This window comes from Haematobia irritans, chromosome 3 (assembly GCF_050003625.1).
Source record: "Haematobia irritans isolate KBUSLIRL chromosome 3, ASM5000362v1, whole genome shotgun sequence".
NCBI lineage: Eukaryota > Metazoa > Arthropoda > Insecta > Diptera > Muscidae > Haematobia > Haematobia irritans.
This window is the reverse complement of record NC_134399.1, coordinates 32702800-32977807: the sequence shown is the minus strand read 5'-3', so window position 1 is coordinate 32977807 and position 275008 is coordinate 32702800. Positions and strand designations below refer to the sequence as shown.

The window sequence follows — 275008 nt, the reverse complement described above, 5'->3', positions numbered from 1 at the left end:
CATTAAGCCACCATATAGGGTAATCTAAAGTCTTCCACTCGGCTGCTAACTTCAGGGCCAAGTGGACGGGATTCGACTGAAGTCATAAATTTGGGCAAGGACTTAGAGTTAGACCCAAGGATCCCTCCGGATGACTGGGAAATGGGCGAAAGAGAATCGTCTTGGGGAAATCCTGCAAAGACAGAACTAGTAATGTACTGTAAAGATCGCACAATTACCACGGTTTGGCCCATATCCTTAGGGGTATGGAAATTCCCTTTGGTGAGTGTGCTAAATACCTTGGCGTTATTTTGGACAGGAAGCTGAACTTTAAGCTTAATATTGAAGAAAGGGCAAGAAAAGCCACGGTAGTTTTGTACTCCTGCAAAAAGGCAATAGGAAACAAGTGGGGACTAAAACCGAAAATTGTACATTGGCTATACACGGCAGTGGTTAGACCTATAATGCTATATGGTGTTGTAGTCTGGTGGCCGGCACTTCAGAAATCGACTTGTTTAGATAAAGTTCAGCGTATGGCGAGCTTATGTATCTCAGGCGCATTTAGTAAGACAGGAACAGACTCCCTTAATGTCATGCTGCATCTATTGCCTTTAGACATTTTGGCCAAACAATCAGCTGCAACAACGGCTGGTTGCGCGAGCTATCGCTGTGGTCGGAAAACATGTACGGTCACAGTTCGGTCCTCAAAGTAATGCCAGATGTGCCTAACGTAGTGGATTACACCCTGGCAAAACCACTTTTCGACAAAAAGTTTGAAACTCTAATTCCCAAAAGTGAGGCATGGTGCACACAGACCCCAGGGAATAAACGTTATATATATTTCTCACTGATGGCTCCAAATTGGATGGACAAGTGGGTTTCGGAGTATATTCTAAAGACGTGGAACTTTGAATAGAGAAAAGATTATCTAATCACTGCGGAGGAAAAGGAATCAATTAAACACCTCTTGCGTGAGTGTCCTGCATTTTGTGTAAGGCGTGAGCGAATATTAGGGGCATACAGCTTTAGATTACTGGCTGACCTGGAAAATGATAACTTAAGCAGTCTACTAAGGTTTTTGGAAAATCTTGTTGTTTCAACAGAAGAAAATAATTGAGAAGGTTCGGCGGTTAAAACTAGAAGTGCCCGTATGTAATAGGTACCTTTAGTTAAGGTGGTATCACAATGGGCTATGGAATAATCTAAATGAGCCTGAAACTGAATCGGGCTGCCACTTTAACCTAACATCGTATTGAACAATCAGTTCTTGCCACATCTAGCCAAGTCCCAGGGCCGAGTATATTTTTGTATCATTGTACCCAAATGGATATATACAAAAGTGATCAGCTAAAGGATTCCGAAATGGACAAGCCTCTGTCTGAATCATAAATGAGCGAATCTACTTGGGAAGTCGAGGGATATACCCAAAATGCCGAAACGGACGAAAGCTGATTGGAAAGGTATAGGGATACGTTCAATATGATAATACCATACACAAACGTAAACAATGTGCAGAACATCAAACAAACCGTGGAGCGGATTTCAAAGGCCTTCAACATCACACTGTATACTAGCATCCAGTACATTCGGAGAAGGAGGAGAAAGGAGCTGAATGGTACTTCGCATGATATAATTCCGTAATTGCTGAATAACATAGCACAAATCATAAAAAAAGCCCGATTCTATGTTAAGCTCAATGACAAGGGACTCCTTTTTATAGCCGGACATGCTAACCACTGTACCACGGTGGCTCCCCAGGAAGTGTCCTAAATTGTTCATAGAATAATACTAGGAGAAGTGTGTACAAACGAGGAACGAGTCCTGTATCTGTCCTGAGGATGATACATTTCCCGTTTAACCCTGGACAGTCATCCTTCGTCAAAATGACGACGCGAATTTTCATTTTCGATTTAAAATGCATTTTAGTCGATTGGGAAATGATAAATTTAAGTTATACTAATTCAACAATTGTATGAATTTTTGTTTTATACTAATTAAAAATAAATTGAATAAGAAAATAAACTCAATTTTTTGTTGTTATTTTTGCTTACTATGTAAATTATAGCGTCTTGAAATAAACCTTTGTCAAAATGACGAAGGATGACGTTTGTGTACAAAAAATAAGGATGACTTTCCAGGGTTAAAAGATAATCTGAAAATATAAAATTATTAAAATTAATATTTTGCTTCAATGGCCGAATAATTTCCCTTAATGCTAAGTTCGTTTATGCGAAACACGAATATCTTCATATATCTCCGTAAATAGGGTCTCAAAACCAGATATGTTAACTTATTTATGCGAAATAATATACCTGGCTATTTTTTCGTGCGAAAAAAACCAGGGTTGTATAAATATGTTCTTTAAAATGATCAAAACAAAGATTTCGCGTTTATTCTGCGCTAACTTTTTTTATATGAAGTATAACAATTTTTCGCGCGAAAACGTGATCTTAGTACTAGGCTTAAGGCATAAAAACTAATTGTACACTAAAAGAATAATTAAATCAAAATACCTTAGTCCCATTGATTTCAAAAGTAATTAATACTTAAAAATGAATCTTTTGTTGGAATCGTATTCGTTGTTTCATATTTATTGGGTTTTAAATAAAAAGAATATTCATCCAATGTATACAATGCTAAACGCATACGGAAATCGTAGCAGCCGTCATCCTCGTGCAGTGTTCAGGAGAAAGATTTTTGCCAGCCATCCGACAAATTCGCTTTTTTTGTTAAATAATTTTCAAAATAAAAAATGAGCTAATAAGAGCAAAAAGAAAGTAACAAAAAACAGGAAAATTTAAAAATAAACCAGGTGGAGCTAAGTTTTCAGAAAGAAATAAACATATACAGAAAATAATAAAAAAAATAAAAAAAATTAATCCAAAAAGTGTATATGTAATTCACTTCAGGTACAAAATATATACCAAACACAATAATAAATAATATTAATTAAAAATATTGGAGACACAATAAAAGAAATTTCACAGCATTTAACATGCATATAATTTTCATTACACTGAAAAAAATATTTAGTATATTAGTATATTTTTATATTTATTTTTCGTGTAATTATATTTTTTATTTATTTATTGCAATTTTTTTATTTTTTTTAAATTTTAAACCTTATAATAAACATTAAAGCACTAGCTAGAAAGGCTATTGGCTTACTAAATAAAAACAGGTATAATAGGAATTTTTAATCATTTCACCAAGGCACAACGATTCCAATATATTTCAAACGGAGTTCAAGGGAACACATAAGACACGGAGATGCTTCGTGAAGAGATGTCAAGGCCAATATCCAACGACAAAAATATTTTCATTTCCTCAGGACCCAGAGGAAAGAAAAAAGTGGATGGATTTTGTCGAAATCGATGAAAGGTATACAAAGAACAAAAATTTGTATATATGTGAAAAACATTTCACTAAAGATATGGATTCGAATAGAGGATTGAAACAACTATATTTTCCCACTCCTTTTTACCGGCCAAGAGGATGAGAACGAAGGCATGTTTATAGGTGGGGAAAGCGTTGACGAACATTTAATAACTGACATTGACGATAGGGCTTTGACTTTTGGGGGAGACGAAGGAGCCTGCGGTATGGAGTTCAGCGATGATGAAGATTTGGATTTAAGACCTTCAACATCCAAAGGAATTCGCCACGAGGATTGCGACGAAAAGGCCTATTGGAGTTGGTCCCGAGCTGCTATTGGAAATCGAGATAAGATGTCATCAACTTTTAATGAAGCAGCATTCATCAACGACCATTGCTACGAGAAGACGATATTCAGACCAACAATGCCCAGAGATGACTACAAGAAAAAATATATGAACCTAAAAAACTTGGTATGCCACAGCAACATGGAAAAAAATACTAAAGCAAAATGAGGCTTTAAGAAAAGAGAATGAAGCGCTGAAAGAAGAGAACAAGGAACTTTAGCGACATTTTGATAACATTTATAACAATGTTGTTGATTCCAGAGATGCGGCTCCAAGAGCTCGAGCCTTCAGTACTGCCGTTTGCAGCAAGAACCGCAAGCAGTATGCCCAGCCGGAGAAGGAAATAATAATGAATTTATACCATTTTTCTCCCAAATCCGTCTCATACCTTCGAGACATACAAGGTTTTCATCTACCCAGCAAAAGTACGATCCAACGGTGGAAGCCAGTAAAAGGATTAAAATCTGGCATTAACAAAGTAATTGAAGGGCTGAAACAATAGGTCGCGAACATGGAGCCACGTGACAAAAATGTAATGCTGCTTTTCGATGAAATGAGCCTCCGCCACGAACTGGAATATAATATCATGTATGATATGTTCGATGGCGTAGAAGATGATGGACGTGGTGGTAGAACACAGCAACTCGCATCGAAAGCAATGGTGTTCATGATAAAAGTATGTTTTAGGGCGTGGAAATTTCTATTTTCGTTCTGTTTTGCGAATAAAGGATTTTACGGAACGCAGCTGAAGGATATTTTGTTGGAGGTCATACATTACTTGCAGAATGAATGTGGATTGGTTGTGCGCTGCTTAATATGCGATCAAGCAGGTTCGAATTGCGGACCTTTCAAGCTGTTAGCAGAAGACGAGTCTCAACATGTATTTCGCCATGAGGGCATACGGAACGCCATGCTTGCGACTGACATCGATACGCCATATGGAAAAGCGTCCTGGGATGTTATTCGAAAACTGTATGAAATTGACTCGTCTTCGAAAACAGCAAGATAGCACCGAAACTTACAAACGATCATGCCAATCCAACCATATTTAATAAAATACGTATATATTTAATGGCGCAGGTTTTCAGCAACTCTGCCATCAGAACCCCAACAAAAAAGCAATAACCCGGACTAATGGTATGAAGGAGAAAATAATGGAATTCCAAAAATATTTGCAAACACTCACCGCAACACGAAATAGAAGTTTCCCAAACTTATCTATTTTTATAAAAACATTTTTGGCGATGGTGGACGAAATGTTTGAAGAAAATGAGGACTTGCTTTTCATACCGCAGGGACGATATAATCAGGATGCGTTGGAAAATCACTTTGGAGTGTTGCGGGCTCGAGGAGGAAATAACAAGAATCCCTAGGTAAAGGAATTCTGTATTTTGGAGTCCAACATTGCTTCAATGACTCTTGTGAAAATCCAATGTATGTTTACAAACTGCGAAGACGATGGTGACATACAGCTTTCTTGCGACTGGTCCAATATTACAACAGACCAGATAGAAGACAACCGCAATGATGACTATGAGGAGGAAGAAGAATCTAATCCACTGGATGAAACCCCAATCACAGAAACTGCAGCACAGAGATATTTCGGTGGATATGCAATCCAAAAGCAGTTGAGAAAACGAATTTACTGCGAGAAATGTCCTGTCTATATAACAAAGATTGGTCAGCTCACAGAACTGACAGAAGTATTTCTGTCATTCAAAAATTATACAGAAGAGCTGAGATTGGCAAATCCTTCGGATGAATTCTTTAAAGTCATCCAAAGCCATTTTAACATTTTCACCAAAGTCTTCGACGAAGAATTCCACACAATTGGCATTGGAAGAAAAATTATGGATGAATCCAATCGTATCAATAAGGAAATGAATCCAATCGTATCAATAAGGAAAAATTCACTTATAGAAGGACGACGAGTGCCACCACCACAGGATTGCAATTATGGACCATTTGACTTTGGTATTAATACGCAAAAAAGGAAAATGGTTAAAGGAAAAGTTCAAGCATGAAACGGATATAGCTACAAAAGAAAAGGATTCAAAAAAGAAGAAGCAGAAATTCTACAACGATTGAATCAGTTGACATTTTTGGACAGATTTTTTTTATGACCGTTAAATCAACGATTTTAAATCGTTTATTAACAAATATATTTCTAAGTAGACTTGTTTTATTAACATTTATTTCTTTTTGCTGTGATAATGAATTCTTTTCACATGTGATATAATAGTAAGTTATTTGTTTGTTTTATGCCATGAATTATTAACCCCATAATATTATTTTACTTTTGACTTTTACTAACATTAAATTTTTATATGGAATTAAAACTCCATTTGTAAATAGTTATATTTCATACTATACAGTCAAATTGTGTTGAATTTTATGTTTTAGTTTCAACTGTTTTTAAATCATTTTTATTTACTAATTTTAAATTTATTTACTAATTTATCCTAAATCAATTGAGTTTATAATTTTTCTTATTGATTTCAATTTAACTTTTTTAAGACTGAAAACCACTTTGTGCGCACCCAAAGTGGCAAAGTAAATCATATTTCGATATTGTACGGACCCAACGTTTGGCCACTTTGTGCGCACCCAAAGTGGCAAAGTAAATCATATTTCGATATTGTGCGGACCCAATGTCGAAATAATCAAAATACACTCATCGTGGCCACTTTGTGCTCACCCAAAGTTGGCGAAATAATACACATTTTGACATTGTGCGGACCCAATGCAACGGAGAATAAGGGGAAATGATGCGAATACAACTTTCGTTGTACATATAGCCAATCCTTTCCTAGTCAACCTCACCCTCCGTACTTTGTACCTGGTGTTCTCCGTTCTCACTAACGAGGCTCTGGCGAAAATGTTACATTTATAATCATTATAATCAATAATACTTACACTTTCTTCAACACCCATTTTGGATAGCCCGGCATATTCTGATGGTTACTATTCTTTAATAATTCACATTTCGAATTGTTGCTTTGGATTATTTCCAATCCATATATAATACATTTTTATTTTTTTCCATTTTAGCGGTTAGCTTGTATAAATTTAATTATGTGGTCCGGCATATTCTGATGGTTACTATTATACACTACATTAAGCCACCATGTAGCGATATTTAAAGTCATCCATTGGGTTGTTAACTTCAGGGCATAGTGGACGGGTTTCGACTGAAGTTATAAATTTGGGCAATGACCTAAAGTTACACCCAAGGAGCCATCCGAATGACTGGGAAATGGGCGAAAGAGAATGGTTTTGAGGTAAATCCTGCAAAGACAAAAATAGTCATCTACTGCAAAGATTGCAAAATTCCCACGGTTAGGCCCATATCCTTAGGGGTATGGAAATTCCCTTTGGTGGCGAGAAAAGCCACGGTAGCTTTGTTCTCGTGCAAAAAGGGAATAGCAAACAAGTGGGGACTAAAACCGAAAATTGTGCATTGGCTATACCCGGCAGAGGTTAGACCTATATTGCTATATAGTGTTGTAGTCTGGTGGCCGGCACTTCACCAGCCGACAAGTTTAGAAAAAGTTTGGCGTATGGCGTGCTTGTGTATCTCGGGCACATTCAGTAACAGATTCCCTTAATGCCATGCTGCATGTATTGCCTTTAGACATTTTGGCCAAACAGTCAGCTGCAACAACGGCCGTGGTCGGAAAAAATTTACGGTCACAGTTCGGTCCTCAAAATGCCACAGGTGCCAAACGTAGTGGATTAAACTCTGGCGAAACCACTTTTCGACAAAAAGTTTGAAACTCTAATTCCCAAAAGTGAGACGTGGTGCACACAGACACCAGGGAATAAACGTTATATATATATATATTTCTCATTGATGGCTCCAAATTGGATGGACAAGTGGGTTTCGGAGTATATTCTAAAGACCTGGAACTTCAAATAGAGAAAAGATTGCCTAATCACTGTGTGAGTGTCCTGCATTTTGTGTAAGGCGTGAGCGAATTTTAGGGGCATATAGCTTTAGATTACTGGCTTACCAGGAAAATGTCTACTAATGTTTTTGGAAAATCTTGTTGTTTGAACAGAAGAAAATAATCGAGAAGGTTCGGCGGTTAAAACTAGAAGTGTCCATATGTAATAGGTACTTTTAGTTAATGTTGTATCACAATGGGCTATGGAATAATCTAAATGAGCCTGAAACTAAATCGGGCTGCCACTTTAACATCATATTGAACAATCAGTCTTTGCCATAACTAGCCAGTCCCAGTCCGAGTATATTTTTGTATCATTGTACCCAAATAGATATATACAAAAGTGATCAGCTAAAGGATTCCGAAATGGACAAGCCTCTGTCTGAATCAGAAATGAGCGAATCTTCTTGGGAAGTCGAGGGATATACCCAAAATGTTGAAACGGACGAAAGCTGATTGGAAAGGTATAGGGATACGTTCAATATGATAATACCATATACAAACGTAAACAATGTGCAGAACATCAAACAAACCGTGGAACGGATTTCAAAGGCCTTCAACATCACACTGTATACTAGCATCCAGTACATTTCGGAGAAGGAGGAGGGAGGAGCTGAATAGTACTTCGCATGATATAATTCCGTAAATGCTGAATAACATAGCACAAAACATAAAAAAGCCCGATTCTATGTTAAGCTCAACGACAAGGGACCCCCTTTTTATAGCCGGGCATGCTAACCACTGTACCACGGTGGCTCCCCAGGAAGTGTCCTAAATTGTCCATAGAATAATACTAGGAGAAGTCTTTACAAACGTGGAACAAGTCCTGTATCTTTCCTGAGGATGATACATTTTCCGTTTAACCCTGGACAGTCATCCTTCGTCAAAATGACGACGCGAAACTTCATTTTCGATTTAAAATGCATTTTAGTCGATTGGGAAATGATAAATTTAAGTTATACTAATTCAACAATTGTATTAATTTTTTTATACTAATTAAAAATAAATTGAATAAGAAAATAAACTCAATTTTTAACTTTGTCATTCCGTTTGTAACACGTCGAAATATTGCTCTAAGACCCCATAAAGTATATATATTCTGGGCCGTGGTGAAATTCTGAGTCGATCTGAACATGTCCGTCCATCCGTCTGTTGAAATCAAGCTACCTTCCGAACGAAACAAGCTATATACTTGAAACTTGGCACAAGTACTTGTTATTGATGTAGGTCGGATGGTATTACAATTTTGCCATATCGGTTCACTTTTACGTATATAAACGGACCCCCATATAAACGGACCCCCAAATTTGGCTTGCCGATCCCCTAAGAGAAGCAAATTTCATCCGATCCGGTTGAAATTTTGTACATGGTGTTACTATATGGTCTCTAACAACCATGCAAAAATTGGTCCACATCGGTCAATAATTATATATAGAGTCCATATAAACCAATCCCCCGATTTGGCTTGCGGAGCCTCTAAGGGAAGCAAATTTCATCCGATCCGGCTGAAATTTGGTACATGGTGTTAGTATATGGTCTCTAATGACCATGCAAAAATTAGTCCACATCGGTCCATAATTATATACACACCCAGAGCCTCTTGGAAGACCAAAATTCATCTGATTCAGTTGAAATTTGGTACGTGGTGTTAATATATGGCCTCAAACACTAATGCAAAAATTGGTCGAAATCGGTGCATAATTTTATATAGCCCCCATAAAAACCGATTCCCAGATTTGACCTCCGGAGCCCCTTGGAAGAGCAAAATTCATCCGATTCGGTTGAAATTTGGTACGGTGCCTTTCGGAGAAGCAAAATTCATCCGATTTGGTTGAAATTTGTTACGTGGTACTACCACCACGTAACGTAATGATATTTAACAACCTTGCCAAAAGTGGTCCATATCAGTCCATAATCATATATAGCCCCCATATAAACCGATCTCGAGATTTGATTTTGATGCCACTTGGAGGAGCATATTTCATTCGAGTCAGTTGAAATTTGGTACATTGTGCTAGCATATGACCGTTAAAAACCATGCCTAACTAGGTCCATAGCGGTCTATAGTTATATATAGCCCTCAGATAAATCGATCCCCAATCACACGAAAATTGGTCCCTATCAAGTTCACAATTGTATATAGCCCACATATAAGCGACCCCATACGGAAATAGTAGCAGCCGGCATCCTCGTCCAGGATTCAGGAGAACGATTTTTGCCAGCCATCCGATAAAGTCGCTTTTTTTGTTAAATAATTTTCAAAATCAAAAAATTAACTAATAAGAGCAAAAAGAAAGTGTCAAAAAAGCAGGAAAATTTAAAAATAAACCAGGTGGAGCGAAGTTTTCAGAAAGAAATAAACATATACAGAAATTAATAATAATAAAAATAAAATAAAATTGTAATCCAAAAAATGTATATGTAATTCACTTCAGGTACAAAATATATACCAAACACAATAACGAATAATATTAATTAAAAATATTAGAGATTTTAATAAAAATATAACGAAATTCAAAACGTTCATTCATAAAGTCATATTAAATAAAAAACTTATCTAAAGATATTTACAAAAAGTTGATGCAATTCATAACAAAATATACAAAAAAATTAGATTGACCTAATGAATGAAACAGATTTTAATAAAAATGTAACGAAAATCATTTCATATATATAGTCATATAAAAAATTTAATCTAAAAATATTTACAAAAAATGATACAAATAATAAAATAATAATGTAATATTTCAGGTAAAAAATAGATCACGAAATTTAATCGTCTTAAAGAATGAAAAATATTTTAATTAAACAAAAAATCTTAAAATAAGATAAATCACACATCTCAGTGACACAATACTGTATTTCTTACATAATAGTCAGTCAATTTTGATATCAATCTTAAATCCTAAATTGGTTCTTATTAAATGTAGTAGAATTCGAGTGTCAGTAATTATTGTCTGAAATATCTCTGCCTTCTCGTTAATTGAAATTGGTCCTATTAAATTGCGACATGAAACTTGTAAATTACCTTGCGGACGGACGGGTGTTATTTCCACAGTGGGATGTGTTACGAGCGAATAAATTTTCAAGGGCATATTGGTTGAAGTGACCTTGAGAGACAAAAGTTATGTCTGACATAACTTCAAAATTATGCTGTACCATATAAAGAGCATTAATCAATCTTATCAGATTGTTAAAACTTAGTTTCTCGCCCAATATTTGAAGGCCTTTTAGAAATTCCTTGAAGGCCATCAACTTTTCCATAATTCCATTTGTCCGGGTTATAGGCCTTTTGAGAGTATCTCTCTCCACACATGATCGGCCCATACATATGCCGAAAAAGTCGTACATTTCAGCAAGAAAATACGCTTTAACGAGCGGAACATTGTATTTAACGAGCGGAACATTTTCAAGTTTGCCGGCTTTGTGCAGGAATTTAATGCCACTGGACACTAGGCGGCTCATGACATTTGCGCACATTCATCTTTTGGAATGTGTTGAGATGAATATGGACAAACGTTAATATCTGTGCCAATCGTACAGATTTGGAGTTGGAATCTTGTTCAAAAAATTCCTTTATCACGTGCCAGGACGCAATTCCTTTAAAGTGGCAGCCCAATTAAGTTTCAGGCTCACTTAGACTATTCAGTCCATTGTAAGACCACATTAACTAAAAGTACCTATTACATATGGCAACTTGTAGTTTTAACCGGTGAACCTTCTCGATTATTTTCTTCTGTTGAACCAAACAGATTGTTCCAAAATCATTAGCAGACTGCTATCATTACGCTCTATACAAAATGCAGGACATTCACACAAGAAGTGTTTGGATTCCTTTTTCTCCGCATCATGATAGCTCATACAGTAGTCATTTTTCCCAATTTCCCCAATTTTTGGCATGTCCCTGGAACATTCGCAACTTTTTCCAATTTTTTTTTCGAGTCAGTGAATATTGTATCCTGCAGCGTACCGCCAATCTGCCTTATAGTTTATTAAAATTGGTCCTATTAAATCGCGACATGAAACTTGTAAATTTCCTTGCGGACGTACGGGTGTTGCTTCCACAGTGGGATCTGGCACGAGCGAATAAATTTTCAAGGGCATCTTGGTTATGTCTGGCATAACTTCAAAGATATGCTGTACCATATAAAGAGGATCAATCAATCTTATAAGATTGTTAAAACTTAGCTTCTCGCCCAATATTTGAAGGCCTTTTAGAAATTCCTTGAAGGCCATCAACTTTTCTATAATTCCATTTGCTATTGCTGCTCTCTGCTCTGTTTTCCAAAATATCCTATATTTGGAGGCGGTGGTTATAGCATTGGGAATGGTCATTGAATAGGTGTGGAAAAAAGGTGTCGATTTATTTCCACATTCTTTATCATTATAACTTTCTTAATGCCCACCTCTTGCAGCTTGGTACAAAACGATTCTTCAAAACAAAAAATGAGCTAATAAGAGCAAAAAGAAAGTAACAAAAAAAAACAGGAAATTTTAAAACTAAACCAGGTGGAGCTAAGGTTTCAGAAAGAAATAAACATATACAGAAAATAATAAAAAAATAAAAAAATTTCAATCCAAAAAATGTATATGTAATTCACTTCAGGTACAAAATATATACACGCACAGAAAAAACATGTTTGGACATGGTTGCCGCATCCATTTAATGCTTATTTAGAGTATGTAATTGTCGCGAAAACCATGTATTTTGTCTTTGTAAAAATAATTTTCGAGCGGAGAAAAATATATGTTGGCAATAAGCATTTAAATGGTTCTCAAATGCCGCAAACATGTTCTATTATTTAAATGATAGAATTTGAGACCATTATATGGTCAGGAAAATCATGTATCTGACCATTCAATTTTTTTACTTTTTTGCAGAGAAAAAAATATTTTTATAGTTTACGTATAGACATGTCTACAACCATTACATGGCCATAAAGACCATGTACATTGTTTTCGTGACCATTTGATTTTTTAATTTTTTTGCAGCGACAAGAATTTTATAAAAACATTGAGCAGGTACACACGATTTTCATTATGCGCGTCAGTCGTGTGTTGATTGTTTCTTGGAATGGACGGAGAATACGGATTATTGTGTTTTGTGTTAATTTATTTATTAAGAAATGGCACGTGGTTTTATGTGAATACAAAAAAGGAAAGTGTAATTGAAAAAAAATATACCTGGTTTTTGTTCTGCATTTTGATATATGGTATAATTTATTTTTATTTGCAGTTATATGATGTCTGCGTTTGTACATTTGATGGGCACAAAGTAAATATGGAATGATTACTTATTGTTGAAATTGAACCAAACTAGAGTGTGTAAAAATATGTGAAGTTTGCTTGCACGACATTATAAATACATAAACAATGAATTAGTTTATAAATAAATAAAAACAAATAAATAAAGTTGATTTTGTGTTTTCTTTTCTCAAGTGGCGTCTTTTTTTCGACGACGAAAAAAGTTTTTTCATAAAAATCAAAACATTTTAGGTTGTGACCATGTTCTTTTAACTAGAAGAAAAACATTTTTGACGAATAACATAACATTTTAGATCGTGACCATTGTCTTTTAATGGAAACAAAATTCTTTTTATCAATATAATAACATTTTAGATGAGGACAATTGTATTTTTCTTAGAACCATGTTCACTGAGCCAACATGGTTGCAGGTTAAAATGTTACATGGTCGCCGCAAAAATTGCTGTTATCATATTATTTTGCTCTTCGAATATGATTGTGACAATCATGTTTCTTCTCTGCGTGTACCAAACACAATAATAAATAATATTAATTAAAAATATTGGAGACACAATAAAAGAAATTTAACATGCATATAATTTTCATTACACTGAAAAAAATATTTAGTATATTAGTATATTTTTATATTTATTTTTCGTGTAATTATATTTTTTATTTATTTATTGCAATTTTTTATTTTTTAAAATTTTATTATTTATTAAAATTTTAAACCTTATAATAAACATTAAAGCACTAGCTAGAAAGGCTATTGGCTTACTAAATAAAAACAGGTATAATAGGAATTTTTAATCATTTCACCAAGGCACAACGATTCCAATATATTTCAAACGGAGTTCAAGGGAACACATAAGACACGGAGATGCTTCGTGAAGAGATGTCAAGGCCAATATCCAACGACAAAAATATTTTCATTTCCTCAGGACCCAGAGGAAAGAAAAAAGTGGATGGATTTTGTCGAAATCGATGAAAGGTATACAAAGAACAAAAATTTGTATATATGTGAAAAACATTTCACTAAAGATATGGATTCGAATAGAGGATTGAAACAACTATATTTTCCCACTCCTTTTTACCGGCCAAGAGGATGAGAACGAAGGCATGTTTATAGGTGGGGAAAGCGTTGACGAACATTTAATAACTGACATTGACGATAGGGCTTTGACTTTTGGGGGAGACGAAGGAGCCTCCGGTATGGAGTTCAGCGATGATGAAGATTTGGATTTAAGACCTTCAACATCCAAAGGAATTCGCCACGAGGATTGCGACGAAAAGGCCTATTGGAGTTGGTCCCGAGCTGCTATTGGAAATCGAGATAAGATGTCATCAACTTTTAATGAAGCAGCATTCATCAACGACCATTGCTACGAGAAGACGATATTCAGACCAACAATGCCCAGAGATGACTACAAGAAAAAATATATGAACCTAAAAAACTTGGTATGCCACAGCAACATGGAAAAAAATACTAAAGCAAAATGAGGCTTTAAGAAAAGAGAATGAAGCGCTGAAAGAAGAGAACAAGGAACTTTAGCGACATTTTGATAACATTTATAACAATGTTATTGATTCCAGAGATGCGGCTCCAAGAGCTCGAGCCTTCAGTACTGCAGCAAGAACCGCAAGCAGTATGCCCAGCCGGAGAAGGAAATAATAATGAATTTATACCATTTTTCTCCCAAATCCGTCTCATACCTTCGAGACATACAAGGTTTTCATCTACCCAGCAAAAGTACGATCCAACGGTGGAAGCCAGTAAAAGGATTAAAATCTGGCATTAACAAAGTAATTGAAGGGCTGAAACAATAGGTCGCGAACATGGAGGAAAAATGTAATGCTGCATTTCGATGAAATGAGCATCCGCCACGAACTGGAATATAATATCATGTATGATATGTTCGATGGCGTAGAAGATGATGGACGTGGCGGTAGAACACAGCAACTCGCATCGAAAGCAATGGTGTTCATGATAAAAGGATGTTTTAAGGCGTGGAAATTTCTATTTTCGTTCTGTTTTGCGAATAAAGGATTTTACGGAACGCAGCTGAAGGATATTTTGTTGGAGGTCATACATTACTTGCAGAATGAATGTGGATTGGTTGTGCGCTGCTTAATATGCGATCAAGCAGGATCGAATTACGGACTTTTCAAGCTGTTAGCAGAAGACGAGTCTCAACATGTATTTCGCCATGAGGGACGGAATATTTATTTGCTGCATGACGTTCCACATATGTTTAAGGGCATACGGAACGCCATGCTTGCGACTGACATCGATACGCCATATGGAAAAGCGTCCTGGGATGTTATTCGAAAACTGTATGAAATTGACTCGTCTTCGAAAACAGCAAGATTAGCACTGAAACTTACAAACGATCACGCCAATCCAACCATATTTAATAAAATACGTATATATTTAATGGCGCAGGTTTTCAGCGGGACAGCAACTCTGCCATCAGAACCCCAACAAAAAAGCAATAACCCGGACTAATGGTATGAAGGAGAAAATAATGGAATTCCAAAAATATTTGCAAACACTCACCGCAACACGAAATAGAAGTTTCCCAAACTTATCTATTTTTATAAAAACATTTTTGGCGATGGTGGACGAAATGTTTGAAGAAAATGAGGACTTGCTTTTCATACCGCAGGGACGATATAATCAGGATGCGTTGGAAAATCACCTTGGAGTATTGCGGGCTCGAGGAGGAAATAACAAGAATCCCTAGGTAAAGGAATTCTGTATTTTGGAGTCCAACATTGCTTCAATGACTCTTGTGAAAAACCAATGTATGTTTACAAACTGCGAAGACGATGGTGACATACAGCTTTCTTGCGACTGGTCCAATATTACAACAGACCAGATAGAAGATATAAAAGTTGGCAACCCTAACATATAGACGTGCTTATATCAGTGTGTTCTCGTCCAAAATCTTCTTAATTTAAAATACTAAAAAGAAAGAGTTTATAAACGGTAAATCTTTATAAAATATCTCATTTTGATATTTTTGTATCTCGATACATTGAAAGATGACCAAGACAAGTCGCAGAAGTCTTCGTACAAGAAAAATAATTTGTGCTCAATGCAAACTTGAAGTCAAAGAGGAATCCGAAAACTCAATCGAGTGTGATAAATGCTCCAAGATGTTTCATGCTGAATGCACACATTTGGACAAACGTGAATATGAACAATTGCTGAATAATGAGAGCGAACTATTTACTTGTCATTTGTGCGAAGGTGGTAATGAGAACTCGCTTAAAGCAGAGTTAAAAAATATCAAAACAGAACTAAAAAAGTTGGATCAGCTGTCCGAGTTAGCTGAGATAAAAAACACCATTCAATTCATGTCAAAACAGTACGATGACATTTTAAAGGGAGTAGTAGAGAATAAGAAAAAGCTTAAAGAAGTAGAAAAGGAAAATAAAGTTTTGAAAAAGAAAGTTGAAATACTTGAAACGTCAGTTAAAACACTGAATGATATACGAGTCCAGAACGACTGTATAGTTAGTGGATTAAAAGTGGAGAGAGATGTATCTGCTCTTGATGCCGTTTTGGGGCTATCGAAGAAAATGGGTGTAGAACTTGAAGCACACAATGTAAACGAAGCTTTCTTTTTGCGAGGCAAAGTGGCAAACAACCCGAAGAAAACTGCAGTTGTAAAATTTGCTAACAAGCTCACAAAAGAAAAACTTATGTCGATAAAGCCCAAACTAAAAGGAAGCGAAGAATCAGCTGGGATATACATTAACGACTATCTGAGTAAAGAGACCTTAAGCCTTCTTACCTATGCAAAAACAATAAAGAAAGTCGGATTTCGCTATGTCTACTCAAGAAATGGGAAAGTTTATTACAAAAGAAATGAGATATCGAAAGCTCAAATAATTAAAAATGAATCAGATGTTGATAAAATTTTATTGGATGCCACAGCAAACAGACGTTATTCCCGACATCACATAGAAGATGATGGTGGCACTCATTATGAAGATGACGAGGATGATGATTCTGGTGACGGCGATAATTCTGCATTTACTTCCCCGAACTAATTTTGTTTTTATTGATTAATGTATATTCGAATTTTCCACTATGGCTCAATCTCATTATTTTAAAAATATCAATAGTTTTAATAATTTTATTTCAAATGTTAGTTACCCTTGTTTAAATATAGTATCTATTAACATAAGAAGCATATCTTCGATTAAGAAATTTGATAAGTTCAAAACATTCATTGCTAGGTTTACTAGGTTACCTGATATTATTGCAGTACAGGAGACTTGGTTCGAAGAAAACCTGATACAACTTTATTCTATCCCTGGGTATAGTAGCGTTCACTGTTGTCGTGCAGATGGCTATGGGGGAACGTCAATATTCATCTCACAAAATTTGAAATATTCGATTCAGTTCTGTACTAGCACTAATTTTGTGGAGTTAGCTTCAATATGTTTACACGATATAAAGGTTAATTCAAAACTATTGCAAATCGTTTCGTTTTATCGATCACAAAAATGTTCAGTCACAGAGTTTATTGATTTAATGGATGAAAAGTTAAAGAGTTTATCAAATGTCTCAGTTGTGTTGCTGGGAGATACTAATGTTGATAAATTTGGCAGTGATCGGTATCTGGATATAGAAAACATGTTTTTGTGTTATGATTATCACAGCTGTCATGACCTTATAACCAGGCCCTCAAGTTTATCATGCATAGATCAAATTTACAGTAATGTTTACAACCAAATTCAAATTGATTCAATAGAATGTGACTTAACGGATCACAATGTTCTCAGCTGCAGTGTTAAAAGTGATTTCAAAATAAACGCTTGTGTTGAAAAACGTAGAACTTTCTGTAATATAAGTAGAGTAAAAGAATTGTTGCAAGATAGATTTCCCTCTGATTACACATTTGATGATACAGATGATTATGCGAATAAATTCATAGAGATAATTGGGAATAGCATTTTAGATTGCACTCAAGAAGTAAACATCACTATTTCAGTTCGGTCTAAACTTACTCCATGGATAGGGAGGAATCTACAAAATTTAATGAAGTATAAGCAGAAGTTACTCAAAATGAGAAGGAAAGATACAAGTGGGAGATACAATCATATTTTAAAGAAAATCAGCAAGATTATAAGGAAAGCATCTCGAGAGGCCAGAAAGAATTATTATTATGATAATTTAGAAAAGTTTGGAACTGATCAAAAGAAATGTTGGTCATTTTTGAATAATATTCTGGGACGAAACTCCAATAAGGAGATTAGACTTATTTCCAATTGTGGACATATTGTTGAAGACAATACAGAGAAATCTAATATTCTGAACAGATACTTTATTGGCTCTGTGGAAACGTTGAAACAAGGGATCCTGAATCATCCATTCGACAACTTCAATTGCCTCAACACACTAACGCGGACATCAAACAGATTTTTAATGTCATCAATTGACTGTGATGATGTGAATTTTGTTATCAATGAATTGAAAGCGTCGGCATCAGCAGGATATGATGGTATAACAGCAAAAATCATAAAGACTTGTAGTGACATAGTTGTGCCAGCGCTTGTTAAAATTTTTAACAAAGTTTTATTCACATCTACATACCCCAGAAGCTTGAAAATCTGTAAAGTGGTCCCAATACCAAAGATAAAACATGCTACATTAGTTGAACATTTCCGACCGATTTCAATTCTGCCAACTGTGGATAAAGTTTTTGAAAAGATTATTTATGCTAAATTAGTAGACTATTTGGATTCTAAAAATCTCTTGTTTGATAGACAATATGGTTTCAAGAAAGGTTGTGGTACGGAAGAAGCTACCTTAAACGTCATAAACTTTATTTGCAGCGGGTTGGATTCTGGACTCCCAGGTGTGGCGGGATTGTTTTTAGATTTCTCGAAAGCATTCGATTTAGTTGACCACGAGATTTTACTGCAAAAATTATCAGTGTATGGTATTTGTGGTCGGGAATTACAGCTTTTTAGAAGTTATCTGTCAAACAGAAAGCAATATGTTCAAGTTCGTGGGTCGAAGAGCGAGATGTTGGATGTAGTTAGTGGCGTACCACAGGGAAGTTGTCTAGGGCCATTACTATTTCTAATTTATCTTAATGACTTGCCAAACCTTAATTTATCAGGACGTATTTTCATGTATGCGGATGACGTGTGTTTATTTTATCCATACAGAGACAAGAAAGTTTTAACTGCGACCATAGAGCGGGATATGACCCTGATATTAGAATATGTAAGACTGAATAAACTCGTTCTTAATGCAACAAAAACGAAGCTGATAAGATTTAGACCCCGTTCGTTTCGTGACGAAAATAATTTTTATGTGATCATAAATGAAAATAGGATCAATGAGGTAAATGAGGTTAATTATTTGGGTGTTACCATCCAAAGTAACCTGTCGTGGGAGACACATATATCTAATATAAAGTCTAAAATTGCGTCCGCAATTGGAATGCTATACAAACTGAGATATACTCTAGATACCAGGACCAAACTCTTATTATACCAATCACTCATCCACAGCAATTTTAATTATTTGTGTATAGTTTATGGTTTTAAAAAGACAATGATGTTTAAATCTCTGCAGGTTATGCAAAATAGGGCGTTGAAAACGGTCTATAATTTACCAAATCGTTTTTCCACTGAGCTTTTGTATGGGTATATATGTACATCGGTTATGCCATTATACTCTATGTACAAATATCAGCTGATCCTTTACGTCTTCAAAGTTCTTCATTCTATTGGTTATCACACAATTAAATTTCGGCAAAATCAATCTACTTTTCACACTAGAAACCAATGTAACTTAAAAGTAACTAGATGCAGATTGGAGCTAACAAAGCAACGTATTACATGTATTGGCGCTTTTGAATTCAATTGCTTGCCAAATGCAATCAAATTTGTTAATACTATATCATCCTTTAAAAAATATTTAAAGAAATACATTCAGGATAATATAAGATAATTTTATTTTTTTTTTTATTTTTTTTTTTTGTATTACCTTTATCATAACAACATGTCATGAATTTTTGTACATACATAAGATAACAAAAATATTATAGTAGTTAATTGCCAGCTTTACCTCTACTATGCCTTAAGGCGCTGAGGTCACTTTAAATGAATTATAGTTATAATTTTATAAATTAAGAAATAAAATAAATAAAAATAAAAAAAAAGACAACCGCAATGATGACTATGAGGAGGAAGAAGAATCTAATCCACTGGATGAAACCCCAATCACAGAAACTGCAGCACAGAGATATTTCGGTGGATATGCAATCCAAAAGCAGTTGAGAAAACGAATTTACTGCGAGAAATGTCCTGTCTATATAACAAAGATTGGTCAGCTCACAGAAATGACAGAAGTATTTCTGTCATTCAAAAATTATACAGAAGAGCTGAGTTTGGCAAATCCTTCGGATGAATTCTTTAAAGTCATCCAAAGCCATTTTAACATGTTCACCAAAGTCTTCGACGAAGAATTCCACACAATTGGCATTGGAAGAAAAATTATGGATGAATCCAATCGTATCAATAAGGAAAAATTCACTTATAGAAGGACGACGAGTGCCACCACCACAGGATTGCAATTATGGACCATTTGACTTTGGTATTAATACGCAAAAAAGGAAAATGGTTAAAGGAAAAGTTCAAGCATGAAACGGATATAGCTACAAAAGAAAAGGATTCAAAAAAGAAGAAGCAGAAATTCTACAACGATTGAATCAGTTGACATTTTTGGACAGATTTTTTTTTATGACCGTTAAAGCAACGATTTTAAATCGTTTATTAACAAATATATTTCTAAGTAGACTTTTGTTTTATTAACATTTATTTCTTTTTGCTGTGATAATGAATTCTTTTCACATGTGATATAATATTAAGTTATTTGTTTGTTTTATGCCATGAATTATTAACCCCATAATATTATTTTACTTTTGACTTTTACTAATATTAAATTTTTATATGGAATTAAAACTCCATTTGTAAATAGTTATATTTCATACTATACAGTCAAATTGTGTTGAATTTTATGTTTTAGTTTCAACTGTTTTTAAATCATTTTTATTTACTAATTTTAAATTTATTTACTAATTTATCCTAAATCAATTGAGTTTATAATTTTTCTTATTGAAATTGACTCGTCTTCGAAAACAGCAAGATTAGCACTGAAACTTACAAACGATCACGCCAATCCAACCATATTTAATAAAATACGTATATATTTAATGGCGCAGGTTTTCAGCGGGACAGCAACTCTGCCATCAGAACCCCAACAAAAAAGCAATAACCCGGACTAATGGTATGAAGGAGAAAATAATGGAATTCCAAAAATATTTGCAAACACTCACCGCAACACGAAATAGAAGTTTCCCAAACTTATCTATTTTTATAAAAACATTTTTGGCGATGGTGGACGAAATGTTTGAAGAAAATGAGGACTTGCTTTTCATACCGCAGGGACGATATAATCAGGATGCGTTGGAAAATCACCTTGGAGTATTGCGGGCTCGAGGAGGAAATAACAAGAATCCCTAGGTAAAGGAATTCTGTATTTTGGAGTCCAACATTGCTTCAATGACTCTTGTGAAAAACCAATGTATGTTTACAAACTGCGAAGACGATGGTGACATACAGCTTTCTTGCGACTGGTCCAATATTACAACAGACCAGATAGAAGACAACCGCAATGATGACTATGAGGAGGAAGAAGAATCTAATCCACTGGATGAAACCCCAATCACAGAAACTGCAGCACAGAGATATTTCGGTGGATATGCAATCCAAAAGCAGTTGAGAAAACGAATTTACTGCGAGAAATGTCCTGTCTATATAACAAAGATTGGTCAGCTCACAGAAATGACAGAAGTATTTCTGTCATTCAAAAATTATACAGAAGAGCTGAGTTTGGCAAATCCTTCGGATGAATTCTTTAAAGTCATCCAAAGCCATTTTAACATGTTCACCAAAGTCTTCGACGAAGAATTCCACACAATTGGCATTGGAAGAAAAATTATGGATGAATCCAATCGTATCAATAAGGAAAAATTCACTTATAGAAGGACGACGAGTGCCACCACCACAGGATTGCAATTATGGACCATTTGACTTTGGTATTAATACGCAAAAAAGGAAAATGGTTAAAGGAAAAGTTCAAGCATGAAACGGATATAGCTACAAAAGGAAAGGATTCAAAAAAGAAGAAGCAGAAATTCTACAACGATTGAATCAGTTGACATTTTTGGACAGATTTTTTTTTATGACCGTTAAAGCAACGATTTTAAATCGTTTATTAACAAATATATTTCTAAGTAGACTTTTGTTTTATTAACATTTATTTCTTTTTGCTGTGATAATGAATTCTTTTCACATGTGATATAATATTAAGTTATTTGTTTGTTTTATGCCATGAATTATTAACCCCATAATATTATTTTACTTTTGACTTTTACTAATATTAAATTTTTATATGGAATTAAAACTCCATTTGTAAATAGTTATATTTCATACTATACAGTCAAATTGTGTTGAATTTTATGTTTTAGTTTCAACTGTTTTTAAATCATTTTTATTTACTAATTTTAAATTTATTTACTAATTTATCCTAAATCAATTGAGTTTATAATTTTTCTTATTGAAATTGACTCGTCTTCGAAAACAGCAAGATTAGCACTGAAACTTACAAACGATCACGCCAATCCAACCATATTTAATAAAATACGTATATATTTAATGGCGCAGGTTTTCAGCGGGACAGCAACTCTGCCATCAGAACCCCAACAAAAAAGCAATAACCCGGACTAATGGTATGAAGGAGAAAATAATGGAATTCCAAAAATATTTGCAAACACTCACCGCAACACGAAATAGAAGTTTCCCAAACTTATCTATTTTTATAAAAACATTTTTGGCGATGGTGGACGAAATGTTTGAAGAAAATGAGGACTTGCTTTTCATACCGCAGGGACGATATAATCAGGATGCGTTAGAAAATCACCTTGGAGTATTGCGGGCTCGAGGAGGAAATAACAAGAATCCCTAGGTAAAGGAATTCTGTATTTTGGAGTCCAACATTGCTTCAATGACTCTTGTGAAAAACCAATGTATGTTTACAAACTGCGAAGACGATGGTGACATACAGCTTTCTTGCGACTGGTCCAATATTACAACAGACCAGATAGAAGACAACCGCAATGATGACTATGAGGAGGAAGAAGAATCTAATCCACTGGATGAAACCCCAATCACAGAAACTGCAGCACAGAGATATTTCGGTGGATATGCAATCCAAAAGCAGTTGAGAAAACGAATTTACTGCGAGAAATGTCCTGTCTATATAACAAAGATTGGTCAGCTCACAGAAATGACAGAAGTATTTCTGTCATTCAAAAATTATACAGAAGAGCTGAGTTTGGCAAATCCTTCGGATGAATTCTTTAAAGTCATCCAAAGCCATTTTAACATGTTCACCAAAGTCTTCGACGAAGAATTCCACACAATTGGCATTGGAAGAAAAATTATGGATGAATCCAATCGTATCAATAAGGAAAAATTCACTTATAGAAGGACGACGAGTGCCACCACCACAGGATTGCAATTATGGACCATTTGACTTTGGTATTAATACGCAAAAAAGGAAAATGGTTAAAGGAAAAGTTCAAGCATGAAACGGATATAGCTACAAAAGAAAAGGATTCAAAAAAGAAGAAGCAGAAATTCTACAACGATTGAATCAGTTGACATTTTTGGACAGATTTTTTTTTATGACCGTTAAAGCAACGATTTTAAATCGTTTATTAACAAATATATTTCTAAGTAGACTTTTGTTTTATTAACATTTATTTCTTTTTGCTGTGATAATGAATTCTTTTCACATGTGATATAATATTAAGTTATTTGTTTGTTTTATGCCATGAATTATTAACCCCATAATATTATTTTACTTTTGACTTTTACTAATATTAAATTTTTATATGGAATTAAAACTCCATTTGTAAATAGTTATATTTCATACTATACAGTCAAATTGTGTTGAATTTTATGTTTTAGTTTCAACTGTTTTTAAATCATTTTTATTTACTAATTTTAAATTTATTTACTAATTTATCCTAAATCAATTGAGTTTATAATTTTTCTTATTGATTTCAATTTAACTTTTTTAAGACTGAAAACCACTTTGTGCGCACCCAAAGTGGCAAAGTAAATCATATTTCGATATTGTACGGACCCAACGTTTAGCCACTTTGTGCGCACCCAAAGTGGCAAAGTAAATCATATTTCGATATTGTGCGGACCCAATGTCGAAATAATCAAAATACACTCATCGTGGCCACTTTGTGCTCACCCAAAGTTGGCGAAATAATACACATTATGACATTGTGCGGACCCAATGCAACGGAGAATAAGGGGAAATGATGCGAATACAACTTTTGTTGTACATATAGCCAATCATTTCCTAGTCAACCTCACCCTCCAGAGCCTCGTTAGTGAGAACGGAGAACAGTTCTCACTAACGAGGCTCTGGCGAAAATGTTACATTTATAATCAATAATACTTACACTTTCTTCAACACCCATTTTGGATAGCCCGGCATATTCTGATGGTTACTATTCTTTAATAATTCACATTTCGAATTGTTGCTTTGGATTATTTCCAATCCATATATAATACATTTTTATCTTTTTCCAATTTAGCGGTTAGCTTGTATAAATTTAATTATGTGGTCCGGCATATTCTGATGGTTACTATTATACACTACATTAAGCCACCATGTAGCGATATTTAAAGTCATCCATTGGGTTGTTAACTTCAGGGCATAGTGGACGGGTTTCGACTGACGTTATAAATTTGGGCAATGACCTAAAGTTACACCCAAGGTGCCATCCGAATGACTTGGAAATGGGCGAAAGAGAATGGTTTTGGGGTAAATCCTGCAAAGACAAAAATAGTCATCTACTGCAAAGATTGCAAAATTCCCACGGTTAGGCCCATATCCTTAGGGGTATGGAAATTCCCTTTGGTGAGTGTGCTAAATACCTTGGAGTTATTTTGGACTGGAAGCTGAACTTTAAGCTCAATATTGAAGAAAAGGCGAGAAAAGCCACGGCAGCTTTGTTCTCGTGCAAAAAGGGAATAGGAAACACGTGGGGACTAAAACCGAAAATTGTGCATTGGCTATACCCGGCAGTGGTTAGACCTATATTGCTATATAGTGTTGTAGTCTGGTGGCCGGCACTTCACCAGCCGACAAGTTTAGAAAAAGTTTGGCGTATGGCGTGCTTGTGTATCTCGGGCACATTCAGTAACAGATTCCCTTAATGCCATGCTGCATGTATTGCCTTTAGACATTTTGGCCAAACAGTCAGCTGCAACAACGGCCGTGATCGGAAAAAATGTACGGTCACAGTTCGGTCCTCAAAATGCCACAGGTGCCAAACGTAGTGGATTAAACTCTGGCGAAACCACTTTTCGACAAAAAGTTTGAAACTCTAATTCCCAAAAGTGAGACGTGGTGCATACAGACACCAGGGAATAAACGTTATATATATTTCTCACTGATGGCTCCAAATTGGATGGACAAGTGGGTTTCGGAGTATATTCTAAAGACCTGGAACTTCAAATAGAGAAAAGATTACCTAATCACTGTGTGAGTGTCCTGCATTTTGTGTAAGGCGTGAGCGAATTTTAGGGGCATATAGCTTTATATTACTAGCTTACCTGGAAAATGTCTACTAATGTCTTTGGAAAATCTTGTTGTTTGAACAGAAGAAAATAATCGAGAAGGTTCGGCGGTTAAAACTAGAAGTGCCCATATGTAATAGGTACTTTTAGTTAATGTTGTATCACAATGGGCTATGGAATAATCTAAATGAGCCTGAAACTAAATCGGGCTGCCACTTTAACTTAACATCATATTGAACAATAGTCTTTGCCACAACTAGCCAGTCCCAGTCCGAGTATATTTTTGTATCATTTTACCCAAATGGATATATACAAAAGTGATCAGATAAAGGATTCCGAAATGGACAAGCCTCTGTCTGAATCAGAAATGAGCGAATCTTCTTGGGAAGTCGAGGGATATACCCAAAATGTTGAAACGGACGAAAGCTGATTGGAAAGGTATAGGGATACGTTCAATATGATAATACCATATACAAACGTAAACAATGTGCAGAACATCAAACAAACCGTGGAACGGATTTCAAAGGCCTTCAACATCACACTGTATACTAGCATCCAGTACATTTCGGAGAAGGAGGAGGGAGGAGCTGAATGGTACTTCGCATGATATAATTCCGTAAATGCTGAATAACATAGCACAAAACATAAAAAAGCCCGATTCTATGTTAAGCTCAACGACAAGGGACCCCCTTTTTATAGCCGGGCATGCTAACCACTGTACCACGGTGGCTCCCCAGGAAGTGTCCTAAATTGTCCATAGAATAATACTAGGAGAAGTCTTTACAAACGTGGAACGAGTCCTGTATCTTTCCTGAGGATGATACATTTTCCGTTTAACCCTGGACAGTCATCCTTCGTCAAAATGACGACGCGAAACTTCATTTTCGATTTAATATGCATTTTAGTCGATTGGGAAATGATAAATTTAAGTTATACTAATTCAACAATTGTATTGATTTTTGTTTTATCCTAATTAAAAATAAAATGAATAAGGAAATAAACTCAATTTTTAACTTTGTCATTCCGTTTGTAACACGTCGATATTTTGCTCTAAGACCCCATAAAGTATATATATTCTGGGCCGTGGTGAAATTCTGAGTCGATCTGAACATGTCCGTCCATCCGTCTGTTGAAATCAAGCTACCTTCCGAACGAAACAAGCTATATACTTGAAACTTGGCACAAGTACTTGTTATTGATGTAGGTCGGATGGTATTACAATTTTGCCATATCGGTTCACTTTTACGTATATAAACGGACCCCCATATAAACGGACCCCCAAATTTGGCTTGCCGATCCCCTAAGAGAAGCAAATTTCATCCGATCCGGTTGAAATTTTGTACATGGTGTTACTATATGGTCTCTAACAACCATGCAAAAATTGGTCCACATCGGTCAATAATTATATATAGAGTCCATATAAACCAATCCCCCGATTTGGCTTGCGGAGCCTCTAAGGGAAGCAAATTTCATCCGATCCGGCTGAAATTTGGTACATGGTGTTAGTATATGGTCTCTAATGACCATGCAAAAATTAGTCCACATCGGTCCATAATTATACATAGCCCCCATATAAACCGATCACCAGATTTCACCTCCAGAGCCTCTTGAAAGACCAAAATTCATCTGATTCAGTTGAAATTTGGTACGTGGTGTTAATATATGGCCTCAAACACTAATGCAAAAATTGGTCGAAATCGGTGCATAATTTTATATAGCCCCCATATAAACCGATTCCCAGATTTGACCTCCGGAGCCCCTTGGAAGAGCAAAATTCATCCGATTCGGTTGAAGTTTGGTACGGTGCCTTTCGGAGATGCAAAATTCATCCGATTTGGTTGAAATTTGTTACGTGGTGGTAGTATATGATATTTAACAACCTTGCCAAAAGTGGTCCATATCAGTCCATAATCATATATAGCCCCATATAAACCGATCTCGAGATTTGATTTTGAAGCCACTTGGAGGAGCAAATTTCATCCGAGTCAGTTGAAATTTGGTACATTGTGCTAGCATATGACCGTTAAAAACCATGCCTAACTAGGTCCATAGCGGTCTATAGTTATATATAGCCCTCAGATAAATCGATCCCCAATCACACGAAAATTGGTCCCTATCAAGTTCACAATTGTATATAGCCCACATATAAGCGACCCCATACGGAAATCGTAGCAGCCGGCATCCTCGTCCAGGGTTCAGGAGAAGGATTTTTGCCAGCCATCCGATAAATTCGCTTTTTTTGTTAAATAATTTTCAAAATCAAAAAATTAACTAATAAGAGCAAAAAGAAAGTGTCAAAAAAGCAGGAAAATTTAAAAATAAACCAGGTGGAGCGAAGTTTTCAGAAAGAAATAAACATATACAGAAATTAATAATAATAAAAATAAAATAAAATTGTAATCCAAAAATGTATATGTAATTCACTTCAGGTACAAAATATATACCAAACACAATAATGAATAATATTAATTAAAAATATTAGAGATTTTAATAAAAATATGACGAATTCATAAAGTCATATTAAATAAAAAACTTATCTAAAGATATTTACAAAAAGTTGATGCAATTCATAACAAAATATACAAAAAAATTAGATTGGCCTAATGAATGAAAAAGATTTTAATAAAAATGTAACGAAAATCATTTCATATATATAGACATATAAAAAAATTTTATCTAAAAATATTTACAAAAAATGATACAAGGCGGTTCATGACAGTTGCGCACATTCATCTTTTGGAATGTGTTGAGATGAATATGGGCAAACGTTAATATCTGTGCCAATCGTACAGATTTGGAGTTGGAATCTTGTTCAAAAAATTCCTTTATCACGTGCCAGGACGCAATTCCTTTAAAGTGGCAGCCCAATTAAGTTTCAGGCTCACTTAGACTATTCAGTCCATTGTAAGACCACATTAACTAAAAGTACCTATTACATATGGCAACTTGTAGTTTTAACCGGTGAACCTTCTCGATTATTTTCTTCTGTTGAACCAAACAGATTGTTCCAAAATCATTAGCAGACTGCTATCATTACGCTCTATACAAAATGCAGGACATTCACACAAGAAGTGTTTGGATTCCTTTTTCTCCGCATCATGATAGCTCATACAGTAGTCATTTTCCCAATTTCCCCAATTTTTGGTATGTCCCTGGCACATTCGCAACTTTTTCCAATTTTTTTTCGAGTCAGTGAATATTGTATCCTGCAACGTACCGCCAAACTGCCTTATAGTTTATTAAAATTGGTCCTATTAAATCGCGACATGAATCTTGTAAATTTCCTTGCGGACGGACGGGTGCTGCTTAACACAGTGGGATCTGGCACGAGCGAATAAATTTTCAAGGGCATCTTGGTTGAAGCGACTTTGAGAGACAAAATTTATGTCTGGCATAACTTCAAAGATATGCTGTACCATATAAAGAGGATCAATCAATCTTATAAGATTGTTAAAACTTAGCTTCTCGCCCAATATTTGAAGGCCTTTTAGAAATTCCTTGAAGGCCATCAACTTTTCTATAATTCCATTTGCTATTGCTGCTCTCTGCTCTGTTTTCCAAAATATCCTATATTTGGAGGCGGTGGTTATAGCATTGGGAATGGTCATTGAATAGGTGTGGAAAAAAGGCGTCGATTTATTTCCACATTCTTTATCATTATAACTTTCTTAATGCCCACCTCTTGCAGCTTGGTACGAAACGATTAATAGAATTGTTCCAGATTGTTCCAAAAACATTAGCAGACTGCTTAAGTTAACGTCTGGAAACGTCGCCATTAATCTAAAGCTATATGCCCCTAAAATTCGCTTACGTCTTACAGAAAATGAGGGACACTCACACAAGAGGTGTTTGATTCCTTTTCCTCCTCTCACCATTATAATTAGTACTTTTGTCGCTATAGTAACAGTCCGGTGTCCTCGTCCGTCATCTTGCACCGCTTCAAACATGTCCAGGTCTTTGTTGTACGAAAGTTCCACCCGTAATGCCATTTAGTCAAAAGAATAACGGCATGTCGGTCTCTCTTCTCCATTTGAACATTCATTTTTTTTAATCCCTTTACCACAAGGGGATATATTCCTGGACTCAAATGTTTGAGAGGTCCCAAGGAACAAATTGCTCAGTCGTTTGGCAATGAGAAATCTTCTTTAGTTTTTAAATATTCCACCGCCTTTGGAAACTCTAAATAGAAGTTGAGGATGAATTCCCGCTCCTCCTCCGAATAGACTTTACATTCTTTTCGGCATATAAAGTTTCCAAAAACGAGCAAGTTGATGCATGATGTTAGCTTCTTATTTTCATACCCAAGAATTTCAACCTGCTTCATTTTCACTTCCGTCTCGCCCTTTTCTCTTTTTGAGAGCTCAATGTTTTTCTCCACTAAATATAGCTCTTTCGCCGTACCTCTATATTCCTTGGAAGTTCCTGGCCGATTATCTAAATCTTCCATTTCTGTTTTCTCTTCCCCAATTTTCATTTTTATTGTCGTTTCCTCGTCTATATTCAATTTGTCGTCGAATCCAACCGAATATATGAGAAAGGCATCATCTTTTAAACGTGTTGTTCTGACCATTTCCGCATGAAAATGGTCGGGACAAATGAATAAAGCTTTTAAATTGAGCAATTCGCCTTTCAACATGATCGCTTTCAACCAATTGCTCCGTTTTTCGCTGTCTGCAGGGAATGCGAATAATTTTGTATTTCTTGATATTGATATGAATTTCTTGATATTGATATTTTGAATTTCTTGTTGAGCCCTCCTAATATAAAGCATCATCATCATCTTCACTATCGTCAACATCATAATTCAGTAATTATCCATATTCCTCGGAATACTTGCCCCTTTTACAACCGATTTAACTTTTAGTCCATGAAAATTAGTTGATTTTAGTTAAATTTTCCCAAATGCTAGAATACGTTCCTAATTATTTTTTGTTTACTTGAATTATTTGTTTATCTAATTCGAGGTGAACAGACAAACGAAAATTTAATTGGTATATATTGCGAATTTCAAGTGTTTACATAACAGAAAAGTAAATAATCAATGAGCAATATTAGGGAATATGGAAAATATATAGAAATAAAATTTTGACAAAAATTTCTATAGAAAAAATTGGCGAAATTTTCTAGAGAAATAAAATTTTGATAAAATGTTCTATAGAAATAAAATTTTGACAACATTACCTATAGAAATAAAATTTTAACAAATTTTCTTATAGAAATAAAATTTTGACAATATTTCCTATAGAAATAAAATTCTGAGAAAATTTTCTATAGAAATAAAATGTTGAGAAAATTTTCGATAGATATGTAATTTTGAGAAATAAAACAAATATTCCAATATGTAATAAATTGATTTTCCGCAGGCAATTAGCGCAAATGAACTAGCTGCAATGGGCTTCTTTGCAGAATACAATTGCCGTTGCCACCCTACAATCAAAGAATTGCAATTGTGGGGATTATATGTCTTCAATTGGTGAAAAGCGAGATATATAAGGAAATTTTGTATCGCAACCGAATTATGATTATGGGCATCTAGTGAAATATTCTTCAAAGTAGCAGCCCGATTTATTTCAGGCTCACTTAGACTATTCAGTCCATTGTGATACCACATTACCTAAAAAATACCTATTACATATAGTCACTTCTAGTTTTTTACCGTTGAACCCACCCGGTAACCAATCAATCACTGCTATGATTGTTAGTGTAATGAAGCCATTACAATTAAAATATAATTGTACATATCTTCCGGTGAGTAGTTACATTTTCGTCTTCAGAGCTGTTAGGCTTAGTCCAGAAGACTCTAAAAATCGATGGGTCCTTCTGTAACTTTGCGCCCACTTCGTTATCTTGGATTACATAAATGCTGTTTTGTCGTCAAATTATCCCAGCAGGAAACTCCCCTGGTACGTTCCATTCGTAACTCATATTCCATAAGTGTGGATTAAAATGGTCGCTGCTATGGTTTCTAAAGTGAGTACACCTCCCAGCTGTAATCTTTCCATGTTTCTACTTTCTGATCTGGTGGTCTTCTACCGTAAACAAAAATTTTATAAATGGGTATACGGAGTTACCTCTTAACCGTTGGCAGTTGGAGATTAAGAGTAAAGTTAAATTTATGCCCATTTTCATAATAATTGACTGACAGTTTATCGAACGAATTTGTATGGTAATAGTAGGTGTAAAGTTTATAATAACTTTTATGAATATGGGGGTTAATTTTAAAATTTTCAAAATAAATAAAAAACACTTTTTTAAGTTAGTTTGGTTTTTAACAATTATTTTTGTAATAATATTATTTGGTATAAACAATATACATTTATTTAATATGTATAATTAGTATTATCTCCCTTTTTAAAATAAGCATTTTTAATTTTTACAAAACTACTTTATATTTAGTTAAGAGTTTTAGTTGCGTATTTTTGTAGAGCAACATTTTGTTTGTATTTCTAAATAAACTTGACTATTACCAATTACATTGTTTATTATTATTATTTTTATTTTATATTTGCTTTCTTTGTTAGTCTGATTTTATTCACAGTATTGAAACATAACTTTATAACTTTAGATTACTCAAATTTATACAAAAATAAAGGAAAAATATATTTAAACACTTATAAAACCAACACAACATTTGTCTGTGGTCAAAATAGTATAATTAAAGAAATCCTTATGACATATGTATATAAAAGTATAAGAAATATATATTTTTTCATAAAATTCACCACCAGTCAGTAGAAGAGTACCGAGTGCAAAACGGTTTTGTTACGTCTCGATTCGAATTCTTGTAGAAGCTCGTCGATATCATTATCTAAGTCATTGGATTTTGACATCTGCAAATAAAAAATAAATTTTAAAATTTAAAAATTAATGTAAGTATAAAATGATATAGCTTATATACCCTTTAGGGTATGGTCACACTAAGCAAATATTTTGCCAAAATGAGTGTCAACATTTTTTCCAGGGACATTTTTGAAATGTCTGGATATAGTTTTTGGAAACTACTCCTATTCTGATGTTATATATCCAATATGAGCTAAAAATGTTTGCTGGTTTGGGTGTGGTGACAAATTCTGTTTTTTGATTTCTGTAAAATATTTGCCCAGCGGGACCGTACCGTTAGCATGGATGTGAATTTTAAGAAAAAAAACTACTTGATTTTCATCACATCAGATTAAATATGATTAAAATGGCCATGAGTATAATCGGGATATTAGTATAATGTATAAAGCTAGAAATAAATTTTATGGGTTTAAAAACTAACACTCTAATTCAAATGTCAGACAAACCGAATAAAAATTATGAAGTCAAGAAATCAAATCCGAAAATCGGTTTACACTAAACAAAAGTTGGATTCTAACTTGACTTCAGAATTTTGGTATTGATTTCAAGCCAAAGAACAACTCAATTTTAGATCTAGATTTTTTAAAAAAATGGAATTGGCAGAAAAATCCCATTTACCCAACTTTGATTTTTATTGAGATATATTTACAGGTGGTAGACACCATTTTAAAAATCTAAATTACCTTGTCATTTTCGATAAAAGTTTTAAAGGGCGCAAAACAACTCACCATAAGTTTAAGCCTATATTTTAAGTTTTATTTTCATTAGTGCAAAAGTTTCAAATATCCGACAATTTCCTTCAAATTAACATTTTAGTTTAAAGATTCTTGTCCTTCATATCATGTAAACTTTAGGTCCCATAATTTAGCTAATATAATTTTACGTACTAGGTCAATATGTAAAAATTCTGTTTCAGGGCGGATTTTCTGCCAGATCGGAAACTTATATTTGTTTTTACCGCGTATGGCATCGGAAGTGCTCACGGATTTCGATGTTTGTAATCGCGCAGAGAAAATTAAGACCTTTTGGATGCATACGGTAAAATTTCCCTCTACTACCCTCAAAGAAGAAAAACTATTTTTTAGCACACAAAAATCTGCATTTTATTATGAAAAAACACGTAGTGCTGGATAGTCAGCAGTTTACTGAAAATGTCTGCTGATCCAAATAAATATATACGGCGTCCTATCCAGTAAAAGATTTGCTGTTACTGCGCCAAAGCATACGCATAGTACATACACATAAAAAATATCACTAAAATATTTCCAATTAAAAAGTTAATTGAACCGGAAAACTTTTTCGATTAAAAATTTAATTGATATAATTAACTTTTTAATAAAACTACAATCATTAAGTCAATTAGGTCAATGATTGAAAAATTTTTAATGAAAAACTATGTGATACAATTACTTTTTTATCAAACTCCAAAGACATATACCCATATTCATAATAATTTACTGATAGTTTATCGAATGAATTTGTATGGTAATAGTAGGTTTAAAGTGTACGTTAACTTTTATGAATATGGGGGCAAGTCTTTTAAAAAATTATTGTATTTTTTAATTTTAATAAATAATTAATTGATACAATAAATTTTGTAATCAAAATAAACACACAAAGTCAATTAACCATTTGACGACGAATGGGACATATGTGTCCCATTTCGTATTTCCGTTGTAAAATCTACATTTATCAACCAATTTAAAAAGAATATATATTCTATCGACACAGAACACATGTAGCTATGAAGTTTTAAATTTAAATTGGGGTATTTGTACGAACTTTGTGAGTGGGAAAGTTATAAACATAAAAAATGTGGAATTTTTTTTCACTAAATATTTTTTTTTTTTTTATTTTTTTTATATTTCAAGTATAGGTTGTCTAAGGTGGCTGTATTTTTGGTACAATGTGTATTAACTCCTCCTCTATCGATAACGGTTTAAATGGACTGATTCGGCTACATAGTTTTTCTATATAGGTACCGACACTAATGGGATATATGTGTCCCATTCATCGTCTAGGGTAAGAAAAATGATCAACCAACACAATGTATGGATTGAATGATACTGATTACTATTATTACCCCAAAAAACCTTAAACTCTTCTTATCTTATAGGAATAATAAAAACTTTTTTAACAATAAATTTTGGTTTGAGAGCAAGCTTACACAAAGTGCTCAAAACCAAGCACGCATGGTCATGAATACTTGCTAAGTAGCGTTTGTATGTTACAAATGCTTGCTGTTTGTATGTTACAAATGCTAACAAAGCTCATGATGTATTTTGTAGTGAATTATGTAAAGTATTTAAAAAAAAATTCTGACTATCTATTTACCTTTGAAGACGAATGCCCCATGAAATTTCTCGTAGAAGGAAATATTTTTTTAATATTTTGACGAAAAATGAATATTTATCAAATTGAGACAGAACAGCAAACAATATGTTTGCTGATCGCATTTAGGGCCTTGTAAGTATATTACAGTGCAAAAATATACCAAAAACTCCTTTCGGTTCTTAAATATGCTTTGGGGAAAAATGTATAAACTAAAAATTTTATATGTTGTTCGTTGGACCCTGCAGTACAAAAATATAACAGCAGCATCGATTGCTGTTTTTAGTATGAGTATAAAATAAAAATGAGTATAAATAATTGCATCAATTAAAAAACTGATTGAGTTTTCCAATTGACATCCATTAAATTTTTGATTGAATCAATGAAAAAATTAATTGATTTTTGCAATCAACATCAATTAAGGTTTTAATCATAATCATTTTCGTGATTGAAGATATTTCAAAAAAAAAAAAATAATTGCATCAATTAATTTCGTGAGTGAATAAAAAAAATGTTTCTGTTTCTCAAAACTCGAAAAACATCAAATATAAAGATGTTTTTCGAGTTTTTCTTACTGCGTGAGAAGGCTGTTATGATGGCCAATATTCGATGGGAGAATTTCAAGGGTTGTAACGACACCAAGCAAATATGTCCCCATTTAAACTTAAACCGCACACTAGATATGCTAGTGTTCTCAAAGCGTCAGATAGCACTCCTAATATCTGCTATAACGGGTCGCTGATAATGACTATTGTATAAGCTGTCATGATGTGGAGGAAAAGGTATCAATTAAACACCTCTTGTGTGAGTGTCTTGCTTTTTGTGTAAGGCGTAAGCGAATTTTAGGAGCATATAGCTTTAGATTACTGGCGTTAACTTAAGCAGTTTGTTAATGTTTTTGGAGCAATCTGGTTGGTTCAACAAAAATAAATAATAGAGAAGGTTCAGTGGTTAAGACTAGAAGTGCCCATATGTAATAGGTACTTTTAGTTAAATGAGGTATCACAATGGACTGAATAGTCTAAGTGAGCATGAAATTTTATCGGGCTGCCACTTTAACCTAACCTAAATATAAAGAAAATATTAGTATTTTTGGTTATTCATTAAAGTGATGGAAAATTATTTAATTAAAACTGTATTTCAAACAATCAAACTAAAAACACTATGTAAGTTAAGAAAGCAATTGATAATACGTTTTACGTTTTTAATTGAAATGAAATTATTTGAGATTTGCAATCAACATCAAATAAAATTTTAGTTGAATCAATTAAAAAATTAATTGAAATTTGTTAATGAAATCAATTTTGTAATCAATTATTTTTTATGCCCAAATAAAAATTTGATTGATATCATCATTCCCGTAGTTGAAGGCATTTCTATTAGATTTAATTTAGTGGTTGAATCAGAAAAATTGTTTTCGTTGTGTTATTTTTACACACTAAACGTCTAATTGTTCAGAGTATAAAAACTTTGATCTGGGCGATAACGCGGCTTCCAGAAACATTGGTCCTGAACCCACATTGTATGTTTCTGTTAGAAATCACCAATTCTAATTCCATTATTGCACTACCATAATGAATGGATTTAAGGATTTAAACTTGGTCATACGAAATGCGTAAGAAAGTTGAAAAAATACAATTTTCAGAGGAACGCGTGGGTCATTTTCTACGCGACATTTTGTGATTTAGGGTCACGTTTTGTTTACACTGGGAAAAGTTTTGAGTTGAAAATTAATTTAATTTAGTGATTTTACATTTCTGGGAGTTAATAACCTTTATATACAATACACTAAAGGAAACACCTCACGGATTTGTACACTTATTGCTGGAAATATTGACAAAATCTAGATAATTAAGACAGTGCTCATCAAATACAGTGAAAATAACAGCTTTAAAATTAATTACTTCAATTAAGTAACCGCGAAATTTTAAATGCGAAAAATGAGCATAGTACCGAAAACATTTACTATTGCTAAAATTGCCAACGTTGTAATTTTAAAACCCAATTGTATTTACGTCATTTTTCGCTATGTTTGCAAAACATTTTTAGAGTGTATCTTTTAAAGTAATTTTAATATTCATCTTGTTTACATCCTGTTTCTAGTTGTTATACTTTCATTACATTTCTTCTAACTGATAATGGTGTACTCACCGAATAGAAGATGCCCACCAAAAAGATATGTTCGTAATAAAAATTTAGAGTATTGGCAGACGTTTGTGTCGATTATAACGCCATTACAAACTTTTATTATTCCTGACTAAAACAATATCAAGAGTCTCGGCTTTAATATTTGTTGCCTTCTTAAGTATTGGTGCCATGTAATCTTCGAAAAAATACGTTGGTAACTTTCTGAAAAAAATATCCGTGGTAGCGGAATAATCGAATCAAATTCCATAGAAAATTTCGTATGATCTTTAAATCGACTAAACTGCATAATTTGAATTTGTCAAAAATTCTACTTTTCTCATATTTAAAAAAAATAGTAGATTTAATTTTTTTAATTGGTGTTTTAACAAACCAATAGATGCTTTCTTTCTGACCCATATAGTCCATTCTAAACAATGGCTGCATACTTTTCTCCCATTTTTCTGCTGTGATTATGGAAAAAATTCATTGAGTGTAGTAAACCCCCTTTTTAGTTTTGACTATACTCTACAAATACTATCTTTTCGAAATTAAGCCCGATGGTCGGTAGTTCCGGATAAAACATCCCATAAAGAAAATTCAAAGAGAGCAGCTAAGCGACCTATATTAGGAAATATATAAAACAAATTGTTTAATATTATTTGTTTCTCATGTACTATATTTATGCATGTATTATCTTCTTTGTGATGAGTACGAATGCAAGTCCCAACAAATCCCATTCTAAGATTTTCATCTTCTTCTTGAGTCTTGTAATTATTGTCATTGTCATCATCGAAATTTGTAAATGACAATTGTAGAGTTTTGCAACAACTATTGATCATTACCATATTTATCATGTCCGTTATGAGAAAAGCACCCATAAGTGCCTCCTCATGGTTGTCTTCGATATCAACATTGAATATGTGTACAGGGCGATTATCAGTCACTTCAATCGATTCCATATATTCCAGCACTTGGTCATAAACTCGCTCCTCCACAGTTACAATTATATCGAACTTTTCCTTGCACTCTTGAAAACGTTCAGGACACTTTTTTATTCTTCGATTACGATCCAACATATGCAGCAGACCATTTTGTGTATAGCTTTAGATGGGAAAAGACAGTAATTAATATATTGTTTATATCATTTTTAGTCCAAAAGAGAGGCGTTTCGATATAGTTCATCAGTACCATATCGAAATTGGTTCTACTTACTATTGTTTATCTTTGTTGCACAAATCGTTATAGATGAAATCATAGCTTGTGCCAAATTCATACACATTGGGCTTATCAATAGCTGTCCCAGGTAATTTCACCGTTTGTCCCACTCCAAAGCTTTTCACGTAAAATCCCTTTTTTGATAGAAAATTATGTGCCTCCATGCTTCGGTTCATATTGGATGAACAAACAACGGCAATTGATAAATTACTATTTATAGACATATTAGTAGTGTCCTTTATTCTATATGACCTTAAATTATTAGTTTATTCCAACCGGCTAGGATGTGGGAATATGAGATAATAACACCGATGAAATAGTAAATCCTAAAATGAGGATGAAAGGCTGATCCAAAGTACGAAGTCGGGATAATGTGTGTTTGCCAGTGTGTCGTTGCCGTTCACGTTTGGCGTACGTCAAATTTAATATAGGTAATGCTGCGAAATCATCAAATCCAGTAAGTCACAACTCAGACCAATAAACACAAATATTTGAAAAATGCTAGAATTCAATAACTATTCGAACATTTTTCAAAGGAACGTGTGAGAAACCGCATTCTCCATAAAAAAGTTTTTACAAAATTTTCTATAGAAATAAAAATTTGACAAATTTCTATAGAAATAAACTTTTGACAATATTTTCTATAGAAATAAAATATTGAGAAAACTTTCTATAGAAATAAAATTTTCTATAGAAACAAAATTTTGACAAAATTTCCTATAGAAATAAAATATTGACAAAATTTTCTATAGAAATTAAATTTTGACAAAATTTTCTATAGAAATAAAATTTTGACAAAATTGTCTATAGAATCACAAATAAAAATTAGTTGGTTCAATGAGGTTCTAAATTCAAGCAACTAATATTGGTTTTCTGTATAGAAGTAAAAAACGGGACCTAACATCACCTTAGGTTGTTCATATTGTTACGTTTTTATATTTAGGCGTTTTTAATTACCCGACAATTAAAACACAGTTCTTTTAAATAACGACAATCTACAATTTATTTACTATGACTTCACACTTTACAATTCGTTCACACTGGAGTTATTCGTTTGACGCTTTAATTAAGACTGACTCGTTAGCAGCATGCGAGCGCTTTTATATATGACGGTGTGGCAATACGAGAACATTCTGGTAGCACAACAATATTCTGGCAACGCCAGAACATTCTTAGACAATGCTAGAAGGATCTACGACCATTAAGTTGTTTACCTGGTGGCTGCCAAACACATACACACTCACATAGATATATGCTCGCATTACTACAACAACAACAATAATGACAATAGACAATGAGATGAAATGAGAATGCAGAATAACAAAGCAAAGGGGTTGCTATTCTATGAGAGAGTAAGAACTAACATTTCGGTAAGCAAACAAAAGAACATAAAAGAAATTCAGGAAAATACTAGAAAATGAATAGATGATTCCAACAAGTGATAGCGAAATGTTATCGTTACAATTTGAAATTTTAAATTAACGGAAACTAATTTAAATAAACTTATATCTATAATTATCAAATTCGTAACACTGCCTCCCGCTTAAGCCTGTTCGTCCCGAACAGGCACAGAACCTGTTCCGTAAGGAGCCAATCGTTCCAGATGTACAACTTTCATCTTTGATCTAGGGCTGTCGTCCTTCTGAATCCGGTATACAACATCATTGATCTTCTTGATGACTTTGTATGGGCCTTCCCACTGTGTTTGCAGTTTAGGACACAATCCTTTCTTTCGTTGCGGGTTAAATAGCAGAACCAATTCTTCTTCTTGGAAGCCCTCAGTATTTACAGCACGATCGTATCTCGCCTTCATTCTGTTGCTGACCATTTTTATTTTGTTGCGCACTGATTCGTGAACTTCACCGAAAGTGTTTGGGATGTCGTTTCTGTTTTCTTCCATGGCGAGCTCATTAGGTTTAGCGCCGAATATCAAATCTCCAGGCAACTTTAACTCAGTTCCGAATAGAATATTGGCCGGTGTTCGAGAGGTGGAATCATGAATGGCAGATCTATAGGACAGCAAAAACTTTGGTATATGCTCGTCCCAGTCCCTCTGGCCGTTGTCCACCACTTTTCGAAGATGTTCCTCCAGAGTGCGATTAAACCTTTCTACCATGCCATCGGATTGTGGATGTAATGGTGTAGTCCTCGTTTTCTTGATACCAAAGGATTCACACATCTCTTTGAATATGGCCGATTCAAAATTTCTTCCCTGGTCTGAGTGAATCTCGGACGGCACACCGTAGCGACATATCCAGTTTTTGTTGACAACATCCACAATCGTTTTTGCCTCTTGGTTTGGAATTGCATACACCTCCGGCCATTTACTGAAGTAATCCATGACCACAAGGACATAACGGTTTCCAGAATCACTTACTGGGAAAGGGCCTGCCACGTCCATTGCTATTCTTTCAAACGGGGCTCCTGGTCTATATTCTTGCATAGGACCTCGACTTTTCCTTGTTGGACCTTTCGCCTTCATGCACTTCTCGCAATTGGCTACCCATTCAGCAATTGATTTCTGGCATCCAACCCAGTAGAATCGTTGCTTCACTTTATCGGCGGTTTTGGTTATTCCCAGATGACCTCCACTGGGACCATTATGGAACTCCGCCAAAACGTCTCTTATTTTGGAATCTGGAACGATGATCAAATTTCGGCTGCTCTTGCCATCTTCGCTTTCCCATTTACGTTGCAGGGATCCATTGACTAGAACTAAACTATCCCATTGAGCCCAGTATGCTTTCATAAGTGGACTTTCGGCTGCGATGTCTTTCTTGCTGGGTTTCTTATTTTCTTGTTTTGCCGAAATAATTTTTCTCAGAATGGGATCTTTACGTTGCTCTGTTGACCAGTCTGTGCCAGATTCGATGTGTAACTGCCTGACATTTACAACTGTCTCCTTTGGTTCAGCCTTCGAGTAGCGTCTGCTTTCTACATTGCAATGCCGTCGTGTCAAGGCTTGCTCAATAACTTGTTTGCCACCTTTTCTATTATCCGCAAAATTTGAATTTGAGTCGCTTGGCTTTGTGGTCGCCTTCTTCTGATTATTGTTTAATGGAGATGGCGAGATTGACCCCGACGTTTTACGCCACGCTTTACATTCCCGGGAAAGATGTCCAGCCTTATCACAGTTATAGCATTTCATTCTAGATTTATTTGCTTGCTGCTTCATTTCTTGCATTATCTGCTTTAGAGCCTCTTTTACCAATTCAATGACCGATTTCAATTCTTCACACTCGGTCTCTACTCTGCGTACTTTGTGAATTTGAGGCCGTGCCAGCAATCTCGCAGTCTCTTGTACAAGTGCAAATGTTACTGTTTCTGTGAATGTAGCTTTTTGTGCGGTATATGTTGCACATTTTATCTCAGGGTCTCGAATGCCATTCACAAATGTCTCAATCTTGATACGATCTATAAGAGGATGATTCTCTCCAGGGTATGCCAAAAGCACTAGCCGCTCAACTTCTGTTGCGAAATCTTGTAGGGTTTCATTCGATTTCTGGATTCTTCCTCTCAATTCCATTCTGAAGATGTCCTGCTTGTGCTCTCCACCATACTTGCGTTGAAGTGCCGCTATTACTTCATTATAGTTATTTCTAGAAGAAGCGGGAATGCTTTGTATCACATCAGCAGCATTGCCCTTTAATGCCAATAGAAGTTCAATTGCTTTATCATCGTCATTCCACAAATTTCTACAAGCAACCATTTCGAATTGGAATTTGAAGACATCAAATGACGTTGAGCCATCGAAAACAGGAGTTTTGATTTTAGAGCCCACGATGACGCGCACTGGACCACCTTTAATTTCCAGCTCTGACATTTTTTTCTCGATGTGCAGAAACTTCTCATCATGAACCATAATTTTCTCATCCACGGAAAGAACTTTCTTATCCAATTCCACAATTTGATTTTCTATATGGTCCACACGTTTCTCCATGCCTTCAGAAATTTGTTGTAATTTTTCGTTGAGAATTCTAGAATTTTCGTCGAATTTTTCTTCCAATTTTCTAGAACTTGCTTCCATTTGTAGGGCATTTTCTTTCAGCAATTTTCTAGAATTTTCTTCCATTTTTCTAGAATTCTCATCCATGATTTTTCTAGAGTTTTCTTCCATCATTTTGCTCAACACATTGAGCATTGATGTGTAATCCACAACACTTGAAGCCACAGATGGAGTTTCTACACTGCTTGTATTGACGAGTATTGATTCATCAATGTCTTCCTTATAATCAAACTCATGCGTCGCAATGTCCATATTACGCCGTTCAAACTCTTCCAGTAGACGCTTTTGAAGCTGGGCCTTATTGCCTGTTGTCGGCAGCTCCAGTTTGCTCAATTCCTTTTTTAAGTCTTCCACACGAAGCTCATTAAACTTCATTGTAGATTTTTTTTCGTTATTTCACTTCCGACACCAATTGTTACGTTTTTATATTTAGGCGTTTTTAATTACCCGACAATTAAAACACAGTTCTTTTAAATAACGACAATCTACAATTTATTTACTATGACTTCACACTTTACAATTCGTTCACACTGGAGTTATTCGTTTGACGCTTTAATTAAGACTGACTCGTTAGCAGCATGCGAGCGCTTTTATATATGACGGTGTGGCAATACGAGAACATTCTGGTAGCACAACAATATTCTGGCAACGCCAGAACATTCTTAGACAATGCTAGAAGGATCTACGACCATTAAGTTGTTTACCTGGTGGCTGCCAAACACATACACACTCACATAGATATATGCTCGCATTACTACAACAACAACAATAATGACAATAGACAATGAGATGAAATGAGAATGCAGAATAACAAAGCAAAGGGGTTGCTATTCTATGAGAGAGTAAGAACTAACATTTCGGTAAGCAAACAAAAGAACATAAAAGAAATTCAGGAAAATACTAGAAAATGAATAGATGATTCCAACAAGTGATAGCGAAATGTTATCGTTACAATTTGAAATTTTAAATTAACGGAAACTAATTTAAATAAACTTATATCTATAATTATCAAATTCGTAACAATATGAATAGTAGCAAAAATTCAATCTTGAAGAAAAAACGAAAATGAGTAGACATGGAAAACTAGATGTTAGTAAAATTCTACCAAAAATGGTAGTTTGGTAATGTTTTTATGTTTTAAAAGATTTTGCAAAATATTCATCTACAACTAAAAGCTACTTCATACATTTTCGATAAAAATAAAATTTTGACAAACTTTTCTATAGAAATAAAATGTTGACAAAATTTTCTATAGAAATGAATTTTTGACAATATTTTCTATAAAAATAAAATATTGAGAAAATTTTCTATAGAAATAAAATTTTGACAAAAATTTTTATAGAAATAAATTTTTGACAAAAATTTCTATGGAAATAAAATTGTGAGAAAAATTTCTATAGAAATAAAATTTTGAGTAAAATTTCTATAGATATAAAATTTTGACAAAATTTTCTATAGAAATAAAATCTTTTGTTTTGTATTTTTTGGCAAAATTTTCTCCAAATTTTGGTAGATTTTTATTGGCTCGAGTGGCAACCTTATGTTTGCTACTAATTCGATATTGTAACTACCTAATAAACACAAGCATTGGAGAAATGCTTATATTCAATCCCTGCCAATATTTTTTGAATTTGACGGCGCATCTGAGAATCCCCACCACGTCGAAAACAATCGTATACGACATCCAAAACTCGTCGGAAAAGCGCCTTGACTATTGAGAAGTTGTACCACGCCAAGTTACCACAAAAAAAGTATCGCATGAGTGCAATTATTAGGTGCCTTTTTTAATAAATTTAGAACTACGCCAATAAGAGCCCCTTCAAACAATCAGAAAAAGTGCATTTTAAGATAGTTGTAAAAGAATCATTGTGGTCAAGTAAAACACGATTGTTTACATGTTTATTAATTGATTAAACATTTATAAATTCTTATAAATATGTATAACATTTATACCACTATCACGACACATTTAACATAACTTTTTTTATTAATAAAAGAATGATGTTGGTTTACACGTAGCAAGTTACATGTTGCAGCGTCGGAGGCAGCGTGTCCGGAAAAATATTTGAAAAACAAACAAAACTTTATTCCATTTGGAAAGTCGAAAATTGTTCACCATATACCTTTCACAATTTTAAGCGTTTTTTTTTTGTATTAATGTCATTTATTTCAAAATATTATTATGAGACTACAATAAACAATAGTTTACATAAGTATTTATACACACAATTTTAAGCGTAATAACTATGTTTTCAGCACTTCATTATCGATTTTATTTAAATAAATTATAAGAAGCTAGTTGCGCTTGGTGTTTCACAAAATATACAATGGCTCTTGTAACAATAGTGATGGCAAAATACTTTCATGTACATTTCATACCTATTGGAAAATTTGTTGAAGGCAAGCAGTTTGCAAGGCCATTTGAATTAATGTTGAAGATGGGATTCACTATCAAATTGATCAATTTGATAGTAAATCCCATCTTCAACATTAATTCAAATGGCATTGCAAATTGTTTGCTTTCAACAAATTTTCCAATAGGTTTGAAGCATTAAAATGAAATTTAGTTTGAAAAGTTGTTGCTAATATGTTGGGAAATTGTTGCTAACATGTTGAATTCTACTGTTGAGGGTAATGTCTGTTTTTTGTTGAGAACGCGATTTTCTCAACAATTTCTCAAATTGAATTCTAATCTAATTCTTTGAAAAAATGTTTGAAAGCGTATGGAATATAAGCATTTCTCCAATGCTTGTGTTTATTGGGAAATGCTTTTCAGGGATGTAAAAGTTGGTGCAATTGTACTAATTTTGGAACATCCCAAAATTACAATTGTACTAAAATTGCCTACTTGGTACAATTTGAAATATTCAATTCATGTTCAAAATTCATTGGAGGTCTCAGCGGCAAAATGGGTTATATAATAATTTTGTCCAATATAAATTATCTTGTTCACAACTTTACAGTAAAATGGGTTCAAAAGTGCCCATTTAAAATCAGAATTTCGATGTGTAGGGCACCCACCGACAAAAATTTGCTGATATCGATCTTTTCACTCTAAAATACTGAAATGTATTAAAATATGATATAGTTAGAATATTATGAAGTACTTCCGTTGCACGTTAATGTTGATGCTGAAGTCATATCGAAACTTCTGCCAGATCATGGACAACTCCTGATGGAGATGAAAAGTTTCTAATATTGAATGTCTGAATGAGATGCTAAATTTGCAAGTATTGTGATATATCTTGAATCGTTTTTTTCGGTTGAAATTTACTACAATTTGATATCTAAAAGTACACTTTTTATTTACGTTGGTACAATTTACAAATACGATTTTCCTTCCCAGGTGCTTTGCTAACTTCTAATATCAACTCTGATATAAGTTGCCCATCACTGAGACCGAAAACCAATTTTGCAAAAATCATATCGAGTGGAACAAATGTAGTTTATCCCGTTTATAATCTCATAAGAAGTTATAAAAGTGCCGTATATTAATATTTCGGCATTTAAATAATATTGGTTATAAAATTTCGTGCAGTTTTTACACAATTGTTCTGTGCTTCGTTTATTCCAGCCGGCTAAACTGGTAAGTATTAATGAATGCGTTGAGCAGATTTGATGATTTATTTCAAGAGTGGCATAACACGGAAAGTTGGGGGAATATACGCTTGATAAATACTGATTTAAGCCAAATATTTTCGCATATTCCTACTTGGAGTTTTCATTGGGGACCTAAATCGAAATTTTCACATACGCCAACACTTTTATTAAAATATACACTAGGATAAGATTATTTCTAATTGCTTTTATTTCTTTACTTATGTAGAAGTGACAAAGCAAATCATGGAGGATGATATTTTGCTTAAACAGCCGAATGATAGACGCTTGGAAGAAAATCCAACTCTTCCCCCTGGACCACCAGGGGCAGAATTCGATGCGCCCGAATTTGGTAAGATTATAGTTATTTGGTTTATAATAGCAATTTCAAATCCAGGATATTAAGTTTTTATTTGAAATTATATATCAATGGTGGCATAGAATTATTTTCCTCAATGTATCATTTTTATATTTCTAGATACCAAAAAGGCACCTCCCAAGCCTCCTTCGAAAGAGGACACCGCAGCATCTGCTGAAAAGCCAAGTAGACGCCGCTCACCCTCCGGCAGTCCGCCGCGGAAACGTAGGTCGAGCTCACGTGGTCGACGATCACCTACGTCTCCACCCCATAGCCGCAATAGAAGTCGTCGTTCTCCATCTCCACGTCGTAGTCGTTTCCGGGACTATTCACCTGATAGACGCCGGTACCGTAGGTCACCGGATCGTCGTCGCTATAACAATAGAGGAAGTGGTCGTGACCGTTACAGAGGACGTGGCAGAAGTTCTAGTCGCTCTATAAGCCGTAGTCCAACACCACCACGGAGAGGAGGAAATCGATGGTCACCAAAAAAGAAACCAAGTTCTCCTACCCATCCACCACCTACAATTACTGCCACGGCACCTCCTCCACCCTATGGAGTAATGCCTCAAATGTATGGTGATGCTTACGGAGCAACCGGGGGCTATAATCAATATAACGTACCGCCGCCACAATCGAATTTTGTACAACCACCCGATTCATATGCCGGTATACAGCCGCAACCAGGAGGTTTTAGTGCAGCTTATCCTCCACCTGGAACATGGGGTGTAGGTATGTACATAAGAAAACTGCAATATGTTTAATAGAGGAAAATTGGAAAATGTGATGTCCTAGGTGGACATCACATTATATTTTTAAATATTTTTTTCTGTTTCCAGTAATTCACAATAATTTTGGTACTTATGGAAACCTCTTTATGTTCTTTTGGATTGTTCAGGTCATCAAGTTTAGGTACCCTCAAATTCCACATCATTTGACAAAACACCTCAGTTTTATCGATTAAAATATTTAAGGGGTTTAGCCGTTCTCATATTAAAGATTTTTATTAGTTTTTTTTTTCAATTTTTCAATCCCAATGCGCAAATCTCGTCTTTTTATAATTTTTAACTATGACTTCACAATTTATGATAATTATCAAACCTTAATTTTTCAATGGTATTGTACAAATCGACTAATCTATCGATCAATGAGTTTTGACTTTGTCTTTGACGATAATGTTTGTTCCGACTTAGATGTCATCTTTAATTTGAATTTTTTTATCTTGACAACCTATGAATTTGTGGTTAAGAAAAGGCAATAACATCGGAATTTTACGCAAAAAATATATTTAAAAAATCTTGATGTTAGAACAGTCTGCTAAAAAGACTGACGTCGCCCCAAAGATTATAATTTTTTGTTTGAGTTGAGGCAATCGATTTTAAAGAATAGAATACATTTCTACTATTTTAGCCACTGTAACTCCGTTCTCTTTTCAAGCAGAACTTCTACTGTGTCCTCTAACAAATATAAATGTAGTATTAGGGAACTAAATAGATTTCGTATGTAGTTGATGTGAAGACCAAGGCATATATTTTTTTTTATAAACTTCAGGACAAATTGTATTTCAAGAAATTCTATAAAAATCAATAAATATTCCCCATTTTCCTCCACGTACTATTGAAATTATATATTTTTCAATTTTCTCCAGACGCTTATGGTCAACAACAATGGATAGCACCACCACCAACCCAAATGCGTCAAATTCCACCACCACAACAGCAACAACCACCACCACAACAACAGCCACCTCCAGTTCAACCACAAGCTCCTGCAGTCACGGCTCCAGTGTCTGTTCCACAAAAAGCACCAGTGGTAACCACAAATACCACTGTACCACCCCCAACAACTTTACCAAAATCCCTTCATGTATTACCCGATGCTGCTCCCGGAACTGTCGAAGCTAATCCCCAACATGATGGTATGTCAACATTAAACAGTTTTTCCCATATTTCAATAAAACAATATATTCTAATACATAAATATTTACAATTTAATTTGAAACCATAAATTTGCAATACGTGTAACGAAAAACATGATACATACATTTGACAACGTATAGCAAAAGCTTTAATGAAAGCTCTTAAGGTCTATTGATTGATTGATTGATGTATTTCATCCCGATCCCATAAGCCATAAAGACGACGTCCACAATTGAGAGCATACACAAACTAGTATGAGATCATAACATGATAACTTGCTATATGTTAGCAAAAATAACAAAGAGCTTCGTAAATGAAATTTTGAAAATTTTCCCAAATTAAATATGTGCTAATTTCTATTATTATCTATTGTTTATGTTTTCCATGTGAATCCATCAAACAGCTGTGGCCCAAGAAGCCGAAAATCAACGGGACGAGCTTAAAAAACAACGTACCAGTTATCTGAAAAAGACTGCAGTATTGAAAAAGGAATTGAAAATGTTGAAGGAACAAAGAAAAGACCTACATTCGGGCAAGGCTCCGGCTTCGCCCACCACCAAGGGTTTCATCGATGAGAATGAAAAACTCCAGGTATGTTTGTTGTGCTTTGTGTCGCATTGATAATTTGATAGGCTTTATTTGAGTGGAATTTATATTTGTGTTTTTCCTAAGATGTAAACAAAAATATGTTTTGTCCTTTATATTTTTCCAAGAACTTGTCTTGATTGAATTGCACTTTTGGTTCATATAGTGTTTGAATAATGAAATTTTTCTTTAGCCCATTGATCCCACTGTTGTTGTTCTAAAAAATGCATACATACTACTCGTACATCGTAAAAAAATATTAGTGTACATAAACATACCAATATGTGTATATTTGTGAGACATTAACATCTCGAGTTCGACTGGTCGTGAAGAGAACCAACTGAGTAATTATCGTGCCTGTGCTCCTAACCAATGGTGATAATTGTGGGAATTTCCTGGACATTCCAGTCATGCAGAAACAACAAAAATGTATATCTATTGTTTATAATTAGTTTAAGAAATGTTGTAATTAGGTTATATATATATATTTATGTGTAAAACCTAATATTAAGCTGAAAATTAGAAGATGGGAGCTTTGAACCTCGATTCTCGGAAATTGTCCATTTGAACGGAAAAGATGTCTCCCGGGGAAAACTGGCTCCGAACTACTTATGGATCTAATATCTTCACCGAACTCTAGTTGGCTGCACCAGTACCTCACCACCAAATCCACAAACAGAATAAAAGCATAAATACAAATTTGATATACACTTGTCACCGAATTGATGATATTAACCTATTCCATTCAATCATTTTTTACTTTTTTAGAATCAAATTCAAAAGAAGCTTAGCACTATAGAGAATGTGATCGATATGCTGACTGGTATCATAGGAGATGAAAACATTGACAAAGACGATGAGCCCACTGATGAAGGTGATGCCGACCAGCTTTTAAAAGACGCTGCTGCCTCAGCTAAAGCTTCATCTTTATTAGCTTCAGTATCTACACATAAACATTCTGAAAAGAAAGATCACTCCGAAAAGGCGAAGAAGAAACAAAGTTCTTCATCATCGTCCGACGAAAGTTCGTCGGATTCATCATCTAGTTCATCGGATTCGTCATCTTCATCGGATGAAGAAGAGAGTCGTAAAAAGCCCGAAGAAGACGATGATAGTTCACCGGAGCGTTTAAAAAAGAAAGTAATAGAGTCTATGAAAAATAAGGAGAAAGACGTTGTGCGAAAAGCTGAAGTGAAAATGTAAGTATTGTAATAATTTATTTATTTCATTCAGAATAAAGTAGCTATGACCCAAAAGCTACACAATAATTATCTTACTTTAGCACAATTTAAGTAGATTTTCGTACAAATTATCCACTAATAATGAGAAAAACTCCTTGTGACAATACCATTGCTAGATGATGTGAATGCACACCATTACTTGTAGGTTTACAGAGTTAGGAGAAGTGTTGCCAGTATAAATTATGATGTTTTCGTCCCCAAAAATTCCCAATTTAAACTTAAATTTCTCACAAAAATCCCCAATACATTTTCGAAAAAAATAATAGCTGCAATAAGATCAAGATTTCGAACAACAACACCAAAAGACTATTGATCGTCTTCCAAATGCTAGACAAAATAGGAGTTCGGTCCCAAAAATTTACAGCTAAATATTCAAGTAGTAAAATTGTGTGTTAGACACGTTGCCACAGTTGGCAGAATTCTACCAAAAATAGTAGATTTTATGTTTTTGGTAGATTGTTGGAATTTTTGATGTTTTGGTAGAGTTTGTTAGGCATGTATTTCATAGATTTTCTATAGAAATAAACTTCTGACAAAATTTTCTATATAGAAAAAAATGTTCTACATAGAAATAAAATTTTGAGAAAATTTTCTAAATAAGTTTTCCATGGAAAAAAATATTTTTAATAGATTTTTCTATAGAAATAAAATTTTGACATACAATTTTCTATATAGAAAATTTTCTGTAAAAATATTTTTTTTTTACAGAATTTTCAATAGAAATAAAATTTTGACAAAATCTTCAATAGAAATAAAATTTTGATAAAATTTTCAATAGAAATAAAATTTTGACAAAATTTTCAATAGAAATAAAATTTTGACATACAATTTTCTATATAGAAAGTTTTCTATACAAATAAATTTTTGTGGCAAAATTTTCAATAGAAATAAAATTTTAACAAAATTTTTTATAGAAATAAAATTTTGACAAAATTTTCAATATAAATAAAGTTTTGCCAAAAATTTCTATAGAACTAAAATTTTGATAAAATTTTAGTTCTATAGAAATAAAATTTTGACAAAATGTTCTATAGAAATAAAGTTTTGCCAAAAATTTCTATAGAAATAAAATTTTGACAAAATTTTCTATAGAAATAAAATTTTGAGAAAATTATCTATAGAAATAAAATTTTGACAAAATTTTCTATAGACATAAAATTTTGACATTTTCTTCAGAAATAAAATTTTTGCAAAATAGTTATAAAAATACAATTTTGACAAAATTTCCTATGGAAATAGAATTTTGTTAAAAAGATTAAACCGCTTTCTCGAAAAAATCCCAAAATTTATGAAAATTCCCCATCAAATCCCCAAGTTCCCCCAGTCACGAAAATATATCCCCAGTTTGGGGAAAAATCCCCAACAACACTGGTTAGGGGAGATTATATTGCAGATAAGGTGGATGATCTTATGCTGACTTGCATAAGGACATCCTGGCTCTACTTAACGTGTATATTAAATTAACTAATGCCAAAACTCAGCAAACAACAAATTTTGCAATTAACCTTTATTCATAATATGACCCTTTCCTTCTTTATAGACCAACTAAAAAGGAACGATTTAACTACGTATTCTATGATCCAGAAATGCATTGGTGTCAAATTTGCAATATATTTCCAAAAACAGCAAAAGATTATCTCAATCATTTGCATACCAAAGAACACATGGATCGAGAGACAATTGAAACTCCTTGGCACACCGATATGGTAACCGATGTAAGTTTGAAATTTGGTAAATTCTAATACCCGAGTACTAATTTGTTCATCTAAATTTAATTCAGCAATTTCCCACGTATGAGAATGTTCCAACTAAAAGAACACCAATAAGAGGTTTAACATTCTTTGTTCCGGCTACTTCGTGGTTTTGCAAACTATGCAGTATATGGATGGGTGATTTGCATTGCGCATCCACACATTTAAAATCCCAGTTACATGCCAGTAAATATAATGTATGTTTAACATCTATATTATATTGAGTTTTATCGTATTAAATTCTTACTGAAAACTAAGTTTTTAGTCTGCAATTCATTAGAGTTTTAATGGGAATGAAATCCTAGTTCTAAATTTAAGATTAAAGATTTTTATCTCTCTTTTTAGTCGTTTTTGGAAGAAAATCCCCACTATGAGGTCAATTGGTTGGCTGATCGTCAAAAGGTTTTGAATGAACAAAAAACTAACACTTTACCACAACAGATTACTTCAGTATCCACAACAGCTGCTGAGCGCAAAAAATCTAAAAAGGATGAGGAGAAATCGAAAAAACGGAAAAAGAAAAGGTAAATAAATCACAAAATGCATAACAAAAAATAAAATGGGCGGCGAAATGACCAACCAATAGTCTCCCAACAGTCAACTATAAAGTCTGTGTTGTTTGTGATGGTTCGGATTTTTTTTGAAGGCCTTCACCTATTGACAGGTTTTATGACTGCAAACTACACACACAAAATTTTTTTCTGATTCAAATTAGTTGATCTAGGTTAGGTTAGGTGGCAGCCCGATGTATCAGGCTCACTTAGAATATTCAGACCATACCATTGTGATACCACATTGGTGAACTTCTCTCTTATCACTGAGTGCTGCCCGATTCCATGTTAAGCTCAATGACAAGGGACCTCCGTTTTATAGCCGAGTCCGAACGGTGTTCCACATTGCAGTGAAACGACTTAGAGAAGTTTTGAAACCCTCAGAAATGTCACCAGCATTACTGAGGTTGAAGCAGGAATCGAACCCACGACCTTGTGTATTCAAGGCGGGCATGCTAACCATTGCACCACGGTGGCTCCCATTAATTGATCTAATTAATTTTTTAATTGAAATGTCTTCAATCACAGAAATTATAGTATCAGTTAAAAAATTAATTGAAAGTCAATTAAACAATTAATTGATTGACTTCGAACAAATAAAATTGAAAAAAAAAAATAAAAAAAAATTTTGAATCAATTAAGTTTTTAATAGAATATTTTTTAAAACTCAATTAAAATTTTAATTGGAAAAATGTTCGTGAAATTTTTTTCTGTGTAGTTTTGGACTATAAATAATCAAAATGTATGAGTATTTGGAAATCCAAAATTATGCAGACTTCTGACCACTTTGGACTATAGTTTTATATATCCATCACACCAAAATAAACGCTAGATTTGGGAGACTAGTAAACGAACTTGTTCATTCGATGTATAAAGAGTTTGTGCCTTGATCTTAAACCCAAACTCGATTCAAAAAATGTTGGCTTAAAAGATCACCAAAAAGGTCCTATTCGTACACAACAAAAAAAAATTAAAATTTTTTGACTTAAATTTAAAAAATGCTCCATTTATTCATTTTTTTTTAATGAAAACAAAAATTAATTGAATTAATTAAATTTTTAATTGGATAAATTTTTTAGTTGACTGATTAATTTCGGGATGCAAATTATTTTTTTTGAAGAAAAAAAATTTTTTTTTTTCAAACTCAAAAAAGTTATTATTCGTAACAGCAAAAAAGTTTGCTATTCTTTTGCTGAAAAGGAAAAAAATGTTTTTACTGAAAGCCATTAATGTAATTGTTTTGACAAACGTCCATTAATTGAAAATAGTTTCCTTTGCTGAAATAGCAAACAAATACTGTTGAATTAGCGAACGTGTTTACCGAATGTTTTTGATAAACATCGCTGCTGAAGTAGCAAACTGCTATAACAAATGTTGTTGCATCATCAAAAGCTACTAATTGTTTTTTAATGTTTGAAAGTTCAATGTGTACTATGCGTGGCTTACTGCCACAGTAAGTCTCTTATCCAATAAACCGGAGTGAATTTATAATTTTATTCGTATCGGAGAAAAACTTCAGCAAACTACTAATTCTTCAGCAGTATGTCTGCTATTCGCAAATAGTCGATAGTTTGCCATTTTGCTCAAAGCACTGCTAAAATAGCATTGTTTTGAGAATGCTGAAAAACAACATTCTATAATTGCTATTACCAGCAGTCTTTTTTTCAGTGAGTGTAAAATTTCTTTTGTTTCTATTTTCAGCGACAAAAAACAGAAGAAGAAGAAAAAGAAGTCCACAAAGAGACGCAAAAAGGCCGATTCAGATTCCAGTGATTCTTCATCCAGTGATTCATCGTCCTCCTCTGATTCCGATGAACCGAAAAAGAAAAAAATACCTCCACCGGTTATAGAAATAAAAGATTTGGATAATCCAAATCCAGCTGGTGTATCGATACGGCTTTCGATGCGCAAACAAGAAGGAGCAAAGGCAGGCGATGTCGAATTGTCCAAAGCACCACCACCTCCCCAATTGAAATCAAAAGATATGCATGTCCAAAACAGTGGTGGCAAATGGACTGTTGTCCAAGAAGGTGTTAATAAATTGCAAACAAAAATCGATGATCTAGAGGATGATGGCATTATACAGGAATGGAACACAGTTCAGCCTGTTATTAGTGAAAGTGAAAAGAAGTTATTGGAACAACTCAAGGGTAAACTTAAAAACAAGAGCGGCACAGATCAAATGTCTTCGAAGAGTGCTGCAAATGCCGCTAGTAGTTCTACGGCCATTACAACCGCTCGAACTGAAGTGGAGAAAGAGAATCGCAGCAGGGATAGATTTGATCGACGAGATGCACGCAATTCAAGGGAAAATCGAGATGGGCGCTCTTCTAGGCGGCGATCTACCTCAAGAAGCCTCACGCGTAGCCGGAGTCGCGGTCGTGATTATCGCCGACATATGCGTCGTTCAAGATCCCACAGCAGAGGTCGTGGAGGTTGGCGTGGAAGAAGACGCTACGATCGTTCGCGATCCCGTTCTTTGAGAAGACGTTCTCGGTCCTATGACAGACGCAGGCGCTCCAGATCACGTACACGTTCACCTAGCCGCGGAAGGGTAGAAAAACCAATTGTTCGGCAACCAGAATTTAGGCCAAGGGTTCCAGAGAAAGACAAAGAGAAGGAAAAGAAAGCAGCTGAAAATAAAGAAAAGAAGGAAAAAGAAAAGCTAAAGAATAAACCTGCACCAACTAATAGCAAAGTCAAATTACCGTTCATAGGTAAAATGCCGGTATTCAAAAAACAAAGCAGTGGACAACAGAATGAAACAGAAAAACGTCCTGAAGACCAACAGCTGGCCCCCGGCTTTATGTATCCTGCTGTGGCAGCAATGACTAGGCCTCCAGCACCAACGGCAGCACAAATACAAATGGCTATGATGGAAGATGTCTATGGTAATGCACCACCATTCCATCCAGATGCAGGCATGATGGTAGACTATGACGATCTAATGCCAGATCCTGTACAATTTGTAAACATTATGGGACAAGCTCCTCCACCCCCTCCTCCGCAATCCAGTGATGACAAAGATATGTTACCGCCCGGAATTGATGAAGAAGAATCTGAAGAGTTTAAACCTGTTGTGGATGTGCCACCGCCACCACCACCGGGTAAAGGCGAACTACCCCAAGATTTAGAAGAAGCATTGAATATAATATTCCCAGGAGAAAAGAAAAAAGAGGACGACGATGACGCGAAATCAAAAGTTCCCAAAGGTTTGAATCAATACTAGAAAACTATATAGGGAACTTCATGTTAATTACATTATTTTTCTTTCAGGGGAAACTCAAATTATTAACGATGAACCAAAATTCCAACCAGAGGAATTGGCTAAGGATGGTATACATTTAGTAACTTTAGAAGAGACTTCACAGCTGGGATTAGATGAAGCTTCACAAATGTCAATGAATGAACCTTTAATATTTAATAGACCAGTAGCAAACACTGCTACAACACACGTTGCCGATATGGACATTGATGACTCGAACTCTCATAATGGCATTGAACAAAGTTCCCCAAAACCTGCAGAACAACCGTCAGATAGCAAACAAATAGAGATTGATGTCAAAGTTGATACGGAAATTTCTATACATTCTACAGGAAATGCAAATGACACTGACTTGGAAAATAAACATTCGAATGACGTATTGCAAATAGGACAAAGCGAACTCGCTGTAGAAGAAAAACCACTGACAGAAACATTACCAGTTCCAGAAAATCTAGAATTAACAAATGAAGATGCTGTTTTGTCGTCGATATCATCGAAAGATGTCGCCGATATTGCAGAAGTTATAACAGAAATTGATCTCTCTGATATACCACAACCACCACCTTCTCCGACAGAAAGTGAAAAGAATCGCCGTCAAGAGGAGTTGGATGATTTGGCAATGCTTGGCATTGATGCCGATGATATGGCAGCTCAGTGTATGTGAGTCACAAACTTGAGGTCTTTACGTTTTGTGAAAGGTAATGTTAGAATTTAATTCTCTTCAAAATTACAATATAATTTTATTCATTTAAAATGTATGGTATTTTAGTTGCCATATATACATGATTGAAAGTGTATTTTATGCATACCATACTTCAAACTTGAAAAAAATGAAAACTAATGATGTAGAAGATAAATCCACGCTACAATATTGATGTAAAACAAATTAATAATTCCAAAAATAAAAAACGAAACTTTTTCTCTGAAACTTTTCCAAAATAAGTAAAACTTATTTTTCACACTTTTGTTGGGGGAAAGCTAATTTTTACATGTTTATTGACCACAATTCATAAATTTTATGAAAATAAGAAAACAAGGTCAGAACTTTCGAACTTTTTAAAAGTCGGTTTCTTTTTTTTACTTTAAGAAAAAAATAAATTAATTAAAATTGCAACAGTTATACGAAGACAAAAGATGTATTAAGGGAGTACTAATTAATTAAAGTATGTACAATTATTCAATGATGAAGAAAAAAGAATTAAAGTCTTCTGAAAACCTCAATAAAATTCATGTCATACAAATGGGATCATGCCCACGCACAGCAGTGCTTGTGCAAAGCTTGCTTTTTCATAGGTTTAACTTAAACCTTATGAACAAATAAGTAACTAATGGACTTAGTTCAAATTTGTGATGAATGAATATCAGCTCTTATTTTGGTTGATACCGACCCAGAAGGATGGATTCTCATTTCAGATTTAACTGATAAACGACGAAAACCTTTATATCTAAATCTAAAGCGATTTTTATAATTTTTTGTTGGTATAGTTGGTACTACAGAAGATTACATTGGGCCAACTCCGATACACCCAAAGGAATTTGTTAGTAGAAACAGCAGAATAGTCTGCTAAAACAGCAAAAAGTCTGCTGAAAAAAGGAAAGCAGTTACTGTTTGCTGAAATAGCAAACATTTTTATTTTAAGCTCTATTACACTAAAACATGTTTTCGTTTGGCTGAAACAAATAAAAATGTCAATTTAGGGACTATCGTAACACAATTAAAACAATATTTTATGAATATCTATAGCATTTGCCCAAAAAATCTGAATATTTATCAAATTGAGGCAAAATGGTAAACAAAATATTTGCTGATAGTATTTAGGAGCTTGTAAGTATATTATAGAGCAAAAATATACCAAAACTAAAGATTTATAACCTAAAAATTTTATAATTTGTTGTTCGTTAGACCCTGAAGTACAAAAATATAACAGCAGACATCGTCTGCTGCTTTTAACAGGTTGGCTAATAAGCCCCCGGTCTAACAAAGAAAAACACATTTTTTTCAAAATTCGTTTTTATTATTCAACATAGTTCCCTTCAAGAGCGATACAACGATTATAACGACCTTCCAATTTTTTGATACCATTTTGGTAGTACTCCTTCGGTTTTGCCTCACCTCTTCATTGCAGCCAAATTTTTTCCCTGCGAGCATCCTTTTGAGGTCTGAGAACAAAAAAAGTCGCTGGGGGGCAGATCTGGAGAATACGGTGGGTGGGGAAGCAATTCGAAGCCCAATTCATGAATTTTTGCCATCGTTTTCAATGACTTGTGGCACGGTGCGTTGTCTTGGTGGAACAAGACTTTTTTCTTCTTCATATGGGGCCGTTTTACCGCGATTTCGACGTTCAAACGCTCCAATAACGCCATATAATAGTCACTGTTTATGGTTTTTCCCTTCTCAAGATAATCGATAAAAATTATTCCATGCGCATCCCAAAAAACAGAGGCCATTACTTTGCCAGCGGACTTTTGAGTCTTTCCACGCTTCGGAGACGGTTCACCGATCGTTGTCCACTCAGCCGACTGTCGATTGGACTCAGTAGACATTGTGAGCTCGCGCGGCATCCGTTTTGCACACAGCTTCCGCATATCCAAATATTGATGAATGATATGACCAACACGTTCCTTTGATATCTTTAAGGCCTCTGCTATCTCGATCAACTTCATTTTACGGTCATTCAAAATCATTTTGTGGATTTTTGTATGTTTTGGTCAGTAACCACCTCTTTCGGGCGTCCACTGCGTTCACCGTCCTCCGTGCTCATTTCACCACGCTTGAATTTTGCATACCAATCAATTATTGTTGATTTCCCTCGGGCAGAGTCCGGAAACTCATTATCAAGCCAAGTTTTTGAAATTTCTTTTTTTTCCATTTTTTTCACAATAACAAAAGTTGCTCTCACAAACTAATTGACTTACAGACGTCAAATTTTGACACGAATCATTTGAAGGTTGATACTATATAAAAATAATATGCATTTATCTCACAAACTAATTGACTTACAGACGTCAAATTTTGACACGAATCATGTGAAGGTTGATACTATATAAAAACAAGTAAGGAAAGTCTAAAGTCGGGCGGGGCCGACTATATTATACCCTGCACCACTTTGTAGATCTAAATTTTCGATACCATATCACATCCGTCAAATGTGTTGGGGGCTATATATAACGGTTTGTCCCAAATACATACATTTAAATATCACTCGATTTGGACAGAATTTGATAGACTTCTACAAAATCTATAGACTCAACATTTAAGTTGGCTAATGCACTAGGGTGGAACACAATTTTAGTAAAAAAATATGGGAAACATTTAAATCTGAAGCAATTTTAAAGAAACTTCGCAAAAGTTTATTTATGATTTATCGCTCGATATATATGTATTAGAAGTTTAGGAAAATTAGAGTCATTTTTACAACTTTTCGACTAAGCAGTGGCGATTTTACAAGGAAAATGTTGGTATTTTGACCATTTTTGTCGAAATCAGAAAAACATATATATGGGAGCTATATCGAAATCTGAACCGATTTCAATCAAATTTGGCACATATGACTATATTACTAATTTTACTCCTAGTGCAAAATTTCAACCAAATTGGGCCAAAACTCTGGCTTCTGGGGCCATATAAGTCCATATCGGGCGAAAACTATATATGGAAGCTATATCTAAATCTGAACCGATTTCAACCAAATTTGGTACGCATAGCTACAATGCCAATTCTATTCCTTGTGAAAAATTTCAACTAAATCGGAGCAAAAAATTGGAGCTATATCTAAATCTGAACCGATTTGGCTGATATTTTGCAAGTTTTTCGAGACTCATAAAATATTCGGATGTACGGAATTTGAGGAAGATCGGTTGATATACACGCCAATTATGACCAGATCGGTGAAAAATATATATGGCAGCTATATCTAAATCTGAACCGATTTTTTCCAAAATCAATAGGGATCGTCTTTGAGCCGAAACAGGACCCTATACCAAATTTTAGGACAATCGGACTAAAACTGCGTGCTGTACTTTGCACACAAAAATACATCAACAGACAGACAGACAGACAGACAGACGGACAGACAGACGGACGGACATCGCTAAATCGACTCAGAATTTAATTCTAAGACCATCGGTATACTAAACGATGGGTCTCAGACTTTTCCTTCTTGGCGTTACATACAAATGCACAAACTTATTATACCCTGTACCACAGTAGTGGTGAAGGGTATAATAATATGCATTTAATACTACGTGTCAGACCCGGGACTTATCAGCCAACCTGTTAGCAGACTTTTTCTATGAGTGTACGATTTCGATGATATTATGAAGACAAAGATTACCGAAAAAGAGTAATTTGTGTCAAATTTGAAGATTATCGTATAGTATATAAGCGCAATATGACCCCATTTTTTGAAATCTGGCTATACATTCGCATGGGGGTTATATCTAAATTTGATCCGATTTTGTTTCCAAATTGTTCCTTATGTAAAAAAACACTGCACAGTATTTTTTCTGATTTAATCTCGATATTAATTGATCTTATTAATTTTTTAATTGAAATTCCAATTCAATTTGAAGACTTTCGGTTAGTAAATAAGCGCAATATGGCCCCATTTTTTTTAAATCGGGCGATACATAGTTATACATAAGCGTAGGAAGGCCTCTGGGGAGGGGCCCCTCAGAATTTGAAAACCTATTTATGATTTTCCATTGTTTTTATAAAAATTAAACAAATACATACAACCGCACAAAGTTCCGCTAAAGACTCATGCACAATCGAATTACTTGGGTTGTGGTAGCAGTTGCCGATGGCAACATATAGTTTTATTTCTCAACATTGTCTTCTAAATTGTAAGTTAGTTTCTTTATTATAAGTGAATGTTTGAAGTCTGATATTTATGAAACAAAGCTGTGATTGAACTTATGATTTAAGTACCTAAATAGTAATAGATATTAAAACTATTCTTTCATAAATTAATATCTTAATAATTAGGCAGCGTCGCCAAAAAAGAAGTGAAAATGTTCTGTTTGGGTCCGTGGTGGTGCAAAATTGGCGAAGCGATGAATATAATATGCACTTGTCATAGGACGAATGTCCACCGTTTCAACAGCCGTTGCAATGAATTTCCATCACTTCTTAAGATGTGATCCGAATTCAGTGTTTTGAATGTGAATTAAAAAAGTTTGTGATATTTTCCCAAATAAATAATTTTTATATTATTTATGATTTTTAATGCATTCTAACGCTTGTTTGAAACGTTTTCCCTTGAATATTTTCAAAAATGATCGTTTTTTTTCTATAATGGATTTAGTATTTTTGTGGCAAAATTTTAATAATTTGTACCATTTTATTTATTCTTGCTCTTTTTTAACAATTAAAAAAAAAAGAAAACAAAAAATTGCCCATTAAAATATGGAAAAATTTAAGTAAAAAACTTCAATCAACTTTTTAATTGGAACTATTTTTTCTGGGTATACAGAAAAAATAATTTTTTGATTTCAATCACGAAATTAATTGATCATTAATTGAAATGAAATTGATCCAATTATTTATTTTAACTTAATACTATTAATTTTTGTTTTAATTAAAAACTTTATTGAAAGATTAATATTTTTAATTCAATATTTACGAAAATTCAATTATAATTTGAATTGGAAATATTTTGGTAAAATTTTTTTCTGTGTATATACCAAATTTCATCAAAATCGGTTAATTATTGCATCCGGAATCTTGCGAACAAACAAATACAGGGACAGGCGAACCACCATATGTGGTTTAGGGTAGAGGTGTACGCGTGAGTGAAATTTCACTAACACTCACGTACATTCACGAAGCAAAATGTTTATTCACGCACGCTCATGCACGGCACGTGTTGTAGCTACTCACACTCACGCAATGAAAACCAGTCCTCACGCACGCTTACGCACGAACTACTTTTAATGACTCATGAAAAATTCACGAGACGCACGATATTTTCCAAAGGGGAATGAGCAAAGGTAACAAAATTCATGAATAGAATATAGTTCGACAGTTAAATTAATTTCAGTTAACATACGAGTAAGAATTCAATCTTGATTTTTTTTCGTGAGTGTGATTTTGCAGAAATTTTATTCATTTTATTATTTGTTTTATTTATTTGTTTCAGTCCCATTCACGCACATTCACGAGAGTTGCTTCATATTCCGTCCACGATTCACGCGTGTCACGACAATTTCGTGTCACGCGCACACCTCTAGTTTAGGGTATTATAATAATTTATACAATTAACCTTTTTAATAATGAAAATGAATGCAAATTTTTACGTTAATTTTTATATTAAATTTTCCCAATTAATTAATAATTCTTCAAGCGCAGCTAGTTCTCTTCTGTTTTGATATAAAAATAAACCGCCAAAACTTCAATATAGTATCGGGCTTATGGAAAATTAGCAATTGAAGGCACCAAAAAAAAATTCCCGCAAATTTCGAAAACTAAATTCTGAAATAAAAACTCAAATGAATATTTTGTGTAATAATTTATTTTAATATTTTCACATTATCGAAACAGTATCATCATGCAATATAATGAGATTTGATACAGATTTATTAGATACTTGTTCAAAAGCCTAAATCTATGTTTATTTCATTTTTTACAAATAATATTTACATTATTGTTTTTGTTTTCTTTTTATGTCTAACTTATAAACTAGGAGTCTGATGCATATATATAAAACATGTTTATTTAAAAAAAAAAAGTACATATGAAACTAAGGGAGACAGAATATACAAAAAGGGAAGATTTATTTCAGTCAAAAATGGAGTAAAGTGTTTGGACTTTATAATATACAGAGAAATTCCGTTTTGGCATTAATTTATTTAGAACACTCGAAGGAGGAATAATAACCTCAATTTTACTAGATGATTATTTCAGTCCAATTGTATATCATTTTTCACAGCGGGAATTATTTCATCCAAAATATTTAAGTTAACAAGTCCTTGTACCCACAGTTAAAAAAAAATAAAAAATGTAATTCCAATTTAATTTTTTAATATTTTCTTTATTAATAATTCTGTTGACTATCCGCAATGAACTGTTCAATTCACTTGCTTTGCCATGGTAGCTAAGCTCGCCGTCAAATAGTTTTATGCCAAAACTGCCAAATGATTTTCGTAGGCAGTTTCAAACTTTCATATTATATAGCTTCTGCCTGTGGTTTACCTATTTATATAAATAGTTCCAGCTTTTGATATAAAAACAAATTCCTGTGCTAATGTACAAATATTTTATGTAACCCATAGATAGGAAGATGTTGCCTCCAAAGTAGTACATTTGGACAAATCCATTTGGATTATTTGATGTATTATCATTTTGATGATGATGATGAAGAAATTTTAATTAAAAAAAAAACTTAGTTGATTTTTTGAAAAAGAGATTTTTCCATTATGTGTAGCAGGGACACAAAAATCTATATTCAATATATTTCGGCGGATGGACTTACAGAAAAAAAAATCGTGAAAAAAAAATCCAATTAAAGCCTTAATTGCGTTTTAAACAAATATTCAATTAAAAATTTAATTGAAACAAAAATCAATCACAAAAGTTAATAGTATCAATTAATTTTTTAATTTACTTTCAATTCATTTTTTAATTGATACATTCATTTCTGTGATTCATTTCAATTGCAAATTAATTGGATCAATTAATTTCGTGATTGAAGACAATTTTTTGTGTGTTGTTAAACAGTTTTTTAAAGTTACTAAAATTTTATAATTTTTGTAATCTTTAAATTCGACAAATAATAAGTGAATAAGTAGTAAAGTCGAAAAATGGTCACAAAAAAAAAGATTACAAAGATAATGGTCACAAAAAAGTATTACAATGATATTTTTAAAGATTTGAAAAAGTCCAGAAGTATTTTTTTTCTTCACTTTTAAAGAAGTAGAACAGTCGTTTATTCCAAGTATTCCCTACTTTTGAGCTACTAAAAAATCGATTTGTTGATTATTTATCAGATAGTTTATTATCTATAAGATCGATGAATCGATTAATTACCGCGGTCAAAAATCGATTAGTAAAGTAACTCAAGGAAAGTCGATTTGAATATAAAGAAGGCGTATTAGATCACTTTGAAGGTAACAAAAATCAAAATTTATTTTTTTTTGTAAAAAATTTAAAATTTATATCCAAATTTAAAAAAGTCAATGTTTGTAAATTTTGATTAAAAAAATGAAAGATTCCTGTGCCGTGATTTTTACGGTACATGCAATAAATTATTTTTTAAGATACGGCGTAGAATGTTATATGATCGATTTCGGTCGATTACTTTATTTAAAATCGGTCCAAAATTAATGTTTTATTTAAATTTTTAATTTTTTTTATATAAAAAATAGAAAGCAAACTTTTCCAAATTTTCTAAAAGTCGACGGGGCCAACTTTCCCGATTTTTGAAAAATCCACTCTTTGCAAAGTTTTTTTTTTTTTTTTTAATTTAAGAAAAAATAGAAAATTCCATTTTTTGTTCTGATTAAAATCCCTATTTTTGCGATTTTAAGAAGAAAATCGAAAATTTAATTTTTGTTGCAATCATAATCCCTACATTTGCATTTATTGGCCGTATGGGGAAATCGACTTCATACACTAAAAGACATTTGTTAGTAGACACAGAGAAAAGTCTGCTAAAATAGCAGAAAGTCTGTTGACAAAGTGAGATCAGTCACGGTTTGCTGAAACAGGCAAACATTTAAAACTCAATTATCCATAAACATGCATTAGTTTGTTTGAACCAAACAAAAAGTTAAACCAGGGGCTATGCTAATACAATAAAAATATTTTATTAATAATATGTCTTGTATTGCTCAAAAATTTGAATATTTCTCACCAGAAGGTACCAAAATATAACAGCAGAATTTTTTCTATGAGTGTAGAATGTTTTTAGTCGATTTCCAATTAAGGTAGAATTACATAGCATGCGTTCAACGCGTTAAATCCGGCCGATGATTGAAGAGTTGAAATTTCTCTTTGAAATCGAAAGCTCGAATAGTCTGCCCCAAACAGAAAAAAATCAACCCTTCCATAAACGCACGGATTGACGCATGGTGTGTAATTCAACCTTTATCCCTAGATGATAGATTAATCGTAGCATTTTTTTGTAGTTAAAAATTGCAAGTCAACTTTTCCAAAAATTTTCAAAAGTAGAAAATTTTATATTTTTATTATTTCAAATTAAATTTTTCAAGTTTTGAAATAGTCGAACATAGCAATTGGTCATGTGAAGTTTGGCTTGAATATAATTCCAAATCTATTAGCCAAATTTGAATACAACGTAGTCTACAACTGTAAAGTGGCGTAACAATTGTTTTTCAATGGAAACTAAGGTAACCTATATAACTGTAATTGCTGCTACGGCAGATGCGATAATTTGTATTTTTGTAATTAAACACAACCCTCAATAATTAGAAATCGTTCTATAAACTTCTCTGATACCTCTATTGTTTTGAATGAAGAAAATTTTGTGGAATATTTGGTAATTATTGCAAAGTATTTACATTATTACAACCATTATTTAAAAAAAAAATGAAAGTCCACTATAGTGCTCTTCCCTCTTTAGTTAAGATCCTCTAACAAAAAAAATTATAAAATATTTACAAATAATATCGTATCTATATACAACAGCCAAAAGGTAATAAAACTTGTGTCAAGGTCCTTTTAAAGGATATTCATTTTTTTGGGGGTATGGTTGTTTCCAACTCAAATTGTCCAAACTAAACAAAAAAAAATGTGTTTTTTTAATAGGTATGTATATAAGTTTTTACTTAGTAAAACTTTTTTTAATTCAAAAGAAAACTTAAAGTACATATTTAAATAATGAACTAATTGCTTAGGGGAGGGCGGAATAATCTAAATATGAAAACGACGAAAAGAAAATCAAAATAAAGAATTAAGAAAAATCTTACAAATTATGAATATCATCTCGTTAACATTTTGCTTTATTAGAAGTCCTATCTTCTAATGCAACAGTAGCAGTAGTAGTGTTATTTGTAGTAGTAGCAGTAGTAGAAGTACCCGTGTTAGCAGCAGTTGTATGAGCTTTTGCAGTACTTTCATGGGGACCTGCCCGGTCCGTATGCTATATTCTTCTTTTGTTTTGATTGCGATTGTTGTTGCGTTGATTGTTGTTATTAAAGTTGCGTTGTTGTTGTTGCATTTGCATGCCACCAAAATTGGGGCCCGGTCCTCCTCCTACGCCTACACCAAATGGTCCCATCATAGGGCCACCGGCAAGAAAATTGGGATTCATATTCATCTGATTCATTGGATTATTAAAGGGATTCATGGGATTACCCTGACTTGGTGGTAATCCTAATAGACTGGGCCGTGCAAATGGTGACACCTGTATGGGCGGTCTTTGAAACATTGGCCCCAATGCTATGGGAGGAGGGCCTTGTGGTACCATATTTGGTGGTGGAGCTCTTAGGAAATCTAAAGCAGCAGGACTATTATTCATATTGGGTGGAGCATTAGGTGGAGGCTGTGATAGATTAGGCAATGTAATATTCGTTTTACTTGGCATATCTTGCTGTTGTGGTGAGCTATTACTACCCTCATCACCATCACCTTCAAGATGGGCCACTTCGCCATTGTCATCAATATATATACCCAAATTTGTTAAGATTTGCTGCAGTGTTTGATTGTTAACTATGAAGGATATATCGAAAATTTTATTAGGTGAAGGATCCTGGTGGAATTTTTTTAGTTCTGTTGAAACCAAGGCCAGTTGTTGGTTAACCATTATCTTGAATTTGGAATTGAGTTTCTTGTACCACTCGGATTTTTGCAATAAATTGCGAATTTCAACATTTTGTTTTTGGCCCCCAGTAGGATTTGAGGCATTCGGAGTATTTGAGTCACCACCAGCAGAACGAGGATCAGCACGGCGGGGATCAGATGTTGATGATGAGGAGCGAGGGTCGGAAGTCGTAGATCTAGGATCCCCTTGTGACCTGGGATCTGAGGCTCTTTCAGATGTTCTGGGATCACCACGTGGATCTGATCTAGGATCACTTCTGGCAGACGAAGTTCTAGAGGATTTTTCTTCGGCTGTAGGTGGTGTATAATAGCGTGGCGATGCGTCCTCAGTTTCCGAGGGTGATGCTATGCTTGTATTACTGGATTTCCTAACTTTACGGCCGAGGGCAGATGAAGTTTTCGATGGTGATAATTCGGGCAAACCTAATATTCTCCTCAAACGGGGATCTGTGGCTTGATCCGATTTGAAATGTTGCATCAAATCCATATAATTGGGCTTAGGAACATCTACGACATACACCTTATAAGTTATGGGTAGATGTGATGTAATGGATCCATCAATTTCTGTAGCCGGTGTATAATTTGTCATTGGTTGGAAGGGCAAAAGTAAGTCAGTATCACCAGACGACTCGCCTAGTAGTGAAGCGGGTAAAAAACGCATATCCTTATCAGATTTCAGTCTAGTTGTACGTTTATCATCATCCTCCATATTGTTAAAATCGTAAATGGTGGATCTTTCATATACAACTTTTGTTGTGGTCGTTGATGTGACTGCGGTGATATCCTCCGATCTTAGTCTTTCGAATGGCTCAGGAGACTGTGAAGCCTCTGGTGTAATTGATTGTCCGGGCGGAGTTCGTGAGCGTGAGCGGGACCGTGATCGGGATCTACTATCTCTTGAATGGCGACGCTTTGCATATGAAGAAGACATAAATGAATATGAATCGTTGGTAGGTGAGCGACCACCAGTATTGCGGTTTGCATCACGCATATCAGACATTTTCATATCGGAACCATATAAACTATTTGTTTTAAAAGGATTTCTATAGTTTTTCGCCATATCAGACATACTGCTTTGGAGTTTAGTGGCGAAATTATTATCATATGATTGAGTATTGACATTCTGAAAGAAGGGAGAGAGGCAAAGGGAATTTTCAATATTAGCTTTAATGTCATGGCAACGTTTGTCATACATTTTCAGTCTGTGATTGATGTGATGCCAAATCATGGCTGGAAGATTTTTGTTGCTGTTCCTCACTGTCTAGATTACCATCGTCTATGACCAACTGTTCATCGTCTCTTTCATCATCATCTGGAATAGCATAGAAAATTGTTATAGTAAATGCTTTTTTGTCCATAACCCAAAGATATGGATCTATTGAATACTTACATATATCTCCTTTGTCAAAGGAGAGATTTGAGTCTTTTAGATATTGTGAATAGTCTACCATAACAACACCACCACTGCTATTGGAATTTGATGAAGTTGTATTGTCCTTTTCCAAGTCTGCAGTGGCGCCAGCAGACGAAGAAGGATTATTGCCTAGATCGGGTAGGAAACGCATATCTACATCGCCATTAGATGTTTTGCTAAAACAAAAAATAAAAATTGATTTGATAAAAAAAATCTTTAAAACAAAGTTTAGTAAGAAAGGATTTAAATAGAGCTTATTGTGACAGCCACTTCAAAAATTTAGAAACCAATGTCATGAATATGGAATGGGGTCCTCGAATATTTCAGACGTATTTACTAAAATAGTTACAATTGCCCTTAATGCAGTGCTTGTGTGGGAAACTCGGGTATTTTTTTTTCTTACACCCAAAGAAATTTGTTAATGAAATAGCAGAATGAAATGCTCTCTACAAAAAAAATCTGATTCATTCACAAAATTATTTGATCCAATTAATTTTTTAATTGACATGTCTTCAATCGCGAAAATGATAGTATCAATCACAGTTTTAATGGGACATAAAAATAAATATTTGATTAAAAAATTAATTGATTTGATTTGAAATTTAATTTTATAATTGATACAATTAAAAATTTATTTGGTATTGATTGAAAAAAAAAATTTAATTTTTTAATTGATTCAATCAAAAATTTAATTGATGTCGATTGGAAAAACTCAATCTGTTTTTAATTGATTCAATTAATTATTTAATTAAACGTCAATCCAATTACCTTTTTAATTAAATCATTTAAACAATTAATTTAGTTTTGCAATCGACAACGATTAAATTTTTTAATAAAATTATTAATTGGATCAATTAAAAACAGATTGAGTTTTTCCAATCGACATCAATTAAATTTTTGATTAAATCAATTAAAAAATTAATTTTTTTTTCAATCAATACCAAATAAATTTTTAATTGTATCAATTATAAAATTAAATTTCAAATCAAATCAATTAATTTTTTAATCAAATATTTATTTTTATGTCCCATTAAAACTGTGATTGATACTATCATTTTCGCGATTGAAGACATATCAATTAAAAAATTAATTAACAATTAATTTTTTAATAAAAACGGCGAAAATTTTCACTCATTTTCTTAATTAACTTTGTGTTCTTATTTTGAATAAAAAATGGTTGATCAATAATTTTTTTAAGTAAAGTCGTAACTATTTTCAATTACTTTCTTAATTGAATTTGTGCTTTTATTTTGATTAAAAATTAAAAAAGTCATTTTTTTATCAGACTACGTCAGGTAAAAGTTAATTGTATCAATTTTTAATTGAAAAAGTTTCCAGATTCAATTAACTTTTTAACCCTTTCACTACCGAAATAAACCTAATGTTAAAAACTTTCATTTTTCTTCTGTTTTTACTTCTACTAACACCATGTAGAACAAAAATTGCAATTTTGAAAACCTACCTCAATTACTTCAAGAGCTATATAAGCTTGTTCTGAAAACTTGATTCTTGAATTGTGACCAAATGGCCTTACGAAAATAAACGCTATTTGACCTATAATATCTTTCAAAGTGTGAGAAAAAATACAAAAAAGAATCCGAAAAAGTATCTGCTATAGTTTTTGTATAAATGTCCATTTACTAGAAACATACAGTAGAAAAATTGTCTCAAATTTTCGTATTTTTCGTTTATTGCTAAAGAAGTTTATAAAAATGTATTTTAAACCTCACCAATATGGAAAATATTTATAGCTAATTTAGATTAAAGCCCCTACTTTAAAATAACATCAAGAAATAAATCGAAACTAAGTGGGAAAATAGAATTTGGTTTCTTTTTCGAATGTCCTTCTAAGTGGACATCGGTAGTGAAAGGGTTAATTGGAAATATTTTAGTGATATTTTTTCTGTGTAACATAATTTTATATAGCCGAGTTTGAGAGGAGCTACTAGCTTACGACACCTTCTCTTCCCATAGTTCTAGTTTTCTTTGGGATAATATCATTGGTGTTTCACTGTTTACCACTCTATTAACAATGAGAGTAATGGCCTCAATAATTGATAGACCACAAAGCCCGTGAAGAAACATCAAAAATAGGATAGATATTTTCATTCGATCATTTAGGAAAGAGCTACACAAATTTCTGAAAAAAAAAATCCTGTACTTACCCAATGTCTTGGGATTTTGGCGAAGTATTTCCCAATCCAGCAGCAGAGCTCTTTAGCAAATTTTGCTTTAGAGGCGGTAATGATACAGTTCCACCACCCGTCAACTTTGCCATATTCATTGCATTTAACTGGATTTCTGTGATTTCAGCAATTGTCAAACCAATTTGATTTAGCTGCCCAAATGTCAATTGATTTACTTGTTCCAAATTGACAATGCCCATTTGGGATAATTTTTCAATATGCTCATTACTTAAAATTCCAGTAAGATTTTTCAAATCCAAGTAACTTGGTGCTGACTTCGAAGGGGGTTGTATAACAGCATTTGTTGATGATGATGTCGTGTTGCCGCCGCTGTTTTCAGCCCAACGTGATTTTCTTTTAGTTTCATTGGAGTTTAATTTATTGGCATTTTGATTAGTTCCTTCGAGATTTTGTGGAGGATTCACAACCAAATCCAATAACGATGGTATAGCAGTATTATTTGAATTTTGCTGTTGCCTTTGATGATTGTTCTGTTCATTATTTTTGTTATTATTGTTACGACGATTATTCGACATGGGCAAGGAATTAGCATTAATGGGGGACCATATATTTTGCACATTGAACTTTCGGCAAAGTTCTTCATGCCGTTTGGTTATCATGTTAATGGCATTCTCTCTAGACATACGCTTGAAGTTACCCAAAATTTCCTTGGGAGCAGTTTCCAAATGTTTTAACAGTATATTACGCAATTCTTCGGATAATGGTTCCTCGTGGGAGAATTTACAATCATCTTTTGATGGGCAATCCATGCCCAGATAGTAATATTTACAAGGAAATTCGGCATGCATGTAGGAGCATTTGTCTCTTTTCGCACAACATTCCATTAGATAGAATTTACATAACTCCAATTTGCGTGGCTCATTGCGATGCTTTTCATCCAAAGATTCTCGTCGGGAGCGTTTTTCATGTCTTTCGGCACGTTTTTCTTTGCGTCGACGGGATTCTTTCTTTCGCCTTCTCCTTCTTTCTCCATTGCTGCCTTCGTCATTGCTGTCGTAACTATCATATGATGAGCCTGAATCATCTCGGGAATCATAGTCATCGTATATGTGTATCGGTGGCGGTAGAGGAAGGGCGGCCAATGGAGGTGGACTTCCACCGCGAACATTCATCATTTCGAATTCATCCATATCAATTTCATCGCCCAGGGGTGGTGGACCCAGCGGGTTATTAGTGGTTTCCTGTCGTTTGCGCTATTGATATAAAAACAAAATAAAAATTTGTTATGACACACCTAAACTTAAAGTTTTTGAAAAGAATTTGACAGACAGTCTGTCAAAATGAAATATGATCTAAGACAAGCCTACCGGGATGGCATTTCTGTAATACACAGAAAAAATATTACATCAATTAAAATTTTAATAAAATTTTAAATAAATTTTAAACAAATTTTAAAAATCAATAGCAAAAATTAATAGCATCAACTATTTTAAAATTAGATCAATTAGTTTCTCAATTGACGTTTGTGCGGGATACTATCATTTCTGTGATTGAAAAAATTCAATCAAAATTAATTGGATCAATTAAATTCGTGATTGAAGACAAAAACTATGTTTTTGTGTAGCTAAGTAAACTTTATTATATACAGAAAAACATTTCACGAAAATTTTTCTAATTAAAGTCTTAATTGAGTTAAAAAAAAATTCAATTTAAAATTTAATTGTTTCAACAATTTTTTTAATTTAAACAAAAATTAATTGGATCAATTAATTTTTTAATTGACTTTCAATTAAATTTTTATTTGATACGATCATTTCTGTGGCGAAATTTCAATTAAAAAATTAATTGGATCAATTAGTTTCGTGATTGAATCAGATTTTTTTTGTGTATATAGAAAAGTCCAACAATCTAACATTTAATTCTGATTACCACACCTGGTTAAATTTAGGATAGGATGGGATATAACATTATTCCTTTAAAGAAAATAATTTGTAATATTAAAAAAAACCTTTATCTTACCTTTTCCAAACGTTCCTTTTCTTTCTCCTTTTCCTTTTCTTCACGCTGTCGCTTGCGCTTACGTCTTCGGCTACTTTTGCTTTGCCCTTGACCTGAAGCTGGTCCCGATTCATCACTCTGTTCATTTTGTTGTTGAAGTTTGGTTTCCAATATTTTTGGCATTGTTGGTTCAATGCCTTTCTTCTTTAGAGCATTTGCAATAGCCTGTTCAATATTAATAGCATAATCATCTTCTGTGGGCTGGGGTTTTTTGGTTTTTGGCGCTGGCTGCTGCACCGTTTGTATATTTGCCAGTGCTTCATTTTTGGATGGACTTATGTCTTGTAAACCTTTTGCTTTATTATTGTTATTGCTGCTGCTTATGGAATTTGGTGATATTTTTTGTGTATCAGTCTGTGAATCTTTATTATCTGCTGCATCTGTGGTTATAGTTACATCATCATCGCTGTCATCAATTTCACCATCTTCCATTTCTTCATCGACAGCGTCTTCAACATGTTCATCTGGGTTTGAAAACGTTTCTGTTTCTAATTGTGCCATTTTCTTTTTTGTTCTTTGCAAATGGAATGAGGATTTTAAGATTTTTTGATGTGTGTCAACAAGGACATCTAACTCGATTTTGTCTAGTATAATGTTCTATAGACTTATATTTAAAACATCACGTTGTTCGATTATATTTAATTCCTTAAAATAGATATAAATGAAATAGGTATATTTAGTATAAGCATACATTAAAAATAAATTAATAGTACACAAGTTCCTTAGATCACTAAAATTTATAAAAAGCCCTTTCATATAATCTTCACATAGCTTTATAGCAAAACCAAACTAGAACAAGAAATATCTTTATAAATTAATTATAAACCCGATTTCAGGTCTAGCTCGATTTCTCGTTCACAATTTGCTCAAAACATATTTCGGTTTATAGCCCATTCACAGTACGTTCGAAATCTATTAAAAGAGGATTTGAAATCCCTTTAAAGTGAAATTGAACTTTTAAGTTGATATCTACATAAAGTGGATTTTGGAAGGGTAAGGTGAATGATTAGATCTTAATAGATTTGAAAATATTTTCTATAAAGAAATATCACGTGGATCGAAATTGATTCCAAAAAAATATCATTCAACATCCATTACCAAAGTACTAAGTGGGAAGTTGGCCATCTTAATTTAGTTTATTATTTTGCTTCATATAAAAACAACAAATACATTCTTAGAATAACATTACATTGCCGTAATATGTACATTAAGATTCATATACAGTACACTCGCGGTAACGTGAACACTATTTTTCTTACACTAACTACTCCGTAACGCTGAAAAACATGAAAATTTTGTTTCTCACGATCAACTCGGAATCCTATTATTATAATGCCAAGAATATTATAAGCTGTCTTTGAAAAGTCTTTTTCGGTACGGGTGTCTAGATATTGGAATAGTCTCCCACTTACGTTGCGAAATTTTTCTCATTCCAAACATAAATTAAAATATCTATATTTAGATCACTTTGAATAAACAATTTATGATGGATTCATGGCAAGTATATATTCCCAGTAACACAAATTTATATATATTTAATATAATAATCTAGTTTGGTTTTTTTTTCGTGAATTTTAATTATTAATTTAAATTGCTTTATAATTACATACCCACTGATATTTTTCCGATCTCTTTTTTTTTTTAATTTTTTCATTAAATTGAATTAAGTTTTTAATTTTACTAATAACAAAAATAAAAGCCTATGACGCTAGAACGTGTAAAACTCCCGAATATGGCTATGGTTTGTTCTGAAATTCGCTGAAGTTCGTTAACGTGAACATTTTCGCTAACGTGAACACTCTTGGTTTTAATTAGTTGACGTTACAGCGAGTGCACTGTATATCGCTTCTTCTGGCTGTTTTTTTTATTTTTTTATAGATGGAGCCTGAATCCTAAGTAAGATATGACATTTACTATGAAATTTCATTGGCCATCATCTCTCTTTTCTTATTTCCGATTCTTGAGTACAACAAGGACCACTCAAATACTCATTGAACATTTCAATCATAATATTCTGGAGCGCCCGTTTGTGATTCAAATTACCAGACTGTGGAACTCCTTACCTCAAGATATAAAACAATTTTCAAATAATGTTCACGTTAAAAAAAATAAGTTAATATCCAATTTTGCTCAGGAAGCTTAACAGTTTCGTCATTGGCAATTTCTGTCTCACATTTATTTATTATTATTATTATTATTATTATTATTATTATTATTATTATTATTATTATTATTATTATTATTATTATTATTATTATTATTATTATTATTATTATTATTATTATTATTATTATTATTATTATTATTATTATTATTATTATTATTATTATTATTATTATTATTATTATTATTATTATTATTATTATTATTATTATTATTATTATTATTATTATTATTATTATTATTATTATTATTATTATTATTATTATTATTATTATTATTATTATTATTATTATTATTATTATTATTATTATTATTATTATTATTATTATTATTATTATTATTATTATTATTATTATTATTATTATTATTATTATTATTATTATTATTATTATTATTATTATTATTATTATTATTATTATTATTATTATTATTATTATTATTATTATTATTATTATTATTATTATTATTATTATTATTATTATTATTATTATTATTATTATTATTATTATTATTATTATTATTATTATTATTATTATTATTATTATTATTATTATTATTATTATTATTATTATTATTATTATTATTATTATTATTATTATTATTATTATTATTATTATTATTATTATTATTATTATTATTATTATTATTATTATTATTATTATTATTATTATTATTATTATTATTATTATTATTATTATTATTATTATTATTATTATTATTATTATTATTATTATTATTATTATTATTATTATTATTATTATTATTATTATTATTATTATTATTATTATTATTATTATTATTATTATTATTATTATTATTATTATTATTATTATTATTATTATTATTTTTTTTTTTTTTTGAAATGTGCATTGAGATTTTTGCTAGATTTTTACCTCCATATTCATAAAAGTTAAAGTAAACTTTAATCCTACTATTACCATACGAATTCCATCCATAAACCGTCAATAAATTATTATGAATATGGGTATTAGGTTTTAAGTTTTTTTTTTATAGTTTTGGGATTTAACTCTTTTTTTTTGTGTTAGTACCTTAGCAATTTTTGATGTATATAATTTTTAATTTAAATCACGCTATTGTCCTATATTATATATCAATCAAAATATGGACCATGGGGGCTCAGCTTGTTGAAATAAATAAATACTTAGCAAGACTAGGTACCCACATCCCATTGCAATTGCCATTACCAGGAGTGAAACTGTCATTACACGTTACATTATATTGTGGTGAGTTGTAATGATTAACCCTCTAATGCCCCAGCTTATTAAAATTTTCAATGTTAACGACACAAAAGCAAGAAAACTAAGCAAGAAAAATTTATACGGTAAAATTCAGTATATGCTCCAAAGCCTCTTGAACAGTTTAAACAAAGTTTTCTTTTTATTTTACCCATTTTTGTTGTCTTAAAGTGTGTTTTACTAAAAGCTTCCTTATTAAATGAAGCCCGCCTAAAGGCGGGATTGGGCTTTAGAGGGCTAACTTGTAATGACAATAATAAAAACTTCTCGGTAATTTTCGAATTGTTATTTTCAAATTTTTATGCAGTTGGCTCTTAATGAAAAAAAGAGGTTTGAAATCCACTTTTAATAAATTTCGAACCTAATGTGAATGGGCTATTAGGTATAACGTAATTCATGATTTCAACTCCCTTAAACAACCTACATTTATATCTATTATAAGTGTGAAATTAATTTGCGTGTAATCTTATTTAGATTACACGCAAATTATTTGTAATTTGATTTGTTAAATTTTTGTTTATTTCTACAATATTCGTTTCTATTCAAGTAATGTGCACACTACAGCATTACTCGTCATATTTTGATCCATTGTAATCGGCGAGAGAAGTCAATGTTTTCGAAATTTGGTTGCCTGAGACAATAAGTGGCTATTCTGCAAGCTTTGGTATATATACGAATGAGTGATTACATATTAGCTGATTATATACTTTAAAAGTACTAAAAAAAATGTATAATATATAATAAAATAACGATCAATTCAGATTTGGTCACGGTTCTTATATGCAGCGCCACATATAGCCTTCTTGAAATATCGGCTCAAGTTAAATTTTACTATACTCCTAGGTTAGGTACTCCTAACAAGTGAAAGTTACCAACCGTATATGTTAAGTTTTATATCGTTTTGCTATTATACCTGAAATGGGGGGAGTATATTAATAAAATCATATAGTTGGCATCTTAAAGTTGGCTCCTTTTAATAAACATTCCTTTATCACACTATGCTGTCTAGCTATTGAAAGTAATGGGCATCGAAGACCTTAATCATCAACTTTATAGGTTTTTGGTTTAGGTTGCCCTGCAACACAGTTCTGGATAACTATTGTTAGATAAATATGGTTGGCATCTTAAAGTTGGCTCCTTTTAATAAACATTCCTTTATCACACTGTGCTGTCTAGCTATTGAAAGTAATGGGAATCGAAGACCTTACCCTTCTTAATCATCAACTTGATAGGTTTTTGATGCAGGTTGCCCTGCAACACAGTTCTGGATAACTATTGTTAGATAAATATGGTTGATAGAAAATAACCAAGATTTTACATTGAATCAACTATACCTATTTTCTAAAAAAAAGTTGGCTAAATGTTTCACTATCGATTATGACTTTTATCCCCTGGGTTGGTACATCAGTTAGAAAAGTAATTGCAATAATAAGAATATGAACAATTCAGGCATGATAAGAAAGTGCAGATAAATCAGCACAATATAAAAAGGAAATAACATGGAATAGGAAATGCCGCAACATTTCGGAGAAATACAATGAATGAATTTTTTATAGTACCTACTCTATTCTTACATGGAATCGGGCTGTACTCAGTGATAAGAGAGAAGTTCACCAATGTGGTATCACAATGGACTGAATAGTCTAAGTGAACCTGATACATCGGGCTACTGCCACCTAACCTAATCTAACCTACTCTATTCTTAAAGAATTGATAAAAATTTGTAAATAAATATCATCGGATAAATTTGCAATTTCTAGATGCACAACTAAGGCTAGGTCAACTCAGAACATGATTCTGATTCGATAGGTATATAATGTGGGATCTAGGGTCAATATTTCTGGTCCACATATATTTCCACAGAACAAAGTTATTGTATCCTCAATATAATAAAAGCAATGACATACGACCTTGAAAAAATCTAACCATACAGCCTCTCAAAATATAAGCATTTTTTGTTATAAGTCTTTCGAGTTTTCACCACAGATTATCAAAAAGACATTCATTAAAAAATTTTATAAATTAAAAAAATTTTTTTTTAAGAGAATAATAAATTTGTTTATAGTAGAATCATTAGCAATGTTAATATGCGAAATTCTTAAACAGAAACAAAAAAAAAAAATTGAAAGATTACATACATAGATTCCCCGATATCAATGAGACCAACACGATTCTAAATAAAATAAAAAATATGTAATAGTTCCTTATTATATACCGCCTTTTACTGCAAATGGATACTTCAAGAAGTATGTTTTGTTTGTTGACCATGGAGTCTAAACTATATAAAGCAAAGCATTAACTATAAATCATATCTGTAGCGAATGCTTTCGTTGGACTAGGATATCCAAAGCAGTTGACTTTATTAAGAAAAATCTGGAAATCGTTTCAGTCTAGCGAAAGTGTTCGTTTCGGATATGAGAAATTAGTGGTTAACCATTTATAGTTTCGACTCCTTGATCATTCTTCTTAGAAAAAACTAGCGTCTATTTGCCCAAAGCGAATTCTTTTTTGCATGTAGTTTAGTTTCTCTAAGTATCTTGTGTTATACCCGATTATAGAAGCGAAATTATTAAAAATCAATACACAGAAAAGTTTTTGAAGTTAAGTTTGCTGTAAGGAAATTATATTAGCAATACAATGGCGAAAATTGGCTACGTGTGTTGGACGTAGTATCTTGAAATATGCTAATACTCAAGGCTATGATATGGTACTTAAAAAAACAAATTGTTTTCCCAAAATATATTGTACATTTTAAAGTTTTGTTAATGTTTTTAGATAATGGTGTTACGCTGGAAATCAGCTTGATTTCATTTGAAACGTTTTGGAATAGCTAAATATTAAAAAAATGTTACCCAATGAGTTGGACCTTTTCGACCCGAATTTTATTACATTTGAGAAAGATTTGTAAGTATTCATGTCTATTTTTGCATTTTTAATTTAGTTTCGATAAAAAAAAACTTTACAGATATTTTCTGATTTCTAAATTTCAAACGTTTTTTCTATTATGTATGCTATTGGCGACACTGTAGTTTTCTCTACACCGTCAAAACGAAAGTACAGAGTCATTCAGATTAGGCAACCCATAACGCCGTTCAGGCTTCAGAGATGCCAAATGGCAAAAACAAAACATTATACAAATGGTGATGGCATTAAGCGCTAAATGAAAAAAATAAAAAAACAGAAAACAATTAAACAAAAAACATTGCATAAAGTATGAATGAAAAACGACATGAGAATCATAAGTATTTTGTCATAGCATTTCACAGGGGACATGCATGGAGGCATGAACATTCGCTTTTTAGCGTAGACATGAACCGCATATGTAGCTGGAAAAAAGAAGGAAAAGAAATCAGAGTAAAAACAAAAAATGCAAATGCAAAACAAACACAAAATATGTTTACGGTGGGCAGCAAAAACATTATATTGCATTCTACATTGTTTACTTTCGACACTATTTTTTTGATCACTTCCGCGAATTGAAATATGCACACTTTTTTTTTTAATATATCAAAATAAACGGTTTGCTAATTATGAACAAAAATAACTGCCCCAAAAACAATGTATAGGTGGTGTTTGAATAGATACTGATCACAATCCCCACAATATTTTTAATGTTTCGACAGCCAAGGACAACTGGTTAATGATTAATTTTATGATGAATAACAACAACCAACCAACGCATTTATCACTCTAAAAACTCTACTTTGGTCATTAATGAGTTTTTAGTTTTTGCATAGAAATACGAAATATACATACATACGAACGATATGTTTTCAATTGTTTTTTCAACAATAGTAGTATCAATAACAAAAACATCGTAGTCTTTTCGAGAGTAAAACCAAATCCATACATATGCACATCCAGCAACAACTAAGCGGCCACATTTGGACAATTCTTCTATATACATTATTTATGTACGAATCTGTTTATGATTTGCAAGTATGTATAGAGGTCAGTCAGAGAATCGAATACAAAATAAAATGAAACGAAAACATCAGGCGCAGATATGTGAGAAAACAAGAGAGAGAGAGATATTGCAGACAGATGTCTCTTTTGCAGAGAGAAAAAAGAAATTGCGCAGGTATACATACACAACAATGACGTATTTTTCATACGTTTTTGTTGTAGAATTTAATTAGATGAATATTTATAAATATTTTTACCTGAAGATGGATATATGGGAAATTAATCACATTTACTTCATTAATATTGAAAACTTGCGGGATTATGAAAAAAATAAACACTTAGAAGGGCCTCTTTATCAGCTACTAAAATTCGCTTCCGTTCACTTGAAAGCTAGGGTCAAAAACATCCAATCATTACGTTTACGGTTAGCCAATTCAGTACTTGTTAATTATTGCCAAACGTTTAAATAGGACAAAGAAAAATTATTACATTTTAAACCCGCAAATCTTCCATACGACGCGTAAATTTAATTTAACATTCGATTTCTTCGAAGTAGTAGGCTGGCTGTTAAGTATCTCATTGCTCGTTTTGCCACCGTCGCCACGGGCATTGGGTTTCGTATACATACATACGAAAGTATCTTCTATCTCTGTCCCTCTCACAACACCAATGCCTTTGTGTCATCGCCTTTGCTATATCTCTGCACCCTACCACCACAGAATACAGCATACATACATACAGAAAATTTTTCGAAAATTATGGAAAAAAGAAAGGAACCAAGTTTTCGCTAAATTTTCCCTCATAGTCTTGTGGAGAGAATAATAATAAAGCTTGACCTGGCTAAAAACCCTTTCCTTTCTATTTGCAATTACGTAATAATTTTTTTATCTCCATATGTCATATGCATAAATAAGTACATATTGCATCGTTGATTTCGAAAAATTATCCAAATGACTGGCATGGTACTTGGGATGTACATATGTATGTGTGTAAAATAAAAAGTTAAAAGTAGTGGTTCTCTCTCCTTATGCAGGCAGTACTTAGGATTATTAAAATATAGTGAAGATTTTTTGCTCTTCGTTATTGATTACTTTTTAATCTTTTGAGAAATCCAACTTTTGCGTTTAATTTTTAAAAACATGTGAACAATTCAACAATTTCAACTTGAATGAGACATTTGCTGGTTGCTTAGAAAAATAATGCCTCGTATTTGTTTTTCCTTTCTTGTTTGACATTTAGGGACTCTTTACACGAAGCGACATGAATAAGCGGCATATATATGCGTTGACACAGTGGCCCAAAGCAGTGATTGAAGTCAGAAACAGAACAAAATTTTTATTTATTTCTTCAAGACAATACCTAAGCCAGTAAGGCCAATAATAGCACATTTCCACTAAAACCAATTAATTATACATAAAATCCAAAATAAATTTACCATTTAATTAAATAACAGTATGAATGATTTTTTAGAAAAAAGTGTAGAATATATAAGCAAAAAATATGACTAAAGGTTCAAATAACATTCACCAATACTTATTCCAGCTAATACGTATAACTACCATTAGCAATGACAGACATTTTTACTAATTAATTTATTCTTTAATAAATCATTCATTCCATTTGAACTTATTAAAGAGACTTATCATTTCAAATTTTAAATTTGTATGCTTTAGGATCATGAAAATATCTCCAAATGAATATTTTTCGATTTGTGATTCCGATGATCGGAAAATAGGGGTTAATACCCATCTTAAACTCGAAATTGGTACCCATACTCAGGTTGGTACTCTGTTCGGTTTTATTTAAAATTATAAATAAAAAAATTATTTCTGTTACATACGTAAGCGTAGGAAGGCCTCTGGGGAGGGACTTAGACCCCCCAGAAAAATTTTAGCCTCCCCAGAATTAGAAAACCTATTTATGACTTTGCGTTGTGGTAGCAACGCACATTGTCTTCTATATTGTAAGTTAGTTTATTTATTATAAGATTAATAAAAAAATTTGAAATATTTTCCGAATAATTTTTTTTTTATAAAGGTAGGTACTATGTTCTGTTTTCGCGTTGACATTTTCGCGGTTACTTTATTAAAACAGTTCAATATGAAGCAGAAAAATTAACTCACTTGACGCGCAGTTTCTTTTTCCTAAAGATTTCGGCGAGACTTTACGGGAATATGTTTATTTTTATTTATAATTTTGATTATATAAGGAAAAGTAATCGCGAAAATAAAGTGGTTTTCAACTCGAAAACCGAACATAGTACCCACCTTAAGTTTTTATGATTTTTAATACATTATAACGCTTTTCTGAAGCATTTGACAACGAATATTTTCAAAAATTATTAAAATTTTCTAGAATGGATTTAGCATTCTTGCGGCAAAATTTTAACAGTTTGTAAAATTTTAAAAAACTTGTACTCTTTTTTAACCTATTGAAAAAATTACCCATTAAAAATACGAAAAAACGCGTTATAAAAAATTTAATGAAACTACCTGCAAAGTTATGCTATGTTCCCACCGACTCGTTTTGCTCATTCGTTTTTCCGAAACATTTCATCGTTCACAGTTACCATGGAAACTAGAAATTCACATTTACTCGAAATTCACATATATGCAACCTATGTCCGAATAATTACCGCGAGGGAAAATTTTTTTATGTTATTTTCACATGTCCATGTTCTTAAAAGCCTTTGTTTATTCTTTTTTTCTATGAAACCAAAAACAATAGAAAAGGAAGATTGGAAACTGGGCGACGTCATACCAAAAGTTGCATTTACGGTGTTCGATACATACACGTTCGTTCATTTTTAATTTGCAATTTTTTTTGTTAAAAACCCACAAATGATGTTAAAATTTGTGTAAATAATAATGAGAAACTTTTGACCGATTGTTCTACGTCATTCCCTGATATAAATTTCCTTTTATTCTTTTTGTATGAAACCAAAAACAATGGAAGATGAAGATGGGAAAATGGCAGCAGAGGGTATCAAACCATTGACGGCGTTCGATGCAAACGTGTCGTTTATGATTTTTTGTTCCACAAATTAAACTAAGAATAAAAAGAAATTTATATCAGGGAATGACGTAGAACAATCGGTCAAAAGTTTCTCATTATTATTTACACAAAATTTAACATCATTTGTGAGTTTTTAACAAAAAATATTGCAAATTAAAAATGAACGAACGTGTATGTATCGAACACCGTAAATGCAACTTTTGGTATGACGTCGCCCATTTTTCAATTTTCCTTTTCTATTGTTTTTGTATGAAACTTATTTCAATATTTTGACATATATTTTGAATAGGGTATGTTATTCGGGGTATATTCCAAATTAGGTGGGTTCACATTCTAAAATTGACGTGTTTTGGAGGAAAACTTGTGTTTTAACTTGTTTTTTAGTATGGCGAAAACGTCTCGTTTTGAAGTGCTTATAAAGGGAAAACATTTCAAACCCCAAAACATGATTGGTGAGAACACCGTATTAAATTAACTTCTTTGTGAGGACATTTTTGGAAGTGCTTTTAAAGTTGTGCGGAGTGTGGAACTACTTTTAGTTGCTTGAAATCACTTTATTTTCGCGATTGCTTCTCCTGATTCCCATAATGTCGCGATTACTTCTCCACATTCCCATATCTAGCCGAAATTAAGAGAAACAAGAAACTGAGTTAATTTATCTGCTTTATATTGAACTGATTTAATAAAGTAACCGCGAAAATTTCCACTCGAAAAGCGAAAATAGTACTTACCTTAAACGTGGGTACAATATTCGTCTTTCGAGTTGAAAACCATACATTCCTGTTAAAACTTGACCAACTCTAAATGAAAAAGATAATGCGTATGAATTGAGTTAAATTATCTGCATTTAATAGCAGTATTTTAAAAAAGTAACCGCGGAAATTTTAACTCGAAAACCGAACATAGTACACACCTTAACTTAGACTATTCAGTCCATTGTGAATCGAAAAAAGTACCGGACTTTATTAGTAAAAATTGTCGAGAAACCCCTAGCAAAAAATTAGAAGACAATGATTTTAATGGTTCAAATTAACAATTTAAAAAGTATTCTTTTTTTATCAATATAGTAATGAAAACTATAATTAATCTTTCTTTTCTTTTGTGCTTTTAGCTTTGTAATATGCTGTACAGTAGTCTATTGCTAAATGGAGTGAATAATTGTATGTATTATCCGTAGACAAATACAAAGTACCCACAAATATTTTTGGTTGTCACCTGTGAAACACAAACTTAATACCGGCCTTTAAAATGTACAAACACCATAAATGGAACATTTGGTATGACGTCGTCCTATTTACCTTCTTTATCTTCTATTGTTTTTGCCTCAAACATATAGCAAAACTTTATGTTTGTTGCGTTGCTAATGCATGAGATATTGCCTGAAACAGCTGAATTTTGTTATAGCAAAGGGAATCGGTTATTGATAACACCTGTATTTACAAATAAATGTCCGTTGTTTTTATAATTTCTTCAGAATGAGAATGGTTCATTTTGCAACTAGGAAAGAGCAGTGATTATTTGATAATACGAATTTTGTCATATTTATTCCCTTAAGAAACCAACCCTCAATTAGAAGCAATTGCTAGTTCCAGTTTCTCTAATGAAACATATTATTCACGGTATTTATTAATTTTTTATACAATTATATTATCTACTTGCTCATTTACTAGAAAAAAAATAAAAATATATATAAATAACGAAATATGTACACATTCTAAAAAGAACTAAAACAAAATTAGTTAGTCAATTTTAATGGGTTACTGTCATCGTTAGTTTAAATTTCTTTAATTGTTATGACCAATTAGATATACTATGCTCTGTATGATTTTACGACCATTTTCATGATTTAACAAATTCAGGCATGGATCACGAATCTTTTCTTCCAACAGTTTTAAAAGTTCCGTTCGTAAGCATTGTATCATTTCCGCCGTTTCATGATTGTGAGCCTTAATTATTATCCAGCCATCTTCAAGAAGGAATAGAAAATCTCCATCGTGTAATTCGACTTTCAAATCAGAACCCGCAAATAGAACCAGGGTAACTAAAGGCAGCATACTGCATTCTCTGATGAAAATTCTTGAGGTCTTTACTTTTTCCTGATAAACCAGGAATGGTGATTGGAATGTTCCAACATCGGCATTAACTGAAGAAGGATGTATTGCTACATAGCCATCTTCTCGAGTTTTAAACCTTAAATCCTTTGCAGTAGCTAGTTTGGGCATAGCACCTCCTGCTGTTTGTATATAGCTACGTTCGGGTGTAAGTATTTTTACGATATTTGGATAAAGAGAAGCACATAATAATGAAATCAAAAGCCGGTTATTGTCACCATTGATATTTAAATCGGAACCTGTAAAGAAAACAAATTTTATAGTTAATAAAAGTTGTTAATTATGTTGTTATCACATCACAAAATAATATCTCTGCGAAGTACATGAATTCTGTTATAAAAATAATGGGGCTATGAATGCTAGACATTCACAGCTCGCTTTCTCGAACATTCAGTTCGAGAAAGCGAGCTAGTTGTACTACAAAGTAACGAGAATTGAACGTTTATGCGATTTCCTACCTCTATAATAGCGGAAACTATGCTAATGTCCTATGACGTCTAAAGTGTAATTGGCCAGGTTGTAGTTTTGGAATAACATTCCCTATTTTCCAGATATCCAGAATAACAAGGATACTGAGTTTGGCATCAATGATGTAGTAGAGGAATAATAATCTCCAATATATTTCATCATGATCTTTGGTAGACCATCCCCGTCAGTTGCTCTTGAGTTCATGTTCTTATAGTAGAAACTGATCTGACAATCCTTAAGTACATGTGGACTTTGATTCGGCTTCAACGCTACCGATTATTTTTAGATTAAGGTGAGTATTAAGTTCGAGTTAAGCCGCTAAAATTGCCATTATTTCACGGTTACTTTTCTTTAATAATTCATTTAAAATAAAATGATTTTCAAATTGTTGCTTTGGATTACACAGAAAAAAAATCACGAAAGTTTGAAAGGGAATGGGTGTTGGTTGAGTTTCACAACTACTCTCCGCTAGAGGCGCTGTTGTAGCGCCCATCTCTTTAGTACTGTTTTATTTATAGAATGGAATTACGACCGGTTAAAAAATTATCAGCACACACACTCGAACAAGTGATGAATTCAATAATTTACACATTTAAATTATTTTGTCAGTAGCATCACGGCCGGAAATCGAACTTGGCATTTTCATCATGCAACGCAATTCCACAAAGATACCGAGCTCTACGCCGATTTTATCGCCTGGAGTACATTCTCCTGTTTTATTTTGATCCGATAGCACAGAACATTTGATGGCAGGATTTAGATTCAGTTGTCTGATTTTCGAATTCGTAGCGCCTCTAGAGGTGAATAGTAGCGTACATCGTCCAGCACCCGTTCATTTTTATCCATTAACAGCACTAACTGTTATTTTAAATCCAGACAAAATATGCAGTAAAAGTAAAAGTAATATGAGCTTGTGGATTATCATATGGTTATATTTACACACATGGGCGGTAGGTGAAACATTTTTTCGCGATGAACAAATAAAACAATTTTGTCAACAAAAAATTTTTCTATTGCCAATGACCAGTGGTTTATTTCAAAAATTGGATAAGCGATGTCAACACTTTATACGAAGGAATTAGAATAGATTTTTAATTTGGATACATGCCGCTAGTCGTAACGATATTCCGTCGCGGATTTCGGGCTTCCCATAAGAGGTGCACGTGAACAAGTGTTCGCCTAACGGCTATCGACATGGTTATATTCAGTGTTACCGTTGGAAATTTTGAAAAAGTCGCAAAAAAAGTTGCATATTGAAAAAAGGTCGCACAAAAAAGTCGCATAATGATAAAAAAGTCGCTTACATTTGTGAGGTCTTTTTATTACAAAAAATGTTCTATAAAACAACACAAAAACAATAAAGGAACAGTCTCTTTAACATACAAAGATATTTTGCCAACATAAAATCCAGTAAAACGGAAACTTTCAATAGAGTAAAAATGGATATTTTTCTCTTTGCTAAAATTAGCAGAAATGTACGCGAACGCCGTCCGCAACCAAGTTACCATCAGCCAATTTAAAGCTTCTTAATCAATTAAAATAATAAATAAATTTATTTTTTATACTACACTTTTAATTAACTCTACGAAATATATTGCACATATGATTTGTTTATGACAAACTCTTGCAAGTTTTTCCTGGCAAAAAATCCCTAGCAAAAACTTGCAACTTCGCTATATCTCAAATGTCACATTTGAAGTCTCTCTGGCTCTCTTTTGCAGACTTTTTGGAGTAAACGTACGACTTCCAGTAAAACCTTGTGATAATTATCAAACATTATTTGGTACTAAAACGGACCTATTGTTTGAATACCATATGCAAAAAAAAACAACTGATCAAACCAGAACACCGTGTAGGTTAGATATCGTAGGTTAAGTGTCCATTGTGATACTATACGTAATTTACTTTACTTCTCTATTATTAATGAGTGCTTTTATGGGAAGCTCAATGACCAGTGAACTCCTTTTTATAACCGAGTGCAAACGGTGTTTCACATTGCGGTGAAGTACTTAGAGAAACTTTGAAACACTCAGCATCCACCGCTGACCAAAGAGGGCCATTGCACAACAGTGGCTCCCACGCAAGGTGTACGGTGATGAATTCCCATTTATAAAAATTGCTTCAAATTGAAGCACTTCCCTTTTGTGCAACTTTAGTCGCATGCGTGCGACCAAAGTCGCACATTTTGCATTATTTAAAAAAGTAGCATGAAGTCAGAAAGATTTCAAAATGCGACTAAAGTCGCACAGCGGTAACACTGGTTGTATTTACGCACTACATTTTTTTCTTTATAAAAGGGTATGTCACTTTTTGTATAACTTTATTTAAATTTATTGTGCCAATTTTTTTATCGCCAATGATAATTTTTTAACTTTTTACAAAAAAGGCATATTCCAAAATTAATATTTAGTACCCATAATCCCTCAACTTACCAGTTAATTCCAATATGTTATCGTTTGCGTTTTTCCGTTTTCTGGGTACATTGACTGGTACAAATCCTATTGACACCAATAGCTCTAAAAATTGATATTTGACTTCAGAGATGGTTTGCAAAGTTTTTAGCGAAAGAAAATGCTCATCAGCATAGTTACGGCTGGCAAAGAAGTTTCTTTTGGAAACATCCAACCATTTCTGAAAGTGACAATAGGTTTTTAACTACGTTTACGATAAAGCAACAATATGTATGTACCTTATAAGCGAGCAAACAGGTCAAATGATCACTGTTACATAAAGCAAACTCTCTTTTACGTCTTTCAGCTTCGGCCCTTTTATTGAAGGGACTCACGAAAGGTGATTTATGCGAAAGACAGGCAGCAATGGTTAAAACGCTATCTAAACATTGGAAAATTGCCCCAAACAACATTAGTTTTCCTATTCGCACATCCACTGGCAATGCAGACAAATGATGACCCAATGGCGTTAAGTGTTGGTCTTCATCCAATGCCCCAACATCTTGAAGACGGTTAACAGCTGAAACAATATTTTCTTCGGTGGGTGGTTCTAGAGTTTGACCCAAAACTTCTACCACATTTAGACCCTTAAAATTGGGCAAAGTTTTTATACGTAACACTAACTGTTCCAATGGAACTCGATGGATTTCAGGAACTGGCTGAGCCAAGAAATTATATTTGAAACGATGTTGAGTATATAGATGAATACAAACACCTGGCATTACACGACCAGCACGTCCCTTACGTTGATTTGCATTGGCCCGCGATACATAGACAAGTTCTAAAGATTCCATATTACGATTGGAATCGAAATGTTTCTCTTTCATTAGGCCATAATCTACGACAAACACACAATCATCTATTGTGACCGAAGTTTCTGCGATATTTGTGCTCATTACAATTTTTCTCTTTCCCTTTGGGGCTGGACGGAAAACAGCAGCTTGTTCCTCACTTGAAAGTGTTGAATGTAGAGGGACCAAAACGTATTTACCGGATCTATAGAGAAAATAGTAATGCCTATCAATTATATCAAGAGTTTGCAGTTTCTCATTACCTTGGTCCAAACATATTACTATCACAGAGTGCATCATGAACTGATTGTATTTCCTGCAAACCAGGGAGAAATATTAATATTGTACCCTCTCGCGGCCACTCATGATCTCCCTCCACGATATACTTTAAAACAGATTCTATCAATTCGGGATTTATTTTCATAGGTTCCATAAGATAGATTGATTTGCATGTTTTCTTCGAATAATCTGAAATTTGAAAGGGAATCAATGATTTTTCACTTGAAATTGGTAATTAGGGCATTTTTATTACCTGCATATCGGGAATACATGGCAGCTAGATTTAATTTCTCATCCTTAATCTTTGTTGGAGGTGCTGCATTTTCGGCTTTGATATCAGCATATTCTAATTCTCTCATTAGTTCTTCCTCCTCCTTTTTGCTAACTTTACGAGAATACTGAGAATCACATTCCATAACAAAATCACAACGTTCAATTATATCTTCCAAAAAGAGTTGTTCCACAGGAAAAGTTCTTCCGGGTATATCCAACACGGGAACACCATTAAAGTAATCCGAAAATAATTTGGCATTTAGTGTAGCCGACATAAGAATGACCTTTAAATCGGTTCGCAGTGGTAATATACGTTTTAGGATCATAAGTAGGAAGTCAGATTCCTCGCTACGTTCATGCACCTCGTCCACAATGATATGAGTCACTGAGTCTAGTAGGGGTTCCGATGCCAGTCGCCTTAATAGAATGCCAGTTGTACAAAATGTCAAGCGGGTAGAAGAGGAAATTTTATTTTCCAAACGTATCTGATAGCCCACAGTTTGTCCCACTCGCTCAGCTCTTTCGTCAGCTACTCTTTCCGCCACACCAATGGCTGATAGTCTTCTTGGCTGTGTACAAATTACTTCAACGTGGGGCATCTTTTGAGTGTTATCCAGTTGGGAAGCTTTGAAGAACCAATTATCCAAGATAAATTGAGGCACTTGTGTCGATTTACCACATCCAGTTTCACCAGATATGACCAATATTTGGGAGGTTTCCAGTAAATTCAGAATATCCATCATTTTGGAAAAAGCTGGTAGATTCTGGCGTGATTTTAGCATTTTCTTGTACTTTTCGTCATTTCTTCGTTCCATAAAGCGTTTGAGCAGTAAGCGATCATCCTTTTCCAATGATGCCGGATCTCTTCTAAAGCCATCACTATGAGAGGTTAAGCCTTTCTCGTAATGCGTTGGTAGGTTGGCGATTACTTCTTCCTCTTCTACCTTCTCCGTTGGATCTTCCACATAAAACAGCGACTTATCTTCTCTTGGAAAAGGTTCTATATCTATGTCAATATTTTCTGTCCAGCTTTCCATTTGCAATAACTCGGATATGCTATATACGCAAGGTATACCATCACGACATGATTCCTGAGCTTCTCTATACAATTTTCTAGCTATTCTAAGCCTTATTTCGTTGGGTATATCATGGCAGGTAGTTTTGAGATATATATAAGGAGCCTCATATGGATATTTTGTTTTTGGGGGAAATCTTACTTCCAAATAAAACCATTTCTCATCAGATTCTTCAATTTTTTGTTTGGGTTTATCGATTACCTCGGGTTCAGGTCTTATGTGGGCAAACCTACATTTGGGTCCGAATCTACATGTGCCGTTTTCATCAAAATTACGGCATCTCGAAGGACCCTTGGGTTTCTTCACATTTCTTTTATCTTTGGCCTCTTGCAAAGCCTTTGCGGCTGCTTCATGAGTTTTGCGAACCTCAGAGGGGCTATGTTTTAATAAATGTTCTATTTTGAATTTTAAGTTCCATACCAGATTCTTTTCTTTCTCTTCGAACCCCTTATCGTATATAGATTCTAGAGCTTCTTTTTCGTCATTACGCATGTCGAGTAATTCTTTTTCTGTTAGATCAAACGCTTCATCGACATCTTCGGGTTCAGGCAGTTTCATATATTTTCGAAATAATAAATATAGCGTTTGATCTATATTACCATCACAATGGTCATATGCTTCGATACAATGATTTAAGGCGAATCCATAATTTTCCAATTTAAGCAAAGCATAGCGACGTAGTCTTTGTTCTGGACTTTCTGGATTCTTTTCGGCATCTTTACCCAAGGCCCCACTGTTGCTGGATGAAAAATTTGTCACAGATTGGACAACAAGAGTGCCACGATCTTGCCAATAGGATTTTTTCATTTTCCCTCCACGATCCTTATACTTGGAAGGATCATCCAAGCGAAAATCATCCCCATGTATGGATCTTAAAGTTTCCATGCACATTTTTTGAGAATCATCACTTAGACGAAGAACTTGCATTTCCGTTTTGAGTGTGACCTTGGAGGGTGGAGGTTCCACGGGTTTATTCCTACACAAAAAATTAAATACAATTAATCTATTTGTAGAAAAAAAGACCACACCAAATGTAGGATTTAGTTCTGGTTGTTTTGATGGGTAGATATGAGGAGCCGGTAAAATGTCGGAAAATTTCCCATTTTATCGGTTTACTTTTTGCTTTCCAATGGAGAAAGATTTCGTCAGTTTTCCATCTCCATCATATTCTTTAATGGCTTACGTTGTCCTGACATTGTTTGTTACAGGACGAAGAAAACAATCGTCAATAAATCTTTGTGAGTTCTCATCCATGTTTATTGATTTCCCAAAGCTGACTACTGATCCAAATTAACAATTTTTGAAATTTATTTTCATCAAAGGGAAGCTAAGAACACCAAAAGCTCTACAAATTTCACAATAAAACAATTTGCTCCCTTTGCCAACAATGAACGTGCAACGCCAAACTCCAAAGTCGATGTGATGAAAACAGAGGCGTCGATATGTTGTCAAAAATCAAAGCTTTAAGGAGCTGTCTCTATATAGCTTCTTTAAAGGAGCTATATCTTTTAACTACAAAGCTAAGTCATGCCAGTTTATAATTTATATTGGGTATAATAAAAGGGATTAAATTATGATCGAAGAAGCAACAAGTGACACGTTCAAGTTTAACGGCGTTGAAATTTGTAACGGCCTACAATAACAATTAGAATCAGCTGATTTTGTTTCTACCAATCATCTGTCTCGAGTGTCGATAAATCATGTAATCGATTGTTCAGAGATGTCAAAATTTGAAAGCACATTAGACTGGGGCTTTTGTATACAAATCGTCAAATTGGGGTATCGGTTTGTGGAAGACATCGTGGTGTAATGGTTAGCATTTATCACAATGGACTGAATAGTCTAAGTGAGCCTACAACTTAATCGGGCTCCACTTTAATGGCAGCATTCCCATTCTATATAAAATTTTGACAAAATCTTTTATAGAAACAAAATGTTGACAAAATTTTCATAGAAATAAAAATTTGAGAAAATTTTCTATAGAAATACAATTTTGACAAAATTTCCTATGGAAATAAAATTTTGACAAAAATTCCTATGGAAATAAAATTCTGAAAAAATGGAAATAAAATTTTGACAAAATTTTCTATAGGAATAAAATTTTGAGAATATTTTCTATAGGAATAAAATTTTTAGATCATTTTCTATAGGAATAAAATTTTGAGATAATTTTCTATAGAAATAAAATTTTGACAAAATTTTCTTTAGAAATAAAATGTTGACAAAATTTTCTATGGAAATAAAAATTTTACATGGTTTTCTATAGAAATAAAATTTTTCTGTAGAATATAAATAAAATTTTGAGAAAATTTTCTATAGAAACAAAATTTGTAGAAAATTTTCTAAAGAAATAAAATATTGAGAAAAGTTTCTATAGAAATAAAATTTTGTTGTTTTTTGATTTTAGCTTAAAACCATGCATTGACTAAACTACAAGTGTAGCTTAACCAACAGAGGAAAAGAATGTTTGTCAAATTTATTTGGGTAAAGCCCTATAGACTGCAAGATGGTTGGATGGACGCACGTTTCGGAATTACCACATTCCTCATCAGCATCCTCTACTTGCAGCAAAACTATCAACCAATTATCAGAATAAATTCAGGCAGTTCATTAAACCCAACAATGAACCACACTTGAACCTTCCGAAAAAAGGTTTTACATGATAGCCGGCTTATGCCGAAATAAATTCGTACAAACATATCTCTTTTCCTTTGCCACCGTCAAATCATCGATTTGAGTGCAGTTGGCTTGGTTTATTTTGAGCGTGCTTCCTCAAACAAAACAACAACAATGGTTAAAGAACAAAACCAACAATAAAAAAACAAAACGAACAATTTTATTTCTTTAGAAAATTTTGTCACAATTTTATTTCTTTAGAAAATTTTGTCAAAATTTTATTTCTATATAAAATTTTTTCAAAATTTTATTTCCATAGAAAATTTTGTCAAAATTGTTTTCTATAGAAAATTTTGTCTACATTTTATTTCTACAGAAAATTTTGTCAAATTTTTATTTCTGTAGAAATTTTTGTCAAAATTTTATTTCTATAGAAAATTTTGTCAAAATTTTTTTCTGTAGAAAATTTTGTCAAATTTTTATTTCTATAGAAATTTTTGTCAAAATTTTATTTCTATAGAAAATTTTGTAAAAATTTTTTTCTGTAGAAAATTTTGTCAAAAATTTATTTCTACAGAAAAATTTTTGAAAATTTTATTTCTACAGAAAAATTTGTCAAAATTTTATTTCTCTAAAATGCACTATTTCACCAGAGTTAAGGCCGGTATGCACCTCTAGCGAAAAATTTCATTCCCATAAGAAATTCATTGCTATTTATGCTAACGAAATTTTCGGTAGCGTTCAATTTCGTAAGCTGGTACGCACCTCTAATGAAAATAACAGGGATGTCAAAAGCATATTTTGGCAGCAAACATTTAATTTATTACAACCATTGTGTGCGTAAAAGTTTTAAAAGGTCTGTAAATAATAAACAATTTATTTGAGGAATATTTGGAACATATATTAACAATTTTTAAAAGCGATTAGCTGGTTTAAAATTTGTGTACACAGCCCTGTTTTTTGTTGTAGACTTAAATAAATTTTTGTTACCGGAAATTTCGCTAGAGGTGCATACCGGCCTTTAGGGGTTATATTTAGCAGTCTAAACATAATATAGCGTTGGAAAGGTGTTTGAGTCAATTTTCTTATTATGTAATAAAAAATCAGAAAATTTGAAGTTTTTGGGCACGTAATATTTGTTTAATCCTTTCACTACCGATGTGCTCCATTCGAAAGACACCAAATTCTATATTCCCACTTAATTTCGATTTATAGTGGCTTTAATCTAAATGAGCTATAAATATTTTCCATATTGGTGAGCACCAAAAACATTTTTAATAACTTCTTGAACAATAAACGAAAAATACGAAAATTTGAGACAATTTTTCTACCATATGTTTCTAGTAAATGGACATTTATACAAAAACTATAGCTGATACTTTTACGGGTTCTTTTTTGTATTTTTTCTCACACTGTGAAAGATATTATAGGCCAAATACCGGCTAAAGCTAGAGCACATGCATGGATACCTGCAAACCCTCCTGATCCTGAGTCGATACTAAACAGACTAAAGGAATGTAACCCAGATCTTCCAACCGCCGATTGGAAGGTTAGTCGTTTGGATGAGGTGGATGGACCAAGACGACATGCGGTGTTTATATTGAACATTGAGTCGCTGCCACATCTAGCCCAGACCCAAGGACGTGTAAGTTATGGCTTTCATGATATCCATATGAAGGTATGCAAAAGCGATCAGCCAAAGGATTCCGAAACGGACAAGCCTCCGGTAGAGTCAGAAGTGAAAAAATCTTGCGAAGCCGAAGGAGACATAAATACTGCAGACATTGACGAACATCGTATGCGGGAAGTTCCTACAGGCTCAAACATCACTAAAACAACAACAATGCTTAAAGAACAAAACCAACAATAACAAAACAAAACGAATGAAATAAAATTTTGAGAAAATTTTCTATAGAAATAAAAATTTGACAAAATTTTCTATTGAAATAAAATTATTTATTTATTTGTTTTTTTTTTTTTTTTTTTTTTATCATACAGTAAATGCATGATAAAAAGAAAAAAGTAGCATTGGCTGCTAAGGTCATCATCTATAGAAATAAAATTTTGACAAAATTTTCTATAGGAATAAAATTTTGACAAATTTTTTATAGAAATAAAATTTTGACAAAATTTTTTATAGAAATAAAATTCTGGGAAAATGTTCTATAGAAATACAATTTTTTATAGAAATCAAATTTTCAGAAATTTTTTTTAGAAATAATTTTTTGAGAAAATTTTCTATAGAAATAACATTTTGATAAAATATTCTATAGAAATAAAATTTTGTAAAAAAACTAAAATTTTGATAGAAATAAAAATTTGAGAAAATTTTCTATAGAAATACAATTTTTACAAAATTTGCTATGGAAATAAAATTTTGACAAAAATTCCTATGAAATTTTTTTTTCATTCGTTTTGTTATTGTTGGTTTATTTCTTTAATCATTGTTGTTGTTTTTTTTTTGATTTCAGCGTAAAACCATGCATTGACTACATTACAAGTGTAGCTTAACCAACAGAGGAAAAGAATATTTGTCAAATTTATTTGGGCAAAGCCCTATAGAAAGATGGTTGGATGGACGTACGTTTCGGAATTACCACATTCCTCATCAGCATCCTCTACTTGCAGCAAAAGTATCAACCAATTATCAGAATAAATTCAGGCAAACCCAACAATGGACCACACTTGAACCTTCCGAAAAAAGGTTTTACATGATAGCCGGCTTATGCCGAAATAAATTCGAAACAAACATAACTCTTTTCCTTTGCCACCGTCAAATCCTCGATTTGAGTGCAGTAGGCTGCAGTTTTTGACAAAATTGCCTATAGAAATAATATTTTTGACAAAATTTCCTATAGAAATAAAATTTTGACAAAATTTTCTATAAGAAAACCAAATTTTGGTATATTATTTTTGGCTCGAGTAGCAAACCGTGGTTCAAACACAGTTTCGACCAAACACCAAAAAGTTTTTCGGAGGTGGATTGTCTCCTCTTACTAAGCTGGTGACATTGCTGAGTGTTTCAAAGCTTCTCTAAATGGTTTCAACGCAATGTGGAACACCGTTCGGACACGGCTATAAAAAGTAGGTCCCTTGTCAACATAGATTTCACCACTGTCGTATCACAATGGACTGAATAGTTTAAGTTAAAAGAAAATTGGATCTTATACACAAAGAAAAATTCATTAAAAATCAGCCAACGAAACATTTTCATTAAAAAACAAGTAAGGAAAGTCTAAAGTCGGGCGGGGCCGACTATATTATACCCTGCACCACTTTGTAGATCTAAATTTTCGATACCATATCACATCTGTCAAATGTGTTGGGGGCTATATATAAAGGTTTGTCCCAAATACATACATTTAAATATCACTCGATCTGGACAGAATTTGATAGACTTCTACAAAATCTATAGACTTAAAATTTAAGTCGGCTAATGCACTAGGGTGGAACACAATGTTAGTAAAAAAATATGGGAAACATATAAATCTGAAGCAATTTTAAGGAAATTTCGCAAAAGTTTATTTATGATTTATCGCTCGATATATATGCATTAGAAGTTTAAGAAAATTAGGTTCATTTTTTCAACTATTCGACTAAGAAGTGGCGATTTTACAAGGAAAATGTTGGTATTTTGACCATTTTTGTCGAAATCAGAAAAACATATATATGGGAGCTATATCTAAATCTGAACCGATTTCAACCAAATTTGGCACGCATAGCAACAATGCTAATTCTACTCCCTGTGCAAAATTTCAACTAAATCGGAGCAAAAAATTAGCCTCTGTGGTCATATGAGTGTAAATCGGGCGAAAGCTATAGATGGGAGCTATATCTAAATCTGAACCGATTTCAACCAAATTTGGCACGCATAGCTACAATGCTCATTCTACTCCCTGTGCAAAATTTCAATTAAATCGGAGTAAAAGATTGGCCTCTGTGGTCATATGAGTGTAAATCGGGCGAAAGCTATATATGGGAGCTATATCTAAATCTGAACCGATTTCCACCAAATTTGACACGCATAGCTATAATGCTAATTCTACTCCCTGTGCAAAATTTCAACTAAATCGGAACAAAAAATTGGCCTCTGTGGACAAAGGAGTGTAAATCGGGCGAAAGCTATATATGGGAGCTATATCTAAATCTGAACCGATTTGGATGATATTTTGCAAGTTTTTCGAGACTCATAAAATATTGGGATGTACGGAATTTGAGGAAGATCGGTTGATATACACACCAATTATGACCAGATCGGTGAAATATATATATGGCAGCTATATCTAAATCTGAACCGATTTTTTCCAAAATCAATAGGGATAGGGTCTTTGAGCCGAAACAGGACCCCATACCAAATTTTAGGACAATCGGACTAAAACTGCGAGCTGTACTTTGCACACAAAAATACATCAACAGACAGACAGACGGACAGACAGACAGACAGACAGACGGACATCGCTAAATCGACTCAGAATTTAATTCTAAGACGATCGGTATACTAAACGATTGGTCTCAGACTTTTCCTTCTTGGCGTTACATACAAATGCACAAACTTATTATACCCTGTACCACAGTAGTGGTGAAGGGTATAATGAAAATATTCGTTAATAGTACGAAACGTTACGTTGATTGGCAGAAAATCGTTATATGAAGAAAAAATTCGTTGTACTAACAAATTTTTTTCATTGGCTGAATTTTAACGACACATTTCGTTAATATAACGAAACCTTTTCTATTAGTCTACGCCTTTGTTTCCGATGTAACTTCAACTTCTTCAATTCATTGTAGATGATCTAAAGTCATGTATAATACCAAAGATTTTTTAGTGCCAACCTTACTTTCCAAAATACACCAGGCGCAAAAATTCAACGGATTGAGATCTGGAAATTTTCTATTTATGCGTGCTGAGTGCGAAGGTGTTGAGTCCTATTGGAATATCCACTATTTCATATGTAGCTAATCTTTAGAATAAAAACTCGGATTGAACTTTTTAAGTTTTTTATTGATTTTTTTAAATAAAAATTTGTTCATATATGCTCGATTTTTATCAATAAATAACTAATATATATATTGTACGTATATAATCTTATATAGCTAATCACTAATAACAATATTATCGTATTTTTAAAATATTTGGCAATATTGGGGAAAAGTTTAAATTAACAATAACTATTAATAAGAGACATATATAATATACTAGTAATTAGTATCATTGAGAACCAAAGTAAACTGTGATATCCAGCTCAATGATTTTCGAAAAATTATAAGTTAGACTAATTGTCAGCCATCGTTTCACAAGTTCCACTTGTGCGGAATGTCTTGAAGATTATTGCAATTTCTAATTGTTGTAATTAATCACTGGTATAATTTTACTCTTCATGGTTTTAATTTTTTGTAATAGGTTTCTAAAGAGAATTTCTATTACAAAGTTAATTAAGATATATAATCTGAATGATAATAATTTGGGTAGTTGCACATGTACATTTTTTTCAAACTTTTTTATTTTGGTTGTTTTATAAAAATGTATATATAATTGTTTGACTTTGGCTACTTTTATAAGAAAATATAAATTTGTCGGAAAATTCTCTTCAGCTATTTCGTTGATGTTATCGTTTTTTTTAACTCATTACATACATTTGAGATTACTTCCAAACCTACGGATTTATTCAACCGCCGAACTGAGCAGACATGCTTTATTAAATCGTATTATTTTAATTTAGTGTAAAAAGTACTTATCGGATTATACGGCGTTCTCACCAAGCATGTTTTGGGGTTTGAAATGTTTTCCCTTTATAAGCATTTCAAAACGAGTCGTTTTCCCCATATAAAAATCATGTCCAAAACACACGTTTTCCTCAAAAACACGTCAATTTTAGAATGTGAACCTACCTAATTTGGAATATACCCCTAATAACATACCCTTTTCAAATAAATATGTCAAAATATTGAAATAGTTTTTATAGAAAAAAAGGAATAAACAAAGGCTTTGAAGAACATGGACATGTGAAAATAACTTGAAAATTTTTTTCCCTTTGCGCTCGCGGTAAGTATTTGAAGATACATTGCATATATGTGAATTTCGAGTAAATGTGAATTTCTAGTTTCCATGGTAACTGTCAATCTAAAACATCTCAAGTCGGTGTGAACGGTGAAATGCTTTGGAAAAACGAATGAGGAAAACGAGTCAGTGGGAACATAGCATTACAGTCAAACTTCTCTACAGCGTCTTTCGAAACAATGAAAATTTCGAAAACATTGCTGTTTCCTTCCCATTTTCTTGTATTCTGATATAATTTCTGTATAATGAAGCAATTTTCTGGTCTCGTATTTCAATATAATGTAATAGGTACTTATTACGAATATCAAGTGTGGTGACAGAACAAGCCAACATTCAAGGAAATTCAGCGCCATTTACTAGGTTGCCAACTTCAAAGCCCATTGGACGGGTTTCGAACTGAAGTTACCAATGACCAATAGTAGGGCACTATTGGTCGAGAGACTGCGACATCTCATTGGCAAGTCGAACCTTTCTTAAGATAACGACATAAAAAGGTTGTAATCCCTCAATAAATAGGTTTAAGGAACGCAGAAATGTTTTATTATAAAGAAATTGGAATCAGTCGACCCAAGCGCGTTGTTGGCCAATCAGGCGCAAGGAATTCTGGAAGCTGGCGAAAGATCGTCGTATGAGTTGCCAGCTTCTAATAGGGATCAAAGATCGTTTGCCTTAGTTGGCGTCTACTCACAGGTGCTGGAATCATTTTCCGGTTCAAGTCCTCAACACCAAGATATCAGATATCACTCAGGAATAAAAAGTCGCTGCCTGATAGGCGTGTTTGCACACGTTGTGAGGTATAATAACCACTGCAAGGCTTGTCAAGATTTTGTGTGAGGCGTAAGCGAATTTTAGGGGCATATAAAGTTATATTATTGGCGGACCTGGAAAATGTTCACTTAAACAGTTTGCTAATATTTTCTGGAAGTATCAAGTTGATTCCACAGAAGAGAATAATCAGATGGGTTCAGCGGTAAAAACTATAAGTGCCTATATATAATACACATTTTTAGTTAATGTGGTTTGGACTGAAAAGTCTAAGTGAGTCTGAAATAAAGCTGTTGAAATAAATATTCTGAATTCTGAGAACTCGATAAAAAAACTTTCAATCAGCTGGCTTGTGCATCTACCTTATAACTGTACCCTGGTTGCCTCTAGTATGTAGGTTTCATTCTCTGCTTTAAGCGCATAATGATATATGAATACATTCAACACAAACACAAAACAAAAAGAACAGCTGATATATGTATATTGATTGCATTGATCATGTCTTAATTGTTTAACTAAACCTATAAAAACACAAAAACGTTCAACGTTCATTGTAAAAAGAATTAAAAAGAAAAAAAAAACCGTATGTCATCTTATTTATCTGGCTTGGGAGAACCAAATCCGTCAGGCATACTGGATTTACGCTGAGCTTGCGATATTTGTGCTATGCGTGATAATGGTGAGTGAGTACTGGTGTTGGAAGAACGTGCCGGCAGCGGCAATAAACGCGCTGTACTACTGGTCGAGGGAGTGGGACTGGTAGTTGTTCCCCCTGGTGAAGTGGCTGTTATCGTTGGTTGAGCCAATGGCGAGGGTCTAAGTGATAAACGTCGCTGTAAAAGCGTTTGGGAAGATGGACCTAGGGATGTAGGTGAAGCAGAGGAAGATGACGTTCCCAGCGACTGTGATGTGACTACTGAGTTTACATTAACCCCGGGTGGTGGTGCCATACCTGGTGGTATTTGTAATGCTGTAGGTCTGACACTGAAACGTCTTTTGAATTTCGGTTGAGCTGAGCTTGCACTGGCCAATGATTGTTGGCTACCAGTTTCCGAATAGCTTGGAGGTGGATCTTTAATTTGGACCGTAGATTGACGTCGTCTGGTCAATACACTACTAGCATTGCTTGGATTTACCGACATTTGATTTAGTTGTTGTTGGGTTTGTGGCAAAGTTCCAACAATGGTTGAACGTCGTGCATACAAACGATTTGCAGCAGCGGTATTCATAGCTCTTGCATCGGTACCAAAAAGAGACAATATGGGCGATAATTGTGGCGGATCCAAGCCAGCGCTTCCAATCTTGCGTTTCTTCTTGTCAGAACGGAACAAATTAGAAAGACCACTATTGCCGGCCTTGTTGGCTTGAGCTGAAGCTTCCGCTTGTTCGTCCATTACGGCTTGTGTGTGGACAACCTCTAAAGCTCTTATCAAATCTGCCAATGTAGTATTTTCCAAAACTTCCATATCTTCTTGAGATGCAGATGACAAAACACTTGGTCTACGATTGGCATTTGCAGCCAAAGGAAATAGACTTCCCCTTCTAGGAGGTGGATTAAAGCCAACAGCCGATACATTACTGCCTCTTCTCTCTGGATTAAAAGCACTACCCCGTCTTTGGCTAAGAGCAGCTGCAGCACTACTGGGTGGAAACATGCTACCTCGGCGATTAGATATGGCCAAGTTTTGGGCGAATACAGAATCTCTTCTCTTTCGGGCGCCTTGAGCTTGGGGATTCCTTTGATATGATGTGTTGGTTGTTATCGAGCTAGCGTTGTTTTCGGGAAGCTGACTAATATCAACGCGTGGGTTTTCATTTATATTATTCAAAGCCAGATTGGAGAGACGGGTGTTAAGGCTGCCGTTAGAAGTCTGCACTGGTTTACCATTGCGGAAATAAGTGGGACTAGCATTGGCAGTTACAGTGCTGTAGTAATCCAAGGAAGGTGTTTGGTGATGTATAGCCTCTGGGACACTCGCCACGGAGAATTTACGTTTATCACCTTTCTCATTGTCCATGTTGGACCAATCACCCTGCGAAGGACGCTTTTTAAAGGGAAACAAGCGTCGGAATCCATCGGGAATAGAGAACTTCTTTGGTCTGTTGGCCTGCATCGATTGTTTCCTATTAAGCTCTTCCTCATCTACATTGACCACATGCTCTAGAGTGGGTAGACCCAAACTGCTACGATATATATTGGCACGCTCTCGATCCATTTGGCGACAACGTATATTAATAGCCTCTTGAATTTGATCATTATCGCCACTCCAAGTCCATTCATTGTGGCCACCCATTGTGGATCGTCTAGGTCCATTTGAATTCCATTGGGGATCCAAATTAAAATCAGAACAAGCTCTGCCTCTTGGTTTAGGCATATCGTTGACACCCGAAAATGACCATTCGCTTGCCAATATCTGAGAATCGGAAAAGCCATGATAGCCACCATACATGCTTGCTGTACCCAATGTCGTATCTTCATCTTGTGGCGGTGGCTGTACAGTAGCCAATGCACTAACCACTTTGGCCAATAAACCTGTGGTCTGTCTGAATGCGTCGGCAGTCTCAAATGATTTCTGGCGATCGATTTTGTTCAATTCTGTATCCGAGGAAGCATGTATGGTAAATGGAGTGGTCTCATCGCGTGCCTCTACAACTCCATGGCACTCGGAGAAGGCACGCTTGCGACTTGGTATTGGAATAGGATCAATTCTGTACATGGTAAGCTCTGGGCAAGAAAATGATCGATGTAGAGAGTAGTCGTATTCGGCTGGTTCGGTGTAGACGGGCTGTAAGGAAGACATTAAAAAATGTTTTAGACCAATGTTAAGAAATTCTTGGGGATGTTGTGTTGCAGTCTTAAATATATTTTCGAGGTACGGCTACTTCTATACGCACGAATTCTATTCGAGCTAGATACTATTTTTTTTTGCATTACCTTGGCCTTAAATTGTATTTTTGAACCATTATGAAGATATGAATTGGACAGTTGTCTAAGCTTAAACTGTTCGTGTTGAATTAAATTAGGTTATAGTGGCAAATCCTGACAACTACTGCAATAGTCATTGACCTTCAACGTGTCACCTGTTGTATGGCTTATATTTCATCCTAAAAAACACTACTGTAATTAGGTAAACTTTTCGCGACTCCTTCCTTTGGAGTATACTCCAAAACCACCTAACTTGAAGTCATCAGTATATAAATCTGTATAAGCTTTATCTCCAAATTTCTTGTCAAATAGTGGCTTCGCCCGAGTGTAATCCACTGCGATTGGCATATATGTCATTATTTTGAAAATCGAACTGGGACCGTGCGTTTTTTCCGACCACGGCGATAGCTTGCGCAACCGCACAGCCGTTGTTGTAGCTGACTGTTTGGCTAAATTATATCTAAAGGCTATAGATGTAGCATGGCATTAAGGGAATCTGTTCCTATCTTACTGAATGCGCCTGAGATACACCTGCACGCCATACGCTGAACTTTGTCTAAACTTGTTGGCTGGTGAAGTTCCGGCCACCAGACTACAACACCACATATAGCATTATAGGTCTAACTACTACAGTGTATGTTACTGCCAATGCACAATTTTCGGGTTTAGTCCCCACTTTTTTCCTATTTCCTTTTTGCACGAGTACAAAGCTACCGTAGCCTTTCTAGCCCTTTCTTCAATATTAAGCTTAACGTTCCTGTCCGAAATAAAGCCTAGGTATTTTGACCACCCACCAAAGGGAATTTCAATACCCCTATGGAGATGGGCTTAACCGTGGGAATTTTGCGATCTTTGCAGTACACATGACTAGTTCTGTCTTTGCAGGATTTACCCCAAGACCATTCTCTTTCGCCCATTTCCCAATCATTCTCTTTCGCCCATTTCCCAATCATTTCCCATCCACAATTAGAGATATCCTTGTATGATATCTCTAATTGTGGATGGGAATTTTTCCCTGACAGCTAGAGCCACATTATCTGCATATGCCACCACTTTTATTCTTTCTTTTTCCAGGGAAACCAGAAGGTTATTTATAGCAACATTCCAAAAAAGAGGTGATAGATCTCCTCCTTGGGGAATGCGTATATTCACATACCTTTGTATGTTTGCTTGTCTTAGTGTGGCTGAAATAAGTCGCTTCGTTAGAAGTTGTTCTAACAGCCTAATTATTCCTTGGTCATTCAGAGTTGTCAATCCATCGAGCTCGGATGGGCGTTATTGAATGTCCTTTCGATGTCTAGAAAAGCCACAATTGTGTATTCATTGACAGATAGTGAGCTTGCAATAAAGCTGACTAGTTCATGCAATGCGGTCTCAGTAGATCTGCCCTTCGAGTAAGCATGGTGTCGTTTCGAGAGCAATCTTGACACGGTCTTGGGTCTTGGCTAGACGGGGCAAAGACTCAATGTTTAATATAAACACCGCATGTCGTCTTGGCCCATCCACCTCATCCGAAGGTTCAACCTTCCCATCAGCGGTTGGAAGATCTGGGTTAAATTCCTTTAGTCTGTTTACTATAGACTCAGGGTCAGGAGGTACAGAAAAAATTTGCAATGAAATCCCTTCATTTTTCCCAACAAATGCCATGGTATGAGAGTAGATGTGCTTTGATTTCGCTGAAATCATTGAGTCCTCATAGAGAGATCGGAATTGTAAGTTCTACTGAGTTCTTAGACTTCACTTTTATCACATGCTGAGAAGGAATATGAGCACCCCAAACATGCTTCAAGAGCAAAATGTTATTTTTAGACGGAGAACATGGAACATGTTTGTCGAAAAATAACATTTTGCTCTTAACAGGTTGGCTGATAAGTCCCCGGTCTGACACATAGATGGCATCGCTAGTATTAAATGCATATTTTATATAGTACCAACCTTCAAATGATTCGTGTCAAAATTTGACGTCTGTAAGTCAATTAGTTTGTGAGATAGAGCGTATTTTGTGAAGCAACTTTTGTTATTGTGAAAAAATGGAAAAAAAAGGAATTTCGTGTTTTGATAAAATACTGTTTTCTGAAGGGAGAAAATACGGTGGAAGCAAAAACTTGGCTTGATAATGAGTTTCCGAACTTTGCCCCAGGGAAATCAACAATAATTGATTGGTATGCAAAATTCAAGCGTGGTGAAATGAGCACGGAGGACAGTGGACGCCCGAAAGAGGTGGTTACCGACGAAAACATCAAAAAAATCCACAAAATGGTTTTGAATGGCCGTAAAATGAAGTTGATCCAGATAGCAGAGGCCTTAAAGATATCAAAGGAACGTGTTGGTCATATCATTCATCAATATTTGGATATGCGGAAGCTCTGTGCAAAATGGGTGCCGCGCGAGCTCACATTTGACCAAAAACAACAACGTGTTGATGATTCTGAGCGGTGTTTGCAGCTGTTAACTCGTAATAAACCCGAGTTTTTCCGTCGATATGTGACAATGGATGAAACATGGCTCCATACCTACACTCCTGAGTCCAATCGACAGTCGGCTGAGTGGACAGCGACCGGTGAACCGTCTCCGAAGCGTGGAAAGACTCAAAAGTCCGCTGGCAAAGTAATGGCCTCTGTTTTTTGGGATGCGCATGGAATAATGTTTATCGATTATATTGAGAAGGGAAAAACCATCAACAGTGACTATTATATGGCGTTATTGGAGCGTTGAAGCGTTGTTCCACCAAGACAACGCACCGTGCCACAGACCTCAAAAGGATGCTCGCAGGGAAAAAATTTGGCTGCAATGAAGAGGTGATCGTCGAAACTGAGGCCTATTTTGAGGCAAAACCGAAGGAGTACTACCAAAATGGTATCAAAAAATTGGAAGGTCGTTATAATCGTTGTATCGCTCTTGAAGGGAACTATAGGGCTGTTTTCTTTTAACACTGGATGCAACATTTGTATGAGCTATCCAGAACATCGTTGCACTGGTGTTCTATCCAGAACATCTCATCAGTGCAAGTCGCGCCGATGTTGCCAGATTGCATTTTGATAAAGTGACGCTTCTTCGATTCACAATAGCACTTTATTGTGACTAATTTATCGAAAAACAAGAAATTCAAAGTGCCATAAATAATCGCAGCAATAAATATTTATTACTAATCGAAGCATTTCATAAATTAAAAATGCAATATTTCACTTCTTTTCTGTGGTTGTTTTTAAACAGCTGATGACAGTGTTGCATATTTTTGGAGATGTCCTGGATAAACGAGTACTTTGTTTTCTTTTAGTCCTTCACGACTTAGGGTATCCAGTGCTAAAAGAAAACAGCCCTTATGTTGAATAATAAAAACGAATTTTGACAAAAATGTGTTTTTCTTTGTTAGACCGGGGACTTATCAGCCAAACTTTTAAAACAGGTTTGAGGTAATCATATTCCTTCTCTGGGTGCTTTTTTCTGAAGTTTATGTTTTTATACCCTGCGCCACACTGTGGAACAGGGTATTATAAGTTAGTGCATATGTTTGCAACGCCCAGAAGGAGACGAGATAGACACATGATGTCTTTGGCAATAATACTCAGGGTGGGTGCCTGAGTCGATATAGCCATGTCCGTCTGTGAACACATTTTTGTGATCAAAGTCTAGGTCGCAGTTTAAGTCCAATCGCAAACAGGCACAAGTTCCTGTTTTGGGTCAGAATAGAACCCTATTGATTTTGGAAGAAATCGGTTCAGATTTAGATATGGCTCCCATATATATCTTTCACCCGATATGAACTTATATGGACCCAGAAGCCAGAGTTTTACCCTGATTTGCTTGAAATTTTGCACCAGGAGAACAATAAGTACTATAGTCGGGTGTGCCAAATTTGATTGAAATCGGTTCAGATTGAGATATAGCTCTCATATACATCTTTCGCCCGATATAGACTTATATGGCCCCAGAAGCCAGAGTTTTAGCCCAATTTGGAATTTTGCACTAGGAGTACAATTAGTAGTGTAGTGAAGTATGCTAAATTTTATTGAAATCGGTTCAGATTTAGATATAGCTCCCATATATATCTTTCGCCCGATTTTCCGTCATATGACCACAGAGTTCAAAGTTGTAGTCCGATATACATGAAATTTTGCACAGGGAGTAGAATTAAAATACTAAGTATGCATGTCAAATTTGGTTGAAATCGGTTCAGATTTCTATATAGCTTCCATATATATACTTTTCCGATTTGGGCAAAAATGACCAAAATACCCACATTTTCCGAAAACTTGTAAAAGTGACTCAAATTTTCCTTTATTTCTAATACATATCTATCGACCGATAGATCATAAATACACTTTTGCGAAGTTGCCTCAAAATTGGTTCAGATTAAAATGTTTCCATATTTTTTTTACTAACTAGTGTACCATCCCAGGGCATTAGCCGACTTCAATTTTAAGTCTATAGATTATAACTTTTGTTCAGATGGAGTCAGATGTAAATGTATATATTTGGGACAAAAACCTTTATATAGCACAGAAAACATTTGACCGATTTGATATAGTATCGAAAATGTGGATTTACAAAGTGGTGCAGGGTATAATATAGTCGGCCCCGCTTGACTTTAGACTTTCCTTACTTGTTTTTTTTTTTAATTTTCCCATAGCGCTTCAAAAATCAACTTTTATAAAAAATAGGTTGCCTCTTAAACTAAACGTAGTAAACCAACATTTGTTAGTCTAATTTCATATATTTTTAAACCATATATTTCAAAATTAAATTTTTCGTATACGGTAAAACCTCTCTAATTTCAGAAAAAATTGACAATTTTCATAAGACCTTTGCTATATTATCGCATTAAAATAAGGCTCTCATAAAGGGTGATACGGTCAAAATTTGGTCAAGGGAAAACGCGTGTAAATCGGTGAAATCGTTTACTTAACAAATCAAATTAAATTTCTTTTTCAAGTTCAATTAGTATTAAATTCAGGAAAAATATTCAGTTAGGCTTTCGCTTTTCCAAATCCGAATTGCCGGGTCTCACGCTTGACACCTGCCATCAGATTTTGTACAGCCACCTTGTCCACCTTCTTCGCCGCAGAAAGCCAGTTTGCCTTGAACTGCTGCTCGTCCTTAGCAATTTTTTTGGTCTTCTTTAGGTTCCGCTTGACAATAGCCCAGTATTTCTCAATTGGGCGAAGCTCTGGCGTGTTGGGAGGGTTCTTGTCCTTGGGAACCACCTGCACGTTGTTGGCGGCGCACCACTCCATGGCCTTTTTACCGTAATGGCAAGATGCCAAATCCGGCCAAAACAGTTCGGAACAGCCGTGTTTCTTCAGGAAAGGCAGCAGACGTTTATTCAAACACTCTTTCACGTAAATGTCTTGGTTGACAGTCCCGGAAGCTATGAAAATGCTGCTTTTCAAGCCACAGGTACAGATGGCTTGCCAAACCAGATATTTCTTTGCGAACTTTGACAGTTTTATGTGCTTGAAAATATCTGCTACCTTTCCCCTTCCTTTTGCCGTATAAAACTCCTGTCTCGGAAGCCGCTTGTAGTCGGCTTTGACGTAGGTTTCGTCGTCCATTACCACGCAGTCAAACTTCGTCAGCATCGTCGTGTACAGCCTCCGGGATCGCGCTTTGGCCGTCGTATTTTGTTTATCATCGCGATTCGGAGTCACTACCTTCTTGTAAGTCGATAGTCCGGCTCGTTTTTTGGCTCGATGCACGGTTGTAGACGATACACCCAGCTTATTTGCGGCATCTCGGAGAGAGAGGTTAGGGTTTCGCTTGAAACTACCGGCAACTCTCTTTGTCGTCTCAGCGGCTTCCGGTTTTCGATTTCCCCCCGATCCAGACTTCCTGGCTGTCGACAAACGTTCCCCAAACACTTTAATTACATTTGTAACGGTTGATTTGGCAACTTTTAGCGATTTTGCCAGCTTTGCGTGCGAGTAGCTCGGATTTTCGCGATGCGCGAGTAAAATTTTGATACGCTGCTCTTCTTGCTTGGACGGCATTTTGACAACTGAAGAGTGAATTCCAAAATCAAAATAGGAGCAACATTCTACACACACACACCATCAAAATGAGGGGTGTTCAGGTTTTTTAAATGCAAAATTGAAAGAAATACGTCAAGTTTATATTGACCAAATTTTGACCGTATCACCCTTTAAATGTACAACTCCCATTTTTAGATGAAATTTAGGCTACGGTGGGAGTTCACTTCTGAGAGGTTTCACTGTACAAAGTTTTTTTTTTGTGTTGTTTATTAGTTTGACATAGAATTCTATATTTCAATACTTACTTTACACCATTCTCCCTCAATGATTTTGCTAGTAATAAAACTAAGAGCAATTTAAAATTCATTAATTAAATCTGCGATTATGAATGCTTTACAAAACACATTAGAAAAAAAGAATAACCCGATAATTTGTGAGATTATCCCAAAGTGCAATACACACAACAAAAAACCCCAAGTGCATTCAATTAAAGATTAAAGAAAATTAACTAAAATAAATCCCGAAATTGTTAATAAACCATTTGATTGTATTTTTTTATATATAAAAATGATTATAATAATAATTACCTTAAATTTAAGAATATAAAGTTCATTTAATATTCTTCGTAAATAGCCAACATCTTTTGTAACGCCACTCCATATACGGTGTTGAGTGGCTTTAATATTTGATGATAGTTGCTGTTCCAAACGGGCTAATTTCTTGCTTTGTAAACCACTGAAATCGGAAATAGACAATAAGGATATATAAGGATATATGCTTTTGTTTGGCGAAAATTGTTTTTGTTGTTGGTTTTTTGTGTTAGAGTAGGAAAGTTTTTTGAAATTCGAAATATAAAATTGTACTAGGCATAGGTAAGTAGGCATATGTTAAAATTATTTGTTAAATAAATATCGTTTAGTACATTAATTAAAAATATATACATTCCCCCGGTTAAATACTTATTTGCTCACCATAATGCTTAGATACATAAATTTGGAACTCGTACATTTATGTACTAACTTTGTATACCAGACACGGTTGCCACAGTTGGTAAAATTCTACCAAAATTTGTAGATTTTTTACTGTAGATATTTCTCTCCAACTAAGAGGTTCATATAATAGAGATTTTCTACAGAAATAAAATTTTCTATATATGAAAAAATAGAAATAAAAAATAAAATTTTGAGAAAATTTTCTATAGAATTAAATTTTTGAGAACATTTTCTAAAGAACTAAAATTTTGAGAAATTTTTCTATAGAAATAAAATTTTGAGAAAATTTTTTATAGAAATAAAATTTTGACTAAATTTTCTAAAGAAATAAAATTTTGAGAATAGTAGTTATAGGAAATAAAATTTTGACAAAATTTTCTATAGAAATAAAATTTTGACAAAATTTTCTACAGAAATAAAATTGACAAAATTTTCTATAGAAATAAAATTTTGAGAAAATTTTCTGTAGATATCAAATTTTGAGAATATTTCTATAGAAATAAAATTTTGACAAAATTTTCTATAGAAATAATATTTTGAGAAAATTTTCTAGAGAAATAACATTTTGAAAAATTTTCTATAGAAATAAAATTTTGAGAAAAATTTCTATAGAAATAAAAAATTGAGTAAATTTTCTATAGAAATAAAATTTTGACAAAATTTTCTAAAGAAATAAAATTTTGACAAAATTTGCTATAGAAATAAAGTTTTGACAAAATTTTCTATAGAATTAAAATTTTGATAAAAATAGATATAGAAATAAAATTTTAAGAAAATTCTCTTTAGAATTAAAATTTGAGAAAAATTTCTACTGATATAAAATTTTGAGAACATTTTCTATAGAAATAAAATTTTGAGTAAATTTTCTATATCAATAAAATTTTGACAAAATTTTCTATAGAAATAAAATTTTGACAAAATTTTCTGTAGAAATAAAATTTTGACAAAATTTTCTATAGAAATAAAATTTTGACAAAATTTTCTGTAGAAATAAAATTTTGACAAAATTTTCTATAGAAATAAAATTTTGACTAAATTTTCTATAGAAATAAAATTTTGAGAATACTTCTATAGAAATAAAATTTTCTATAGAAATAAAATTGACAAAATTTTCTATAGAAATAAAATTTTGACAAAGTTGTCTATAGAAATAAAATTTTGAAAAAATTTTCTGTAGAAATAAAATTTTGAGAATATTTCTATAGAAATAAAATTTTGAGAAAATTTTCTGTAGAAATAAAATTTTGGGGAAATTTTCTATAGAAATAAAATTTTGACTAAATTTTCTATAGAAATAAAATTTTGAGAATATTTCTATAGAAATAAAATTTTCTATAGAAATAAAATTTTCTATAGAAATAAAATTTTCTATAGAAATAAAATTGACAAAATTTTCTATAGAAATAAAATTTTGACAAAGTTATCTATAGAAATAAAATTTTGAAAAAATTTTCTATAGAAATAAAATATTGAGAATATTTCCATAGAAATAAAATTTTGAGAAAATTTTTTATAGAAATAAAATTTTCACAAAATTTTTTATGGAAATAAAATTTTGACAAAGCTTTCTATAGAAATAAACTTTTGACAAAATTTGCTATAGAAATAAAGTTTTGACAAAATTTTCTATAGAAATAAATTTTTGACAAAATTTTCTATAGAAATAACATTTTGAGAAAATTTTTTATAGAAATAAAATTTTGACAAAGTTGTCTATAGAAATAAAATTTTGAGAAAACTTTCTGTAGAAATAAAATTTTGAGAATATTTCTATAGAAATAACATTTTGAGAAAATTTTTTAAAAATAAAATTTTGGGAAAATTTTTATAGAAATAAAACTTTGACAAAATTTTCTATAGAAATAAAATTTTGAGTAAATTTTCTATATCAATAAAATTTTGACAAAATTTTCTATAGAAATAAAATTTTGACAAAATTTTCTATAGAAATAAAATTTTTACAAAATTTTCTATAGAAATAAAATTTTGACAAAATTTGCTATAGAAATAAAGTTTTGACAAAATTTTCTATAGAATTAAAATTTTGATAAAAATAGATATAGAAAATAAATTAAAAAAAAATCCCTTTAGAATTAAAATTTGAGAAAATTTTCTATAGATATAAAATTTTGAGAACATTTTCTATAGAAATAAAATTTTTAGAAAAATAGATATCGAAAATACAATTGTGAGAAAATTCTCTCTAGAATTAAAATTTCGACAACATTTTCTATAGAAATAAGAATGTTTGTTTGTTAGTTTTGTGGTAAAATTTTCTCCAAATGTTGATAGATTATGTTTGGCTCGAGTGGCAACCATGATACCAAAAGGGAAATGGTTAGAATTGTGAAAGGAAACTGGAAACATTTTTTGGTACATATTAAGATAAAAATGTTTAATTTTCCTTGGGATTAGTTCTAAAATTCTAGGTTAGGTATTAACAAGTATATACGACCGAATGTTCTAACGCATCTTATGTACACTCCACCATAGATTACGTACAAAGTTCTACTAAAAACTGTCACCCACAATCGAATTAGTTGGGTTATGACAACAATTCCCGATCTCAAGGTATTTTGAAACTTCTTAGCATTGTCTTCTATATTGTAATTTACCCCATATGGGGTCCAAGTTAGATAAAAAGGCTGATGAAAGATGAAGAGTATATAAAAGCCAGTGATAGTGGTAGTCTATAAAAAATTATGAACCGATATGAACCAAGAGGCTCGACAGATAAAATCTGGGATTGGTATATATGGGGTCTATATATAATTATAAACCTATACTAATTTTTGCATGATTATTGGAAAGCATATACTGGCTTCGCGAACACAATTTCATTTGGATTGGATGAAATTTGTTCTTCAGTAAAATCAGGCTTGTATGGGGTTCATAACATATATATTCATCGACCGATATTGAGCATTTCTGCATGGATGTTATAACATCGCGTACCAAATTTCAACCGAATCGGATGCAATGTACTCTTCCAAGAGGCTCCGGAAGTCATGTCTGGGGATCGATTTATATGGGGTCATATATAACTAATTATGGACCGATAGGGATGCATGGTTGTTAGTGCGCATATACTAACATCACGTAGCAAATTTCGACAGGATCAGATGAAATTTGATCTTCTAAGAGTTTCCGCAAGTCAAATATGGCTAGTACATATAGAAGCCCCGGAAGTAAAATCGGGATATCGGTCTATATGGGGGCTATACCAAAACATACCGAAACCGAAATATACCGATACCCACCATTTTGGACACATCTTTTTTGTGGTCCGTCCTAAAATACCTCTAGGTTTCCAATTTCAGACAAATCGAATAAAAACTACGGTTTCTAGAAGCCCAAGTCCCCAAATCGGGGGATCAGTTTATATTGGAGCTATACCAAAATATGGACCGTTACCCACCATATCCGACACACCTATTTGTGGCCCTAAAATACCTTTAGATATCCAATTTTAGGCAAATCGAATCCATTTGCCATATGGACCGATTTCCCGATTTTGCTTCTTGGGTGTATTTCCTATCCGATTTGATAGGCCATAATTGAAGACCACAAATTGGTGTGTCGAAAATGGGGGGTATCGGTCCATGTTTTGATATAGCTCCGATATAGACCGATCTCCCGATTTTATTTCTTGGGCTTCTAGAATCTGTAGTTTTTACTCAATTTGCCAGAAATTGGAAATCTAGAAGTATTTTAGACCATAAAGAGGTGTGCCGAAAATGGGGTGTATCGGTTCATGTTTTGATATAGCCACCATATAGACCGATCTCCTGATTTTACTTCTTGGGCTTCTAGAATCCATAGTTTTAATCCAATTTACCTGAAATTTGAAATCTACAGGTACTCTAGGACCCTAAAGACGTGTGCCGAAAATGGTGAGTACCGGTCCATGTTTTGATATAGCCACCATATAGACCGATCTCCCGATTTTACTTCTTTACTTCTAATAAGTTTGTCATTCCGTTTGTAACACATCAAAATATCGATGTCCGACTATATAAAGTATATATATTCTTGATCAGGGAGAAATTCTAAGACGATATAACATAAGCATGTCCGTCCGTCTGTCTGTCTGTTGTAATCACGCTACTGCCTTCAATAATGGAGCTATCGTCCTGAAATTTGGCACAGATTCGTCTTTTGTATGCAGGCAGGTCAAGTTCGAAGATGGGCTGTATCGGTCCAAGTTTTGATATAGTCCCCATATATACCGACCTCCCGATTTGGGGTCTTGGGCTTATAAAAACTGCAGTTTTTATCCAATTTGCTTGAAATTGGAAATCTAGAGGTATTTTAGGACCATCACAAAGTGTACCGAAAATGGTGCCTATCAGTCCATGTTTTGGTATAGCCCCCATATGTACCGATTTCCCGATTTTGCTTCTTGGGCGTCTAGAAAGTGTATTTTCTATCCGATTTGCCAGAAATTGGAAATCTAGAGGTATTATAGGAAAATAAAGAGGTGTGCCGAAAATGGTGAGTAGCGGTACATGTTTTGATATAGCTCCCATATAGACCTCCCGATTTTACTTCTTGGGCTTCTATAACCTGTAGTTTTTACCCAATTTGCCAGAAATTGGAAATCTAGAGGTATTTTAGACCATAAAGAGGTGTGCCGAAAATGGGGTGTATCGGTCCATGTTTTGATATAGCCCCCATATAGACCTATCTCCCGATTTTACTTCTTGGGCTTCTAGAATCCGTAGTTTTAATCCAATTTACCTGAAATTTGAAATCTAGAGGTACTCTAGGACCCTGAAGACGTGTGCCGAAAATGGTGGGTACCGGTCCATGTTTTGATATAGCCCCCATATAGACCGATCTCCCGATTTTACATCTTGGGCTTCTAGAATCCGTAGTTTTTACCCAATTTGCCAGAAATTGGAAATCTAGAGGTATTCTAGGACCATAAAGAGGTGTGCTGAATATATTGTGTATCGGTACAGGTTTTGATATAGCCCCCTTATAAACCGGCCTTCCGTTTTGGGGTATAGATTCTAGAACACAAATTAGATCTGCTGAATACTGTGTGTATCCTTTCATGTTTTGGTACACCGAACTCCCGATTTAACTCCTAGGGCTTCTAGAAATTGTAGTTTTTATCCGATTTGAACTTCTCTGCTTGGGAGAATATCTGTCATCAAACCCCCCTGATGTATCACACAAACCTAACAAATTTAAAACTCTTCGGTCTAAAATTTTCTTTCTACATTAATTTCTGGCGTACATGGGGTGCGAATATTTAAAATATAAAATATTAAACTATTTTTTTTACAACCACTTTAGTATATTTAGAAAATAGGGGATTAGTAATGGGGGTAAATATTATTGAACAAAAAATGCATAAATACTTTAAAATATTAAATGGAGTCCTTTAAATAAACACAATTTTATATACATGTAAATATTTTTTGTATATAAATACTTTTCTTTAAAATACTTACCGCGTAATGAATGTCATTATCATGAGTAGGTAACCCAAGGAGAATATAAACCAAACAATAATGAATATCTGATAAACCACAAACCATCCACCAAATTCTCTTGGCTAAATAAAAAATAAAGAACGATTTTTAATTTATAATTGCTTTTTCCGTTTTTTTTTGTTTGCATAGCATCCCAAATAAATTATCTTCAAATCACCTGTTGTGGCTGAAAGGTAGGCACATAATCACCAAATCCAATGGTAGTTGTGGTCACATATGAGTAGTAAAAAGCCAATGAATATGGCCAGTCTTCAAAATATGAAAATACCCATGATGGTATTAGGAGAAATAATGTTATCCCAGGTACCAAAGCAATCAAAACCGTTGTGATTAATCCCAATTGTGGTGGCACATAGTGAACATTATGATTCATTTTATATTTTTTATAACGTCGATAAATTGCTTGAAACTGTAAAAGAAATTGAAATTATTACAGGCGTTTCGACCTATTGATCAGTTGTTTATTTAAAGTGACAACAAGAGGGCAGAGATTGAATATGGACAAACCACTCACTTTTCCGTTTAAAAAATTGAATTTAACTTACCGTTTTGCCAAAATATTCACCTAATCCCGCAAATAAAATACCATTTATAGGTATACCAATTACGGAATAGACTATCATTATCATACGACCCAATGTGGTGGTAGGCGATATATTACCATAGCCCACCGTTGAACACACTGTGAAGGCAAAGAAGAACGAATGATAAAATGTCCACGTATAGGGTACTTCATATTCATCATTGCGATAATCGGTAACTGGTTTGCCGCAATAATCTGTGATGCGCTCCAGAACTTCATTTTGGGTAGTAGTATTTTTGTCGTCCAATTGTTCTAGGATATATTCTGCAAAGATAAAGATGGAAAACAAAACATGTTATAAATAATTTTATATATACACTGAAAAAATATTGTCTTGTGCCTAAAATATGAATGCGAATTTTGCTTAGTATAAAAAACTCATTTCTATCATTTTTCCTTGGTCCAAAGTCAATAATTCTGAAAATTTCTTCAACATTAATGAAATTGTCTTCACATTAGTTGTCTTTTTTGTATTTTTATACTCTGCGCCACATTGTGGAACAGGGTATTATAAATTAGTGTATATATTTGCAACACCCAGAAGGAGACGTGATAGACACATGGTGTTTTTGGCAATATTGCTCAGGATCGGCCCGTAGTCCCTATAGCCATGTCCGTCTGTCTGTGAACACATTTTCGCAATTTTAGTCCAATCGACTTCAAATTTGAACCCTATTGATTTTGGAAGAAATCGGCTCAGATTTAGATATAACTCCCATATATAAAGGGTGATACGGTCAAAATTTGGTCAAGGGAAAACGCGTGTAAATCGGTGAAATCGTTTATTTAAAAAATCAAATTAAATTTCTTTTTCAAGTTCAATTAGTATAAAATTCAGGAAAAATATTCAGTTAGGCTTTCGCTTTTCCAAATCCGAATTGCCGGGCCTAACGCTTGACACCTGCCATCAGATTTTGTACAGCCACCTTGTTCACCTTCTTCGCCGCAGAAAGCCAGTTTGCCTTAAACTGCTGCTCGTCCTTAGCAGTTTTTTGGTCTTCTTTAGGTTCCGCTTGACAATAGCCCAGTATTTCTCAATTGGGCGGAGCTCTGGCGTGTTGGGAGGGTTCTTGTCCTTGGGAACCACCTGCACGGTGTTGGCGGCGTACCACTCCATGACCTTTTTACCGTAATGGCAAGATGCCAAATCCGGCCAAAACAGTACGGAACAACCGTGTTTCTTCAGGAAAGGCAGCAGACGTTTATTCAAACACTCTTTCACGTAAATTTCTTGGTTGACAGTCCCGGAAGCTATGAAAATGCTGCTTTTCAAGCCACAGGTACAGATGGCTTGCCAAACCAGATATTTCTTTGCGAACTTTGACAGTTTTATGTGCTTGAAAATATCTGCTACCTTTCCCCTTCCTTTTGCCGTATAAAACTCCTGTCCCGGAAGCTGCTTGTAGTCGGCTTTGACGTAGGTTTCGTCGTCCATTACCCCGCAGTCAAACTTCGTCAGCATCGTCGTGTACAGCCTCCGGGATCGCGATTTGGCCGTCGTATTTTGTTTATCATCGCGATTTGGAGTCACTACCTTCTTGTAAGTCGATAGTCCGGCTCGTTTTTTGGCTCGATGCACGGTTGTAGACGATACACCCAGCTTATTTGCGGCATCTCGGAGAGAGAGGTTAGGGTTTCGCTTGAAACTACCGGCAACTCTCTTTGTCGTCTCAGCGGCTTCCGGTTTTCGATTTCCCCCCGATCCAGACTTCATGGCTATCGACAAGCGTTCCCCAAACACTTTAATTACATTTGTAACGGTTGATTTGGCAACTTTTGTCAGCTTTGCGTGCGAGTAGCTCGGATTTTCGCGATGCGCGAGCAAAATTTTGATACGCTGCTCTTCTTGCTTGGACGGCATTTTGACAACTGAAGAGTGAATTCCAAAATCAAAATAGGAGCAACATTCTACACACACACACCTTCAAAATGAGGGGTGTTCAGGTTTTTTAAATGCAAAATTGAAAGAAATACATTGACCGCATCACCCTTTATCTTTCACCCGATATGCACTTATATGACCCTAGAAGCTAGAATTTCAACCTGATTTGCTTTAAATTTTGCACAAGGAGTGCAATTGATAGTGTCGTAAAGTGTGCAGAATTTGGTTGAAATTGGCTAAGATTTAGATATAGCTTACATATATCTTTCGCCCGATATGCCCTTATATGGCCCCAGAAGTCAGAGTTATGCCCTGATTTGCTTTAAATTTTGAAATCGGTTCAAATTTAGATAAAGCTCTCATATATATTTTTCGTCCGATTTACGCTCATATGGCAACAGAGGTCAAATTTGTAATCCGATTTACGTGAAATTTTGCATAGGAAGTAGAAATAACAGTGTAGCTATGCAAGCCAAATTTGGAATGATTACTGCAGCAGTATTGAGAATACGTCCGAGGCTTCAAGACTACGGAAGGTACTAGCATCAGCTAACTCCGCTCCAGGTTTCATTTAAACATCGGAGGGCAATTGGACAACGTCCAGTAGGGAGACGCTGGAGGTACTATTGGACACACATTTTCCTGGAAATCAGACGGTTGAACCATATTCTGGCGGTGCCACAGTGGCTCAGCGGTCATTTCCTATCGAGAAAATTGTATCGGAATCTAGAATAAAATGGGCGTTAAATAGCTTTGGGCCATGCAAATCCCCCGGACCTGATGGAATTACTCCGGCGGAGTTACAAGCAGTGACTGAAAGAATTATCCCCTGGTTGACGGTGATATATATGTTAAACTTAGCATATATTCCAGAAAAGTGGAGGGAAACAAAATCGTTTTCATACCGAAAGCGGGAAAAGCCTCTCACTCGAGTGCGAAGGATTTCCGACCAATCCGCTTATCCTCATTCCTACTTAAGACTCTGGAGAGGATGATAGACATTTATCTTAGAACTAGCGTCGATTCAAGTTTGCTCTCGAAACGACAGCATGCATACTCGAAGGGCAGGTATACTGAGACCGCGTTGCATGAACTAGTCAGCTTTATTGAAAGCTCACTATCTGTCAATGAATACACAATCGTGGCGTTTCTAGACATCGAGGGGGCATTCAATAACGTCTATCCGAGCAACTGGCAACTCTGAATGTTGATCCAGGTATACTTAGGCTGCTAGACGAACTGCTAATGAGGAGACGTATTTCGGCCACACTAGGTAAAGCAAACATACAAAGGTATGTGAACAGAGGCACTCCCCAAGGAGGAGTTCTATCACCTCTGCTTTGGAATGTTGATATAAACAACCTTCTGGTTTCCCTAGAAAAAGAAAGGATAAAAAGATGGTCTGGCATACGCAGACGATGTGGCTCTAGCAGTTAGGGGAAAATTCCCATCCACAATCAGAGATGTTATACAGAGAGACCTCCGATTTACTGAGAAATAGGCGAAAGTGTAAATCCTGGTCTTGGAGTAAATCCTGCAAAGACAGAATTAGTCATGTGCTGCAAAGATCGCAAAACTCCCACGGTTAAGCCCATATCCTTTGGGATATTGAAATTCCCTTTGGTGAGTGTGCAAAATACCTTGGTGTTATTCTGGACAGGAAGCTGAACTTTAAGCTTAATATTGAAGAAAGAGCGAGAAAAGATACGATAGCTTTGTACTCGTGCAAAAAGGCAATAGGAAAAAAGTTGGGCCTAAAACCGAAAATTGTGTATCGGCTATACACGGCAGTGGTTAGACCTATAATGCTATATGTGGTGTTGTAGTCTGATGGCCGGAACTTCAGCAACCGACAGGTTTAGATAAAGTTCAGCGTATGGCGTGCTTGTGTATCTCAGGCGCATTCAGTAAGATCTATTGCCTTTAGACATTTTGGCCAAACAGTCAGCTGCAACAGCGGCTGTGCAGTTGCGCGAGCTATCGCTGTGGTCGGAAAAATGTACGGTCACAGTTCGGTCCCCAAAATAATGCCAGATGTGCCTAACGTAATGGATTACACTCTGGCGAAACCACTTTTCTACAAGAAGTTTGAAACTCTAATTCCCAATAGTGAGGCGTGGTGTACACGGGCCCCGGGGAATAAAAGATATATAGATTTATACACTGATGGCTCCAAATTGGATGGACAAGAGGGTTTCGGAGTATATTCTAAAGATCTGGAACTTCGAATAGCGAAAAGATTACCTGATCACTGTAGTGTTTTTCAGGCTGAAATATTAGCAATAAGATAAGTGGTGAATTGGCTGAGAAGTAATGCTCCAAGCAATATTGGCATTAATATATACTCAGACAGTCAACCTGCAATAAAATCCTTGGACTCTGTGTTCCTCAACTCGAAAACGGCCATCGACTGCCACAAATCTCTCAATGAGATGGCTGAGCAGCACAATATTCACCTAATATGGGTGCCTGGCCATAGGAACATACCGGGGAACAGCGAAGCAGATGAGTTAGCAAGGCTAGGAACTACCTTACATATTCCAGGGGAACTAGAATCTGTTGGTATGCCTCTGGCTACCTGCAAGCTCTTACTGCGTGAGAAGGCTGTCATGATGGCAAATGTTCGATGGGAGAATTGCAAGGGTTGTAACGACACCAAGCAAATATGGCCCCATTTAAGGACACTAGATATGTTAATGTTTTCAAGACGTCAGATATCACTCCTAATCTCTGCTATAACGGATCGCTGCCTGATAGGCGAGTTTGCAAAAACTATTGGCGCGAAGTATAATGACTATTGTATGAGCTGTCATGATGCGGAGGAAAAGGAATCAATTAAACACCTCTTATGTGAGTGTCCTGCATTTTGTGTAAGGCGTAAGCGAATTTTAAGGGCATACAGCTTTAGATTACTGGCGGACCTGGAAAACGTTAACTTAAGTAGTCTGTTACTGTTTTTGGAACAATCTAGCTGGTTCAACAAAAGAAAATAATAGTGAAGGTTCAGTGGTTAAAACTAGAAGTGCCCATATGTAATAAGTACTTTTAGTTAGATGTAGTATCACAATGGACTGAATAGTCTAAGTGAGCCTGAAATTTAATCGGGCTGCCACTTTAACCTAACCTAACCTAGATATAGCTCCGATATATATGTATATGTATATATATATATATATATATATATATATATATATATATATATATATATATATATATATATATATATATATATATATATATATATATATATATATATATATATATATATATATATATATATATATATATTTCGATTCCGATTTCCACTCATATGACCACAGAGGTCAAAGTTGTAATCCGATTTTGCACAGGGAGTAGAATTAGCATTGTAACAGGTTGGCTGATTAGTCCCCGGTCTAACCAAGAAAACACACATTATTATTATTCAACATAGTTCCCTTCAAGAGCGATACAACGATTATAACGACCTTCCAATTTTTTGATACCATTTTGGTAGTACTCCTTCGGTTTTGCTTAAAAATAGGCCTCAGTTTCGGCATCTTATGTACCCTCCACCATAGATTGCGTAGAAACTTCTGCGAAAGACTGTCATCCACAATCGAATTACTTGGGTTGTGGTATCTTAAAACTTCTTAACATCGTTTTCTAAATTGTGAGTTATTCCATACGTGGTACATATTAGACAAAAAAGTTATGTATAGGTAAGTCTACAAATAATTACGACTCGACATGGACTTTTGCACCGTACGTAGAGAGCCAGAATTGAAATATGGGGGTCGCTTATATCGGGGCTATATAGAAATATGAACTTGATATGGACCAATTTTTGTGTGATTAGGGATCGATTTTTCTGAGGGCTATATATAACTATAGACCGATATGGACCTAGTTAAACATGGTTGTTAACGGCCACATAGTAGCACAATGTACCAAATTTCAACTGACTCGTATGAAATTTGCTCCTCCAAGAGGCTCCAACACCAAATCTAGGGATCGGTTTATGTGGGGCCTATATATGATTATGGACTGATATGAACCACTTTTGGCATGGTTGTTAAATATCATATACTACCACCACGTACCAAATTTCAACCAGATCGGATGAATTTTGCTTCTCCAAAAGGCACCAGAGGTCAAATCTGGGGATCGGTTTATATGGGGGGCTATATATAATTATGGACTGATATGAACCAATTCCAGCATGGTTGTTGGATACAATATACTAACATCACGTACCAAATTTCAACCGAATCGGATGAATTTTGCTCTTCCAAGGGACTCCGGAGGTCAAATCTGGGGATCGGTTTATATGGGGCCTATATATAATTATTGACTGATTTCAACCAATTTTGGCATGGGTGTTTGAGGCCATATATTAACACCACGTACCAAATTTCATCTGAATCAGATGAATTTTGGTCTTCCAAGAGGCTCCGGAGGTCAAATCTGGTGATCGGTTTATATGGGGGCTATATATAATTATGGACCGATGTGGAGCAATTTTTGCATGGTCATTAGATACCATATACTAACACCATGTACCAAATTCAAGCCGGATCGGATGAAATTTGCTTCTCTTAGAGGCCCCACAAGCCAAATCGGGGGATCGGTTTGTATGGGGGCTATATATAATTATGGACCGATGTGGAGCAATTTTTGCATGGTCATTAGATACCATATACTAACACCATGTACCAAATTCAAGCCGGATCGAATGAAATTTGCTTCTCTTAGAGAATCCGCAAGCCAAATCGGGGGATCGGTTCATATAGGGGCTATATATAATTATGGGCCGATGTGGACCAATTTTGACATGGTTGTTAGAGACCATATACTAACACAATGTACCAAATTTCAGCCCGATCGAATGAAATTTGCTTCTCTTAGAAGATCTGCAAGCCAAATTTGGGGGTCCGTTTATATGGGGGCTATAAAGGGTGATACGGTCAAAATTTGGTCAAGGAAAAACGCGTGTAAATCGGTGAAATCGTTTATTTAAAAAATCAAATTAAATTTCTTTTTCAAGTTCAATTAGTATTAAATTCAGGAAAAATATTCAGTTAGGCTTTCGCTTTTCCAAATCCGAATTGCCGGGCCTCACGCTAGACACCTGCCATCAGATTTTGTACAGCCACCTTGTCCACCTTCTTCGCCGCAGAAAGCCAGTTTGCCTTGAACTGCTGCTCGTCCTTAGCAGGTTTTTTGGTCTTCTTTAGGTTCCGCTTGACAATTAGCCCAGTATTTCTCAATTGGGCGGAGCTCTGCCGTGTTGGGAGGGTTCTTGTCCTTGGGAACCACCTGCACGTTGTTGGCGGCGTACCACTCCATGGCCTTTTTACCGTAATGGCAAGATGCCAAATCCGGCAAAAACAGCACGGAACAACCGTGTTTCTTCAGGAAAGGAAGCAGACGTTTATTCAAACACTCTTTCACGTAAATTTCTTGGTTGACAGTCCCGGAAGCTATGAAAATGCTACTTTTCAAGCCACAGGTACAGATGGCTTGCCAAACCAGATATTTCTTTGCGAACTTTGACAGTTTTATGTGCTTGAAAATATCTGCTACCTTTCCCCTTCCTTTTGCCGTATAAAACTCCTGTCCCGGAAGCTGCTTGTAGTCGGCTTTGACGTAGGTTTCGTCGTCCATTACCACGCAGTCAAACTTCGTCAGCATCGTCGTGTACAGCCTCCGGGATCGCGCTTTGGCCGTCGTATTTTGTTTATCATCGCGATTTGGAGTCACTACCTTCTTGTAAGTCGATAGTCCGGCTCGTTTTTTGGCTCGATGCTCGGTTGTAGACGATACACCCAGTTTATTTGCGGCATCTCGGAGAGAGAGGTTAGGGTTTCGCTTGAAACCACCGGCAACTCTCTATGTCGTCTCAGCGGCTTCCGGTTTTCGATTTTCCCCGATCCAGACTTCATGGCTGTCGACAAACGTTCCCCAAACACTTTAATTACATTTGTAACGGTTGATTTGGCAACTTTTAGCGATTTTGCCAGCTTTGAGTGCGAGTAGCTCGGATTTTCGCGATGCGCGAGCAAAATTTTGATACGCTGCTCTTCTTGCTTGGACGGCATTTTGACAACTGAAGAGTGAATTCCAAAATCAAAATAGGAGCAGCATTCTACACACACACCTTCAAAATGAGGGGTGTTCAGGTTTTTTAAATGCAAAATTGAAAGAAATACGTCAAGTTTATATTGACCAAATTTTGACCGTATCACCCTTTACGTAAAAGTGGACCGACATGGCCCATGTGCAATACCGTCCGACCTACATCACTACTACTTGTGCCAAGTTTCAAGTCGATTGCTTGTTTCGTTCGGAAGTTAGCGTGATTTCAACAGACGGACGGAGGGACATGCGCAGATCGACTCAGAATTTCACCACGACCCAGAATATATATACTTTATGGGGTCTTACCCCCATTTTCATAAAGCTCCGTTAGTGTTCCGTTAACTAACCAACTTTTAAACTGTATTATGGAAGAAGCTGTCATCTTGCATATATATTCCATATGCCAGTTAGGAACTTAACTGACGAAAATTTTTCAGTTAAAGTTAACTGGAGAGAAAATATTTGCAATTTACTTTCTGTTAACTGGCAGTTAAAGCCTAACGGAGCTACATGAAAATCGCCGTTAGAGCAATATTTCGATGTGTTACAAACGGAATGACAAAGTTAATATACCCCCATCCTATGGTGGAGGGTATAATAATAATAGTAAATAGCGAAACAGGCTCTGATGTTGAAAATCAGTAATAATTAAAAAAAAAAATAAGATTTCGAAGCACAAAACTATTATTTATGAACGAAGTATTACTTCTAAATACTCAAGTAATAAAATTGGATAGTAGATCAATATAAAGGTGAGCCATTTTCATCATATCTATATTTATGGGATATATTGTCCAAATCAGTGAGGAATGTGATGAGGGGGCAACATTTAGGCCTGAGTCCTCGTGAAATGATTTCAAAATTACAGATTATTGTCCTAGTCAAGCTGAGTAAATGTTGAGGCTCTAAAATAAAATCCTTTGATCGTTTCTAAATTTTGACGATTCGCTTGTGTTTCTTTTTTAATAATGTAGAAATAAAAATAATATTATATATTTATTATACTGAACCGATTTTCTAAAACTCCCAAATTTATGGCAATTCCCCCAAGTCCCCAAGTCAAACATTTCCATGAAAAATATCCCCAAATTGCGAAAAAAAAATTCCCAATACTGGCTGCACTGCGTCAAAAGAAAAAATCGTTTCTCCAAAATTTCGTTCCCCAGAAAAAATCTTCTTTCAGTGAAGTCATAACTTCTAAAGTAAAGCAAAGAATTTGAAATCGAAGTACTTCTGCCTTTAGCCGATGTAAATTTTATGGAAGATGTTTACATCCAGATCGAGGGATCACTTTTTTGGAATTTTTTTCCGGGGTCTGGGGCCAGGGGTTTTAAGTCGTTACCAGCTTTTTCCCAATACAATCTGGAAACCGAACATTAATTCCGATGTGATAACTTAGAACAACAGGTAATTCCCAAGATGAATACACAAAGTAACTGATAGTTCTTTATTTTGCCATAAAATGAATTATCTAGAGGTATGTAATCAGAGCAAATCTTCATTTGGTTGATTCACGGCTTGTTTGCTAAATTGCTTTGCTAGACAATTCTGTAAATATTTAATTAAAAAGATAAAACTAAAACCAATGTCAATTTCAATATCAATGTCAATCAACTCAAACTAAAAAAATTTAAAAAAAAAAACAAAAGAAATTAACGGCTAATTCTATTGAAATGTATTCTTTATGAATGAAATACCCCCAAAAAAATGACTCCTCTATCATAGGAAATATCAGTTCCGTTTAATGAAATCGAATGAAATCATTGCAAATCACTTGTGCTTTTTTCCACTTAAATTGAAAAAATAAAATAATTTGTAGTCGAAACACACCTAAATTTACGACGTTGTGAACAATTAGCGTGTGATACAATTGACTCTTATCACTTGTTTGCAATCCAATACAAAAACAAAAAAGAAGATTTACAAATGATAGACGCCGGACTACTACCTTCCGCCAAATTAATGTAAAACGATTTGGATCACTTGGATAATGGGTTCGTTCGTTGGTGGTTATTGAAATCATGATTTTTACACAACGGGGTTAGAGGAAGTCTCACTGTGTATCAATGGCAAAATGTTTTCGGGAAAAATGCCATTCCATAGTGTGTGGCGATAAAAATCATTGTCATTGACAAACCTTGGATAGAGATTTTAAAGTGCAAAGCTTGTTAGTTTTTTTTTTTTTTTGAGGAAATGTTGAACAAGAAAATCGTTATATGTAAATCAAAACGAGGTTCGAGCTGCAAGTACTTACTAGTAATTACTAGTACTTGTGGCACCCTTTTGTAAGGGTTGGCATGCCCTCCCTGCATAGAAAGGTGATGAGTTCAATCCCAATTTTGACCGAACATCATACAGAATTTCAGGAATTCCTAAGATTTCAACACATTTGGCTCTCTCGATTTCCCTAAAATTAGGTGCCCAATTTCATGAAAACCTCCCGTTACTAGTTTTTACTCACGTACACGACCCAAAAGTATATACTGCCTTAAGTTCTTCCGGGACAAAACTTAACTAAATAACCACCACATTGAATCAAACTCTTCGTTGTAGCGTGTTACTTGAAAATATATAGAATTTCAGGGGGTTTGATGGTATATACTCTTCCACGAAGATCCGTCCGACTTTATATCAGTTTCTGGATGTATAAGAACCATTTTTGTTTGAGTTTTAGAAGAATCTTAAATATCTAACTTTATGGAAAAATTACCAAAATCTTGTTTCTATACAAAATGCTATTCCTATCCAGCGTCGCCAAAAAAGGAGTAAAAAAATGTTCTTTTTGGATCTGGAAGGGGTGTCAAATTGACGCAGAAGCGATGAATTTAACATGGGCTTGTCATAGGACGGATGTCCACCATTTCAACAGCCGCTGCACTGAATTTGCATCGCTTCTTAAGGTGTGAGGTGAATGCAGTGAGTTGATCTAGCGATTGGTGTCTGTCCGTCTGTCAATGTATTTGTTGTTCACAGGATGCCGGTCGCAAATATTAACCGATTTGGATAAAATTTGGTACAGGGTGTTTTTTGGGAACAAGGACGAACGCTATTGAATTTGGAAGAAATCGGATCAAATTTAGATATAGCTCCCATATATATGTATCGACCGATTTCGACAAATGGAGTCACGTTACGTTTTTTTACAAACCGATCGTCATCAAATTTTGCACATAGTAAACTTTTTCATCACTCCTTAAGTCTGCAAAATTTCATCCAAATCGGTTCAGATTTAAATATAGCTCCCATATATATGTATCGCCCGATTTTCCCAAATTTGGCCATAAAAACCTTATTTATTAAGCGATCTTACTCAAACTTGGCTTACTCTTATCTTTTATGGTACTGACAATATGTGCCAAAAATGATCGAAATCGGTTCAGATTTAGATATAGCTCCCATATATATGTATCGCCCGATTTTCTCAAATTTGACCGTAAAACCCTTATTTATCAACCGATAGTACTCAAAGTTGGCTAAATATAATCTTCTATACTTCTAACTGTGTGTGCGCAATTTCATCGAAATAGGTTCAGATTTAGATATAGCTCCCATATATATGTATCGCCCGATTTGGTCAAATTTGACTGTAAAACCCTTATTTATCAACCGATCGTAGTCAAAGTTGGCTAAATGTAATCTTCTATAGCACTAAATTTATGTGCAAAATTTCATCGAAATCGGTTCAAATTTAGATATAGCTCCCATATATATGTATCGCCCGATTTTGAAAAATTTGCCCCTAATAACCTTATTTTTGACCATAGGGGCCTCATTTATTAACTGATCGTACTCAAATTGTACACAAAGTGACCTTCTGTGGTATCAATCATACCTGCAAAATATTATACAAATTGGTTCAGATTTAGATATAGCTCCCATATATATGCATCGCTCGATTTTGTCATATTTGCCCATAATACTCTTATTTATTAACCTATGTTATTCAAATTTCAAATTTTGATGTACTAGCTGATCGTATTTAGACTTACGTGTAGCTCTTACATAAATCTTTTGCCCTATTTGCAGAAATTTGGATTTATTACCCACAACTAATTGACAGATTTCCTCTTTTTTAATAATGGACTCAATATTAGTGACATACTCAGATACTCAGATTGTGACAAGGCACCCATAAACATGTACCCCCCTTTATGTTCTCCAAAACCTATACCAATGATACCCCACAAATGCTTATGTTTACTAATTCAGTAGGGGTGGTTTAGGGTATGATATAGTCGGCCCGCCCGACTTTCTACTTTACTCGTTTTTATTTTTTTATTTTTAATGCATTATAACGCTTGTCTGGAACTTTTTTGATCAAATATTTTCAAAAATTCGAAATTTTCTACAAAGGATTTAGCATTTTTTCGGCTAAATTTAAATAACTTGTACCATTTTATTAATTCTAAATCTGTTTTTAACCTATTTGAAACACAAAAAAATCAATTTCCCATTAAAAATATGAAAAAAAACGAGTTATAAAGAAATTGACTCAAATGAATTTCCTACACTGAAAAAATATTGTCGTGAGGTCAAAGATTTCATGTCTTTAAAATACGAATACAAATTTTGCTTAGCACAGAAGACACATTTCTCTAAAATAAAGTTATTTTCCTTGTCCAAAAGTCGATAAACTTTTCAATAAAGTCGTATTGTCCTTATAATTAAGTGATTTGACTTAAAATTGGGTATCTTAACATGAAAGAAAAAATTTATAGGCTAAGGTCAACTTGACTTTAATAATTCAGAAAAATTCTTTAAATTTAATGAAATTGTCTTTAAATTTGTTGTCTTTTTGCATCTTGACTACAAAGCAAACAATCGTTCAAATATAGGACATGTTTTTCAAAACTTTATTTTAAAGAAGTTTTTTACTTCAAACATAGCATAATTTCTACTGGAAGTCGAGTCCTAATTTGGAAAATAAAGTTGCCGTTAACTCGTTTTTAAAGGACTTTGATAGCATATGAAGAAAAAAGCTGAGAAAGCGAAAAATTAAAATTTGCTTCCTAGAAGCAAGTACACAAAACCTAAATTTGAAAGAGAATTGTGTCTTAAAAGTATCCTTACTTGTATTCTCCGCTTCTTTGGCTCGGAATCAATACCAAATTTTTTAAAGTAAAGACAAAATCTTTGGAACCGAGTATGCTTTTTTTTCAGTGTATGCAGTTAAAATAAAGAACATCTTTGGGAGAGTATTTTTGGAAATTCTTTTAAAGTTGTGCTTTGAGAAGAACTTACAATTTTTTTGCTGAGTATAGAAAAAAATCTAAAAATTTTATTTCTATAGAAAACATTTTTTCTCAAATTTTATTTCTATAGAAAAGTTCGTCAAAATTTTCTATTTATAGAAAATTTTGTTAAATTTTATTTCTATAGAAAAATTTGTCAAAATTTTATTTTTATAGAAGATTTTGTCAAAATTTAATTTTTATAGAAATTTTTGTCCAAATTTTATTTTGTTGTTGTTTTTTTATTTCAGCTTAAAACCATACATTGACTAAACTACAAGAGTAGCTTAACCAACAGAGGAAAAGAATGTTTGTCAAATTTATTTGGGCAAAGCCCTATAGACTGCAAGATGGTTGGATGGACGCACGTTTCGGAATTACCACATTCCTCATCAGCATCCTCTACTTGCAGCAAAACTATCAACCAATTATCAGAATAAATTCAGGCAGTTTATTAAACCCAACAAAAACCACACTTGAACCCTCCGAAAAAAGGTTTTACATTGATAGCCGGCTTATGCCGAAATAAACTCGAAACAAACATATCTCTTTTCCTATGCCACTGTCAAATCATCGATTTGAATTCACATGGCTGGGTTTATTTTGAGCGTGCCTCCTCTTCTTTTTCCATTTGTTTTGTTTTGTTATTGTTGGTTTTGTTCTTTAAGCATTGTTGTTGTTTTTTTATTTCAGCTTAAAACCATACATTGACTAAACTACAAGATTTTTTTTCAAAATTTTATTTCTTTAGAAATGTTGTCAAAATTTTATTTTTATAGAAAATTTTGTAAAAATTTTATTTCTATAGAAAATTTTGTCAAAAATGTATTTCTATAGAAAATTTTGTTAATTTTTTATTTCTATAGAAAATTTTTTGTCAAAATTTTATTTCTGTAGAAAACTTTGTCAACATTTTATTTCTATAGAAAATTTTTTCAATATTTTGTTTCTATTGAAAATTTTGTTAAAATTTATTTCTATAGAAAAATTTTATAAATAATTTTATATTTATATTTTCTATAATAAATTTTATCAAAATTTTATTTCTATAAAAAAAATTCTTAATTTTTTTTATTTGTATAGATAAATTTATCAAATTTCATTTCTATAGAAAATTTTGTCAAAATTTTTGGCGTGTTCATATACAGGAACACGAAAGCTTTCTTTCGTATTCTAAACGAAAGAAATTTGATTTTTGTTCTTCTATTTCGAAAGGCAAGTCACTTCATATTTTGTTGTCGAGCAATAAACGAACATATACAATAAGTGTCAAGAAAAAAGTAAAAACATTGTTAACATTTGAATGAATTCTCAGGCCAACAATTTGAAAATACTCATTTTTGATATTCAATGTATTCTCATACAACCGAAACGAACTTTCAATAATATAAAAACTCAAATTCATTCGAATTCGAGTGACTGCCTTTCTTTCGAATGGGGTTTCGTTCGATATACAGGAACAGTGCATTTATTTCTATAGAAAATTTTGTCAAAATTTTATTTCTGTAAAAAATTTTATCAAAATTCTGTTTCTGTAAAAAATGTTGTCAACATTTTATTTCTATAGAAAATTTTGTAAAAATTTTATTTCTATAGAAATTTTATTTTTATAAAAAATTTTGTCAATATTTTATTTCTATAGAAAATTTTGTCAATATTTTATTTCTATAGAAAAATTTGTCAAAATTTTATTTCTATAGAAATTTTTGTCAATATTTTTTATACCCTGCTCCACACTGTGGAACAGGGTATTATAAGTTAGTGCATATGTTTGCAACACCCAGAAGGAGACGAGATAGACACATGGTGTCTTTGGCAAAAATGCTCAGGGTGAGCTCCTGAGTCGATATAGCCATGTCCGTCTGTCCGTCTGTCCGTCTGTCCGTCTGTCCGTCTGTCCGTGAACACATTTTTGTAATCAAAGTCTAGGTCGCAGTTTAAGTCCAATCGACTTCAAATTTGGCACAAGTATGTGTTTTGGCTCAGAATAGATACCTATTGATTTTGGAAGGAATCGGTTCAGATTTAGATATAGCTCCCATATATATCTTTCGCCCGATATGGACTAATACGGTCCCAGGAGCCAGAGTTTTACCCCAATTTGGTTGAAATTTTGCACTAGGAGTTCAATTAGTGGTGTAGTCTAGTGTGCCAAATTTTATTGAGATCGGTTCAGATTTAGATATAGCTCCCATATATAGCTTTCGCCTGATTTACACTCATATGACCACAGAGGCCAATTTTTTGCTCCGATTTAGTTGAAATTTTGCACAGGGAGTAGGATTAGCATTGTAGCTATGCGTGCCAAATTTGGTTGAAATCGGTTCAGATTTAGATATAGCTCCCATATATAGCTTTCGCCCGATTTACACTCATATGACCACAGACACCAATTTTTTGCTCCGATTTATTTGAAATTTTGCACAGGAAGTAGAATTAGCATTGTAGCTATGCGTGCCAAATTTGGTTGAAATCGCTTCAGATTTATATATAGCTCCCATATATAGCTTTCGCCCGATTTACACATATATGACCACAGAGGCCAATTTTTTGCTCCGATTTAGTTGAAATTTTGCACAAGGAGTAGAATTAGCATTGTAGCTATGCGTGCCAAATTTGGTTGAAATCGGTTCAGATTTAGATATATCTCCCATATATAGCTTTCACCCGATTTACACTCATATGACCACAGAGGCCAATTTTTAACTCCGATTTAGTTGAAATTTTGCACAGGTAGTAGAATTAGTATTGTAGCTATGCGTGCCAAATTTGGTTGAAATCGGTTCAGATTTAGATATAGCTCCAATATATAGCTTTCGGCCGATTTACACTCATATGACCACAGAGGCAAATTTTTTGCTCCGATTTAGTTGAAATTTTGCACAGGGAGTAGAATTAGCATTGTTGCTATGCGTGCCAAATTTGGTTGAAATCGGTTCAGATTTAGATATAGCTCCCATATATATGTTTTTCTGATTTCGACAAAAATGGTCAAAATACCAACATTTTCCTTGTAAAATCGCCACTGCTTAGTCGAAAAGTTGTAAAAATGACTCTAATTTTCCTAAACTTCTAAGACATATATATCGAGCGATAAATCATAAATACAATTTTTTGAAGTTTCCTTTAAATTGCTTCAGATTTAAACGTTTCCCATATTTTTTTTTACTAACATTGTGTTCCACCCTAGTGCATTAGCCGACATAAATTTTGAGTCTATAGATTTTGTAGAAGTCTATCAAATTCTGTCCAGATCGAGTGATTTGGGACAAACCTTTATATATAACCCCCAACACATTTGACGGATGTGATATGGTATCGAAATTTTAGATTTACAAAGTGGTGCAGGGTATAATATAGTCGGCCCCGCCCGACTTTAGACTTTCTTACTTGTTTTTATTTCAAAACGTTATTTAAATTTCCAAATTCAGATTCGACTTCAAGTAGAAATTAACAGGTTGGCTGATAAGTCCCCGGTCTGACACATAGATGGCGTCGCTAGTATTAAATGCATATTATTTTTATATAGTACCAACCTTCAAATGATTCGTGTCAAAATTTGACGTCTGTAAGTCAATTAGTTTGTGAGATAGAGCGTCTTTTGTGAAGCAACTTTTGTTATTGTGAAAAAAATGTAAAAAAAGGAATTTCGTGTTTTGATAAAATACTGTTTTCTGAAGGGAAAAAATACGGTGGAAGCAAAAACTTGGCTTGATAATGAGTTTCTGTCCCAGGGAAATCAACAATAATTGATTGGTATGCAAAATTCAAGCGTGGTGAAATGAGCACGAAGGACGGTGAACGCAGTGTACGCCCGAAAGAGGTGGTTACCGACGAAAACATCAAAAAAATGCACAAAATGATTTTGAATGACCGTAAAATGAAGTTGATCGAGATAGCAGAGGCCTTAAAGATATCAATGGAACTTGTTGGTCATATCATTCATCAATATTTGGATATGCGGAAGTTCTGTGCAAAATGGGTGCAGCGCGAGCTCACATTTGACCAAAAACAACAACGTTGTTGATGATTCTGAGCGGTGTTTGCAGCTGTTAACTCGTAATACACCCGAGTTTTTCGACAGTCGGCTGAGTGGACACCGACCGGTGAACCGTCTCCGAAGGGTGGAAAGTCTCAAAAGTCCGCTGGCAAAGTAATAGCCTCTGTTTTTTGGGATGTGCATGGAATAATTTTTATCGATTATCTTGAGAAGGGAAAAACCATCAACAGTGACTAGTACATGGCGTTATTGGAGCGTTCGAAGGTCGAAATCGCGGCAAAACGGCCCCATATGAAGAAGAAAAAAGTGTTGTTCCACCAAGACAACGCACCGTGCCACAAGTCATTGAGAACGATGGGAAAAATTCATGAATTGGGCTTCGAATTGCTTCCCCACCCACCGTATTCACCAGATCTGGCCCCCAGCGACTTTTTCTTGTTCTCAGACCTCAAAAGAATGCTCGCAGGGAAAAAATTTGTCTGCAATGAAGAGGTGATCGCCGAAACTGAGGCCTACCGAAGGAGTACTACCAAAACGGTATCAAAAAATTGGAAGGTCGTTATAATTGTATCGCTCTTGAAGGGAACTATGTTGAATAATAAAAACCGGGGACTTATCAGCCAACCTGTTATAGACAATTTTGTCGAAATTTTATTTCTATAGAAAATTTTGTCAACGTTTTTTTTCTGTAATAGATTTTGTCAAAATGTTATTTCTGTACAAAATTTTGTCAAAATTTTATTTCTATAGAAAATATTGTCAAAATTTTATTTCTATAGAAAAGTTTGTCAAAATTTTATTTCTATAGAAAATTTTGTCAAAATTTTATTTCTGTAGAAAATTTTTTTAATATTTTATGTCTATAGAAAACTTTGTCAATATTTTATTTCTATAATAAATGTTGTTAATATTCTATGATTATAGAAAATTTTGTCAGCATTTTATTTCTATAGAAAATTTGGTCAAAATTTTATTTCTATAGAAAATTTTGTCTAAATGTTATTTGTATAGACAATTTCGTCAATATTTTATTTCTATAGAAAATTTTGGCAACATTTTATTTCTATAGAAATTTTTGTCAAAATTTTGTTTCTATAGAAAATTTTGTCAAAATTTTATTTCTATACAAAATTTTGTCAATATTTTTTTTCTATAGAAAATGTTCTCAAAGCGTTCTTTCAATTTCCAAATTCAGATTCGACTTCAAGTAGGAATTATGCTATGTTTCAAGTAAAAAACGTCTGAGAGATCTAATTTGATACAATTAGATATGAGTAGATCCGAAAATGGTAAGATCTAATCATATCTAATTTCAATGGGAATATATCTGATCAGATCTTAATAGTGTCCTAGATCTAATGTCTTAGATATAATTATATCTATCCCTATATAATTAGATTTAATGTTAGATCTGTTCATATATGGAATTATATATATCTATCTCATCATATGTGGCTATATATGCTTATATCTAAGAGGGCCAAATTTGAGATCCAATCATATCGGATTAGATCCCCCAATTTTTACACGGGAAATTTAAAGACAAATCAAAAAACTTTATGTCAAAGAAATGCGTCTTCAATGCTAAGCAAACTTCGCATTTTAAGGGCATAATATTTTGGCCTCACTGCAATTTGTTTTTCAGTGTACACATCTGATGTATGAGAAGACATTATCTCAAGCATACGGTATTGCTGGAAGGTATGGCACAAATGCTCTTGGTAAGCAGTTTTTCACATGAACTACTTCCACAGTTTTTTTTTCTTCAGTTTTGCAATGAAAAAACTTTGTTTTAATCTGAACTAGACTCGCCAATGCTGTAACAAGTATACCTACTAAGGGTTCACTGGTTTATTTGATTTCCGGATTACCTAGACTACTGACACTAGCAATTCCGCTGACTCTGTAAATACTTAAGGTATTATCATCATCATCATCATCATCACCATCAGCATGCGACTCATCAGAATCAATGAATATTTGGTCATTTAATTTAAATCTTTACAACATTTTCATGCTTCACAAGCATTGAAAAGTGTGAATCAATTTTTGACTTGATGTTGGACTCAAAAAAAAAAAAAAATTTAGTATGACTGCAGTCGTAAATGAAATATGGCTACGTCAGAGAAATGATAAATAATAAAAGCCACCGAGAAAAAAATACAACACGAACGCATGAATGAAGAATACAGATTTCGTTCAAGTCAAAAACCATTTACGCTGAATTATGACAACGATTATATTTGTGAGATGATGAGATTTATTAAATTTAAGTAAATTATGAAAAATTGTAGACCATTACTTTAGTAGCAAATTTTGTGGTTGGTGATACATAATAAATCTCTGACAATTTTTCGTCATAAAACTAAAACTGTTCTAGTCTTTAAATCTCAAGCAAGAATTTAAGATTTTCATAAAAGAAACCGTCTATTTGGGTTTTATTGAAATCACTGAATTTTTCATGACTTATGGTTGACACAGTGTTTATTTTTTCAAAAATATTTTAACTAATTAATTAATTACTATCGTGGCGGTATTTCTTTGTGTTAATTTAGTGAAAATAAAAGCAAAACGGAAGTTATTTATCCAAATCCATAGATTGTTTGAATGTATTTCAGAAGAGATTTGTTAGGTAAGCACAACCATAGCGAAAGGCGGTGTGCGGAATTGTTTTTACACTCGGAAAGTCCAAAATGAGCAAAGGAAAGCTTGTGGTGTTTGACCAAATTAGTGTGGAACCACAATCATTGCGATTGTCGGTAGGCGAATATTTGCCGTTCAGTGTTGCTAGTAGTTTTCTAGCTCTTATCTCCAAGTCAGTAAAAATCATTAATTTTAATTGAAATTCCCCAATAAAACACTGGAGAATATTTTTATAAATTTTCATGGAAAAAACAAGTAAAGAAAGTCTAAAGTCGGTCGGTAACTTCCGATAATAATTCCATGAACTAAAATATAGTTAAATTGGTTTTAGTGAAATAGAGGGTTCACTTTTGTTTTGAGTGCACTATCCTAACCTAACCAACCTGTCCATCTAACGAGTATTGATGAATATTTAGCGCCTCTGATATCTCTCATTTTGAAGGTGTTTTTTTTTTTTCAATACCATTATTTCGTTTCAATACTAACATCGTACATACATATAATAACGATTATTTTATTGACGTTATTTGAATTGTTATTGTCTTTGTAAAAACATTCGTTATACGTACGTAACTTTACTGTTACAGTAGCTGTGAACTTTTAAAATTTCGTTATAAACTTTTTTATCGCGATTGTAATCAGTGTAGCGATTGATTTGCACGAATTTATTGGATTTTTATTAGCCATAAACAATGTGTTAATTTTCAATATAAACATCATATAAAATGATCTAATTAATAACGTGAGTTAGCGATCTGTTAGGAGTTATAAGATGTTGGTTGATGCTAATAACTAAAATTATGACAAGTTTGCCATGGCCACAATAAGATGGTTTAGAAGGGTGAAAGAAGCGACTATACAAGTATACGTTGTAGTAACAAATTACAGATGTTTTTATACCCATCACACTCAAAAAAAGTGAACTCTATATTTCACTAAAGCTGATTTAATTCTCCTTTAGTTCATGGAATTATTACGTTTTAAGAATGTTCCCATGACTTTAATAATTTTTTGCGTACGTAAGTTAACTTAACTAAAACAGAGGAAAAAATTATACACAAAAGAAGTATAAAGATGAACTAAATTCGTGTCTCCCACAAAATAGTTTAGAATTTCTTAATATTTGTAAATTTTACCAATAATGCGCCCATCATGAACTTCGTGTGACACTAAAGACATTTTTGCAATTTTTAACTCCAATTTTTTCCTTCAAACTACGAAATTTTCTTTAATAAGTGAAAAAAATAATTTTGTCTAATAAATTTTCTTGAGTTTGTCGAAAATTTTTTACTTATTTTTGTATAATCGGCGTGACGTCTGACTTTATAATATAGTTAAGTTAAAATTGTCTACAGTTAATCAAATTTTTCTAAACTTAACTAAAATTTTCTTTCCTGGTGGTTTCACTGTTTTTTCAGTGCACCATAAAATGGTGATGGGGGTATAATAAGTTTGTCATTCCGTTTGTAACACATCGAAATATCGATGTATTCTTGTTCAGGGAGAAATTCTAAGACGATATAAACATGTCCGTCTGTCTGTCTGTTGTAATCACGCTACAGCCTTCAATAATGGCTCTATCGTCCTGAAATTTGGCACAGATTCGTCTTTTGTATGCAGACAGGTTAGGTTCGTAGATGGGCCATATTGGTCCAAGTTTTGATATAGTCCCCATATAAACCGACCTCCCGATTTGGGGCTTGGGCTTATAAAAACTGTTTTTATCCAATTTGCTTGAAATTGGAAATCTAGAGGTATTTTAGGATAATATTTAGGTATACAAAGTGTACCGAAAATGGTCCATGTTTTGGTATAGCCCCCATATGGACCGATTTCCCGATTTTGCTTCTTGGGCGTCTAGAAAGTGTATTTTCTATCCGATTTGCCTGAAATTGGAAATCTAGAGGTATTTGAAGACCTTAAAGAGGTGTGCCGAAAATGGTGAGTATCGGTCCACGTTTTCATATAGCCCCCATATATACCGATCTCCCGATTTTACTTCTTGGGCTTCTAGAATCCGTAGTTTTTATCCAATTTGCTTGAAATATGAAATCTAGAGGTATTCTAGGAAAATAAAGGAATGTGCCGAAAATGGTGATTATTGGGCCATGTTTTGATATAGCCCCCATATAGACCGATCACCCGCTTTTACTTCTTGGGCTTCTAGAAACCGTAGTTTTTATCCAATTTGCTTGAAATTGGAAATCTAGAGGTATTCTAGGGAAATAAAGAGATGTGCCAAAAATGGTGTATATCGGTCCATGTTTTGATATAGCCCCCACATGGTTAGGTTAGGTTAAAGTGGCAGCCCGATTAAGATTCAGGCTCACTTAGACTATTCAGTCCATTGTGATACCACATTAACTAAAAGTACCTATTACATATGGGCACTTCTAGTTTTAACCGCTGAACCTTCTTGATTATTTTTCTTTGTTGAACCAACCAGATTGTTCCAAAAACATTAGCAGACTGCTTAAGTTAACGTTTTCCAGATCCGCCAGTAATCTGAAGCTATATGCTCCTAACAGTTGCTTGCGCTTTGCACAAAATGCAGGACACTCACACAAGAGGTGTTTAATTGATTCCTTTTCCTCCGCATCATGACAGCTCATACAATAGTCATTATACTTCGCGCCTATAGTTTTTGCAAAATCGCCTATCAGGCAGCGACCCGTTATAGCAGGTATTAGGAGTGATATCTGACGTCTCGAGAACACTAGCATATCTAGTGTGCGGTTTAAGTTTAAATGGGGCTATATTTGCTTGCAATTCTCCCATCATAACAGCCTTCTCACGCAGTAAGAGCTTGCAGGTGGCCAGAGGTATACCAACAGATTCTAGTTCCCCTGGAATATGTAAGGTAGTTCCTAGCCTTGCCAACTCATCCGCTTCGCAGTTCCCCGGTATGTTCCTATGGCCAGGCACCCATATTAGGTGAATATTGTACTGCTCAGCCATCTCATTGAGAGATTTGAGGCAGTCGATGGCCGTTTTCGAGTTGAGGAACACAGAGTCCAAGGATTTTATTGCAGGTTGACTGTCTGAGTATATATTAATCCCTCACATAGACCGATCACCCGATTTTACTTCTTGGGCTTCTAGAATCCGTAGTTTTTACCCAATTTGCCTGAAATTGGAAATCTAGAGGTATTCTAGGAAAATAAAAAGATGTGCCGAAAATGGTGTTTATCGGACCATGTTTCGATATAGCCCCCATATATACCGATCTCCCGATTTTACTTCTTGGGCTTCTAGAATCCGTAGTTTTTACCCAATTTGCTTGCAATTGGAAATATCGAAGTATTTTAGGACCATAAAGAGGTGTTCCGAATATATTGGTTAGGTTAGGTTAGGTTAAAGTGGCAGCCCGATTAAGATTCAGGCTCACTTAGACTATTCAGTCCATTGTGATACCACATTAACTAAAAGTACCTATTACATATGGGCACTTCTAGTTTTAACCGCTGAACCTTCTTGATTATTTTTCTTTGTTGAACCAACCAGATTGTTCCAGAAACATTAGCAGACTGCTTAAGTTAACGTTTTCCAGATCCGCCAGTAATCTGAAGCTATATGCTCCTAAAAGTTGCTTGCGCTTTACACAAAATGCAGGACACTCACACAAGAGGTGTTTAATTGATTCTTTTTCCTCCGCATCATGACAGCTCATACAATAGTCATTATACTTCGCGCCAATAGTTTTTGCAAAATCGCCTATCAGGCAGCGACCCGTTATAGCAGATATCAGGAGTGATATCTGACGTCTCGAGAACATTAGCAAATCTAGTGTGCGGTTTAAGTTGAAATGGGGCCATATTTGCTTGGTGTCGTTACAACCCTTGCAATTCTCCCATCGAACATTTGCCATCCTAACAGCCTTCTCACGCAGCATGAGCTTGCAGGTAGCTAGGGGCATACCAACAAATTCCAGTTCCCCTGGAATATGTAAGGTAGTCCCTAGCCTTGCCAACTCATCCGCTTCGCAGTTCCCCGGTATGTTCCTATGGCCAGGCACCCATATTAGGTGAATATTGTACTGCTCAGCCATCTCATTGAGAGATTTGCGGCAGTCGATGGCCGTTTTCGAGTTGAGGAACACAGAGTCCAAGGATTTTATTGCAGGTTGACTGTCTGATTATATATTAATGCCAATATTTGTTGGAACATTACTTCTCAGCCAATTCGCCACCTCTCTTATTGCTAATATTTCAGCCTGAAAAACACTACAGTGATTAGGTAATCTTTTCGCTATTCGAATTTCCAGATCTTTAGAATATACTCCGAACCCCACTTGTCCATTCAATTTGGAGCCATCAGTATAGAAATCTATATATCTTTTATTCCCCGGGGTCTGTGTACACCACGCCTCACTGTTGGGAATTAGAGTTTCAAACTTTTTGTCGAAAAGTGGTTTTGCCAGGGTATAATCCACTACGTTAGGCACATCTGGCATTATTTTGAGGACCGAACTATGACCGTACATTTTTTCCGACCACAGCGATAGCTCGCGCAACCGCACAGCCGTTGTTGCAGGTGACTGTTTGGCCAAAATGTCTAAAGGCAATAGATGTAGCATGACATTAAGGGAGTCTGTTCCTGTTTTACTAAATGCGCCTGAGATACATAAGCTCGCCATACGCTGAACTTTATCTAAACAAGTCGGTTTCTGAAGTGCCGGCCACCAGACTACAACACCATATAGCATTATAGGTCTAACTACTGCAGTGTATAGCCAATGCACAATTTTTGGTTTTAGTCCCCACTTTTTCCCTATTGCCTTTTTGCACGAGTACAAAGCTACCGTGGCTTTTCTCGCCCTCTCTTCAATATTAAGCCTAAAATTCAGCTTCCTGTCCAAAATAACGCCAAGGTATTTTGCACACTCACCAAAGGGAATTTCAGTACCCCCTAAGGAAATGGGCCTAACCGTGGGAGTTTTACGATCTTTGCAGTACATGACTAGTTCTGTCTTTGCTGGATTTACACCAAGACCATTATCTTTCGCCCATTTCTCAGTCATCCGGAGAGCTCTCTGTATAATATCTCTGATTGTGGATGGGAATTTTCCCCTGACTGCTAGCGCCACATCATCTGCGTATGCCACCACTTTTATCCTTTCTTTTTCTAGGGAAACCAGAAGGTTGTTTGTAGCAACATTCCAAAGAAGAGGTGATAGAACTCCTCCTTGGGGAGTGCCAACGTTCACATACCTTTGTATGTTTGCTTGCCCTAGTGTGGCTGAAATACGTCTCTTTATTAGAAGTTCGTCTAACAGCCTAAGTATACCTGGATCAACATTCAGAGTTGTCAGTCCATTTAATATCGAGCTCGGATGGACATTATTGAACGCCCCTTCGATGTCTAGAAACGCCACGATTGTGTATTCTTTGACAGATAGTGAGCTTTCAATAAAGCTGACTAGTTCATGCAATGCGGTCTCAGTAGACCTGCCCTTCGAGTATGCATGCTGTCGTTTCGAGAGCAAACTTGAATCCACGCTATTTCTAAGATACATGTCTATCATCCTCTCCAGGGTCTTAAGTAGGAATGAGGATAAGCTGATTGGTCGGAAATCCTTCGCACTCGAGTGAGAGGCTTTTCCTGCTTTAGGTATGAAGACGACTTTTGTTTCCCTCCACTTTTCTGGAATATATGCTAAGTTTACACATCGTTTATAAAGGGTGATTTGTTAAGAGCTTGATAACTTTTTTTTTAAAAAAAAACGCATAAAATTTGCAAAATCTCATCGGTTCTTTATTTGAAACGTTAGATTGGTCCATGACATTTACTTTTTGAAGATAATTTCATTTAAATGTTGACCGCGGCTGCGTCTTAGGTGGTCCATTCGGAAAGTCCAATTTTGGGCAACTTTTTCGAGCATTTCGGCCGGAATAGCCCGAATTTCTTCGGAAATGTTGTCTTCCAAAGCTGGAATAGTTGCTGGCTTATTTCTGTAGACTTTAGACTTGACGTAGCCCCACAAAAAATAGTCTAAAGGCGTCAAATCGCATGATCTTGGTGGCCAACTTACCGGTCCATTTCTTGAGATGAATTGTTCTCCGAAGTTTTCCCTCAAAATGGCCATAGAATCGCGAGCTGTGTGGCATGTAGCGCCATCTTGTTGAAACCACATGTCAACCAAGTTCAGTTCTTCCATTTTTGGCAACAAAAAGTTTGTTAGCATCGAACGATAGCGATCGCCATTTACCGTAACGTTGCGTCCAACAGCATCTTTGAAAAAATACGGTCCAATGATTCCACCAGCGTACAAACCACACCAAACAGTGCATTTTTCGGGATGCATGGGCAGTTCTTGAACGGCTTCTGGTTGCTCTTCACTCCAAATGCGGCAATTTTGCTTATTTACGTAGCCATTCAACCAGAAATGAGCCTCATCGCTGAACAAAATTTGTCGATAAAAAAGCGGATTTTCTGCCACTGATTTTGGTAATAAAATTCAATGATTTGCAAGCGTTGCTCGTTAGTAAGTCTATTCATGATGAAATGTCAAAGCATACTGAGCATCTTTCTCTTTGACACCATGTCTGAAATCCCACGTGATCTGTCAAATACTAATGCATGAAAATCCTAACCTCAAAAGAATCACCCTTTATATCACCGTCAACCAGGGGATAACTCTTTCAGCCACTGCCTGTAACTCCGCCGGAGTAATTTCATCAGGTCCGGGGGATTTGAATGGTCCAAAGCTATTTAAAGCCCATTTTATTCTAGATTCCGACACAATTTCCTCGATAGGAAATGATCGCTGAGCCTCTGTTACACCGCCGGAACATGGTTCAACCATCTGATTTCCAGGGAAGTGTGTGTCCAAAAGTACCTCCAACGTCTCCTCACTGGACGTTGTCCAATTTCCCTCCGATGTTTTAATGAAACCTGGAGCGGTGTTAGTGGATGCTAGTACCTTCCGTAGTCTGGAAGCCTCTGACGTATTCTCAATACTGCTACAGTAATCATCCCAAGAGTTTTGTTGAGACCTTCTCAGTTCTCGTTTATATTCTCTCAGATTCATCTTGTAAGTGTCCCAATCCTCCGGAGCTCTTGTGGACTTTGCTTTGTTAAAGAGCTTCCTGCAGGATTTCCTCATATTACTTAACTCCGTAGTCCACCATGGCGGCCGATTTTTTCCCCTTGGCTTTCCTCTAGGGCAAGCAGCTTTCAGTGAAATGTTGAAGGCCTTAGTAATCCGCTCCACTGCGTGTTCGATATCTTGCACAGTGCTCATATTTGTCTCCGGCATTTCCGGTATCATCGAATTGAACGATTCCCTATACCTATTCCAATCAGCTTTCCTAACATTTGGCGGAAATATGGTCTTTGAAGTACGAACAGCCAATCTGAAACTGATGTAGCGATGATCTGAGAAGCTATGTTCCCTCAAAACTTGCCACTCAGATATCTTATCATTCAGTTCCGGAGAGGTCAACGTTACGTCCAAAACCTCTTGTATGTTCCTGGTGACGAAGGTTGGTGCATCTCCCTTATTGCAAACTACCAGGTTAGTACGCAAAATAAACTCTATTAGCGACTCTCCCCTTGCATTAGTATCACTACTTCCCCAAATACTATGATGTGCATTTGCATCGCATCCCATAATGAGTTTTGTCTTTGTTTTTAGTGACTCCTCCACTAAGGTCTTAACGGCACAGGGTGGCATCTCCCTATCATGTCCCATGTAGACCGAAGATACCCAATATTTGCATGTGGATATCTCTAGACTGGCTACGACAGTGTCTGCATTGCTCAATGAAGGAATCAGAAACAAGTTTAGTTCGTTTTTAGCAATTATACATGCTCGATTTATATCGGTACCGGTATTATGCAAAAGTTTGAGACCCGGAGTGCTTAATTCACAGATCTTGTTCTTATATATGTATGGTTCTTGAATAAGAACTATATCTATGTCTCCTTTCATCAGGAGAACTTTTAAGGCAGCACAAGCGGCCTTACAATGGTGAAGATTTATCTGGAGGAACCGTAGAACCATCCAAATTTTCAACCACCGTCACATCAGCCGCTTCAATTGAGTCATCAAGGGCTTCCTCTTCACAGATCTCGGTGACTCTCGCAACAATCCGCGGTTCAGTTTTGGTGAGGCTTGAGCCTGTAGAAACTTCCCGCATATGATTTTCGCCATAGTCTGCAGGTTTTATGTCTCCTTCGGCTTCGCTAGGAGATTTTTCCACTGCTGACTCTACCGGAGGCTTGTCCGTTTCGGAATCCTTTGGCTGATCGCTTTTGTATACCTTCATATGGATATCATGAAAGCCATAACTTACGCGTCCTTGGGTCTGGGCTAGATGTGGCAGCGACTCTATGTTTAATATAAACACCGCATGTCGTCTTGGTCCATCCACCTCATCCAAACGACCAACCTTCCAATCGGCGGTTGGAAGATCTGGGTTACATTCTTTTAGTCTCTCTAGTATTGACTCAGGATCAGGAGGGTTTGCCGGTATCCATGCATGTGCTCTAGGTTTAGCCGGTATGTCTTTTTTATCGACTAACTCCAAAGCGGCTCCTTCCCAAACTTCACCAATTAGCATCAATGCAGCTTTAAAGCAATCCATAGACCTCTGGTCTGCAAAAGCTATTAACTTATATCGTCCTTGATACCATCCAGCATCTTGCCGTCGAGGACTTGGTCCGGGAAACTTTTTTCGCACCTCTGAGTAGACACCAGACATCGCGTTCTCAATTTTCCCCCATTGAGTATCGGTCCAGTTTTTGATATAGCCCCCTTTTAAACCGGCCCTCCGATTTGGGGTCTAGATTCTTGAACTACAATTAAATGTGCTGAATACTGTGTGTATACTTCCATGTTTTGGTATAGCCCCCATTACACCGAACTACCGATTTAACTCCTAGGGTTTCTAGAAATTGTGGGTTTTATCCGATTTGCCACAAATTGAAAATATACTGGCATTTTAGACCCATAACAAAGTGTATATGATTTAGTTTTATCGGTCCATTTGGTAAAGCCTCCATATAGACCGATTTCACTTATTGAGAGTATAGAAGCCGCACTGATCATGAAAATTGCTTGAAACTGAATACAAAATTTCCAGATTTTACTTCTCGTAGCGATTTAAATAATTGGGATGAAACTTCACAGATTTTAGATTTCAAATCAAGGCGTTATTTCATCATTTTCTTGCCCTTACAAGAGATGTTTATGATTCCTCTAAAACTCAAACAAAAAATGGTTCTTATAAATTCCGAATCTGATCTAGTCTTCATAGGTAAAATTTTTTCATTTATCTGTGGGAAGCGTACTGGTTGAACTGATCTACTTGGGAAAATATCTGTAATCAAACCCCCCTGAAATTTTCAAAGGAAACTATTATATTTGATTCATGGTGGTGGGTATTTAAGATTCGGCCCGGGCGAACTTACTGCCGTATATACTTGTTTCTTCTATGAGAGGGTGTAATTTCGTGAACTGCAATTAAAAAGTATAACAGGCATTACATTTTTCTAGTTTTAACAACGCTTTGTAGAAATCTCAAAATGTGCAGTATAATTTAGTTCAATTTTCGACCTTGTTCATTCTTCCTATAAAACAGTTTACAAAGACGGACATGGCTAGATCGACTCAGTGGTCGGTCCCGAGCATTATTCCCAAAGTCACTATGTGTCTATCTCGTTTCCTTCTCGGTGTTGCAAAATCTGTTTTTGTCTCTAATAACAGGATAGCAGATAAGTCCCCGGTCTGACGCAGATGGCGTCGGTAAAGGGTGATACGGTCAAATTTGGTCAATATAAACTTGACGTATTTCTTTCAATTTTGCATTTAAAAAACCTGAACACCCCTCATTTTGAAGGTGTGTGTGTAGAATGCTGCTCCTATTTTGATTTTGGAATTCATTCTTCAGTGAAGACGCATCGCGAAAATCCGAGTTACTTGCACGCAAAGCTGGCAAAATCGCTAAAAGTTGCCAAATCAACCGTTACAAATGTAATTAAAGTGTTTGGGGATCGTTTGTCGACAGCCATTAAGTCTGGATCGGGGGGAAATCGAAAACCGGAAGCCGCTGAGACGACAAAGAGAGTTGCCGGTAGTTTCAAGCGAAACCTTAACCTCTCTCTCTCCGAGATGCCGCAAATAAGCTGGGTGTATCGTCTACAACCGTGCATCGAGCCAAAAAACGAGCCAGACTATCGACTTACAAGCAGGTAGTGACTCCAAATCGCGATGATAAACAAAAGACAACGGCCAAAGCGCGATCCCGGAGGCTGTACACGACGATGCTGACGAAGTTTGACTGCGTGGTAATGGACGACGAGACCTACGTCAAAGCCGACTACAAGCAGCTTCCGGGACAGGAGTTTTATACGGCAAAAGGAAGGGGAAAGGTAGCAGATATTTTCAAGCACATAAAACTGTCAAAGTTCGCAAAGAAATATCTGGTTTGGCAAGCCATCTGTACCTGTGGCTTGAAAAGCAGCATTTTCATAGCTTCCGGGACTGTCAACCAAGAAATTTACGTGAAAGAGTGTTTGAATAAACGTCTGCTGCCTTTCCTGAAGAAACACGGTTGTTCCGTACTGTTTTGGCCGGATTTGGCATCTTGCCATTACGGTAAAAAGGCCATGGAGTGGTACGCCGCTAACAACGTGCAGGTGGTTCCCAAGGACAAGAACCCTCCCAACACGCCAGAGCTCCGCCCAATTGAGAAATACTGGGCTATTGTCAAGCGGAACCTAAAGAAGACCAAAAAAACTGCTAAGGACGAGCAGCAGTTCAAGGCAAACTGGCTTTCTGCGGCGAAGAAGGTGGACAAGGTGGCTGTACAAAATCTGATGGCAGGTGTCAAGCGTGCGGCCCGGCAATTCGGATTTGGAAAAGCGAAAGCCTAACTGAATATTTTTCCTGAATTTTATACTAATTGAACTTGAAAAAGAAATTTAATTTGATTTTTTAAATAAACGATTTCACCGATATACACGCGTTTTTCCTTGACCAAATTTTGACCGTATCACCCTTTAGTTTTAAATGCATATTATTTTTATATAGTATCAACCTTCAAATGATTCGTGTTAAAATTTGACGTCTGTAAGTCAATTAGTTTGTGAGATAGAGCGTCTTTTGTGAAGCACATTTTGTTATTGTAAAAAAAAGTAAAAAAAGGAATTTCGTGTTTTGATAAAATACTGTTTTGTGAAGGGAAAAAATACGGTGGAAGCAAAAACTTGACTTGATAATGAGTTTCCAAGGTCTGCCCCAGGGAAATCAACAATAATTGATTGGTATGCAAAATTCAAGCGTGGTGAAATGAGCACGGAGGACGGTGAACGGTGAACGCAGTGGACGCCCGAAAAAGGTGGTTACCGACGAAAACATAAAAAAAATCCACAAAATGATTTTGAATGACCGTAAAATTAAGTTGATCGGGATAGCAGAGGCCTTAAAGATATCAAAGGAACGTGTTGGTCATATCATTCATCAATATTTGGATATGCGGAAGCTCTGTGCAAAATGGGTGCCGCGCGAGCTCATATTTGACCAAAAACAATAACGTGTTGATGATTCTGAGCGGTGTTTACAGCTGTTAACTCGTAATATACCTGAGTTTTTCCGTCGATATGTGACAATGGATGAAACATGGCTCCATCACTACACTCCTGAGTCCAATCGACAGTCGGCTGAGTGGACAGGGACCGGTGAACCGTCTCCGAAGCGTGGAAAGACTCAAAAGTCCGCTGGCAAAGTAATAGCCTCTGTTTTTTGGGATGCGCATGGAATAATTTTTATCGATTATCTGTGCTATTTCACAAAAAAATTTATCGCGATAGAAATACAAGCCATAGTCTCAAAAAACAAATATCTTTCAGCTACAATGGAATTCCCACTAAACTTGTCCTTCCGCGTAAAAATTCGTTCAGGAGAACGGTAATTATATATATTTTTTTCAAACATTTCGAACTTACCATTAATAGCAATGCGCTCCTTAAGCTCTTCTGCACGCCTTTGATTTTCCAAATTATGCTCAATATGATAGTAAATACTGGCACCAAACATCAGATATGAAATGTAGAATATCAGCAAGAGTATCATACGCTTCGGTGACATCATCCTGGGGCTGTCGTTTGTGCTGACTATATAGGCAGGGTCGTCGGGACAATTATTCAATGGTGTCTCATTAGGATACGACGATGCACACTTTCTTTTACTTTCCGCTATCCGGGCGGATGTTGCGGCAGCTGTTAAGCGAGAAAATGCTAAGTAAATATTAACCATGATGATGGTAGAAGATGATGATGATGATGTTGGTAGTAAAAATTATTATTGTCGTTGTCGTAGTGCTGATGAAGATCCACGTAATTTGCCTCGTTTTCGTGTAAGCGATTGCAAAAATGCTAACGATGAAAAACATTTAAAAATTTCTCGACTTTTTTTCGCGTTTGTTATTATTATTATTATTACTAAGTTTTTATTTATTTTTGTTTTTACTACGTATTTAGTGTATTTTTATAGCTTTGTGGAATGGGCGACAATGTTTCAGGTTATTGTCATTAATCGTTCTTCATCGGAAGAATTTGTAGAAAAATCACGTTTCTGGCCAGACACAAGCCGTAGGGTTTGAACTGAATTTCTAAACTGAATTTTTTAAATTGAAAATTGTCTCTAATTTTTACCATACTACGAATTCAATTGAGGTGAGGTGTTTTTATTATTGTTGTAGTTATTGTTGATGGTGCTTGACATTAGACATTAACAAATGCCTCTTCATAGGCTACAAGACAAATTGAACCATTCCGTTCTTTTGCTTGTTTTTTAATTTAACTTTAAAATTCGGTATAGGAAACCCGTGGTAGCACCACTCCTGGTCATGTTTTTTTTTGGTGTTTGTGAGTACTCATATCAATAATTTAGTTATCTAAGAATAAAGTACAAACACCAATTAAAAAATTATTACCAAGAAGCTCACTTTCTATCAAATCGGAGAGCAAAGAAAATCCTAATCTTTATCAGTAGAACCTAAATTAAAGAAACTCATCAATTTTGTGAAAAGAAACAAAAAAGAAACATTTACGTCTATAAAAAGAGACGTAGCAAAATGGGGGGCCTAGTGGAAAATCCACTCAAACATACTTTCCCCTATCAAAAAGTATACGAAATTATAGAATGTATATATCAAATTTTTAAAGTCTCTCGTTTCCTTAAAAAAATATACTACGTCCCTGGTCAAGAGAGTAACATATTTCTCTTTTTTTTCTGTGGTCTATAAATTGGTTCTAGAATATAGTATGTCTGCAGACGGTTGTAGATTATTTCCGAAACGGTAGGGCAATATCATCATCATCATCGTATGTCATGGTCGTGGGAACTAATGATGAAATCAGTTGGTAGAACTTATCTAAATTATTCATTGATAAAGAAAGTATTTCTAAAAAATCCATAAAAATTTTAATCGGCCATTAAAAAATTGCCAATGGTGTATAAACCACATCATTTCATTTTTGAAAAAAGGTATTAATGGTAGAAAAGAATTCAGTTTGAATTGTGATTTTTTAAGTGGGAAAGATACTTTGTATTAAAGTTAAAAGGATTTGTTATTATTTGGCGATTTATTACTTGAGGAGTTAAAATTTTATTTCTATACACTGAAAAAAACATTTGTCTAATATGGAAGATTATGCAACTTAAATTTTAGGACTTACGCAATGCTAAGGACAAAACTATTTAAAACAATGACATTTTAATTAAAAGAAAGTTTATAATCCTTGCTTCAAAAATTTGTTTTATTAAATTTAGGACACAAATCTTGAAATTTTACGTCTCTCTGCTGAAGTTGTAGATCTTTAAAGTAAGGCAAATTTTCCATAAAATAAGGGAAAACATTTTTAATTTAAAGAAATCGTCTTTAACTCAACTGACATCCTTGCTTCACAAATTTTTTTCATTAAATTTAGGACACAAATCTTGAAATTTTACGTCTCTCTGCTGAAGTTGTAGATCTTTAAAGTAAGGCAAATTTTCCATAAAATAAAGGAAAACATTTTTAATTGAAAGAAATCGTCTTTAACTCAACTGACATATTGAATTTTTAAATTTAAGATAAAAACGCTTCAAATATAGGCTAAGACTTATTGTAAGGATTTGCATCTTTGGTTTAAAGTTTTTTGTAGCATTAACAAAACTGGTTTTACTTTGAAGTACCTGGCATAATTTGGATTTTGAAATTGAAATTTGTTTGTACATAAATGCCTTTATTAATATATCGCAAAAAGAAAATAAAAACTCGATGAATTAGATCTGTATCCAATTTTAATTTTATTGATCCTAGATTTAAAGACAGGGAGGTTAGTAAAAAATGTCTTTATTTTAAAGAAGCCGCATCTTTGGCTCGGAATCAATACCAAAATCCTTAAAGGAAGGTCAAAATCTTTGGATCCAAGTATACTTTTTTTTGAGTATAGAAACTTTTGCTAAATTATATTTTTATAAAAAAATGTTTGCAAAATTTTATTTCTATAGATTTTTTTTTCAAAATTTTATTGTTATAGATTTTTTTTCAAAATTTTATTGTTATAGATTTTTTTTTCAAAATTTTATTTCTATAGAAAATTTTTGCAAAAATTGATTTTTTAGAATTTTTTCAAAATTTTATTTCTTTAGAAAATTTTTTCAAAATTTTATTTCTATAGATAATTTTTGCAAGATTTTATTTATATAGAAAATTTTTGCAAAATTTTATTTGTTGGTTTGATCTCAGCTTTAAAACCATTGCGTTGACTAAACTACAAGAGTAGCTTAGCCAAAAGAGGAAAAGAATGTTTGTCAAATTTATTTGGGCAAAGCCCTATAGACTGCAAGATGGTTGGACGGACGCACGTTTCGGAATTACCACATTCCTCATCAGCATCCTCTACTTGCAGCAAAACTATCAACCAATTATCAGAATAAATTCCTCTTCTTTTCCTCTGTTGGTTAAGCTACTGCTGCAAGTAAAGGATGCTGATGAGGAATGTGGCAATTCCGAAACGTGCGTCCGTCCAACCATCTTGCAGTCTATAGGGCTTCGCCCAACTAAATTTGACAAACATTCTTTTCCTCTGTTGGTTAAGCTACTCTTGTAGTTTACTCAACGCAATGGTTTTAATGCTGAGATCAAAACAACAAATATGATTGAAGTACATCCGATCCGGCTGAAATTTGGTACATGGTGTTAGTATATGGTCTCTAACAACCATGCAGAAATTGGTCCACATCGGTCCATAATTATATATAGCACCCATATAAACCGATCCCCCGATTTGGCTTGCGGAGCCTCTAAGCCTCTCGGAAGACCAAAATTCATCTGATTCAATTGAAATTTGGTACGTGGTGTTAATATATGGTCTCAAACACCCATGCAAAAATTGGTCGATATCGGGCAATAATTATATACAGGCCCCATATAAACCGATCCAGGATTTGACCTTCGGAGCCCATTGGAAGAGCAAAATTCATCCGATTCGTTTGAAATTTGGTACGTGATGTTAGTATAAGGTATCCAACAACCATGCAGGAATTGGTTCATATCAGTCCATAATTATATATAGCCCCCATATAAACCGATCCCCAGATTTGACCTCTGGTGCCTTTTGGAGAAGCAAAATTCATCCGATCTGGTTGAAATATGGTACGTGGTGGTAGAATATGATATAACAACCATGCCAAAAGTGGTCCATATCAGTCCATAATCATATATAGCACCCATATAAACCGATCCCGAGATGTGGTTTTGGAGCCTCTTGGAGGAGCAAATTTCATCCGAGTCAGTTGAAATTTGGTACATTGTGCTAGTGTATGGCCGTTAACAACCATGCCTAACTAGGTCCATATCGGTCTATAGTTATATATAGCCCTCAGATAAATCGATCCCCAATCACACAAAAATTGGTCCATATCAAGTTCATATTTCTATATAGCCCCGATATAAGCGACCCCCATATTTCAATTCTGGCTCTCTACGTACGGTGCAAAAGTCCATGTCGATTCGTAATTATTTGTAGACTTACCTATACATAACTTTTTTGTCTAATATATACCACGTATGGCCTAACTCACAATTTAGAAAACGATGTTAAGAAGTTTTAAGAGACCACAAGCCAAGTAATTCGATTGTGGATGACAGTCTTTCGTAGAAGTTTCTACGCAATCCATGGTAGAGGGTACATAAGATTCGGCCTGGCCGAACTTACGGCCGTATATACTTCCCAGCAAAAACAGCGTCGCTAAAAAAGTAATGAACATTTTCTTTTTGGATCCGGAAGTGGTGCAAAATTGACGCAGAAGCGATGAATTTAACATGGGACGGAAGTCCTCCATTTTAAAAGCCGTTGCACTGAATTTGCATCATTCCTTTAGGTGTGATCCGAATTCAATGTTTTGGATGTAAATTAAAAAATTCTGTGAAATTTTGTCAACTAAATAATTTTTATAATTTTTTATAATTTTTAATGGATTCTAACGCTTGTCGAAAATGTTTGACGTCAAATATTTTAAAAAAATTCACAATTTTTTCAGATTGGATTTAGCACTTTTTTCGACAAAATTTAAATTATTTGTACCATTTTATGAATTCTTACTCTGTTTTTAACCTCTTTGAAACAAAAAAAGTTAAAATTACCCATTAAAAGTATGAAAAAACCAAGTTATAACAAATTGAATTAGAAGAACTTCCTGCGTAGTTAAAATAAATAACATCATTGGGAGTGCATCTTCTGGAAGTGCTTTTAAAGTTGTGCCTTTGGAAGAACTTCCAAATTTTTTTGCTGGGTTGTTTATTGTTGGTTTGTACTTCAATCATATTTGTTGTTTTGATCTCAGCTTTAAAACCATTGCGTTGACTAAACTACAAGAATAGCTTAACCAACAGAGGAAAAGAAGAGGAATTTATTCTGATAATTGGTTGATAGTTTTGCTGCAAGTAGAGGATGCTGATGAGGAATGTTGTAATTCCGAAACGTGCGTCCATCCAACCATCTTGCAGTCTATAAGACTTTGGCCAAATAAATTTGACAAACATTCTTTTCTTCTGTTGGTTAAGCTACTCTTGTAGGTTACTCAACGCAATGGTTTTAAAGCTGAGATCAAATCAACAAATATGATTGAAGTACAAACCAACAATAAAAAACCAAAACGAAAATTTTATTTCTATAGATTTTTTTTTTCAAAATTTTATTGTTTTAGAAAATTTTTGCAAAATTTTATTGTTATAGAAAATTTTTGTAAAATTTTATTTCTATAGAAATTTTGTTTAAAATTTTATTGCTATAGAAAATTTTTGCAAAATTTTATTCCTATAGAAAATTTTTGAAAAATGTTATTTTACAGAAAATTTTTGCTAAATTATATTATTTTTTCTATTGAAATTTTTTCCAAATTTTATTGCTATAGAAACTTTTTATTATTTCTATGGAAAATTTTTGCAAATAATTTTTACAATAAAAAACAAAACACGAATGAAGTAAGAGGAAGCACGCTCAAAATAAACCCAGCCAACTGCACTCAAATCGATGATTTGATGGTGGCAAATGAAAAGAGAGATGTTTGTATGAATTTATTTCGACATGAGCCGGCTATCATAAACCTTTTTTTCGGAAGGTTCAAGTGTGGTTCACTTTGGGTTTAGCGAACTGCCTGAATTTATTCTGATAATTGGTTGATAGTTTTGGTGCAAGTAGAGGATGCTGATGAGCAATGTGGTAATTCCGAAACGTGCGTCCATCCAACCATCTTGCAGTCTATAGGGCTTTGCCCAAATAAATTTGACAAACATTATTTTCCTCTTTCCTGTTGGTTAAGCTACTCTTGTAGTTTAGTCAACACAATGGTTTTAAGCTGAAATCAAAAACAACAACAATGATTAAAGAACAAAACCAACAATAACAAAACAAAAAAAAATATATTTTATAGAAAATTTTTGCGAAATTTTATTTCTATAAAAAATTTTTGCTAAATTATATTTTTATAGAAATTTTGTTTCAAAATTGTATAGCTATAGAAAATTTTTGCTAAATTCTATTTCTATAGAAAATGTTTGCAAAATTTTAATTCTACAGAAAATGTTTTGCACTATTTTATTTTTCATTCGTTTTGTTTGTTATTGTTGGCTTCTCTTCAATCGTTATTGTTGTTTTTGATATCAGCTTAAAGCCATGCATTGACTAAACTACAAGTGTACCATAACCGAAAGAGGAAAAGTATGCTTGTCAAATTTATTTGGGCAAAGCCCTATAGACTGCAAGATGGTTGGATGTACAGCTGTTTCGGAATTACCACATTCCTCATCAGCATCCTCTACTTGCAGCAAAACTATCAACCAATTATCAGAATAAATTCGGGTAATTCACTCAACCCAAAGTGAATTACTCTTTAACCTTCCGAAAAAGGGTTTGATAGTCGGCTACTACCTAAACAAATTTTGCAAGCATATCTCTTTTCCTTTGTCAAACTCAAATCATCGATTTGAATATAGTTGACGGGGTTTCTTTTTGAGCGTGCTTCCTCTATCTTCATTCGTTTTGTTTGTTATTGTTGGCTTCTCTTCAATCGTTATTGTTGTTATAGGGCTTTGCCCAAAGTGTGGTTGGATATTAAGCCACCATGCAGCGAAATTCAAAGCCATCCACTGGGTTGTTAACTTCAGGGCCCAGTGGACGGGTATCGACTGGAGTTATAAATCTGGGCAATGACCAAGAGTTAGGCCCAAAATGAGTTGGCGAGGCTAGGGACTACCTTACATATTCCAGGGGAACTAGAATCTGTTGGTATGCCCCTGGCTACCTGCAAGATCATGTTGCGTGAGAAGGCTGTTATGATGGCAAATGTTCGATGGGAGAATTGCAAGGGCTGTAACGACACCAAGCAAATATGGCCCCATTTAAACTTAAACCGCACACTAGATATGCTAGTGTTCTCGAGACGTCAGATATCACTTCTGATATCTGCTATAACGGGTCGCTGCCTGATAGGCGATTTCGCAAAAACTATAGGCGCGAAGTATAATGACTATTAAAGGAGCTGTCATGATGCGGAGGTAAAGGAGTCAATTAAACACCTCTTGTGTGAGTGTCCTGCATTTTGTGTAAAGCACAAGCAACTTTTAGGAGCATATAGCTTCAGATTACTGGTGGATCTGGAAAACGTTAACTTAAGCAGTCTGCTAATGTTTTTGGAACAATTTGGTTGGTTCAACAAAGAAAAATAATCAAGAAGGTTCAGCGGTTAAAACTAGAAGTGCCCATATGTAATAGGTACCTTTAGTTAATGTGGTATCACAATAGACTGAATAGTCTAAGTGAGCCTGAATCTTAATCGGGCTGCCACTTTAACCTAACCTAACCTAGAAAATTCTTGCTAAATTTTATTTTTATAGGAAATTGAAGTACAGTTGGGAAATATCAAGAATTCTCCATTGTCCATTGTTTCATCCATTGTCACATATCGACGGAAAAACTCGGGTGTATTACGAGTTAACAGCTGCAAACACCGCCCAGAATCATCAACACGTTGTTGTTTTTGGTCAAATGTCGCGAGCTCACATTGCACAGAGCTTCCGCATATCCAAATATTGATGAATGATATGACCAACACGTTCCTTTGATATCTTTAAGGCCTCTGCTATCTCGATCAACTTCATTTTACGGCCATTCAAAATTATTTTGTGGATTTTTTGATGTTTTCGTCGGTAATCACCTCTTTCGGGCGTCCACTGCGTTCACCGTCCTCCGTGCTCATTTCACCTATAATTGATTTGCATACCAATCAATTATTCTTGATTTCCCTGGGGCAGAGTCCAGAAACTCATTATCAAGCCAAGTTTTTGCTTCCACCGTATTTTTTCCCTTCAGAAAACAGTATTTTATCAAAACACGAAATTCCTGTTTTTTTCCATTTTTTTCACAATAACAAAAGTTGCTTCACAAAAGACGCTCTATTTCACAAACTAATTGACTTACAGACGCCAGATTTTGACACGAATCATATGAAGGTTGGTACTATATAAAATAATATGCATTTAATACTAGCGACGCCATCTATGTGTCAGACCGGGACTTATCAGCCAACCTGTTACCAATCCATCATATAGTAAAAACGTCATCCTTATTATACCCTCCATCATAGGATGGGGGTATATTAACTTTGTCATTCCGTTTGTAACACATCGAAATATTGCTCTAAGACCCCATAAAGTATATATATTCTGGGTCGTGGTGAAATTCTGAGTCGATCTAAGCATGTCCGTCCGTCCGTCCGTCCGTCCGTCCGTCCGTCCGTCCGTCCGTCCGTCTGTTGAAATCACGCTAACTTCCGAACGAAACAAGCTATCGACTTGAAACTTGGCACAAGTAGTTGTTATCGATGTAGGTCGGATGGTATTGAAAATGGGACATATCGGTCCACTTTTACGTATAGCCCCCATATAAAGGGACCCTCAGATTTGGCTTGTGAAGCCTCTAACAGAAGCATATTTCATCCGATCCGGCTGAAATTTGGTATATGGTGTTGGTATATGGTCTCTAACAATCATGCAAAAATTGGTCCACATCGGTCCATAATTATATATAGCCCCCATATAAACCGATCCCCAGATTTGGCTTGCGGAGCCTAAAAGGGAGGTAAATTTCATCCGATCCGGCTGAAATTTGGTACATGGTGTTGGTATATGGTCTCTAACAACCATGCAAAAATTGGTCCATATCGGTCCTTAATTATATATAGCCCCCATATAAACCGATCCCCAGATTTGGCTTGTGGAGCCTCTAAGAGAAGCATATTTCATCCGATCCGGCTGAAATTTGGTACATGGTGTCGGTATATGGTCTCTAACAATCAAGCAAAAATTGGTCCACATCGGTCCATAATTATATATAGCCCCCATATAAACCGATCCCCAGATTTGGCTTGCGGAGCCTAAAAGGGAGGTAAATTTTATCCGATCCGGCTGAAATTTGGTACATGATGTTGGTATATGGTCTCTAACAACCATGCAAAAATTGGTCCACATCGGTCCATAATTATATATAGACCCCATATAAACCGATCTCCAGATTTGGCTTGCGAAGCCTCAAAAAGAAGCAAATTTCATCCGATCCGCCTGAAATTTGGTACATGATATTGGTATATGGTCTCTAACAACCATGCAAAAATTGGTCCACATCGGTTCATAATTATATATAGCCCCCATATAAACCGATCCCCAGATTTGGCTTGCGAAGTCTCCAAGAGAAGCAAATTTCATCCAATCCGGTTGTAATTTGGAACATGGTGTTAGTATATGATCTTTAACAACCGTGCCAGAATTGGTCCATATCGGTCCATAATTATATATAGCCCCCATATAAAACGTTCTCCAGATTTGACCTCCGGAGCCTCTTGGAAGAGCAAAATTCATCCGATCCGATTCAAATTAGGAACGTGGTGTTAGTATATGGTCGCTAACAACCATACCAAAATGGTTGCCACTAGAGCCAAAAATAATCTACCAAAATTTTATTTGTATAGAAAATTTTGTCAAAAATTTTATTTCTATAGAAAATTTTGTCAAAATTTTATTTCTAGAGAAAATTTTGTTTACATTTTATTCGGTTCATCATAAAATTTTCATCATTGTCAAAATTTTATTTCTATAGAAAATTTTGTCAAAATTTTATTTCTATAGAAAATTTTGTCAAAATTTTATTTCTATAGAAAATTTTGTTCAAATTTTATTCGGTTCATAATCATGGTTGCCACTCGAACCAAAAATAATCTACCAAGATTTTATTTCTATAGAATATTTTGTCAAAAGTTTATTTCTATAGAAAATTTTGTTAAAATTTTAGTTCTGTAGAAATGTTTGTCAACTTTTTTTTCCATAGAAAATTTTGTCAAAATTTTTATTTCTATAGAAAATTTTGTTAAAATTTTATTTCTGTAGAAAATTTTGTCAAAATTTTTATGTCTACTTTGTCAAACTGAATTATATACGTATTGGATCGATCTTTTTTGATTTAATATATACCACGTATGGACTTACATACAATTTAGAAGATGGTGTTAGGAGGTTTTAAGATACCTTGCCATCGGCAAGCGTTACCACAACTTAAGTAATTCGATTGTGGATGGCAGTGTATAGAAGAAGTTTCTGCGCAATCCATGATGGAGGGTACATAAGCTTCGGCCTGGCCGAACTTACGGCCGTATATACTTGTTTTTTGTATTTGGATGTAGAGAGTATCAAATTCGGTTAATGTATGACCACTAACAACCACACGGTTGAAAAAGACTGTTTTTCATATGTTTGGCTATAAACATTATATGTTTGGAACACAAATTTTTACACACAATATTTTTGAGTGCAAGCATATAATGTTCATAAACTAGCATAACATGTTTGGGACATATATGTTAATATGTTAGCACATATTATGTTTGGGACATAAAATGTTTGTAAATATAATATGCTTGGATGCAAACATATATTAATTTAGAAATAGCCTATAAACATATATGTGTTTAGTAGCTTGGAGCGCTATTTAACAGGGAGCGATATTGAATTAAGTTGGTGGTTGTGGCTTGTTATTACAAAATTAACATTTTATTTTTCCTTGGACAATTGACCAGCTAATTCTTTGATCCTTACAAACTGTGTGGTCCGCTGTTCGAATCCCCGTCCGGCAAAAAGTAAAATTAAAAAAAATTATAAAATATAACAATTTCTTCTACAATGTTTGCATTACATAAAAAGGTGCTAAGAACTAAAAAATCTCATGGAAGTGAGAAAGATGTGGAGGAATATACAATTAGGCAGAAACAACATTTTGAGCATTCAGATCGAAAACCTATGTTGTTAGCACCTATATTACCTGTTTATTTTCATAATTCATTATGATTGTAAATATATTTATATATAAATAAATAAATAAATAAAATTTTGAGCACAATATTGTTTGGGAGAAATTTTTTTAAGCATATAATATTTTTGGGTGCAAAATGCTACCAAACATATTATATGTTCACATAATAACATATTGTTTTTTGGAAGACAACATTATTGAATTTGGATGCAAAAATACAAAATGTTTGGAACTTAGACTACCCAAACATATATTGTTTAGACCAATATGCTTTCAAACATATTATATATTGGAAGAGATCAAACAAATAAATGTTTGGGCAATACCCAAAAATGTATATGCTTGAAGCAAAATATGTTTGGGAGTATATGTTACAGAAGCGATTTTTTGTGAGGGTGCATAAACATTTTTCGAAATCGGACCATAAATATATATTATATTTATTTCTTCGAAAATAGCTTTGTTAACTTATAGGAGAAGTTAAATAGATAATTTGGTAATTGAGAGAGAAAATATGATCACCTCAAACATACTATTTTCTCGGACAATATGTGCCTGATTTCGGCAAGCCATTTATGTTTGGCGAGAAAACAAGATTGTTGTGGCAAAAATGTTCCATGTCTCCCATCTAAAAATAAATAATAAAATTGTGTTTTTTCAGGCTGAACAAAGTTCGCTGGGGACGGAGGTGGTATCAGATACCATAAACAAAGATTTAAAGAGACAGAAAAACTTCGTTCATCTAAAATTTAATTTCCAAGGATATAAATATTTTTGTGTGTGTGTGTGTTACTCAATACGAAAGCAGACATTAATTAATAGTTGTAATGACTAAAGATCATCATCATGATTATATTTTATTTTTGGATATTATTTTTCCTCTGGAATGAAAAAGTATTTTCATTTAGAGAAAATTAATCAGAATTGATGATAAGCTATTGAAGTCTCTAAAAATTTTATTTTCTTTGAAAGAACATTTTCAAGTGTCAAAAGAAAACTTTGTTTTTCTAAAATTTTGTTCCTCAGAAAAGAAAACACCTCTTTGCAAAAAAAAAAAAAAAAACAAATTATACCATCATCGACAAAAGAACTCTCAACCCTTAATGATAGTTTCTGCGAAATTGCTATGATAGATTCTTTTCTCTTCACTCTATGGTTTTATCATGTTCGAAGAAAAGCCAATATTTGAGTAAAAAATAATAATTAGATTTGAACTTTGAATATTATTCAATTGTTTACAGATATTATGATACGTTGGGTGATTCCAATTCATGAAATATCAGTTCTTAGTCGGCAATTGCATTTGATGTTTTTTTTTTAGTGGTAAAGCTTAAACTTTGCGAATACGTAGCGTTGTTTATTTTGTGAAAGTGCTCATCGGTCAAGTCAATTTGGTATCAGTTGCTATTTTGCCGTGGCTTCCGAAAGTAATCGTTTCGATGGTAACAAAAGCATTATGTTTTGAATAACCTTCTCCTTCGTATGTATATAAATAATGTAGGTTATCTTTTTGGCTATGACCATAAAATGTAAGAAGCATAGAGATTCTTAATCTTTTGCCAGTAGTTTAATACAAAACATGGAATAGCTGATGATTTGTCTTTATCTGGCATGGTAGTAAAAACACAAGCAATTTACTTCCAATTTTTGTTTGTGTCCTAAAGATATGACATCGAAATTATACTTTCATCAATATTTGATGTGATAGCTATATGAGGCTGGTCTAAAAAATTGGTTATAGAAAATTACACAAACAAAAAATATCACCAAAATATTTCCAATTAACAAGTGGATTGAAGTTTAATATATTTAATATGTATTAAATGATACAAATAATTAAAAAAAAAATTCAGTTGAAAAAACGATTGAAAGTTTTCACATTTTAATTTAAAATTAAACTTTTAATTAAATGAAAAATATATCATAATAAAAATATTAGTGAAAATTATTAGTTTTTACATAGATATATTATTTATTAAATGTTTAGTTAAAACCAAAGAAACAATCCATCCATAATTATAATCGTAAAACACATAAATAAATAAAAAATATTTCAAATAAAAAACGTAAGTGAAAATAATTAGTTTTTACATAAGGGCTGTTTTCTTTTAGCACTGAATGCAACATTTGTATGGGCTATCCACACGCAAAGAAAAAAAAAAAACGTTTGGAAAACGTGTACCGAAAACGTTTTTCGTTTGTTAGAGTTTTTTGAATTGCTTCGAAAAGTATACACTTTTATCACCAAAAAAAAATTCGTTTGTTACAAAATTTTTATTTTTTCAGTAAAAAAAGTTATTTTTGAACCAACAACACAGTCCATTTCGTTTATATCAAACACTGTTCTTTTCTAAATTTCGGTCTTTAATAAGACACATTTTACAGTTCATAGTAAAAATTTAATATAGTAGAATGTAATGTTGAAAAATTTTTCGGAATCTTCCGATCATATCTGGAATATATGTAAAAAAAAAAAAATTGGTCGAAGCAGGGATCGAACCCACGACCACTGCTCCACGGTGCCCAACTAAATGTATTTTTCTGTTAAATAAACTTTGTTTAATCGGCTCGTGGGCGCCGCAAGCTATGCTATATAAATATAACTTAGTTATATGGGTAATTGTCTATTGATGACGATAACGGCTACATGGCTCAGTGGATAGTGTGTTGGCTTACAAATTGCATGGTCCGCCGTTCGATTCTCCGTTCAGGCGAATAGTAAAAAAAAATTATAATTAATAAAATCGTAAAATTTCTTCTACATTGTTTGTGTTACAGAAAAAGGTGCTAAGAACTAAAAAACTTCGTGGAAGTGGGAAAGATGTGAGGGAAAATGCAATTAGCCAGAAAAAATTTTTTTTGAGTTAGTCTTTATGAAATTGTTTTTACATCCTGGAAAGGAATAAAAGTTTATCACAAAAAAAAATACTTTTCTTCCAAATACACTTCCTTTCAACGAAAAGCAAATGAGAAACGAACTTTGTTTGTCTAAAATTTCGTTTGGGAGGAAAGAATTATTTTTTTGCGTGCAGAACATCGTTGCACTGGTGTTCTATCCAGAACATCTCATAAGTGCAAGTCGCGCCGATGTTGCCAGATTGTATTTTGATAAAATGACGCAATTTATTGTGACTAATTTATCGAAAAACAAGTATATACGGCCGTAAGTTCGGCCAGGCCGAATCTTATGTACCCTCCACCATGGATTGCTTAGAAACTTCTACGAAAGACTGTCATCCACAATCCAATTACTTGGGTTGTGGTATCTTAAAACTTCTTAACATCGTTTTCTAAATTGTGAGTTAGTCCATACGTGGTATATATTATACTAAAAAGTTATGTATAGTTAAGTCTACAAATAATTACGAATCGATATGGACTTTTTGCACGGTACGTAGAGAGCCAGAATTGAAATATGGGGGGTAGTTTATATGGGGGCTATATACAATTATGAACTTGATATGGACCAATTTTTGTGTGATTGGGGATCGATTTATCTGAGGGCTATATATAACTATAGACCGATATGGACTTAGTAGACTTGGTTGGTAACGGCCATATACTAGCACAATGTACTAAATTTCAACTGACTCGGATGAAATTTGCTCCTCCAAGAGGCTCCAAACCAAATCTCGGGATCGGTTTATATGGGGGCTATATATGATTATGGACTGATATGGACCACTTTTGGTATGGTTGTTAAATATCATATACTACCACCACGTACCAAATTTCAACCAGATCGGATGAATTTTGCTTTTCCAAAAGGCCCCGGAGTTCAAATCTGGGGATCGGTTTATATGGGGGCTATATATAATTATGGACTGATATGAACCAATTCATGCATGGTTGTTGGATACCATATACTAACATCACGTACCAAACTTCAACCGAATCGGATGAAATTTGCTTTTCTTAGAGGCTCCGCAAGCCAAATTTGGGGGTCCGTTTATATGGGGGCTATACGTAAAAGTGAACCGCTATGGCCCATTTGCAATACCATCCGACCTAAATCAACAACAACTACTTCTGCCAAGATTCATGTCGATAGCTTGTGTCGTTCGGAAGTTAGCGTGATTTCAACAGACGGACGGACGGACATGCTCAGATCGACTCAGAATTTCACCACGACCCAGAAAAAAAAAAAAAAAAATATATATATATATATATATATATATATATATATATATATATATATATATATATATATATATATATATATATATATATATATATATATATATATATATATATATATATATATATATATATATATATATATATATATATATATATATATATATATATATATATATATATATATATATATATATATATATATATATATATATATATATATATATATATATATATATATATATATATATATATATATATATATATATATATATATATACTTTATGGGGTCTTAGAGCAATATTTCGATGTATTACAAACGGAATGACAAAGTTAATATACCCCCATCCTATGGTGGAGGGTATAAAAATGCAATATTTCACTTCTTTTCGGTGATTGTTTTTAAACAGCTGATGACAGTGTTGCATATTTTTGGAGATGTCCTGGATAAACAAGTACTCTGTTTTGGTTTAGTCCTTCACGGCTCAGGCTATCCAGTGCTAAAAGAAAACAGCCCTATAGACATATTATTCATTTAATATTTAGCTTAATCCAAATAAAAAAAAAAAACAATCCATATATAATTATAATCGTAAAACACCTAAGAAAATGCTAAGTCCTATGAACTCTTATAAACATGTAAAAAAAAAACATATTTCAATAAAAGCAGAAATAATAAGTAAAACTGCAGTAAATGCTTGTTTTTATTTGCGATCAAAATCAATTTAAAATCTTAATTGAATTAATTTTAAAAATATATATAACTAATTAAAATTGTCGAAAAATGTATTATTTTTTAATTAAGTATTATTTTAATTCCTAATTAACTCTGTGATTTATTTTTTTTTGCTTCTGTGTAACGCATAAAAATAAAATATTTGTATTCCTCTACATTATAACTACGTGTAATTATCAAAAATAATCTCTGAGTACAAAATTTTTAAAAATATCTGTAAATGTGAAATATTATCCATTGTATGGATTTTTGCTAAAAATAGACGAAAAAGAGTTGGATTGTTTTAATGTTGCTCGAAAACAAACAAGTGTATACGGCAGTAAGTTCTGCCAGTCCGAGGCTTATGTACCCTCCGCCATGGATGACGTACAAAGTTTTACTAAACCCCAAATAGTCGCAACAATTGCCGCAAGGTATCTGTAAACTTCTAAATTGTAAATTAGCCCACATGGAATCTACACTCAGAAAAAAGAGGCTCTAATGCCAACTGAACTTTATTTTAGTTCATGAAGATTAGTTGATTTTAGTCAAATTTTGCACAATATGAGCAAATGTTCCCTATTTGAATAACTTTTTGCTAACTTTAATGATGTGAACTAAAAATCAGAAAAAAAGTTATATACAAATATAGTGCACAATTTTACTAAAAAATAAAATAGTTCATATTTTCCTAAAATGGCAGAAGTTTGCTTAAATTGAGTTCATAAGTTTCGGAAATGAGTAAATTTTACTAAAATTGTACCTGTCTCGAACTTCGTACAGCGCTAAAGACATTTTAACAATTTTTAAATCCAATTTTTTCTTCCAACATATGAAATTTTCTTAAACAACAGAAAAAGTTAATTATTTTTAAAAAATTTCCTTCAATTTGACAAAAAGTATTAACTTATTTGTAACATGTTGCAATTAGAAAACTATTTTAGTTAAAATTTTCTAAAATAAACCTACATTTGCTTCCACGGTGGGGTCACTTTTTTTTTGGGTGTATGTTAGATAAAAAGGCAGATTAAATATCTACACACAATATATTTCAGAGTTAATCACGAAATTAATTGATCCAATTAATTTTTTAATTGGAATGATTTCAATCATGAAAATGATAGTCTCAACCACAGTTTTAGTCATAAAATAAATATTTGATTAAAAACTTAATTGATTTGATTTCAAAATTTCAATTAATTTTTTAATTGACAAAAAACAATTAATTTTTTAATTGATGCAATCAAAATGATGTCGATTGGAAAACTCAGATTTTAATTGATTAAATTAATTATTTTGTTAAACTTTTAATTAAGTCAGATAAACACTTAATTGAGTTTTGCAAATTAAAAAATCTTAAACTAATAAAATATTTATGCAATTAAATTAAACTTAAAAAAAATAGATATAAAATATATAAATATAAAGTCCAGTAATTTAGTTTAATTTAAATTAATTAATTAGTTTAATTTAAATAATTTAATTAAATATAATACATTTTTATTTTTTAGTTTAATATAATTTAACGTAATTCCTTTCAATATAATTTTATATATTTAATTTAAATTAAATTTGTTTAATTCTATATAATATAATTACATAAGTTAATGCTTTATGCACAGAAAAACTACACGAAAAAAAGTGAACTCTCTATTTCACTAAAGCCAATTTAACTTTATTTTAGTTCATAGAATTATTAAGTTTGGAGAAAGTTTCCTTCACTCTAAAATTTTCTTGCGTACGTTAGTTAAATGCACAAAAAAACGCGGAAATTATACATAAATGAAGCATAGAGATTTACTAAATTCTTACATAAATTTGTAAATTTTACTACAAATACGAACATCTTGAACTTCGTATGACCCTAAAGGCATTCTTGCAATTTTGAACTCCAATTTTTTACTTCAAACTACAAAATTTTCTTTAACAAGTGAAAAAATTAATTATGTATAATAATTTTTTTGAATTTATCGAAAAATATTTACTTATTTGTAATACTGTTTAGTTAAATTTTTCTAAAAATAATCTAAATTTTCTAAAATTAATCAAAATTTTTCTTCCTGGTGGATTCACTGTTTTTTCAGTGTATTGTCAATATTTTTCCTAATAAAATCTTAATTTAATTAATCCATATATATTTCGTTTAACTTTTTTATTTATCCTAATTTTGTTTAAGTAGTAAATTATTTTATCTGTTTAATTTCCTTTTGATTTAATGTAATTTCAACTATTCTAAATTCTATTAGATAAGTTTAATTTAATTTAATTCATTAAATTTAATTTATTTTAATTTAATTTAATTCAATTAAATTTAATATATTTTTATATTTTTTAGATTATTATTGTTTTATATTACTTTAATCAATTTAAGTTATAACTTATTAATTCAAAACAAATATATTTATAGTTTTTTGAGCTTTTTTCTTCGCTCATTTATTCATTTATAAAATACACAAGCTTATATTAAATACCAATAAATAAAAAATAAAAATATTGTTTTAAAAATTAATTTATTTCATTACCCAAAATAAAAATCAATCATAAAAATTAACTGAATAAATAATTTTTCAACTAGTGTTGGTCACTCATATTATTAAATCGCGATTGAAAATTTTCTAATTAAAAATTAACTGGATCAATTAATTTTGTAATTGAAACTAGTAAATGTTTTTTTTTTCTGCGTTCTTGATGCTGAAAATTTTTTCTCTAAAAGAAATTAGACAAATTAAGCACAGACTCATGAAATGATAGAATGACTTGGCTAATTCAAGCATAAATTCTTATGATCTGTAAATTAAAGATATCACACAAGCTTAAGTTAACCCAATTCAAAATATAAAATATAGCATTTAGGATAAAAAGAAATTATTACATATAATTTTCATACTATGGACTTAAGGCATTAATAAAATGGAACTGCTATTTACCTAGAATCCCCTTCATATTTTGCAATGACAAAAAGATATTCATAAAAGCGAAATCCGTTTTTTGATAATCCGAACCCGATAACTACTTAGCATGAACCTGAGGTGTTAATAAACTTTAAATTACTCCAGAGGGAGAAATTTCCACTCAATTGTCATAAAACGCCGGCGTCACTACTAAATCATTAAGATAAAAAACCAAAATATTTTCATATTTATTTAAATAATTTGAAAGCTTCTTTAAAGTAGCAAAATCCTCAAAGAGTTCATTTGTCTGAAAAAACACTCTTCGATCGTCGTAATTTATCTATCTCCCCACTATGCTTTAATTCAAGCAAAAACTCACACACCCCCACGCATACACACACACACCCAAGTCGATAAAGAAATTTTTAAACGGTTATGTTGTATGGTGAATTGCCGAGTGGACTAGTGGGATTGTTGAGGTGAGTGAGTGATATTACGAAGTCATACGAAAAGATATTCATTCGTTAGCTTCATCGTTTACAGATTCTCATGTGAAAGAATCGACGACGACAACTAACCGTAAGTACTCATAATTACTTTGGTATGGGGATTATATTCGAGCTTTTGTTTATTCTGTCACAGCGATTGGTATCTAAAGTGTTTTGACAATCAGTACGGCTGTAGGGGATCATGATAATAACAGAGACAATCAATTGAAACAGTGTTGTGTTGTTCTGTTGCCGTTGGTCAAGTGGTGTAAATACTACAACAATTACTACAGGGGATTGTGTGGCATTGTGTTGAAATTATTGTAATGATAACGTGAAGTGGAATTGTCAATACAAGCGAATACGTCTTACGACATGACGATTATTGTTGTTCTTATTCACCCATGTGGCATATATATAGAATTGTGAATCGTTATCCCCATATTCAGTTAATTCCAGAAAATTTTGTCACAATGGCATACCTATATGCATTTTTATATCCTCCACCATAGGATGGGGGTATATTAACTTTGTCATTCCGTTTTGTAACACAGCGAAATATTGCTCTAACACCCCATAAAGTATATATATTCTGGGTCGTGGTGAAATTCTGAGTCGATCTGAGCATGTCCGTCCGCCCGTCTGTTGAAATCACGCTAACTTTCGAACGAAACAAGCTATCGACTTGAAACTTGGTACAAGTAGTTGTTATTGATGTAGGATGGTATTGCAAATGGGCCATATCGGTCCACTTTTACGTATAGCCTCCATATAAACGGACCCCTAAATTTGGCTTGCGATTGCTCTAAGAGAAGCAAATTTCATCCGATCCGGCTGAAATTTGGTACATAGTGTTAGTATATGGTCTCTAACAATCATGCAAAAATTGATCCACATCGGTCCATAATTACATATAGCCCCCATATAAACCGATCCCCCGATTTGGCTTGCGGAGCCTCTAAGAGAAGCAAATTTCATCCGATCCGGTTTAAATTTGGTACATAGTGTTAGTATATTATCTCTAACAACCATGCAAAAATTGGTCCCCATCGGTCCATAATTATGTATAGCCGCCATATAAACCGATCACCAGATTTGACCTCCGGAGCCTCTTGGAAGTCCAAAATTCATCTGATTCAGTTCAAATTTGGTACTTTGTGTTAATATATGGCCGCAAACTCCCATGAAAAAATTGGTCGAAATCGGTCCATAATTATATATAGGCCCCATATAAACCGATCCCCAGATTTGACCTAAGGAGCCCCTTGGAAGAGCAAAATTCATCCGATTCGGTTGAAATTTGGTACGTGATGTTAGTATACTGTATCCAACAACCATGCAGGAATTGGTTCATATCAGTCCATAATTGTATATAGCTCCCATATAAACCGATCCCCAGATTTGACCTCCGGTGCCTTTTGGAGAAGCAAAATTCATCCGATCTGGTTGAAATTTGGTACGTGGTGGTAGTATATGTTATTTAACAACCATGCCAAAAGTGATCCATATCAGTCCATAATCATATATAGCGCCCATATAAACCGATCCCGAGATTTGGTTTTGCAGCCATATAAACCGATCCCCAGATTTGACCTCCGGAGCCCCTTGGAAGAGCAAAATTCATCCGATGCGGTTGAAATTTGGTACGTGATGTTAGTATATTGTATCCAACAACCATGCAGGAATTGGTTCATATCAGTCCATAATTATATATAGCTCCCATATAAACCGATCCCCAGATTTGACCTCCGGTGCCTTATGGAGAAGAAAAATTCATCCGATCTGGTTGAAATTTGGTACGTGGTGGTGGTATATGATATTTAACAACCATGCCAAAAGTGATCCATATCAGTCCATAATCATATATAGCCCCCATATAAACCGATCCCGAGATTTGGTTTTGCATCCGAGTCAGTTGAAATTTGGTACATTGTGCTAGTATGTGGCCGTTAACAACCATGCCTAACTAGGTCCATAACGGTCTATAGTTATATATAGCCCTCAGATAAATCGATCCCCAATCACACAAAATTTCGTCCATATCAAGTTCATAATTGTATATAGCCCCCACATAAGCGACCCCATATTTCAATTCTGGCTCTCTACGTATCGTGCAAAAAGTCCATGTCGATTCGTAATTATTTGTAGACTTACCTATACATAACTTTTTTGTCTAATATATACCACGTATGGACTAACTCACAATTTAGAAAACGATGTTAAGAAGTTTTAAGATACCACAACGCAAGTAATTCGATTGTGGATGACATTCTTTTGTAGAAGTTTCTACGCAATCCATGGTGGAGGGTACATAAGATTCGGCCTGGCCGAACTTACGGCCGTATATACTTGTTTTTAATAAATTTCATTTTTGGAGGAAATTTTTAAAAATGTATTTCTAGAAGAAATTTTGTCAAAATTTCTTTGTCTTGGGAAATTTTATCAACACTTCTTTGCCATACATAGCTAATGTTGTCAAAATTTAATTTCTACATGAACTTTTGTCAAAATTTTTTGCCATAGAAAATTTTGCTAAAATTTCTTTGCCATAGAAAATTTTGTCAAAATTTCTTTGCCATAGAAAATTTTCTCAACATTTAATTTTTATACAAAATTTTGTCAAAAGTGCTTTGTCATAAGAAATTTGGTCAAATTGTGTTAAACTTTCTACGTCGTAGGAAATTTTTATCAATATTTCAGATTTATAGGAAATTTTGTCAAAATTTCTTTGTCATAGGAATTTTTTTCAAAATTTCTTTGCCAAAATTTCATTTCTATAGGAAATATTGTTAAAATTTAGTTGGCATAGGAAATTGTGTTAAAATCTCTTTGTTATTAGAAATTTTGTTAAAATTTCTTTGCCATTAGAAATTTTGTCACCATTTCTTTTCTATAGGAAAATTTGTCCAAATGTCTTTGCCATAAAAAATTATGTCAAAATTTCTTTTCATTTAAAATTTCTTTGCCACGGGTATATTAACTTTGTCATTCCGTTTGTAACACATCGAAATATTGCTCTAAGACCCCATAAAGTATATATATTCTGGGTCGTGGTGAAATTCTGAGTCGATCTGAGCATGTCCGTCCGTCCATCCGTCCGTCCGTCTGTTGAAATCACGCTAACTTCCGAACGAAACAAGCTATCGACTTGAAACTTGGCACAAGTAGTTGTTATTGATGTAGGTCGGATGGTATTGCAAATGGGCCATATCGGTCCACTTTTACGTATAGCCCCCATATAAACGGACCCCCAAATTTGGCTTGCGATTGCTCTAAGAGAAGCAAATTTCATCCGATCCGGCTGAAATCTGGTACATGGTGTTAGTATATGGTCTCTAACAATCATACAAAAATTGGTCCATATCGGTCCACTTTTACGTATAGCCCCCATATAAACGGACCCCCAAATTTGGCTTGCGATTGCTCTAAGAGAAGCAAATTTCATCCGATCCGGCTGAAATTTGGTACATGGTGTTAGTATATTGTCTCTAACAACCATGCAAAAATTGATCCATATCGGTCCACTTTTACGTATAGCCCCCATATAAACGGACCCTCAAATTTGGCTTGAGATTCCTCTAAGAGAAGCAAATTTCATCCGATCCGGCTGAAATTTGGTACATGGTGTTAGTATATGGTCTCTAACAACCATGCAAAAATTGGTCCACATCGGTCCATAATTGTATATAACCTCCATATAAACCGATCCTCCGATTTGGCTTGCAGAGCCTCTAAGAGAACCAAATTTCATCCGATCCGGCTGAAATTTGGTACATGATGTTGGTATATGTTCTCTAATGACCATCCAAAAATTGATACACATCGGCCCATAATTATTGATAGCCCCCATATAAACCGATCCCCAGATTTGAACTCCGGAGCCTCTTAGAGGAGCAAAAGTCATCCGATCCGATTGAAATTTGGTACGTGGTGTAGTATATTGTCTCTAACAACCATGCCAAAATTCGTCCATATCTGTCCATAATTATATATAGCCCCCATATAAACCGATCCCCAGATTTGACCTCCGGAGCCTCTTAGAGGAGCAAAATTCATCCGATCCTGTTGAAATTTGGTACGTGGTGTTAGTATATGGTATCCTTGTGAAATTTGGTACATGGTGTCAGCATATGACATCGGTTCATAATCATGGTTGCCACTCGAGCCAAAAATAATCTACCAAAATTTTATTTTTATAGAAAACATTGTCAAAATGTTATTTCTATAGATAATTTTGTTAAAATTTTATTTCTATAGAAAATTTTGCCAAAATTTTATTTCTATAGAAAATTTTTTCCAAATTTTATTTCTATAGAATTTTTTTTCCAAATTTTACTTCTATAGAAAATATAGTCAAAATTTTATTTTGTCAAAATTTTATTTCTATAGAAACTTTAAACTTAATTATATACGTATTTAATCGGCCTTTTTTAGTTTAATATATACCACGTATGGACTATGTGGTATATATTACGGTGTTAGGAAGTTTTAAGATACCTTGCCATCGGCAAGTGTTACCGCAACCCAAGTAATTCGATTGTGGATGACAGTCTTCAGTAGAAGTTTCTACGCAATCCATGGTGGAGGGTACCTAAGCTTCGGCCTGGCCGAACTTACGGCCGTATATATTTGTTTTTTTTTTTTTTAATTTCTTTGCTATAGGAAATTTTGTTAAAATTTCTTTGACATAGGAAATTTTTTTCAAACTTTCTTTACCATAGGAAATATTGTCAACATTTCTTTTCTATAGGAAAATTTTTCAAAATACCTTTGTCATAGAAAATGTTGTCAAAATTTCTTTGCCATAAGAAATTTTGTTAAAATTTCTTTGCCATAGGAAATTTTGTTAAAATTCCTTTGCCATAGGAAATTTTGTTAAAATTTTTTTGGCATAGTAAATTTTTTTCAAAATGTCTTTGTCATAGGAAATTTTGTTAAAATTTAATTTCTATAGGAAATATTGGCAAAATCTTATTTCTATAGGAAATTTTGTCAAAATTTCTTTGTCATTGAAAATTTGTCCAAATGTCTTTGCCATAGGAAATTTTGTCAGAATGTTTTTGTCATTTGTCAAAATTTCTTTGCCAAGGGATTTTTTTTTAAATTTCTTGGCTATAAGAAATTTTGTTAAAATTTCTTTGCAATAGGAAATTTTGTCAAAATTTCTTTGGCATGGGAAATTTTTTCAAACTTTCTTTACCACAGGAAATATTGTCAACATTTCTTTTCTATAGGAAAATTTGTCAAAATGTCTGTCATAGAAAATTTTGTCAAAATTTCTTTTCCATAAAAAATTTTGTTAAAATTTCTTTGCTATAGGAAATTTTGTTAAAATTTCTTTGGTATAGGAAATTTTGTTTAAATTTCTTTGTCATACACTCAAAAAAAAAGTGAACTCTCTATTTCACTAAAGCCAATTTAACTTTATTTTAGTTCATGGAACTATTATGTTTAGAGAAAGTTTCCTTTACTCTAATAATTTTTTGCGTACGTTAGATAAATTAACTAAAACACGGGAAAAAATTATACATAAATTAAGCATAAAGATTTACTAAATTCGTATTTCTCACAACATAGTTCATTATTTCTTTAAATTTGTAAATTTTACTACAAATGCGTTCATCATGAACTTCGTATGTCACTAAAGACATTCTTGCAAATTTTAACTCCAATTTTTTCCTTCAAACTACAAAATTTTCTTTAACAAGTGAAAAAAAAAACTTAATTATGTATAATAAATTTTCTTGAATATTTACTTATTTTTGTGATATCGGCGTGATGCCAGCATTTGTAATACTGTTTAGTTAAAATTTTCTAAAATATTAAAAATTTTCTAAAATTAATCAAAAGTTTTCTTTCCTGGTGGGTTCACTGTTTTTTCTGTGTAGGAAATTTTGTTAAAATTCTTTTCTATAGGAAATTTCGTTAACATTTCTTTGCTATAGGAAATTTTGTCAAAATTTCTTTGTCATAAGAAATTTTGTAAATTTTTTTTCTACATATAATTGTGTCAAATTTTTTTTCTATATAAAATTTTGTCAAAAATTTATTTCTATAGGAATTTTTTTTCTATATGAAATTTTGTCAAAATTTTATTTCTATAGGAAATTTTTGTCAAAATTTCTTTGTCATTGGAAATTCTGTCACAAATTTAATTTTTACAGGAAATTTCTCTCCCTAGGATTTTGTTTTTCAAAATTTCTTTGCATTGGACATTTTTTGAAAATTTCATTATCGTAGGAAATTTTGTCATAATATTATTTCTATAGGAAATTGAGTCAAAATTTCTTTGCCATAGAAAATTTGATCAATATTTCTTTACCATAGAAAATTTGATCAATATTTCTTTACCATAGAAAATTTTTCACAAATTTCTGTTCAAAATTTTGTCAAATTTCATTTTCTATACGAAATTGTACAAATTTTATTTGTCATAGGAAATTTTGTAACAAATTTATATAGGAAATTTCTATCCCAGAGGATTTTTTCCTAAATGTCTTCACATTGGATATTTTGTCAAAATTTCTCTACCATAGGGAATTTTGTGAAAATATTATTACCATAGGAAACTGTGTCATTTTTTTTCTATATAAAATCTCATTTTTAGTATTTTTCATTCGTATTTCTATCCTCAGAGGTTGTAGATTTTACAGCTGATTATTTGAGTTGCAGGTAAATAATCTCAAATTTTCTGAACTGATTATTACATCATACGCCAATGAAGTACCTGTTATAAGTGGCTTAATGTATGTCACATTATTCAAACTAAAGCAAGTGACGAAGTACCTCCAAGCAATCTGGTGGCAGTGTGGCTACCTTGTTCATGATATTGTTTAAGGTTAATTCACACTACAGAAAGCCGACGATAACCACCACCGGCGATCTTATGGGAGGTGAAATAATCAGAAAACACAAAAAAAATCAATACAATGATGTGTTATCAGTTTCGTTAACACGTTTTGCAATTCCTATATTACACGAGTGTAAATTCAATACACTGAAGAACTAAAAATAAACAATAGAATTTCTAAATATTGTTAAGCTTGCAGATAATGATAATTTATCATCCACATAGTAATCGTTAGCTGTTATCATCCTAAGGCGGTGGTAGCTTTTTTGTTTCTTCCGACCCTCATAATTCTCAGAATATTGCTGGTGATATTTGTGGGAAATCACAAATTCTACACTGTAAGAAATCATGATGATCAAGATTGGCCATAACGAAGACCGCTATCATTAACATGAAAAAAGAATCCCTTGTCGTGATAGTATCAACATGGAATCGCCAAAGTGACGCAGTGAATAAATTTAAAGTAATTTCAGAAGCTTCGTCCAGTTTATCATAAGGTTGGCTGATAAATCCCCGGTCTAACAAAGAAAAACACATTTTTTTGTCAAAATTCGTTTTTATTATTCAACATAGTTCCCTCAAGGGCGATACAACGATTAACTATAACGACCTTCCAATTTGTTGATACCATTTTGGTAGTACTCCCTCGGTTTTGTCTCAAAATAGGCCTCAGCGATCACCTCTTCATTGCAGCCAAATTTTTTCCCTGCGAGCATCCTTTTGGGGTCTCAGAACAAGAAAAAGTCGCTGGGGGCCACATCTGGAGAATACGGTGGGTGGGGAAGCAATTCGAAGCCCAATTTATGAATTTTTGCCATCGTTCTCAATGACTTGTGGCATGGTGCGTTGTCTTGGTGGAATAACATATGGGGCCGTTTTGCCGCGATTTCGAACTTCAAACGCTCCAATAACGCCATATAATAATCACTGTTGAGGTTTTTCCCTTCTCAAGATAATCGATAAAAAATTATTCCATGCGCATCCCAAAAAACAGAGGCCATTACTTTGCCAGCGGATTTTTGAGTCTTTCCACGCTTCGGAGACGGTTCACCGGTCGCTGTCCACTCAGCCGACTGTCGATTGGACTCAGGAGTGTAGTGATGGAGCCATGTTTCATCCATTGTCACATATCGACGGAAAAACTCGGGTGTATTACGAGTTAACAGCTGCAAACACCGCTCAGAATCATCAACATGTTGTTGTTTTTGATCAAATGTGAGTTCGCGCGGCACCCATTTTGCACAGAGCTTCCGCATATCCAAATATTGATGAATGATATGACCAACACGTTTCTTTGATATCTTTAAGGCCTCTGCTATTTCGATCAACTTCATTTTACGGTCATTCAAAATCATTTTGTGGATTTTTTTGATGTATTCGTCGGTAACCACCTCTTTCGGGCGTCCACTGCGTTCACCGTCCTCCGTGCTCATTTCACCACGCTTGAATTTTGCATACCAATCAATTATTGTTGATTTCCCTGGGGCAGAGTCCGGAAACTCATTATCAAGCCAAGTTTTTGTTTCCACCGTATTTTTTCCCTTTAGAAAACAGTATTTTATCAAAACACGAAATTTTTTTCAATTTTTTTTCACAATAACAAAAGTTGCTTCACAAAAGACGCTCTATCTCACAAACTAATTGACTTACAGACGTCAAATTTTGACACGAATCATTTGAAGGTTGGTACTATATAAAAATAATATGCATTTAATACTAGCGACGCCATCTATGTGTAAGACCGGGGACTTATCAGCCACCATGTTAATTCCCATACATTTTAATAATCCTTAGCCGTTTTTGAAGCCCACTGTTTGGCCTTGTAAGAACAATAGGTGAAATATGACATTAAGGTAATGAGGCAAGAAGGCTAAATGTACACTTATGTATAAAATCTCAACTGAAGTTCTTTGAAAATTCCATAATAAATAATCTTTTTAGTACAAATATCTAAGTGTTCTAGGTAGATTTCAATGACGTCATTTTGAATTCAAACTTAGTCATCTCTGGTCCCACGTAAATATGGCTTGTTTATAGTCAAAATCTTTGTTCGATAAAAAAAAGAAAAACAAATAAAACGAATTGGTTGGTTAAAATTCTGTTGGCAATTGACATTAGCGTTTAACTCACATTTGTAGCTACTGTGTGAGGTTTACCAAAAGTTTGCCCCCAAAAACAATACATCATTGTCGCTGATTTGTCTGGGTAAATAAACACATATCCCCCCACCCCCTCCCCAACACCTGTGATATACCAACATTTTTGTACCACCTATAACGATAGGTAAATACTTAACAAATGTATACAGCTGCGATAAGAGAGTAAGCAGGGCATAAATTCTATGAAATACATTTTGACATAAATTTGATTTTAATTATTCAAAAATCAATATGAATTTGTGCTATTGATTTTATGACGATTGATATATTACATTAAAATGGATAACAAACAAAATTGAAGTGGAAATGTCAATTATGTACTCTTAGGGATACTAGTACGTATGATTAATATTATTTATTTTGCACAGATGGCGTATGATTTATGTATTTGAAAAACAAAAACTGTGAATCATTCGTAAGGGATGTCCGGTTATTGGAAACTTTTGTATTAGAACCATAAACCAATTCAGCTAAAGAGAAAAAATTTGTTTCTGATTCCATCGCGAATTTAATTGCTTCAATTAATGTTTTAATTTAAATTCCTTCAATCACAAAAACAAATAATTCTTGATTTAATTTCATTATAAAATATTCTTTCTTTTCCTGAAACGCAGTAATTAATGATGCCCTAGTTTCGTTTTTATATAGAACAATGCCATCGAATAACTTTTGCTATTGACATATACAGCAAAGGTAGCTGATCACTTATAAAAATTTTTATCGATTGTTAAAGAACCATCGATAAAATATTAGCGCCATTGTTTATCTTTTTATTGTAGATCTGATGACAATGACAATTGGTAAGTGGTAACCATAATTATGAAATGACGTTGGCACTACTAGAAGTACATATTTGCGAGAGTATGAAAAGGTTGTGGCTCCTTAATGAAATCCTATTGTCTAGAAAGTACTTTTGTTATCGGTATTAAATAAAAGTGTCGTACTGCAAACAAAAAATAAAGATTGCCCATTATAGATGATAAATGCATTTTCAAAACAAAGATTTTTCAAGTGACCTAGTACTAGGTTGTTGCTAATCGAATATAAATAGGTACTTAATGTATATGTTGGAATACAAACAATGGACTAATTAAAGGCCGGTTCATTCTTGCGAAAAAAATTTATAGAAACCATTATTTTGCAACTAGAAAGCGGTGTTTATTTAGGTAACAGTGAGGGCTATTTAACAGAAAGCGATATTGAATTAAGTTGGTGGTTGCTACTTGCTATTACAAAATTAACATTTTATTTTTCCTTGGGCATTTGATCTGCTACTCCTTTGATCCTTTGTATATTTTCGGAACAAAAATATGATCCGTGTTTGCGTTATAAACCCACACAAATAGTTTTAATAAATAAATTATTTCTTAATTCACATTGCAAATGGCGCCATGCTATAAATATCAGTTTTTCAACTCAAAAAAAAAAAAAAAAACAATGTACCACAAATGGAAAAAAATTCGCTAGTGTACCGGCCTTAAGGTAATAACCACAGAATAGATAAGGTACACCGGTATGTTGCGTTGTACTACATATTTACTTGTATCGGCAGTTGAAAAATACTCGAAAAATACGCGTTTAGTACCACCACTACTGTGAGTAAATGCGAATTTTCACGGTTCTCTCGCTCTCTCTATCTACTTTATTAAGTGATGCCTACTATTATCAGGTATCGTTTCTATTCAATGTTTTTTGTTTCATAATGAATAGCGTAAATATGAATATATGCGATTAATGTGTAAGGAGTTATTATCAGTTTTCTGGTAATAACTTAATCACTAATGTTAATATCATAGACCAAGGTATAGAAATCTTAAAGCCGGTGGAAGAAGACCGATGCACCGCAGAGAACGGATGCGATCTACCGCAACCGACCAGTGTATTTAGTAAACACCAATATTAGCAATCCTAAATATTCATCGCAACCGACGACAGTCGGTGGCTGTTAGTATGAGTGTTGGTCTCCCAAAAGCAACGTAGTAAAACAACCACTAAAATTTTTTACAACATCGCTCTGCAGTGTTATTTTGTACTCTCTCAGTTCTCTTATGTGATGCCAACTAGTTGTTACTGTTGAGTGCAATCTTACTCTGTGTATGTATATGACCGCCAGTGTTGCCAGTATTTTCCGAGCTCTTGTCCCCAAAATGGAACGCTTTCATCCCAAAAATCCCCAATTTAATTTAAAATTCCCCACAAAAAACCCCAATACATTTTTAGCAAGTTAAAAAAAAAAAACAAGTATATACGGCCGTAAGTTCGGCAAGGCCGAAGCTTATGTACCCTCCATCATGGATTGCGTAGAAACTTCATCTAAACACTGCCATCCACAATCGAATTACTTAAGTTGCGGTAACGCTTGCCGATGGCAAGGTATCTTAAAATCTCCTAACACCATCTTCTAAATTGTATGTAAATCCATACGTGGTATATATTAAATCAAAAAAGATCGATCCAATACGTATATAATTCAGTTTGACAAAGTAGACATAAAATTTTGACAAAATTTTCTGTAGAAAAAAAAAATTTACAAAATTTTCTATAGAAATAAAATTTTCACAAAATTTTCTATAGATATAAAATTTTGACTAAGTTCTCTATAGAAGTAAAGTTTTGACAAAATTTTCTACAGAAATAAAATTTTAACAAAATTTTCTATAGAAATAAACTTTTGACGTATATAATTCAGTTTGACAAAGTAGACATACAATTTTGACAAAATTTTCTGTAGAAAAAAAATTTTAACAAAATTTTCTATAGAAATAAAATTTTCACAAAATTTTCTATAGATATAAAATTTTGACTGTTAGAGACCATATACCAACATCATGTACCAAATTTCAGCCGGATCGGATGAAATTTGCTTCTCTTTGAGGCTCCGCAAGCCAAATCTGGGGATCGGTTTATATGGGGGCTATATATAATTATGGACCGATGTGGACCAATTTTTGCATGGTTGTTAGAGACCATATACCAACACCATATACGAAATTTCAGCCGGATCGGATGAAATATGCTTCTGTTAGAGGCTCCACAAGCCAAATCTGAGGGTCCCTTTATATGGGGGCTATACGTAAAAGTGGACCGATATGGCCCATTTTCAATACCATCCGACCTACATCGATAACAACTACTTGTGCCAAGTTTCAAGTCGATAGCTTGTTTCGTTCGGAAGTTAGCGTGATTTCAACAGACGGACGGACGGACGGACCGACGGACATGCTTAGATCGACTCAGAATTTCACCACGACCCAGAATATATATACTTTATGGGGTCTTAGAGCAATATTTCGATATGTTACAAACGGAATGACAAAGTTAATTACCCCCATCCTATGATGGAGGGTATAAAAAGCAAAGAAATATACTCTGCTGTAGAAAATCCGTAAAAAACAAAACCTGAAAAAATACGCAATGTTCGTTATACCAGTTTGCGAGTTACAAAAAGATAAAGATTTCGAAACACAAAACCAGGAGACGGGTGCTCAAAATATCATCCGATACAAGCCCTCATCAGAGCTAATTATTGGTATATAGAGTCATCGAATTTATTTCTTATTCAAATCATCTTCTAATTACTAGAGAAATAAAAATGGGAGTACTGTCAACATGAGTATTTATGAATCAAAACTTAGTTCTAATTAGTCAAGAAATAAAATTGGGTGATCGATCAAAAGGCGTTGTTGTCCCGATATGAACTCTATTCTAAATGTATGGGGTATATTTTCCAAATCGGAGATGTACGCAGATGAGTCCTAACGAAATATTTTCACAATAGTCAAAAATTTCTTAGGAAACAGAGTAAAATGTAAAGTAGTTCTTGGAAGCCCATATAAATGCAGTGGAATAAAGAGGAGGAGTTTTTTTTATATTTTGGAGATTCTCTGTACTTCTTTAAGCATTTTTTAAGCATGTAGAAGTAAAGAATTTCATAACATATAAACCATCATTCTGAATCTTAATTATTATACTGAACAGATTTCGAAAATTCCCCACAAAAATCCCCAAATTTGTGGAAATTCCCCAATAAATACCCAAGCCCCCAACTCAAAAATTTGGCCATCTCCACGAAAAAATATCCCCAATTTGGGGAAAAATCCCCAACACTGGCAACACTGATGACCACACTCGTTTTTTGTTAACCGAGCATTGTTACGATGCCGATTGGCTTATCACTGCTAAACACAAATAACCTATATTGCCATATACCAGTTTTTTGTGCTTCCTTTTGTACTAATGTAGAAGATCGCATGGTAATTGTACACGCAAAGAAGAAACATGATTGTCACAATCATATTTGAAGAGCCAAATAATATGATAGGAGCTATTTTTGCGGCAACCATGTAACATTTTCACCTGCAACCATGTTGGCTCAGTGAACATGGTTCTAAGAAAAATATAATTGTCCTCATCTAAAATGTTATTATATTGATAAAAAGAATTTAGTATGAATGAAAAGACAATGGTCACGATTTAAAATGTTATAGTATTCATTCAAAATGTTTTTCTTTTAGTTAAAAGAACATGGTCACAACCTAAAATGTTTTGATTTTTATGAAAAAACTTTTTTCATCGTCGAAAAAAGGACGCCACTTGAGAAAAGAAAATACAAAATTAACTTTATTTTTTTGTTTTTATTTATTTATAAACTAATTCATTGTTTAATTGTATTTATAATGCCGTTCAAGCAAACATCACATATTTTTACACACTCTTTTTTATTTCAATTTCAACAATACTTATTCCATATTTACATCGTGCCTATCAAATGTACAAACGCAGACATCATGTAACTGCAAATAAAACAAGTATGTATGGCCGTAAGTTCGGCCAGGCCGAATCTTATGTACCCTGCACCATGAATAGCGTAGAAACTTTTACGAAAGGCTGTCATACACAATCGAATTACTTGGGTTGTGATATCTTAAATCGTTTTCTAAATTGTCAGTCTATACGTGGCATATATTAAACAAAACAGGTATGCACGGATAAAAAAGACTGTTTTTCATATGTTTGGCTATAAACATTATATGTTTGGAACACAAATTTTTAAACACAATATTTTTGAGTGCAAGCATATAATGTTCATAAACTAGCATAACATGTTTGGGACATATATGTTAATATGTTAGAACATATTATGTTTGGGACATAAAATGTTTGTAAATATAATATGCTTGGATGCAAACATATATTAATTTAGAAATAGCCTATAAACATATATGTGTTTAGTAGCTTGGAGCGCTATTTAACAGGGAGCGATATTGAATTAAGTTGGTGGTTGTTGCTTGTTATTACAAAATTAACATTTTATTTTTCCTTGGGCAATTGATCAGCTACTTCTTTGATCCTTACAAACTGTGTGGTCCGCTGTTCGAATCCCCGTCCGGCAAAAGGTAAAATTAAAATAAAAAAAATTATAAAATTGAATAATTTCTTCTACAATGTTTGTATTACAGAAAAAGGTGCTAAGAACTAAAAAATGTCGTGGAAGTGAGAAAGATGTGGGGGAATATACAATTAGGCAGAAACAAAATTTTGAGCATTCAGGTCGAAAACCTATGTTGTTAGCACCTATATTACCTGTTTATTTTCATAATTCGTTATGATTGTAAATATATAAATAAATAAATAAAATTTTGAGCACAATATTGTTTGGGAGAATTTTTTTTAAGCATATAATATTTTTGGGTGCAAAATCCTTCCAAACATATTATATGTTCACAAAATAACATATTGTTTTTTTGGAAGACAACATTATTGAATTTGGATGCAAAAATACAAAATGTTTGGAACTTAGACTACCCAAACATATATTGTTTAGACCAATATGCTTTCAAACATATTATATATTGGAAGAGATCAAACATATAAATGTTTGGGCAATACCCAAAAATGTATATGCTTGAAGCAAAATATGTTTGGGAGTATATGTTACAGAAGCGATTTTTATGAGGGTGTGTGTAGGTAAGTCTACAAATAATTACGAATCGATATGGACTTTTGCACGGTACGTAGGGAACCAGAATTGAAATGTGGGGGTCGCTTATATAGGGGCTATATACAATTACGAACTTGATATGGACCAATTTTTGTGTGATTGGGGCTCGATTTATCTGAGGGCTATATATAACTATAGACCGATATGGCCCTAGTTACGCATGGTTGTTAACGGCCATGTACTAGCACAATGTACCAAATTTCAACTGACTTGAATGAAATTTGCTCCTCCAAGAGGCTCAAAAACCAAATCTCGGGATCGGTTTATATTGGAGCTATATATGATTATGGACTGATATGGACCACTTTTGGCACGGTTGTTAAATATCATATACTACCACCACGTACCAAATTTCAACCAGATCGGATGAATTTTGCTTCTCCAAAAGGCATCGGAGGTCAAATCTGGGGATCGGTTTATATGGGGTTATATAATTATGGACTGATATGAACCAATTCCTGCATGGTTGTTGGATACCATATACTAACATCACGTACCAAATTTCAACCGAATCGGATGAATTTTGCTCTTCCAAGGGTCTCCGGACGTCTAATCTGGGGATCGCTTTATATGGGGGCTACATATAATTATGGACCGATTTCAACCAATTTTTTCATGGGTTTTTGAGGCCATATATTAACACCACGTACCAAATATCAACTGAATCAGATGAATTTTGGTCTTCCAAGAGGCTCCGGAGGTCAAATCTGGTGATCGGTTTATATGGGGCTATATATAATTATGCACCGATGTGGGCCAATTTTTGCATGGTAATTAGAGACCATATACTAACACCATGTACCAAATTTCAGCCGGATCGGATGAATTTTGCTTCTCTTAGAGGCTTCGCAAGCCAAATCGGGGGATCGGTTTATATGGGGGCTATATATAATTATTGACCGATGTGGACCAATTTTTGCATAGTTGTTAGAGACCATATACTTACACCATGTGCCAAATTTCAGCCGGATCGGTTGAAATTTGCTTCTCTTTGAGGCTCAACAAGCCGGACGGACGGACGGACATGCTCAGATCGACTCAGAATTTCACCACGACCCAGAATATATACTTTATGGGTCTTAGAGCAATATTTCGATGTGTTACAAACGGAATGACAAAGTTAATATACCCCCCATCCTATGGTGGAGGGTATAAAAATTTTAAATAAGTTTTAAAAAAATATTCAATTAAAAATTTAATTGATTCAACAAATTTTTTATTGGAAACAAAAATCAATCACAAAAATTAATAGTATCAATTAATTTTTTTATTGGATCAACTATTTTTTTGAATTGATACTATCATTCCTGTAATTGAAGACATTTCAATTAAAAAATTAATTGGATCAATTAATTTTGTGATTGAATCAAAAAAATTTTTTTGGTGCATGAAAGAAAATTTTTTTTTGACAAAGATCAACTTAGCTTTAATAATTCTGAAAAAAATCTTAAAAATTATGAAATTGACTTTAAATGCGTTGATGCCTTTCATTACTTTATTTTAAAGACGTTTTTGCTTGAAATGTTGCATAATTTCTACTTGAACGCGCGTCCGAATATGGAAAATTAACTTGTCTCTAACACCTTGCTAAAAGTCTTTATTACCACATGAAGCAATTTGGGATGATAAAATCCATGGTAAAATGGATCAGTTCGGAAAAACTAATACAAGTATAATACGGTACCTAACAGTTTTCTATGAAAGAGACTGAACCAACTGGTCACTCTGAACATGGTTATGGAGTTCAAGAGTCTAAAGGTTTTCCTGGAGTGCGAGTCGAAAAAGTGTGGACCAACTCCAAACTTATAGAAATATGAAAAAGCAGCATCCTTCTACCTACCTTCTACGAAATTATCCAGAGTGCATGAAACTGTATAGTAATTTCTTTGTGTCCTATGGAAAATAATTCACCTCATCATCATATCAATATGATGAGGTAAAAATTACAACCCCCTATATATAGCGATTTCTTTGTCTCCTATGAAAAATTATTCACCTCATAATTAATATGAGGTAAGCCTCTACCCCCCAACTAATATTACAACCACCTATGTTTAGTGATTTCTTTGTCTGCTATGGAAAATTATTCACCTCATCATAAATATTTATTACACTTATTTTCTTTATTCCGAGAGAGAGTAAGGCGTATATTTGATATTATATATACGTCATATCATATTTTATTATTTGATTAAATTGTTAATTGGTCTCGTGAAGACGTTTATTGTTTTTGAAAAATTATCACTTGTCTGTTGTAAAATCTGTTGAAACACTCATATTTTTATTATCTATTCACGATTAATTAAAACTTCTTTTACGACATAAACAATAGATAATTTAAATGATTTCATATAAAATGATAAAGCATTTGGTTGTTTTGGGGGGTGCTGGATGAGATATGTAGGATAATAAAAATTTGAAGCTTTACTGTCAATATATGGAAATTTCCAAGGGATTTAAATTTATAGAAAATTTTGCGTAAGAAATGTAAACATTAAAAACGATAAGTCGCTTTAACAAATGAGGTGAATTTTTAATTACCTCATTTTGTTTTTCTGTAGTGAGATTTTGATATAAGCCACCACTTTTATTAATTGTCGATTACACATAAACTGTTTCAAAAGTCGGCTTTTTATTGTTTTATATTTTAACAAAACGAATTTTGTGAAAGTCAAAATTTAAAAAACATTATAAAAGTAGAAAATTTAATAAAATTTTTAATTAAATGTTTTTTAAAACTCAATTAAAATTTTAATTGGAAAAATTTTCGTGAATTTTTTTTGTGTGTAGGTTAGGTGGCAGCCCGAAGTATCAGGCTCACTTAGACTATTCAGTCCATTGCGATACCACATTGGTGAACTTCTCTCTTATCACTGAGTGCTGCCTGATTCTATGCTAAGCTCAATGACAAGGGACCTCCTTTTTATAGCCGAGTCCGCACGCACAGAAAAAACATGTTAGGACATACCGCATACATTTAATGCTTATCTAGATTATGTAATTGTCGCGAAAACCATGTATTTTGTCTTTGTAAAAATAATTTTCGAGCGGAGAAAAATATATGTTGGCAATAAGCATTTAAATGGTTCTCAAATGTCGCAAACATGTTCTATTATTTAAATGATAGAATTTAAGACCATTACGAGTACATGGTCGGGAAAATCATGTACCTGACCATTCAATTTTTTTACTTTTTTGAAGAGAAAAAAGTATTTTTATAGGTTAGGTATAACAGGTTGGCTGATAAGTACCCGGTCTGACACATAGATGGCGTCGCTAGTATTAAATGCATATTATTTTTTATAGTACCAACCTTCAAATGATTCGTGTCAATTAGTTTGTGAGATAGAGCGTCTTTTGTGAAGCAACTTTTGTTATTGTAAAAAAATGGGAAAAAAGGAATTTCGTGTTTTGATAAAATACTGTTTTCTGAAGGGAAAAAATACGGTGGAAGCAAAAACTTGGCTTGATAATGAGTTTCCGGACTCTGCCCCAGGGAAATCAACAATAATTGATTGGTATGCAAAATTCAAGCATGGTTTCGGACGCCCGAAAGAGGTGGTTACCGACGAAAACATCAAAAAAATCCACAAAATGATTTTGAATGACCGTAAAATGAAGTTGATCGAGATAGCAGAGGCCTTAAAGATATCAAAGGAACGTGTTGGTCATATCATTCATCAATATTTGGATATGCGGAAGCTCTGTGCAAAATGGGTGCCGCGCGAGCTCACATTTGACCAAAAACAACAACGTGTTGATAATTCTGAGCGGTGTTTGCAGCTGTTAACTCGTAATACACCCGAGTTTTTCCGTCGATATGTGACAATGGATGAAACATGGCTCCATCACTACACTCCTGAGTCTAATCGACAGTCGGCTGAGTGGACAGCGACCGGTGAACCGTCTCCGAAGCGTGGAAAGACTCAAAAGTCCGCTGGCAAAGTAATGGCCTCTGTTTTTTGGGATGCGCATGGAATAATTTTTATCGATTATCTTGAGAAGGGAAAAACCATCAACAGTGACTATTATATGGCGTTATTGGAGCGTTTGTAGGTCGAAATCGCGGCAAAACGGCCCCATATGAAGAAGAAAAAAGTGTTGTTCCAAAAAGACAACGCACCGTGCCACAAGTCATTGAGAACGATGGGAAAAATTCAGTAATTGGGCTTCGAATTGTTTCCCCACCCACCGTATTCTCCAGATCTGGCTCCCAGCGACTTTTCCTTGTTCCCAGAGTTCAAAAGGATGCTCGCAGGTAAAAATTTGGCTGCAATGAAAAAGTGATCGCCGAAACTGAGGCCTAAATATTTTGAGGCAAAACCGAAGGAGTACTACCAAAATGGTATCAAAAAATTGGAAGGTCGTTATAATCATTGTATTGCTCTTGAAGGGAACTATGTTGAATAATAACAAGTATATACAGCACTAAGTTCGGCCGGGCCGAATCTTAAATACCCACCACCATGAACCAAATATTAGGGTTTCCTTTGAAGAGGGCTTGAGGACTTGAGGACACTTCCCGAAGATAAATTTAATGATTTCACCAATGAGGACTATATCAGATTCTGGACTTATAAGAACCATTTTTGTTTGAGTTTTAGAGGAATCATTAACATCTCTTGTAAGTGTGCAAGAAAATTATAAAATAACGTCTTGATTTGAAATCTTAAATATGTAGAAGTAAAATCTGGAAATTTTACATTGCGTTTCAAGTAATTTTCATGATCAGTGCGCCTTCTACACCCTCAAGAAGTGAAGTCGGTCTATATGGAGGCATTACCAAATGAACCGATAAAAACTTAATCCGATACACGTTTTTGTGAGCCTAAAATACCAGAATATTTACAATTTCAGGCAAATCAGATAAAAACTACGGTTTCTAGAAACCCAAGGAGTTAAATCGGGAGATCGTTCTTATGGGGGCTATACCAAAATATGGACCGATACTCACCATTTTCGGAACACCTCTTTATGGTCCTAAAATACCTCTAGATTTCCAATTTCAGACAATTTGGATAAAAACTACGGTTTCTATAAGCCCAAGACCCCAAATCGGGAGGTCCTTTTATATGGGGACCACACCAAAACATGGACCGATACTCACACTTTTTGGCACACGTATTTGTGGTCCTACACAGAAAAAAATATCACCAAAATATTTCCAATTAAAAAGTTAATTGAATTTGAAATTTTTTTCAATTAATAAATTAATTGGTACAATTAACTTTTTAATCAAGATAGAAACATTAAGTTAATTAAGTCAATGATTGAAATTTTTAAAAATTTTAATTAAAAAGTTAATTGATACAATTAACTTTTAATCAAATTCGGAAGACTAAGTCAGTTTATGATGATGATGAACATTTTTTTAAATTTTTAATTAATTTTTTTTTCAAACAATCAATTGTTAATCCAAATAAAAATTCTAAGCCAATTCAGAATTTAATTGAAAATAGTTACCTTTTTTTAATTAATAAATTAATTTAGTTTTGCAATCAACATCAATTAAATTTTTAATTGAATCAATTAAAAAATTAATTGAAATATGGCAATGAAATCAATTAATTTTTTAATCAAGAATTTTTTCTATGCCCAATTAAAACTGTGATTGATACTATCATTTTCGTGATTGAAGACATTTCAATTAAAAATTAATTGAAATATGGCAATGAAATCAATTAATTTTTTAATCAAGAATTTTTTCTATGCCCAATTAAAACTGTGATTGATACTATCATTTTCGTGATTGAAGACATTTCAATTAAAAAATTAATTGGATCAATTAATTTCGTGATTGAATCAGAAATTTTTTTTTGTGTGTATTGTACCTCTAGATTTCCAATTTCAGGTAAATTGAATAAAAACTTCGGTTTCTATAAGCCCAAGAAGTAAAATCGGGAGATCGGTCTATATGGGGGCTATACCAAAACATGGGCCGATACTCACCATTTTTGGCACACCTCTTTATGGTCATAAAATACCTCTAGATTTCAAATTTCAGGCAAATTGGATAAAAACTTCGATTTCTATAAGCCCAAGACCCCAAATCGGGAGGTCGGTTTATATGGGGACTATATCAAAAACTGGACCGATATAGCCCATCTTCGAACTTGACCTGCCTGCAGACAAAAGACGAGTTTGTGCAAAATTTTAGCACGATTGCTTCATTATTGAAGACTGTAGCGTGATTACAACAGACAGACAGACAGACAGACAGACGGACAGACGGACAGACGGACATCGTTATATCGTCGTAGAATTTCTCCCTGATCAAGAATATATATACTTTATATAGTCGGAAATCGATATTTCGATGTGTTACAAACGGAATGACAAACTTATTATACCCCCGTCACCATTCTATGGTGGTGGATATAAAAACGAATTTTGACAAAAAAATGTGTTTTTCTTTGTTAGACCGGGGACTTATCAGCCAACCTGTTATGTATAAAAATTTGGTACATATAATTTTACTTATCTCGCCAAATTTTTTTCGATATGAATTTTTTTTTGAAAATTTCCTTGTTGGTGGGGAGAGAGGGAGGTAATATACTTGTTTCAGTTATTTTTGTACCACGGCAGAGAATGTATTTGAATGCCCCGAGGGCATCATATCCGTATCGCAACTCTCCTCTTCAAATATATAATTATACCCACCACCATAGAATGGTGACGGGGGTATAATAAGTTTGTCATTCCGTTTGTAACACATCGAAATATCGATTTCCGACTATATAAAGTATATATATTCTTGATCAGGGAGAAATTCTAAGACGATATAACGATGTCCGTCTGTCTGTCTGTCTGTTGTAATCACGCTACAGTCTTCAATAATGAAGCAATCGTGCTAAAATTTTGCACAAACTCGTCTTTTGTCTGCAGGCAGGTCAAGTTCGAAGATGGGCTATATCGGTCCATGTTTTGGTGTGGTCCCCATATAAAAGGACCACCCGATTTGGGGTCTTGGGCTTATAGAAACCGTAGTTTTATCCAAATTGTCTGAAATTGGAAATCTAGAGGTATTTTAGGACCATAAAGAGGTGTTGCGAAAATGGTGAGTATCGGTCCATATTTTGGTATAGCCCCCATAAGAACGATCTCCCGATTTAACTCCTTGGGTTTCTAGAAACCGTACTTTTTATCTGATTTGCCTGAAATTGTAAATATTCTGGTATTTTAGGCTCACAAAAACGTGTATCGGATTAAGTTTTTATCGGTTCATTTGGTAATGCCTCCATATAGACCGACTTCACTTCTTGAGGGTGTAGAAGGCGCACTGATCATGAAAATTGCTTGAAACGCAATGTAAAATTTCCAGATTTTACTTCTACAGATTTAAGATTTCAAATCAAGACGTTATTTTAAATTTTCTTGCACACTTACAAGAGATGTTAATGATTCCTCTAAAACTCAAACAAAAATGGTTCTTATAAGTCCAGAATCTGATATAGTCCTCATAGGTGAAATCATTAAATTTATCTTCGGGAAGTGTCCTCAAGTTCTCAAGCCCTCTTCAAAGGAAACCCTAATATTTGGTTCATGGTGGTGGGTATTTAAGATTCGGCCCGGCCGAACTTAGTGCTGTATATACTTGTTTTATTTTCTGGTTTACAATAATTTAAAACTGACTTCTATCTATTTTGCATTTCGGATCACTGTACAAAGTCGAATATCAAATTGTAATTTTACTAATACTAATTTTATATACAAAGTAATAATATATTGCTCGATTTGGAACAAATTATTATTCATTTTGATTTGCTTCTTTGTTTATTTGCAATTCGAATCACTGTGCAACCACTTCATGAAGAGATAATTTAAAATTCTTAACATACCATTATGTTACCATCTTAAAGTTCACTATCAGTTAGCGAAGTATAATCCCATCGGAGACGACATATAAACTTGACCATTGTAAAGCAGGTCACATTCAACGCTGAGGTGAATGCTCGAAAGTGAAATTATGAGCATGAGATAAGGAAACGCGATTACTTGTAAACAACGATGTCATCTATTACGCGCATTACCATTGGAAATTGCACAAATCACAAGTGCTATTGATAAGTAAACCGTCAACGTCTATGCACGTTTTGAGAATAAGACAACAAAAAAAGAACAACATAAAATGTTAAGAAATTATCAAAAATACACTGTAAAAATAGATTATCATCTTACCAATACTTAAATTGAAACTTTTTTTAAGTTTAAATCAACGATGTGACATCTTCAAAATATATATTCATAGGTCAATATTTCTGCACTGAAAGACATTTTTGAAGTAATATGAAGAATTATGCAAATTAAATTTTAGGATAAAAAATTTACAGAAAAGTAAAATTTTTAAAATAAAGAAACTTGAATTAAGAGAAAATCCATAATTTTTGTTTAAAGTCCTTTAAGTTTCCATCCCTCTGATAAAGTCGTATATGTTTGGAGTAAGGCATTTTTTATTTAATGTAAAGAAACCCATTTTTGATTTAAGGAAATAATCTATAATTTAAGCGAAAAATACAATGATTGTATAAAAAAACTGCAAAAAGCTTTGAGAGCCACCGTGGTGCAATGGTTAGCATGACCGCTTAGCATACAAAGGATTATGGATTCTATTCCAGAAAATTTTAGCGGTGATTTAGACCATCTCGTAATGCTGGTGACATTTCTGAGTGTTTTTGTTAAGAAATCGTGTCTTTGATTCGGAATCAATATGAAAATCCTGAAATGAAGTTCAAAATCTTTGGATCCAAGTATCTCTTTTTTCGGTGAGGTAGGCACATTTTCACGTTAACAATTTGACTTTTTTTATTTCTGCCTTTTTTTAAAGTCTTCTAATTTCGTGGCCTTTTTAGCGTGCTTTTAGCCGAATATTATGAGGAAAATGTCCTAAAGACCGTATTGAAGTCTTGGGCTGACAAAGATTTCGACCTCAAACTGTGGACATCCAACAGGACTCAGCACTCGTCAACCGGGAATGGTTTAACAAAAAGGTTCCTCTCTTTATTTCTACCGCACTATAGCCACCAAAATCTCCGTATCTCAATCCTTTGGACTTTTGCGCCTGGAGAGTAAGGTTGGTGCTAAAAAATACCAAAGTGTGGATCATTTCAAGAATGGGAATGGGCCATAATACCGCATATCCACTTTCGAGCAGAGTGTGACGGCTTTATTTTCGAACAAAAAATATTTACTTTTGAACAAAAAAATGTTACAAAAAAAATTTTGCTCTTCCAAGGGGCTCCGGAGGTCAAATCTGGGGATCGGTTTATATGGGGGCTATATATAATTATGGACCGGGAGCCACCGTGGTGCAATGGTTAGCATACCCGCCTTGCATACACAAGGTCGTGGGTTCACTTTAGAGAAAATTTGACTTACATCAAAAACGTATGACTTTAACGGAGGGACCCAAAAACAAAAAAAAACTTTAAACTCAAGAAGCAAAATTCTCAAAGTATATTTTAGTCTATATTTGAAGCCTTTTTGTATTTAATCCAAATACTCATTATTTCAGTTAACTAAGAAATTATTTCTTTGATTCAAAAATTTTTCTTTACTTTAAAGAAAATTCAATGGAAAATTATTCAAAATTATTTAAAGAAAAATGTCCCAAATATTAGGTTGGATAATCTTCCATATTAGGTCAATCTTTCATAAAGAGATTATTGCAAATCGTAATTCCAATTTTTTCGTTCATAATATGAATATACTTTTAGGCACTGGAAAAAATGTTTACGTGATATTAAAGATTACACGTTTTAGATTTAAATCGCCCTTAAATTAACTGAGATATTAAATCTTTAGATTTAACATAAAAACGCTTCAAATATAGGCTAAGACTTATTTTGAGGATTGAGCATTTTTGGTTTAATTTAATTTTTTTTTTTTGAAATTAAGAAAACATTTTTTACTATTTTTATAATGTAGATTCTTAAACTGGCATCTGTTTGTACGTGAATAGCTTTATTATTATATCGCGATAAAAGAATGAAATGAATCGATAAATGAAATCTGTATCCTAATTTTAGTTTTATTGATCCTAGATTTAACGCCAGATAAGTAACTAAAAATGTTTTTATTCGTTTTGTTTGTTATTGTTGGCTTCTCTTCAATCGTTATTGTTGTTTTTTTGATCTCAGCTTAAAGCCATGCATTGACTAAACTACAAGTGTAGCTTAACCAACAGAGGAAAAGTATGCTTGTCAAATTTATTTGGACAAAGCCCTATAGACTGCAAGATGGTTGGATGTACAGCTGTTTCGGAATTACCACATTCCTCATCAGCATCCTCTACTTGCAGCAAAACTATCAACCAATTATCAGAATAAATTCGGGTAATTTACTCAACCCAAAGTGAACTACACTTGTTTTAAAGAAGCCGCATCTTTGGCTAGGATTCAATACCAAAATCCTTAAGAGAAGGTCAAAAACTTTTGATCCAAGTAAACTTTTTTTGAGTGTGCGATAGTATCATTTTCGTGATTAGAACATTTTTATACCCTCCACCATAGGATGGGGGTATATTAACTTTGTCATTCCGTTTGTAACACATCGAAATATTGCTCTAGGACCCCATAAAGTACATATATTCTGGGTCGTGGTGAAATTCTGAGTCGATCTGAGCATGTCCGTCCGTCCGTCTGTTGAAATCACGCTAACTTCCGAACGAAACAAGCTATCGACTTGAAACTTGGCACAAATAGTTGTTATTGATGTAGGTCGGATGGTATTGCAATCAGTCCACTTTTACGTATAGTCCCCATATAAACGGACCCCCAAATTTGGCTTGCGATTGCTCTAAGAGAATCAAATTTCATCCGATCCGGCTGAAATTTGGTACATGGTGTTGGTATATATTCTCTAATGACCATGCAAAAATTGGTCCACATCGACCCATAATTATATATAGCCCCCATATAAGCCGATCCCCAGATTTGACCTCCGGAGCCTCTTAGAGGAGCAAAATTCATCCGATCCGGTTGAAATTTGGAACATGGTGTTAGAATGTGGTCTCTAAAAAACACGCAAAATTGGTCCATATCGGTCCATAATTATATATAGCCCCATATAAATCGATCCCCAGATTTGTCCTCCGAAGCCTCTTGGAGGAGAAAAATTCATCCGATCCGGTTGAAATTTGAAACATGGTGTTAGAATGTGGTCTCTAAAAAACACGCAAAATTGGTCCATATCGGTCCCTAATTATATATAGCCCCCATATAAACCGTTCCCCAGATTTGATCTCCGGAGCCTCTTGGAGGAGCAAAATTCATCCGATCCGGTTGAAATTTGCAACGTGGTGTTAGTATAAGGCCGCTAATAACCATGCCAAAATTGGTCCATATCGGTCTATTGTTATATATAGCCGATCCCCAATCACACAAAAACTGGTCCATATCGGTTCATAATCATGGTTGCCACTCAAGCCAAAAATAATCTACCAAAATTTTATTTTTATAGAAAACATTGTTAAAATATTATTTCTATAGAAAATTTTGTCAAAATTTTATTTCTATAGAAAATTTTGACAAAATTTTATTTCTATAGAAAATTTTGTCAAAATTTTATTTCTATAGAAAATTTTGACAAAATTTTATTTCTATAGAAAATTTTGTCAAAATTTTATTTCTATAGAAACTTTAAACTTAATTATATACGTATTTAATCGGCCTTTTTTAGTTTAATATATACCACGTATGGACTATGTGGTATATATTATGGTGTTAGGAAGTTTTCAGTAGAAGTTTCTACGCAATCCATGGTGGAGGGTACATAAGCTTCGCCCTGGCTGAACTTACGGCCGTATATACTTGTTTTTTAATACATTTGATAGAACCAAAAATAAAATTGTTTATCAGGCGGCACGTAATAACTGAGGTTCGTTTCTTGAATAAAATATTGTCATAATATGAATGATTACACGGCATAAATTTTAGGACACACAAATTACGGGATATTAAGGACAATTTTTTAACTAAGGAAGTTGTAATTAATATCAAGGAAATTTTAAATTAAAAAATTAAAAAAAAAAATTAAAATCATTGCTTTAAAAATTTCTCATTAAATTTAGCACACGGATTTTTGAGCTTTATCTCATTCCGTCTTTCAAATAAGACTACTTTTACTTAACGTAAAAAAGGAATTTCTAATTTAAAGAGATAATCCTTAAATTAACTGAGGCATAGAATCTTTGGATTAAAGATAAAAAAGCTTCAAATATAGGCTAACATTTATTTTGAGGATTTTGCATCTTTAGATTTTTTTAAATTAAAAAATATTGTTAGTTAAGCTACACTTGTAGGTCAATGCATGGTTTTAAGCTGAAATCAAAAAACAACAACAAATATTGTTTACTTTGAATTTTTAACCTGAATAGTTTTATTAATAAATCGCAAAAAGAGATTAAAAATTCGAAAATTGAGCTCTGTATCCTAATTTTAATTCTACACTCAAAAAAAAATTAATTCTCTAAAGCAAACTAAAGCCAATTTAACTTTTTTTTAGTTCATGGAATTATTATATTGGGAGAAAGTTTCCTTTACTCTAATAATTTTTTTCGTACGTTAGTTAAATGAACTAAAAAACGGGAAAAAATTATACACAAATGAAGCATGAAAATTTACTAAATTCGTACTTCTTACAAAATAGTTAATTATTTCTTTTAATTTGTATATTGTACTACAAATGCATCCATCTTGAACTTCGTGTGGCACTAAAGACATTCTTGCAATTTTGAACATCAATTTTTTCCTTCAAACTACAAAATTTTCTTTAACAAATGAAAAAAAACTCTTGAATTTGTCGAAAAATATTTGCTTATTTTCTAAATTTTATATTGATTTTCATAATTTATTATGATTTTCAATATACTAATAATAATAATAATAATAATTTTCTAAATACAATCTAAATTTTCTAAAATTAACCAAAATTTTTCTCGCTGGTGGGTTCACTGTATAGAGCCTATATTTAAGGCTCCATAGCTGCCTACAAAATGGCCATATATAAGGCACCTCTCCTGCTCGGAATCAATACCAAAATCCTTAAGGAAAGGTTAAATTTTTTGGATCCAAGTAAACTTTTTTATGTAGGACAAAACGACATTATTGAAAAATTTGTCGTCTTTTGGACAAGGACAAGGCACTTAATAACAGAGAAATGCGTCTTCTATGATAAGAAAAATTCATATTCGTATTTTAAGGACAATAAATCTTTGATCTCGTGACAAAATTTTTTCAGTTTTTTAACCGATCTGTTTCAAATGAATATTTTCCAACTCCTCTTAGATTTGAAAACAAGTAAGGAATGTCTAAAGTCGGGCGGGGGCTTTATATAAAGGTTTGTCCCAAATACATACATTTAAATATCACTCGACCTGGACAGAATTTGATAGACTTCTACAAAATCTATAGACTCAAAATTTAAGTCGGCTAATGCACTAGGGTGGCAAACTATGTTAGTAAAAAAAATATGGGAAACATTTAAATCTGAAGCAATTTTAAGGAAACTTCGCAAAAGTTTATTTATGATTTATCGCTCAATATATATGTATTAGAAGTTTAGGAAAATTAGAGTCATTTTTACAACTTTTCGACTGAGCAGTGGCGATTTTACAAGAAAAATGTTGGTATTTTGACCATTTTTGTCGAAATCAGAAAAACATGTATATGGGAGCTATATCTAAATCTGAACCGATTTCAACCAAATTTGGCACACATAGCTACAATGCTAATTCTACTCCCTGTGCAAAATTTCAACTAAATCGGAGTTAAAAATTGGCCTATTTGGTCATATGAGTGTAAATCGGGCACGCATAGTTATAATGCTAATTCTGCTACCTGTGCAAAATTTCAACTAAATCGGAGCAAAAAAATTGCCTCTGTGGTCATATGAGTGTAAATCGGGCGAAAGCTATATATGGAAGCTCTATATGTAAATCTGAACCGATTTCAACCAAAGTTGGCACGCATAACTACAATGCTAATTCTACTCCCTGTGCATAATGTCAAATTAATCGGAGTAAAATATTGGCCACTGTGGTCATATGAGTGTAAATCGGGCGAACGATATATATGGAGCTATATCTAAATCTGAACCGATTTCAATAAAATTTGGCAAACATGACTACACTACTAATTGCCCTCCTAGTGCAAAATTTCAACCAAATTGGAGTAAAACTCTGGCTTCTGGGACTGTATTATTCCATATCGGGCGAAAGATATATATGGGAGCTATATCTAAATCTGAACCGATTTCAATAAAATTTGGCACACTTAACTATAGTACTAATTGTTCTTTTTGTGCAAAATTATAAGCAAATTAGGGTAAAACTCTGGCTTCTGGGGCCATATAGGTCCATATCGGGCGAAAGATATATATAGGAGCTATATCTAAATCTGAACCGATTTCTTCCAAAATCAATAGGGTTCTATTCTGAGCCAAAACACATACTTGTGCCAAATTTGTAGTCGATTGGACTAAAACTGCGACCTAGACTTTGATTATAAAAATGTGTTCACGGACGGACGGACATGGCTATATCGACTCAGGAGCCCACCCTGAGCATTTTTGCAAAAGACACCATGTGTCTATCTCGTCTCCTTCTGGGTGTTGCAAACATATGCACTAACTTATAATACCCTGTTCCACAGTGTGGCGCAGGGAATAAATATCAGACGTATCGGTTTAGACTTCGATTAAGCTGTCATCTGTATGAGCCGCTTAATTTTCTTCCTTTAACTTGTATTTATCAGGCGGAACCTAATCATTAAGGTTCATAATCTGGTTTAAAGTATGTTAGTTCTGGCCTTGAGTCATGTTTCTTCTTTGAAACATCGGTTCTTAAACCCGAAATCAATACTAACATAATCTCTTCAAATTAAATTCAAAATTTTTGAAACCAATTCAACTCGTGTATAAGTATTAACGTAATTAGTTCAAATCTTTTTCCGCCATAACAAACAGGGGTGAATTTCTATTTCGAAATTATTCATTTGAGACTATATTGTTTATTTTCATTTAGCTGATTTTTCGCAATGGGGAGATTTTGTCTACATTTCAATTAGCGATAAAGTGCAATAATTTATTATTAGTTTTTTTCTTTTGTTGGCTGTAAAAGCAATATTAGAAAATTACAAAAATTTTATATAGATTTCTTAAAAAAAAAACACTACATCTTTGCAATCGTTTGGCAAATTACGTGGACATTTTTGTCTTCATTTTGTTTTTTGTTTGAAATACCTTAAGACGATGGATCCTTTTATGAGAGTATTTAATATTTTCCTAAGAGCTCAAAACATATTTGTCAAGATTTTTATGTAAGAAAATTTCACTTATTTATTTTTCTTTTTTTTTTAAGAATTTTTTTTTAAATAAAATTGTATTCACTTTGATTTTCTTTTTTATTTTTGAAACACTTTTTGTTTTAATTATTTTTTTTATTTTTAATTTTTTCCAAATTAATTTCTTTAACAGAAAATTTATAGTTTTATTTTTTATTTTTTGTTAAACTTCCACCGATATCCGTTTGAATTTACGTTTCGTTACAAACGGAATACCGTTATATTCCTTTAACGGCGGAAATCGTATCGTCGCTCGTTTCGCTCGTGTATTTCTAGTGTACGATCGTTATGGAGTTCGTCATCTGACTGCCGTTAAACGGGCAAATTCTACGAACATTAAATGATTTTCACATTCTGTGTTGTCTTCATTTGGCATTTTTTTGTCGTTTCTTCTTCTTTCAATTTCATTCCATTTCGTTGTATTTTCTGCTGATCGTCGGCAAAATTGTAGCCGTTGTTGTGATTTGTTTGTTGTTATATTTGTGGGGACTGGTGCTGTGTAACTACTATAGCAGCAAGTGCTAGACTATCACCGCCCTGCCGCCGTCGCCAGAACTCTGTGTGTGTGTGTGTGAGAGGAAGTGTTTGTGTTCTTGTTGTTGGAATTTCACACTCGAAATTCGAAAAATAACAATATTATTATATATTTTTTATTTGTATTACAATTTTGTTTTCGAACAAGCAAAAAAAAAGAAAAGCGTGGATTTTAGCAAATGAACAAATAAAAAATAATTGAAAACCCACAAATACATGTAGAAGTATACACTTAAAAATTTTTTAATTGCATAAGAGACGGTGAATTATGTATTGGGTGGGTGGGAAATAGTGGCTATGTTAAGAGTAGATTGATCAATAAAAAAAATAAGTCCGATTTTGTCAAATCATAGAAACTGTAATATTTTCTAAAACGAAGAAACTAATCGGTTCAATGAATTTTTCCCAATACATATGTCATAGCAAACAAAAAAAAAAAATAAGGGCTCGTTCACAACAAATGTTCCCTATCGAGACATTGGTATCTTGACGCTCACTTCATACCGGTATACCTGGTACATCTACAAGTGACTTAATAAGGCAGTTGGGGTGAATACATTGCCGTATCTAGTTTTAGATGATAGGACATAGAGGCTAAAGGTAGAGATTAACAAGTATGGTTAGGTTAGGTTAGGTGGCAGCCCGATGTATCAGGCTCACTTAGACTATTCAGTCCATTGTGATACTACATTGGTGAACTTCTCTCTTATCACTGAGTGCTGCCCGATTCCATATTAAGCTCAATGACAAGGGACCTCCTTTTTATAGCCGAGTCCGAACGGCGTTCCACATTGCAGTGAAACCACTTAGAGAAGCTTTGAAACCCTTAGAAATGTCACCAGCATTACTGGGGTGGGATATTCCACCGCTGAAAAACTTTTTGGTGTTCGGTCGAAGCAGGAATCGAACCCACGACCCTGTGTATGCAAGGCGGGCATGCTAACCATTAACAAGTATATACAGCAGTAAGTTCGGCTGGGCCGAATCTTAAATACCCACCACCATGAATCAAATAAAATAGTTTACTTTGAAAACTCTTCGTCGTAGCGGGTTTCTTGATAATAACAGGGTGGCTGATAAGTCCCCGGTCTGACATATGGATGGCGTCGCTAGTATTAAATGCATATTATTTTTATATAGTACCAACCTTCAAATGATTCGTGTCAAAATTTGATGTCTGTAAGTCAATTAGTTTGTGAGCGTCTTTTGTGAAGCAACTTTTGTTATTGCGAAAAAAATGGAAAAAAATGAATTTCGTGTTTTGATAAAATACTGTTTTCTGAAGGGAAAAAATACGGTGGAAGCAAAAACTTGGCTTGATAATGAGTTTCCGGACTCTGTCCCAGGGAAATCAATAATAATTGATTGGTATGCAACATTCAAGCGTGGTGAAATGAGCACGGAGGACGATGAACGCAGTGAACGCCCGAAAGAGGTGGTTACCGACGAAAACATCAAAAAAATCCACAAAATGGTTTTGAATGACCGTAAAATGAAGTTGATCGAAATAGCAGAGGCCTTAAAGATATCAATGGAACGTGTTGGTCATATCATTCATCAATATTTGGATATGCGGAAGCTCTGTGCAAAATGGGTGCCGCGCGAGCTCACATTTGACCAAAAACAACGACGTGTTGATGATTCTGAGCGGTGTTTGCAGCTGTTAACTCGTAATACACCCGAGTTTTTCCGTCGATATGTGACAATGGATGAAACATGGCTCCATCACTACACTCCTGAGTCCAATCGACAGTCGGCTGAGTGGACAGCGACCGGTGAACCGTCTCCGAAGCGTGGAAAGACTCAAAAGTCCTCTGGCAAAGTAATGGCCTCTGTTTTTTGGGAGGCGCATGGAATAATTTTTATCGATTATCTTGAGAAGGGAAAAACCATCAACAGTGACTATTATATGGCGTTATTGGAGCGTTTGAAGGTCGAAATCGCGGCAAAACGGTCCCATATGAAGAAGAAAAAAGTGTTGTTCCACCAAGACAACGCACCGTGCCACAAGTCATTGAGAACGATGGCAAAAATTCATGAATTGGGCTTCGAATTGCTTCCCCACGCACCGTATTCTCCAGATCTGGCCCCCAGCGACTTTTTCTTGTTCTCAGACCTCAAAAGGATGCTCGCAGGTAAAAAAATTGGCTGGAATGAAGAGGTGATCGCCGAAACTGAGGCCTATTTTGAGGCAAAACCGAAGGAGTACTACCAAAATGGTATCAAAAAATTGGAAGGTCGTTATAATCATTGTATCGCTCTTGAAGGGAACTATGTTGAATAATAAAAACGAATTTTGATAAAAAAATGTGTTTTTCTTTGTTAGACCGGGGACTTATCGGCCAACCTGTTATATAGAATTTTAGGGGGTTTGATGACAAATTTTCTCCCATGCAAATCAGTTTAACCAGATTCTACCTATGACGACTAGATCAGATTCTGGATTTAGGAGAACCAATTTTGTTTGAGTTTTAGAGAAATCATAAACATATCTACATATAGTAGATTTTTTCCGTCATTATTTAAATGTATATACAACGAGTAAAATCTGGAAATTTTACTTTCAGTTTCAAGCAGTTTTGATGATCAGTTCGCCTGATATACCCTGAAAAAAAGTGTTTTCTTTTCTGAGGAACGAAATTTTAGACAATCAAAGTTTTCTTTTGACACAAATTTTAGAGACAATCGTTGAATCGTTCATCAAAAATTCGGATTAGTTTTATCTAAACGAAAATACTTTATACGAAAGGGGAATTTCGTTTGTCTAAAATTTCATTCCGGAGGAAAATATTTTTTCTTTGGGTGTATCCTCAAGAAGCTAAATCGCTCTATATCGAAGCCTTACCAAACGGACCGGTAAAAATAAATGTGATACAGATTTTTGAGGGTCTAAAATTCCAGTATATTTACATTTTTGTGCAAATCGGATAAAAACTACGGTTTCTAGAAGCCCAAGGAGTTAAATCTGGAGATCGGTCTATGTGGAGGCTATACTAAAACATGGGTCGACACACACCATATTCGGCTGACCTAGAAATAAATTCGGGAGTTAGGTCTATATGTGGGCTATACCAAAACATGCACCAATACTCACCACCTCTTAATGTTTCTCAAATACCTCTAGAATTCCACTTTCAGACACATTGGGTGAAAACAAGGAATTCTAGAAGCCCAAGAAGTAAAATCGGGAGATCAGTCTATATAGGGGCTACACCACAACATGGACCGATACGGACCATTTTCGACACACCTCTTGATGGTCCTAAAATACCGCTAGATTTCTAATTTCTGGCAAATTGGATTCTAGAAGGCCCCGAAATAAAGACGGGAGATATGTCTATATGGGGGCTATAGCAAAACATGGACCGATAGGCACCATTTGCGACACACCTATTTGTGATCTTAAAATACCTCTAGATTTTCAATTTGGGAGCCACCGTGGTGCAATGGTTAGCATGCCCGCCTTGCATACACAAGGTCGTGGGTTCGATTCCTGCTACGACCGAACACCAAAAAGTTTTTCAGCGGTGGATTATCCCACCTCAGTAATGCTGGTGACATTTCTGAGGGTTACAAAGCTACTCTAAGTGGTTTCACTGCAATGTGTAACGCCGTTCGGACTCGGCTATAAAAAGGAGGTCCCTTGTCATTGAGCTTAACATGGAATCGGGCAGCACTCAGTGATAAGAGAGAAGTTCACCACTGTGGTATCACAATGGACTGAATAGTCTAAGTGAGCCTGATACATCGGGCTGCCACATAACCTAACCTAACCTAGATTTTCAATTTCAAGCAAATCGGCTAGAAAATATAGTCTCTTGACGCCCAAGAAGTAAAATCGGGAGATCGGTCTATATGGGGATTATACCAAAAAATTTACCGATACACCTCAATTTCGGCACACCTATTTGTGGTCCCAAAATACCTCTAGATTTTCAATTTCATGCAAATCGGGTAATAAATACTGTTTATAGAAGTCCAAGAACAAAAATCGGGAGATCGGTCTATATGGCGTCTATAGCAAAACATGGACCGATACGGACCATTTTCGACACAACACTTTATGGTCCTTAAATACCTTTAGATTTTCAATTTCAGGCAAATGGGATAGTAAATACAGTTTCTAGACGCCCAAGAAGCAAAATCGGGAGATCGCTCTATATGAGGGCTATAGCAAAACATGAGCCGATACGGACCATTTTCGACACACCTCTTTATGGTCCCAAAATACCTCTAGATTTCCAATTTCAGGTAAATCGGATAGTAAATACAGTTTCTAGAAGCCTAAGAAGTAAAATCGGGATATCGGTCTATTGGGGGCTATACCAAAACATGGACCGATGGGCACCATTTTCGGCACATTATGTTCCTAAAATACCTCTAGATTTTCAATTCCAAGCAAATCGGATAGAAGGTTAGGTTAGGTGGCAGCCCGATGTATCAGGCTTACTTAAAGGGTGATACGGTCAAAATTTGGTCAATATAAACTTGACGTATTTCTTTCAATTTTGCATTTAAAAAACCTGAACACCCCTCATTTTGAAGGTGTGTGTGTGTAGAATGTTGCTCCTATTTTGATTTTGGAATTCACTCTTCAGTTGTCAAAATGCCGTCCAAGCAAGAAGAGCAGCGTATCAAAATTTTGTCGCGCATCGCGAAAATCCGAGCCTTTCCTGAAGAAACACGGTTGTTCCGTACTGTTTTGGCCGGATTTGGCATCTTGCCATTACGGTAAAAAGGCCATGGAGTGGTACGCCGCCAACAACGTGCAGGTGGTTCCCAAGGACAAGAACCCTCCCAACACGCCAGAGCTCCGCCCAATTGAGAAATACTGGGCTATTGTCAAGCGGAACCTAAAGAAGACCAAGAAAACTGCTAAGGACGAGCAGCAGTTCAAGGCAAACTGGCTTTCTGCGGCGAAGAAGGTGGACAAGGTGGCTGTACAAAATCTGATGGCAGGTGTCAAGCGTGAGGCCCGGCAATTCGGATTTGGAAAAGCGAAAGCCTGCCTAACTGAATATTTTTCCTGAATTTTATACTAATTGAACTTGAAAAAGAAATTTAATTTGATTTTTTAAATAAACGACTTCACCGATTTACACGCGTTTTCCCTTGACCAAATTTTGACCTTATCGCCCTTTATGGTAAGGTTAGATTAGGTGGCAGCCCGATGTATCAGGCTTACTTAGACTATTCAGTCCATTGTGATACCACATTGGTGAACTTCTCTCTTATCACTGAGTGCTACCCGATTCCATGTTAAGCTTAATGACAAGGGACCTCCTTTTTATAGCCGAGTCCGAACGGCGTTCCACATTGCAGTGAAACCACTAAGATAAGCTTTGAAACCCTCAGAAATAGCATCAGCATTACTGAGGTGGGATAATCCAGCGCTGAAAAACTTTTTGGTGTTCGGTCGAAGCAGGAACTGAACCCACGTCCTTGTGTATGCAAGGCGGGCATGCTAACCATTGCACGGTGGCCCCCATTCCGAGCCAAAGATGCGCCTTCTTTAAAATAAAGACTTTTTAGCGACCTATCTGGCTTTAAATCTAGGATCAATAAAATTAAAATTTGGACACAGACCTCATTTGTCAAATTTTCATTCCCTTCTCATGGTATATTAATAAAGTTATTCACGTACAAACAAATGTCAGTTTAAAAATCTAAATTATAACGGATACTTGAAAGTAAACAACTCCTCCTATATTTGAAGCAATTTTAGCTTAAATCTAAAGATTGAATATTTCAGTTAATTTAAGGGCGATTTCTTTAAATCAAAAAAATGTTTGAAAAAATCGAATAGTCGTCATTTCGATTTTCTTTACAACCCTAGTATTGTACTTTCCAATTACACGGTAACGAATTTTTAATAACAAAAGTCAATTTTCATCTATACCCGATTCACTAAAGCAATCTGGACTATTGCTTGCCATGCGATTTCTCAGATTCATTTCAAATGTATCTTTCACAATATGTCAATAGCTGCATCGCAGTCTATTACGAGTATCACATCACGGTATTGTAAGATCAAATTAAAATTATGTATATTTTTATATATGTGATGGCTCTTTTGTTGCATAGATTGTAATGTGGACATTAAACAAAGTGACCAGATGAAATTTTGTGAAGCTTTTGCATCAAAAAGACCAATATTGGGTTTCTCCAATATTTACTGAGATGATGCCACGTGCCCTTAAGATGGACTTGAAGATTGAGGCCGAATCTTATGTACCCTCCACCATGGATTGCGTAGAAACTTCTACGAAAGACTGTCATCCACAAATTTCAACTCACATGGTTGTTAAATATCATATACTACCACCACATACCAAATTTCAACCAGATCGGATGAATTTTGCTTCTCGAAAAGGCACCGGAGGTCAAATCTGGGGATCGGTTTATATGGGAGCTATATATAATTATGGACTGATAGGAACCAATTCTTGCATGGTTGTTGGATATCCTATACTAACATCATGTACCAAATTTCAACCGAATGTGAAGAATTTTGCTCTTCCAAGGTGCTCCGGAGGTCAAATCTGGGGATCGGTTTATATGGGGCCTATATATAATTATGGACCGATATCGACCAATTTTTGCATGGGTGTTTGAGGCCATATATTAACATCACGTACCAAATTTCAACTGAATCAGATGAATTTTGGTCTTCCGAGGTCAAATCTGGTGATCGGTTTATATGGGGGCTATATATAATTACGGACCGATATGGACCAATTTTTGCTTTGTTGTTAGAGACCATATACTAACACCATGTACCAAATTTCAGCCGGATCGGATGAAAATTGTTTCTCCGAGGTTCTGCAAGCCAAATCGGAGGATCGGTTTATATGGGGGCTATATATAATTATGGACCGATGTGAACCAATTTTTGCATGGTTATTAGAGACCATATACTAACACCATGTACCAAATTTCAGCCGGATCGGATGAAAATTGTTTCTCTTAGAGGCTCTTAAAACCAAATCGGGGGGTCCGTTTATATGGGGGCTATACGTAAAAGTGGACCGATATGGCCCATTTGCAATACCATCCGATCTACATCAATAACAACTACTTGTGCCAAGTTTCAAGTCGATAGCTTGTTTCGTTCGGAAGTTAGCGTGATTTCAACAGACGGACGGACATTCTCAGATCGACTCAGAATTTCACCACGACCCATAATATATATACTTTATGGGGTCTTAGAGCAATATTTCGATGTGTTACAAACGGAATGACAAAGTTAATATATCCCCCATCCTATGGTGGAGGGTATACAAATAAGATTAAGGAATTGTAGCTATGTGGGAAGATGATACCAATGGCGGTGAAAAAAAAAAGATTCAAATTGGAAGGAATAAATCTCATATGTAATTTCCTTAGGAATCATCTCACCAAATAAATTTGATGGGTATAATAAGTTTTTCATTCCGTTTGTAACACATCGAAATATCGATTTCCGACTATATAAAGTATATATATACTTGATCAGGGAGAAATTCGAAGACGATATAAGCATGTCCGTCTGTCTGTCTGTTGTAATCACGCTACAGCCTTCAATAATGGCGCTATCGTCCCCAAATTTGGCACAGATTAGTTTTTTGTTTGCAGGCAGGTCAAGTTCGGTCCAAGTTTTGATATAGTCCCCATATAAACCGACCTCACGATTTGGGGTCTTGGGCCTATAAAAACCGTAGTTTTTATCAGATTTGCCTGAAATTGGAAATCGAGAGGTATTTTGGGACCATAAAGAGGTGTGGCGAAAATGGTCCGTATCGGTCCATGTTTTGGTATAGCCCCCATATAGACCGATCTCCCGATTTTGCTTCTTAGGCGTCTAGAAACAGTATTTTCTATCCGATTTGTCTGAAATTGAAAATCTAGAGGTATTTTAGGACCATAAGGAGGTGTGTCGAAAATGGTCCGTATCGGTCGATGTTTTGATATAGCTCCCATATAGACCGATCACCCGATTTTGCTTCTTGGGCGTCTAGAAACTATATATACCATCCGATTTGCCTTAAATTGGAAATCTAGAGGTATTGTGGGACTATAAAGAGGTATGCCGAAAATGGTGCCCATCGGTCCATGTTTTGGTATAGACCCCATATAGACCGATATCCCGATTTCGCTTCTAGAAACTATATTTACAATACTAGAGGTAATCTAGAGGTATTTGAGGACCATAAAAAGGTGTGCCGAAAATGGTACTCATCGGTCCATGTGTTGATATAGGCCCCATAGAGACTGATCTCCTGAGTTTGCTTCTTGGGCTTCTAGAAACTATATTTTCTATCCGATTTTTCTGAAATTGAAAATCTAGAGTTCTTTTGGTACCATAAAAAGGTGTGCCGAAAATGGTGCCCATCGGTCCATTTTTTGGTATAGCCCCCATATAGACCGATCTCCCGATTTTGCTTCTTGGGCTTCTAGAAACTATATTTACCATCCGCTTTGCCTGAAATTCTTGAGCTGCTATAAACTGTATTTATTACCCGATTTGCCTGAAATTCGAAATCTAGAGGTATTTTTAGACCACAAATAAGTGTGCCGAAATTGAGGTATATCGGTCCATTTTCTGGTATAACCCCCATATAGACTGATCTCTCGATTTTTACTTCTTGGGCGTCTAGAGACTATGTTTTCTAGCCGATTTGTTTGAAATTCTGGAGGTATTTTAAGATCACAAATATGTGAGTAGCAAATGGTACCTATCGGTCCATGTTTTGGTATATCCCCATATGCACCGATCTCCCGGCTTTATTTCTTAGGTTTCTAGAATTCGTAGTTTTTATCCGATTTGCTGGAAATTAGTAATCTATAATGAAATTTTAGACAAACGAAATTTCCTTTTCTTATAAAGTATTTTCGTTTATTCAACTCTAAAATTCTCTAAAATAGCAGGCGCACTGATCATGAAAATTGCTTCAATCTGAAAGTAAAATTTCCAGATTTTACTCATCGTATTTATTTAAATAATGGCGGAAAAAATCTACAGATTTAAGATTTCAAATCAAGGCGTAATTTAATCATATACACGATATGTTTATAATTTCTCTAAAACTCAAACAAAATTGGTTCTCATAAATCTAGAATCTTATCTGGTCTTCATAGGTAGAATCTTTAAAGTTTGTCTGCGGGAGCTTACTGCCCTGGGAGAAGATTTGTCATCAAACCCCCTATAATTCTATATATTATCAAGTAACCCACTACGACGAAGAGTTTTCAAAGTAAACTATCATATTTGATTCATGGTGGTGGGTATTTAAAATTCGGCCCGGGCGAATTTACTTTTGTATATACTTGTTATTTATTTATTTATTTACACGGATAGTAGCAGCATACACAGAAAAAAACATCACCAAAATATTTCCAATTAAAAAGTTAATTGAGGTTGAAAATTTTTCCAATTAATAAATTAATTAATACAATTAACTTTTTAATCAATATAGACTAAGTCAGTAAAAAAAATGATGAACATTTTTTAAATTTTTAATTAAAAATGTATTTGTATTTAAAACAATCAATTGTAACTAAAAACTCTAAGCCAATTCTGAAAGTAATTGAAAATAGTTACCTTTTTTAATAAAAAAAAAATTAATTGAGTTTTGCAATCAACATCAATTAAATTGTTAATTGAATCAATTAAAAAATTAATCGAAATTTGCTAATAAAATCAATTATTTTTTTAATCAAGAATTTTTTTTATGCACAATTAAAACTGTGATTGATACTATCATTTTCGTGATTGAAGACATTTCCATTAAAAAATTAATTGGATCAATTAATTTCGTGATTGAATCAGAGAAAAAAATTTTTGTGTGTAGGTTTGCAATAATGATATTCATTATATAAGATACAAAAGAGCGCAAATGAAGCATTTGTACTAGAAACGGACACATGCTTTTATTTTGGGGACCCAAGTGCTAATTAATAAATTTAATCAGCTAGGTTAAGACATTGGGAAATCATTTCGTCAGGACTCGGGTCTAAATGTTGCCCTCTCATCAGTGTTCATCACTAATTTGGACAATATATCCCATAAATATAGAAATGATGAAAATGGTTCACCTTTGTATTTATTTACCGCCATCGTTCTCAATGACTTGTGGCACGGTGCGTTGTCTTGGTGGAACAACACTTTTTTCTTCTTCATATGGGGCCGTTTTGCCGCGATTTCGACCTTCAAACGCTCCAATAACGCCATGTAATAGTCACTGTTGATGGTTTTTCCCTTCTCAAGATAATCGATAAAAATTATTCCATGCGCATTCCAAAAATCAGAGGCCATTACTTTGCCAGCGGACTTTTGAGTCTTTCCACGCTTCGGAGACGGTTCACCGGTCGCTGTCCACTCAGCCGACTGTCGATTGGACTCAGGAGTGTAGTGATGGGGCCATGTTTCATTCTTTGTCACATATCGACGGAAAAACTCGGGTGTATTACGAGTTAACAGCTGCAAACACCACTCAGAATCATCAACACGTTGTTGTTTTTGGTCAAATGTGAGCTCGCGCGGCACCCATTTTGCACAGAGCTTCCGCATATCCAAATATTGATGAATGATATGACCAACACGTTCCTTTGATATCTTTAAAGCCTCTGCTATTTCGATCAACTTCATTTTGTGGATTTTTTTAATGTTTTCGTCGGTAACCACCTCTTTCGGGCGTCCACCGTCCACCGTGCTCATTCCACCACGCTTGAATTTTGCATACCAATCAATTATTGTTGATTTCCCTGGGGCAGAGACCGGAAACTCATTACCAAGCCAAGTTTGTGCTTCCACCGTATTTGTTCCCTTCAGAAAACAGTATTTTATTAAAATACGAAATTCCTTTTTTTCCATTTTTTTCACAATAACAAAAGTTGCTTCACAAAAGACGCTCTATATTACAAACTAATTGACTGACAGACGTCAAATTTTGACACGAATCATTTGAAGGTTGGTACTATATAAAAATAATATGCATTTAATACTAGCGACGCCATCTATGTGTCAGACCGGGGACTTATCAGCCAACCTGTTATTACCTTCGTTCTCGCGATACGTTCAGCTCACGAGCCAGTTTTCTATCATTGCGGCGGGAATTTCGATCAAATCTGGACGCGATGTAACACTGCCAGTATCACGGTAACGAGCAATGGTACCAGAAACAAAAGATTTATTCACATTTGAATGCTGATTGAATTCCACTTGTGGTTTTCCAGTCCAATAAACTATCATGCTTGAATTCCAACGCAAAGAACTTTATTTCTGAATGCAATTTAGATCTCTAAAGGCTTTTGTTAGCTTATAAACAATAAAATTAACTGTCACTGGAATAGATCTGTCAACTGTCAGACGAGAGCGGTTTAGAAAAAATAGCAAACAGAAGTTGGTGTGCTGTCCGATTCTATGTTTAACTCAATGACAAGGGACCTGCTTTTTATAGCCGAATCCGAATGGCGTTCCACATTGCGGTGTTCCACAACCGCTTAGAGAATCTTTGAAATACTCCGAAATGTAACCAACATTACTGATAGTGAATAATCCACCGCTTTATATGTAAATAATATGAACTTTCTTTTATTTATTATTTTTTTTTTAAGAAATATTAAAACTAGTTCAGTTCAGTGATTGACGGTGCTATCCCCTAGTTATCAGAAGCCATTTATGAACTTTTAATCTGTATTACAAATAATAATCGAACGTCGCCTCATCTATAGAAAATACCGAGAAAAACGCCATCAATGGATATATGTGATTTTTAGATGTTTTTACATTATGGTCACCCTACCATATTCAATTACTCCTCAACACCCACATGTGACACCATATACGACTGACAATATGCATAATCAAGCGTATAATTGCTTGATACTGAAGGGAAACGATTTTTATTACAACAAATTGAATTTTTCATCTTTTTTTTTGTGGGAACACAAACAGACTATCTAAGTGACAAAAAAGTCAATTAATCCTTTTCAAAATGAGTTCTTGTTTAGATTTTCTAAATTAAATAATCTGTATGTATTTAGATGAGAAGTAATGCTAGCTGGGTGGCCAGCCCATGTACTGACTGAAAGACGTTTTGTTCAACTGACCAAAGTGAAAATCAGGAAATTGTTATGTATCTGCATCCAGAGGAAAAATATTTGTTCTCCACACAACCATTTAATTATCATTACAAAACTTGATATATTCACAATAAATATATAGTTTTTTTTTTTTTTTTAATTTGTAATATCTTGGCTTTGGATTTTTTTTCATTGGATTTAGGAAACTGAACTTAAAAAATAGGTTCCCTCAATTAAAGTCGTACGTTTATAAAGTAAAACAAATTTCTTTAATTCAATTTTTTGGGTTTAAGATAAAAACCCTTAAACACGATCCTGGATTTAGGAAACTATTCTTAGAAATATGGTTCCCTCCATTAAATTCGTATGCCTCTAAAGTAAATCATTTTTTTTAAAGTGAAGAAAACAAATTATTTAAAGAAATAATTATATCGATTTAAGATAACAGGTTGGCTCTGTGCAAAATGGGTGCCGCGCGAGCTTACATTTGACCAAAAGCAACCACGTGTTGATGATTCTGAGCGGTGTTTGCAGCTGTTAACTCGTAATACACCCGAATTTTTCCGTCGATATGTGACAATGGATGAAACATGGCTTCATCACTACACTCCTGAGTCCAATCGACAGTCGGCTGAGTGGACAGCGACCGGTGAACCGTCTCCGAAGCGTGGAAAGACTCAAAAGTCCGCTGGCAAAGTAATGGCCTCTGTTTTTTGGGATGCGCATGGAATATTTTTTATCGATTATCTTGAGAAGGGAAAAAACCATCAACAGTGACTATATGGCGTTATTGGAGCGTTTGAAGGTCGAAATCGCGGCAAAACGGCCCCATATGAAGAAGAAAAAAGTGTTGTTCCACCAAGACAACGCACCGTGCCACAAGTCATTGAGAACGATGGCAAAAATTCATGAAGTGGGCTTCGAATTGCTTCCCCACCCACCGTATCCTCCAGATCTGGCCCCCAGCGAATTTTTCTTGTCCTCAGACCTCAAAAGGATGCTCGCAGGGAAAAATTTGGCTGCAATGAAGAGGTGATCGCCGAATCTGATGCCTATTTTGAGGCAATACCGAAGGAGTTCTACCAAAATGGTATCAAAAAATTGGAAGGTCGTTGTAATCGTTGTATCGCTCTTGAAGGGAACTATGTTGAATAATAAAAACGAATTTTGACCAAAAAATGTGTTTTTCTTTGTTAGCACATTTAACAGCTAACCTGTTAAATGTGCTTAAAATCGTAGAATGAAGCCGACCCATTTTTGTCGGCGACGACAGTTTAGTTTTATCCTCGGCAGCTTAGTTGTTGACCCGGTACAATTGGAAATAATACGAAATGGATTTCAGAATGATAATATGCCTGAATATAAAGGGTAATGGGTTAGGTTAGGTTATCACACTTCCCACCGGGCAGCAAATATTTGTTTGCAGCGGCGGTTTATCCACTGTTGCCACTCGAGCCAAAAATAAAATTTTATTCTATAGAAAATTTTGTCAAAATTTTATTTCTATAGAAACTTTTCTCAAAATTTTATTTCTATAGAAAATTTTGTCAAAATTTTATTTATATAGAAAATTTTCTCAAAATTTTATTTCTATCAAAAATTTTTACAAAATTTTATTTCTATAGAAAATTTTATCAAAATTTTATTTCTATAGAAAATTTTGTGAAAATTTTATTTCTATAGAAAATTTTGTCAAAATTTTATTTCTATAGAAAAATTTTTCAAAATTTTATTTCTATAGAAAAATTTCTCAAAATTGTATTTCTATAAAAAAAAACAGCAAAAAACATCGCAAAAAAGTAGTGAAATTTTTTTTTATTTTTATAGAAAAATTTACCAAAATGTTATTTCTATAGAAAATTTTGTCAAAAATTTATTTCAATAGAAAAATTTTTCAAAATTTTATTTCTATAGAAAAATTTTTCAAAATTTTATTTCTATAGAAAAATTTTTCAAAATTTTATTTCTATAAAAAACCAGCAAAAAACGACGCCAAAAAAGAGTGAAAATGTTATTTTTATTATACCCTGCACCACACTGTGGAACAGGTTAGTGCATATGTTTGTAACACCCAGAAGGAGACGAGATAGACACATGGTGTCTTTGGCAATAATGCTCAGGGTGGGTCCCTGAGTCGATATAACCATGTCCGTCTGTCCGTCCGTCCGTCTGTCTGTCTGTCTGTGAACACATTTTTGTGATCAAAGTCTAGGTCGCAATTTAAGTCCAACGCCTTCAAATTTGGCACATGTTCCTAATTTAGGTCAGAATAGAACCCTATTGATTTTGGAAGAAATCGGTTCAGATTTAGATATAGCTCCCATATATATTTTTCGCCCGATATGCACTAATATGGACCCAGCAGCCAGAGTTTTATACCGATTTGCTTGAAATTTTGTATTCTTAGTCGTATAGTCAAGTGTGCAAAATTTGATTGAAATCGGTTCAGATTTAGATATAGCTCCCATATATATCTTTCGCCCGATATGGACTAATATGGTCCTAAAAGCCAGAGTTTTGGTCCAATTTAGTTGAAACAGGGAGTAGATTTAGCATTGTAGCTATGCGTGCCAAATTTGGTTGAAATCGATTCAGATTTAGATATAGCTCCCATATATATCTTTCGCCCGATATGCATTTAAATGCACCCAGAAGCCAGAGTTTTATCCCGATTAGCTTCAAATTTTGCACAAGGAGTACAATTGGTAGTATAGTCATGTGTGCCAAATTTGATTGAAATCGGTTCAGATTTAGATATAGCTTCCATATATATTTTTCGCCCGATATGGACTTATATGGCCCCAGAAGCCAGAGTTTTGGCCCAATTTGGTTGAAATTTTGCACTAGGAGTACAATTAGTAATATAGTCATGTGTGCCAAATTTGATTGAAAGCGGTTCAGATTTAGATATAGCTCCCATATATATGTTTTTCTGATTTCGACAAAAATGGTCAAAATACCAACATTTTCCTTGTTAAATCGCCACTGCTTAGTCGAAAAGTTGTAAAAATGACTCTAATTTTCCTAAACTTCTAATACATATATATCGAGCGATAAATCATAAATAAACTTTTGCGAAGTTTCCTTAAAATTGCTTCAGATTTAAATGTTTCCCATATTTTTTTTACTAAAATTGTGTTCCACCCTAGTGCATTAGCCAACTTAAATTTTGAGTCTATAGATTTTGTAAAAGTCTATCAAATTCTGTCCAAATCGAGTGATATTTAAATGTATGTATTTGGGACAAACCTTTATATATAGCACCCAACACATTTAACGAATGTGATATGGTATCGAAAATTTAGATCTACAAAGTGGTGCAGGGTATAATATAGTCGGTCCCGCCCGACTTTAGACTTTCCTTACTTGTTTCTATTGAAAATTTTACCAAAATTTTATTTCTATTGAAAATTTTACCAAAATTTTATTTCTATAGAAAATTTTCTCAAAATTTTATTTCTATAGAAAATTTTGTCAAAATTTTATTTCTATAGAAAATTTTTTCAGAATTTTATTTCTATAGAAAATTTTCTCAAAATTTTATTTCTATAGAAAATTTTCTCAAAATTTTATTTCTATAAACAATATCCAGCAAAAAAACGTCGCCAAAAAAGTAGTGAAAATGTTCTTTTTGGATCCGGAAGTGGTGCAAAATTGGCACAGAAGCGATGAATTTAACATAGGCTTGTCATACCACGGATGTCCACCATTTTAACAGCTCTAGCAGTGAATTTGCATCACTTCTTAAGATGTGATCCGAATTCAGTGTTTTGGATGTGAAATAAAAAATTTTGTAATATTTTGCAAAATAAGTAATTTTAAAATTGTTTATGGTTTTTAATACATCCCAACGTTTGCTGAAACGTTTGACCCCAAAATTTAGCATTTTTTCGACAATATTTGATTTATTGATTCTTACTTTGTTTTTAACCTATCTGAAATAAAAAAGTTAAAATTACCCATTAAAATATGAAAAAAGCGAATTATAAAAATTTGAATTAAAAGAACTTCCTGTGTAGTTAAAATGAAGAACATCTTTGGTAGGACATTTTTGGAAGTGCTTATAAAGAACTTCCAATTTTTTTTTGCTGGGTAGTGAAGTACCTCTTAGTTGGAGAGGAATATTCTGCAAAATCTACCAAAAAGTAAAAAACTAAAATTTTTGGTAGAATTCTAACAACTGTGGCAACCGTGATTCCAATACGAATCTTGCTTTCATTGCCCTCCGTTCCTCCTAAACGTTCTCTGGCCTCGAATAATTTCTGAGCCCTTCCATGGATTGATGCGGCATCCGCCACAACTCCCACCATCTCAACAATTTTCCACCTCTGGTTCCTCATATTTCGTGTTTCTGTCCATTCTCGCAACAGCTTATCGCACTATAATTTTGGTGTAAGGCAGATTTAGGAAGAAATTGTGAAACCCTAGGGTCACACTTTTTCAGCAAAACCAAATAGGCCTGAAATTCAGTATTGCTTCCAAAGTTTGAAGTGGTTTTTATAGCCATAGTTATGCCAAGGAAATATAGAAAATTTCTTAAGTTAGACTTACTCTCCATTAATGTCTGTTAGACTACCGAAGCATACTTTAATTAGGCTCTCCACTTCAATTCCTCTGCTCTTCGGGACAGTGTTGATATAATGGGCTACCTTAGGGTATGGTCACATTAGTCACATATTTGGCCAAAATGAGTGTCAAACTTTTTTCCAAGACCATTTTCAAAATATCTGCGTACAATTTTGAGAAAATACTGCTAACGTTATGTTTGGTTTGACTGTCACGATAATTTTTTTTTATTTCAGTCAAATATTTGCCTAGGGTGACCATACCCTTTAGTCTACACACAAAAAAAAATTTTTCTGATTCAATCACGAAATTAATTGATCCAATTAATTTTTTAATTGAAATGTCTTCAATCACGAAAATGATAGTATCAATCACAGTTTTAATTGGGCATAGAAAAAAATCTTGATTAAAAAATTAATTGATTTCATTACCAAATTTCAATTAATTTTTTAATTGATTCAATTAAAAATTTAATTGATGTTGATTGCAAAACTCAATTAATTTATTAATTAAAAAAGGTAACTATTTTCAATTACCTTTTGAATTGGCTTAGAATTTTTATTTGGATTAACAATTGATTGTTTGAAAAAAAATTTTAATTAAAAATTTAAAAAAATGTTAATCACTTTTTTAACTGACTTAGTCTTCCGAATATGATTAAAAGTTTAATGTATCAATTAACTTTTTAATTAAAAATTTTAAAATTTTCAATCATTGACTTAATTAACTTAATGTTTCTATCTTGATTAAAAAGTTAATTGTACCAATTAATTTATTAATTGAAAAAAAATTCAACTTCAATTAACTTTTTAATTGGAAATATTTTGGTGATATTTTTTTCTGTGTATCTGGTAAAAAACGTACTTCTGTTTTCTTCGGCTTCACATTCAGGACACTGGATATAATATCATAGGTATTTTAATGATTTTTATAATTTTTTGATAAAATTCACCGGAAGGAACATAATGTGGAAATATTTTATAAAGACATCTTAGACAAGGATCACAATTTTTGAAAAGTATGGTCACATTATTGAAAATATTCTACATATTTTTATGTATATTCCAGAAGTAGAATATAGTTTGAGTTCGGATAGATTTTTTTTGCTATCGATATAGAAACAATTTAAAACACTTTAATAACATTATCAGACATACTTTGAAGTAGAAAAATATCTATAATTTGCACTATATTTAAAAGAAGTTTTAATTTCATTTTTTGTTTTATTAAAATCCGTCTTCAATAAAACATTTTATTTACGACTCGAATTGGATTAAACTGTTTGCGAGAATTTTTAATATTTTGCAAATGATGATGTCAAAACAAAAGAACATGCTTTAAACAAAGTAAATAAAATTTTTATTTAAATAAAAACAAGTAAACACTAAGATTGAGCTGATCTGAAGCTCATATACACTGCTCCAGAATGGATATGTTGCTATTATTGCTAAGCCGCTCGTCTGAAAGCTGACAATTTTATTCCACTGGCAGTTCATTTTATTGTTCATAAGCTTTCAAAAGTATTTTTGCCTATTGCATTCAGATTGTTATATAGAAAACCATTTGGACTATCGTTAGAGCCTTCCAGCATGTGAATAAACTTTTATTTCTCGTATCATTGCTCGTTATCGTAATACTGGCTGTGTTATATCGCGTCCAAAAATATAATAAATTTCTGTAAAAGTAAAGGGTGATACGGTCAAAATTTGGTCAATATAAACTTGACGTATTTCTTTCAATTTTGCATTTAAAAAACCAGAAAACCCCTCATTTTGAAGGTGTGTGTGTGCATCGCGAAAATCCGAGCTACTCACACGCAAAGCTGGCAAAATCGCTAAAAGTTGCCAAATCAACCGTTACAAATGTAATTAAAGTGTTTGGGGAACGTTTGTCGACGGCCAGGAAGTCTGGATCGGGGGGATTCCGAAAACCGGAAGCCGCTGAGACGACAAAGAGAGTTGCCGGTAGTTTCAAGCGAAACCCTAACCTCTCTCTCCGAGATGCCGCAAATAAGCTGGGTATAACCGTGCATCGAGCCAAAAAACGAGCCGGACTATCGACTTACAAGAAGGTAGTGACTCCAAATCGCGATGATAAACAAAATACGACGGCCAAAGCGCGATCCCGGAGGCTGTACACGACGATGCTGACGAAGTTTGACTGCGTGGTAATGGACGACGAAACCTACGTCAAAGCCGACTACAAGCAGCTTCCGAGACAGGAGTTTTATACGGCAAAAGGAAGGGGAAAGGTAGCAGATATTTTAAAGCACATAAAACTGTCAAAGTTCGCAAAGAAATATCTGGTTTGGCAAGCCATCTGTACCTGTGGCTTGAAAAGCAGCATTTTCATAGCTTCCGGGACTGTCAACCAAGAAATTTACGTGAAAGAGTGTTTGAATAAACGTCTGCTGCCTTTCCTGAAGAAACACGGTTGTTACGTACTGTTTTGGCCGGATTTGGCATCTTGCCATTACGGTAAAAAGGCCATGGAGTGGTACGCCGCCAACAACGTGCAGGTGGTTCCCAAGGACAAGAACCCTCCCAACACGCCAGAGCTCCGCCCAATTGAGAAATACTGGGCTATTGTCAAGCGGAACCTAAAGAAGACCAAAAAAACTGCTAAGGACGAGCAGCAGTTCAAGGCAAACTGGCTTTCTGCGGCGAAGAAGGTGGACAAGGTGGCTGTACAAAATCTGATGGCAGGTGTCACGCGAGAGGCCCGGCAATTCGGATTTGGAAAAGCGAAACCTAACTGATTATTTTTCCTGAATTTTATACTAATTGAACTTGAAAAAGAAATTTAATTTGATTTTTTAAATAAACGATTTCACCGATTTACACGCGTTTTCCCTTTACCAAATTTTGACCGTATCACCCTTTAACAATAAAATTTTGACAAAAATTTTTATTTCTTAGAAATAACATTTTGACAAAATTTTCTAATGAAATAAAATTTTGATAAAATTTTCTATAGAAATAAAATGTTGATAAAATTTTCTATAGAAATAAAATTTTTATAAAATTTTCTATAGAAATTCAATTTTGACAAAATTTTCAATAGAAATAAAATTTTGACAACATTTCCTATAGAAATAAAATTTTGACAAAATTTTCGATAGAAATACAATTTTGGCACAATTTTCTATAGAAATAAAATTTTGTCAAAATTTTCTATGGAAATAAAATTTTTACTATTTTTATGTTAATGTGGTATCACAATGGACTGAATAGTCTAAGTGAGCCTGAATCTTAATCGGGCTGCCACTTTAACCTAACCTAACCTACTATTTTTATGTTAGCCTGATATCAAATCAACGCAGTCTCAATTACTTTACCTTAATTACAATTTTAAATGGAATTTACAATTTTAAATTCCTATAGAAATGTTGACAAAATTTTCGATAGAAATAAAATTTTGACAAAATGTTCTATAGAAATAAAATGTTGACAAAATTTTCTATAGAAATAATATTTTGACAAAATTTTATATAGAAATAAAATTTTGACAAAGGTTAGGTTAGGTTAGGTAGCAGCCCAATTTATCAGGCTCACTTAGACTATTCAGTCCATTGTGATACCACATTGGTGAACTTCTCTCTTATCACTGAGTGCTGCCCGATTCCATGTTAAGCTCAATGACAAGGGACCCCCTTTTTATAGCCGAGTCCGAACTGCGTTCCACATTACAGTGAAACCACTTAGAGAAGCTTTGAAACGCACAGAAATGTCACCATCATTACTGAGGTGGGATAATCCACCGCTGAAAAACTGTTTGGTGTTCGGTCGAAGCAGGAATCGAACCCACGACCTTGTGTATGCAAGGCGGGCATGCTAACCATTGCACCACGGTGGCTCCCAAAAATTTTGACAAAATTTCCTATAGAAATAAATTTTTGACAAAATTTTCTATAGAAATTAAATTTTGACAAAATTTCCTATAGAAATTAAATTGTGACAAAATTTCCTATAGAAATTAAATTTTGACAAAATTTTCTATAGAAATAAAATTTTGACAAAATTTTCTATAGAAATAAAGTTTTGACAAAATTTTTTATAGAAATAAAGTTTTGACAAAATTTTCTATTGAAATAAAATTTTGAAAAAATTTTCGATAGAAATAAAATTTTGAAAAAATTTTCGATAGAAATAGATTTTGACAAAATTTTCTATAGAAATAAAATTTTGATAAAATTTTCTATAGAAATAAAATTTTTACAAAATTTTCTACAGAAATTAAATTTTGACAAAATTTCCTATAGAAATTAAATTTTGACAAAATTTCCTATAGAAATTAAATTTTGACAAAATTTCCTATAGAAATTAAATTTTGACAAAATTTTCTATAGAAATAAAATTTTGATAAAATTTTCTATAGAAATAAAATTTTTACAAAATTTTCTATAGAAATAAAATTTTTACAAAATTTTCTGTAGAAATAAAATTTTGACAACATTTTCTATAGAAATAAAATTTTGACAAAATTTGCTATAGAAATAAAATTTTGACAAAATTTTCTATAGAAATAAAGTTTTGACAAAATTTTCTATAGAAATAAAATTTTGACAAAATATTCTATAGAAATTATATTTTGACAAAATTTCCTGTAGAAATAAAATTTTGACAAAATTTCCAATAGAAATTAAATTTTGACAAAATTTCCTATAGAAATTATATTTTGACAAAATTTCCTATAGAAATAAAATTTTGACAAAATTTTCTATAGAAATAAAACTTTGATAAAATTTTCTATCGAAATAATATTTTGACAAAATTTTCATGGAAAGAAAATTTTGACAAAATTTTCTATACAAAACAAAATTTTCTATAGAAAATGTTGACAAAATTTTCTATAGAAATAAAATATTGACAAAATTTACTATAGAAATAAAATTTTCTATAAAAATAAAATTTTGAGAAATTTTTCTACAGAAATAAAATTTTGGCAAAATTTTCTATAGAAATAGGATTTTGACAACATTTTATATAGAAATAAAATTTTGACAAATTTCTATAGAAATAAAATTTTGAAAAAAAAATTGTCTTTATGGAATTCGAAATATTTTCACGTTTTACAAAAGTGATATCAAGCTTAATGAACCTCCATCTTAAGGGCAGGGTATAAAATATGCAACAAATATTCGAAACAATACAATGAAACCATCTAACTTGCCTCTTTGCTCTCCCTCCGGTTTCAACTTGAACTCGCGTCCAATCTAAACCCGGAGTGTTTGTAGTATAAATAAATTACCCCAAGCTAAGGCTAACTGTCATACACAAGTGTTTCCTTTATGATTTCTTTTCTAGACATTATTCTAGACATCAGATCAATCAAAAAAGAAGTATTTTCTATCAATTCGCTGCCAACAATTTAACCGACAATGTCAATAAAAGAGCGATTCTCGATGGGTATCCTCTGGTGGGTTGATCAATAAATTTATGAATAAATTATTTGCTAGTGATAACTACATAATTAATTGATTTAACAACACATGTATTGATTGATGTATTTTCTACTTTATGAATGAATTGTATTTTATGAATAAATTCCTTATATTGTTGAATACGTAGGTGATTATAATTCTCATTAACATAAATAAATATTAGTCCGAAAAGGAATGATCGATGATGATTTCATAGTATTTGTGGAGTAAACATTGTGAACTTAAAATGGGTCAATTTTTTTAAAGAAGTTCCATTACACAGTGGAAATTTAATTCGTATACAAATTTGGACTCTCGAAAAAGGAAAAACCTCTCAAAAGTGGACAATTTTTGTAAAATTATACAAATTTCGACTAATCGATATTTTATCCAAAAATGTCGAAGTCGACATTTGGACTCATGAATTTTTGAGTTTTTTGGAAAATTGAGACAAATCAATCTCGCGCGAAAATTTAACTCAATTGTATTCCACATTTTGAAAATAATCAAATCAACGAAAACTTTCTGACAGTTTTGGATATTTAACTACCATTTACGAAATGCATTCTTCTCGAAATCAAAAATGAACATTGAACTTATTTGCATGTCATTGCAATGGAATTTAGTTTATAGAATTTTTGAGACATATGTACTTGGAATAAAGAAAAATTCCTTGAGCTTGGAAAAATTTTAATAATAAACTAAAACAAACTATTTTTTTTTTTGTAATGAATATAGGTTGCCTTTTATCATTAGTTTAACAATGGAATTTTTTCTGTGTGGACCATTTTTCGCATGGTTGTTATGTGGCTATACTAACATCACCTACCAAATTTCAACTGGATCCAATGAAATTTACCCCTCCAAGAGGCACCGGAAACCAAATCTGGGGTTCGTTTTATAGAAAGGCAATTTTTCTACACATAATTATGGACCGATATGGATCACTTTTTGCATGGTTTCAACCGGGTCGGTGAATATTGCTCCTCCAAGAAGCTCCGGAAGTCAAATCTGGGAATTGGTTCATATGGGGACTATATATAATTCTGGACCGATTCAAGAGTCTCCCGAACTGAAATATGGGGTTCAGTTTATATGGACTGAACCCCAAAGTGAACCTCAAAGTGTTGCAAACGGAATGAGAAAGTTATACCCCTATCCCAGGGTGGAGGGTATAAAAATATTGATCTAATATGAAAGATTATGCAATCTAAAATTTAGGATACGCAATTTGCACACAGAGAAAAAAATTTCACGAAATTGTTTCCAATTAAAGTCTTAATTAAGTTCTAAAAAATATTCAATTAATAATTTAATTGGTTTTCTTAAAATTAAGGACAAGAATCTTTGAAATTTGCGTCCATCCCTAAAAGCCGTATGTCTTTGAAGTAAGGCAAATTTCCCTTATCGTAAATAAAAACATTTTTGATTAATGGAGATTTGCACATACAGAAAAAAAATTCACGAAATTTTTTCCAATTAAAGTCTTAATTAAGTTCTAAAAAATATTCAATTAATAATTTAATTGATTCAACAATTTTTTTTAATTGAAACAAAAATGAATAGAATCAATTAATTTTTTAATTGATATTATCATTTTTGTGATTGAAGGCATTTCAATTAAAAAATTAATTGGATCAATTAATTTTGCGGTTGAATCAGAAACAATTTTTTTTTGTGCACTATTAAAGACAAATTTCTTTAAAATAATGTATTTTTTTTATATAAAAGAATGTTCATAATCGGTTTTCTTAAAATTAAGGAGAAGAATCTTTGAAATTTGCGTCCATCCCTAAAAGCCGTATGTCTTTGAAGTAAGGCAAATTTCCCTTATCGTAAATAAAAACATTTTTGATTTAAGGAGATGATGGTTAAAATAACTGAGATATTGAATCTTTCACAGAAAAAAATTTCACAAAAATTTTTTCAATTAAAGTCTAATTGAGTTTTAAAAAATATTCAATTAAAAATTTAATTGATTCAAAAATTTTTTTAATTGAAACAAAAATCAATCACAAAAATTAATATCCAGCAAAAACTCTCATTACCCGGTAATCTTGTAGGTAAGCCTGTTTACAAATTAATAACCACTTATTAATTGGCATCGCTCCGGATTACATTTACGTACGCATGTCCTAGGAGGAAAGTACTTCTCCCCAGGCATACCTTTGGCCATGAAATAATTAGTGCTTTTAAAGCATGTAATCACCTAATATGTAATCACTTATTCGTAAATATAACAAAGCCATACACATATACAATCACGATGTTAATTGATCCAATTAATTTTTTAATTGAAATTGCTTCAATAGCAGTCACAGAATTAATTAGAACTAAAAAAATACTTGATTAAAAAATTAATTGATTTGGATCGCAAACCTCAATTAATTTTTGAATTGAAGCAATCGATTATTTATTGTATTATTATTTGTTAATTTGTAGTTGACTTGTAATTTTATAAATTATTTACTTTCCAATGAATTTTCAGATTATAATTATAGTTGGATTTTTAATTGGATTTGAATAAACTCAATTATATGTTTAATTGGAAATATTTTTATTTAATTAAATTGTTAATTGAGACAATTAATATTTTAATTGAAAACGTAAACATTTTCAATAATTTTCTTTAATTTAAGTTAATTGTATCAGTCAAATTTTAATTGATTATGTTTTAAACTTCAATCATCTAGTTAATATGAAATATTTTTGAATTTTGTTTCCTGTTTATTAACCATAGCGAAGTACATGCTTATACGTTTTGTTTTTAAATACGACGAATTTTCTCACGCACACGAGGGCACACGTTTAATTCATACAATTTCTTTTACAAATAAAGGGTGATTCTTTTGAGGTTAGGATTTTCATGCATTAGTATTTGACAGATCACGTGGGATTTCAGACATGGTGTCAAAGAGAAAGATGCTCAGTATGCTTTGACATTTCATCATGAATAGACTTACGATCTGCCACAACGTCGAATTTTCAGTGAATGGGCCCTAGAAAAGTTGGCAGAAAATCCGCTTTTTTATCGACAAATTTTGTTCTGCGATGAGGCTCATTTCTGGTTGAATGGCTACGTAAATAAGCAAAATTGCCGCATTTGGAGTGAAGAGCAACCAGAAGCCGTTCAAGAACTGCCCATGCATCCCGAAAAATGCACTGTTTGGTGTGGTTTGTACGCTGGTGGAATCATTGGACCGTATTTTTTCAAAGATGCTGTTGGACGCAACGTTACGGTGAATGGCGATCGCTATCGTTCGATGCTAACAAACTTTTTGTTGCCAAAAATGGAAGAACTGAACTTGGTTGACATGTGGTTTCAACAAGATGGCGCTACATGCCACACAGCTCGCGATTCTATGGCCATTTTGAGGGAAAACTTCGGAGAACAATTCATCTCAAGAAATGGACCGGTAAGTTGGCCACCAAGATCATGCGATTTGACGCCTTTAGACTATTTTTTGTGGGGCTACGTCAAGTCTAAAGTCTACAGAAATAAGCCAGCAACTATTCCAGCTTTGGAAGACAACATTTCCGAAGAAATTCGGGCTATTCCGGCCGAAATGCTCGAAAAAGTTGCCCAAAATTGGACTTTCCGAATGGACCACCTAAGACGCAGCCGCGGTCAACATTTAAATGAAATTATCTTCAAAAAGTAAATGTCATGGACCAATCTAACGTTTCAAATTAAGAACCGATGAGATTTTGCAAATTTTATGCGTTTTTTTTACAAAAAAAGTTATCAAGCTCTTAACAAATCACCCTTTATTTCGAATAAGGAAAATTGCATTGGACTGGGAAAAATCGCAAACAAACATATAAAATTAAATTAAAACGAAATAATTTTCTGCGCAATGAAAAATTCATTAAATTTAAATTATATAAATTATCAAATGTACCTAATACTATACATGATAAGCAACTTCCTTCGTTTACTCGTAACTTGCCCATTGAAAATGTCTTACAGATAATTTCACGCTATTCGCATGCTCTTGAACCGCAACTGTATAAAAATTATTAAATAATTGTTTGTCAATTTAACAATATTACGCTAATTGGATTGAAAGATTTGATAAATTCAATCGCCTAAATCTACATCTTGGAACAATGAAATCGGGAATATATTGTATAGAACAACTATGTGTATCTATAGAGGTGAATGCTCGACTGAACATTACATGGAGAATTACAAAAGTTTAAGGATTGTTTAAATAAAAAATAAACAAAAGGCGAAAAACAAAAACTACAATAATTTATAGCTGACACTGAACTATTTTTTATTCGTTTGCTAAAACAGCAAACTTTTTAGATTCCGGTAGAAAAATCCCAAAAATTTTAAAAATTGTCAAAATTTTATTATTTGTAATATTTATTTTTTTTTGTAGTTTTACTTCAAAAACCACCACCAACACCTACACAAAATGTTTAACTTGGCTAAAATCGAAGCATTCGTTCTTTTACACCATCCATGCAATTTAACCCCATTTTCGACCAAGAAGGCTTCAAATTCATATATTTTTATACCTTTCACCACTACTGTGGTACAGGGTATAATAAGTTTGTGCATTTGTATGTAACGCCAAGAAGGAAAAGTATGAGACCGCTCGTCTTAGAATTAAATTCTGAGTCGATTTAGCGGTGTCTGTCTGTCTGTCCACAGAAAAAAAATTTCACGAACATTTTTCCAATTAATGTCTTAATTGAGTTTTAAAAAAATATTCAATTAAATATTTAATTGATTCAACAATTTTTTTAATTGAAACAAAAATCAATTACAAAAATTAATAGTATCAATTAATTTCTTAATTGGATCAATTAATTTTTTAATTGACTTTCAATTAAAAAATTAATTGATGCTATCATTTTTGTGACTGAACACACACAATTAAAAAATTAATTGGAACAATTAATTTCGTAGTCGTGTGTCTGTACACGGATGAAAAAGACTGTTTTTCATATGTTTGGCTATAAACATTATATGTTTGGAACACAAATTTTTAAACACAATATTTTTGAGTGCAAGCATATAATGTTCATAAACTAGCATAACATGTTTGGGACATATATGTTAATATGTTAGAACATATTATGTTTGGGACATAAAATGTTTGTAAATATAATATGCTTGGATGCAAACATATATTAATTTAGAAATAGCCTATAAACATATATGTGTTTAGTAGCTTGGAGCGCTATTTAACAGGGAGCGATATTGAATTAAGTTGGTGGTTGTTGCTTGTTATTACAAAATTAACATTTTATTTTTCCTTGGGCAATTGATCAGCTACTTCTTTGATCCTTACAAACTGTGTGGTCCGCTGTTCGAATCCCCGTCCGGCAAAAGGTAAAATTAAAATAAAAAAAATCATACAATTGAATAATTTCTTCTACAATGTTTGTATTACAGAAAAAGGTGCTAAGAACTAAAAAATCTCGTGGAAGTGAGAAAGATGTGGGGGAATATACAATTGGGCAGAAACAAAATTTTGAGCATTCAGGTCGAAAACCTATGTTGTTAGCACCTATATTACCTGTTTATTTTCATAATTCATTATGATTGTAAATATATAAATAAATAAATAAAATTTTGAGCACAATATTGTTTGGGAGAATTTTTTTTAAGCATATAATATTTTTGGGTGCAAAATGCTTCCAAACATATTATATGTTCACATAATAACATATTGTTTGTTGGAAGACAACATTATTGAATTTGGATGCAAAAATACAAAATGTTTGGAACTTAGACTACCCAAACATATATTGTTTAGACCAATATGCTTTCAAACATATTATATATTGGAAGAGATCAAACATATAAATGTTTGGGCAATACCCAAAAATGTATATGCTTGAAGCAAAATATGTTTGGGAGTATATGTTACAGAAGCGATTTTTTGTGAGGGTGTATATGTAATTTTGTGTGCAAAGGACAACTCGCAGTTTAAGTCCGATCGTTCTCAAATTTGGCACAGAGTTTTACTTTGGCTCAAAGACAATCGCTATTGATTTTGGAAAAAAATCGGTTCAGACTTAGATATAGCTGTCATATATATTTATCACCGATCAGGCCATAATTGGCGTATTTATCAACGTATTTTCTTAAAATTTTGGACTGCCAAATATTTTGTGGCTCTCATAAAATATGCATAATATCAATCGGTTCAGATTTAGATATAGCTCCCATATATATCTTTCGTCCGATTTCCACTTATATATCCTCAAGAGCCAGAGTTTTGTCCTGATTTGTTTCAAATTGTGCACAAAAGTGCGTTTAATAGTATCGTTAAGTGTGCCAAATTTGGTCAATATCGGGTCGTATTTAGATATAGCTCCCATATATATCTCTCGTCCGATTTCGATTTATATGGCCTCAAAAGCCAGAGTTTTGCCTTGATTTGCTTCAAATTTTGCACTAGGAGTACGTTTAATGATATCATTAAATGTGCCAAATTTGGTTGAAATCGGTTCAGATTCAGATATAGCTCCCATATATATATTTCGCCCGTTTTACACTCATATGAACACGGAGGCCATATATATATTTATCACCGATCAGGCTATAATTGGCGTATTTATCAACGTATTTTCTTAAAATTTCGGACTGCCAAATATTTTGTGGCTCTCATAAAATATGGAAAATATCAATCGGTTCGGATTTATACATAGCTGCCATATATATCTTTCGTCCGATTTGCACTTATATGCACTCATATGACCACGGAGGCCATATATATATATATTTATCACCGATCAGGCCATAATTGGCGTATTTATCAACGTATTTTCTTAAAATTTCGGACTGCCAAATACTTTGTGGCTCTCATAAAATATGCAAAATATCAATCGGTTCGGATTTATATATAGCTGCCATATATATCTTTCGTCCGATTTGCACTTATATGGCCTCAAAATCCAGAGTTTTACCCAGTTTTGCTTCAAATTTTGCACAAAAAGTACGTTTAATAGTTTCATTAAGCGTGCCAAATTCGGTTGAAATCGGTTCAGATTCAAATATAGCTCCCATATATATCTTTCACCCGTTTTACACTCATATACACGAATGAAAAAGACTGTTTTTCATATGTTTGGCTATAAACATTATATGTTTGGAACACAAATTTTTAAACACAATATTTTTGAGTGCAAGCATATAATGTTCATAAACTAGCATAACATGTTTGGGACATATATGTTAATATGTTAGAACATATTATGTTTGGGACATAAAATGTTTGTAAATATAATATGCTTGGATGCAAACATATATTAATTTAGAAATAGCCTATAAACATATATGTGTTTAGTAGCTTGGAGCGCTATTTAACAGGGAGCGATATTGAATTAAGTTGGTGGTTGTTGCTTGTTATTACAAAATTAACATTTTATTTTTCCTTGGGCAATTGATCAGCTACTTCTTTGATCCTTACAAACTGTGTGGTCCGCTGTTCGAATCCCCGTCCGGCAAAAGGTAAAATTAAAATAAAAAAAATCATACAATTGAATAATTTCTTCTACAATGTTTGTATTACAGAAAAAGGTGCTAAGAACTAAAAAATCTCGTGGAAGTGAGAAAGATGTGGGGGAATATACAATTGGGCAGAAACAAAATTTTGAGCATTCAGGTCGAAAACCTATGTTGTTAGCACCTATATTACCTGTTTATTTTCATAATTCATTATGATTGTAAATATATAAATAAATAAATAAAATTTTGAGCACAATATTGTTTGGGAGAATTTTTTTTAAGCATATAATATTTTTGGGTGCAAAATGCTTCCAAACATATTATATGTTCACATAATAACATATTGTTTGTTGGAAGACAACATTATTGAATTTGGATGCAAAAATACAAAATGTTTGGAACTTAGACTACCCAAACATATATTGTTTAGACCAATATGCTTTCAAACATATTATATATTGGAAGAGATCAAACATATAAATGTTTGGGCAATACCCAAAAATGTATATGCTTGAAGCAAAATATGTTTGGGAGTATATGTTACAGAAGCGATTTTTTGTGAGGGTGTATATGTAATTTTGTGTGCAAAGGACAACTCGCAGTTTAAGTCCGATCGTTCTCAAATTTGGCACAGAGTTTTACTTTGGCTCAAAGACAATCGCTATTGATTTTGGAAAAAAATCGGTTCAGACTTAGATATAGCTGTCATATATATTTATCACCGATCAGGCCATAATTGGCGTATTTATCAACGTATTTTCTTAAAATTTTGGACTGCCAAATATTTTGTGGCTCTCATAAAATATGCATAATATCAATCGGTTCAGATTTAGATATAGCTCCCATATATATCTTTCGTCCGATTTCCACTTATATATCCTCAAGAGCCAGAGTTTTGTCCTGATTTGTTTCAAATTGTGCACAAAAGTGCGTTTAATAGTATCGTTAAGTGTGCCAAATTTGGTCAATATCGGGTCGTATTTAGATATAGCTCCCATATATATCTCTCGTCCGATTTCGATTTATATGGCCTCAAAAGCCAGAGTTTTGCCTTGATTTGCTTCAAATTTTGCACTAGGAGTACGTTTAATGATATCATTAAATGTGCCAAATTTGGTTGAAATCGGTTCAGATTCAGATATAGCTCCCATATATATATTTCGCCCGTTTTACACTCATATGAACACGGAGGCCATATATATATTTATCACCGATCAGGCTATAATTGGCGTATTTATCAACGTATTTTCTTAAAATTTCGGACTGCCAAATATTTTGTGGCTCTCATAAAATATGCAAAATATCAATCGGTTCGGATTTATACATAGCTGCCATATATATCTTTCGTCCGATTTGCACTTATATGCACTCATATGACCACGGAGGCCATATATATATATATATATTTATCACCGATCAGGCCATAATTGGCGTATTTATCAACGTATTTTCTTAAAATTTCGGACTGCCAAATACTTTGTGGCTCTCATAAAATATGCAAAATATCAATCGGTTCGGATTTATATATAGCTGCCATATATATCTTTCGTCCGATTTGCACTTATATGGCCTCAAAATCCAGAGTTTTACCCAGTTTTGCTTCAAATTTTGCACAAAAAGTACGTTTAATAGTTTCATTAAGCGTGCCAAATTCGGTTGAAATCGGTTCAGATTCAAATATAGCTCCCATATATATCTTTCACCCGTTTTACACTCATATACACGAATGAAAAAGACTGTTTTTCATATGTTTGGCTATAAACATTATATGTTTGGAACACAAATTTTTAAACACAATATTTTTGAGTGCAAGCATATAATGTTCATAAACTAGCATAACATGTTTGGGACATATATGTTAATATGTTAGAACATATTATGTTTGGGACATAAAATGTTTGTAAATATAATATGCTTGGATGCAAACATATATTAATTTAGAAATAGCCTATAAACATATATGTGTTTAGTAGCTTGGAGCGCTATTTAACAGGGAGCGATATTGAATTAAGTTGGTGGTTGTTGCTTGTTATTACAAAATTAACATTTTATTTTTCCTTGGGCAATTGATCAGCTACTTCTTTGATCCTTACAAACTGTGTGGTCCGCTGTTCGAATCCCCGTCCGGCAAAAGGTAAAATTAAAATAAAAAAAATCATACAATTGAATAATTTCTTCTACAATGTTTGTATTACAGAAAAAGGTGCTAAGAACTAAAAAATCTCGTGGAAGTGAGAAAGATGTGGGGGAATATACAATTGGGCAGAAACAAAATTTTGAGCATTCAGGTCGAAAACCTATGTTGTTAGCACCTATATTACCTGTTTATTTTCATAATTCATTATGATTGTAAATATATAAATAAATAAATAAAATTTTGAGCACAATATTGTTTGGGAGAATTTTTTTTAAGCATATAATATTTTTGGGTGCAAAATGCTTCCAAACATATTATATGTTCACATAATAACATATTGTTTGTTGGAAGACAACATTATTGAATTTGGATGCAAAAATACAAAATGTTTGGAACTTAGACTACCCAAACATATATTGTTTAGACCAATATGCTTTCAAACATATTATATATTGGAAGAGATCAAACATATAAATGTTTGGGCAATACCCAAAAATGTATATGCTTGAAGCAAAATATGTTTGGGAGTATATGTTACAGAAGCGATTTTTTGTGAGGGTGTATATGTAATTTTGTGTGCAAAGGACAACTCGCAGTTTAAGTCCGATCGTTCTCAAATTTGGCACAGAGTTTTACTTTGGCTCAAAGACAATCGCTATTGATTTTGGAAAAAAATCGGTTCAGACTTAGATATAGCTGTCATATATATTTATCACCGATCAGGCCATAATTGGCGTATTTATCAACGTATTTTCTTAAAATTTTGGACTGCCAAATATTTTGTGGCCCTCATAAAATATGCATAATATCAATCGGTTCAGATTTAGATATAGCTCCCATATATATCTTTCGTCCGATTTCCACTTATATATCCTCAAGAGCCAGAGTTTTGTCCTGATTTGTTTCAAATTGTGCACAAAAGTGCGTTTAATAGTATCGTTAAGTGTGCCAAATTTGGTCAATATCGGGTCGTATTTAGATATAGCTCCCATATATATCTCTCGTCCGATTTCGATTTATATGGCCTCAAAAGCCAGAGTTTTGCCTTGATTTGCTTCAAATTTTGCACTAGGAGTACGTTTAATGATATCATTAAATGTGCCAAATTTGGTTGAAATCGGTTCAGATTCAGATATAGCTCCCATATATATATTTCGCCCGTTTTACACTCATATGAACACGGAGGCCATATATATATTTATCACCGATCAGGCTATAATTGGCGTATTTATCAACGTATTTTCTTAAAATTTCGGACTGCCAAATATTTTGTGGCTCTCATAAAATATGCAAAATATCAATCGGTTCGGATTTATACATAGCTGCCATATATATCTTTCGTCCGATTTGCACTTATATGCACTCATATGACCACGGAGGCCATATATATATATATATATTTATCACCGATCAGGCCATAATTGGCGTATTTATCAACGTATTTTCTTAAAATTTCGGACTGCCAAATACTTTGTGGCTCTCATAAAATATGCAAAATATCAATCGGTTCGGATTTATATATAGCTGCCATATATATCTTTCGTCCGATTTGCACTTATATGGCCTCAAAATCCAGAGTTTTACCCAGTTTTGCTTCAAATTTTGCACAAAAAGTACGTTTAATAGTTTCATTAAGCGTGCCAAATTCGGTTGAAATCGGTTCAGATTCAAATATAGCTCCCATATATATCTTTCACCCGTTTTACACTCATATACACGAATGAAAAAGACTGTTTTTCATATGTTTGGCTATAAACATTATATGTTTGGAACACAAATTTTTAAACACAATATTTTTGAGTGCAAGCATATAATGTTCATAAACTAGCATAACATGTTTGGGACATATATGTTAATATGTTAGAACATATTATGTTTGGGACATAAAATGTTTGTAAATATAATATGCTTGGATGCAAACATATATTAATTTAGAAATAGCCTATAAACATATATGTGTTTAGTAGCTTGGAGCGCTATTTAACAGGGAGCGATATTGAATTAAGTTGGTGGTTGTTGCTTGTTATTACAAAATTAACATTTTATTTTTCCTTGGGCAATTGATCAGCTACTTCTTTGATCCTTACAAACTGTGTGGTCCGCTGTTCGAATCCCCGTCCGGCAAAAGGTAAAATTAAAATAAAAAAAATCATACAATTGAATAATTTCTTCTACAATGTTTGTATTACAGAAAAAGGTGCTAAGAACTAAAAAATCTCGTGGAAGTGAGAAAGATGTGGGGGAATATACAATTGGGCAGAAACAAAATTTTGAGCATTCAGGTCGAAAACCTATGTTGTTAGCACCTATATTACCTGTTTATTTTCATAATTCATTATGATTGTAAATATATAAATAAATAAATAAAATTTTGAGCACAATATTGTTTGGGAGAATTTTTTTAAGCATATAATATTTTTGGGTGCAAAATGCTTCCAAACATATTATATGTTCACATAATAACATATTGTTTTTTGGAAGACAACATTATTGAATTTGGATGCAAAAATACAAAATGATTGGAACTTAGACTACCCAAACATATATTGTTTAGACCAATATGCTTTCAAACATATTATATATTGGAAGAGATCAAACATATAAATGTTTGGGCAATACCCAAAAATGTATATGCTTGAAGCAAAATATGTTTGGGAGTATATGTTACAGAAGCGATTTTTTGTGAGCGTGTGACCACGGTGGCCAAACTTATTCTCCCATTTACGTAAAATTTTGCAAAGATAGCAGAATTATTATTGTAAATACGCATGTCAAAATCGGTTCAGATTTAGATATAGCTCCCATATATATGTACGCCACAGATGGGGAAATATGGTAGATTGTGTCATATTTTAGACCCATTTTCAATGGGAGTTTCCTCCAATTGACTCGATAGTTTCCACAGAGAATATATTTAATATGCTATCAGGTTTGATCTTATTTGTTTTAGCTCGAGATAAAGCTTCCATATATTTGTTCTTCCGCTTTATACAAATATGGCCAAAATACCAACATTTTACACAAAATTCTGTGATGATTTCCCCATATCCGTGTCATATCTTACACACTGTAATGTCAGACATTTCACAGAACGGTTGAGTTTTAAATAAGGCTCCGACTTATGGAAAATATCCCCGACTTGGCCAAATAATATATCACAACCCACAATTGTCCACATATCTTGGCGAGATATAACCAATATTCTTGTAAAATCGCCACTGCTAGTAGCAAAAATTGTAAATAATACTCAAATTGTCCTATACCTCGAATACATATGTATCGCCCGAATACATATGTAATGCTTTTTTGTACAATTGCATTAAAATTGCTCTAGCTTTATATATCCCATATTTTTATATCCTCCACCATAGGATGGGGGTATATTAACTTTGTCATTCCGTTTGTAACACATCGAAATATTGCTCTAAGACCCCATAAAGTATATATATTCTGGGTCGTGGTGAAATTCTGAGTCGATCTGAGCATGTCCGTCCGTCCGTCCGTCTGTTGAAATCACGCTAACTTCCGAACGAAACAAGCTATCGACTTGAAACTTGGCACAAGTAGTTGTTATTGATGTAGGTCGGATAGTATTGCAAATGGGCTATATCGGTCCACTTTTACGTATAGCCCCCATATAAACGGACCCCCAAATTTGGCTTGCGATTGCTCTAAGAGAAGCAAATTTCATCCGATCCGGCTGAAATTTGGTACATGGTGTTAGTATATAGTCTCTAACAACCACGCAAAAATTGGTCCACATCGGTCCATAATTATATATAGCCCCCATATAAACCGATCCCCCGATTTGGCTTGCGGAGCCTCTAAGAGAAGCAAATTTCATCCGATTCGGCTGAAATTTGGTACATGGTGTTGGTATATGTTCTCAAATGACCATGCAAAAATTCGTCCACATCGACCCATAATTATATATAGCCCCCATATAAGCCGATCCTCAGATTTGACCTCCGGAGCCTCTTGGAGGAGCAAAATTCATCCGATCCGGTTGAAATTTGGTACGTGGTGTTAGTAACAACCATGCAAGAATTGGTCCATATCGGTCCATAATTATATACATATAGCCCCCATATAAATCGATACCCAGATTTGTCCACCGGAGCCTCTTGGAAGAGCAAAATTCATCCGATCCGGTTGAAATTTGGAACATGGTGTTAGAATGTGGTCTCTAACAAACATGCAAGAATTGGTCCATATCGGTCCATAATTATATATAGCCCCCATATAAACCGTTCCCCAGATTTGATCTCCGGAGCCTCTTGGAGGAGCAAAATTCATCCGATCCGGTTGAAATTTGCAAAGTAGTGTTAGTATAAGGCCGCTAATAACCATTCCAAAATTGGTCCATATCGGTCTATAGTTATATATAGCCGATCCCCAATCACACAAAATTGGTCCATAATCATGGTTGCCACTCGAGCCAAAAATAATCTACCAAAATTTTATTTTTATTTAGAAAACATTGTCAAAATGTTATTTTTAAAATTTTATTTCTATAGAAAATGTTTTCCAAATTTTATTTCTATAGAAAATTTTAAAATTTTACATTTTACTTCTATAGAAAATGTTGACAAAATTTTATTTTGTCAAAATTTTATTTCTATAGAAACTTTAAACTTAATTATATACGTATTTAATCGGTCCTTTTGTAGTTTAATATATACCACGTATGGACTGTATGGTATATATTACGTTGTTAGGAAGTTTTAAGATACCTTGCCATCGGCTTCAGTAGAAGTTTCTACGCAATCCATGTTGGAGGGTACATAAGCTTCGGCCTGGCCGAACTTACGGCCGTATATACTTGTTTTTTACTAACATTGTGTTCTATTCCAGGGGGTTAGCCGATTTAAATTTTAATTCTAGAGATTTTGTAGAAGTACAAAAAATTGTCTCCAAATCGATTAAAATATATATAATTGTATATGGGTATAGAAACCTTCATAATCGGGTATGTTCTGGGTTTCACACGAAAGACTTGCGGGGAATTTTTCTTTCCCCTCACAGACGGGAAAAATTTTCACGGATTTTTTTAAATGTAATCTTTTTTATGTTATTTCCAAAAAGAAGGATTGGAAACGGAAGTAAATCTTTTATTTTCATATGCTTTCTGCATCCTTGATAAGTATTTATTGGGTGATAAAATAGCACGAAAGCCCTTTAAAACCCAGATTTAAAAATATACCACAAATTGACTAAGATTCCCCTTTCACGTGTTGCAAAAAAATTGTGGTTGCTTAAAAGCAGCTGATTTTATGTATGTTCGAAACGAGAGTGTTGCAATATTTTGAGAAAACGCATTGAAATTTTTCTAGTTGAAAATATGTGTGTTAATGCTTTTTAGATTACAACGAAGTATGTATGAATAACAGGTTGGCTGATAAGTTCCCGGTCTAACAAAGAAAAACACATTTTTTTGTCAAAATTCGTTTTTATTATTCAACATAGTTCCCTTCAAGAGCGATACAACGACCTTCCAATTTTTTGATACCATTTTGGTAGTACTCCTTCGGTCCTCAGTTTCGGCAATCACCTCTTCATTGCAGTCAAATTTTTCCCTGCGAGCATCCTTTTGAGGCCTGAGAACAAGAAAAAGTCGCTGGGGGCCAGATCTGTAGAATACGGTGGGTGGGGAAGCAATTCGAAGCCCAATTCATGAATTTTTGCCATCGTTCTCAATGGCACGGTGCGTTGTCTTGGTGGAACAACACTTTGTTCTTCTTCATATGGGGCAAACCCGCGATTTCGACCTTCAAACGCTCCAATAACGCCATATAATAGTCACTGTTGATGGTTTTCCCTTCTCAAGATAATCGATAAAAATTATTCCATGCGCATCCCAAAAAACAGAGGCCATTACTTTGCCAGCGGACTTTTGAGTCTTTGCACGCTTCGGAGACGGTTCACCGGTCGCTGTCCAGTCAGCCGACTGTCGATTGGACTCAGGAGTGTAGTGATGGAACCATGTTTCATCCATTGTCACATATCGACGGAAAAACTCGGGTGTATTACGAGTTAACTGCTGTAAACACCGCTCAGAATCATCAACACGTTGTTGTTTTTGGACAAATGTGAGCTCGCGCGGCACCCATTTTGCACAGAGCTTCCTCATATCCAAATATTGATGAATAATATGACCAACACGTTCCTTTGATATCTTTAAGGCCTCTGCTACCTCGATCAACTTCATTTTACGGCCATTCAAAATCATTGTGGATTTTTTTGAGGTTTTCGTCGGTAACCACCTCTTTCGGGCGTCCACTGCGTTCACCGTCCTCCGTGCTGATTTCACCACGCTTAAATTTTGCATACCAATCAATTATTGTTGATTTCCCTGGGGCAGAGTCCGGAAACTCATTATCAAGCCAAGTTTTTGCTTCCACCGTATTTTTTCCCTTCAGAAAACAGCATTTTATCAAAACACGAAATTCCTTTTTTCCATTTTTTTTACAATAACAAAAGTTGCTTCACAAAAGACGCTCTATCTCACAAACTAATTGACTTACAGACGTCAAGTTTTGACAGGAATCATTTGAAGGTTGGTACTATATAAAAATAATATGCATTTAATACTGGCGACGCCATCTATATGTCAGACCGGAGACTTATCAGCCAACCTGTTATGATTATGCTTAAATTTTAAATAAAAACAAACATATTTCTGACCCAGATAAGACAAATTAAAACAATATTTTTGATCATAAAATTGCTATAAACGATTGGGCGACATAACTTCTGCAAAACGTCTCACGCAAGAGTCAGTCAATTATAATAAACTGCGTTAAGAGTCGTCGCCGTCGGGAGAAAAAAAAATTCATGCCTCACAAAATTTATTCATAAAAGCATAAAAATACAAAATAATCCGTAATTTTGGATTTAAAGACGATGAAAATTCATAAATTATATTTGCATTATATTTTAGTGCGAATATCAATATAATATAATAAGGCGTTAAATGTTTTGCGTGCAGTCCTAGTTCCTCAAATATGGAGCTTGACTCAGAACTCTTACAATAGTAAACAACATTTTATTGGCCAAAAACTATTAAGAACGATTTCATGGTTTTTACAATTCGGTAGTTTTTCTTTAGATTGCAGAACATGAGTTTCTTCGTATTTCCTTACCATTTTGCCCCAAACTTAGAAATAACATAAAAGAATTGTGCCACATACACTCAAAAAAAGTTTACTTGGATCCAAAGATTTTGACCTTCCTTTAAGGATTTTGGTATTGATTCCGAGCCAAAGATGCGGGTTCTTTAAAATAAGGAAATTTTTTGTAGCGACCTATCTGGCTTTAAATCTAGGATCTATAAAATTAAAATTAGGATACAGATCTCATTTATTGAATTTTCATTATATTTTTGCGGTATATTATTAATAAAGCTATTCACGTACAAACAAATACCAGTTTAAAAATCGAAAATATGACGGATATTAAAAAAATATTTTCTTAATTCCAAAATAACTTTAAACCAAAGATGCTAAATCCTCAAAATAAGTCTTAGCCTATAACATATTTGAAGCGTTTTTATCTTAAATCTAAAGATTCAATATTTCAGTTAATTTAAGGACGATTTCTTTAAATCAAAAATGTGTTTCTTTAATTTAAAGAAAATTTGCCTTAGCTTAAAGTCATGCAACTTTAACGAAGGGATACAAATTTTCAAAATGTGTGTCCTAAATTTAATGAAAAAAATTTTTGAAGCAAAGATTATAAAGTTTCTTTTAATTAAAATTTCATTATTTTAAAGAAATTTGTCCTTAATAGTGCGTAAATTGCGCATCCTAAAATTGAGGTTGTGTAATCTTTAATATCACGTAAATATTTTTTTCAGTGTATGTAATTATATGTTTACATTTTCCTCTGCAAATCATTTGATTTTTCGGCAAGCAATTTCGAAAAATCTTGTTTCACGGGAAACCAAGAACAAACAAAAAATTTTGGGGGGAAATCAAAATGGAAGGTGAAATCTATTTGAAGGGAAATACAGAACATACACGAATAACTCCCAACAAATTTGAAGGAGTTGAGATGGTAACACAAATTTTGGTCTTCACAGAGGTGAATACTGTTAAAAACAAAAATTAGAATAAAAATCGGATCACATACTTTTTTGCACAGTGCGTCCGCTGTTTTTAACAGACCTTTTTTATATGGGTGTAATAATTTATAATGAATTATTACAAAAACTATTACTTTGGACTTTTTCAACAGACAAAAACTTCTGAAAGAAAAATTCTTTTTTACTGCTATTAACTAGATTTTCTTTTAACTGTATTTTCTAATTTCCTCAAAAAAAAAAAAATAAAGAATTATTTTTTTTTTGTATAAATTCGTGTTGTTAAAAAACATCTGCCACAGTTTAAACTAAATTATCACTAAAACTATACAAATTAGACATTTATTTCCGTTTTATATACATGCATACATAAGTATACAACTAACCATAATCCTATCCATACATATTAATAATACCCCCAATAAAATGCAAGTAAATTTTGTGACGACAACTAAAAAGAGCACAGAAAAATTTACAAAATGAATTATCTTATTATCTTGTTTAGATAAATAAGATAATGGAAATAATTTAATTGTTATTAAAGACATGTCTGACTGGGGTTAAGTATTCTCATCATCATCAGCAGCAGCAACATAGGAAGGCATGCTTTCGCAGGCAAGGCGCTAAAGAAATAAATCACCATGTGGATGAATTCTGACGTATGTGTATTTAAAAAAAAAAATAACAAATAACAAGAAAACATAAAACAATAAATTCAATTGTGAGAAAATAAAAAGTATAACATCCACTGATGGAAATACATAACCAAGATAAATTCATTTATAAAAAAGGAGATCAACGAACGAGATATTTTCGCCCAAGCTATGGGATTATTTAACTGCTAACACCTATTTCTGCCTGGAAACTTTCCAATATTTGCAATTCTTCACTTGTCAATAAATGTTTTTCGTATTCAGTAATTTGCTCCAAACTGCAAGACAAAACGAAGAAATTATTTATTATGCTCCCATGTCGTTTATCATTGAACATTACATTAGATCCTTTGCTTGTAAAGCATTTAAATCTAAGTCCTCCAGAAAAATACTTAAATTTCTTAAGGCCAGCAAGCGATTGTGTTGATTACTGACTTTTTGAACTCTTAAGCCCTTTCCGACAATTTGCAATACCAATAAAACCGTGTTGATTTTAAATACCTCCGGTGATTTAATGTTTACATTGTTATCAATTAAATGTTTGTGTTTTTTCAATACCGCCTAAAAAGAACCAGAACAATAATTTAACATTACTAATGTCATAAGGTAAGGGGATCATTTGTTTCAACTTACGATTATAATGGAAGGTTTTAAAGGCGGTTGCTGCTTATATAGATTATATATCATTACTCCATTGATATGTGTATAGATTTCGATTCGAAATGACGATAAGGTAATTAGAAGTTGTTGAAGTTCTTCATTGAATCTATTGCGTGGCTAGAAAACATTTCCAAAATTAAATATTATTAAAAAAATCTAATATGCGAAGAATGTAATTTCAGAAAGTTTTTATCTTGTCAAAACTTGTGGTATCATTGTGATATCACAATGAACTGCAATGGCCTAAATGAGCCTGAGATATCGGGCTGCCACTATACCTTACCTAATTCAAAACAAATTAATTTGTAGTACAATAATTATTTTATATTCAAGCGTCTCTTAGATGAGAGTGCTTGCGTTAAGTGTAAGAGATAAAAGATATTTTCTTAGCATTTTAGAGACCTAACCTGAACGATACCCAGTGGTTCCAAATGGTTTTTTAATAATTCTGTAACTTTTGAACGGATAAAGATATGAACATAACTTTTTCTTTGTGTGAGAGGTGATGTGTTTTCCTCTAAGGCTTCCTCTAAGTTTTTGGGTCACTAGTGGGTCCACGGGCTGTCCCGTTGGTCACCTTGCGGGTATGGAATTTTGTTGTAGCTGTCAAATACGTAATTATGAACCGATTTCGATTTTTTCTTTGCTTGTACTTGTAAAACACTGCAAAAAAGTTTGCGTGTGTGTGCGGATATCTTTTACAGTTCCCGATTTATTTTTATTTTGCAAAATTTTAATAAAGTAGGGTCAGTATTTTGCCAATATCCGGGCCGATGTTTGTTTTCTTTTCTTAACTACATTCCCTACAAAATTGTAGGCTTTTTTGAAGCAAAAATTGTGTACGTATGTGCTTTAGATTAAAAATTATAGAAATTAGATTAAAATTGCACAATTTCAAATTTAAAAAAATACCGAATTTTGACTAATGTGTGGTGAGGTTATTCAGTTTGTTCAGACGGTCAAATGCTTGGGTATTACAATTGATGCGAATTTGGATTTTGGACAACATATATCTTCCCTCTCAGCGAGAGTGACTTTGTGACTAAGGAAATTATACAATTGTGGTATATACTTGACTGAGCGTGTCAAGCGTATAGTGGCCCATGCTTTGCTGATGTCTCAGATTAACTATTGTAGCGAGGTGGTATCTTGTACGTTTCAATATAATAGGTCAAAGATTGCTCTGATTCTGAACAGGGTAGTGCGTTATGTTTTTGGGTTGCGTATTTTTGAACATGTGACAGATAAGGTAATTGATTTTCTTGGTTCTTCATTTGAACCTTACGTTTTGTCGCGGAGATTAATGTTTTTCCATAGGATGAAAAGAAATGGGTTGTTACATGAACTTCTTCAGGGATTTGTTTTTTCCAGATCGGTGAGTAATCCGCAGATAATTATACCAAGAATAAATTGTTCCCTTTTTGAGAGGGGGTTTATTGTTACTACTGCTAGGGTTTGGAACAATCTTCCTGTAGCAGTAAGGGATTTTGGGCTTCCTGAGAATCAATTTAGGAACTTGCTATTGACTAGTTTGAATGAATATATTTAATGTTGGTTGTTATTTGCCAATGGTAGGTGTTACTTTACTTTTATTAATATTAGCTTTCTATTTGACTTTGGCCAAAGTGAGGATGGTGGAGTGGTAGGCATTGTAGGGTAATTTAAGTATTAATGATTAGTATTGATAACTTTACAATTACTATTAATGTATTACTATTTTTAAGAACAATACGATTTATTGGCCACGAAGGCTTACTGTATTGTTAAATAAATGAAATGAAATTTTTTCGAATATATTCTTTTTGCCCTCAAATTTTTTTCTAGTTTTCTTTTAATTTTTTGTCTTGTTTCTTATAGAACACCTTGTTTCTTATAGAATACGTTTTAAGTGTTTATCGGTAATTTTGGTCAAGTAGTTATTTTCATACCAAAATCGTCCGTCTTTAAACAAAGAAAAAAATGTATTTTAAAAAATTCTTATTTGGAAAAGCACCGATTACTAAGCCCATTTCTTTTCCAAAAAGCCTCATGTCCACTAACTAACTGTAAAAGGTTTCAACATTTTACAGGTAAACAGCTGAGATATATGTAAATTACAAAATATAATATTTATTGAACATATGTCCCCATTTTGGGGATTTTTGATTCGAATTTTGGGAATATTTCTAAAACAATATTTCTTACAAAAATTTCCTTGAAAACTCAATAAAAATCATAACGATATCCTAAGTAGTCCAAAAGTTATACAGGTTTCAATTATTTTTTTTTTTTAATTCACAAAAATGGTACTTGGTAGATGTTACGTGCCTCAAAAACTTTAAATTTTCAGATTTGTTGTTGTTTTTTATTTCAGCTTAAAACCATACATTGACTAAACTACAAGAGTAGCTTAACCAACAGAGGAAAAGAATGTTTGTCAAATTTATTTGGGCAAAGCCCTATAGACTGCAAGATGGTTGGATGGACGCACGTTTCGGAATTACCACATTCCTCATCAGCATCCTCTACTTGCAGCAAAACTATCAACCAATTATCAGAATAAATTCAGGCAGTTTATTAAACCCAACAAAAACCACACTTGAACCCTCCGAAAAAAGGTTTTACATTGATAGCCGGCTTATGCCGAAAATAAATTCGAAACAAACATATCTCTTTTCCTATGCCACTGTCAAATCATCGATTTGAATTCACATGGCTGGGTTTATTTTGAGCGTGCCTCCTCTTCTTTTCCATTTGTTTTGTTTTGTTATTGTTGGTTTTGTTCTTTAAGCATTGTTGTTGTTTTTTATTTCAGCTTAAAACCATACATTGACTAAACTACAAGAGTAGCTTAACCAACAGAGGAAAAGAATGTTTGTCAAATTTATTTGGGCAAAGCCCTATGACTGCAAGATGGTTGGATGGACGCACGTTTCGGAATTACCACATTCCTCATCAGCATCCTCTACTTGCAGCAAAACTATCAACCAATTATCAGAATAAATTCAGGCAGTTTATTAAACCCAACAAAAACCACACTTGAACCCTCCGAAAAAAGGTTTTACATTGATAGCCGGCTTATGCCGAAAATAAATTCGAAACAAACATAAAGATAAAAGATTTTTTCGGCAATAGTGCATTTTAGAGAAATAAAATTTCTAGAGAAATAGAATTTTGACAATATTTTCTATAGAAATAAAATTTCGACAAAATTTTCTATAGAAATAAAATTTCGACAAAATTTTTTTATAGAAATAAAATTTTGACAAAATTTTCTATAGAAATAAAATGTTGGCAAAGTTTTCTATAGAAATAAAATGTTGACAAAAATTTCTATAGAAATAAAATTTTGACAAAATTTTCTATAGAAATAAAATTTTGACAATATTTTCTATAAAGATACAATTTTGACAAAATTTTCTAAAAATATAAAATTTTGACAAAATTTTCTATAGAAATAAAATTTTGGTAAAATTTTCTATAGAAATAAAATTATGACAACATTTTCTATAGAAATAAAATTATGACAACATTTTCTATAGAAATAAAATTATGACAAAATTTTCTATAGAAATAAAATTTCGACAAAATTTTCTACAGAAATAAAATTTTGACAAACTTTTCTAGAGAAACCAATTTTTGACAAAATTTTCTAGAGAAACCAAATTTTTTTACAAAAATTTCTATAGAAATAGAAGTCTAATATATACAATAAAGAAAAATACCAACTCGCGTTAAAAACTACTAATACAGTAAAAGGATTATTTAGTAAAACCAAAACAAAAATTAAGAATGAAGACCAACATAACGCAGTATATAAGATAAAATGCAACGGTGACAAATCCAACTTATGCCAAAAGACATATTGGTACAACAATGACAAAATTAAAAACAAGATTGTCTTCACATAAATCGGATTTAAAAACAACAGACAAGCCAATGGAACAAAAAACAGCACTTGCGGCCCACTGTACTTTGACTGGTCACAAACCTAACTTGAACGACGTAGAAATCCTAAACAACTACAGACGAAGATTTACTCTGGAGATGTTACTCATCATTAACACTCCAATTACCGAGAGAATAAATTATAAGAAAGATATTGAGAACTGCGCGAGAGTATATCGGCATACGATACAAAAACACAAGAGAAAGTAATCACCAATAGAAAAACAGACAGCGAAGTAGTAACAAGACAGCGGAGAAAATGTAAAATACAATAGATAGTTTGATTTTATTTTGTGAATTTTGTAATTAATTTTTGTACAATTTTGTAATTTGTAGCCTTGAAAACGGTTCTGACGAAGTCAACCGAAATATCGGAAAATAAAAAAACAAGAAACCAACAATTTCAAGTTTAATTTATAGACCTATAGCCGAGATTATGAGATAAAAAATCATAGAAATAGAATTTTGGCAAAAATTTCTATAGAAATAACATTTTGACAAAATTTTCTATAGAAATAAAATTTTGACAAAATTTTCTAAAGAAATAAAATTTTGACAAAATTTTCTATAGAAATAAAATTTTGACAAAATTTTCTAAAGAAATAAAATTTTAACAAATTTTTGACAACATTTTCTAAAGAAATAAAATTTTGACAAAATTTTCTATAGAAATAAAATTTTCTATAAAAAATATATTTTGACAAAATTTGCTATAGATTTTTTTCTATAGAAAATTTTGTATAGATTTTATTTCTATTTAAAATTTTGGCAAAATTTTCTATAAAATTTGACAAAATTTTCTATAGAAATAAAAATTTCACAAAACTTTCTATAGAAATAAAAATTTCACAAAATTTTCTATAGAAATTATATTTTGACAAAATTTTCTATAGAAGTAAAATTTTGACAATTTTTTTCTGTAGAAATAAAATTTTGACAAATTTTTCTATAGAAATAAAATTTTGAAAAAATTTTCTATTAAAATAAAATGTTGACAAAATTTTCTATTAAAATAAAATGTTGACAAAATTTTCTATAGAAATAAAATTTTGACAAAATTTTATATAGAAATAAAATCTAGACAAAATTTTCTATAAAAAAATCTAAAATAAATTATTGGCCTTGTAGGTCAATAATGTATATGTTATAGTATAACATATAAATAAATTAAATTAAAATAAAAAAATGGATTAAAAAAAATTGAAATTTTGAATATATATACTTTATATAGTCGGAAATCGATATTTCGATGTGTTACAAACGGAATGACAAACTTAATATACCCCCGTCACCACTCTATGGTGGTGGGTATAAATATGGATTAAAAAAATTTCAAATTTTTAATTACCTTGCCAAAATGTATGCAGATCTTCCATACAATATTCGTGTTTATATGAATATGTGAATATTTGTGCAATTCTATATAGTGTAGAAACATTATACGATAGTATTCCAAAGTCTGCAAGGGATGTGATTGTTGGATTTCATCTTCGCAAATATACATATTAAAATCGGAATTTGTCATGGTTTGCAAGGCTAATAAAATTTGTGTAATACAAGAATACACATTAGCCGGCAGTTGCACGGGCATGTGACAGTAGAAATTAAGCAAGCTAGAGAAATACTAAAAGAGAAAAAAATGAAATATTCCAATTTAATATTTCCAGGACAATCCATTCAATTCTTACAGCTTTTAAACGAAATGCAGGATAGGTTATAACTTTTTCGATATTTTTCAGAAAATTATACAAAAATTTACACAGTTTTTGTATATTTTTAAAGTAACTGGAAGTAAGTAGGCTAGATTGTGTTTCTCTTTTGGCAACTTTTATAATGACAGAAACACAAATCTCAACAGCATATGCATCTAAATTAGAATAAAATGGAAAACATTAGGATCATATCATCGGATTATTGTAACTCAATACTACCCATGAATGCAAAATCATCGGCAGTGTAGAGATGTTCATCTTCGACTAGAACGTATTGTTGTAGTACATTGAATATATCCATTGGAAGGTCGAAAAGTTCATATCTTGTTTTTATGACAATATTAAGGCGCTTCAGTAGACCAATAAAATTTACATAAAATTTATCGGCTAATTTCTACAAAAAGAAATTGTATGACACTAAATTAAACCGGGGTTTAGAAGAAGTTATATTGCTTACTTACCTTAGTTTTATCATCGCTATATATTTCCAATACTCTTGCTAAACGACTAAATTGTGCTGCAAGTGTACCACATAGTGACTCCATTTGCTCCCAATCTTTTGTGATATTTATACTTTTATTCAATATGCTAAATATATTCATAAGCAATGGATATTGAAATTCATTTTCCACATCCTGGAATATATTTATACCATAGCTAACAATATGATCCAGAGTCTGAAAAACAATGATATCGTACACTAATACAAAAATGTCTACTAAAGATAACGGCATGTATTTTTGTACTATATGGTCCAAAAAAAAAAACATTTAATTTATTTATTTATTTATTTATTTTGAAGCCACTTAGCGGTCAATTTATATAAATTACAAATTTGTACCTTTAAAAATTTTAGCCAACGTAATTTCAATAACCCAAATTAGTGTTTTCTTGCATATGCCTGCCCTCCGATACCCTTAAATCCTCCGATATCCTTAAAAGCTCCTAAATGCGATAACTAAATATTTTGTTTGCTATTGTGCTTTTATTTGAGAAATATCCAGCTTTTTAGCCCTTAGTTTACATTTTTTATTTGTTTCAGCCATACTAAAGCTGCCTGCATTTTCAGCAGTTCCTGCTTTACCCTTTTCAGCAAACTTTTCTGCTATTTTAGCACATTTTTTCGGCTGTGTCTACTAACAAATTTCTTTGGGTATAAATGCATGTTATTAAGTAATATTGGAGTGGAGGTTATAAAAACAAGTATTAAACATTGAAAGTAACTTTATTGTCTTTCAAAATATTCCCCATTAACAGGTTGGCTGATAAGTCCCCGGTCTGACACATAGTACCAACCTTCAAATGATTCGTGTCAAAATTTGACGTCTGCATGTCAATTAGTTTGTGAGATAGAGCGTCTTTTGTGAAGCAACTTTTGTTTTTGTGAAAAAAATGGAAAAAAAGGAATTTCGTGTTTTGATAAAATACTGTTTTCTGAAGGGAAGAAATACGGTGGAAGCAAAAACTTGGCTTGATAATGAGTTTCCGAACTCTGCCCCAGGGCAGTGTTGCCAGGTGATTTTTGATTCTTCCCCCCAAATCTTAAGAAAAAAGCCCCTAAATTGGTCTAAGCTTTTTTCAAAAAACCCCAAACAATTTCAGAATATAAAAGTACAAAAAGTGGTCCCAAAATTACGTGAAAAAATCCTGTAGTGATACACTTTAAAAATTAAATTTAACACAAATATATATCCTGAAAGAAGAGTTCTTTCCTGAGAAACGAAATTTTAGAAAAACTAAGTTTTCTTTTGATGCTAAATTTTTTTTTTCGTTTGAAGTAAATAAAAAATAAAATTTGCTATTTAGGAAAATACTTTAAAACAAAAGAGATTCTCGTTTGTTTAAATTTCATCCCTGAGGAAATTATTTTTTTTATGGATGTAATAATACAATATGTATATCAATTTAAAAAGCGGGCTTACTCTTAAAAAGCTTTCATTCTTTTGATTCTTTTTAATTTTGTCAAATATTAAAAATGCCCTTTCAACAGAAGAGTTTAAAAAAGATAACGAAATTAATGCTATTGGATACTTGTTTGTATTTAGGATCTTCTTGTTGACTTTCCGCATCTTTTTTGTCATAACTCATGCTAGAATTGTTCCGAATTTGCTTGAGAATTGCTCCACTTTATAAGGTCTGAAATAATTTTTTACCCCCAAAAATCTCCCCAAATAAATTTTACCCCTAAAAATCCCCCTAAACGTGAAAAAACCCCCTAAATTTGGGGGGAAAACCCCTAACCTGGCAACACTGCCCCAGGGAAATCAACAATAATTGATTGGTATTCAAAATTCGAGCGTGGTGAAATGAGCACGGAGGACGGTGAACGGTGAACGCAGTAGACGCCCGAAAGAGATCCACAAAATGATTTTGAATGACCGTAAAATGAAGTTGATCGAGATAGCAGAGGCCTTAAAGATATCAAAGGAATGTGTTGGTCATATCATTCATCAATATTTGGATATGCGGAGCTCTGTGCAAAATGGGTGCTCACATTTGACCAAAAACAACAACGTGTTGATGATTCTGAGCGGTGTTTGCAGCTGTTAACTCGTAATACACCCGAGTTTTTCCGTCGATATGTGACAATGGATGAAACATGGCTCCATCACTATACTCCTGAGTCCAATCGAGAGTCGGCTGAATGGACAGCGACCGGTGAACCGTCTCCGAAGCGTGGAACGACTCAAAAGTCCGCTGGCAAAGTAATGGCCTCTGTTAATTTTTATCGATTATCTTGAGAAGGGAAAAACCATCAACAGTGACTATTATATGGCGTTATTGGAGCGTTTGAAGGTCGAAATCGCGGCAAAACGGCCCCATATGAAGAAGAAAAAAAGTGTTGTTCCACCAAGACAACGCACCGTGCCACAAATCAATGAGAACGATGGCAAAAATTCATGAATTTGGCTTCGAATTGCTTCCCCACCCACCGTATTCTCCAGATCTGGCCCCCAGCGACTTTTTCTTGGTCTCAGACCTCAAAAGGATGCTCGCAGGGAAAAAATTTGGATGCAATGAAGAGGTGATCGCCGAAACTGAGGCCTATTTTTTATTTATTTTATTTATTCATTCAGAGCATGTAATTCTAGGCCTATTTGGCCAAAACAGGGCAATTACAATGGACTACTCTCTAGGTTTTCATACAATATTCATATACAATAATACGTAAGGGTGTAAAAAAAAAATGTTCAATAATTAGATTAAGTAAACATTTACACTAAACTTAGAAATGTATAAATAAATAAGATACATAAAAAGTAACTCTCATGTGTAAGTTAATAGGAATACTTGCTTATATAAAAGGAAGAATAAAAAAGAAAAGAAAAAAAATATAACAAATATTCTTAATCGTAGCTAAAAATTATGTAAAACAAAACAAGAAAATTTTGAGGCAAAACCGAAGGAGTACTACCAAAATGGTATCAACAAATTGGAAGGTCGTTATAATCGTTGTATCGCTCTTGAAGGGAACTACGTTGAATAATAAAAACGAAATTTGACAAAAAAAATGTTTTTTTCTTTGTTAGACCGGGGACTTATCAGCCAACCTGTTAAGATCTAAACACTTTTACTTGCGTTTGAACCAAATGTTGAAGCCCTTTGGCGCTCTGATTCAAGAATCTCCAAAACATGCATTCTGCATGCATTCTTGTAAGACTACTGGCATACAAATACTTGTGTAGCACTCAGAATTGATTTGCAATATCAGTTGGCGCAAAGCATCAAGAACAGATTTTATACGACCTTTACGAGTGAACTACGACCTCGACTGAACTCACCATACAATCGATAATAACTGGTCCTAGAAAGAGCTTCATCGCCAAAAATTGAATTAAGTTCATCGATACACTGTTGTTGAGTTAAATCACCTCGAAAGTAGTAAAAAACAACCACATGAAAATGTAACCGATTTAATTCCATTTGTTTGGGCGAGATTCACTGTGGTATCACAATGGATTGAATAGTTTAAGTGAGCATGAAATATGGGGCTGCCACTATGCCTAACCTAACCTGACATCACATGTAGCTAAAGGCATACCATACCAACACGTTCTTCTAGAATATGTAAGGTACTTCTTACCAAGCAAAAAGTTTGGAAGTACTTCCAAAGGCACAACTTTAAAATCTCTTCCAAAAATGTGATTCCAAAGATGTTCCTTATTTTAACATCTCAGGAAGTTCTTTTAATTCACTGTTTTCATATTTTTAAAGAGTAATTTAAAAATTGTTTTGTTTCAAATAGGTTAAAAATTTAAATTTTGTCGAAAAAAATCTTAAATTCATTCTAGAAAAATTGCGAAATTTTGAAAATATTTGAGGTCAAGAGTTTCAGACAAGCATTAGATGCATTAAAACATTATTTATCAAAATATCGCAAAGTTTTTTTTTTAATCATTGTGTTCCGTTGTTGCATTGGATATAGCGAAAGCATTCAATAGTGTTGATTATAGTAGACTTTTGATAAAGCTTAACAATCAAATTGGATTTTCGGTGTCGGCATGCAGGCTTATTTTTTCTTATGTAGCAGGACGCACACAATATGTTAATGTGGGTGATAAATCGTCATCGCTACGAGCTCTTTATTCGGGTGTCCCTCAAGGTTCCGTATTGGGTCCTCTTTTGTTCATTTTATATATGGATGATTTCCATCACAGTTTACCAAATAGACAATGCGAAATTTTCTGTTTTGCTGATGATGTTTTTCTTTTATTTTCTGCAAGTCGGGAATCTCCACAGTTGTTGGTAGACAACATTAATGCATCGTTGGAACGGGTGGTAGATTGGACCACGAATAATTCTTTAAATATCAATTCTTCTAAAACGAAGGCAATGTTGTTTGGATAACCTGAGCGAAATGATTTTTAATTAAATATTTTTTTTTATTTTTTTTTTAATTAAATATTTTTAGTAATTTATTTATTTTATTTATTTATTTATTTATTTGATCATAGTTCAACATAGTAGTTTAGGAACACATAGTCATAAGATTTATATAAAGTATAAGTAAATATTATAGTATAGTAAACAAGACTAGATATATAATAAATAAAAGAAAATATATTTTTCCAAAAACAAAAACACAAAAGAAGAAGCAATAGCGAAGTTAACAATACCAAAAAAATATATATAATGACCACCATATATTATAGAATTTAAGAAACGTACAGAGAGAAGGAGCTGAGATTTTTTTTTTTTAATGAATAAGTAATTTTAGGCTGCGCTAGTTAAAAAGCTCTTTACGGTTTTTTTTTAAATTTGTCAATATTAATTAAGCATCTAACATTGTAAGGTAAATTATTCCATAGTCTTACAGCATTAATGAAGAACATTCTACTAGAGTTCACATATTTGAAGCGTGGTATAATAAGAGTCAAGCAGCGATTTGATTGACCAAAGATGAGCTTATCAAACAAGTAACAAGGCAATTTGTTCACTATAAGTCTATGAAGAAACGTCATATTTCTAAGTTTCAAGTAGTCTATAATGTCAATTCCTAGGACCTTGCTCCCCCATGACGTCATGCTGTCAAATCTCGATAGGCCATAGACATATCGCGTAGCATTATTAAATGCTACTCGTAACTTGTGCATCGAATGAGAATCCAATCCACTATATAATTCAGCAGCATAGCTAATCACGGGAACAATAAGTTGTACTACAAGTCTCCTCTTAATTTCCACCGGCGTGAATGCTGATGTCACCCGAAGATTGCGTAGTGTAAGGTAGATCTTCCCAATAACTGAGCTGACATGATCAGAACACGACAGTCTAGAGTTTAGAATGAAGCCCAGGTACTTGGCCTTCATAGTAAATTCTAAGCTAGTTTCCCCTAGAAGGATTCTCGGAAAGAAACCCAGATTGTATTGAGTATAGCTAATAGGGAGGATGCATGACTTAGACGGGTTCAGTTTAAGTCTATTCTTGGAAGCCCACCTATTGACACACTCAAGGTCTGAGTTAAGTTTCCACCCAAGATCCTCCAACAGTCCAACACGACTCGATATGTATAATTGAATATCATCAGCGTAACCATGCACATTAGCATATCTACATGCGCAGAATATGTCATTAATAAACATGCTAAATAGCAAAGGTCCAATTACTGATCCCTGTGGAACTCCAGACTCAATATAGCTAGGTCTTGATGATCTATCTCCTATGCTAACTTTGTGTGACCTGCCAGAGAGATAGCTCCGTATAAGTCTACAAGAAGGGTCGGTGAATCCAAAAAGGTGCTTCAATTTAGCACACAATATCCCATGGTCGACAGAGTCGAATGCTCTGGAGAAGTCCAGAAGACATACAAGTGTAACGTTCCCTCTATCATACTGTAATCGTATGTCATCAAGGACCTTCATAGCTGCAGTGGAACAGCTATGAGAAGGACGGAAACCGGACTGAAATGGTGACAAAAGTTCATGATCCGTTAAATGAGACCGTATCTGCCCCGACAACAAAGCCTCGAACACCTTACTGAATAGTGGGAGTATACTAATTGGTCTATAATCGCTTAGAGAAACTGCAGATGACTTCTTTGGAACAGGAATTACCTTCGCAATTTTCCAGGACTCAGGAAAACAGGAAGTAGTTACACAGTGATTGTATATATGAGTGAGAGGACCAATTAATACTGGAAGTAAGAGTCTAACAAATCTTATCGATATACCATCATTACCTATAGCGTTGGACCTAACCGAATTAAGAGCTGCAAGCACTTCCTGTTCCGAAAAATGCGAGAAGCTGAATAAATGGTGAGAAGCAGGAACATCCATGTCCAAATTCACCGGTTCCACCGAAGATTGCTGGCTGCTGCAAAAATACCGATTAATTTCATCTGGGTCAAAGGTACATGTAGAGTTATCCCGTGAGTGTATACCCAGACTCTTTATATTCTTCCAGAGTTGCTTAGAAGACTTGTGAGATCCAAGCTTCCTAGAAAAATACGTGATTTTAGCGACTACCAAGTTTGCTCGATTGCGAGCTACCAAGTTTGCTCGATTGCGAGCTCTGGTGTATGCAGCCCAATTAGAGTGGCACGATCTACGTTTCCAAACATTATATAGTCTATTACGCTCCCGAATACTTTCCCGTACGGTATCATTATACCATTGACATGAATTATTCCTAACAACGATGGACCTAACCGGCACAAATCTGTCATATATCTCACGTAAAAATGATACAAGAACTTCTAGTTTAGAATCTACACTTGCTTCAAGCCAACAATTCCGTAGGTCATACCTCAATGCTTCTGCCATTAGGAGATCAGCATTCACATTCTTAAAGTCCCTCACCAATATGACTCTAGACTGTTCTTCCCTAGCAAGCCTTATATCAACTGAGAAAAAAATTAAATCGTGATCAGAAACAAATGATATTTGATCAAAAAGGAGAATAAGACTTGGATCTGATAAGAATAACAAGTCCAGTAGACTGGGACTGGAAATGTTAGAGAACCTGGTAGGATAGACGTTATTAACTAACGTCAAACCTATAGAGTCAGAGAGTTCAGTCAATTCAGCGGTCCGCCGGTCAATATTAAGAAAATTAATGTTAAAATCACCACAAGTAATGTATGTATTATACTCAATCAGACGACTATTGAGATCAGCAAAGAAGGGTTTGAGATCACAATTTCTATTGGGATTATACACACACGAAACTAGAACCTTCAAAGATATATCATATAACTCAACATTCACGAATTCAATATCTGAGTCTGTTGACGTACTAACAAGTCTAGATTTAATGCTAGATCTGCAATATATAGCAACTCCGCCACCCCTACGTGTCGATCTATTATGACAGTACAGTTTGTAACCCGGTATGTTGTAAAAATTCTCAAAAACATCATCTTTAAACCATGTTTCTGTCACACAAATGACATCAACCTTTGAATTTCCAAACGTATGTCTCACATGATCAAGTTTCAAACCATTTAGACTACGCGCATTGAAGTGAACAATATTCAAGCCATCTCTTTGATTGCATAATATGTTAATAATAGTAGAATGGTTCTCATCTATGCTATTTTCCATTGATTGCATAATTGTGCCTATTAATATCGACAAATTTGCGTTTGCGCCAGTATAGAAGAAGGAAAGGAAATAGAAAGTGAAAAGAAAAATAAGATGGTCTTACAAAAATTAATAAAAATGAGAGATAAAGTGTTAAAAAACTGAAATCAATAAACATAGTTGGATTTAAAAATATATATACTATTAAATCAATTTCTAGTGTAAAAATTATTGAGGACTGCTTCATCAGCAAGTAGTGGTTCAGAATTATTCTTCTCTCGGATATAAACTTTTCCGCCAATAGTAAAAACGTTCCTAATTTTGCCCTCTCGCTTAAGTTTGAGTGAACTTTGAAACAATTTGCGGCTGTCTTTTGGCAAGCTTTCATAAATGCGAAATGTGGAATCCCACTCAAAGCCGAGGGAACGAAGGCAAATGTTAGATTTAGTTTTCTTACGCTGTTCGGAGAATTGCTTTAGTACACGGTTACGATCAAATGGAGTATAGAATTTAACTATTATAGCCGAATTTTTGTTTTCAGCATTAGACTTAATGCGAAATATATCCCTTATTTGGGGTGGAAGAAAGCCGATTTCATGAGCAATTCGATTAAAAATTGTTTTAAGATTCTCAGAATGCTTAAATGGAATACCAAAAATCACTGCATCAGTTGAAACGTCGATTGGTGGTTTTCTGTCCTTAACTTCAATTTCACAGATACGTCTTTTCAATGTTTCAATCTCTTGGGTGAGAGCAAATGTAGTACTCATTTCGCTCTCAATGGACGAAATTCGGTCTTCAATGTCATTAACTCTAGATTGAATATTAAAAATTTCCGTGTCAATTTTTGCTTCAATGGCGTTGAATTTTTCAGTAAGAGTAGAAGTCAGGTTGTCCATTCGATTAATCATGCGTTCTTCCATTTTTCTCATTTCAGTCAACAGACTTTAGGGTATGCGATCCATCATCCAATTTTAATGACTTAACGGCAGGAGACATAATCTTACTATTACCCCGAGGTGAAATATCTTTACGTTTCTTTGATGGAGATGCCATGACAAATCACAAATAGAATCCAATAAGACAATGATACGTTGCACTAGTTTCCAAGCCAAGTTCAAATCTGCTTGCTTAGAGTTATTCACAGTTGGGTAATTTGTTATAGCAAATATATGCGGCAGGGATGGAAAATACAATTTTTAAGAAAGTACAAAAAAGGTATTTTTTGAGCGGAAAGGTACTTTTTACTAAATTTCAACAAAAATTTCACTGGATATTTATTGTCAAGAGACTAAATTTTAAAGAAAATAAAATTTTGACAAAATTTTCTATATAAATAAAATTTTGCAAAAAATTTCTATAGAAATACAATTTTGCAAAAAAAATCTGTAGAAAAAAAAATGTTGCAAATTTTTTTCTATAGAAATAAAATTTTGCAAAAATTTCCTATAGAAATAAAATTTGTACAAAATTTTAAATTGAAATAAAATTTTGACAAAATTTTCTATAAAAATAAAATTTTGCAAAAATTCTATATAGAAATAAAATTTTGACAACATTTTCTACCGAAATAAAAAATCGATAATATAGAATCGCATTCTTTTTTCGACTAAAACATTCTTGAAGTTCAATAAAATCCTGTTTTTGACTATGTCTTTCACAAAATCGAGATTTTCTTCCCATATGAACATGACTGTTTTGCAATATTTGTAAAAGACTATTAGCAAATAAGGTTGATAAAGACTTTCTCAAAATATTAAAATATTTTGTCAAAGCTATTGTACCATAAATCTGATATCGACTCAAAAATGTCTACACAAAAGGTACTAAATCATTCGCGGGGGTACTACGGTACTGACCGGGGTGAAAAAGTATTGAAAAAAGTACTATAGTACTGCATTTTCCATCCCTGATATGCGGTATAATTTAAGACAGAAGCTTTGAAATATTGTCTACGCTGAATGTTTGAGATATATCCGGTTGGTGTCAACAGTAACTGTGTTTAGTATTGCATTTATTAAAATATATATGTAATCTATGTTATTGATGTCCACAGTGAACGTGTTGAGTTCAACATAAATTCAATACGCCGGTTCGTATCCACACTGATTTTGTTGAGTATTGACTTTGCTTGTGAGCTCGATCGTTGTGCTAGAAATTGGCATACAGATGGCGGTATGGTGTAATTAAAATATGCAAAGTTTTTCTTGTGGAATGAAATTGGCATACAGATGGCGGTATGGTGTAATTAAAAATATGCAAAGTTTTGATGCACCGTGAATTGATTGAGTTAATGTGAAAAAATTTTGTCATTTAATATATCTATTTCTAATAGTAATATTGAGATTGTGGAGAGGATGAAATGTCTTGGTATTGTGATTGACTACAAACTTTCATTTAGTGCACATATTGACATGATTTGTGGTAGGGTGTGGAGTACTTTGAGACGAATTTATTCGGCTAATATTTATATGCCTCTTTTTGTCAGGCGAACTTTTGCACATTCGCTATTGATGTCGCAGATTTTATATGGCCTGGAGATTTTCTCTGGCACTAATGAGAATTTTGTATTGACTATTAAAAGGCTGGTGAATACAGTTGTTCGTTTTGTATACACGGTGCGTCGAAGGGACCATGTATCTGGGTACGTTAAGAAGTTTTTGGGTTGTTCTTTTTCTGACTTTGTGAATATTCGTTTACTTCGACTATTCTATTGTACTATAAAAAGTGGAATCCCTGCAGAACTTTACCAAATATTTATTCCGAGAATTCGGAATTCAGTCTATGCGAAATCTTTTGTTGTGAGAGATGCTGGAACTATTTACCACATTATCTACGCATTTTTTCCCATGCGAATAATGTTTTCCGTCTTAAGTTAGTTGAACATTATAATACCTTAGCATCATAATATATGGATATCTGAGCATGAACTATCTGGACCTTTTACTATTAGTTCTTGTAAATTTATATCTAGAAATTTTAGGTGCTGTTACTTGTTTGTTGTTGGTTGGGGAACCAAAACTGAATCTATCACTTATTGATTTATTTATATATAAATTTATATATTTATATTTTTTTTTTTGGTATACAAGGAATTGTTATTTTATATTACTTAGGTATATAGTTGCTTTGTAATACGTTATTGGCCAATAGGCTTTTGTATTATAATGAATAAATAAATAAAAAAAAAAAAAAAACACTGAATTCGGATCACACCTAAAGAACTGATGCATATTTAGTGCAATGGCTGTTGAAATGGTGGCCATCCGTCCTATGACAAGCCCATGTTAAATGCATCGATTCTGCGCCAATTTTGCACCATTTCCGGATCCAAAAATAACATTTTCACTACTTTTTTGGCGACTCTTTTTTTGCTGTCTAGTTTTGCCAACTCAAACGCTTTACACTTCCCCAGTTACATTCCTCTGATCAAACAACCACATCAGGTGAATATTAAACTGGTCAGGCGTCTAGTGAAGAAATTTGAGGCAATCGATTTAAAGATCACAGAGTCCCCTGCTTTTTAACGACTACAAGGATGGCAGCCGTATTCTCATTATGCAATAGATGTAACCAGGGCTGTGGAGTCGAGTCAATTTTGCTCGACTCCGACTCCAGCATTTATTCTTAGCCTCGACTTTGACTCTGGGGTCGACTCCAGGTGGTGTACCTAAATCTCATTATAACAGTATTCCAATTGTAATTGTAAGGTGTAGTGTTCCAAAAATAGACCGATATAAGTATTCTATTTTGCCATATGTGTTTATATGTCAAAAAGAAATCTAAGTTTAATTTTTGATAGGACTCGACGACAAATTTCAGCATTTTAGCGATGTAAAGAACTCTGCATTTTAATTTCAGGACAATAAATTAAAATACGACACAAGACTATATAGAGACCATATCAAAATACGGGTAGATAACAACAATCTCCAGAATATGCATTTATAAAAACACAAAATTTCAAAAAATAATTAGGCTTCCAGAAGTTTAGGAAGTAAAAAGCCTGGTTTTAATCTATATAGGCATTTTATAAAAAATAAATCTATATAAAAAAGAAAAATACACAAAAATCAAAATGTCGGGCTAATCAGATAGAAAGTATAGATGTTAAAAAATGTAATGTGTCGGATATATAAAACAAACATAAACTGCCATAAATTATGACGAACGGAATTTTAAATAACCACTACCATACAACAGATGACGGGAATAGCTTGACAATTACGAATATTGTTTCTATAGAAGTAAAATAGTGAAACATCGATTTATTAATATCTATCAGTTATGTAAAGGGTGATTTGTTAAGAGCTTGATAACCTTTTTTTAAAAAAAAACGCCTAAAATTTGCAAAATCTCATCGGTGCTTTATTTGAAACGTTAGATTGGTCCATGACATTTACTTTTTGAAGATAATTTCATTTAAATGTTGACCGCGGCTGCGTCTTAGGTGGTCCATTCGGAAAGTCCAATTTTGGGCAACTTTTTCGAGCATTTCGGCCGGAATAGCCCGAATTTCTTCGGAAATGTTGTCTTCCAAAGCTGGAATAGTTGCTGGCTTATTTCTGTAGACTTTAGACTTGACGTAGCCCCACAAAAAATAGTCTAAAGGCGTCAAATCGCATGATCTTGGTGGCCAACTTACCGGTCCATTTCTTGAGATGAATTGTTCTCCGAAGTTTTCCCTCAAAATGGCCATAGAATCGCGAGCTGTGTGGCATGTAGCGCCATCTTGTTGAAACCACATGTCAACCAAGTTCAGTTCTTCCATTTTTGGCAACAAAAAGTTTGTTAGTATCGAACGATAGCGATCGGCATTCACCGTAACGTTGCGTCCAACAGCATCTTTGAAAAAATACGGTCCAATGATTCCACCAGCGTACAAACCACACCAAACAGTGCATTTTTCGGGATGCATGGGCAGTTCTTGAACGGCTTCTGGTTGCTCTTCACTCCAAATGCGGCAATTTTGCTTATTTACGTAGCCATTCAACCAGAAATGAGCCTCATCGCTGAACAAAATTTGTCGATAAAAAAGCGGATTTTCTGCCAACTTTTCTAGGGCCCATTCACTGAAAATTCGACGTTGTGGCAGATCGTTCGGCTTCAGTTCTTGCACGAGCTGTATTTTATACGGTTTTACACCAAGATCTTTGCGTAAAATCTTCCATGTGGTCGAATAACACAAACCCAATTGCTGCGAACGGCGACGAATCGACATTTCACGGTCTTCAGCAACACTCTCAGAAACAGACGCAATATTCTCTTCTGTACGCACTGTACGCATTCGTGTGGTTGGTTTAATGTCCAATAAAGTAAACTGAGTGCGAAACTTGGTCACAATCGCATTAATTGTTTGCTCACTTGGTCGATTATGTAGACCATAAATCGGACGTAAAGCGCGAAACACATTTCGAACCGAACACTGATTTTGGTAATAAAATTCAATGATTTGCAAGCGTTGCTCGTTAGTAAGTCTATTCATGATGAAATGTCAAAGCATACTGAGCATGTTTCTCTTTGACACCATGTCTGAAATCCCACGTGATCTGTCAAATACTAATGCATGAAAATCCTAACCTCAAAAGAATCACCCTTTACATTAGAGGCCATTAATTTAATGTAAAGAATTTCGAGTGACTTTGATGAAACAAACAAAAGGGCCGGCTCAGATAGCACGTTGGCAGACCTTTAATTTAAAATTACAGCTTCCAAGGACATCGGGTGTATATGGAGATTTCTCAAGTAATTATCTCCATATACAAAATCTGGGCCGACGGGATTTATTTATGGATCTCAAATAACTTAAAATTTCTGACAAATCTAATGAACATTTTTGACTGGGAAAAAAATCGAAGATGACTTTATATGTAGGTGCTATATCACAAAATTGTCCGGTATGACCCGTCTTCGAACTCGACATGCCTGCAAAAAATTAGAACGTTAGGTTCTACTGCTATATTGCCTTAAAATTGTACCTTTATCAAGAGTATATAGGGTCAAAAATCGATATTTTAACATTAAAAAAAAATGGACAATACAATTGATCAATTCAGTCCATATTCTAGTAAAACCTGCTCTTGATATCACCGTGACATTTCACCCATATAAATACACTTTGAATGGCCAGAAATCCAGTTCTTCGTTTTTCGTTGTTCGAAAAACTAATTACTGGATGGAATCCAATTTATCGAACAATTTCTTTAGTTACAATGATATGAAGTATTTTTCAAATTTTGTTTGGCCGGAGTCGGAGTCGAGCAAATTTTCTACGACTCCGGCTCCGACTCCAGCAAAATCTTCAGACTCCGACTCCACAGCCCTGGATGTAACTTGGCATAAAGGGGATTTATTCTTGACTTACTAAATACATCTGGGAACACAAAGATACACGCTTCGCCTTTCGACTTAGGAAGTGCCGGCCACAAAATCACGACACCATATAGCATTTTTTCGCTACTGCTTTCTTTTAAGGGTTCCAAGCTTTTGTCGCCCTACTCTAATATTTCCATTAAAATCCAGCTTCCAGTCTAATATACCTTTGTGGTATGTATTTGGCACGCTCGCCAAAGGAAATTTCAATGGGCTTGTTCTGTCTTTGCAGGGTTTACTTCTAGACGATCACATTTCGCCCATTTTTATCTATGTCTGAGAATTATTTACTATTTGCTAACGTACGCCACAACATTTATCCTCTCTTGCTGTTTAAATCAATCTTCCAAAGGATAGGTGATAGAACTCATCTTTGGAGAATGCGCACGTTCATATTTATTAGAATTTTTCTTGCCCTTAAGGTGGCTAAAATTCGCCAACTTTTTTTTAAATTTCCCAGTATTCTTTGATCAATCGTTCAAAACAAATCGGTAGTATGCTAATGATTGCCCATTCAATGTATGGTGAAACCATAATATGTGATACAACCATAGAAGTCCGTACACACAAAAAAATTTTTTTCTGATTCAATCACCAAATTAATTGATCCAATTAATTTTTTAATTGAAATGTCTTCAATCACGAAAATGGTAGTATCAATCACAGTTTTAATTGGGCATAGAAAAAATTCTTGATTAAAAAATTAATTGATTTTTTCAGCAAATTTCAATTAATTTTTTAATTGATTCAATTAAAAATTTAATTGATGTTGATTGCAAAACTCAATTAATTTATTAATTAAAAAGGTAAATATTTTTAATTACTCTCTGAATTGGCTTAGAGTTTTTATTTGGATTAACAAATGATTGTTTGAAATACATTTTTAATTAAAAATTTTAAAAAAATCAGCACTTTTTTTAAACTGAATTAGTCTTCCGAATTTGATTAAAAAGTTAATTGTATCAATTAATTTTTTAATTAAAAAATTTAAAATTTTCAATCATTGACTTAATTAACTTAATGTTTCTATCATGATTAAAAAGTTAATTGTATCAATTAATTTATTAATTGAAAACATTTTCAACTTCAATTAACATTTTAATTGGAAATATTTTGGTGATATTTTTTTCTGTGTAGATGCAACAGAAAAAAATTAGCTAAATCAGAAACAAATTCTGCTGAAATATGAAATTTTTCGTTATTTGTTTATTTTACACCCAAAGAAATTTGTTAGTAGAAACAGTAGAAAAGTTTGCTGCAAAAGGAAAAGCAGTCACTGTTTGCCAACAAAATAATCATCTTTTTCTGCTATTTTTAGCCACCATGGTAATGGGGATGTAATAAGTTTGTCATTCCGTTTGTAACATATCGAAATATCGATTTCCCAGTATATAAAGTATATATATTCTTGATCACATTGAAATTCTAAGACGACATAACCTTCTGTCTGTTGTATTCACGCTAATACCTTCAATAATGGCGATATCGTCCTGAAATTTGGCACAAATTCGTTTTTTTTTTTGTTTGTTTGCAAGCAGGTCAAGTTCGAAGATGGGCTATATATCGGTCCACGTTTTTATATTGCCCCCATATAAACCGATCTCCCGATTTGGTGTATTGGACTTCTAGAATTCGTAGCTTTTATCCAATCTGCCTGAAATTGGAAATCTAGAGGTATTTAGGGACCATAAAAGGGTGTGCCGAAAATGTTGAGTTAAGAAATTTGATACATGTTTTAGTATGTTATAGCCTCCATACACACAAAAAAAAATTCTGATTCAATCACGAAATTAATTGATCCAATTAATTTTTTAATTGAAATGTCTCCAATCACGTAAATAATAGTATCAATCACAGTTTTAATTGGGCATAGAAAAAATTCTTGATTAAAAAAATAATTGATTTCATTAGCAAATTTCAATTAATTTTTTAATTGATTGAATTAAAAATTTAATTGATGTTGATTGCAAAACTCAATTAATTTTTTTGATTAAAATAGGTCAATATTTTCAATTACTTTCTGAACTGGCTTAGAGTTTTTATTTGGAATAACAAATGATTGTTTGAAATACATTTTTAATTATAAAATAAAAAAATGTTCATCACTTTTTTTACTGACTTAGTCTTTCGAATTTGATTAAAAAATTAATTGTGTCAATTAATTTTTTAATTGATAATTTTAAAATTTTCAATCATATACTTAATTAACTTAATGTTTCTACCTCGATTAAAAAGTTAATTGTATCAATTAATTTTTTAATTAAACATTTTAAAATGTTCAAGCATTTACTTAATTAACTTAATGTTTCTACCTTGATTAAAAAGTTAATTGGATCAATTAATTTATTAATTGAAAACATTTTCAACTTCAATTAAGTTTTGAATTGGAAATATTTTGGTGATATTTTTTCCTGTATATAGACCGATATCCCAATTTTACTTCTTGAGCTTCTAGAATCCGAAATTTTTATCCAATTTGCCTGATATTGGAAATCTAGAAATATTTTAGAACCACAATTACACACAAAATTTTTTTTTCTGATTCAATCAGGAAGTTAATTGATCCAATTAATTTTTTAATTGAAATGTCTTCAATCACAGAAATGATAGTATCAATTAAAAAATTAATTGGCAGTCAATTAAAAAATTAATTGATCCAATTAAAAAATTAATTGATACTATTAATTTGTGTGATTGATTTTTATTTCATTTAAAAAATTTGTTGATTCAATTAGATTTTTAATTGAACATTTTTTAAAACTCAATTAAGATTTTAATTGGAAAAATGTTCGTGGAATTTTTTTCTGTGTAGGTGTGCCGTAAATAGTACGCATCGGTCCATGTTTTGGTATGTTAGGTTAAAGTGGCAGCCCGATTAAATTTCAGGCTCACTTAGACTATTCAGTCCATTGTGATATGTTTTGGTATAGCCCCCATATAGAAACCGTATCCGGCTTATAGAAATCCGCCGGCTTAGAAACCGTAGTTTTTATCCAATTTGTCTGAAATTAGAAATCTAGAGGTATTTTAGGACCATAAAAAGGTGTGCCGAAAGTGGTGAGTATCGGTCTATTTTTCGGTATAGACCCCATATAGGCCGATATCCTGATTTTTTCTTCTTGGTCTTCTGGAAACCGTAGTTTTTATCCGATTTGCCTAAAATTGGAAATTTAGAAGTATTTAAGGACCACAATTATGTGCCAGTGTGCCAGTATTGGGGATTTTTCTCCAAAATCGGGAATATTTTTTCGTGGATGGGGACGAAATTTTTGAGTTGGGGACTTAGGGATTTGGTGGGAAATTTCCATAAATTTTGGATTTTTAGTAGGGAATTTTCGAAATATTCAGTATAATAAATCAGATTTAGAATTATGGTTTATGTGAAAATTTGTGCTTCTACTTAAAAAAGTACAGAGTTTAAGTACAAAAAAAGTACAGAGAAAAGTACAATGCTTAAAAAAGTACAGAGAATCTCAAAAATTTTAAAAATAAAACTTTCCTCCTTTTTATTTTACGTCATTTATTTGGTGGTCTAGAACTACTTTGCAATTTTTCTGTTTCCTAAGAAAATTTTTACTATTGTGAAATTATTCCTATTCCTCTACTTTTTTCAAAAATTTGCCAAAATGTATTGGGGTTTTTTGAGGGGAATATTAAATTAAACTGGAGATTTTTGGAGATGAAATCGTTCCATTTTGGGACACGAGCCTGGAAAATATTGGCAACACTGATTAGGAGTGATGAATACGGTGTGTATCGGTCCATGTATATACCGATCTCACGATTTAACTCCTTGGGCTTCAATAAACCGTAGTGTTTACCCTATTTGCCTGAAATTGTAAATAGACTGGTATTTTATACCCTCATCTAGGAGGGCATAATTGATTTTCAACGTTCGAATTATGCTTCTGTGGAGCCTATTCGTAGGAAGTGCATTAATTTTAATTCAATCTATCATCTAGTTGACACTAACTTAAGTATTGATATGGTGAAGTCCAGAATTTTAGCATATTTTGATAACTAATACATTTGTTTTATTGAATAACCTAATATTTGGTCTTGTGTTGTAATATATCCGGCTGATGAGTCCTTCTCTGTAGCTGGTTAAATCCCTCTGCCACCACCCCGACATGGTCCGGCTCATAGTGTGTATGCTGTCCCTACATCATGGGGACGAGGCCCTCACGGTCGGAAGGGGCGGGAATGTGGGCGATGGGACCTTTCGATTAAAAAAGCCTGTATTGGATTTGCTTTTTTTCGGTCCATTTGGTAAGGCCTACATACAGAGCGATTTAACTTCTTGAGGGTATAGCATACTCACTGATCATGAAAATTGCTTGAAACTGAAAATAAAATTTCCAGATTTTACTTCTCGTAATAATTTAAATAATGGAGGTAAAAATCTGTTAGGGGTATTTCATAATTTTCTTGCACACTTACACGAGATGTTTATCAATCCTCTTAAACTGAAATATAATTGGTTCTTATAAATCCAGAATCTGATCTATTCTTCATAGGTAGAATCTTTAAATTGATCTTCGGGAAACGTACTGGTTGAACTGATCTGCTTGGGAGAATATCCGTCATCAAACCCCATCTTTTATATATGATCAAGTAACCCGCTACGGCGAAAAGTTTTCAAAGGAAACTTTTACATTTGATTCATGGTGGTGAATGGACTGAATAGCCTAAGTGAGCCTGAAATATCGGGCTGCCACCTAACCTAACCATGGTGGTGTGTATTTAAGATTCGGCCCGATTCGGCCGAACTTCCTGATGTATATACTTGTTTAAGCTCAATTTGGCTGAACACAACAATTAAAACTATATTTTTTGAATATTTCCAAATTGAGGCATAACCAGGGTTGTGGAGTCGAGCCAATTTTGCTCGACTCCGACTCCGACTCCAGCATTTTTCATCAGCTCGACTCCGACTCCGGGTAATATAACTAAATCTTATTTTAGTACCACTAATTTGTAGTTCTATTGTGGGGGTATATATGGGGTATATATATGGATCGATATAAAGTATCGTATTTATTTATGTGTGCAAGAAAGGTCTTAATTTCGCATTTATACCAATTAAACTCTTTATTTCAAATTTAGGGCAATGTTTAATAAATAAAATAATGATATAAATACCCATCATAATATGAGAAGATACCGACAGTATATGTATTTGTGGACGAAAATTATTATAAAGGGTTATATTCCCATATGCATGAATTTGAATCTGAATCGATTTAGACAAAATTGTATATACTTCTAGAAAATCTCTGTACCTAAAATTTAAATCTAACGTTATGGGACGTAACACAATTATAGCAAAAAATAAAAATGCAAAGAAAGTCTAAAGTCGGGCGGGCCGATTGTAACATACTTTGTATTTAGATCTATCTACATTTTGATAAAATCTGAAATCAGACTTCTACAAAATCTCGTGCAATATTTGGGAAACATTCATAATTTTTTATATAGCAAAATTTGAGTCACTTTTACCAGTTTTCGACTTAGCAGTGAGTATCAGTAAGAAAAAAATTTGAGAAAATTTGCTATATAAATAAAATTTTGACAAATTGTTTTATAGAAATAAAATTTTGAAAAAAAATATAAATAGAAATTTTGGAAAAATTTTTGTGTAGTAAATAAAAGTTTGCAAAATTTTCTATAGAAACAAAATTTGAACTAAATTCTCTATATAAATAAATGTTTGAGAAAATTTTCTATATAAATAAATTTTTACCAAATTTTCTATAAAAAAAAACTATAGTAAACAAATTTTGACAAAATTTTCTATAGAAATAAAATTTTGAAAAAAATATCAATAGAAATTTTTGGAAAATTTTTTGTGTAGTAAATAAAATTTTGCAAAATTTTCTAAAGAAATAAAATGCTGCAAAATTTTCTATAGAAAGAAAATTTAGACTAAATTTTCTATAAAACAAAAATGTTGACTAAATTTCCTATCGACATAAAATGTTGTATAAATTTTGTATAAAAAAAATCTAAAATAACAAAATTTTGGCACAATTTTCTATAGAAAAAAATTTGAAAAAATTATTAATAGAAATTTTGGAAAATTTTTTGTGTAAATAAAATTTTGCACAATTTTCTATAGAAGCAAAATTTTGGCTAAATTTTCTATAGAAATAAATTTTTGACAAAATTTTCTACATAAAAATATTTTTATACCCACCACCATAGAATGGTGACAGGGGTATAAGATTGTCATGTCGAAGATGAGCTAGATCGGTCCAGGTTTTGATATAGCTCCCATATGAACCGATCGCCCGATTTGGGGTCTTGGGCTTATAAAAACCGTAGTTTTTATCCAATTTGTCAGAAATTGGAAACCTAGAGATATTCTAGGGCTATAAGGAGGAGTGCTGAAAATGGTGATTATCGGACCCGATTTCCCGATTTTATTTCTTGAGCTTCTAGAATCCGTAGTTTTTATCTAATTTGTCTGTAATTGGAAATCTAGAGGTATTATAGGACCATTACAAGGCGTGCCGAAGATGGTCATTATCGGACGAAGTTTTGATATAGCCCCCTTTTAGACCGATGTTACGAGTTTACTTCTTGGACTTCTACAATCCGTAGTTTTTATCCAATTTGCCTGAAATTGGAAATCTGGAGGTATTCTAGGACCATTAAGAGGTATGCCGAATATATTGTGTATCGGTCCAGTTTTTGATATAGTCCCCTTATAAACCGGCCCTCCGTTTTGGGGTCTATATTCTAGAACTACAATAGATGTGCTGAATACTGTACGTATCCTTCCATGTTTTTGGCGTAGCCCCATTAGTCCGATTGGACCAAAATAGACCCAAAAAATTATTGAAGTTGGTCCGATGGTCAGACCAAATGGAATTTTTCTGCAGAAATAACATTTGGACAAAAATTTCTATAGAAATAAAATTTTAACAAAATTTTCATAGAAATAAAATTTTAACAAATTTTTCATAGAAATAAAATTATAACAAAATTTTGTATAGAAATAAGCTTCTTAAAAAATTTTGGGATACAATATTATGCAAAAATTTTGTACAAATTTTAAGAAAAAATAAAATTTTGCGATAACTTTCTATAGAAAAAGATTTCTGCTAAATATGTAATAGAAATAAAATTTTGGCTAAATTTTTTACAGAAATTAAATTTTGGCTAAATTTTCAATAGATCTATTGAAAATTTAGCCAAAATTTAATTTCTATAGAAAATGTAGCCAAAGTTTAATTCGAATTAAACTTTGGCTACATTTTCTATAGAAATTAAATTTTGGCTAAATTGAAATTTTGGCTAAAATGAAATCTATTGAAATAAAATTTGGACCAAATTTTCTATAGAAATAGAATGAGGTCGAAATTTTATATAGAAATAAAATTTTGAAAAAAATTTCTTTCGAAGAAAAATTTTAGAAAAATTGTAACTTTTAAATTATATTAATTTAAATTAGAAAACTGGTCCCCTGGTACGAATTTTGGAAAAATTTGGTCCAAAATAAAAATTCGTTGTTGCAACGCTGGTAAGGCCTCCATATAGACCGATTTCAGATATTGAGGGTACATAAGGTGCATTTACCATAAATGTAAATTTTCCAGATATTACTTCTCGTAATCATAAAACAGTTGATGTACTATAGATTTTAGGGCGTTTTCGATTCGCAAAAAATATGTTGCCTTGGTGTTACACTACTTTTTCCCTAATTGACATTTCGCCCAAATGATAGTGTAATTCTAAAGTTATTGTTAATTTATAATATTGTGAGGTATGAAGGATCCAAAATCTATGACAGTGTCCTTGATATGTTGCAATCAATTTCGAGAATGTTGCACCTTTTTTCCCAATCGAAATCGCCATTAGATTTCAAATCGAGGTATTTTTTCTTAATTTTCTTGCACATTTACAGGATATGTTTATGATTCCTTTAAAACTTAAACAAAAATAGTTCTTATAAATCCGGAATCTGATAGGTAAAATCTTTGCATTTATTTTCGGGATGCGAACTGGTTAAACTGATCTGTCATCAAACCCCCATGAAATTTTCTAAGGAAATTAGTATATTTGATTCATGGTGGTGGGTATTTATGATTCGGCCCGGACGAACTTACTGCTGTATATACTTGTTTTATTTTTTATTTTCTATAGAAATAAATGTTGACTTAATTTTCTATAGAAAAAATATTTCTATAGTAATAATATTTCGAATAATTTTTTTATAGAAATTAAATTTTGACAAAACATTCCATATAAATACAATAGTGACAACATTTTCTATAAAAAACAGCTTTGACAATTTTTTCTGTCATATGTGTGTAGGTATATAGCCTTAAAATAAAATTAAAAACAATAAATTCGAATTATTGTTCGAATTATTTCAAATAAATTGACATGGGGATTAAAAGGGATCGATCCAGCCCATTTGCTAGTCTAACATTCTAGGAAACATAAAATGATAGCCGTAATTGGAAGTTGATTTTCATTTCCAATCATGGTGTACATTGATCGAATGCATAACGCATTGGAAACTAATTTGCGTAAAAACTTTTTTAGTTACAAAAATGTGAAGTGTTTAAAAAAATTTGGTTTAGCCGGAGTCGGAGTCGAGCAAAATTTTTACAACTCCGACTCCGACTCCAGCCAAATCTTCAGACTCCGACTCCACAGCCCTGGGCATAATAACAAACAAAGTTTTCGCTGATCGTATTTAGGAGCTTGTATGGATATTAATATACCAAAAACTACTTTTGGTTCTTAAATATGCTTTGGGGAAATTTTTATAACCTAAATATTTTGTTGTTCTTTAGACACTGAAATAGAAACATATACCAGCTGTTTTTGCAGACTTTTTTCTATGAGTACATGACAACGGATTTTTGTTGATGATCACATTTATGTTTGAAGCTTAAAAATTCCTCATTTTAAATAAATGGCTAACTAAATACTTTTTTCTAATTTTTCTGATAATTTTTGAAGACTTACCTGCCTTTGTAACGTTTCCATGGACACATATTTGAATATACTCAGTAATATTCCTATGCATTGTTGACTTGGCATATTTTCAAGCATTTCTGGTAAAAATTGAAGTACCGGTTCAATCTCATTCAGTGGAGATTCTAAAACGACAAAGAAAAAATATTTAATAGGTATCGATATAGGCTTTTAGCCATCTAAAAAAAAATCTAAGCTTTTTTTCTTGGGGCCTACAACTCTGCTGTCTAAATTTTGTAGTTAATTAATTTATGCTTAATCAAATTCCCTTAATATATTCAAACAATTTTTGCTTACCATTTAATTCAACAAAAATTCCAACAACTGTTACTGCCACATGAGAAACCAAACAACGGAATTCTTCTGTGAGTTGATTATTTGAAATGATTTCCATTAAATTATAGACATTACTCATGTAAGAAAATTGTTTAAAAAACGGATATATATAATTCCCGAGTAGGTTTCTAGAAGGCTGAAAAATGAATAAAAGTGAAAGGGATTTTAATTTTTCAAAAAACTATCATACCATACCACATGATCGAAATAAAACTCTAGTATATGCATTAGGATATTTTTGTCATCCAATATACGTTTACTTATTGCCAAATACACTTTGCAAGCCAATGTAGATATATTCGTTTTTGAAGACAGAACTAAATTCAATATAGCTTCTACAAAATCTCGTGAAAAACAATCTATTGCCAAGAGTTTGCTGGAAAGAAAACGAAACCAAAGTTAAAACCATTCTCAAGTAAAGGAAATAAAAATAACCTCTCCTAAGTGAAAACCACCTCTGAGAGGTTTCTCTGCATACCTTTGTAACATATATAAAAATTCCAAAATTTCCATTTGTTGTTTGACTATCTCTTTATTTTGAGTAGTTACTAACATTGTAAAGTAGACATTTTGCAATTTTCTATTTATAAGAATATCCGTTAATATAGTCAAACGAGTTTCATCATATTCTTCCAGCATTTCTTTTAGGCTTTGCAACAGTTTTGATTTCGAAGAAAAATACTGTAAATATTGTCATGATTAGTCTTAATCTTGGAGAAAGAATGATGATTTATAGAGTAGTATTTACCTGTATACTAAAGACTTGATAAAAGAAATCCATGGTTTCATTCTTAAATAGCTCAATATCCTGAGAAATGAGGTCCAGAAGACATGTAAAGATTTTATCGCATGATTGTTTATAGCTACATAATAATATAATAAATTTTATAAATAAAAATATAAGCTTTTCGTTGTCATAAAAATGGGAAAAAACCATTTAAATTATCACACAAAAAGTAATTAAATATTTTGACGTTGGTTATTGCTCAATGAGGTTCTAAATTCAAGCAACTAATATTGGTTTTCTGTGTAGAAGTAAAAACGGGACCTAAGATCGTCTTAGGTTGTCCATTTGATTAATAGCAAAAATTTAATCTTGAAGAAAAAACGAAAATGAGTAGACATGGAAAATTAGATGTTAGTAGAATTCTACATAAATGGTAGTTTGGTAATGTTTTTAATGTTTTGGAAGATTTTGCAAAATATTCATCTACAACTAAAGGCTACTTCATACATTTTCAATAAAAATAAAATGTTGGCAAAATTTTCTATAGAAATAAAATTTTGACAAAATTTTCTATGGAAATAAAATGATGACAAAATTTTCTATAAAAATAAAATGAAATAAAAATTTTCTATAGAAATAAAATTTTGACAACATTTTCTATAGAAATAAAATTTGTACAATATATTCTATAGAAATAAAATTTTGACAAAATTTTCTATAGAAATAAAATTTTGACAAAATTTTCTATAGAAATAAAATTTTGACAAAATTTTCTATAGAAATAAAATTTTGACAACATTTTCTATAGAAATAGAATTTTGACATAATTTTCTATAGAAATAAAATTTTGACAAAATTTTCTATAGAAATAAAATTTTGACAAAATTTCCTATAGAAATTAAATTTTGACAAAATTTTCTATAGAAATAAAATTTTGATAAAATTTTCTATAGAAATAAAATTTTGATAAAATTTTCTATAGAAATAAAATTTTTACAAAATTTTCTATTGAAATAAAATTTTTACAAAATTTTCTGTAGAAATAAAATGATGACAAATTTTTCTATAAAAATAAAATGAAATAAAAATTTTCTATAGAAATACAATTTTGACAACATTTTCTATAGAAATAAAATTTTGACAATATATTCTATAGAAATAAAATTTTGACAAAATCTTCTATAGAAATAAAATTTTGACAAAATTTTCTATAGAAATAAAATTTTGACATAATTTTCTATAGCAATAAAATTTTGACATAATTTTCTATAGAAATAAAATTTTGACAAAATGTTCTATAGAAATAAAATTTTGACATAATTTTCTATAGAAATAAAATTTTGACAAAATTTTCGATAGAAATACAATGTTGACAAAATTTTCTATAAAAACAAGTAAGGAAAGTTTAAAGTCGGGAGGGGCCGACTATAACAGGTTGGCTGATAAGTCCCCGGTCTGACACATAGATGGGGTCGCATGTATTAAAGGCATATTATTTTTATATAGTACCAACCTTCAAATGATTCGTGTCAAAATTTGACGTCTCTAAGTCAATTAGTTTGTGAGATAGAGCGTCTTTTGTGAAGCAACTTTTGTTATTGTGAAAAAAAATGGGAAAAGGAATTTCGTGTTTTGATAAAATAATGTTTTCTGAAGGGGAAAATACGGTGGAAGCAAAAACTTGGCTTGATAATGAGTTTCCGGAATCTGCCCCAGGGAAATCAACAATAATTGATTGGTATGCAAAATTCAAGCATGGTGAAATGAGCACGGAGGACGGTGAACGCAGTGGACGTCCGAAAGAGGAGGTTACCGACGCAAACATCACAAAAATCCACAAAATGATTTTGAATGACCGTAAAATGAAGTTGATCGAGATAGCAGGGGCCTTAAAGATATCAAAGGAACGTGTTGGTCATATCATTCATCAATATTTGGATATGCGGAAGCTCTGTGCAAAATGGGTGCCGCGCGAGCTCTCATTTGACCAAAAACAACAACGTGTTCAGCGGTGTTTGCAGCTGTTAACTCGTAATACACCCGAGTTTTCCGTCGATATGTGACAATGGATGAAACATGGCTCCATCACTACACTCCTGAGTCCAATCAACAGTCGGCTGAGAGGACAGCGACCGGTGAACCGTCTCCGAAGCGTGGAAAGACTCAAAAGTCCGCTGGCAAAGTAATGGCCTCTGTTTTTTGGGATGCGCATGGAATAATTTTTATCGATTATCTTGAGAAGGGAAAAACCATCAATAGTGACTATTATATGGCATTATTGGAGCGTTTGAAGGTCGAAATCGCGGCAAAACGGACCCATATGAAGAAGAAGAAAGTGTTGTTCCACCAAGATAACGCACCATGCCACAAGTCATTGAGAACGATGGCAAAAATTCATGAATTGCACAGAAAAAAATATCACCAACATTTTCCAATTAAAAAGTTAATTGAAGTTGAAAATTTTTTCAATTAATAAATTAATTGATACAATTAACTTTTTAATCATGATAGAAACATTAAGTTAATTAAGTCAATGATTGAAAATTTTTAAATTTTTAATTAAAAAATTAATTAATACAATTAACTTTTTAATCAAATTGGGAAGACTAATTCTGTTAACCCTTTCACTACCGAAATAAACCTAATGTTAAAAACTTTAATTTTTCTTCTGTTTTTACTTGTACTACCAGCATGTAGAACAAAAATTGCCATTTTGAAAACCTACTTCAAATACTTCAAGAGCTATATGAGCTTGTTTTGAAAATTTGATTCTTGAATTGTGACCAAGTGCCCTTACGAAAATAAGCGCTATTTGGCCTATAATGTCCTTCAAAGTGTGAACAAAAATACAAAAAAGAACCCGAAAAAGTGTCAGCTATAGTTTTCGTATGAATGTCCATTTACTAGAAACATACAGTAGAAAAATTGTCTCAAATTTTCGTATTTTTCCTTTATTTCTAAAGAAGTTTACAAAAATGTATTTTGGACCTCACCAATATAGAAAATATTTATAGGTTATTTAGATTAAAGCCTCTACTTTAAAATAACATCGAGAAATAAATCAAAACTAAGTGGAAAAATAGAAATTGGTGTCTTTTTCGAATGTCCTTCAAAGCGGACATCGGTAGTGAAAGGGTTAAAAAAAGTTCTGATTTTTTTTTAAATTTTTAATTAAAAATGTCTTTCAAACAATCATTTGTTAATTCAAATAAAAACTCTAAGCCAATTCAGAAAGTAATGAAAAATAGTTACCTTTTTTAATTAATAAATTAATTGAGTTTTGCAATCAACATCAATTAAATCTTTAATTGAATCAATTAAAAAATTAATTGAAATTTGCTGAAAAAATCAATTAATTTTTTAATCAAGAATTTTTTCTATGTCCAATTAAAACTGTGATGGATACTATCATTTTCGTGATTGTAGACATTTCAATTAAAAAATTAATTGGATCAATTAATTTGGTGATTGAATCAGAAAAAAATTTTTTGTGTGTGGGCTTCGAATTGCTTCCCCACCCACCGTATTCTCCAGATCCGGCCCCCAGCGACTTTTTCTTGTTCTCAGACCTCAAAATGATGCTCGCAGGGAAAACACATACTTGTGCCGAATTTGAAGTCGATTGGACTAAAACTGCAAAAATGTGTTCACGGACTGACGGACATGGCTATATCGACTCGGGAGCCCACCCTGAGCATTTTTGCCAAAGACACCATGTGTCTATCTCGTCTCTGGGTGTTGCAAACATATGCACTAACTAATAATACCCTGTTCCACAGTGTGGCGCAGGGTATAATAAAATGTTGACAAAATTTTCTATAGAAATAAAATGTTGACAAAATTGTCTATAGATATAAAATGTTGACAAAATTTTATTCAGAAATAAAATGTTGACAAAATTTTCTGTAGAAATAAACCATCTGCAGTCTATAGGGCTTTGCCAAATAAATTTGACAAACATTCTTTTCCTCTGTTGGTTAGGCTACTCTTGTAGTTTAGTCATTGCAATGGTTTTAAAGCTGAGATCAAAACAACAAATATGAAATAAAATTTTGACAAAATCTTCTATAGAAATAAAAATTTGACAAAATTTTCGATAGAAATAAAATTTTCACAAAATTTTCTAGAAAAATAAAATTTTGACAAAATTTTCTATAGAAATAAAATTTTGACAAATTTTCCAGAGGAAAAAAATTTTGACAAAATTTTCTATAGAAATAAAATTTAAAAAAAAAAATTTCTATAGAAAAAAAATTGTGACAAAATTTTCGATAGAAATATTTCTATATATACTGTTATATCTATTAATAGATTTATTAAAAAAACATACTTTTATAATTGTTATTATACATATCAACTATTGATAACTTGTTTGTATATAGTTTATCGGCCCATTGGGCTTATTATATTACTGTGTGAAATAAATGAAATGAAATAAAATTTTGACAAAATTTTCTATAGAAATCAAAATTTGAAAAATAAGATTGTTTGTTTGGTAGTTTTGTGGTAACATTTTTGCCAAGTTTTAAGAATTGTGTTGATGAGAATTTCATGTTGATTTGAGAAAGGAAAGACAGGTAAAATAATTCCGGCGTTCCTCATGCAAATATAGAACGAAAAGAGGCTTACGGCGATTATTTTTTACTAAAACAACGATAGAAAAATGGATCCTATACCCAGCGTAGGTATGGTTGCAGTTCTCTATTTCATTCATGAACTTCTCTCCTAGCAAACAGCTTGCAAAAAAACCTACCTTAATCCCTGTTGTGCACTTATGTATAAACGACTACAAATTGCATCTAGAACCGGAAATACAGCGCGATATTCTTTGCGGAGACAATGGAGACCTTGAAGCAAGCAAATATCTGTAAAAAAACATGATTTCAATATCTTACTTTCCAAGTTTAAAAACATACACACTTATTCTAGCCAAGGGTTCCTCAAACATTCGAGCTGTACCCCAAGTGTTCTCCTTGAGCAAATGTTTATATACAGTACACCAAACTGCTATTAAATGCATCAGTAATTCTACAGGCGAGCATATATTTTCAATATCTTCATCTTCGGAATTCAAATTCTCAACAAAGACTTTGTTCTGTTCATGCATTTCATGACACAATGCCACCAAAAAGTTTTCAACTCTTTCGAACTCGAATTTGTTACAATGAAAGCTATAGATCTGCAATTGTTCCATGGGCCATTGAAAATTAACAGTGCCATTATTTGCATCGAACACTTGTTGAGGTGTTATAAGCCCTTCAATACCAATGAAGCGTAGGGTGTCGTTGACAAAACTAGAAGCCAAATCTAAAGATATTTCCCCATTATCAAGTGGCGCCAACACAATTTGTTGAGCTAAATCTTTTGCAACAATCTGCAATGGAATAATTAGAAGCAGTAGGTACAATAGGGATTTCCACATATGGACTCACCTTTGGTTCTATACCAGCTTTTAATGTGGATATATAAGACATATTGCTCGAAAATTGTACCCACAAAAAGTAATTTATAATGTTTTCAATTTTTGTAACGAATTATAACAATGTTGCCAATTAGAATACGAAATCGCGTTAGAGTGGCGTCGATAATTATCGATATCTTTACAGGGTGACATTGAAACACGATGAATGAGTTTTTATATGAATCACTCTGTTGTTTGACAGCTGTGCTAAGCGGACCTTAGACGGTCGGATAAACACTACGGCAGAGGTTCGCCTATTTGTTGTATGTTCGCTCAAGTTTTACCCTCACACTGCACGAACAATTATGAAAACAACATGAAGAAATAAGAAGAAGCATAAACTCAAACAATAAAGATGGACGAAAAGTTAGGTGTAAAGCCATTTTTTAGTAAAAATGGAAGAAACAATAAAAATTCCAAGCTGAATTAGCGATCCGTCATTAATTTCATTGCAGAAATGCTTGTTTTAATTATGAAAATAAATTTGTTTTTGATAATGTTTGGCTAACATCTCCTTACACGTGAAGATTTGTGCCTCCCAACCGGAAAAAAATCAAAGTTGTTTTGATTTTATGCCAACACGTCCCTGCAACTCGCGAACATGGCCTTATACTAGCGGATTTGTCGCCGCAACGTGTTGTGTCGCAGGGTTTATCCGACCGTATAAGGTGCCCTTTAAGCGGACATTACATGGTCGGATAAACACTACGACAGAGGTTCGCCTATTTGTTGTTTGTTCGTTCAAGTTTTGCCCTTACACTGCACGAACAAATATGAATTTCAAAATACTTCTCGCCTAGTTTTCCATTGAATGGAAGTGGAATTTTTCTAAGTTTTTGCCACAATTCAGGTTTAGACTTATTTTTTCTTAAATGTCCAACCAGAATTGGCGAACTATCATTATTTCATTGCAGAAATGCCTGTTTTTAGTGTGAAAATAAATTTGTTTTTAATAATATTTGGCGATCATCCCCTTATGCGCTTTACAGACTATCAGTTATTCCGGACGACAGTGCTCGTGTCGAACATATCCCATATATTGTGCCCATAATGCGCTTTATGCGCTTTAAGGACTATCAGTTATTCCGGACGACAGTGCTCGTGTCGAACATATCGCATATATTGTGCACATTATAAGTTAAGTCCGAAGGCATAATCGATACTGCTGCATGTTTATGGGATCGATAACACATTTACCGATTATTTAGTAATCGCCGACAAGTCGTATCGATCCGACACACTGTAAGATTCTTTACAAACACCGACATTCCGTCCGGAATAACTGATAATCTGTAAAGCGCATTACAGACTATCAGTTATTCCGGACGACAGTGCTCGTGTCGAACATATCCCATATATTGTGCACATTATCAGTTACGTCCGATGGCATAATCGATACTGCTGCATGTTTGTGGGATCGATAACACATTTACCGATTATTTAGTCATCACCGACAAGTCGTATCGATCCGACACACTGTAAGATTCTTTACAAACACCGACATTCCGTCCGGAATAACTGATAGTCTGTAAAGCGCATAATAAGATAAGTCCGAAGGCATAATCGATACTGCTGCATGTTTATGGGATCGATAA

The 275008-nt window shown here is 33.5% G+C and overlaps 6 protein-coding genes across 9 annotated transcripts; 1 reads left to right on the top strand and 5 right to left on the bottom strand.

Moving 5' to 3' along the window:
- Positions 1–32058: 32058 nt before the first annotated feature.
- Positions 32059–38489, bottom strand: Ssu72 (Ssu72 CTD phosphatase). Its single transcript, XM_075300495.1, has 3 exons — positions 38099–38489; positions 37729–37987; positions 32059–32418 (listed from the first exon to the last, which is right to left on the bottom strand). Exons 1-3 carry the CDS (start codon positions 38323–38325, stop codon positions 32317–32319), a joined length of 588 nt encoding a protein of 195 aa, XP_075156610.1. The 5' UTR covers positions 38326–38489; the 3' UTR covers positions 32059–32316.
- A 6997-nt stretch (positions 38490–45486) lies between these two features.
- Positions 45487–56322, top strand: LOC142228124 (zinc finger matrin-type protein CG9776). The gene is made up of 11 exons (XM_075298449.1): positions 45487–45693; positions 45934–46056; positions 46183–46794; positions 47711–47980; positions 48385–48572; positions 49335–49765; positions 51348–51522; positions 51588–51755; positions 51904–52082; positions 53811–55321; positions 55386–56322. The coding sequence occupies exons 2-11, from the start codon at positions 45951–45953 to the stop codon at positions 56036–56038; spliced, it is 4293 nt and encodes a 1430-aa protein (XP_075154564.1). The 5' UTR covers positions 45487–45693; positions 45934–45950; the 3' UTR covers positions 56039–56322.
- Positions 56323–65128: 8806 nt separating this feature from the next.
- su(sable) (suppressor of sable RNA-binding protein) lies at positions 65129–80317 on the bottom strand. 3 transcript variants are annotated; one of them, XM_075300731.1, is made up of 6 exons: positions 80190–80317; positions 71735–72418; positions 69734–70968; positions 67545–67744; positions 67348–67466; positions 65129–67277 (listed from the first exon to the last, which is right to left on the bottom strand). In XM_075300731.1, exons 2-6 carry the CDS (start codon positions 72272–72274, stop codon positions 65475–65477), a joined length of 3897 nt encoding a protein of 1298 aa, XP_075156846.1. In that variant the 5' UTR covers positions 72275–72418; positions 80190–80317; the 3' UTR covers positions 65129–65474. The 3 variants fall into 3 exon arrangements, with proteins under 3 accessions (XP_075156846.1, XP_075156847.1, XP_075156848.1); XM_075300732.1 differs by lacking the exon at positions 80190–80317 and adding an exon at positions 79356–79540; XM_075300733.1 differs by lacking the exon at positions 80190–80317 and adding an exon at positions 78949–78963.
- Positions 80318–83699: 3382 nt separating this feature from the next.
- Positions 83700–90975, bottom strand: LOC142230095 (putative ATP-dependent RNA helicase DHX57). The gene is made up of 6 exons (XM_075300730.1): positions 90745–90975; positions 88466–90537; positions 88197–88401; positions 87382–88138; positions 87125–87323; positions 83700–84463 (listed from the first exon to the last, which is right to left on the bottom strand). Exons 1-6 carry the CDS (start codon positions 90813–90815, stop codon positions 83898–83900), a joined length of 3870 nt encoding a protein of 1289 aa, XP_075156845.1. The 5' UTR covers positions 90816–90975; the 3' UTR covers positions 83700–83897.
- A 6183-nt stretch (positions 90976–97158) lies between these two features.
- On the bottom strand, positions 97159–196600 carry Ork1 (open rectifier K[+] channel 1). Of its 2 annotated transcripts, none has more exons than XM_075298927.1 (7): positions 196180–196600; positions 146800–147090; positions 114937–115238; positions 114549–114800; positions 114350–114453; positions 108483–108630; positions 97159–101786 (listed from the first exon to the last, which is right to left on the bottom strand). In XM_075298927.1, exons 2-7 carry the CDS (start codon positions 146942–146944, stop codon positions 99594–99596), a joined length of 3144 nt encoding a protein of 1047 aa, XP_075155042.1. In that variant the 5' UTR covers positions 146945–147090; positions 196180–196600; the 3' UTR covers positions 97159–99593. The 2 variants fall into 2 exon arrangements, with proteins under 2 accessions (XP_075155042.1, XP_075155041.1); XM_075298926.1 differs by having other exon boundaries at positions 146800–147072.
- Positions 196601–237197: 40597 nt separating this feature from the next.
- sunn (sisters unbound) lies at positions 237198–273482 on the bottom strand. Its single transcript, XM_075299528.1, has 15 exons — positions 273385–273482; positions 272873–273326; positions 272706–272817; positions 267974–268088; positions 267704–267906; positions 267421–267601; positions 267187–267361; positions 266881–267014; positions 243967–244182; positions 243725–243899; positions 243482–243660; positions 243142–243417; positions 237840–237983; positions 237547–237767; positions 237198–237484 (listed from the first exon to the last, which is right to left on the bottom strand). The coding sequence occupies exons 1-15, from the start codon at positions 273424–273426 to the stop codon at positions 237388–237390; spliced, it is 2724 nt and encodes a 907-aa protein (XP_075155643.1). The 5' UTR covers positions 273427–273482; the 3' UTR covers positions 237198–237387.
- Between the last annotated feature and the right edge of the window lie 1526 nt (positions 273483–275008).

Bases quoted from the DNA above. Each gene is read 5' to 3' on its own strand.
- Ork1 (XM_075298927.1), bottom strand. From the start codon at position 146,944: ATGATGTCACCGAAGCGTATGATACTCTTGCTGATATTCTACATTTCA. The intron at 114,801-114,936 runs GTAAGTTAAATT...TTTCTTTTACAG, and splicing joins GTGAATATTTTGGCAAAACG to TTTCAAGCAATTTATCGACG. The intron at 114,454-114,548 runs GTGATTTGAAGA...TTTTTTATTTAG, and splicing joins CTACCTTTCAGCCACAACAG to CCAAGAGAATTTGGTGGATG.
- Ssu72 (XM_075300495.1), bottom strand. From the start codon at position 38,325: ATGTCTATAAATAGTAATTTATCAATTGCCGTTGTTTGTTCATCCAAT. The intron at 37,988-38,098 runs GTAAGTAGAACC...TCCCATCTAAAG, and splicing joins TGCAACAAAGATAAACAATA to CTATACACAAAATGGTCTGC. The intron at 32,419-37,728 runs GTAATGATCAAT...TTTTATTTGCAG, and splicing joins TAACGGACATGATAAATATG to ATGTCAAAATCCAATGACTT.
- sunn (XM_075299528.1), bottom strand. From the start codon at position 273,426: ATGTCTTATATATCCACATTAAAAGCTGGTATAGAACCAAAG. The intron at 267,362-267,420 runs GTATGGTATGAT...TTCATTTTTCAG, and splicing joins AGTTTTATTTCGATCATGTG to CCTTCTAGAAACCTACTCGG. The intron at 237,768-237,839 runs GTAAGTTGAAAC...GGTTCTTTTTAG, and splicing joins TAAAACCTTCCATTATAATC to GCGGTATTGAAAAAACACAA.
- LOC142230095 (XM_075300730.1), bottom strand. From the start codon at position 90,815: ATGGATGAGAACTCACAAAGATTTATTGACGATTGTTTTCTTCGTCCT. The intron at 88,402-88,465 runs GTAATAAAAATG...TTCAAATTTCAG, and splicing joins CATGTATTCCCGATATGCAG to ATTATTCGAAGAAAACATGC. The intron at 84,464-87,124 runs GTAAGTTGAGGG...TTTTCTTTACAG, and splicing joins TAACATATTGGAATTAACTG to GTTCCGATTTAAATATCAAT.
- LOC142228124 (XM_075298449.1), top strand. From the start codon at position 45,951: ATGGAGGATGATATTTTGCTTAAACAGCCGAATGATAGACGCTTGGAA. The intron at 51,523-51,587 runs GTAAGTTTGAAA...AATTTAATTCAG, and splicing joins ACACCGATATGGTAACCGAT to CAATTTCCCACGTATGAGAA. The intron at 52,083-53,810 runs GTAAATAAATCA...TTCTATTTTCAG, and splicing joins AAAAAACGGAAAAAGAAAAG to CGACAAAAAACAGAAGAAGA.